Raw genomic sequence first — 288358 nt, 5'->3', positions numbered from 1 at the left:
CCACGCTGATAGCCGCGGCTCGCGCCCGTCTCTGGAGCTTGTTTAGGCGGTGCTCTGAATCCCCTTTCCTCATGCACCCTGAAACAACGGTCTCTTGCCTCTTCGGCAGCTCCAGACTTTTTCCCGGACTCCCTCCCAGCTGGCTGTGGCGCACTAGCCCTCTTCAGGCTGTGTTCACTCAGCCAACCCCAGTCCTCTCCCTGGGATCCGACCGAAGCCTGAGCCTCAGCTCCCAGCCCACGCCCATCCCAGCGGGTGAGCAGACAAGCCTCGTGGGCTGGTGAGTGCCGGTCAGCACCGATCCTCTGTGCCGGAATCTCTCCGCTTTGCCCTCCGCACCCCTGTTGCTGCGCTCTCCTCCGTGTCTCCGAAGCTTCCCATCTCCGCCAGTGAAGGGGCTTCCTAGTGTGTGGAAACTTTTCCTCCTTCACAGCTCCCTCCCACTGGTGCAGGTACCGTCCCTATTCTTTTGTCTCTGTTTTTTCTTTTTTCTTTTGCCCTACGCAGGTACGTGGGGAGTTACTTGCCTTTGGGGAAGTCTGAGGTCTCCTGCCAGCGTTCAGTAGGTGTTCTGTAGGAGTTGTTCCACATGTAGATGTATTTTTGATGTATTTGTGGGAGAAAGGTGATCTCCACTTCTTACTCTTCCACCGTCTTGAAGGTCCCCCTCAGGTGGTCAGATTTGAGACGAATTTTAAATTTAAAACTGATAAATTTCTCAAAGTTCCATTTCTACTTAGGATGTAGAAAACCACAAGAGTACATTGCTCCCATACTAACAATGAGAAAAATCTGGAACATCTATAGCATCATAACTTTTCTTAAGTCTGTCAGAGAACTGACATCTCAAGGCAACCAAAGAAATGGAATTCAAAAAAGTGACAAGATTATCCTAGGAGAAACAAGATACACAGACTGTTCCACTTTCGGCAAGACTCAGGGAGAAGAGGTGGCTACCATAGAAGAGAGTTGGAAGAAACAAGCTAAAATTTTAGCAAATTCCTAAAGGCCTAACTTGGCTGGTGTACCAGTACAGTATAACTGGGAGCTATAGACACAAGGTGAGTTTTCACTCAAGCTCTTCTCCATGAGCATCTAACAGGTATTCAGAGGAGTTGAGGGCAGGGCAGGGGACCAGAGAGAGCACCCCTCAGTAGCCCAGGTGTGTAGGAAATAATTAGATGCCATTGCAAACAGGTAAAAACCACTGCATGCTTCCCCAACCTTTCTGTCATTCAAAGCAAAAGCCTTATGCTGCTGGGGGAAATACAGCAAAAAATCTCACCTCCAGAGCTCCCTGGAGAGGGGTAGAGGGAAAACCCATCTGCCTTTGCAGGAGGTATATAAAAGCCTCCTTCCTGCCCCCCAGGAAGCAGGCAGAGATCCACTGCTTCTAGGGGAAGGATAGAAGCAAAAATCATCTTCCCTGGAGAAGGGGCAAGAAAATCTCTTGGTGCCTGGATCTTGTATCAATACAAAGCAGAGGTCTACTACTGCTGGGGAAGGGACAGAAAAATATCTCCTGTCCAACAGTACACACCAATATGAGACAGAGTTTTGCTGCCATGGGGGGCGGGGAGGGGAATAGCAGGAATGGGGAGAGGCCCTCCCTGCAAGGCCAAGTGCACAGTACCTGCCTAAGGTTGAGGCTGGACCAGGAGAGTTGAGAATCCCCTCCTGCCCCAGATCAGAAGCTTAGCACCAAGGAACAGGCACCACTGCAACAAGTCCACTGCAGGAAGAGCAGCAGAAACAGGGAAGGAGAACCCTTTCATCGTGACTGCTGAAATCTGAGGATGGAGCAGACATTCAGAAAAAGTTACTCTGGTGCCCAAGCCCTCTCACTAAGCAGAAGGTAAGACAGGGTACCACTGGAAGAATGTGAAGTGTGTGATGCACTGAAGGTAACGACAGCAACAGTAAACCCCGATCCAGCTCAACCACCGAGTACATTGACTCAGTTCCCCCAAAATAATGTCCTGACAGAAGAAGAGGCATGCCCACTTCTGGGATTGAATACTACTTATCTCTCCTGTTCTTCGGACACAATGCCTGGCAGTCGATGAAAAATAATGAGATACAAAAAAGCAAGGGGAAAAAAAGCCATTGTTTTTTGTTTTGGTTTTGTTTTCCCTAGTTTTATTGAGATATAAATGACATATAACATTGTATAAGTGGTGGACGAAGGTAGATCTTGTCCCTCTGGTGGGCAGAGCTCAGTAAAACTTTAATCTGCTTGTCCACTGATGGGTGGGGCTGTGTTCCCACCCTGTTGGTTGTTTGGCCTGAGGTGACCCAGCACTGGAGCCTACAGCCTGCTTGGTGGCCTCCGAGAGGGCTCACACCAATGGGTACTTCCCAGAACTGCTGCTGCCAGTGTCCTTATCCCCAAAGTGAGCCCCAGCTGCTCCCTGCCTCCGCAGGAGACCCTTCAATACTACCAGCTAGGTCTGGCCCATCACTTATGGGGTCACTGCTTTTTTCCCCTGGGTCCTGGAATGCACAAGACTTTGTGTGAGCCCTCCAAGAGTGGAGTCTCTGTTCCCCCCAGTCCTGTGGAACTCCTGTGACCAAGCTAGCCTTCAAAGTTAGATTCTCTGGGGACTCCTCCTCTCGTTGCTGGACCTTCAGGCTGGCTTGACATGGGGCTCAGAACTTTCACTCCTGTGGGATAACTTCTGTGGTATAATTGTTTTCCCCCTGGTGGGTATGGGATTGAGTTGATGACGATTGTGCCCCTCCTACCGCCTCGCTGTGGCCTCCTCTTTGTCTTTGGATGTAGGATATCCTTTTTTGGTAGGTGCCAGTGTTTTTTTTGTCGATGGTTGTTCAGCAGTTAGTTGTGATTTTGGTGTTTTCTTCAGAAGGGGGTGAGCCTGTGTCCGTCTACTCCGCCATCTTGAGCTAATCTCCCACCATCACTATACTTCTATTTACATTCATTAGCCAGCTGGTCACAAGGTCACCTCTAGCAGCAAGGGAAAGTGGGAAAGCAAGTCCATTTCCTCAGCAAACAAAATCTAGGTTCTGTAAACAAGGAAGAAGGGAGTATGTGATATTGGATAGACAATATCAACAGAGGCTGCTCTGTGAGTATTCACTGCGACAGTGTATGCAGAAGAAGCTAATATGACATCTGGCACGTAATGGATGCTCAATAACTGTATGTTTTTAAAAAGCTGAAGAGATGGAACTTACTTGAGATTGAATGATAGGAGACGGCCTCTATATCAGAGGTCAGGTTTTCACACTTCAAGAATGACAAAAGTTTGTACTTGATTTTGTGAATCCTTAAAAATACTCAGCAAAAATAGTGCCATACACTCAAAGAGCAGAATTAAGCGTTGGAGGGAGGTTGCTGTCTATATAGCCTTAACGGGTGGGATGGTTATTGTAAACCTAGAGGAAAGATACTGGGCCAGATGCAGAGAAGTAGCAAATGTCACAGGAAATAAGCAAATGCAGAGGTAGCTTCGGTTCTGAAGAGGACTTTTGAGAGGTGGAAGACAAATAGCGTACGGAGTCTGTAAGTGTATTGTATACACACACATGTGCACTCTATAAAGATTTCACAGGCCGCCAAGCCATTCTTCAGAATCATGTTATAGGAGAGGCTTCCATACACGAAAACAAATTATCTCAACATATCCCTTCTATCAACTCTGCAAAGTTATTACAAGACGATTAACTTTGTTGCTTTTAAGAAAGTTTAAGGCATAACTTTTAGAGTCTGTGTCTACATAGTCTAAGCAAAGAGAGGAACTGACTTAAACTCTGAGTTTTTTTTAACATGATAACCAATCAGTATAATGAATTTAAGCTTACCACGAAATCCTTTCCATAATAATAAATTCTTTTTGTGACATTTCTGATGATAACAATTATAGATCATAATTTTCATCTCTGCTTAATTTCTTGAGTGCATGAGTCTACAAGTCAGAAGTATCACAGACACCATGGGTACCTAGCCTTTTTCTAGGGACCATCCTGAATCCCCAATGCCATCTCCTTTTCTATCTAATGGAAAATGGCAGGGCAGGGTAACTACAAAGATGTACCAGAACATCCCTGTAGGGACAGCAGTTAGGAGAACATATATTTAGTTGATATCATCTTGTTTCAAATAGTTGTTTTCAGTCAATATCCAGTTAGGGATTTTTTTTTTCCAGTTAGGGATCTTAATCAGGTTGCAAGACAAAAAAGATATGTTTGAAATGATGTCTTCACTATGGATGAATTATTATCTGACATTACTATACAGTTAAACACTATAACGAATTACAAACATAGGAATGTTTCACTTTGACCACCAATCCTTCTTTACCTAGGAGGGTTACTGTATTAGTTTGGATACAAGCTTTGATGCCTTAATAAAGACCCCCAAACAACAGTGATTTCACAGAAGTTTGTGCTTTCTCATATAGAAAACCAGGAAGGTGATCCAGGGCTGGTATAACAGCTTCACAACCACCATGAACCCAGGCTCCTCCTAATCTTATTGTCCTGTCATCCTCAACATATGACTTTTATCTCATGACCTGTATTAGTCTGATAGGGCTGCCATAACAAAATACCACATACTGGGGGACACAAACAACAGAAATTTATTTTCTCACAGTTCTGGAGGCTGGAAGTTCAAGATCAAGGTTCCAACATGGTTGGTTTCTAGTAAGGCCTCTCTTCCTTACTTGCTGGTAGCTGCCTTTTTTCTGTGTCCTCACATGAACTTTTTTCTGTGTGTGTGCATATACCTGGGGTCTCTTCCTCTTCTTATAAGGGAACCAGCCTTATTGGATTAGGGCCTCACCCTTATGACCTCATTAAACCTCAGTTACCTCCTTAAAGGCTGTCTCCAAATACAGTCACGTTGGGAGTTAGGACTTCAACATATGAATTTGGGGAGGAAATAATTCATCCATAACATGGCCCAACATAGCTGTTCTAGCTCCCCACAATATCCACATCTCAGCCAGAAAGCAGAAAAGGAAAAAAGGGAAGGGCACAAGTCCTCTCTTTAAGGGCATAGTGAGAAATTCAAACGCATCACTTCCACTCAAATCCCATTGGCCAGATCCTAATCACATGGTCAAACCTAACTGCAAAGCATGCAGGGAAATAGATGCTTTAGTGAAATTTCCATGTACCTGGTTTAAATTTCTATTCAGGAGGGAAGAATAGATGTTAGGAGACGACCAGCAGTCTCAGCCACATTTGGAAAGGCTCTGTTGTCGGGTATAATCATACAGCATCTCCATTTGTCCCTTCTGTCTCCATTTCCCTTTTGTACCCCTCTGGTTCCCCCCAGGGTATTGGTTTCACTCAGTGCAACATGGGAGAAGCCTGGTACATCCTTAGAACTGAAGGCTTCTTTATGGCATCCATAGAAGACATGGAAGCATCATTAAACCAAAAGTTGTCTTTCCCTTTGGGTATGAGGAGATAAAATATGGAAGGGGATGAGGCAACTAGCAATGTAAGGGTCATTAGGGGAGAAGGCAGGGTCAAGGAAGAGAACTGAGATTGGAAACATTAGCGCACTTTGTCCGCTGGTGGGAGTGATAACCCTTTGTCCTATATTTAAATCTCTCCAAGAAGAGCAGACCATTTGAGGGGGAGAAGACATTTAGAGCCAGTTGACTTTCTATACTGTTTCACTCTGAGCAAGAACTGCCTCTCGTCTCCTGCTTCCTGTCTCTTGAAAGTGGAATGTCTCCTTTCGTTAGCATTTTTAATCTGGTTACTCCAAAATTGTGCAATTTCCTGCTATTTCTTCTATGGTAATCTAGCCAAGTTCTGCTTTGGAGGACTCTCCCCTCTTGCTTTAAGGTTTCCCAAAAGCCCTCCATTTAACCTTTTATTCTTCCATGACTTTGTGGGAACACTTTGTTCTGGCACTCATGGAACAGCTAAAAATGTATCTTGTTACCTTGGCCCCATTTCAATCAACAAGTATTTATTGAGAGCTATCTTTGCTCCAATGCTGTTCTAGATCCTGTCGAATATAGACATAAAAGAGTCTGAGGTCTGGAAAGCACCTTAGAGATAGCTGCTCATTTTCCAAATGAGGAAACTGAGGTCCAAAGAATAAACAACTTGCCCCAGGGTCATGAGGCTGTTTAGAAAAATAACCTGCTGAGTTTTCCCATTTCCTATTCTCATTAGGATTTACCCTTTGACTGGGAAGATGAAAAAAAGTGTATGGAACATTATGGCAACTTTTCTAAGCCAAGCTTCATGTTTTCAGTATGTTATGTAAATTGCATCATCTCCCAAAGAACTTAGTAAGATTACTCAGTGAGAATTCAACTAAAAAAAAAAAACCCATAAAGTAATTAAATTATGCACGATAGCTTGTCCTACCCCATGGCCCTATCTAGATGAACTAATAATACAAATTCTGGGGCTTCCCTGGTGGCGCAGTGGTTGAGAGTCCGCCTGCCGATGCAGGGGACGTGGGTTCGTGCCCCGGTCCGGGAAGATCCCACATGCCGCGGAGCAGCTGGGCCCATGAGCCATGGTCGCTGAGCCTGTGTGTCCGGAGCCTGTGCTCCGCAACGGGAGAGGCCACAACAGTGAGAGACCCGGGTACTGCAAAAATAAATAATAATAATAATAATAATACAAATTCTGGACATGCAAAGCTAAGGACCAGATCTTAGATCCTCCAGGTGCTGATACTTTGTAGGGACTCTTGGAGAACAGTGAGCCAGGAATCTAGGGGTCTGCCTTACTCTTGGCCTTATGTAAATTGCTACATGTATCTCATTCTACCTTCCAAACAGCCCTGTGAAGTGAATATCACTATCCCCATTTTATAGATGAAAACATCCAGGCTTAAAAGGGGAATTCCTGGGCAGGAGTCTGGCCTGACTGCCAAAAGATTGCAATGGGATTCAGGTTTTACTGATGTCTCTTCTTATCCTTAAGTGCTAGAATAAGTCACATCCCCCTCTTCTTTGTACAGCTTTCCAGCACAGAATGGTGCAAGAGTGTGAGACAGAAGCATTTAGGTGGACAGAGGTTTGGCCATCAAGATGAACTTGATGGTGAGTGCTGGCCCTCAAAGCTGATCTCTCCTTGCAACTCTAAGGCTCATGCCATTCCCTGCACAGGAAGAAGAGCTCTTTCAGGATGAGGCAGGATAAGACCCTAACCCTCCAGAGTGGATCTGAGCCCTCTGGAAACAAGTAGAGGCTTGGGAATTGTGTGGGGATGGGGAGAAGAGGAAAGTAGACCAGAGAAGATGCTCGGGCCAGGTTCCCACCGGAGATGGCTCTGTTTGCCTGAAATGCGATTCCAGGGGAAAGGCAACATTTTGAACCATGTTCTGGACCCATATGATTACTCTCTTTATGGAACTGAGTTCTGCCTTCATAACCTTCCAGACGTTGCAAGCCTAAGAAAGGAGTTATATATTTGTGTATACATACAGAAAAAAATGTCTAAAATAATATTCATAAAAAATGCTACTAGTTGTGATTAGAGTGGAAAGGTTTGGTGCTTTTGAATTTCCTTTTTCTACTTTCTGTACTTTTAAAAATAATAAGCCAGAATTATTATTTTTTTTAATTTTTATTTTTTTTTTTTGTGGTACACGGGCCTCTCACTGTCGTGGCCTCTCCCGTTGCGGAGCACAGGCTCAGACGCACAGGCTCAGCGGCCACGGCTCACAGGACCAGCCGCTCCGCGGCATGTGGGATCTTCCCAGACCGGGGCATGAACCCACGTCCCCTGCCTCGGCAGGCGGACTCTCAACCACTGCGCCACCAGGGAAGCCCCAGAATTATTTTTTAATCGGAAAAAATGAGTTGTTTTTTTTTTCCATTTTTCATTGTTATTTGGGAAACAGAAACCACACATGTATCCACTAGCTTCAAATGTGATTGCTGCCTCAGGGATGCTTGGAAGTTTCAAAATGACTTTGTGTGTAAAGTAATATCCTCTGGCCACAAAAACAATTTGAGAAGAAGTAGAAGAAAATAAGATAGAAACCCGGTTTTGAATTTGAGAGTGTGTCTAGGTTATACCAGTCACACATCATACCCTTTCTGGTTCCAAGCATGGGCTGTCTGACATTTCATGTCCCCACGCAGCATCACCGTCAAACTTTCCCACTATTTGCTCATTGAGCAGTTTACAGCTAATTGTGATTAGCCAGGATCTAGCATAAGAAGCTCAGAAAACAAATAGGGAAAATGAGTGAGGTTTTCCCAAATCGGAATCCAAGAAGAAAGATGATGACTACTCCACAGTGAGGACCAGGAAGTAGACAAGAATCAAAACAGGTAGGAATCAAAATGCCCCTGAGTATTTTAGAGTGAGGCCAATTAAATTTGGCCTGGAGAATGAAGGCAGGCTGGGGATTTCCGTCTTTGCAGGCCTGTTAACAGTAAACGTGAACATCTAACAGGATTTATTTATGTGATTGTCCTAGTAAAGGCACAGACATAGACTTCATCAATTTCCCAACGTGTGGTTACGGACAGTTCATATATTACTTTATCTCAAGAGGAAAACAGCACTGGGGACCAACCCCATTCTCCCTCTCCACTTTGACTTCCAACGAGTGTGGCTTTTTAAAAAATTCATCACCTATATCTAAAGGTTGTAGTTTTCAGAGTCCAAATTATGTAATGGATCAGGGCCGGATCACTTGAAAAAGTGACCAGGTAGAGGGAGCTGGGGGACCTGGGTCAGATTCCTTCCATTTTTGACAAATTGGGAAATTTCTTCGTTTTGACGAATTTCTTCGTTGGAGAAAGATCACTTTCTTAGGTCTGTGTTGTTCTTAGGTCTGTGTTGTCCCACAAGTAGCCGCCAGCCACATGTGACTATGTAAATTTATGTTAATTCAATTAGGTATAGGAGTCTCTGGAGGCACACAAACACAGACAGGAAGCTCCTGAGCTTGGACCTTCTCCTGTGTTCATCTTTCTGAGATGTTCGAGAGTGGTAACAAAAAGTATTGGTTACCTCAAAAAAATGGGCAATGAATTTTTCTCTTGAAAGAGTCTACTTTCTTTTTGTGTGCACAGGAAAAAGTTTAGAAGGAGGCACACTCAATGACTAACAGTGGGACTCAGAGGGGGACTATTCCTCTACAAGTGGGATGGGACGGCCACGGGGCAGAAGGAGAATGGGAGATGGGGAAGGAGACACTGAGGGGCTTTCATTTGTTCCCTTATCTACCTCTGGGTTGTTGAGATTTTTTTTTTTTTTTTTTTTTGGCTGAGTTGGGTCTTTGTGGCTTTGCGGGGGCTTTCTCTAGTTGTAGTGAGCAGGGGCTACTCGTTGCGGTGTGCGGGCTTCTCATTGCGGTGGCTTCTCTTGTTGCAGGGCACGGGCTCTAGGCGCGCGGGCTTCAGTAGTTGTGGTCCACGGGCTCAGTAGTTATGGCTAGCGGGCTCTAGAACACAGGCTCAGTAGTTGTGGCGCACGGGCTTAGTTGCTCTGTGACATGTGGGGTCTTCCCGGACCAGGGCTCGAACCCGTGTCCCCTGCATTGGCAGGTGGATTCTTAACCACTGCGCCACCGGGGAAACCCTGGTTGTTGAGATTTTTTTCTTTCATGGGGATGCTTTTAATTTTTAATGGGAGAAAACTAATAAAGAGACTTAAAAATAAATAAGCAAGCAAACAACACATGGATCCAAAATTTTAACCAATCTCATTTTTCTTCTCCAAGAACAAAGATTGTAAAGAATAATAAGCAAATGTTTGGGAGGAAATCTTGTTTGTTTTCACCCTCCATATGTTTGGCCTGGTCCAAAGCAGCTGGCGTGGCATTGTTTACCCACAATGTGTGCGTGACTTTGGTTGGCTGCATGTCCTGGGCTCGGCAATTCTAAAATTAACATGAAGCTAGCTGGAAACTTCCCCTCCTTCAATGCTGTAGAGGCAGAGATTCGAGTTCTTTGATTTGCTTGATAAGTCCTTCCTAGCATTTAAGAGATAACTCTTTGTCTTATTTAAGGGTCAAATTCACTGAGATGCTGAGTTTGCTCTTTATCAATATGGTAAATAGAAACAGAAATGTCCCACCCTGTAAGGTTTAGCTGGCCCATTCTCCTGCCTCCAAGTACTTAACACTAACTTCTACCAATAATATGCCAATATGTGTTACCATTCCCTTGGCAAGCTGTCGATTTTCTTATTTAAAGGAAATTCGTGAAGTCATTAAGCTCAGAAAATGATATGCTGAGATGTTTTCTCAAATCTTTGTCAACTTCCATTTGTATTTGGCTTTTGATGAATTACGATGTTCCATATACACTAGCTGGGAAGCTTTTAAACTTATTTAACAGTAAAAAGACTTGGATGGTTGAAAATTAGATAGATAGATAGATAGGAAGAATATATCTCTATGATGTATACCTATGTATGTCTCTATGATATATATATATATATATATATAGTCTATGAAGAATAAAGTAGGAAGTTGCTGAAGAAGGTGGAGAGAGGCTTAGACAGCACAATTAAAGTGTAAAACCTCTGAAAGAAGAGCTACATGGAAGGAGGATTCAGTAGGAAGAGCTTCAGCCTACAGTGAGGTTCAGAGAAAGTCTCTGCCAGGCTGATAAGAAGGCTTGAGCAATGGCAACCCATTAGAGGATCCCAAGTTGGGCAGGAAAGCCCAGTTCCAGTGCCCCCCACTGCTCAGTCATCAGCAGGGAGTGGCCCAGGCAGCGTGGCCTTGATGTGAATGCTGCCGTGGATCTGATGGTGGGAACAGGGGGTTGTCGGTACACAGTGCTCCCCATGGCAGGTTCTCTTGAGGGAGATCTGAACAGTGCAATGTATGGGTCTGCTAGGGCTGCTATAACAAATACCACAGTCTGGGGGGCTGGTACAACTGAAATTTATTTCCTCCTAGTTCTGGAGGCTAGAAGTCAGAGATCAAGGTGTCAGCAGAGTTGGCTTCTTCTGAGGGCCACGAGGGAAGGAGGTGTGGCAGGCCTCTCTCCTCGGCTTGTAATGGCATCTTCTCCCTATGTCCCCACATTGTCTTTCTCTGTGTGTTTCTGTGATCACAGTTCCCCTTTTAATGAGGACTCTAGTCACTGGATTAGGGCTTATCTTGGATAATGACTTCATTTTAAGTCAGTCACCTCTGCAAAGACGCTGTCTCTAAGTATGGTCACATTCTGAGATACTGAGGATTAGAACTTCAACGCTTGAATGGTGGAGGGGGGCACACAATGCAACCACAACGTGCACCTCTGTGCCACCACAGAGCTCCACTTCTCCACACCGGTTCAGGAAGCAGCTCCTCCACATTTCCCACTGGCCTCTCTTCCTGAGGGAAAACTGAGAAGAGGGAGGTTAGCAGGACAAACCACTGCTCCTATGGCTGCAGTGGTCTCAGGGCAGCAACAGTTACTCAGCCTCTCCCTCCACCACTATCCATCCTAAACTACCCCGCTCCCAACAATCACCTCAGCCATTATTGGCGGTTCACCAGATGGTGTGAAGTTTGCCATGTTAATCCCCTATTAATTTACCTGCAGTGAGATTACCATGGAGGGCAGTACAATCTGAAGCAAAAATTTTTTTGTTTGCCATCAAAACTGCTTTCAAGATTTCATTCCCATAAATAATATCCTTTCTTAGAACACCGGAGAATGAGGATTCTGTTTTCTAGTGGAGACTAGCAGAAATTGGAGCCATTTTGAATTTTTAAACTTTCCCAATATAGATGACCATTTCTTGATGAATAATTATATAAAAATTTGAATACTGGTCATGGTAAAAGGGCAGGGCAGAATATAAGTTTCCTGGTCCATAGTGGGGACACTTCCAATTAATATTTCTGATTCCCTTGGCCTTTGCACAGTCAGTTACGTTGGAGAGCACTTTTTTTTTTTTTTTTTTGTGGTAAGCGGGCCTCTCACTGTTGTGGCCCCTCCCGTTGCGGAGCACAGACTCCGGACGTGCAGTCTCAGTGGCCATGGCTCACGGGCCCAGCCGCTCCACGGCATGTGGGATCTTCCCGGACCGGGGCACGAACCCGTGTCCCCTGCATCGGCAGGTGGACTCTCAACCACCGCGCCACCCGGGAAGCCTGGAGAGCACTTTTTAAAACTAGGATTTTCCATCACTTAAAAAATGAATTAGCTTTTTCCCTTTGTACTTGTCACTAATGAGTCATTTTAAAATGTTGAAACTTGTCATTAATAACCTTTCCTGTGTTTGTAGCAAAAAGAGTAGAATCAAGCAGGAGTTCCATGATTATTTATGGAAGCTGTGCTCTGGATTCTTCTTTCAAGATTTCTTAGTTCTGTTTAAAATGCAATTTTAAAATACCTGGGTTACAATTATTACATTTTCTGGGAGACAGCATAACGGAGTAATGTTTTAGTTCAGTTGCTTTCAGCTGCAAGTAACAGAATACCTCCATTAAAAGTGGCTTTAGGGCTTCCCTGGTGGCGCAGTGGTTGAGAGTCCACCTGCCGATGCAGGAGACATGGGTTCGTGCCCCAGTCTGGGAAGATCCCACATGCTGCGGAGCGACTGGGCCCGTGAACCATGGCCGCTAAGCCTGCACGTCCGGAGCCTGTGCTCCACAACGGGAGGGGCCACGACAGTGAGAGGCCCACGTACAGGAAAAAAAAAAAAAAAGAAAGAAAAGTGGCTTTAGACAGAAAGGAATTTAGTAATCTCACAAAACAAGAATTTGAGGGGTAGGTGGGCAAGGACAGGGTTGGATCAGCAGATCAGCAGCATCATTAAGGATGGAAGCTGTTTTCCTCTCTCCACTCTGACATCTTCAAGGTTGGCAGCATAGGTGCAAAAAGGCTGCCACATTCTAGGCAACACATTTATACCCCACAATATCTGGAAGAGAGAGACAATGAAAAAGAGAGAGAGACAGAGATTTCTTTCCAGGCATCTTCTTTTATTAGGAGGGAAAGTCTTCCCCAGAGGTCCCTCAGCTGACATCTCCTAAGGTTCCATTGGTCAATACTGGATCACACATTCTAGCTGCAAGGGAGGCAGGAAGAGAACACATCTCCAGCCTCTTCCAGGAAGGAAGGATGGCAGCCAACATTTTGACCATGCAGAAGTTGATGTGATCAGAACCTCTGGGAGAATGCCAGTTCTTCCACTTAATACCACTATAAACTTGAGCAAGTTATTGATACTTAGTTACTCAGTGCCTTAGTTTCTTCCTCTGCTGTGTGAAGTAAATTCAATGATACATGTAAAGCCCTTTGAGAAAAACAAATATCGTATCTTAACGCGTATATGTGGAATCTAGAAAACTGGTACAGATGAACCAATTTGTAGGTCAGGAATAGAGACATAGAGAATGGACATGTGGACACGGGGGTGGGGGTGGGAAGGGGAGGGTGGGACGAATTGGGAGATTAGGTTTGACAAAAATACACTACCATGTGTAAAATAGCTAGCTAGTGGGAACCTGCTATATAGCACAGGGAGCTCAGCTCCATGCTCTGTGATGACCTAGATGGGTGGGATGGGGGGTGAGGGGTGGGAGGGAGGTCCAAGAGGGAGGGGATATAGGTATACATATAGCTGACTCACTTCATTGTATAGCAGAAACCAACACAATATTGTAAAGCGATTTTACTCCAATAATAATGATTTTAAAAAGCCCTTTATAGTATCTGCCATATGCCGCCTGTTAGGCATCATGGCTATTTGCTAGAATCACAGAGGGTCTCCTGGGGCCTGGGGTTCATCCAGATGCTCTGGCTGAAACTTTGACAGACATGTCGGATTTAAGCTGCTGTAATGTTAAATTTTTATAGGACCCTAACCGTGGTGGCTGTCTTTAATTCTTCAGACTTAATGCTTAATATTGTCATATATTTTTAAAAGCTTTTAGTTGGCAGCCGTGTCTATTAAACTTATTTCCAAAAAAGCTCTCAGAGATAGAAAAAGTGTCTTTGGGTCCTATGGGAGGTGCCAACCTCCTCCAAGATTCCGTCCACTCCTCTCTCACGTTGCTCGTGTGTCTGACTCCTTGGTCTGTTCTCGCTACAGCTTAAAGCGAGTACTAGTTTCACACAGTCCTATACCTCATGACAGCTCTGTTTCTCAATCTCCTGGCTTCAAACTAGGGCAAATTCAGGAAGAGGACGGAAAGTAGCTATTAAGATTTTCCTTTAAAATTTGATACCCTGTTAAGTGGGATGGAAATCGGCATAAAATTTCTGAAGTGCAATTTGACACATGAAATATTTAACTACATAATTATCTTGACCCAGCAATTCCACTTCTGTGAATGTAAGCAAGAAATAAAGTTCATAAAGCATTGCTTGCCTTAGCAAAACATTTTTAACAACCTAAATGTCCATTAATAGTAAATATGTTAAATAACTGTGGCATTTCCATATTATGAAATTTCTATATTGGAACATTTTTTAAAACACAAGGAAGATCTTTATGTACTGACATGAAAGGATGCCTACCATATATCGTAGAGTTTAAAAACAACAAAATACGGACTGTTGTTTATCCTATTGTATCAGTTTTCTACTGCTGTTTAACAAACCATCCCAAAAGCTAAATTAGTGCCTTAAAACAACAATATTTATTCATGATTCTGTGATTTGGCAATTTGAGTTGGGCTCAGCTAGGACAGCTTGTCTCTGCCGTATGTGGTGTTGGCTGTGCTCACTCATATATCTGAGGCCTAAGCAGAGGTGACGGGGACAGGTCCCTCCACCTGGCCCCTCTCTCTTCCTGTTCTCTCATCCTCAATGAGGCTAGTCCAGGCTGTTCACATAGCGGCAGCAGTCCAAGAGGGTGAGAGCAGAAGAAGGAAATCCGGACCCTGACAATGTTATTTCCCCCAGTTTCTATTGGTCAAAGCAAGTTGCAAAGCTAGACCAGAATAAAGTAGTGGAGAAATAGCCTTCACCTCTTAATGGGAGTTGCTGTCTCAAAGCCACCATCCAAAATGCCCCAGGTCATCCTCACTTCCTGAGATCCATGCCTCTGTATAGTCCCTCCCTTATTGAACCTGGACCAACTGTGTGATAACAGAACTTCTGAGGCTAGATCATACCACACCTTGCACCTTCCACCTTGCTCTCTTGGACCTCTCCCTATGGGGGAAGTCAGATGCTATTTCATGAGGAAATTCAAGCAGCCTGTGAAGAGGCCCACATGAAGAGGAAATGAGGCCTCCTGCCAACAGCCGGCACCAATATGTCAGCTGTGGGAGTGAGCCACGGTGGAAGCGAATCTTCCCGCCCCAGTCAGATCTTCAAACAACTGCAGCCCCACCCAACACGTGACTACAACCTCACGAGAACCCTCAGCCCCCCAGAACCTGGAATCACTTGGTCAAGCCTCTCCCTAATTCCTGGTCCATAGAAGCTGAGAGATAGTAAATGATTAGAGTTCTTTTAAGCCACAAAATATTGGAGTTATTTGTTACACAGCATTAGATAATAAGAGATGCAAATAATTTATGACCTCTGTGTGTGTGTGTGTGTGTACACACACACATAAATATACACATATACAACACAAAGATAAATATTGTCTATCTATCTAATGCTTATCCCTAGAGACTGGGAATAAGCGTGTGTGTGTGTACACACATAAATATATACATACACAAAGATAAATATTGTCTGTCTATCTATCTAATGATTATCCCTAGAGGCTGGGAATAAGTGAGTGTGTGTTTGTGTGTGTTGTTGATGTGGGGCACTAAGAGGCAGAAAGACATATTTTTTAGTTGAGGCCCTTTTTTCTTCAGACTTGTTTGAGTTTTTTCCCTAAGAATGTTTTACTTCTATAATTTTTGAAACAAAACTAATTTCTCTTGATATTCAAAGCATTTGTATGTACACATGAATATGAGTAACTGGGCTGGGGAAAGAGGCACAAATCCATTTAAGAGTCTTCAGCAGCCCTCTGGCATGATTGCTCTGGACATTTCAGTCCTAATAACTGTGCCACATGCCCTCAGAACATCAGCACAGGCTTGGTGTACGGAGATGAAGGCTCTCTGACCAAGGATAGCATCGAGACTACAGTAATAAGACAACAATGAGATTTAAGCATCCGTTTTCTTTTTAAATGAGGTTTTCCCGAAAAGACAACATCCAACCTAGTCACCAAAATGCAATTAGTACATACAGCTGGATCGAGTTTAGAGCACTAAGAATCTGTTTGAAAAAACAAACACAAAATGGGATCCAGCTGTTCTGAACCAGTTTAGAGAACATCACATTTAAAGACAAAATGCGTTTATGTTTTCCAATCGCTTTTTCATTGCAATGTGGTTTTAAAAATCAACCGACTCAATCATCAGTGCGGTTGACCAGGCCTTTTCAAAATAAGGAATCTAAAGCCTTTTGTCCCCTGAAAATAGAGATGTGTCATAAAATCTTGGGATTATTTTTTTCTAAAGTCTGAGATAACTCCATGAATTTCTTTCTGGATTGTAAGAAATCTGAGTTCCCCTTACATTATTATTTTCATTCACAGTAGTTATTATTGTGATATTTATTTATTATTTATTAAGTATTTACAGTATCCTCAGGGTTGGAAACAAAATTCTAGAGGAGACTATAGTCTTTGCCTAATAGATTACAGTTTGGTCCTCTTCTCTATGACTGTCCCAGAATGTACAATATTTAGTCTCATGACATTTCACACAGTCCTGAAAGAGGCAGTTTCACCTCAAAGGGAAATATCCTTAACTTTAAAAAAAAAAAAAAAAAGCATCTAATAAGAAACTAACAGAACACTGTAAATCAACTATACTTCAATTAAAAATTTTTTTAAAATTTAAAGCATAAAGAAATATATGTGTAAAGACATCTTTTGTGGAGCTCATAAGCAGACTGCTCAGAATTTCTAATATTTTTGACTTAGTGGAAGAGTTCAAATCGATGTGTTCTTCCTACTCTGATTAAAAACTTAGAGACATTGCAAAGAAAACTGGATTTTTCTTGGTGTAACAACTCGTTTTATTTTTCTTTATTGCCCAACCTCTGCCCCCAAATCCCCTTCAAGACAGTAATCTGGGGCACCTAATGTGTATAAATATGAAAAAGACAGCCTTTCCCCAGAGCTTGCAAACTGTTTTCCCAGTAACCTGTTAGGAGAAACTGCAGCCCCTGTGAACTGATTTGGGGTTCCTGGCATGCAGGTTTGAGAGCTGGATATCTGATTTGTGTGCCCAGCACCCAGACTCACTGTGGTTTTGAGCAATCCCCTACATCCTTCTAGGCCTGTTCCCTTCAATGACATGATACTGATTTGTGAGCAAAGCATTGTAAACCTATTATTACATGGATGACGAAAATGTAGAACAGAAATCCTAGGTATGGAGATGGGACTCATGGCTGTGTGCATTTGTTTGGGCTGACTCAAGGGCAAAGCGGCTTTTTTTTTTTTTCCTTTTTTTTGGCTGTGTTGGGTCTTCGTTGCTGCGCGCGGGCTCTCTGTAGTTGCAGTGAGCGGGGGCTACTCTTCGTTGCAGTGCGTGGGCTTCTCACTGCGGTGGCTTCTCTTGTTGCAGAGCACAGGCTCTAGGCACGCAGGCTTCAGTAGCTGTGGCACGCGGGCTCAGTAGTTGTGGCTCGCGGGCTCTAGAGCGCAGGCTCAGTAGTTGTGGTGCACAGGCTTAGTTGCTCCGCGGCATGTGGGATCTTCCCGGACCAGGGCTCGAACCCGTGTACCCTGCATTGGCAGGCGGATTCTTAACCACTGCACCACCAGGGAAGTCCCCAAAGCCGCTTAATATAAAATTCTTCAAGGAGTTTTCCTGGGTTTTGTTGAAAAACCTAGGCTATAGAAAGACTTCATTTTACCACTGGTATTGGAGACAAGGCAAACACCTGATTTACACAGTTTCTAACTCCAGTGTGAGATTTATTTTTGTGTGCATTTTATACATAGGTATAGAAAAGATGTTTAGGAAAGGAACAAGTTAAAATACAAACACAAATTACCGACGTTGGGGGGAAGCAGGTGTCTCCTGGTTGAGGGCAGAAATCTAGAGCAAGGGGGACTCTTAATACAGCATCTGCGTTCTGAGGAGCTGGACGGAGACCAATGCAGAGCTTCCTGCCACCTTCCCTGAACTATAAGACCCACAAGAGTCTGACTCCTCTAACCAGTGAGAGGGAAGAAAATTGAAGCAAGAAAGCAGAGGCTGGTGTCCTCAGGCCTGGCGTCCCCACATGGCCTGTCTATAACAGAGAGACAAGGGCCACACAGGCACACCCTCCCGTCGTCCGAAACTCACCAGACAAAATCCAAGTGGCAAAGGGAGAGAGTCCCTTGCTTTTCAGTGCAGCCTAGGACCTCGCGTAGGGGGCCCAGGGAAGGACCTGCTCACCCTGTTTCACCAGTGAGATTGGTCATTACTTCTCCTTGCTGGGAGCAGCAAGATGGGAGCTAGGGAGGTGCCTGGAAGTGTGGTTCCAGTTTGCTCCTTCCTGGGGAATGAGTAGGAAGTTCCTTCTGAAATATGGACAGGAAAATAAATGTTTCCTGGCTGTGCCTCAACCCAAATAAACACAACGCCTGTGTGAATAAATTATCTCATGGGCCTCCCCAATGCCATCCAACACGTGCTCACTAGGAACCAAATTAAGATGAGCAGTCAGGGAGGATGTGGCTGGTGATGAGTCACCGTACATTTGACAATTCATATGAAACACAAAACGGGCCGCTCCCGCTTAGAAAGAATTTTTGTTCTGAGAGGTTTGGTTTTTCATTTTGGGGGGTTTTTTGGTATGTTGGCTGTTAGAATTTGGAACACATTTTCCCCTATAAACTGATGTTCTAAATCTAAATGGTGTTTGGTTTCCCAAAGCTGGTCCCCCAAAGTTTTTATAGCAGTATAGTCTCTGCTCTGCCTTACTGTTTTCGTGGGGAATGAATTACAAAATCCAACACGGAAAGTCAGAAATACATTAGTGCTGGGTCCATACCAGTCCACCCACCTCTCCCGCCCCCACGTTTCCCTGGGCTGCGGGGTGGCACTCCCAGAAGCAATAGCAAGTAGTTCCTTGGAAGGGAGAACTTGGTTAGATTCTCTACATCTACACAGGGAAAACTATATCTGCCTATGAATAAGGACAAGTAAGTACCTCTCGACAACTATTTAAGAAACTCTTCCTTAAGTGATCTGAATTGAGAGAAAATCAATTTTTTTTCAATTACTCATTCCTTCATTCAACTTAAAAAAACCCTGGAACCTGGTAGGTACCAGGCCCTGGACATGTAGCTGTGAACAAAATAGACACAGTTCCTGCTTTCATGGAAGGAAACCTAGTTGTAGGTAGAGGGGTGGGTGTAGGAGGGTAAATTATATAAGTTCTATATTAAGCAAATAGGCAAATAAATAATATACTTACAAATCACAGCAAGTACTACCAAGGAAATGGGTGTGGGGCGAGTATGTCTCTAGGAAATGACATTTGAGCTGAGACCTGAAAGATGAAAAAGAGGCAGGAAGAGAGTTAGTTTGTATGATTTTGGCAGGGGAGCTAAGGATGGCGGGTGGAGATCAGTACAAGCCAGCCCAGGAATAGCAAAGCTGTGAGATGGAGAAAAGCTGGGAGTGTTCAAGAAACTGAAGCCAAGCTGGTGTCACCGAGGTAACATTGGAGAGGTGAGAGGGGATCCAATTATGCCAAGGCTAGCAGGCCAAGTCGGGGATTTTATGTTTCCTCCTTATTGCGCTAGAAAGCCTTGAGGCTTTTAGATAGGTTAATGGCATCATCTGAATTACTTTTGAAAAAGTCTGCTCTGGCTGGAATGTGGAGTATAGATTTGGTAGAGGGACTGGAGGCGAGGAGGGCAGCAGGAAGACGAGCTAGGAGACAACTCAGTAATCCAGGTGAGAGCTGAAGGTGGGTCGGCAATTGTGGTAGTGGAAATAGAAGCGGTGGTGGAAGTTGATACCAGTTTGAGAGGTGGAATTGTCAGAACGGACTCATGGATTGGATGTGGGACTGGAGGGAGAGGCTGCAGCACTTGGGTGTTTGAAAGGACCATTGGCTGACATGGAAACAAGAAGAGATGAAGAACTGGTTTCGGATGCGTGGAGTTGGAGATGGTAGTGAGACTCTGAGAACACGGTAGGAAACTCAGAAAAGAGGTCTGAGCCAGAGATACAAATATGGGGGTTGTTGGCACAGAGATGGGATTTAAAGCGTCTGGGTGGAGCTTCCGACTCCTCACGGCCTCTCCCATTTGTGGGCACGGGTGGGCAAACTATCAGTTACGTGCCTAGACGAGGAAAAGAAAAGCAATGCATCATGGTTTAAGGAAACCGTTTTCTACCTCCTATTTTGATAAATCCATGTTCACCCTAAGCATCTTATAAGAGTAAAAACAAGCCAGAGAGAAACCTTGCTCAGGTTCTGATATCTTGATCACAGAATACTGAAATACGGGGGGGAGGGATAAATTAGGAATTTGGGAGTAACATATACACACTACTATATATAAAATTAACAAGGGCCTATTGTGTAGCACAGGAACTAAATATTTTGTAATAACCTATATGGGAAAAGAATCTGAAAAAGAGTGTATATATATATATATAAAACTGAATCACTTTGCTGTAAAACTATCACCTGAAACTAAAACAACTATACTTCAATAAAAAATAAAATAAAAATAATACTGAAATCGCTCCTCTAGCATTTTACATAGCTCAGATTTAATATCCCTCCTTCAAAATGCCCCCAAAATGAGGACATTTTCTCTGCATTTAACTGGGCATGTTACTTTTGTGGGACACTCTAAAAATGGACAATTTTTCCTTGCATGGCAAAGTTGCGTTTGCTTTCCCATGATGATTAAAATACATGAGGGTTTAAATTTCATCTAGAGGTTTCTGCTGAGTTGGAGCCTGTCATTCATCTGGAACATCCCACACCACATGGAAAGGACATTCTAAAGCCATGGAGTTTGAGTAGACCCAGGTCCCCATGCCGTGAGCTGCCAGGGAGTGAGTAATTCTGGCTTTGGAAAGGGCATATTTGTAAAGCTAAATTAATACGTCCTGTTTCTCATCTGTGACTTCTCTCTGTTTCCAATAGTCAGCTGCCTTGGTTACATGACCATGCAAAAACATGTTTTTGGAGGTTTGTGTGTTTATTGTTTATCCCAGAATGGACTCAACTCTTGGAACCAGTTCAATCAGTACTGATCTAGATGCTCAAAGGAGAGGAAGGAGAAATAAAATCCATCTACCTTACTTACCTTTCTTAATGGAAAGCCCCCAAAGTGTCTGACAGTTCCCAAATCTACTGCCTTTATCCCCTGGTGGTGAAAAGCTGTGAAGCAGACGAGGAACATGAAAGCCTTCGTTACATCAGCTCCTTTCCAATATTTTGGTTTTCATTTCATACGATAAGGTTGAAAGGCCCGTTTGACTGTTATAAATTGCCTCTTCTCATCAAAGAACTCCAAGACCAGATTCTATAAACATATCTGGACACTGTGTTTAGTTGTAAACCACTGGGAAAGAAAAATGAAATGACATCTAAACTAAATGCCCGGCCCCTTTCCAGTCTTCTTTTTTTTATTGCCATAAATCCAGTAAATAAGTCTTTAGTTTCTGTTGAGAAGGAAAAGCTGACCAGCCTCAAGTTTAAAGGCGTATGTGGACCCAGAGCAAAGTACTCCCAAGCTCCACCAAACCAAATGCAAGCATCCCAAGGGCAAACAGCTACCCTGATGTTGCAAGTCATATATTTACAAAAATGGACAACTTGGACTTTGCTGGGAGGCATCTCCCTGTCTCCTAATAAAAGGTTTTACTTTCATTTGACCAGCGGCCAGCTGCCCTGGGTAACTGCACATGTAGGAGAGCTACATGCTAACAGTTGGAAGTAAAGATGAGGCCAAAAAAAAAAAAAAAAAAAAGTTGCAGTAGGACCTGAGGACTGAAAATACACTTGATGATTTCTTCTCATCAAGCAGAAGTTTCCAGGCTGGAACTTAGAATCGTTCATCCCCTGGATTATTGATTAAAAGAAGCCTGTAACTGTTAGGCTTCTAAAGTCAAAAAGACAAATTTGTGATCAGGTCATAACTGAAGCACACACAGAGGCCAAGAGATTTACAGGGCACTTCCTTGTGGGTAAATCAGAATCACAGTGGAGAGCCGGGTGACAGCAGTCAGCAGCACACCCTTGGATTAAAGAGAAGAGAAGGCTCTGGGCTAGGTGTGTCCTATGTACAAGTTACATAAAGGTAGCACCAGTTCATAACTCCAGGGAGAGACCACTTAACTAACCAATGAGCCATGTTTCTGTTTAGAATTCTATTCCCAGCCCTAAGAGTTTGTTTAAGCAACTCTTTGGCCATCACTGGAGCTGTCAGTCCACAGAAGTGCTTAAGCTGACTGTTGGGAAAAGCAAGGCTCAGAACAGCATCCTTCCAGAAAGGCAATTTCTACATTTTTAACTAGCTGGGTCACTTTGCAGGAGTGACTTAATCTCTCTAATCTTCATTTTCTTCATCTACAAAATGGGAATGAGAATGACAGTATTATGTCAAGAATTATATGAACTGGGCTTCCCTGGTGGCGCAGTGGTTGAGAGTCCGCCTGCCGATGCGGGGGACACGGGCTCGTGCCCTGGTCTGGGAGGATCCCACATGCCGCGGATCGGCTGGGCCCGTGAGCCATGGCCGCTGAGCCTGTGCTCCGCAACGGGAGAGGCCACAACAGTGAGGGGCCCGCGTACCGCAAAAAAAAAAAAAAAAAAAAAAAGAATTATATGAACTAACACAGGTGAGGTCATTAGCACAGGAGCTGGTGGACAGTAAGTTCTCAATAAATGCTAGCAAAGATGATGCTATCGATGATGACTGTGACATTGAAGAGTAAGTAGAAGAAATCTTTATGTAAACAATAATCCTGTATCTTTAGAGGACATCTTTCTTTAAAAGTCTTAGCTAGTGTCAGTCATAAACTTGCTCCTTCTTTTCCTTTATCTACAAATGTTTGCCAGTGTTCGGTTACAAGAGAGGCTGCCTATGGAAAATCTTTGAAAGATTTGGCAAGACATTGGAGTGGTCAGGATTGCTTGATTTGTCTGATACAGATCTCACGCTTCTGATATAAATGCACACTTCTTTACATATATAAAAATTAAAAGATGCCTGGGACTCTGAGGTCCGTCCGGGCAGCGGCCAGCTCCTGCCTCTTTAGGAAGTGGTCCCAGCATGATGATGTCCCAGTCTGGTGAGAACATGGAGGGGCAGTGACCCTGTGTTTATTTCCTTGTTGATTTCCCTTCCCTGGCTCCAAGCTCATTTTCCCATTGCCTGCAGGAAAACAACATCCAGGGGTGCGGTAGGCCTGACTTGGCAGCCCTAAAGGTGAACAAAAGGATCCTGGCTTTGGCGAGAGCAAAAGGAAGCTGGAGGGAGCCTCGGCCCCATCCAAACCAGAACAGACTTGTCGTTGATGCCCCTGAGTGGCTGCTCTGCGGCGGCCGCTCTCCCTGGAAGCTCCCCAGAGGCTGCTCTCAGGTTGACGCATCAACTCTGTGCAAAGCCTGCAGCAGGGGCACAGGACGAGCTGCTTAACTCCAGGGCAGAGTGCTTCTCGTGCGTGTCTGGAAGACGGGGCACAGGAAAGAGAAGGGAAATTTTCCTGGGCTACTGCTGAGTCAGAAAAACTGAGCTCCCAAATGGACTTTACCCAGAGGCCTCACACGGCTGGAAACTGATCCACAATGCAGCAAAGGTAAGAGGCCTGCTTCCTCCCGACGGTGGTATCTCAGGCAACTGGGGAAAAGTTTGCCCCTGACTACCGCAGCCCAGCCTCCACCCAGCCCACTACACACCACACACACACACACACACACACACACACACACGCACACTCCGACTTGTTGAGAAGAACCTAGAAATATCTAGTTCTGTCTTTTTCAAAGCACTCTAGAAAGGCCTCAGGACGTTTGCTCTCCTTATGTTCGTTTTTTTTCTGCATTCTTCATGGACACCTCTTCCTTTACTTTCAAAAATAAAACCTACTTTTTTATTTCATTTTTCACTGGCCAAACAGGTCAGTAAAAACGTAAGCAATCCCACTAATGGTGACTGGGTTTATATAACATTATTCTTCATCAGTATTCAAAACACATTCACAGGTTTTGTCCCATTTCTACCGGAGAAATGGGCATTGCCACTGAAATTTTATCCTCGGAGACACTTAGGTCCAGAGAAATCGTGATTTACCCAGCAGCACGTAGGAAGGTGAGTGACAGACAGCTCATCTTGTCTCCACTCCTGCCTCTTTTCAGTAGAATGGTGACTCTGCTTTCTAAACCAAATACCAGACTACATTCTCTGCCACATATTCTGGCAAACGATCTGATGAGAGGATGGAATTTTAGCAATTGGAACTCTCCTGGATAATCCAGATGTGGAGAGTCACAGTATCCAGGACTACGCCACCATGTTACGTATCCCTCTTTACTTCCATCCCTGGGCATGGATGCCAGTTCAACAAATGTCGATAACTGATGGCCCCAGTGCCCAGCTCTGGGTCACATGTCAGGGCGTGGTGCAGACCGTATGCTCAGGAGGTGCTGAAGGAGCACAGAGTGGGGCCTGAGAGAGGAGGTTGTGTGTGAGAAGACTCTCCACAGGAGGGGAGCTTCACACTTGGGCTTAGCATAAAGTAGGGACTTGTACTGAGGGAGAGCATTTCGGATCAGCACAGCCCCCCAGGTAGGGAGGGAGTGGGCATTTACAGCAAGACTGCGACAGCAGGGCAGGGGGTGAAGAGCACGGACCGGGGAATTAGACCATCTGGACATGAATCCTGGTTCCACCACCTACTAGCTCTATGTCCTGGGGTAACTCAGTTAACCCCTCTGACCTCAGTTTTTTGATATGTAAAATGGGGATAATGGTGATACCTACCTCAAGGAGTTGTCTTCAGGTTTCAATGAGATAATGCATGTAAAATCTTTGCTGGCACCTAGGTGCTCAATACATACTGACTATTTAAATGCCATGTGCCTGGCTCCATGGGAGATGCTGGGGATACAGATGAAGGGAGCCCTACTCTCAATTTGATCACAGTGCTGTGCGTTAGTTGTGTGCCAGTAACTATGTGCCGCATAGTAAGGGCTGTGGGACGGCAGAGGAGGGATCTACTCAGTCTGTGAGATTTTGGATGGTTGTTCTGGGCGGCCTATTGGAGGAGGTGGGAAGAATTTTCACAGCAGAGGCCCTGTGTGTAGGAAGGTGACATAGAACAGAACTACACGGATTTGATTTTGAATAGCAGCTTCATCTCCACCAGATGCCTAGCATAACCATGCCAGTCTGCTCAGGCTGCCATAACAAAATACCACAGCCCGCATGGCTTAAACAGCAGAAACGTATTTTGTCATCGTTCTGGAGCCTAGAAATCCAACATCAGGGTTAGGCTACTCTCCTTGGCTTGCAGACAGCCACCTTTTTGCTGTGTCCTTGCATGGTCGTTCCTCTGTGCACCTGTACCCTCGGTGTCCCTCTGCATGCCCAAAGTTTTCTTTTCTTATAAGGACACCAATCAGTCGGATTAGGTTCCACCCTAAGGACCTCTTTTTAACTTAATCACCTCTTTCAGGGCCCTATCTCCCAATCCAGCCACATTCTGAGATACGGGGCTTCAGCATATGCATCTGGGAGGATACAACTCAACCCATAACAATGAGCCTGTTACTAAGCCTTTCCAAGCTTTATTTCCTCATCTATAAGATGGGGACACTACTTTAAAAGGAGAACCTTTGTGATGATTATAAGAAGAAGACATGAGCCACCTATCCCAGTTTCTGACCCTTAGAAGGTGCCCAATAGGCAGTGGTGGTTATTATCAGCGTTTTAGACCAAGCCTCAGATGAACATGGGATTCCCTGCACAATCCACATTCCAGATAGACACTAAAGAACTGGGCCTTAGTTATCCCACAGACTTCCCCAGAGGACAAACGGGCACTCAATGTTTCTACTTCCTTGGTGGTGGCAGGGAGCCCATCATCAGATAAGTGAAGTGGCCGGCGTGATCAGCCCTATAGATACTGTGTTCTCTCTCTCTATTATTCAGTAATCTGTCCTTTCTTTACTACATGAGTGGGGTGAGAATGCCCATCTCCTACACCTCAGCAGAGAACCAACATGAAGCAGACATACCCTGATTCTACTCTTGGGGCAGCCACCCCAAGGTTTATCCTCCCAAAGCAGCCTCTGGGTACCTGTGTCCTGGCAAGTCTGAAAAACCTTATAATTCCAACCTAAGATATCCACTACATGTAGATGTAGATATAGGTATAGATATAGATTATTTTGAAAAATCTCAAACTCACAGAAAAGTTGCACGTATACTACAAAGAATTTTATACTATATTTTTCCCGAACCCTTTGAGAATAAGCTGCCAAAATGATGCCTCATTTTCCCCAAATACTTTAGTGTGCATTTCCCATAAACAAGGCCATTCTCCTACACAACCACAGAATCAGGGACTTCATGCTGATACATTACTATTAGCTAATCCTCAGACCCCAGTAAGTTTTCATCAATTGTCATTGGATCCTCAGATCAAGTTTTTGTCAGTTGTCCCAATAATAGCCTTGAGAGAAAAAAGAGTACTTTCGAATCAAGCACTGCGTTTAGTTGTCACATCTCCTTAGTCTGCTCCAATATGCAACCTTTCCTCGGTGTTTCTTTCACTTTCATGACCTTGACACTTTTAAAAAATACAGGCTAGTTATTCTGTAGAACGTTCCTCTCTTGGGGTTTGTCTGAATTTACTCACGTCTAGATTCAAGTTCTACAACTTGGGCAGGAATATCACAGAAGTGATGCTGTGTTCTTCCCGTTGCATCCTATCAGGTGGGATGATTTTAAATTTCACCGAGATCACTTGATTAAAGTGGTGTCTGCTAGGGACAGACTCTCCTGGAAAGTTACCCTTCTTCCTTTTTTTTTCAATTAATAAGTGTTGTCAGAAAAGGACCTTGAAATTATGTAAATATTTCGTTCCCAAACTGTCAATGTGCCCCTCTGACATGTTCCCGTCATCATTTGAACACTTCTTTACTTCCTGTTACAATGACATGTTCCAGCTTTAAAATTAGCTGTTTCTCCAAGGAGCTCGGGTTCCACTATGTGTGGGATTATTTAGAATCCCAATTCTCATTGCTCGGTGCGCTCACTGCTAACTTAGGTATTGCTGTTCCCTGACTCTTTCAGTGGACAGAGCTAGTGTGTGTATATATACATCTATATTATTTCCGTAGACGATCCATATATACTGAAAACCATAAATTCACTCTGGTACTTCCAATTCCAATCCAGCACCACAGGGTTCATCCTAGCTTTCTCCCTTTCCATATTGTAAGTCCCTTCTCTAACACTTATGGAGCCTGATTTCCATTATCCTTAATACACTTGCTTATTTGATCAATCCCCTGAATGTAACCAACTGCTATCATGACCACTGCCCCCTTCCCCACACAGTTGCCCTCCTCATCCCACTTGGATTCTGATACTGCCCATCCGGGCTCTGGCCCTTGTGCGGGTCAGCCCTTCTCTGTGGCTGATCTCCTTACCTTGTCTGGGCCACCATATCTCCTCCACCCCCCACAAAGGTGACTGCCTTACTCAGCCCACATAATAGCTTTAAGGACTGAATTATTTAGGAAGAGAAGGGAAGGTAAAGAAGATGTTCATTCACTTTTAGCATTTTTGAAAAACTCAAAAAAGTCATTCTGTGACCCATGGTGAGCATTTGTGTGAGTATGTGTTGTCACTGTCTTTGCTTTGTGGGGAGCAGTCTCTTCCATACAAATTGGGCATATGTCCCCAGTACCAGGACTGAAGGCATGAGGTTCACACTACTGATTCTATTCCATTCAACACTGTTCCAGTCTATATGGACATGGGCTGCTCACTGTCTACTCAGGGTGCCAACAATATTTCCAGGCTTAAATCTACTATTTGGGCCATCACTGCTCCTTTTTCTATTCTGAGTCCTAGTCTGGGCTCTGCCTTATTTATTTATTTAAAACTAGGTAGTAAGCACTTACTCGAAACCAGGTACTTGGCTAGGTTGGGACATAGAGATTTAAACCCTTGGTCTCAGCCCTCAGGGAACTCTCAGTCCACCGTGAGATGCACACAGAGTCAGACAGTTACAAATCTGTGCAGCAAAGTGCAACGTGAGCTGTCTGAACAGCTTGAACCTAACCTAGAGGACACCTAACCTAGATGGGGTGGGCAGAGAGAAGATGCCCGAGGGGAACCCTGAATGGGCAGAGATTAATAAAATAAGGCAGGGCAGGAAGGAAGGCATAGGGAAAGGTGTGTGGAAGGGCCAGAGGCAAGGGGAGGGCTGAAAAGGCTGGTGCAGGTTGGTGGAGGTGTGTCACACATGCCAGGTTAACATGGTTGGATTTTTTTTTAACATCTTTATTGGAGTATAATTGCTTTACATGGTTGTGTTAGTTTCTGCTGTATAACAAAGTGAATCAGCTATACGTGTACATATATCCCCATATCCCCTCCCTCTTGCGTCTCCCTCCCATCCTCCCTATCCCACCCCTCTAGGTGGTCACAAAGCACCGAACTGATCTCCCTGTGCTATGCGGCTGTTTCCCACTAGCTATCTATTTTACATTTGGAAGTGTATATATGTCAGTGCCACTCTCTAACTTCTTCCCAGCTTACCCTTCCCCCTCCCTGTGTCCTCAGGTCCAATCTCTATGTCTGCATCTTTATTAACACGGTTGGGTTTTAGACTTTAGGACATGAGGCTCTGGAGCCCAACTTTCTCAGTTCAAATCCTGACTCTGCCGCTTACTAGTTGTGTGATCTTAGGCAAGTGACTATTTTGTGTCACAGTTTCTTTCACTGTAAAACTGGAGATTATAATCATACTTACATCATGGGATTGACGTAATGATTAAATTAGTGATTTTACATAGTGCACAGAAAAATGCGTAGCATATAAAAAACATATAACAGAGAGGGAAGACAGCAGAAGCAAGAAGAACTACAATCCTGCAGCCTGTGGAATGAAAACCCCATTCACAGAAAGACAGACAAAATGAAAAGGCAGAGGACTATGTACCAGATGAAAGAACAAGATAAAACCCCAGAAAAGCAGTTAAATGAAGTGGAAATAGGCAACCGTCCAGAAAAAGAATTCAGAATAATGATAGCGAAGATGATCAAGGACCTCGGAAAAAAAATGGAGGTAAAAATCGAGAAGATGTAAGAAATGTTTAACAAAGACCTAGAAGAATTAAAAAACAAACAAACAGAGATTAACAATACAATAACTGAAATGAAAACTACACTAGAAGGAATCAATAGCAGAATAACTGAGGCAGAAGAACGGATAAGTGACCTGGAAGACACAATGGTGGAATTCACTGCCACAGAACAGAATAAAGAAAAAAGAATGAAAAGAAATGAAGACAGCCTGAGACCTCTGGGACAACATTAAATGCAACAACATTCACATCATGGGGGTCCCAGGAGGAGAAGAGAGAGAGAAAGGACCCGAGAACATATTTGAAGAGATTATAGTCAAAAACTTCCCTAATACGGGAAAGGAAATAACCACCCAAGTACAGGAACGCAGAGTCCCAGGCAGGATAAACCCAAGGAGAAACAGGCCAAGACACATAGTAATCAAATTGGCAAAAATTAAAGACAAAGAAAAATTATTAAAAGCAACAAGGGAAAAACAACAAATAACATATAAAGGAACTCCCATAAGTTTAGCTGATTTCTCAGCAGAAACTCTACAGGCCAGAAGGGAGTGGCACAATATATTTAAAGTGATGAAAGGGAACAACCTAAAACCAAGATTCTACCAGCAAGGATCTCATTCAGATTCGACAGAGAAATTAAAACCTTTACAGACAAGCCAAAGCTAAGAGAATTCAGCACCACCAAACCAGCTCTACAACAAATGCTAAAGGAACTTCTCCAAGTGGGAAACACAAGAGAAGAAAAGGACCTACAAAAACAAACCCAAAACAATTAAGAAAAGGGTAATAGGAACACACATATCTATAATTACCTTAAATGTGAATGGATTAAATACTCCAACCAAATGACACAGGCTCGCTGAATGGATACAAAAACAAGACCCGTATATATGCTGTCTACAAGAGACCCACTTCAGACCTAGGGACACATACAGACTGAAAGTGAGGGGATGGAAAAAGATATTCCATGCAAATGGAAATCAAAAGAAAGCTGGAGTAGCAATACTCATATCAGATAAAATGAACTTTAAAACAAAGAATGTTACGAGAGACAAGGAAGGACAATACATAATGATCAAGGGATCAATCCAAGAAGAAGATATAACAATTATAAATATATATGCACACAACATAGCAGCACCTCAATACATAAGGCAACTGCTAACAGCTATAAAAGAGGAAATTGACAGTAACACAATAATAGTGGGAAAAAAAATAATAGTGGGGCGCTGTAACACCTCACTTACACGAATGGATAGATCATCCAGACAGAAAATTAATAAGGAAACACAAGCTTTAAATGACACAGTAGACCAGAGAGATTTCACTGATATTTATAGGACATTCCATCCAAGAACAGCAGATTACACTTTCTTCGCAAGCGCACACAGAACATTCTCCAGGATAGATCACATCTTGGGTCACAAATCAAACCTCGGTAAATTCAAGAAAATTGAAAGCATGTTTTTGGACCACAATGCTATGAGATTTGAAATGAATTACAGGAAAAAAACCCATAAAAAACACAAACACATGGAGGCTAAACAATATGTTACTAAATAACCAAGAGATCACTGAAGAAATCAAGGAGGTAATCAAAAAATACCTACAGACAAATGACAATGAAAATACAATGATCCAAAACCTATGGGATGCAGCAAAAACAGTTCTAAGAGGGAATTTTATAGCAACACAATCCTACCTCAATAAACAAGAAAAATCTCAAATAAACAATTTAACCTTTCACCTAAAGAAACTAGAGGAAGAAGAACAAACAAAACCCAAAGTTAGTAGAAGGAAAGCAATCATAAAGATCAGAGCAGAAATAAATGAAATAGAAACAAAGAAAACAATAGCAAAGTCAATAAAACTAACAGCAGTTCTTTGAGAAGATAAACAAAATTGACAAACTTTTAGTCAGACTCATCAAGAAAAAGAGGGAGAGGACTCAAATCAATAAAATTAGAAATGAAAAAGAAGTTACAATGGATACTGCAGAAATACAAAGCATCTTAAGAGACTACTACAAGCAACTCTATGCCAATAAAATGGACAACCTGGAAGAAATGCACAAATTCTTAGAAAGGTATAACCTTCCAAGACTGAACCAGGAAGAAATAGAAAATATGAACAGACCAATCACAAGTAATGAAATTGAAACTGTGATTAAAAATCTTCCAACAAACAGAAGTCCAGGACCAGATGGCTTCACAGGTGAATTCTATCAAACATTTAGAGAAGAGCTAACACACATCCTTCTCAAACTCTTCCAAAAAATTGCAGAGGAAGGAACACTCCCAAACTCATTCTGTGAAGCCACTATCACCCTGACACGAAAACCAGACAAAGATACTACAAAAAAAGAAAGTTATAGTTCAATATCACTGATGAATATAGATGCAAAAATCCTCAACAAAATACTAGCAAACAGAATCCAATAACACATTAAACGGATCATACACCATGATCAAGTGGGATTTATCCCAGGGATGCAAGGATTCTTCAGTATATGCAAAGCAATCAATGTGATACACCATAGTAACAAATTGAAGAATAAAGACCATATGATCATCTCAATAGATGCAGAAAAAGCTTTTGACAAAATTCAATACCCATTTATGATAAAAACTCTCCAGAATGTGGGGATAGAGAGAATCTACCTCAGCATAATAAAGGCCATATAGAACAAACCCACAAGAAACATCATTCTCAATGGTGAAAACCTGAAAGCATTTCCTTTAAGATCAGGAATAAGGTAAGGATGTCCACTCTCGCCACTATTATTCAGCATAGTTTTGGAAGTCCAAGGCACAGCAATCAGAAAAGAAAAAGAAATAAAAGGAATCCAAATCAGAAAAGAAGTAAAACTGTCACTGTTTGCAGATGACATGATACTATACATAGAGAATCCTAAAGATGCCACCAGAAAACTACTAGAACTAATCAATGAATTTGGTAAAATTGCAGTATACAAAATTAATGCACAGAAATCTCTTGCATTCCTATACACTAACAACAAAAGATCAGAAATAGAAATTAAGGAAACAATCCCATTCACCATTGCAACAAAAAGAATAAAATACCTAGGAAAAAACAATCCCATTCACCATTGCAACAAAAAGAATAAAAGACCTGTATTCAGAAAACTATAAGACCGTGATAAAAGAAATCAAAGATGGCACAAACAGATGGAGAGATACACCATGTTCTTGGATTGGAATAATCAATATTGTGAAAATGACTATACTACCCTAAGCAATCTACAGATTCAATGCAATCCATATCAAATTACCAATGGCATTTTTTTTACAGAACTAGAACAAAAAAATCTTTAAATTTGTATGGAAACACAAAAGACCCCAAATAACCAAAACAGTCTTGCAGGAAAAAACAGAGCTGGCAGAATCAGACTCCCTGACTTCAGACTATACTACAAAGCTACAGTAATCAAGACACTATGGTACTGGCACAAAAACAGAAATATAGATCAATGGAACAGTTTAGAAAGCCCAGAGATAAATCCATGCACCTATGGTCAACTAATCTATGACAAAGGAGGCAAGGATATACAATGGAGAAAAGACAGCCTCTTCAATAAGTGGTGCTAGGAAAACTGGACAGCTACATGTAAAAGAATGAAATCAGAACACTCCCTACCACCACACACAAAAATAAACTCAAAATGGATTAGAGACCTAAATGTAGGACGGGACACTATAAAACTCTTAGAGGAAAACATAGGAAGAACACTCTTTGACATAATTCACAGCAAGAACTTTTTTCACCCACCTCCTAGAGTAATGGAAATAAAACCAAAAATAAACAAATGAGACCTAATGAAACTTAAAAGGTTTTGTCCAGCAAAGGAAACTATAAACAAGATGAAAAGACAACCCTCAGGATGGGAGAAAATATTTGCAAATGAATCAATGGAGGAAGGGTTAATCTCCAAATATATAAAGAGCTCATGCAGTTCAATATGAAAAAAACAAACAACCCAAGCAAAAAATGGGCAGAAGATCTAGATAGACATTTCTCCAAGAAGGCATACAGATGGCCAAAAAGCACATGAAAAGATGCTCAGCATCCAAAAGTGGAAGCTCAGAAATGTCAGTAGTGCATCATACTTTAAAACTTCTAAGCAACAAAAGACACAATCAACAGAGTGACAAGGCAACCCATGGCATGGGAATAATATTTGCAAGGCATATACTTGATAAGGAGTTAATATGAAGACTATATAAAGAACTTCTACAACTCAACAGTAAAAACAACCCAATTTTTAAATGGGCAAAACAGACATTTCTCCAAAGAAGATATTCAAATTGCAAATAAGCACATGAAAAGATGCTCAATGTCACTAATTATTAGGAGATGCAAATCAAAACCACAAGGAAAAGGAAATACCACCTCACAACTCTTAGAATGTCTGCTATCAAAAAAAAAAATCCGCAAAATAACAAGTGTCAGCGAGGATGCAGAAAAATTGGAACCCTTGTGCACTGTTGGTAGGAATGCACCATGGTGCAACCACTGTGGAAAATGGGCAATTGGTATGGTGATTCCTCAGAAACTTAAAATAGTACTACAGTATGAACCAGCACTTCCATTTCTGGGTATATACCCAGAATAATTGAAAACAGGAACCCAAACAGATATGTGTATACCCTTGTTCATAGAAGCATTATTCACAATTGCCAAGGGATGGAAGAAACCCAGATGTCCATGGACAGATGAATGGATAAAGTGGGGTATAAACATACAATGGAATACTATTCAAACTTAAAAAGGAAGGGAATTCTGACACGAACGTTGAGGACATTATATATTAAGTGAAATAAACCAATCACAATGGGACAAATACTGTATGATTCCACTCATATGACGTACATAGAGTAGTCAAATCCATAGAGACAGAAAGTGGAATAGTGGTTGCCAGGGGGGAGGAGGGAATGAGAAGTTTTTGTTTAATGGGTACCGAGTTTCAGGTTGGAGAGAGGAAAAGAGATCTAGAGATGCATGGTGCTGATCGTTGCCCCGTAATGTGAGTGTACTAAATGCCCCTGAGCCGTATGTACCCTTAGAAATGGTGAAAATGGTCAATTTTATACTATGTATATTTACCACAATTTAAAATAATAATTAAGAAATGCCAATAAAGTCTGGCTTATTTTCCTTAACAAAGGGATTCTGGAAAAAATGGTTAGGCGAACTTGTAGAAGGAAAAAAATCCTATTATTTTTAGAGAATTTTCCACATCTCAGAGTTTCCTAAAAATGTTAGAGACCTAAATTTCAATACTGGAATTTTATTTTAAAGCTTTTCTCTGGGAAGGTAAATACATAAGAAAATAAGTCTTGGTCAGAACTTGGGCATGCTCTCAAAAACGAGGTATTGTCTGCTAGATCACAAAGAACCTACAACTCTACCAATGATATAAGGAGACTGTCTCCTAAAACAAATAAGATCAACATCCTATTGAAGATACAGAAATGAAAGAGGCACTGCAAGGTGTGTTTGGTTATTCAATTGTGTGTGTGTGTGTGTGTGTGTGCACATGCACACCCTCCTAAAACATTTTAAGCTTATAGTTCTTGACTGGTGGCTGGGGAGCCAGGTATGTGAAAGGAGTTTAAGAAACATCTACACTGATGGTCCCTTCTGCACTGAAAGGCAGAGAAACAGACCCAGCATGAGGCTGACTCTGAATTAGAGGTCATAGCCTGTGTTGGGAGAAGCATCTACCCAGCCCCTGGTTCTGGAACAGGAAGAAAAGAGGAACTGACACAAGAAGGGGCTCTTCCTCCCTCCATCCTGAATATCTGACCAGGAGGCCACCTCTGACCCCGGAGGAGCCCTGCCTCTAAGCTCACCAGTTCACTTTATGCCCTCAGGGGCTTTAATTTCCTCATATGTAAAACTAGAACAATAATGAAATACTAGAGGGCAGTGGTGCTTCATTAACCATAAAATAGACGCGGGTTTTTATTTATTTGTGTTCTACTTCATTCCACAGAGAAACCTGTGGCTACAGCTGGCAAACGCAAAGTAGGACAGTGGCTCATGCTAACGTGGCCCGTTTCTGGCCAGCAGAGGGTTTTTAATTTTTTATACTTGCCACCAACATCTAAAAACCAGGAGATTTCATATAAAATCCAAATTTCAAATCCTGTTAAAATGTGGTAAAAACCTAGCCACACCGGTTCCACTTTCATGCCTTGATTCACTCACCTGGCAGATGTGGATTGGGTGACAGTTCTGTGTCAGGCACTGTTGTGGGTGCTAGGGATATAGCAGTGGTAAGAGAGAGTAAACACATAAATCAGATAATTGCAGAAAATGATAAATGCTATGAATAATCATGGTTAGGGGCTAGAGATTGACAATGGAGGAAGGGGACAATGCTATTTGAGTAGGATGGCCAGGAAGGACCTCTCTCTGTTTGCCACAGTCCACTCCATGCCCTATTACCCCACTTACTTCAGTCATTTACTGCTACCTGCCTGGCAATTAGAGGCAACTGAGACTAAGAACATACAATGACGGGAAATATAATGAAGAATTTAAATTAGGAACAGGGGAAATGTAAATAAGATTAGGATAACAAGAGCAGAGGAAATAAGAATCAAGTGTGCATGCCACAAGAGCCTTCATCATTGGTAGAGCTGGGCATCAGATTTAAACCTGAACTTCCTGGCAACTAGAGCAAAAGGGAGATATGTCCAATGACATCATCCTCATTTTCAGAAAGGAAGAAAGAAAGCCATTCCTTTATAGGTACAAAGCTTTCCTCACCTAAACTTGGAGTAGAAATTGACCACATCAGACTTTATAAAGGGAACTGTGAGTGATATAGTGATCAATATCTTCACCAACACATTCACAGAAGTATGGTATTTCCCACTGATCAATCATTCATTCAAAACCCTTTTGTCGAGACACTAACAGAAGCACTGGCCATGCAAAAATGCCTGTTGTTTTCCCTTTTCTCCCTGGTGTCTAGAGGTAAGAGATGAGGGCGTCTCTTACGAGAACATTGTTATATGAAAGGTCAAGATAATGCCATGCAGACCTCTGCTCCTGCTGATTTCAATTCACAGAGTATCAGAAGAATGGACAGAATGCCTGTCACTCAAACTCCCTTCCTTCCATAAATCTATCTTCTCTCAGCTGGTTAGACAGAGGGAAAGAGTAGAATTAACAGTTCTTTGTGACATTCCTCAGTGACAGCCACTCCTATTACCAAAAGGCAATTTCTGTGGTCCTTGAACCTTTTGACTTAAGTAAATCTCTTTCTTTTTATGGACTAGCCCAGCGGGGAAATGCTAATGGTTACACATCCTGACTGCTTACTACTGAGACCAGCCCACTGAGGGAAGGAAGTTCCTACATCTATTCATTCACCCCCTGCACAGGAAGCCTCTGCCACACTCCTAGGCTGGTGACCAAACACTGGGAAATCTAGCCTGTCTTCTAGAATGTTCCTAGGCAGTTCTTTCATGGCTTCAGTGTCCAAAGCTTCCTAAGGGTTCCCTTGCCAAAGGAGCCCAAAGGATTCTTGCTTTGTGTTAGCTCCATTGTGTACGCCCCAAGTACAGAGCATACCTATGTTTTTAAAGGTGTCCCCCCGCCCCCATGAGAAAACACACAGGCAGAAATATAATTAAACCAAATTTTCTGCCCTTATTTTTTTGGCCCCGGGGGCTGCCTGGCTGAGTGCTTGTCACTGGGATTATCTCCCGGCTCACTGGCGATTTTGTAGGCTCACTCTCCTGCAGTTGGCAAGAATCGAGGCATTGTCTGAGGGCCAGGGCCAAGCATTACCTCTCCCTCACTCTTTTGAAAACGGAGAAGAGCCTTTTGACTGTGTTGGTTATAATCCTTACCCAGACTTCCTCCACTCCATTACCATACCTCTCTGTTACTTTGACTGAATATCCCCTTTGAGCCAACCTCACAGAACTGGTTTTCTGGGTTTGCAACAATGACCTTCCAGAAACACCCCGAGCTCAGTCTGGCTCGAGCCTCACAGTCTCTGCTTGGCCATCTGGCAAAGAGGCCCTTCTGGTGCCAAAGTAACTGACCCCACGTGAGATGTTATCCAAGTCACTTGACATGGAATCCTGCTCCGTCCTGGAACGGGACAGCCCAAGAGTTCCCAAGGATTTGCTCCAAGAGTCCCAGCTAGTGCTGTGTTTCTGACAAACTTCATTTTGTAAATTTCTTTCCACGGAACATAAACAAATATTGAGGCTTACATCTACACACATGCATAAATACCTCAATATAGACTACACTGGGTTTTTTTAATTTAATTTTTATTTTATATTGGGGTATAGTTGATTTACAAAGTTGTGTTAATTTCAGGTGTACAGCAAAGCGGTTGTTATACATATACGTATATCCATTCTTTTTCAGATTCTTTTCTCTTATAGGTTATTACAGAATATTGAGTAGAGTTCCCTGTGCTATACAGTAGGTCCTTGTTGATTATCTATTTTATATATAGTAGTGTGTATATGTTAATCCCAACCTCCTAATTTATCCCTCCCCCTACCACATCTCCCCTTTGGTAACCATAAGTTTGTTTTCTATGTCTGTGAGTCTGATTCTGTTTTATAAATAAGTTCATTTGTGTCATATTTTAGATTCCCCATATAAGTGATATCACATATTTGTCTTTCTCTGTCTGACTTACTTCACTTAGTACGATAATCTCTAGGTCCATCTATGTTGCTGCAAATGGCATGATTTCTTTCTTTTTTTATGGCTGAGTAATGTCCCATTGTGTATATGTACCACATCTTCTTTATCCATTCCTCTGTCAATGGACATTTTGGTTGCTTCCACGTCTTCGCTATCGTAAATAGTGCTAAGACTACACTGTTTTAACTTAAATCATTTTTCATTCATTTCTTTTACCACTAAAGTGAGGTTCAAAATACAGTGCATCCAACACACCCATCGGGCTTTGTTTCTGAAGGGTAAGTGTTATCATTACTAAGACTTTTAGAGTAAATGCTTTGTAGACTAATAAAAACTTGTCACCAACATGCACTGAGTGGCCAGGAAGCACCTGGAAAAGGTGCGTTGAGTTCAGCAGGTGCTCAACTTGTGAAATCATAATAATCGGTCACTTACTGAGCTCTTCTCATGTGCCAGACACCATAAAACTCTTTACATGCCTTGGCTTATCTTGTTTAATTCACATGATTCTGAAAGGTACTATGATAATTTCCATTTTTCAGGTAGAAAAACTGAGGTTTAAGGAGGTTAAGTAACATGCCCAAAGTCACCAAGCAGCAGGACTGGGTTTGTAACCAGGTCTGTTATACTTCAAAGCTCTTAACAGGAGGCAGAAGGGAAGGCAGAGGAAGGTGGTGAGAGGGTGAGAGGTCTTGGGTAGCCCACCCTTCACGACCCCTCAAGCTTCCTGATCAACTCTCTACGTCCATACTGTGGCGCTTGTCTGCTTAATGGACAAAGAACCGCTTTTTCAGAATCTACATCAGTCATTTTCTCTGTTCACTCTGATTGACACCTGATTAAATCATCAAGATTGAGGTTTCCCAACCTCACCAACACTGGCATTTAGGGCTGGATATTTCTTGGAGGTGGAGAGCTGTCTTGTAGCATATTTAGCAGCATCCCTGGCTTCTGCTCGCTAGATGCCAGTAACATCTCCCCAGTTTTGACAATCAACAATGTCTCCAGAAGTTGCCAAATGTCCCCTGGAGGGCAGAACCACCCCATACGGAGAACCACCGCACTTGATACAACGAGAGGTGAAAGGAGATTAAAGTTCCAGAGGTGATGGCGAAATTCCCCAGAGGGCAGGAGTTTCTGTGGGTCTGGCTGGGAGACCTCTGGGAATTCTTCAGGTGAAGCAACCCCATTCCTAGTCACCCTGCCATTCTGACCTCAAGCTAAGTGGAAAAGGCCAAGACTAATCACCCAAAGGAAGCCTCGGGCCCCATAGGCTGGCATGTGGGTGGAGCAAGGGGGGGGGGGTCCCTCCGAGAGGCCCTGATGGCCATGATTAACCTTCCCAGTGTCACCATTCTGGCAGGAAATTTGTGTCTAGCTGGGAAATGGTCCTTTCTTCCATAGCCACCTCTGTGGCATTCATTTAATCCCAAGCATAAATGACTAAAGAGTGATCATGCCAGATATGACTTTAGGGTATACGGGGTATGCGGGAAGTGCCCAGGCTGGTGCTGGGGTCTCATGGCTTATCACAAGGTGGCCAGTGGGACACCAGAGTCCTTTGTCTCAGGCCCCACACTGGGCCTCAAATTTAAAATTTTGACATCCTCTCCCATGTTATATACATGCTGAATTTTTGCACGTGGTCAAAAGCACTAATTTGTTCATCATATACATTTAAAATATATCACGCTTTTCACATGTCTATTTTGGAATTTCTTTTATTTTAAATATCTCAAGAGCCTCAAAAAGTGGGCCTGGCCCAGGCCTGTCTTAACTTCTGACATAGCCTGCTTTCATCATTATAAGGCAGAGCAAGACACATAGGGAGAGTGATCTCCAGGGGCTAGAAGGCCTTGGGCCCCCAAATTGTTCCGCATGTGCTCTTGGTGCTGAAAATTCCATGAAAACTGTCTACGCGATGTCTTACATTCCAGGATAATTCTTTAAATAAAAAATATCCCTGGGAGAATGTATAATGACCTCTCAAAACTCAATCACGAGAAAATAGACAAGCCAATTTAAGAAATGGTCAAAAGATTTGGACAGTCACTTTGCCAAAAGAAGATTTACAGATAACAAGTAAACACATGGAAAGATGCACAGCATTATTAGTCATTAGGGGAAAGCAAATTAAAACCAGATTGAGACACAATTACGTACATTTTAGGATAGCTAAACCTAGAAAGGATGACCGTACCGAATGTTGGAAAGCATATAGGAACTGCAGCTACTTGTGGGAAAAAAAAATGGTACAACCACTTTGGACAACAGTCTGACAGTTTCTTAAAAAGTTGAACATATACCTGCCATATGATCCAGCCTTTGCACTCCTCAGAATTTACCAAAAAATGAAGGCTTATGAGCTTCTCTGGTGGCGCAGTGGTTGAGAGTCTGCCTGCCGATGCAGGGGACACGGGTTCGCGCCCCGGTCCGGGAAGATCCCACATGCCGCGGAGCGGCGGGGCCCGTGAGCCATGGCCGCTGAGCCTGCACGTCCGGAGCCTGTGCTCCGCAACGGGAGAGGCCACAACAGTGAGAGGCCCGCGTGCCGCAAAAAAAAAAAAAAAAAAATGAAGGCTTATATCCACACAAAGTCTTGCGCACATATATTCACAGCAGCTTTATTTGTAATCACCCCAAGCTAGGAACAACCCAAATGCCCATCAACAGGTGAATGAATGGACAGACCACCATGGAAAAGTACTCAGCAGTAAAAAGGAACAAACTATGCATACATACAATATGAATGAATCTCAAAAGTATTTTGCTGAGTGGAAGAAGCCAGACAAAAGAACATTCTGTCTGATTCCATTTATATAGGATTCTAGAAAATGCAAATAATCTATAGTTCTAGGAAGCAAATTTATGGTTGCCTGGGGATGTGGAGTGGAGGGACGAGCTAGAGGAGGGATTATAAAGGAGCATAAGGGAACTTTGGGAGGTGATGGACATGTTTGTTATCTCAACTGTGGTGTGGACGAAGAGTGTCACCTGCCGTATCAGTAAACAAAGGATGTTGCGACCATCCAGTGAGCAGCCACTGCAGCCCCCACAAACAGTACATCCTGAGGGCATTCAGGATGGAGAAAAGCAAGATCCAGGCCCTAGATAGTTAAGGTGCATATCAAAGGAATGATTTCAATGAGCCCAGAATCTTGCATCTTCTCATACAAGGTGCTAAATGTATTAACTTGAGATGTCAGGTTGTCTTTAATTAATAGTAATCTTTTGATGTTCCGACTACCCAGTTTTTGTTGCAAAACTTCTATATGTTCTGGGCCCTCCCTTACCCCTGCGGAGCAGTCCCTCAGAGCTACCTGAGAGGCTACCTTCTGGGCTTAAGTCTTCAGTTTTGTCCGCCAAGTAAAACATAATTCTCAACTTTTAGGTTGTGCGTTTTTTTCAGTCAACGGTGGTGATGATTTCGTGGGCATATCTGGATGCCAAAATTGATCAGATTGTACACATTAAATACGTGCATCAGGATGGAGCTCAGGCACTAGGGTGCTGTGAGGGTGACAGAGGCACAGTCATTAATGAAATCTTCCTGGGCAGTTTTTCCATCTCCCTCTCCTCGGGCTGAGCACAGAGGCTGTAGCCATCGTTCTTGAGCGCTGCCTGGATTGTGTTACTAGAGTCAAGTGTGAGAAACTCATAAAAAATGCAGCAGCTTCTGGGTGGGTGAAAGCCCGGCTGTGACACCCTCTCATAGTACCTGAAGGGCACCTTTTATCGGGGTAAGTTCTCTTGGGGCCAGAAGAGATTAGATCAGAATACACTGGATACACTCACAGGGCTGAAAATCCCTCCTTCTTAGACAGGAGAGAAAAGAGGGTCCCTCCCCACCAGAGTGGAGAAAGTGGCTGAGCAGCTTGGATCCTCTCCAGCCTACTTAGGCCAAAAAACCGTGCAGTGTCCCAGTGTTCATTGAGAAAATCAAACGCGCGCACACACACACACACACACACACACACACACACACACACACACACACACACACACACACACACACACACACACACACACACACACACACACACACACACACACACACACACACACACACACACACACACACACACACACACACACCCCGGCATCAGAGCCCAGCCGCCTCCGAGGCTGGGGTCTGCAGGTGCAAACTCCAATTAGAGCAGCCGGCCTTCCAATACCTTTTCATCCCAAACAAGGACTGGGTCTCAGCCCCCGCCAGGGATTGAGGAAGGTCCCGGAAGGACTGCCGACCAGACGGGAGGAAACAAAGACTGTCCAAAGAAAAGCAGCTCGTGTGAGTCGAACCTGAAACCCTCCCTTCATTCTAAATACTCTTGTGAGAATTAGCCAATGCACATTTGGTGGAAAATCAGTCACTGGCCACAAGGAAACAAACCGCCTTCCAAGGCCCTCCACTTCCTCCGCTAAGTTGGGGAGATTTCTTTTGCAAACCAGCGAGGCGCAGTATTTCTATAATGGCACAGTCTCCGTGGTTGTTTCCACCATTGACAACAGTTCCCCCTAAGCTGATGCGTTTTTCAGAGTTATGGATGCAGGGTGGTCCCTCTGTAACTGGTGGCTCTTTATCATCAATTTCACCTCAAGGCTTAAAAGAAATCACTTGTGCCCCTCATTGTTAGCAAATAAGCATGTGCTCGATATGCTTGTCAGTGCTCTCTTCTCAGCAGAAAAGCACTAAGACCACAGACTCATTTTCTCTACTCCTCCTCTTCTCCCTCCTCATGTTTCTTTTACTGACTTTTTAAAGAGAAGGCTAAAAGGTCAAGAAGCTGATATGGAGCCCTGTGCTTCCTCTACAATCAAGTCAGCTTGTTCCACAGCCAAGGAAGCACTCCAGAGGGAGAAGGACATCTCTGCAGGGGAGTTAATTCCTGCTGAGCTCTCCCGGCTGCTCTGCCACTGCCCCAGCCACCACCCTCTGTCAGGGGCTGTTTCCTCCCCTTCCCGAAAATCTGGCTTGTTTTCTAATGTCTAAATCTCCAAAGGAGCACCAACAATTAGAAATGTTAACAAAAGAATGTTACAAACATTCTCGACCTTTCTAGACTGCTCTTTAAAACTTCAAACATTGGTTTCAGGTCAGAAGGTCTGAGTTTGAGTGTGCTGCTTCAGGCTTCAGTCTCCATCAGCAGCCTGACCTTGAACTAGGCATACGTTTCCTCCTCTGTAAAAGGGGAAGTCCAGTGTTCAGTTCTGAGACACTCATTCTTTCACATCTTAACATATCTGAAACTGCATGGTCTTTTTGTTTTGTTTTGTTTTACAGTTGATTGTGTGTCAGCGTTTAAGAGGCAACATACTGTTTCCTTTCTGGGTGGTACATAAAATAAAGGTGCATATTCCACCCTTTGGCATCTTAGAAGTGATGAAATACAAGAATAATTATAGCTACCTCATGTTATCTTGAGGGCCGGGCGATGCCACAGCTTCACAGGGTTGATGTGAAAAAGTAAATAGAGTGTGAAAGGATATGAACAGTGCAAAGCACTTGCAAATTAGGGGATTATTATCAGGACTGGGAGTATTTTCTTGCTCCTGGAATAGATCAATCCTTTACTTTTGAAATTACTCAGGAAATTTCATGAAAGTTGCACCCATGATCTTCTACGACTATATTTTTCGTGCAGTGGTTGGTACAAACAGATTAGTTTAGTGGATCATGAAATGTTTCTGTCATTGGAAATAGATTCCAAAAAGAGTTTGAGAACTACTGCTTTGGGAAAAGCAAAACACAAGTTCTTTGGAGGCCAGAACATTCCTTTCTCCATGTCTATGATGTTGCAAATGTGAGGTTACATGGGACTTGATTATTGGGATCCTCCCATTTGCATTATGAGATTCTTTGCCAGTGGAAATTGCATTTCCACTCATAAAACTTCTTTTGCATATGTTCTGTTGTCTCAGTGGTAAAAGGGATGTGAAAAAATTGAGGCAATAATTCAGTCCTAAATTATTAGTACAACCCAAGATTCTTCCATGTAGGTCATCCAGGTTATTACCTAAATTGCTTTTTTTTTTGGAGGGGGTGGATGGGAGAAAGGTTACCTAGATCCTGCGTATAAGAGAAAGCTTATAACACCTTCACTCCAAACAGAAGTTTTAAACAACAGATCTTGGCCTGGTTTCTTTATACATGTTGGTTCGTTCCTTGATATAAAGGAACAATATAAATCCAAGACATTTCTCTGGAGTCTAAACATAGACTATGATGGGATCCGCTGGCTGTGTGTGTAGGACAGGAGCATTTCCTCCCTGGGAACAAAATATAGAGATCTGCTGTCCTATTGTCAAATACTATCAAAGTAAATGAATAAATGGAAGGGGGTAGAAAACCAGGGCTGCTTCTAATTGCCACTTTGTTAGGTGCTTGTGTATAACTGTTTCAACACACCTAAATATAAGCATTATCATTTCCATGTTTCTAGTATCAAAACCTGGCACTCAAAGGAGAGACGATTTCTGTTAAAGTCACAAGAGTTAGGAACAGAATCACCTTAACACCCAAATCCTGTCTCAAAGCCCTGCTATTCTATTCGAAGGGGCAAGAAGGGCCAAGCAGTGTCCCTGAGATGTGGTGACAATCGCCCTGCCATCCACTTTTCCTACCACCTTCTCTGAGGGGGATTGCAAAACTGGCTACTTTATTCACATGGTTGTCTTCTTGCCACACAGTGACACGCAGAAGCAGGTGCTCGCTAATTTTTTTGAGACAATGAAGTTTTGTCTTTCGCAAGCCTGTCAAGGATACATCCCTTTTGCCCCACCACTCCTCCTCCCTTAAAAAAAGAGAGAGGAAAAAAAAAAAAAGAAAAAGAGAGAGAGAAAAAGTAATAGAAGTGCGGGCCCAATGAGATACCTCTTCGATTTCTGTTCTGAATAGCAGGTATTGTCCTCAGAGGTTATTGCTTCTGGAGAGCTGGCCAATAAAGATTAGCATCTCCTTTGCTTAAATGCAGTGCAAGAACACAGTTTTTAATTGGCCTGCCCAAGGTCACACAGGAATGAGCAGTGGAGCCGGAAGTGGGGCCCCAGTGCTGTAATTCTCCTTCATTGGCCGTAGCAGCCCACACTGCTGTTTTATATACATTTAGTAAATATTTACAGCCTTAAATATCTTCCCCATCACAGTTAGGACAAGAAGTGCTTTCACATATATGCGTGTGCATGCGAAACAGATGTGAGAAATATAAACTTGAATTAAACCGACACAGCACCCCTGATAGTAAAAGTACTAGACTAAAACCCGGGAGACCCAAGATTCAAGACGACTGCTTTGCCCTTTCCCATCTCTTGGTTGTTCTTTAATATTCTGAGCAGAGAGTACACCTTTGACTAAGAGACCTAAAATCTGTGCCCACCTAGAAGTGCACTGATGAAAAAGGATGAGCAAAGTGTTCTCTGTGTTGCAGCCTTCCCAAGCTCATGATGCCCTAAAACATCCTATGTTGGAAAAAGTAGTAAAAGCCCATTATAAGATGGCTGGGTTTTGTGTTGGAAAGAATATTGATCAAATTATGCCCCTACTTCCCAAGAGACTTTTTTTTACATTAAATCATATATAACTTACACCAAGATATTGATTCTACTTCTCTTTATAATAATATTGAAATACAGTTGACCCTTGAATAATCTGGGGGTTAGGGGCACCAACCTTAACCAAAGTTGAAAATCCATATATAACTCATAGTCAGCCCTAGGTATCCATGTTTCCCCGTATACATGATCCACATCCTCAGATTCAACCAATGTTCAATCACGTAGCACTGTATTTACTATTGAAAAACAATTGCAATTAAGTAGAACCGCACTGTTCAAACCCACGTTATTCAAGGGTCAATTGTAATTGCAATATATTAACACTGAATGGACTCTTTCTATTCTAATCGCATACATTCTTTACTATAAGATACTTGAGGAAGGAGGACATCTATCTGAATGGAAGTTTATATTTTTAAAATTAGATTTTTTAACTTCGTAGTGAGTTATGTAACATAACCTCAGTTCAAGCCAACTAAAGAAAAAGAGAGATTTCATTGGCTCACCTAATTGGGAAGTCCAGAGGGGGGGATCTGGTTCAAAGAATGTCCGTGTTCTCTTCTCTCTCCACGTCTGGCCTCTGCACATCTCTCGTGCTTCCGAGTGTGTTGGTAGAATTCTATCCGCCCCCACCCCATGTGACAGGAAAGATGGATGGCAGGCCTCCTCCTTACAGCTTGTTTTCAAAAAGGCGGAGGATGCTGTCCTTCTCCCTCTTATTCCAAACTGCTGGGGAAGGATTCCGATTGACTTGATGAACCGTCTACCCCTTGGACCAATGCCTGTGACCAGAGAGAAGTGGATTGTGCTCAGCAGAGGCTGGGTCCTGTGCCCACCCGTCCTGCGAGGGGGGCGGGGTGAGCCGGTCAGGCAATGAGACGCCATGATCACAGCCCCACTAGGACCAAGGGGTGGAGACGGAGATCCCCAGGGGAAAGGGAGTGCTGATGCCAGAAGGAGAAAAAAAGTAGTTGGGCGGGCACAGAATATTGCTTAGCTCAGACTGTTCCATTAGACTTATGATAATAATTATTATTATAAAAATCCACTTGAGCAGCTGGTATTGGGCGCTCAAGGCTAATGTGTGAATTTCAGATTTCCCACCCTCTTCACTGGAGAGTGTTATCATGACAGACATGACTTACCATATACTCCATGCCCTGGAGAGTTGAATTGCAATGGTTTCATAATGTTATTCACAAGAATATTTGTAACAAAATATATTGTTTTCAATCAGTTTCTGCACAGGATTCCAGTGCTTCCCCAAAAAAACATTTTATGAATTCTAAGAGGTCCCTTGTGGAGTAGCTGGCACGTATTTTGCTATAGAACCTTCCTGGTGATGGAGAAAACTAGGCCCTAAGGAGGTTATGCAATCTCCCCAAAGTCCCACAACTAGTTTGTGGCTGAGCCAGTAAACTCTTGTCTCAAGTCCTGACTGTGGGGATCAGCTCCCTCTGCTCCACTGTTTGGCCCAGTAATTGAAGACTGACGTTGATGAGGGTTCTTTATGTCAAGCACTAGTGTAATTGGCTTTCAATGGCCTTATTTTCATCTTACAAGGAAAATAGCGTATCCTTTCCTGGCTAAACACTATCTCAGAAAAAGCCACAAACCAGCCTCCTGAGTCCTGTTGATAAAACTGAACGCAGCCTAATTCTGCTGAGATGGCAAAAACGGATAACTTCACTGCAGCTTCCCTGGCCATGGCCCACAGGTCAAGGATCTGTATTTCTGGATATTACTGTATATCTTTCTTAGTCTATCATGGCTGGAGGAAGTGGAAAGCACTACAAAAAAATGAGGTGAGAAACCCTGGGAAAGGGAGATAGTAAAAGGAAGGTATAGAAGGAAAGAAAGAGAAAGAGAATGGAGAGACTAAGAAAATCATCATGCATGGGGACCAAAGAGAACAGTGGAGAACCAAGTTTAGAGGGAGATGGCAGGAAGGTTCCAGGAGGCAAGAAAACTTGACATTACTGGATCCCTACTATGTGCCATGGACATTCACATCCATTCTCTTGTTGCATTTAATGTCATCCTCACAACATCCTTGCAAGGGATGTGTGGCCATCCCACATTGTAAAGAGAAGAAACAGAGGATCATAGCTTCCAGGTAACTTGATGGATTCTTGCAGCTAAGAAGTAATAACATTGGGGCTAAACCCAGACATATCTGACTCCCAAGTTCACATTCTTTCTGCCCTAACCTCCCCATCACCCACATACTACCTAATCACTATTGTCATAAGACAGGTTATCTAGAGGCAGAGCCTGAGACAAGGATTCTTGTACAAAGGATTTCTTGAGGAAGGGCTCTCAGGAGAAGGGGAGTGAGGGAAGCAGGATAGGGCAGTGAAATTGTAAGCAAAGATAGAGCCACAGTTACTCTAGCTTTAGCCTGATCTGACAGAGAACATGGATTACCCTTCAGAATTCATCCCACCTTGAGGCAAGGGAATCAGACTCCAACACCCCTGCTAGTCAGTCATAGACTGTGGGCCATCCCTCCTGGCCAGGGTAGAGAGGGGTATGGGGGGGTGTAACATCTCAGGGGAGCAGCTGTGTAAGAAAGGGGGGCCCTGAAGAGAAGAAACCACTGCCCCAGTGGTTACTGGAGACCCATGGTGAATGCCAGTGTCAGTTCCAAAGGCCTGGCCAACTGCAGCAGCCAAACTGAAGGTAGTAGACCTCACACTGGGGCAGTTCCTGGATAATATGGCCCTAGATCTGCCCCTCCCAACTCCCCCTGGCCCCCTCAATGGCCCACTTGCCTCCCCTCACAGGTGAAGATTCAATGGATTAGAAGAATCAGAGGACCAGGATCTTTGAAGGTACCCAATGCCTGGCTTCACTTTCACTATATTCATATATTTATCACATTCAAATATGTCACCACATTCATACTTATCACCAGCACTTTCTGCACCCTCTCTTCCTCGCTTTTCTCTAGCAGATTTTACTTCAAACATGTGATAACTATGGCATCTCACTAAGCCAGGGATTCTCAAGGGCTTTAAAAAATATATACCAGTGCCCAGGCTTTCTCTACCTGCAAGGGGGTTCCGAATCAATTCACCTGAGATTTATTTTAAGTCCCAGAGTGATTCTAATTGCAGGCAGGATTGACAATCACTGTACCAGGCATACCTCAGTCACTTGGGGCCAATATATTAGAATCTCACGGGCACTGAAAAAAATACCCAGGCTCAGGTCCCATCCCCCAGAAATTCTGATCTGATTGGTCTTAAGTGGGGGTCTGACATCAGGGTTTTTTAAAGCTCCCCAGAAGCTTCAAATGTGCAGCCAATGTGGAAAGTTGGGGGATTTTTTTGAATTGTGCCATGGGGAAGCATGTCAGGATAGGGTGGTTTGGAACTGTGTTGGGATCAGAGTCCTAATGAAAAGAAGAGAGGCCCGCGTGGACAGTAGCAACAGAAGTGAAAGAAGAAACTCTCACTTTTAATCTGACGGCCAACAGCCAGTGTGATTAGATTTCCTATCAAATATAAAGTAAAACTAGATTTTTCAGGAATCTTTTTGTGTCTTCAGGTCTTCCTGTTGGAAAGCTTTCTGTTAGAAGTTTTCTGTTGGAGGTCCCCAGGAGAATCATCCCAAAAATGGTGCGAGGAGAAAGGGATTATTGTACCTGAGATCAGGCCCAGAATTAATTTACCCAATCAAGATTGTTCAGGCACCTATATTATCCCACCCGGCTCCTGAACGTTCACCCCCACTGGATATACAGACCCCATGAAAACCAACCATTGGGTACTGAAATTGTTTCCAAGTGGCTGCATCCCTCACATTCACGGGCCTCTGCCCTCCTCCCCCCACCCCCTCCCCCAATTCTCCATATTGACCCAGTCCATAGTACTGCACTTCTAGCCCAGTGGGCCTCGCTGCAAAGTTCTCACCTAGTTCCCCTCACTGGCTTACCTGGACTGGCCTGCTCGAACTGGCCTCTGCATCCAGGTAGGCCCTGACCCACCCAGGTAGGCTCATGTCCTATCCTGATTTGCACCTCCAACTTCTAAAAGTGATACAGTTGATTCTCCATATTCCCGGTAGCTATATTCGATAAAGTCACTGCAAACACTGAATCAGCAAATACTGAACATTGTTCCCAGGAGAAATATAGGATTAGCTTCCTGAAAGCTTCTGGACACGTTCTCAGCAGTCAATCAATATATAACCTTGTTTTATATGCGTTTCTGTTTATAGACTCCTTACTTAATGTATAGTATTGATTCATTAACATTGAACTCATGACCAGTAGCACCATAACTCGAGCCTGAATGAAGCTTATCTAACACACCTATGTTCTCTGCAAGGCACATCACTGCTTGTTATACTTAGGAACACTGGACAGCACTTCAGCACTATGCTTGGGGGCCATTTTAAAGAGTGAAATCAACAATGGAAAGCACAAAAATGCAAAAAAAAAAAAATGTGGCATTAAACAGACCATGAAAAGGACACGTTTACAGTATGAGAGCTGATGACAGAAGGCACATGTGTCTGAGCGTGTCCACGGATGACTGTGAAAGCGCCACAAGCATTGAATTTGGGGCTATAGATACATTTAGTAACTAGAGGAATCCGCAAGTATGGGATCCACAAATAATGAGGGTCGATTGTGTGAGCATCCTGTTCTGGTGACAGGATGTTTTAATTCCTTGCTATTAATTTAAAAGCCTATGTTCTAAGCAAGAGCTCCTGAAACATTATAGAGCTCAGGTCCAGAGAAAACTCACACGGTGCTGTTACCCTTCTTTTCTTTTTTTTTTAAGCAAGAAATGATTTTTGTGGAAAAATACTCATATTTCCACAGATGATTGAAGGTTTTTTCCCCCCAAGCAATGAAACATAATAGAAAAAACCAGTATCAGTACATTGTGTAGATTTTGGCTTTTCGCTAGAGGAGTGTTTTGTTGTAATGGGAAAAATAGATACATTTGTGGTCTTTATTGTGGATACGTAGAGAGGATCTTTTTTTTTTTTCCTTTGTTCAAAATGGTATCATTCATTAAAAAAAATCAAACCGTGGTGTCTCTCTGTCATGTAAAACAAAACAAAAGACTCCATCCAAGCCAGGGGTGTTGGCCTCGGTGTTGTCCAGCTGAGATCTGTTGGGAATAGGCACAGACTAACCACCACCACCCTGATCACCCCAAAGATTGAGCAGAAAAGGGAAGTGGGTGTCTTTTTCCTCCCCTCCCAGGTCTGAGCCTGTCTCTGACCTCTGGTTCCGTTCTGTTGCAAAAGGCTTTGCTCCTGGTTCAGAGCACCCTTGGGCTGGGCTGCAGCCTGTGTGCAGATGGGCCATTTGGAAGGCACACTGCATCTTTTACAACACTCTTTCTTTCCAGGTCTGGGAGAGAAGCCACGCTTTGGCACTGCCTTGGACATATTTGAAAGGATGGGCCAACACAGACCAGAAGGAGCCAGATCCAACTCTTAGCACTGAAACTCTGTCCCTTTGCTAGAGGTGGTGTGAGCTTGGTCTGTTTCCTGGTGGCCATTATTCTGGCTTCCAAGGGCAGCTTCCAGTCCTGTTTCATTTGCGGGTGCACCGAGGGATGGCTGGAGGCAGGGCGGAGGGGGCTTCCCCACCCCTCCCATCTCAGGTAGCCCCCTAGTCAGCCCAAACAAACATCCTAAACCTGCACCCTTGCCCCGTGCACTCAGCTTCAAGAGGTCTGTACTTGCGCCATCCTTCCAACCAAAAGGCTGCCTCCAGGCTTTGCCTAATGGAAATCCTGGAGGTGATTCTGTTCCCAGTGAATTTAATTTTCACTCCCACTTGAAAACGTGAAGGGGCGCTAAAGAAAAATGCCCTCAGATTGGAGCATTGTGAACTTGACACCCACAGTCTTCTCTTTTCATTGCTTCCTAAATGCAGCTTCCCTCAAAGACTTGTGAAGTTGGAATTATGTAAATCCTGGGTCCACTTGACCCAGAGGAGCTGAGCACTCCCCTTGAACACCCACCTGGAAGCCTCCCGTGAGAAGTGCAGAAGGAGGACTGGCTAATTAGGAGGGCGCAGGCTCCCTAAAAACCACTTTCGGATCCTTCAGCAGGGCAGCAATGGCAGGGGAGCCTTTAACAGGTTCCGGATCAACTCAGAGCATTACATTCCTTGACAATTTTAGTTTTTTTATTTTTAAAATTTTGTGCATTGTTTCATTTTTACACAATTTTAAACGTTATTTTCCATTTACAGTTATTACAAAATATTGGCTATATTCCCTGTGCTGTACACTGCATCCTTAAGCCTAGCTTACACCCAATCGTTTGTACCTCCCACTCTCCACCCCTATATTGCCCACCCCCGGCCCCACTGGTAACCACTAGCTTGTTCTCTGTATCTGTGAGTCTGCCCCTTTTTTGTTATACTCACTAGTTTGTTGTACTTTTTAGATTCCACACGTAAGTAAGATCATACAGTATTTGTCTTTCTCTGTCTGACTTATTTCACTTAACATAATGCCCTCCAAGCCCATCCATGTTGCTCAGAGCATTATATTTGAGCAGATTATGGCATCCATCTTCAGAGGGGTGGTAACTCAAGACCGACTTACCCATTGGCACATTTTAGAAAGAGAAATAAATTACTTTGCTTCCATACAGCCAACAATTATTTGATTCCTTTAATGTTTGAATTTTCTTTAGGTTGGGAGCATTTATTTTGGGATTATATCATTTTATTGGAGTCAAAGGAAAAAATCAATTCAAAGCAAAAAAAAAAATCTCATTATTTTGATGGAGTTGTTTGTAACTGAGTTCTTTTCAACATAAGAGCTCACCATCCGTAGGAATTCTTATGGAAGTAATGTGAGAGTCAACCAAGTTATTTGGGAGCAAATTAAACTTTCAACAAGATTGCTCAACTCTGTTAGAATCAGTTTAACAAAACTTGATTGGGCTTTTCTTATAAATGTTAATGAGCAGTTCACAGTAGGAAAGACGATGAATACAGCCTGAGGACCACTCTATAACTTCAAGGACAGTGATAAGAGAGTTAATAGGTAATCAGTAACTCCAAACCCGGTCCTCCCTCTTCACACCATCTAGGGGAGTCTTCTTACACTAGGTAAGCTTTCCTTCTCCCTGAAGACACCACTGGCCTAAGAGACAAAGTCTGGGTGCGAACTGTCCCATGCCACACAGCCCCATTAAAACCTATGAATGTACCTGGGGCAAATGCGGTTGAGGGGACAAGAAGGAGACATGTTGGAGCAGGTGGCACTTTCACATCCGTTCTTGTCCAACCAAGCTGGCCTCAGCTCCTTGGCCACTCACTATATACAGTGTTTTTTGTCAATGATGTGTGAGGAATGAAGGTCCAGGCCTCCAGACCGCTTGCTGCTCTCCTAGCTTCACTTTTCACTTCAGGCTCTTGGCAAAGATGGGCATATGGTGTGTTTTTTATTAGATTTCAAAATCAAAATTCAAGTCTGGTTTTTATGATTATAAAGCTCTTTTCTGAAGCCCCTCAGACACCATGGAGCTTTCTTTGGATCACAAAAGAGCTGAAGAAGAGCTTGTTTTCCTTCCTTGGTTTGTCTATTTATGGTAAAAAGGATGTAAAGAAATGATTTTTGACTGAGAAGCGATGTGATTCTCTGTATTGGCTAACTCCCAATATTGTCACCTGTCCATATGACTCTTGGTGCCCTTCCAATCTGGTCACCATGAATCTTTTTCCAAATGCCATTATGCCCAGTACCTAACACAATCCCTCGCTCAAGGGATGTGCCACAAATATTTGGTAAATGAATGAATGAGGAAATGAACACTAGCTTGCAGGTAGTTAATCCCTACTTATTTTTTCTTCTGAAAAAGCTTTACTGAGTTATAATTCACGTACTACAAAATTCATCCCTTTAAAGTGTACAATTCATTTACAAGGTTGTGCAACCACCAACACTATCAAATTTCAGAACATCTTCGTCACCCCGAAATGAAACCCAGACCCAGTCACGTCCCTCTCCATTCCCCGCTCTGTCCAGCCCCTGAAAACTTCTAACCTATTTTCTATCTCTATGGACTTGAGTATTCTGGACATTTCTTTAAAATGGAATCATATGATATGGGGCCTTTTGTGTCGAGCTTCTTTCACTTAGCATAATGTTTTCAAGATTCATCCGTGTTGTAGCATGTACTTCATTCCTTTTTATTGGTGAGTAAAATTCCATTATATGGATATACCACATTTTGTTTATCCATTCATCGGTTCATGGAAATTTGAGCTGTTTCCATTTTTTGGCTATTATGAAGAATGTTGCTGTGAACATTTGTGTACATATTTTATATGGACATATATTTTTAATTTTTTTAGGGATATATATTATCTAGGAGTGGAATTGCTGTGTAATATGGCATCTCTGTTTAACATTTTGAGGAACTACCAAACTCAGAAGTGATTGTACCATTTTAATTAACTAATTTACTTATTTTATTTTTGGCTGTGTTGGGTCTTTGTTGCTGCTCATGAGCTTTCTCTAGTTGCGGCGAGCAGGGGCTACTCTTCCTCGCGGTGCGCAGGCTTCTCATTGCAGTAGCTTCTCTTGTTGCAGGGCATGGGCTCTAGGCGCCCGGGCTCAGTAGTTGTGGCTCACGGGCTCTAGAGCACAGGCTCAGTAGTTGTGGTGCATGGGCTTAGTTGCTCTGCAGCATGTGGGATCTTCCCGGACCGGGGCTCAAACCTGTGTCCTCTGCATTGGCAGGTGGATTCTTAACCACTACTCCACAAGGGAAGTCCCGATTGTACCATTTTAAAAACTCAGCAGTGTATGAGGTTTCCAGTTTCTCCATATCCTTGCCGATATTTGTTTTACGTTTGTATCCTTGCCAACATTTGTTTTTTTGTTTGCTTCGTTGGTTTTGTTTTGTTTTTGCCATATTTAAGTAGTTCAGTGGCATTAAGTACATTCACTTGCTGTATAACCATCACCACCATCCATCTCCGGAACTTTTTCATCTACCCAACATGAAAATCTCTACCCATTAAACAATAACTTTCCATTCCTCTCTCCCTAAGCCCCTCGCAGCCACCATTCTACTTTCTGTCTCTATGAATTTGACTACTTTAGATACTTCATATAAGTGGAATCACACAGTATTTGTCCTTTTGTGACTGGCCTATTTCACTTAGCCTTATGTCTTCGAGGTTTATCTATGTCATAGCATGGGTCAGAATTTCCTTCGTTTTTAAGGCTGAGTAGTATTCCATTGTGTGTATACACCACATTTTGTTTATCCATTCATCCATTGATGGACACTTGAGTTACTTTAACCTTTTGGCTATGCTGTATAATGCTGCTCTAAACATGGTGTACAAATATCTGTTTGAGTCCCTGCTTTCAATTCTTTTTGATACATACCCAGAAGTGAGATTGCTGGATCATGTGGTAATTCAATGTTTAATTTTTTTTTGAGGAACTACCATACTGTTTTCCATAGTAGCTGCACAATTTTACATTCTCATCAGCAATGCACAAGGGTTCTAATTTCTCCATATCCTGGGTTGACTTTTTTCTGTTTTGCTTTTTTTAAATAATAACCATCCTAATGGGTGTGAAATGATATCTTATTGTAGGCCAACAGTTGTCTGTCTTTTTTATTTCAGCTATCCTACTGGGTGTGAAGTGGTACCTCATGATTTTGATATTTATTTCCCTAAAAATTTGTGACGCTGAACATCTTTTCGTGTACTTTTTGACCATTTGTATATCTTCCGTGGAGAAATGTCTATTCGAATCATTTGCCCTGTTTTCAACTGGCTTGCTTGTCTTTTTGTTGTTGTGTTGTAATAGTTCCTTATATATTCTTTTTAAAATTATTTCCACTTTATTGCTCAAGCACAGAAATTGAGGCGAACCTGGAAAGTTTTTATATATTCTGAAGATAAGTTCCTTATCTGATATATGCTTTGCAAATATTTTCTCTTGTTGCATGGCTTCTCTTTTCATCTTCTTGATGGTGTCCTTTGCAGCACAAAAGTTTTTTAATTTTGATGAAGACCAATTTATTCTTTTGTTGTTTTTTCTTATGTGTTATATCTAAGAAATCATTGCTTAATTCAATCTTCAATTCATGAAGATTGACTCATGTTTTATTCTAAGAGTTTTAGCTTTTGCTCTTGCATTTAAGTCAATGATCCTTCTTTTAAAATTGAAGTATAATTGACATATAACATTGTATTCGTTTTAGATATACAACATAATGATTTGATATATGTGTATATTGCAAAATCATACCATTGAGTTTAGGTAATATCCATCACTACATATAGTTAGAAAATTTTCTTTTTTATAAATTTATTTATTTAATTTTGGCTGCACATGGGTTTTCTCTAGTTGGCGGCGAGCAGGGGCTACTCTTCGTTGCAGTGTGAGGGTTTCTCATTGTGGTGGTTTCTCTTGTTGCAGAGCCTGGGCTCTAGGCGTGTGGGCTTCAGGAACTGTGGCACGTGAGCTCCGTAGTTGTGGCACATGGGCTTAGTTGCTCTGTGGCATGTGGGATCCTCCCGGACCAGGGCTCAAACCCGTGTCCCCTGCATTGGCAGCAGATTCTTAACCACTGCGTCACCAGGGAAGTCCGTTATAAAATTTTCTTAATGTGGTAAGAACTTTTTCTTAAAGAAGTAGTCACAAAATTTATTATGTTAAAGAGGCAGATTAGAAAATAGTATTACGGTATTATCTAATTAAAAAATTTTTATGAATATATTGCTTTTATAAATAGCTCGAATAGACATACACTAAAACATTACCATTAAATCCAAGGAAGAAAGGATATATGTATACGTGTGGCTGATTCACCGTGCCATACAGCAGAAACCAACACAACATCACAAAGCAACCACACTCCAATAAAAAATTGTTTTTTAATTAAAAAAAGGTGTGGTAAGAACTTTTAATATCCACTCTCTTAGCGACTTTCAAATGTATAATACAGTATTTTTAACTGCAGTCACCATGCCAATGATCCATTTTGAGTTAATTTTTATATGTTATATACCTATAATTTTTAAAATATTAATCAAATATATGTAAATCTTTTTAAATACTATTGAATTTATTCCTTACTCTGCAAAAGAGGGCTGTTGTTGAAATGTTGGGCAGTTTCCTTAACTAGAATCATTTTCTTATGAATTCCTTTTGTTTGTTTTTGTTCTTTTTGTTTGTTTGTTGTTTTGTTTGCGGTACGCGGGCCTCTCACTGTTGTGGCCTCTCCCGTTGCGGAGCACAGGCTCCGGACGCGCAGGCTCAGTGGCCATGGCTCACGGGCCCAGCTGCTCCACGGCATGTGGGATCTTCCCGGACCGGGGCTCAAACCCGTGTCCCCTGCATCGGCAGGCGGACTCTCAACCACTGCGCCACCAGGGAAGCCCCTTATAAATTCTTTAAAAATGTAGAAGGACGTTTACATGTAAAAATTTTTTTCTTGTTTTTAATCATATATACATTGTATTTAAGAATTAGAAAATCTTGAGTATATTTTTAACCAATCATTTATTAAATTTTTGTGTGTCTAATGTGCACAAGCAGCTCTCCAAGCAGTGGATGATCTGCAGGACCAAATGCTGCAGAAAGGTCAAGGTGAACGACAACAAGGAAAGGCCTTCGGGTTTGGTGGTTAGAGATCACAAGTGCCCGTGAGGACGCAACTGCAGCAGAGTCGGGGGTGGGCAGTGAGAGCCAGGAAGTCTCAGCAAAAGAGACCACTTGTTGAGGAAAGGAGAGAAATAGAGTAATTATTAGAAGGTACAAAAGAGTCAAGTAAAGAATTATTCAAAACAAGGGAAACTGGAGCATGAGTGTATTGAGAGGAGACAGCCAGTAAGAAGGTGACCCTGAAGATCCTCAAGAAAAGGAGAGGCTGAGAGTCTGCTTCTCAGAGGCAAGCAGAAAGGACAGCGATAAGAGCATAGGTTACGAAAGTAACTTGGAAATCAGAAAAACCTATATTCCTTTAAGGAGTAACTACCTAGAAATGTAATAGATTTTTCAGTGCAAGGTTGTCATTTAAACTAAAAGAAGTTCAAAGCGTAGAACTTGAGCTCCAGGTGCAAACAGACCTGTGTTTACATTCTACCTTTGCTACTCATTAGCCGAGCAGCCGTGGGCAAGCTATTAAACTCTTCTATAAAATGGGATCAATAATAGACCTACCTCATTGGGCTGTTTGTGTGAAGATTCTAGGAGGACTACATATAAATCTCTGGATAGTTACACATTCTCTGTAGCTCTAGCAGAAATGAAACACATCCATGTTACTTCAGTTGAGAATTCAAGTGGTTGAAATGATATTTTATTCTATCCTAACCCTCTTCCTATCATTTAGTCACAGTACTCTTGACAAATATCTGAGAGGCACATACGGTTTGTGTAAGAATGGCTCTTGACTCATTTTCATTCATGTTCTGTGGAGTCAAACCTCTTTCCCCTTCCATCCCCTGGAGTAAAGGAGATGAAGTTAGCCCTCATTTTAGTCAAGCAGTTCCCAGTGGCGGACTTGGATGTATTCTAGCCATACTGCATGCTCCTTTCACTATTTTGAAATCTCTTCCAGCCCCAGCTAGGATAAGTTATTAGAGCTCTTTATGACTAAATACTACCACATACCATTTTCCTTAATCTCTGGTTAATGAAAAGACAAGCTCTTTCCACCTTTCTTGTACAGCCATATCCATTTCTGGGCAAAACTCATGAAAACTTCCCTCCCAAAGAGTAATAGTTTACTTCTAAGGGAAATGGAATTGTGAAAGAAAATGCCATTGACTTCCGGTTACTGAAGTTAGATTTTAAAGTCCTGTGACATAGACAAAGGTGAGCGATCTTTCTGGCAACATATGTATCAGCCCTACTCATTCTCTCATCTCTCCAGAGATGCTGTTTTTCCCCAGCAGATACAAGTAACTGCAGTGCGTTAGGGGTATTTGGTTTTCTCAGAAATTTTTCGTTTTCTCAGAAATGTTTTGTTTATACTTTTAAACCTTCTCCCTCTCATGAGCATCGTTCTTTGTTTTCTTTACTGTATCCTGTTGTAATAAGAGGATTTTGTTTTTATACCGATTTGGAAAACTTCCTTCCTGGCATTCAGATTCTCTCTTCCGATGTCAGAATGAGAGATAATGGTCCTTTGCCAGCCCTTGGGTGGGGGAGTGATAGGGAAACAAGGGGAGCCCTAGTCTCCCCAGCCCGGCCAGGTTGACTGTCTCCATGTGTGAGAGCCGCCCAGTGTGTGCCAACAGGGCTTCACTGTTCCCTCCCGCGACACCGGGGCCTTAACATGCAAGGCTAGTGTTGTGAAGATTGTCAGTATTTTCTAATCGATGCACTCTTTGAGGCATCAATGGGGTTTCTAAAGTACTTAATCACTCAGAACAAAGTTGTGTTTATTGCAAATGCCAACTTTCTCGATCAAAATCCACTCTTCCTGGCTTATGACACGCCTACATCTTTCTGAAGCAGGTTCCATTCAATAGTTTCCTTCTCATGAAAACCTTAAAATACAATATACCATGTTTTTTTAAAATGTCTATGGAAATAAGGGAAGCATATAGCTTAGTGTTACTTGCCTATGAAAGAGATTTTGAAAACTGGTTATCCTCCAGAGGCCTGTTCACATAAAACCTTAATTTCCCAAAGTTGCCTCCATTAGATTACATTAATATCTGACAAATATTAGAACTTTAGTGTTTAAAGCGATCTGTGATGGGGTGGGGGGAAACCTAAGGGACTGCTTGGTCCAACTCCCTCACCTATTAACGAGGAGACAGAGCCCAAGGAGGTGAAATGAAAGGACCAAAGCGATTCACCCCGCATCAGGACCATATTCAGAATCCAGCTCTCAACCCTGTGCTCACTTCCTGTCAGGTCCCGGTCTCTGTCTTTTGAGGTGGGATCTGGTAAATCAAAATATAATGAGAAATCATAAAGCAATCTTTTCAAAAGGAGAAACTGGATTTTCTCTTTTAACTCCTGGCCACTTCCCAGTCCCCTGTTGCCCTAAGTTTCTGTCTGGTTCTCTCTGATGCTTACGAACCAGAAAACTGACCAGAATTATGTGACTGTGACAGAGGGGATTATAAGCCCAGAGGTAAATTCACCCAAGATGTGGTGTCTACATTGAGTACTTGTCACATCTCATTCATCCACACGTTGTTTCATCAAAGGAACATTGACTGAGCACCCATTATGTGCAACGCGGCAAGTAAGTCCCGAATCCCTGCAAATTACAGAGGAAAATAAAATGATCTCCCTGACCTTGAGATGCTCTCAGTCTAGTACTGAGGACAGGTAAATAAACAACCTACGGTCCGGGTGCTGTCATGAAAGGATGTCCAACTTCTCTGGGGGTCAGAGAAGCCAAAGGAGGGAAGGGCATTCTGGACAGACGGTGCTGCACAAAGGTTATAGTTGGGCAGTTCTGGAGAATGGCTCGGTCCTTCCCAGTAGCTAGAGCTGTACTTCTGAAACTTCAGTATGTATGCAGATCACCTGGGGTTCTTTTTCAAATGCAGATTCTGATTCTGTAGGTCAGGAGTGAGCTCTGAAATTCTGCACTGCTAACAAGTTCCCAGGTGATGTCAGCGCGCCGTGCCCCCCCGCCCCCGCCCCCGCCCCCCAGCTTTGAGTAGCAAGGAGCTACAGAGCAGATGAAGTAGGGAAAGAAGTAGGAGCCGGTTAGTAAAGTATTTTGAAGGTCATGCTCTAGAATTTGGATTCTCTCCGGAAAGTCACAGAAGTAACAAATAGACTTGAATGACCTGAAACTGATGCCGTCTTTCTAAGTTTATTGGAGGCTCAATAAGGCATTTCCTCCGGGAAGTTTTCTCACCCTTCCCTGGGCGGAGTGTCACGTGCATACCTTAATTTAGAGCCAATCACACTATAAGGTAATGCTGAGCCAACCATCTATCAAATTCACTTGACTCTAAGCATTCTATCAAATTCACTTGACTCTAAGCATTAGAAGGACAGTAATGTCCTTTTCAGTGTTGAAGCCTCAAGACTGAATGCATCTAACACCTGCCACTGTATCTGACTTATAGGGGTTTGTCCATAAACTGTGATCCTATGATGTTCTTGCCGTAGATCAGTGGTTTTCAAATGTTCGCATACATAAAAATGACGGAAGGCTTGTTAAGACAGAAATTGGTGGATCCCACTCTCAGAGTTTGTGATGCAGTAATTCTGGGCTGGAGCCCTAGAGTTTGTGCTTTAACATGTTCACAGGTGATGCTGATGCAGCTGTGATTACTTCCTACCAAGCAGTGTTAACAAATGAGATAAAGTAAGTTAATGGCTTAAAAGCATGGACCCTAAGCTGTGGAATCTTGGGGAATTAGTTAACCTCCCAGGCCTCAGAATGCTCACCATAAAATGAAGGTGGTAATTATAACACCTACCCCCTAGGGCCAATGTGAGGATTGAACGAGCTAATATATATATAAAACACTGGGGAATTGCTGATAATTATTAATTGTTGTTGCTAAAAGAACTCACCTCAATGGCTGATGGCACAGAGAGAATAAAACAGCTTTGTAACAGAGCTGCAATGTGTTTCTTTACAGGTAAACTTGGCAAATGTGAGCCTAATCGCTAATTTCTGAAATCTGTAGGAATATCATAGCCCCTGTTGCATTTTTGTAAGCACAGTTTTAATATTTTTTAACCTGTGAAACACTAGCTGACTCCACATTTGTTAAAAAGTGGCTATAATAAAAAAGACAGACAATAACAAACAGCGGTGAAACTGGAAACTTTATACACCGCTGGTGGCAACATAAAATGGTGCGAACACTTTGGAAAACAGTTTAACGGTTTAATAAGTTTTTCCTTAAAAAGTTTAACACAGTGTTACCATTTGACCCAGCAATTCCATTCCTAGGTATATACTCAGTAGGACTGAAAACATATGTTCTCACAAAGACTTTTACATGAATGTTCATAACAGCATTGTTCATAGTAGCCAAAATGTGGAAAGAACCCAAAGTCCCATCAACTGATGAATGGTTAAAATGTGGAGGGCTTCCCTGGTGGCGCAGTGGTTGAGAGTCCGCCTGCCGATGCAGGGGACACGGGTTCGTGCCCCGGTCCGGGAAGATCCCACGTGCCGCGGAGCGGTTGGGCGCGTGAGCCACCGTTGAGCCTGCGCGTCTGGAGCCTGTGCTCCGCAACGGGAGAGGCCACAACAGTGAGAGGCCCACTTATCGCAAAAAAAAAAAAAAAAAAAAGTGGTATATACCCATACAAGGGAATAGCATTCAACCTTAAAAAGAAGTGACGTACTGATACACGCTACAACATGGATAAAACTTGAAAACATTATGCTAAGTGAAAGAAGTCTGATACAGAAGGCCACATATAAATGAGTCCATTTATATAAAATGTCCAAAAGGGGCAAATCCATAGAGACAGAATGTAGGTTAGTAGTTGCTGGGGCTAGGGAAAGAAGAGAATTGGGAGTGACTGATAATGGTATGGAATTCCTTTTGGGGATGATGAAAATGTTCTGGAATTAGATTGTGGTGATAAAAAGTGGTGATAAACAGTCCTGTGATGATACTAAAGACCACTGAATTGTACCCTTAGAAGGATGAATTTCAGTGTGTGAATTATATCTCAATGTAAAAAAATTACTTAAGACCCTGTAATCCTACTTGGTGAGAATAACATTTTCATCTTAGAGCTGCACTGTCCGGTAAGGCAGCCACTAAGAAATGTGGCTAGTCCAAAGTGAGCCGTGCTGTAAGTGTAATATACACTGCAATTCAAAGACTGTTTTTAAAAAAAGAATGTACATTATCTAAATACCTTTCTAATACTGAAGTGATACTATTTTGGATATATTTAGTTAAATAAAATATAGTGGTAAAATTTACTTATCTGTTTATTTTTACTTAAAATGTGGCCACTAGAAAATCTAAAATTCTGTATGTGGCTCACATGATCCTTCTATTGGCCTGATCTGCCTCCAGCGTCCTCCTCAGTGGGTTGGAGTCTTTGTAGAGACACATGAAAGTGTTTGCATCTGGGGTTAGTGAATCTGAAGCTGGTCCCTTTCCTTTACATAAAGGGCTTTGTACCCAGCGCTTGATTAGCTCTCTTCCATTAGCATGACTCAACACATGTAAACAGGGCAATTCAATGGATGCTTCCAGTTTTTGTTCTTTGAGTAGAAGGCCACCTGCAAAAACAGAGCCTTGTTATCTCAAAGAGCAAAGTTCTGGACCATTATTTTAGAAAATACTTCTTGTGTCTCTTGCTAATGAACTACACAGCAAGTCATCTGAAAAAAAAATTTTAAGGCATAATTTCTTTCCTCCTCACAGTAATTTTTTTCCAAGGCTCAAGTCCTGTGTCAAAGTTTTTTTAGCCTTGGCATAAATTTCTAGGTATCAGTGAAAATTGGTCATAAGAATTCTTCTGGAAGGGAAAATTTGTTTTTTCCACATCTTTATTGGAGTATAAATGCTTTACAATGTTGTGTTAGTTTCTACTGTACAACAAAGTGAATCAGCTATACGTGTACATATATCCCCATATCCCCTCCCTCTTGCGTCTCCCTCCCACCCTCCCTATCCCACCCCTCTAGGTGGTCACAAAACACTGGGCTGATCTCCCTTGTGCTATGCGGCTGCTTGCCACTAGCTATCTATTTTACGTTTGGTAGTGTATATATGTCCATGCCACTCTCTCACTTCGTCCCAGCTTACCCTTCCCCCTTCCCGTGTCCTCAAGTCCCTTCTCGACGTCTGCGTCTTTATTCCTACCCTGCCACTGGGTTCATCGGTACCGTTTTTTTTAATGCCACATATATGCATTAGCGTACGGTATTTGTTTTTTTTACTTACTTCACTCTGTATGACAGATTCTAGGTCCATCCTCCTTGGAAAATTGTTTTAAATAAAATGAAGACAGGGATTTATTTGGTAGGCAAAGTAGTTAAGGGCAAATTATTTGAATACTGTAGAAATGTCTATCAGTAAGGAAATTAGGTAGGTTGATTGCTTTTAAAAAAATCAATATCTTTTTGTTATAAAAACAATATATGCTATTTTGAGAAATTTCAAAAATAATGAAAAGCAAAGAGAAGTAAATAACCAACAATTCCTAATCATACCACCAGAGATAATCATTGTTAATATATAGAGGCCTATCTTTCCAGGGACAGAAAAGTCAAAATAATCCTATATAGAGAAAATTGGCCCCAATTCTATTAACTGCTGGTCAAAAAATAGAACAGTTATTTTTCACCCAACAAAAATAATTCTACTGGCACTAAATTTTGAGAAGATAAATCAGATTTTTACAAGTTTGGTTATAATATCCCCATGTAACAATTTACTAGGTGGACTTAACGTAAACCTTTAGCCTTTACTTCGATAAAACAAGAAAGATATTTACATTACACACATCAAAGATGTGGGTGGGCATGTCTCTCTACATTTTTCTCTTCTCTTCACCGACAAGGTTGTGTAAAAATATTAACTGCTTCCCCATAGGCTCATGTATGTTGTGTAGTATCCACGTCATGAGGCAGAAGGATGGATATTTCTCTGGAGTTTTTATGGACCCACATTCAAGTGTTTCCCCAGCTGTGTTTTCAGCTTTGAGTTGCTAACCTTCTTGAAAAGTAATCAATTTTGATCATCTTAAATCCCAAAGTAAATTTTCTTTTCTGGAGATTACTCTAGTTGCTAACACAGGTTAGTCTGGGCCGCTGAACCATCTTTTAGTGCCGTGACGTCCAAACATGAAAGCTGTGGTTTTGCTTCGAGGTGAAAGGGAGATTTGAAATATGACTCAGATTCTTCCCTGCAAGAGGTGAGGTCTCAGAACTACTTTGCTCTTTTTTCAGTTGTATCTTGTCTTATACTTTGGCCATTTCATCGTATAAGTCTGCTCTCTTCAAAATAGTGTAAATGCCTTTAAAGCCAAGATTCTTGTATGACGTTATTTTTTGTATCTGTTTATATGTTTTATAACTTTCTGTGTACACACACAGACACATACTCTCAGTAATACTTGTTTCTTGACTAATGAGAAGTACAGTGATATTTAAAAGTTTTGGAGATTGTCATTTGTAGGTGATTTCTTGTTAGATAACTTTTATAAATGACTATGTTTAATATTCCTTAGTTTAAACCTTTCAGCTGTAACTATACAATTAGCCACGAAGAGTCAAGAGTGTTTGCTGAGCACTAAGGCTCTGCCATGTAACCGTGCTAGCTTCGGCAGATAAATTAGCCCATCTGTGCCTCAGTTGCTTTATGGAAGTGATAGATTACTAATTAACTGAATTAGTTAATTCGTGTCAAGTGAATAGCGTGATGACTGGCATATTGATAAGGTATCAATAAACATTAGCTCCTGCTTCTGCCGCTCCTGCCAATAGTAGTACTATAATCAGTACCCTCTTGACCAATGAGATCAGTTCCTCCACAAGTGGAGGGAGGCTCTCTTCTTCCGTGCTGGGATCTTTGAGAGCTTTCTATGTGGAAAAGTGAGGCAACAAGGGAACATCTGCAGAGCTGGCCAGCTAAACCAAATCAACAACAAGTCACTATTCGTTTTGTGACACATGCGGGTATTAAGAAAATGAGATGAAAGCAGCAACAGGTGTCCCAGGAGACACTTAATTTGGCCAACATGTGCTAACCTCCCACCAGCCATGCTATCCTGGGGATGGGATACTGAAGAGTAGATATAAGATGTAGTGCCTGCCTTTGCAATCTTCTATCTCCCTGGAACTATTAAATACATGGTATTTAGGAGTTAGTTGTGTCCATGCAGAGAATGTGTTTTCCCAGATTTCTAGGGAAAAAAATGAAAAAGGAGCCCTGTTATACATGAAACACTAGAATAGAGAAAGAAAGGATACATACTCAGTTAAAACATCCAAGCCACTCTATTAATGAGCTATTGCTGTGTGATACACCACTTCAAAACTCAGTGACTAAACCAACAACCGCTTATTATTTCTCCTAATTCGGGGGCTTGGTTGAGCTACTTCTCTGTGGATTTTGCCTGGGATCACTCATGAGGCTGCCTTCAGCTGGAAGGTCCAAGATGGCCTCACTCCCATGTCTGGGAGTCAGTGCTGGCCGTTCGTGAGAGCCTCCATTCTCTTCCAAAGGTCTCTCATTCACCAGTAGACTTGCCTGAGCTTCTTTACAGCCTGTCTATCTCAGGGTTCCAGGAGGGCAAGAGTGGAGGCTGCAAAGTCCCTCAATGCCTAGGTTCTGAAACTCCCACGGCATGCCAAGGCCAGTGCAGGCAGATTCACAGGGGTGGAGAAATGGTCCCTAATTCTTATTGGGAGAAGCATGTCATATGGCAAACGGGTTGGACACAGCATCAGTTAACTAATTCTGCATTAACAAACCATCCCAAAAGTTATGGCTTAAAACTAATCTCCCACAGCCTATTCGCCTCCCTTTAACTTGTGTCATTTTCTCTTTAGTGACATGTGTAATTATCCCTCCTGTTTCTGCAGTTAATCAGTTTGAAACGTCATGACACAGCTAGGGTCAGTGACTTGAGGAAAAAGAAAACTACATTTCTTTCTCGCTCTCAGAGTTCAAAAGCAGAGGAATGAATTGAGGAATAGCTCCAAAAGTCAACTTGGGATAAGATGAAGGGAGGAGATGTTTCATTAAGAAGAGGAGCCAGGTTCTGAGGGGGGGCCACACCCCTTGGGTCCTCCCTGCACCTGGAGCTTCCTTTGAAGTGAAGGAAATTGTTCCACCACAAGGAGGCGGAGGGAAGCAGGTGGATGTGAGCACGGAATGTGAAACTAGTAAACATTCTGTAAACACCGAGGGCGCGGTCAGCAGCGTGGGCTGACCAATGGTATCTCGAGTTCGTTTTCTTGTCTTCTTATAGTTTACCTCATATTTGATTCTGAAGAAGTTCACAACTTAGACAACTTTAAAGTTCTTGGACTTATGACCTAAAGAGCAACTGGTCATTCTCCAGGTACCTTCACCTTCTGGCTTCTCTGTTGTGGGGAGAGAAGAACCATGACCCGACCTCCCTAGAGAAGCTGCCCCAAATGGTGTGATTTGCTTTACTTACAAAGGTTAACCTGGGAGTCATTTCACAGAAGGAAGTATGGATAAGAAGGGACAGAGGTAGAAAGGCCAAAATATATTCATTTCTAGAAGGAAGTTGGAGCCCTTCTGAGCGCTGTTTCTGAGATGAAACACTATGCAATGGGAGGGTAGGTCTTAGAATTAAGAATGGGAATCCCAGAATCAGAAACTCTTACCTGGGGAATGTTTTGGTACAGGGGCACAAATGGAATAGCAAATGTTCCTAGAAAGGAAAAAGTTATCTGGGAGGCAGAGTCCTTTGAACTGGCCGGGTGAGCTCTTTATGTCTGAACAATACACATTCATACATTTTCACAAATGCATGTATGTGAGGGATTTAAACATAGGTACATGTGTGTGGTCATGTGTGGGTGGTCTTTTTGTTTGTTTTCCTTTTTTTAGGCTTGGTGCCTCCTCTTCTCTTACAAGCATATCAATTCCCAACCCACCACCTACCCAGATAACCCTTATTAATAATCTAATATGTATCTTTCCTATTTTTACCCATGGCTATATAATCATATAAAGATGCACACATACACACCCAGGTGCTTTCTGATCATCGTTTGTTTTACAAAAATATTACCCTTTTTTTTCTGCACTGTGCTTTACGCAGTCAACAATACCTTCTGAAATTCCTCCTGTCAATTAGCAGAACTCTATGTCATTCTTCTTGATGGCTGTGTTGTTCTATCACAGGCTACGCCATAGTTTATTCAGCCATTCCCTATTGCTTGAAACATTGTAGCTTTCACAGACAATTTGAAAAAAACAAAATAAAACAACTCCCTCCTTCCAGAAAAACACTTTATATGAACCCTTATGTTCTAGTGACTTTATTTCTATTGGAGAGTTTCCCAGGAAAAAGATTTCTGGCCTAAAAAGTATATGTATTTTAAATTTGAAGTAGATATCGCCATACTGCTTCCCCAAGAGGCTGTAGCATTTTTCATTCTGACCGTGAAAATGATCCCTTTCCTACAACCCAGCCAGCAAGAAGTGTTTCAGATCTTTTAAATTTTAGACAATTTGGTAGGTATAAAATGATATCTCATTGTTAATTTGCATTCCCCTCACTTTGGGTGAATTTGAGGGTCTTTCCTTGTTTCTCGGACATTTGGATTTGCTTTTCTGTGAACTGCCCATTCACAGACTTTGTCCATTTTCCTACTGGTCTGTTCTTTTTTTAAAAATATTTATTTATTTATTTGGCTGCACTGAGTCTTAATTGCTGCATGAGGCACCTTCGGGATGTTTGTTGCGGCATTCAGGATCTTTTAGTTGCGGCATGCAGGATCTAGTTCCCTGACCAGGGATCCAACCTGGGCCCCCTGCACTGGGAGCATGGAGTCTTAACCACTGGACCACCAGGGAAGTCCCCTGGTTTGTTCTTGTTTCTCTTGTCAAATTATAATAAATATTTGTATATTATAAAAATTAAATATACTATCTGCATGATATGTATTTCTGCAAACCTATTATGGTCAATGATATTTTTATGATACCTTTGCTTTAAAAGTTATAATTTTAGAGTTAAATATGCCTATCTTTTCTCTCGTAGCTTTTGACTTCTCAGTTTTGATCAGGGAAGTTTTCCTGCACAATATAGTACATATAATCTACTAGATTTTCTCGCAAAAGCTTTGCTTTATCTTTTTACTCATATATTTGTACTATATCCTTGGATGTGCAATCAAACTGGGATCAAATAAGGTACTTATCTGAATACAGTGGCTTTCTACAGAGTTCCAATAACCGGTGAGGAAGTCTCTGCCCCATTTTTACTTTTCTAAAATTACTTAGCTTTTCTTTAGTATTTAATTTTTTTCTAGAAACTTTAAGATCACTTTATGCAATTGCCAAAAGCAACCAAAATACCCACCTTATTGTGAGTTTTCATGAAATCCATACACAATTTGAGGGAACACTTTTATGGCATTGAGTTTTCTCATCCAAGAATATGGCATGTCTTTCCGTTTCTCCTTTTACATATTTTAGTATGATTTTGTTATTTCCTTTTTTTGTTATATCCAAATATTCTATAGGGGTTGATTTTAAATGATTTTTTTCCATTCCTATTTTATTGCTAGAGTAGAGAAAAGCTAATGATTTTTTGGCATATTTTTGGATCCAGCTACTTTACAAAATTCTCTGCTTAATTCTAGGGGATTTTTACCAGATGCCTTTGGGCTTTCTAGGTTTACAATCATATCATCTGCAAAAATAGATCATTTTTCCTCTTCCTTTCCAATGTTTTTTCCAGTTTTCAAATTTGTTGCCATAAAGTTTCAAATTATATTTTAATGTTTAGTCACTTTAATATCTGTTCTTTCTACTTCCTGATCTTTTATAATTTTGCTTTTTCTCCTTTTAAAAAATTAGGTTGTTTATCAAATGTATAGATTTTTAATACAACAAGATTTTAAATTTATTTATGTATTCAACTACTTTTTTCCTTTCTATTATATTAAGATTTTACCCTTATAATCACTCTTTATTGTTCTTTTTCTAATTTCTTAGAATGTGGATTTAGTTTCTTTACTTCTCATATTTATTCTTTCACAGGGAAGGGCTTTTTGTTGTAAAATTTTTCTAGTATAATTTCATAGAGTCTTAGAGTATTTTACAAAGGTTGCCTTTTCATAGCTTTCAAGATGGTTGGTAATTTCCCTTTTGATTCTTCTTTAAGCCAAGTATTTTCTAAGTATTTCTTAATTTTCAAGTAGACAGTTTTTGGTCATCTTTTCATAATTTTTTTTCTTATTCATTGAATTGGGATCAGATAATATAAACTATAAAATCTTTATTTTTTGAATTTCAGAAGTTTTCTTTGTAGCCAGCTACATGATCAGTCTTTATAAATGTTCTGCAGGCATATAAAAAGTAATGAAAATTATCTTTATTTGAAATGTAGGGTTTTGTTCAATTATTGTATTGGGAAGCAGTATGGCACAGAGATTAAAAGCAAAGACTTTAGGGAAAATATGTTTATTTTCAATCTTGAACTTACCATGTGACCTTGACCACATTTGTAAGATGTAAATAATAGTATCTACCTCATAGGGTCTTTGTGAGGATTAAATTATTTAATATTCATAAAGTACTTAGAATAGAAATTAGCACATACCAAATGCTATATAATTAATTGTTTGTAAACAAAAAGAATGAGTCAATTCATCTATGCCCTTATTTCCTTCTTTCTCCAGAATTGTCCAATACAGTCAAATAGATATATTGGGTTAGTATAAGTTTTTTGGTGTTTTTGAGGATGGCTCGTGTGTCAGAACATTATTCTGGTACTATTTTCTTTTAATTTAAGCTTTAAATTATTAAAGTGATAGATTTTTAAATGTAATCCTTTTTTTCTTTAGGTTTTCAATGCTCATTTTACTTCCTTGAATTTTTCTTATCTCCATTACCTTTTTTTTTTAACATTTGACCACACAAATTACAATTTCTTTGCCCTTTAATAAACTTAGTCCCAATCTCATTCTTCCTTAACTAAGTTGCCTTTTCCCCAAAATAGTACATAAATAACCATTCTCATTATACTTTAGAATGCTGAATTTCCTTCAGAGCAGTTCAGGCAAATTAAATAGCCTGTTATAATCACATTGGATTACAGATGTGCTCCCAAAATGATGTTAAGTGTACTGACTTCCACAGTCCATTCATCCTTACAATTTCCAGTGCCATTCATTTTTTGTGTTAATCCAAGTTTCTGTCTCAAATCATGTGCCTTCTCCCTAAAGAAATCCCTTTAAGATTTCTTGTAGTTCATGTCTGTTAGTAATAAATGATCTAGGTCTTTGTTTATCTGAAAAAGTCTGAATTTCACTTCATATTTGCAAGGCTCTTTCACCGGGTGTAGAATTTGGGGTTGACAGTTTTTCCCTTCCAGCATTTTAAAGATGTTCCCCCATTGCCTTAGGCTTTATTCCTTTCTGACGAGAAGTCTGATCTTCCTTATCTTCCTTCCACAGGCCTGATCCATGAGGAAGCATTTCTCCCACCTTCTACCCTGCATCAGTCTTTCGCAGGAGGTCTGTGGAGAAGAGCCTCTGATTAGGTATGACTCCTCTATTTACCTGTGACTCCCAGGGTGTCTATACTCTCATGATAGCCCAAACTTGACTTTAGAAATTTACTACAGATTTTAGCTGAATTTTTCTTACTTGCTTTCACGGCAGATCTGCCTTCTTCCCATGCGCTGCTTCAGATTAGCTATTACTCATATTTTTTTCCTTGGAAGTGCCTATCTTCTCTTAGATTTCAGGCTAGCTGGTTGCCCTACGACTTCAGATCACTAATGGACCCCAGAAGAGTTATGATTTTGTAGATTATTCTACTTTTTCTTAGGGTGTGAGTGATGTTCTTTCCAGTTTTTTATATTCTAAGAAGAATCCACCTACTTAGATTTTAAGTGTAATTTACAAACATTATTATTTAATTTATAAATCTAGCAAAAAATATATATATATATACACACACACACATATATAATCCCTTCTTAGCATACTTTTTTTTTTTTTTTTTTTTTTTTTTTTGCGGTACGCGGGCCTCTCACTGGTGTGGCCTCTCCCGTTGCAGAGCACAGGCTCCGGACGCACAGGCTCAGTGGCCATGGCTCATGGGCCCAGCCACTCCGCGGCATGTGGGATCTTCCCGGACCGGGGCACGAAACCGTGTCCCCTGCATCGGCAGGCGGACTCTCAACCACTGTGCCACCACGGAAGCCCCTTAGGGTACTTTTATAACTTAACTTATTAAATTTTTAACATGTTCAACTGCATGGTAAATTGTAAAGAAAATATATTAAAATTTCTTTTTAAATATTCCAATTATCTGTTGTAGTAGATTGTATTTTCCAAAATGGGTACCATACCACAATTCCCATCCCATACGCTCTTCAGTGTGACCTTGACACTTCCCATCATGATATAGAAAGTATTTTTTCATCCCTTTGAATCTGGGTGGCCTTGTGACTCTTTCTACCATTAGAATATGGGAGAAGTTATGCTATACAAGTTCTGGTCATAGACCATAACTGACCCGGCAGCTTCCACTTCACTAGGCTAAGGGAGACTCCAAGTCTTGCAGTGATCTTGTGATCCAGGTTCCTTGGATTCTCCCTTAATTCTCTGATGAGTATGTGAAGAGAGAGAGGTGATTTTAGCACTTGTTTACAGCCTGTTCATCTTTTTGTTACTTGATTCTATTCTCAAGTATTTATAGATCCTTTCAACAACTCTTATAGATCGTTACATTACCTTGCGTTATTTTTGCGCATCTCTTCTGTCTTGTCTGATTTTCTGTTCACAATTCCAAGGTCATTCTAATGGCATCCTAAAGTTATCCACCAGAACTGTTTTTTAAAAATCAAGTTGTTGTTATATTTCTAAAAGTGCTTGGCTTATAGTTAGATGTTTAACGTTTGATGCATACTTTGGTGTTTGATGCAAATGGGATTATGACTGTTATACCTTCTTTATAAAAAGTATCTTTTATCATAATGGAATATCTTTTTTTGGTCCTGTTTAGTGATTTTAAACTTAAATTTCACCTTTGCTGACGCTAATACGCTACTTCAGGTCTTTGTATCGTTTCATTTGCCTCTTTTCTTGCCCTTGTTTCATCATATTAACAGCATTTAGTTAAACTTTGTGTTTGAAAGCCTCTGAAATTTACTTATTCCACAAATATTTATTGAGCGCCTACTATGTCTTAGACTATATCTGGGCATTGGTGTAAAAAACAAAGATCCCTGATCTCAAGAAATTTTATGGGAGGAGACAGACAATAAACAATACACATAATAAATAAGCAATTAACGTAACGTGTTAGAAGTGATAATGATGTGGAAAAAAGTAAAGCAGGGTACGTAAGATTGGGAGTACAAGGGGGAGGAGTTTGTCATTATAAATAGAGTGGTCATGATAGACCCCACTGAGATGGTGACATTTGAGTCTGAATTAAAGGAGGGAGGAAGCAGGCCATGTGGACACCTGGAACCTGGAAGTGTTCCAAGCAGGAAGAACAGCCAATACCAAGTTGTAAGGTGGAGGTATGCTTGCTGTGTACGAGGAAAAGCCAGGAAGCCAGTGTGGCTGTAGTAGAGTGAAAGGGAAAAGTCATAGATGAGGACTGAGAATCGGCATGGATCTGGCCACAGGACGTCATTGGTACCTTGGCTGAGGGTGTGCGGTTTTAATGGAGTGACGAGGAAATGCCATGTTCTTCATGATGGTGGATATGCTTAATTCTACTTCTTCTCTCCAATTCGTTTATGATTGGTTTGATTTTATTTTTTAAGCTTTTTCTTTGTCCTAATCTTCACAAGTTTGATCAATATCTGAGCTGGGATATCTGCAGTCTAAATTCCTTGAGTTTTCCGCTGCCCAGCCCTAAACTCATTTCTGTCTCCACCTGCCACAAAAAGGCAGGGATTTTTAGCTATTCTTTCCTGCAGACCTTTGGTACAGAGGAAAGAAGAGGGCTGTGTGTGACTTTGGGCCACTGTATCAATCTGGGTGGCAAACAGGTGCTGTAGACAAATCCAGTCATTGAAAACAGCTTATGAAAAGGGGCCATTTCCCAGGTGAGCAGAGGGACAGTGCAGGCTCAGGGCTACTGACAGTGTGTGTTTCGGTGGGTGGGTGAAGGCATTACCACGCAGGAGAGAAGCAATGACTAGAACTCTGAGAGAAAGAGAGCTTGTGCCCTGTGTCAGAAAATGAAACCACTCTATTACTCTGGAAGGGGAGTTTAAATGCATGTAAGAAAGCATGTCACTTCCCTCAGAATTCTATACCTCCAAAGCGTCATCTTTTCCAGTTTCCTGCTGCTGCATTGCTCTTTTCTTGGTGACCTGTGACCTGCTATTCCCACCCAAGTGGTTCAGCCCCATCCCAGACATGGGCACAGATTTTCAGTCTTGGAGAATTATATGAAGGCCAAATTAGTCTGTCTCTGACTTTGGACTGATATTCATAATTCATTTCTGGTTACAAGAAACAACAAATCCAGGGCTTCGCTGGTGGCGCAGTGGATGAGAGTCCGCCTGCCGATGCAGGAGACGCGGGTTCGTGCCCCGGTCTGGGAAGATCCCACATGCCGCGGAGCGGCTGGGCCCGTGAGCCATGGCCGCTGAGCCTGCGCGTCCGGAGCCTGTGCTCCGCAACGGGAGAGGAGAAACAACAAGTCCAGCTAACCTAAGTACACCCCAGATACCAGGTGTACCCCCTTATATACTCTTTGGAGCGCTAGTTAAACTTGGCCTAAACCCCAATACCACCGCCCATGAGAGTTCAGAGTCCTTGGTACAATCTCCGGGGGTTCCTGAGTTCCCTTCTCTTGTTCCTCCCTGTCTCCAGCTCCCACATCCTCATGGGATCTGCCAGTTCTTCTTCTTGTCCACCTGGCTTTTAAGTCTAGACATTTCAGCAGTTTGCCCCTCAGGTATTCCCATTACTTCAGCCTGTTGTGAGAATAAAAACTTTAATAACAGGTCACATTTCACTTGGTCTCAGTTTATTTTTTCTTCAAATACTCTCCAGTCTGAGGAGGCCGTCCTGTGCTTATAAGAGAACAAAGAAGTCCACCAGCGTTGGTTGCTGGTATATTTTTACTGGGGCAGGGGGGGAAAAGTAATATAAATTCTTTCCTAGGGAGAGGAGAGCAAAAAGCAGCAGCTCCTCAGAAACTTGGAATGGACATAGCCTCAATCTGATAAATTGCCCTCCATCAGAGTTACAGAACAGCAAATGGATTTGGGTGGCTCCCCTGATGACGGCACCACCTCCATCTGCGAGAATTCTTAGCATGTGTGGTGGCCCCATGTCGCGGTGGAATGGCCATCAGAAATAAGTAACTTTCCGCTTGTGAAAACGTCACCAGATATTCTAGGCAATATGATAGTCCATGTAACTAGGGATGATTTTCAAAATATTTAGCAATCAGTACAGCACAGGCATCAACCAGTCTGAATAGACCTGAACAATCAGAGGAGATGTCAGGAGTAAACACCCAGTACAGCCCCAGCTGAATATCTACCCTGCCTATAACTTAATAGCAACTCTGCTAATTCACATCGTTCTGTACCCAGATGCTTCCTTTCTCCCCCCCTTTCCAAACTATACTTTGCCCATTCATTCATCCATTCATCCATCCATCCATCCATCCACCCACTCATTCAACAAACACATGATTAAGCTTTTCCATGTGCTTTCCCAACCTTTCTCAGCTCCTGTCCTGTTGTCGCTCACACAGGTATCTTCCCTAATTAAGTCCTTGCGTGCTTAACCTCATCCTGGCATCTGCTTCTCACAGGACCCAGACTAACTCCTAAGGGTGGTGTCAGGATCATAGACAGCAGAGCTCTCTTGTTGCATTTGGGTCAATCCATCCTTGGATCATTACAGAGGGTTACTTCATTTCCATTACTTTGGGCATGCGCATTGACAGACCCTGATTACTCTTTCTATGTTCCTCTTTCCATTTAAGCACGGATGAAGAGTGTAGGTAGTATACAGTTTCTATAGAACAAGGAGATTTGTAGGAGAGGGGATGGGGGCAGGGAGAAATAATGGCAATCAGTTTAGAACGTTTGGCTTTGAGATGACTAGCGCTTGGGACTGACCTGCTGCTGACCTCTGGCATGTGGTTCCTGGTTCCTTTATTCTGGAGATGATGCTACCTTCAGATGGGTAGAGGGTAGATCAGAAGACTCACAGGTCTTCTTCCACCTTCAAGTTCAAAGGAGTTGGTGTGTGCAGCATCCCCTTGAGGCAGAGATGAGGAGGGGACATGCCCAGCACGACTGCTGTCCCCTCTGCCAAAACTGCACAGCTATATGACATTGAAGAAAAGCAGGGACTTCCTTGGTGTCACAGTGGATAAGACCCTGCGCTTCCAATGCAGGGGGCCCGGGATTGATCCCTGGTCAGGGAACTAGATCCCACATGCGTGCTGCAGCTGAGGGTTCACATGCCACAACTAAGGAGCCTGTGAGCCACAACTAAGGAGCCTGCCTGCCACAACTAAGACCTGGTGCAACCAAATAAAATCAATAAATAAATATTAAAAAAAAAAAAAAAAAGTAAAGCATCCTGAGGTACACAGCTGCGAGTTTATAGGCGAGTGGATGGAACATGAACAGTACTGATCCAGGTGCAGCCAAATAATGCAAAAGGACTGGCCACCCTGGGGAGACACTTTAGTGAGAGTCACCCAACACAGAGGTGGGAATACACCCGTGGCAGGACTTGTCAAAGCCGTACTTCCGTCCACCTCCTGGGGCGACTCAGAGAAAGTGGGAGAAAGGACTGAAGGCCAGCCTCTCCCTTGCCACGTGGACCATGCCACTTCAGGGGGACAGGCTGAGCTGAAAAGACCAGCCTAGCCGCCCTAGGCTGATGGCCAGTACTGATATTGACAAAGCCTCAATTAAGGCAGTACAAACAGAGAACTTGGAGATCTGGGGCCTCTATTCCCCGGGCCGGTTTATAACACTGCTTCTAGGTCTTAACTCTCTGCAAATGTTCATGGAACTGAGCTGAAGGGATTTGAAAATAAGATGCAGGCATCTTTCAGACAGCCTCATACCCCAGGAAGAATGAGCTTCTGCTGTCTGCACTTTGGCACCTTGGTTGCAGTTGAGGTCAACATTTCCAGTGCAGGATTAGTTGAGCCACCCAGTAATGGGGGGACTCCAGGAAAGGCTTATGATGGCAACAACTGGCGAGGGTGAGTAGGAGGGGAAAGTATTCATCGCTCGGTGATAATCTAAACTTCGACTGCAAGCGCAGCTTCCACGCTGAACTTGGGAGGAGCTGGCAGCTCCTGGAGCCAGAGTTACCAGAACTGGCCGTGGAGATGCCTTCATCCACATCACCGGAATCCATGTTCAATGCTCCACCTTGCTGTGGCTTCACGACCACCAGGAAGCGCCCTTGTTTACTCCAGGCACCTCATCATGGAGTAGTGGCAGGTGCCCAGGGGAATTCAGCTCTAAGAAGGGCTGAAAAGAGAGGCAACCATCCAGGTTCATTGTCCAAGCTGAGAAGGAACATCTTCACCTGCTCATGATCTGAGAACCGACAAACGAACTTCCCTTTGCTGAGACTCTGGTAGTCAGAATCAGACCGAGAGCTGTCTCCACATTAACGGTGAGTGGTTTTCCTGATATCCTTTCTTCTATTCTTTGACTTAGGAGAACTGAAGGACAGGATTCTTGGCAATGATCTCCGTTTTTGAGAACATGCCCTCTCTTGGATGGAAGCAAAAGTTCAGCGGGAAGGAACACACATCCCTATCTAGAAAGTTAGCTGCTTCTGTACTAATCACACCTGAAGGAACCAGCAACGCGATTCCCTTCTTGCTTTTGCCTTTTCCACTCCATCCCTTACTGGGCCGTTTTGTGTGTGTATCTGTGAGTCACCGTGTGTTACTAGTTATTATGAACTTGCAGCTTTCTCAGGAAACTCTGAGACCACATTTGAGAAGTTGTTCGTTTTTCTACCCACTCAGAGAACCCACCTCTAAATTCGTGAAAATTGTTAAGGCGTAAGAAGCCTCAGGTTCTCTGGAGTGACACACACAGAATCTAGAAGCAGGGCAAGTCCCTGTTCCCATGAGCTCCCTTCTTGCCTAAGGGCCAAGGCGAGGCTATGTGGAGCCTGGGAAAGCTACAGGCTCTAAAGTAAGCAGATCTGCACCCCAGTGTCAGCGCCATCATTTACTAGCTGGGTGAACTTGGGCAGAACTCTTTAACAACTTAAAGCCTTTACACGAGAAGAAACAAGCTGACCTTCCTCTTTCCTGCAACTGCACAAGCACCCGGTAATTTCCACCTGTGCTTTAATCCTTTGTCTTTAACTCTGCTTCTCCATTGATTATGAGTTCCTGAAAACAGAGATTCTTCTCATCCTTAAGAGTGTTTAACAATTTTCTTTGAATAAGTGAATGAATGAAGAATGAATGTCTAGAATGTAGTATTACTGTGAAAATTAAATGTAATAAAGTTAGTTCCCTTCCCAAAGTCTACAAGCCCAGACTCCTGGGAAAAGGAAGGAGGGATACTTCCAAATTTAACCTAACAATGGGAATTCCCTCCCTTCCCTCATTCCTTCCCTTGTTTTATAGTCATCTTTAGTTCTTTTAACTAATATTTATTGAAGGCACTGGGCTGTGTTCCTTCCAGGCACTGGGCTACGTCCTGAAGGTCTATGAAAAGTCGTGTTCACTAGCTGACTGTCTAGAGAGCGGATTGTCTGTAATAAATTACAGTCAGCACAATAACTGCTGGAGTAGGGCGTAAGGAGAGCACAGCACAGGTGCGGATGTCGCAAAGCCAGGGGAGATTCTATAAAGGAGGTGGCATCTGTGCTGAGACACGAAGAGGGAGAAGGAGTTACCCAAGCTGAAGGAGGAGAAATACCTGAGTGTCAGGTTTGCCTGTAACCTGCTGGGCATGTTGGACAAGTTACTTTACCACTCAGAGACTCAGCTTCTTCACCTGCTAAGCAGAGCTAGCTCATGGGGTTTCTGCCAGGATTCTGTAGGAGAATATATAAAAGTGCACAACATCAATCCAGGCGATGGTAAATGAACAAGAACTGTTAAGATGGTGCTGCGTGGGTAAGAGCCTAGCAGTGAGAGACCCTGGTTGTTATGGGAACCACACTCAGGTTTTTTGGGATATCCAAGGGGACCCCAACGAACAGTGACTCTCCTAAGTTTGGAATAATTGGAGAAAAATTCAAAGGAGTAATTATGGAGGCCAAAATATCGCCTTTCAAATGGTAATAGCTAAATTGGAGAACGAGGCCTGGAACAAGGGAAAACAGAGCTTGAAAGCACCCAGCCTGAGCAGATCTGGGCACGGCAGCTTCTCAAACAGAAGCCTGCCTGGGGAAGACTCAGCAGGTGGAGCTGCAGAGGAAAACTCGGGCTCATTCCCAAGACAGAAAGGGGAGGAGAGAAGCCAAGCTTGCCTGTGTTTTTTTTCCCGTTTTTCCAGCGGTGGACTTGCAGGGGCAGAATGAGTGAAGGGCGAAGCATGGTCGGAGTTTGCTTTGGAAACCACTCTCCTGCGGAAATGGGGGTATGGGGGGGCGGTCCTTCTAACACAGTGTTACCAGGGCATGGGGGCTGGGGCGTGGGTGGTATTCTGTGGGTGGAAAGGATGTGGAGGTGTTGATGAGGTATGATTGGCAGGCAGGGACCAGGTCATGAAAAGCCTAGTGTACCAGGAAAGGCAAATGAACTGAAGGTGGGATGGCTGCAGGGAAGAGTCACGGGCCAGGATTGCCGAGGAGACTTGACTAGCGCAGCTGGCGTTGCAGAGCGTACAGATATAGTGGCACCAACCATCGTGCTTATAGAAAGAGGGAAGCCTGGCACCCTGGTTCTGCCAGGCCATTAGGAAGTTGGGGATGCAGGCAAGGAAGTGGGATCTGGACCAGATAGGCTTGAAGTGAAAACAATAGGGGACAATATTCTTGGGCAGCCTCTAGGAGTCAAGAACCAGGGGTCACAATCAATTCAAAGAGGAAGGTAGAATTTGGGTAGGGGAGTGGAAGATCTGAATGGCTAAAAGAATATAGGAGGGAGCAGCATCCTCAGATTTTTTTCTTGAAATTGAAGATTTTTGCATGATAAGAAGATCCAAGGGGTGGCCCCGAAAATGGGCACCTTAAGAGGAGTAGTGATAAATGTCCTTAGAGTTGACAAGGTCAAGGATGTAGAGGGGTTGTCTACAAGGACATGGAAGCTCCCAGGATGAGGCCAAAGTTCAAAAGGAGAAGAGACATTTTACACCTTTGACACATGGTATTGGGTCAGTTATAGTAGCTATATATGATGGAACCAAGAAAGATACGAAAACCTTCAAAATAGCAACAACCATCAGCCCCAAAATTGACTAACCCACCTGGTTTATGCAAGGATAGAGTCATAAAAGCATAGATATTCACATTTGTGGAATATAGGCCTTGTGACATTTACAGAGAGAGCAATAATGATGTCTTTTTTTCTACTAAAGAAGAATGTGCCGTGCTGGCCGCAGGTCTGTGTAGGAAACCATCACAAAATGTGTGCCACCTCCAGTGACCAATGTACTCCCTCTCTCTCCAAAAGCAGACAACCCAGAGAGTGCTCCCAAACTGTACATCCATCGAGTAGCCTAGAAGCTCATCTGCAAGCCAGATAACACATGGGCTGTGAGTTTGTGAGAGAAATGCAATCTCTTCCACATACACAGAACCAGACGGCATCTATCCCATCAGCTGATATCTGTGATTATCACTATTATTTTCCGTAACTGCCCTCTGGGTTCTGCCTACTTGTACCTTGCTAAGTACTTGTAATTATCCATTAAAAGATTTGGAGCTAAGCTAGCTCAAAAAAGAAACTGAGGCCAACACGACACAATATGTACAGCAATTCCATCTCATAATGCTAGATACTTTCAGCTAAAGAGATGCCTTTTATTAAAATCAGATGGAATATATTCACTTTTGTGGTGGCATTCAGGCGTCTTAGACAACTCTACAAATATGCTGTGGGGGAAGAAAAAGGAAGCAAAGAGGGGCTAAAGTAGTTCTGACAAATCTTGAGGTACAGTCTTAGCAATAGTTCATTGCCGGGAAGAATCCTTGAGAATGCCAACCTTCATTGTAGTGATCTAGAAGGAAAGAGCTTTGAAAACAGACCTCCTTTCCCCCCATAGATTTCCCTGTCAAGATACATAAAAGAATTCAGACTAATGAAAAAGCCCAAGTGAGCTGGCTGGCTAACTAGGACAGGCCCAGCCTTGAGTTCAGAGAGCTTTCTAATGTGTTCCACCTGTCTCTCCAGAGAACAAAGTTTACAGGATATGTTGATGGCAAAGGAGGCTTGCTCCTAAAGAGTGAGATGATCATATGGTAGCCGAAATGGCATATCGTAGAAGTTTAGCTCAACACCAAAAATACGGTCGCTCTTAATAAATGACCCATGCCCTAGATGCTGAATTTCTTTCTCTTTCTTCCTCCCTTCCTTCCCTCCCTCCCTCCTTCCTTTCTTTTCCTTTCTTCCTTCCTGTCTTTCTTTCTCCCTCTTTCTGTCTTTCTTCCTTTCACGGTTTAATCATCATGAGAGAAGTCTCCAGCAGTAATGTAAAGACGTGAAGGGTGAGCTCTTAAGGCTCTTTATCATCTGGCCCACCTTACCCATCCAAACCAAGCACAGGATGGCTCCTCTTTACCCCAACAAGGTGCACTTTTCATGGTCTTGTCCTTTCCCTCATCCCCTTCTCATACCTTCCTCCCCAACACACACAATTTGGGATCATCCCTGCCTCTACCTGCTGTCCTGTCTGGATTTGTGTGCCCTTCTCAGCTATCTCTCCAAATCCTAAAAGGTTTGATTCATGTTCCATTCTCCATGAAATCTTGCCTAATGACACCAGCCAACACCAATCTTTTCCTTTCCTGATTATCCCTCCCATTTACTCTCAAACCAAGGATAGAAATTGCTATGGTGCTTGGACTTGGCTCTTGAAGATTCCAAGGTTACCTCTGAGCTCAAGGGCACCACGGCCTTCTAGCAATGACAGTGAGAGTGATAGGGGAGGAGGAAACTGAGAGGCGTGTGTCTAGTATTTGCCAAGCCTGGTCCAAACCATCTAACTTGGTAGTGGTTGTATTGGAACTTAATTTTATGTTGTCCATATAATCCAGTTGTATGTAGTTCTATGCTCTTATGACCCTTCTGATAACATTTGCAGATTTTAAAGGGATTGACTGTTGAAGTTTTAGAGAGAAATAACCATAAATGATGTCATAGAGAGTTACAACCGATCATTCTGGAGGGGCCCCTCAAGTTGGCCTTCCTTGCTTGGGGTTGGTTTGACAGACTCCAAAAGGATGATGCACCCTGAGGATGTACCCAGGGATGATGGATTTCCTGGTGTGTTTTCTCATAAATATATGTATAAATGTATCCATATGTCTATATGTTCTATATTTACATACTCAGTGTATAAACCAGATTAATAATTCATTTGCAATTGGAGACAGTCCTTCCCAGAAACTACACTTCCCAGGGCTACTTCTACAAGACACTTCCTTCTGAACAGAGGATGGGTAAGAACTTTGATCAGTGTCCAGGAAGTTGTCCAGGAAGCATGAAATCAGAGCCCTTCCCCATTTTTTCCCAGTGGGTTAAACTGCTCTGGCCCTGCCATTTGCTGGCTGGGCTGGCTTTCAGCGAGTACTCAGCGTCTCTAGGCCTCGGTTTTCCAGCGTCTGTGCAAATAGTAATAGTGCCTAACGTAGGATTGTGGCACAAAGTGCTTTCAACACTAAGTAGCACCAGCTGAGCACTTATTCGGTGTTTGTTTCTTATGATTATTGTGTGTATCTTTTCACCAGTACTTTAGAAATAGCATTTCCATAAATAATGCAACAGCCCTAATGGAATAATGAAGCCCATATTGATTTTTTTAATCTTTAAAGATTATTCTAAATCCAGGAGTACCAAGTCGAGGGGCTTATTATGTGAGATACATCTACTTTCTCCTTTCCTTTCCTTTTTTTTTTTTTGTTTTTTTTTTGGCGGTACGCGGGCCTCTCACTGCTGTGGCCTCTCCCGTTGTGGAGCACAGGCTCCGGACGCGCAGGCTCAGCGGCCATGGCTCACGGGCCCAGCCGCGCCGCGGCATGTGGGATCTTCCCGGACCGGGGCACGAACCCGCGTCCCCTGCATCGGCAGGCGGACTCTCAACCACTGCGCCACCAGGGAAGCCCTCCTTTCCTTTTATACACCGTTTCTGGGAGTAAGCTCCACTCATGGTTCCACTTCTGTTCTCAATTTTTATTCATCAAACCACAGGAGCAGAAGGCTGTGTCTCTGAATACAGCAAGCGAAGCCCCATCACCTCGATGGCTTTAGAAAACGCTTTCTGCGCTGTCACTTCCTGCAAATTCTTTCACTCAGAAACCGTGTTCCCCGTCTACCCTCCCTAAGTCTGTGATTTTCTCCCCCTCCCCGGTGGGGCCTGGCGCCCTTCAAAGATGATTGACACGCACGGAAGGCAACTGTACGCAGGCCTTCTGATGACTCACCAGGCCGGCGGCCGGGCTGGCCCTCCTGCTGTCGGGCCGGTACTTATTCCGGAAACACCGGCAAGTAGGTTTTGATGCCTTAGTCTTATTTTGTTGTCATTGTTAATAATAAAGTAGTAGCCACACCTACCACAGTTTCTACTGGATAAAAACGTGAATGGGTTTTTTTGTTTTGTTTTGTTTTTTAAGCTTCAGTTCTCTACAAAGTGCACCCAGTTCCCAGGTGGGGCAGGTAGTCTAGAGCACTCTGGGACGGCTGGGGCGAGAAGCCAGCTCTTTTGCAAGTGAAGTATCCAGAGCCCGCCCTGCACCCCAGCCCTTGACTAGAATTTCTCCTCCTTCCCTCCCTGGTTGTTTTACAAGGTATCAAATGACTGGCGACACCCAGTCAATGTGGAGGCCAAGACAATGGAATCAACACCTTCCTCCTCTCTCCCTCCCCCCTCCCCTCCCCCCCTCTCCTCCCCTCCCCTCCTCCTCCCCTCCCTCCCCTCCCCTCCTCCTCCCCTCCCCTCCTCCTCCCCTCCCCTCCCCTCCCCTCCCCTCCCCTCCCCCTCCCCTCCCCCCTCCCCTCCCCCTCTCCCCTCCCCTCCCCCTCCCCTCCCCTCCCCCTCCCCTCCCCCTTCCCCTCCCCTCCCCCTCCCCTCCCCCTTCCCCTCCCCTCCCCTCCCCCTCCCACTTATCCTTCTTCCTCCACCCCTCCCCCCAGCCAAAACACCAACAAACCAATCCAAAAACCTCTGAAGAAGGACAGTGTTAGAACTATGGAACCAAAGCGTTTCCAGTATCAAGAGAAAAGGGAGCTAGAGTAGGGGGGAAAAGCCGGAATTTCAACTTTTTTTTTTTTTCTTCAAGGGAAAAAAATAGTGTATCTCTGGGTAAGCAGGCCATCCTCCCGGGAGGGAGAACCCACGATTTCCCCAGGTAGTACATTCCAGAGAGTAGATAAATTGTCCAGAGATACTGGACGGGGGCCACAGAAATACACGACATTTAAATACAATGATGGAAGCTGTTTACAGTCCTCTGAAAGATGCCTTTCATCTGAAAGATGAAAGGGTTTAACAGTCAGTCGCGATAGCTCACAGCGGTCGCTGTGACACCAGATGAGTTGTAGTGTTCCAATCTTTTCCTACTTGAAAAGCTGAAGCAACACAGTGACTTGCCCAGGGTCACACACACCACACTTGGGACAGAAATAATCCTAACTGCTCCTTCCGGGCTCTAACCAGCTGACAAAGCCACCTTATTACTGTACCATCATTCGAATCTGAATCATTTAAATTGCTCCTAATTGCAGGCCAGCGGTGAACTGTAACCTCCATGTGACTCTGCCAGGTCAGGGAGGTAGGAGTGATGGAAGTTTTACAAACACCTGAATATGGGATGAAATGCTGGGAGGGGGAGAGTTTGAAAGTCAAGTGTTTAAAAACTTGACTCTGAAACTGCTAACAATCATCATATTTAGATTTTTTTTTTAAATGAATTTAAAATGTCACCTCTCATTTATTTTATTGGAACAGAGAAGCACTTGGGATCCAAATGGATGCCATTAAGAAAGGCAATTTGGGGATAAATCTGATATATTCCAAGCAGTCAATCTTCACACACTTCCCTTTTATGCTCATTAAATGACTGTCTGTTTTGTGTTTAAAGATCCTATGTTATCACTTATATGTGGAATCTAAAAGATAAAGCAGTCTGTTTCTGTATATACATAACAAAACAGAAACAGACTCATAGAGAACAAACTAGTGGCTACTGGTGGGGAGAGGGAAGTGGGGAGAGGCAAGATAGGGGTAGGGGATTAAGAGGTACAAACTAATACTATGTAAAAAATAAATAAGCAAAAAAGACATATTGTACAGCACAGGGAAGTATAGCCCTTATTTTGTAATAACTTTAAATGGAATATAATCTATAAAAATATTGAATCACTACACCTGATTCAATATGCAGGTCGTACACCTGAAACTAATATAATATTGTAAATCAGCTATACTTCAATTTTTAAAAATAAAGTTTTGAAAATGAAAAAAAGTAAATAAACTTTCTTTTTAACTCTTTTGTAGGCAACTATTGGGGGGGTGGGAGGAGGGGACTGAGGAAGCAACCAGGCGTATAAATTCAGATCTGTCCACGGAGCTGGACAAGCGCTGTGCTCAGGAAAGAAAGTAAATTTCATTGGGCAAATTGCTCTGATTCATTTGTCCACGCAGAGACGCCACCTACCTGCTTGCAGGTATTCAGGTAAATGACAGGTGGGTGGGACCTACCTGACTGTTTCAATAGCTAAAGTCCCAGCAATGTTTTATCTGTCGAGGCTCCCGTGATGTCACGCATTTCCTGGTCTCCACCGACCAGTGCCTTCCTCCTTCCTCAAGGCACCTATATGACCGGTGGAGGCCGGTCCTGCTCAGGTGGCCCAAGGAGCTGCTGGATTAACCCACAAGGCGAGAGAGCTGCAGGGTTGTTGCTGCTTTGAGAGCCCCAGGCAGCACTCGAAAAGGTGAGCTGAAACCCTCCATTTTTCTCTCCGGGCATTTAGACCACTGGCCCCTGACGGATCTGAAGGAAGAATTTGAATGAAAAATATAAACTGAATGGTTTAGCCCTGGGTGTTTGACCCAGCGGGAGAAGCCCTTTTTGAAAGGAAAAGAGATGCCGTTGACATTTTGGTGACACCGGAACTTTCTCTCAGTCCAGATATTTAATCCTTTTTGTTTCTCTTAATCATTAATCCTGCCTCTGCTTGTCTGGGAAGTTGAACTAATTATTATTTTTTTAAACTCTGAAGTGGAGTGGGGACTTTTTTTGAAACTTAACTCAAAGATGCAGACCTGTTCAGCCCGTGTTGGGAGGGGGCTGAATTCAGAGTTGCCTTATTTTGTCTTACCTTCTGCGTTCACCAGAGGCAATTTCCATCTAAACCTGTGAGATGACCTCAATTTTTTTTCTCCTGAAAGTCTGTTCTGCCAACAGGTAAGCTCTGTTGCCCTTACTCAGCAGCCCTGCACTCCAGTGTTCTTCCCTCTTTCTTCTCTAAAAAAGTCTACTCTTTTCTTTGTTCTTTGTTCTTTTTAAAACCACTTTGCAGTCTGGATTAGAATTGTTTACATTCAGACCCTGAGCGCCTGCCTGCTGACCTTTGGTTAAAGTAAAGATGATTTCCTCAGTGTTTACAAGAATATAAATTCAGGTCTGATTTGTAATTTTTTGGAACTCTTCCATTTTTTTCTCTCTTTCTTTCCTTAGCAAATATACCAAGGAGATTGTTCTGCCAGGACCTTTCTTTTTTAAGTAATTTTACCTCTAGGATCCATTTTTGCTTTCCTAATCCTGACCACACAGCCTGTTGCTACTTCTGTTCTTAACAGCCCAATAGCCACACTCTGCACTCAGTTCTGTTGTTAGGGGGAAAGAAGCCATCACCAAACCCAGTTCCCTGCTGGGAAGAGCTGGAAAAAGGGGGGAGAAAACTCAACCTGTGAGGGAGACACTTCATTCTGCATTCCTTCATGGGCTACTTTTCTGAGATTTCAGTTAGCAAGGGAATAACATGTTAGGAATATTCATATTCCTATGACTACTTATATTCCTCCACGCAGAAATTCAAAGTGCATGGCAGTTCTCCAGAAGTATAGATTGAAACAAGCTGAGAACGCTGTTGTCTCAGACAGTTGCTTCTCCCCCGAGACTCAGCTCCGTGCTTGTTGCCAGTTTCTCTTACTCCTCAGAGGCTTATATAGCTCTTCAAGTGACCTTCGAGTCTGTCCTTTTCCCCTGAGCCTTGTGCTGGGGTGGTAACGGCTGCTTGTCCCTCACCAGTGTGCTCACTTGATTCCGAGTTTTGTCAGCAGAAGAGAGAAAAAGATCCCTTAGATCCTGAATCTTCCGGATAAAATTGTGTCTTTAAAGTCACAAACCTCTCGACAAGATTGCCTTTCCTCTGTTGGCCATGGTTTGTTAGTTCTTTGCATAGTAGTTCATGTATGGTTAAACCATATAATGACATCACTATATGTCAGAGCCCCTGGCTATTAAAGGAAAAAAGCTAAGGACACTACGCCCACAGATATACATTTATTTATTTACTTATTTATTTTTGGCTGTGTTGGGTCTTCGTTGCTGTGTGCGGGCTTTCTCTAGTTGCGGCAAGCGGGGACTACTCTTCCTTGCAGTGTGTGGGCTTCTCTTTGCGGTTTCTTCTCTTGTTGCAGAGCACGGGCTCTAGGCGCACTGGCTTCAGTAGTTGTGGCACGTGGGCTCAGTAGTTGTGGCACACGGGCTTAGTTGCTCCGTGGCATGTGGGATCCTCCCAGGCCAGGGCTCGAACCCGTGTCCCCTGCATTGGCAGGCGGATTCCTAACCACTGCACCACCAGGGAAGTCCCTACACCCCCAGATATAAGAAAGGGAAAAAATTACAGAGACTGGAATTCACAGTGATCCAGAATGCAGTTGGTGTCTTGGATAATGTATACATGAGTTTTGTCCAAAGGGATGAAAAGACCCACAGTGGTTCCCTTCCTGTAGTAACTCCATCCCTTGGTTAAGTGGCAAAAAGGCTTGACTGCAAAATGTATAGTCTCTTTCATTCACATCTTCCTTATATTACTTCTCTGAGCCTCAGTTTCTTCATCAGTAAAACAAGAGCTAATAATCCCTACAATATAAAGTGGTCCTGAGAAGTACGTGAGGTAACATATAGAGAGCATCTATATACATCCTTCTTTAAGGTGTTTGTCTGGGTTGCTTGGAAGAGGTATTCTGGCCTTACCGAGATAAAAGGTCTAATGTGATTGCAGTTGTTAGGGGCCCTGATAGCTCTTGTTATGGTTATTAATTGTAAGTAATTAACACCAATGTGCACAGTGCAGAGAAAGGAAACAGGCAGGAGGCAGGGAAATGCTTAAACTGTGTCATTAAACAGGCCAGGCAGATTGGTCTCCACTGACCTCCCAGGCAGGGTTTAGGAGCTGCTGTCCGCCGCTGTTACTCCTGCCTTCTCCCTCCTCAAGGCTCTCATCCCACAACAGTCCCACAAAATGTGGTCCTTCGCAGGCCTTTGGGGGAAAAGTCCTGCTGTCATTTGCTGTAATCTGACTTGGCAGGCAGCCCTCGCTGCCTTCAATTGTGCTATCTGCAGGGCAGATTGGTGCTTGGTCTCCTCCAGGCTTGCAGATAAACACCCTTGGCCACAGCCTGGTGAGCTGCAGGGCCAAGTCGCTGGGAGGAGGAGCCTGCCCTGGACTGAAGAAGGGGGATTTGTAGGTCTTTTGGATATGATAATTCCCTCAATGGACTATCGTGTGTTCTTTGATGACCTGCAGCCATTGCATGAGGGCAGGCATGTTCCCAGGGCCCTGGGACCTTCTCCAGGTGTCACCCCATCCTGAAAAGATAAGGCACCTATTCACCATTCAAGAGCAAGGTAACGGCTTAGTGGGTTGAGACCAAGGGTTCAAAACCTTGATCCGACTGCTAGCTTGCTTAGGGGAACCTGGAGAAGCACCTCAACCTCCCTTTCCAACAGTTTCCTTGTTTACCTTTTCCCCGCAAAAGGGATGCTAACACGGTGTGCTTCACACGCCCCTGGGCCCCATAACAGAAGCTGGATGGGCTGCACACCTAGGTAGGTAGGTCAGGTTGACTGCAGGGGAGTGGGCAATGCCTCCCTAGGAAATATTAGTCTTATTTATTGAATTCTAGGTGGAATGGTGCTACTGCTTTAGAAGAGTGGCCCGGTCTCAGCCACCAGACTCCCTTGGTTCAAAACCCAGCTCCACCGCCTACTAGCCTTGTGACCTGGGATGGGTTATTTAACCTCACTTTACCTCAGCTGTAAAATAGGCTTATTGTGAAGTTTGAAATGAGTTGAAAGGTACAAAGTGCTTAGAATCGTCCCAGGCACAATGTCAGCTATTACTAGTATCATTTTCTTGAAAGGAAGGCACCATGGGTAAAATCAGTCAGATCTGGGTTAGAGAACCAGTCCCGCCATGTAATTACTAAACTAAAGAAGCAATTTAATATCTCTTTGTCTCAGTTTCATCATCTGGAAAACAGAATACTTACCAAACCCAGTGCTGTCACGAGGAATAACTGAAATGGTTTTATATAAAGTGCCTGGTATATAGTAAGCACTCAATAAATGTTAAATCATATATTATTATAGGAAACTATTATTATATTGGATACAGCTAGACTTCTAAGGTCATGCTACAGTTTGGATATGATAATGATGGAAACAATAGTAACTTGAGAACCAAAGATTCTCTGAGCAAAACAGACTTCCCAAAAGGCCCCCAAAGGCTTGAAAGGAGAACCTGATTAACAAAGATTATCTTGTTTATCTTGGACTTCCAGGAGAGGGGAACTGCCAGTTGAAATGCCTGAACCTTTGCAGAACTGTGGGCAGTAGGATTCTGCGATGTAAACAAACAGTGGGTTTTCCTGGAGCAGTGACTCCTGGCTTCCTGGCTTGCAGTGTCTCCTTTTTAGATTTGAATTCCTCACTTAAAGTGGAGAAATAGGGTCTGCTAGGATTCTGACTGCTTAAAAGACCGTTTTCGTAAGATGCTACCAAGAGGGGACATATGAGAGATGCTCTAAAATGTGTCCTCCTCATTGTCTCAGTATCCGTGGACTCCCTGGGGGTACATAACCATTCTTGATATTTCTGTGCTGGCAACACATAGACTCACTTTTATGTGGGTGGCAAATTTATTGTCCTCTGACAGGGCCTCCAAAGTATCAGGGGCTTTTCAAAACCGTTTGGAAGGAAGACTACATCACTCTTTCTGGGTTAATAGGATTTAACCATCTATTATCTCCAAAGAATAAAGGTTTACCTGAAAGCCATACAAATTGCAAAGCGCAAAGACTGCACTGAGCCGAAATCAAAAACAGAAAATGTTGGTTGTCCCCATCCATCTTTCCCTCTTATTTTGTTCGAGGGGACATGAGGACACCACAGTGACCTGTTGCTTAGTTACCCACAGATATATTTCAGATCAATATAAGGAAGAACTTTCTAAAAATTCGAGTTGTCCAAAAATCCAGTGGTTTGCCTTTTAGGGCACTGAGTTCCCTGTCACTGAAGGTGACTGTTTTTTGGTATATTTAGCACCTGGTACATGTTTGCTGAATGAATGAGTGCCAGAGTAGATCTGTGTTTCTTTAGCAGCATATACCATTCATCTGTAAAATAAAGACTATAGTCACTGATCTCATAGGATCATTCTAAAGATTAAATGAGAAAATGCATGAAAAGTACCCAGCATAGTATCTTGCACTTAGTGAGCTGCTCATTAAATAGTAATAATCATTATGTTTTATTTTATATTATATTCTAAAAGGAGAGGGGAGAAGGGATTCCTGGGATTCAGGTAGAAGGTAGACAAGATGACCTCCAAATTTGAGATTTGCGGTTTCTGTGCTTATCGCTCTATTCCTGTTCTCTTCACCCCTGCCCTTCTGTGTCTGCCTTTCTAGAAGAACTTCTCCCCCCTGTTCCAGGGGGCCATGCTCCTTGACATGGTAGATTGAACCACTGTTAGGTCCTGTCCCATTTAACCAGAGACTTTTTTTTTTTTTTTAGTATCACTAGTATGTGACTTGAAATGTGTGGACTTAAATTCCACCATTATTTTCCAATGACTCTTAGTCGCTTCTTGTGTTTGATGCATTCGTCACAAGGACATAAAAGACTTCACCAACAGCAGAGTAGAAGCTGTCCAAGAATTTTCTTTAGTAGCCTCTTGGCACAGAGCATGACAACAGCACACATATGATGGTGAGGACTAAATATGTCCTTGCTATTTGTTGAGATGATTTACATAACTTGCTCATGACTCCTTCGGTCAGTCGCATGGCCTGTTTGAATGGTGCGCTGAGCGCTTAGGCTTCTGCATACTCATGTTAATACATGAGTCATTTGGTGTTTTCAAACGCCTCATTAATTATTATCATTATGCTTGTATTATGTCTTCCACAGCACACATACAAACTCAGCTATTCTACCTGTAGTCTTTTTCCCCCTTTGGGGCCCTAGCAAATTTGGTTTAACAGTCATCACTGAAGACATCTGTGTTCTAACTTAGCAATGGATTAAAAGAAAATTATTAGGTTTTTATGCCAGGGCAGAACTGCTATCCCTAAGTATGTAGCTATCTAAGTGGCTGCCACTCAGCATATTGTCCCTAAACCCTAAACCGTGTAGACAAGCGTTGGAGAGGATCCTGCGGAATATGTACCCCATTCCTGGGGAATACCCCTGGAAATACAGAGACCCTGTATTCATTTCATATTGCTGCTGTAACGAATTAAACTTGGCATCTTAAAACAGCACAGATTTATTTTCTCACAGTTCTGGAGACCAGAAGTTTGAAATCAAGGTGTTGGCAGAGCCTTGCTTCCTCTGGAAGCTCCAGGAAAGAATCCTTCTTTGCCTCTTCCAGCTTCTGGTGCCTCCAGGTGTTCCAGGCTTGTGGCTGCATCCCTTCAGTCTCTATCTCTGTCTTCACATCACCCTCTCCTCTGTATCTGTGTCTTTTCTTCTGTCTCCTAAAAAGATACTTGTCATTGGATTTAGGATAAATCAGATAATCCAGGATGATCTCATTTCAAGATCTTTAACTTAATTACATCATCAAAGACTTTTTCTAACAAAGTCACATTCACAAGTTCTGGGGGTTAGGATATGGGTATATCTTTTGGGGGGACATTCCTTCACATAGACCCCTCCCACTACTTATAGAGAAATTCCTTCTCCACTTAGAGGCTGAAATATTGTGCAGAATCCAGCAAGGAGAGTTAGAATTGGCAGCCTTCACCACTACCATTATTTATTCCTATGTTCAAAGTACAATAGTTAAGTGTTTTATATTCTAAAGACCTACTGAATTTTTTTAGTCAATAGTGTAATTTAGCTACAAAAGCAAATCAGTAAATGTCATTTTAGGTTGCTCTGACAGACAAGTAATATCCTGGTTGAGGAAGTGATTATTCCGCTGAACCCTGAGCCCAAACCACAAGTTTTCAGTTCCAGGAGCCATGTTTTCAAAGGGACCTTAACAAACTAGAGGGCATCCTGGGTGGACACTTGACCACTACCTGGACTACCCAGGAAGACAACTGGAAGAACCAGAGACAAAAAGACAAGAGAGAAACCACAATGCTGTCTTTAATTTGGGGGGCTGTCATGGTTAGAGGGAATGAATGTGATCTATGTTACACCGAAAGGCGTAACAAGAGCCAAAGGTCATACTAACAAGAGGGAAGCATTCAGTTGGCAAACTGATGAGCTCCCCATCACTGGAGGTGTTTCAAACAGAAGCTGATAGGTCCTCTGTCTGGGATGTTGTAAAGAGGCTTCTTGCACTTGGTGAGAATCTAACATCATTACCCAACTCAAAATCCTGTGACTTCTAAATAATTTTAAAATCTCAAATACAGATCATCATGTTGGAACATCAGACATCAGCGAGTGGATTCCTCTTCCTTGATTGAGGAATTTGCTCAGGTTCTTCCTCCCACCTGGATTTCTTCCCACTTGCCCAAATCCCATTTATCTTTCATGATCCTCCCTGAGGACCATCTGTTCCATGAATTTTCCTTGACTCTTCTGGGCCAGACTACGCTGCTCTCTTGCTCCTTTCCCTCCATGCTTGCATCCCTGGCTTCTATTTTGGAGGACCATACTCATTGTGGATTCTCTTGCAGTGTTTTAACTTTCTTTTTTTTTTTCTATATGTAAGCTCCATTTTCATAATAGACTTAAACTCATTGAGGATGAAGTTGAATTGCTATGGGAACTCCCACAGAAATGCAGACACATGTCAGGCAGGTAATAGATGATACGTGAACACCTTTAGAATTGAAACAGTAGAAAAATGTTGAGAATTCAAATACCTTCCTCCACCTTGTCCTTCCTTCCTTAAAGCTTGGTTATCCGTTTAAAAAGACCATAAGCGTTTCCCGAGTATGTGTTTCAGCCTTGAGTGGAAGAAGGCCAGCCTGCTTCTTTACCATGTTTCTCCTCTGACATCAGTACTGCCCAGGACCCTATGGCAACTAGCTGCATGAACAGAGCCCTTGGTCAATGCAAAATACTCTACTTTCATTTTTGTTATTGGCGGGGGGTCTGCTCCATTTCACCGTGTTGGTAGACCAGGAACTGGAAGGATATCTCTTCTGGGCCAGAGTTGTTACAAACAAACCCAAGTTTTAAAGGTGGTGCCATGACACCCCAGGGGAAAGACAGTAAAATCTGTCAAGAGAGGCAAATCTCCTCGGGCTTGGGAAAGTCCATCACTAACTTCTAAAACTTGCATCTAATTGGCTTGCCACCCGGGACTCTTCTCACTTAACACTTCCCTTGTTTTTCCCACTTCCTGAACATCTATGTTCTCAGTTATTGACTCCAGATATATTACATTGTCTCCTTTTAGTTCAGTTCTTTCATTTCCTGACCATATTTCAACTTCTTTAAAGACCATTTATATATATTGTTTCTGTCTTTTCTAGTGCTGGCAACACTATGCAGACCAGTGTCATTCACAGACCGCGTTAATGAATTGCTTACTCTCTCTGAGAACACTGATTTAGAGATTAAGTAGGAGCAGAGCTCACCTTGACCTTTGCAGCAGCTCGTACGCACCTGCCCTCCCTCTGTTCCCTCTGTCTGTCCTCTGCAATGCATATGGCGCCCCTGCCTTCCCAGCCTCCACTTCCAACCTAGGCTCTTGGTTCAAAGGCAGTTTTTATCCCATGTGTGACTATTTTTATTCAGGTCACTAAAGCACAAATTTCTCCCTATTACATAGGTGTCTATAAGCTAAGGAATAGCCCACAGAGCATTTCTTCATCCTCTTATACACCTTAGTTCACAGTTGGTTTTTTTTTTTTTTTTTTTTTTTTGCGGTACGCGGGCCTCTCACTGTTGTGGCCTCTCCCGTTGTGGAGCACAGGCTCTGGACGCGCAGGCTCAGCGGCCATGGCTCACGGGCCCAGCCGCTCCGCGGCATGTGGGATCTTCCCGGACCGGGGCACGAACCAGCGTCTCCTGCATCGGCAGGCGGACTCTCAACCACTGCACCACCAGTTGGTATTTATAAAAAAACTGATGGCCTTTGATATCTCCCAGTCTCACATAATTTATCTATAATTTAAAATGTAACTGTAAATTTACTTTGTTTAATAGAGGAAGATAGAGTTTGCCCTAACTTTGGCAATTACTTTCCCCCAATAATCTAATTTAAGAGTTGAAGCCAGAGCTATGGCAGTGGTTAGACAAACATGCCTGCTAGATAATCATTTTAGAAAGAGAGACGAGGCCACTGGTGTGAAGAATTTATTGGCACTAGTCCACCCTATTCCTCTGTGGGTGTATTTCTGGTCTTCATGGTCCCAGATGGTGTTTCTGACTGTGACTGTGATCTCTGAACTGAGGTGTGGCTTTAGTGACCAGTTTCAAACCAACTCTGCAGCCTTTCTGCCCTGCGCAGCTTCATCCAGATTTTAAAGTATCATCAACAACAGGAAAACCTTAAGCTCAGTTTTGTTTGAATGGCTAATTCATCTTGGATTTAAAAAAAAATTTTAATTGAAGGATAGTTGATTTACAATATCGTGTTGGTTTCAGGTGTACAGCACAGCGATTCAGTAATATATATATTCTTCTTCAGATTCTCTTCCCTTATAGGTTATTAGAAAATATTAAATATAGTTCCCTGTGCTATACAGTAGATCCTTGTTGATTATTTATTTTATATATAGCAGTGTGTATATGTTAATCCCAACCTCCTAGTTTATCCCTCCCCCCCAACCCCACAAGCATAGTTTCTTGAAGGGAAAGACTAAGGGATTCTAAGTCTTTACGTGTTTGAGACACACTGTAAAACATTAAGGTTGGTTGAAGGGATTCAAAGATTGGAACATTAAATAAGTCAGCAAAAATTATGAAGCACACTGACTACAGTAGGGCAGAGTCTCATGCTGTTTGTATAGCCACAGAGTGTCCTTGCTCTAGAGGATGGTTTCTATCACTTGACTGGGCTCTCTTATGCACTCACAGAACAAAGCTCTTTCAGGATCCAATAGTTTTGTGATCATTTTGGGGACCTGGCTGTAGGTTACACTTTCTTCCTCTCATTTGAAGCCAGTTCTTCCTCTTGCCTCGTGAGCCCTTCAGCAAATGGCTCACCTGGTGCCTCTATCAAGTATAACAATCAGAGCAGTCAATTTAGACCTTGGTTAAAATTTAGTGGCACACCTGTGACAAGGTTGTAATTCTCCACTTTTGCCTTTGCACCTGGCTGGGAACCAGGGCCGGTGCAAGGAAAAGATTGAGGCCCACAGGAGGTGTTGGAAGCTGATGTGGGTCCTAACCACAGCCTCAACACCCTACTCTCTCTACCTGAGTCTCTAAAAATAACAGTGACAGGGCCATGAGTAGGTGGGGCAAATGCGGCGTTCACCTTAGGGTGCAGATTTTAAGGGGGCACCAAAAAAAACTTAGTAATCCCTATAGATAATATTTTAATGTATTATTTTTAAAAACCAAAATTAATGCAAAAAAATCCATGGTGATCAGAATTTAAATAAAGACAAGGATTGGTAGCTCAAGTTATCTAAAGGTTATATAAGATTATCACTTCGTCAAGCATGGCAATTTCGGGCTTCTCTGGTGGCGCAGTGGTTGAGAGTCCTCCTGCCGATGCAGGGGACACGGGTTCGTGCCCCGGTCCGGGAAGATCCCACATGCCGCGGAGCGGCTGGGCCCGTGAGCCATGGCCGCTGAGCCTGCGCGTCCAGAGCCTGTGCTCCGCAACGGGAGAGGCCATGGCAGTGAGAGGACCGCGTAAAAAAAAAAAAAACAAAAAACATGGCAATTTCCTCAACTGAAAATCAGACAGGGAAAGAGGTAGATTTTGAAAATAGTATTGATGGGTTTGCTTCCTTTAAAGACAGGAAAATGAAACTATGGAGAAAAAATTTTGGTTTTAATATAAGTAAAATATTTAAACTTAAAATAACGTTGTACATTTAATATACATATTTTTCATGTTTCCCACATCTTTTCAACTGTCTTAATGATATGGGAAAAAATTAACCATTAAAAAAATACACAAAAACATGTATATCAGTACTCACATTTCCTTTTGCCTTAGGCTGCAACATGGACCACATAGTGCTGATAGGATAAGAGTATCTGTTATTTAGGAATGTCTTCAGTGGATTTTTTCTGACACTGTTTGTCATAGGCTAAGTAGGAATTTTCCAGAAGCAAGGCTTTCTGACAGATAAGGGGAGAGCTAATGGTCCAAGGTGCCTGACTAATAAGGCTCCTCACACACTTTCCTTCTCAAAGAGCATCTGGAGCTTCAGGATTTCTAGTTCATCCCATCGCCCACCCCTCCGTCAGCTGCCCTTGGCCTGACACTATTTTAATTTTTTCATTTATTAGTGAATTTCAGTGAAAGGTCATCAATGTTTATGCTCTGCATAGGAAAAATTATCTCGGATTTACCATTTCTTTCAATGATTTCCATTTCTTTTGTGTTACATATGTCAGGATATTTTAGGACGACAAGAGTTGTCAAAATAAAGGAATGCTTGCAGACAAATGGGAGAGCTCCAAATTCCCCAAATACCATCCGTTCTTCAGATCAGATTATACACTGAGAATTCTAATACTGGAACTGTTTAGCCATTAAGGACTTTATGCTGTTTATATCAATCTAACTAATGCCACTAAATATCTTTGCATATTCTAAACTGTTTTTTTTTTTTGCTTTTGCTTTTGCTTTTAAAAGTATTTACTTCTCTACTTTATTACCCTTCATTTTTTTTTCCATCTGTGGCCAAGAATTGCTAATAGATTCCTTCAGGCCTCAGGGCCGTGTCCTGTGCTCAGCCCCGACAGGACTGCAGCAACAGCCGGGGCGTGTATTGCCACCAAGAAAGTAGATGCAGTCTTTGGCTGTGGGAGCAGTTGGTTAATTCCCGCTTCATTCTGTCCTGGTTGCTATCCATACATTGTAGGGAGGACACTGTTAAGTTGGGAGCTTGCAGGAGAGTGTGGTCAGCCTTTTGGAGTCTGAAGGAAACCTGAAGGAATGTCAGATGCACCTAAGGCTACTGAACCTAGGGGAGGGCTTGGGGGCTGTCTTCATATAATTGAGGGATTTAAGGAATTAGACATATTCTAAATGGCACCCATGAGGGGGTGGGTGAGTTCCAGGGAGGCAAATTTTTGGTCAATATATGGACTTTCCCTCCCTAGGAGATTAGAGGTATCCAAAGGAAGAATGATCTATTTTATAAAGTAATAAAGGCTATTTCATCTAAGGCCCATCTCTCAAGGCTCCCTTTCAACCCAAAAAGTTTCTGGCTACCATGATTCGTGTTTGTCAAGGGTAAAGTACCAATGCGAGACACACTGCCATTTGACTACAAGGATACATTCTTTTTAATATTATGAGGTCCCATTACTATTGTTTGAATAGCGCATGTGACTCATGCAACTTTTCAAGAGATGCTTTAGAGTCATGTCTTGACCTTTCAGTAGAAGGAAAATGTGAAATTGTCAGTGCAGCATGCCAGATGACATGTTTATAGCACCTTTCCAAAGTGGAGTATATGGATTATTCTGACTACATCAGATAACCATTTTCTATAAAGGCAGTGTGCATTTAAAGGGAACTTAGTGGGACAGTAGCCACCAGGGACCCCATTGTTCTGATAGGTTATCTCATACAAATTTTTTTCTACTTCTAAATAGGCTATATCCCAAAGGCTGTTCTTTTGTGTGTGTGCTTTTTTATCATCCAGTTTTATTGAGATATAATTGACATACAGTACTGTATAAAGTATACAGCATTATAATTTGACATACATACATCATGAAATGATTACCACAGTAAGTTTAGTGAACATTCATCATCTCATGTAGATATAAAATAAAGGAAAAAATTGTTTTCCTTGTGATGAGAATTCTTAGGATTTACTCTCTTTAATATATAACGTATGGCAGTGTTGACTTTATTAATCATGTTGTACATTACATCCCTAGTGCGTATTTATCCTATAACTGGAAATTTGTATCTTTTGACCACCTTGACCCACCCCCCCTTCCCCCCACTCTGGTAACCATAAATCTGATCTCTTTTTCTCTGAATTCGTTTGTTTGTTGAAGTATGATTGACCTACAGCACCATGTTAGTTCCTGGTACACTGCATAGTGACTTGATATTTCTAGACATTACAAGATGTTCACCACGATAATCCAGTTATGATATGTCACCATATGAAGATACTACACATTATTATTGACTATATTATTTCACCCCCTGACTCCTTCATTTTGTAGCTGGAAGTTTATACCTCTTAATCTCCCTCCTGAAGCCTGTTCTTAAGGATATTAAGTCTTCAGTCTATTGAATTTTCCAGCTCAGGCGACAGTGTACCTATGACCTCTAACGACCCTCTTGGCTGGGGATGGTGCTGATTCACCTTTGCTATGAAATGTATCTTTGTTGACAAGCCACAAACGTTTAGAATTTGAAAGTTAGGTAGAAAAAGTTCTGGACAGATTTCAGGCAAGATAAACCAGTGGGAAAGGAAGCAGCGATTAAGGACAAACAGAAATGGAGATTTTGTTATTTTCCCTGGCACTTCCTGGCGTGACATTGGTGGACTACACATCTCTATAAAAGTCCCCTCGGGTGTCTCTTCCACCCCCACATAAGAGGAGAAGGAGAAAAAAATGGTTCCTAAGTCACAAGAGCATTGTATCAAGGCAGAATAAGAGTTCCACCCCAAACCACACACCCAAGGAGGCAATCTACTTCCTGCTCTTTTTCACTCCAAACTGCAAAAAAGCCACCCTGCAGCTCTCGTGCCTTAACCCAGCCAGGATCAGGGTGCTGACAGCTGACACATTGACTGATGCTGTTGGATAGGCCCTCTCGCTCACTTTTAGGGGAGAAAAGAGTTTACCTTTTAAGCCTTAATGATTTTTGATAATTTCCTCTCAGTTCATCAGTAAGGCACATATGTCTCAAAACATGATACATCATACATGCTTATAAGATGTAAACTGGAAATAAGAAACGTCAGGTAAATTATATGAATCATATTTTTTTAAAGTCTACCTAGTTCTTTCTTTAGAGCCCAAACTGTCAGCCAGTGCTCTTTTAATCTGTGTCTATTCATATAGGCTTTATTTACTCTAAAGCGAAGTTGAAAAATATATACAGCAGTGTTTACATTAATATTATGTGAAGAATCTGGTTTTCTCATAGGGACGATTGCTAGGGACTTCAAATTGGTCTCAGATAAAAAAAAAAGAAAACAAAAACAAATTAGCGTTGGAGCTAAAACCTGCCGTTTTTGCTCGCCCCAATTCACTCATCCTGTGTCAGGCATTTTAACACTCAGTAAAGTCAAAGAATCTTTTTATTCAGAGATCTTGGGAAAACCCATCTGCGATGTGGCCCAAAGAGATTTTTTACCTTCTAATTTCCTGGGGCTCTTTTATTTAGTTAGTTACATTTTGGGATTCTCACTGGTCATAATCAAAAAAAGATGCTGGGAGAAAAGTGGCAAAATGGTGAAGAGCAGTAAGGAGTCAGGAGCCCTTGCTGGTTTGTTTCTTTTCTTGTGCAACTGACAAGTTACTTGCCTACTGCACCTCAGTTTCCTCATCTGTTAAATTAAAAACAAAACAAAATCCCTGGGGATTTGTAAGGATTAAATAACATAATATATATAAGGCCCCAGCATAGTGCTTGGCACATGGTGCCTGGCATACTCAAAAAGCTGTTATAAAGAAAAAAAAAAAGGTTTTCCCAAAAGCCAACCACCCCAAAATAAAACACCTCCACTTTATTAGCACAGCTACATAGAACTCTATTTCTGAAAGGGATTTCATAGTATCTAGTCTGATGGTTTGCCTTTTTTTTTTTTTTTTTTTAACTTAAGCCACGGTGCTTTGAACCAAATATTATGAGGAATCTAACGTGTGAAATAAAAGTGGAGCTGGGTCTGGGTGGAGTGGAAAAGTGGACACAGCTCACCATCCCCCTTCCGTTCCCTGGAAGACCCTGAGGCAACTGACACCCCTTCCAGAGCAGAGTGAAAACCAAAGCTCTGGTCCAACTCCACCTTTTCACCAACAAGGGAATGGCCTAGAAATGGGAAGTTGTTTTTCCACTTGTCCAACCAGAGCTATCACCTGCATTCCTAGCAGTCTCCAGTACTGCACAACAAGAAAGAACATGTGGGAGTATTTGACCCAACTCTTCCAGGTCTAAATATCTAGAGCTTTAGTTCAAAATATGTGAACTTCTTTTCCTATAGCAGGTGATAACCTTTGGGTGGCCCATTTCCATTTTCATGTTTATTTTTCAACCGTTTTTCATGCCACTTAAAGCATTTCCTGTGTGGTTCCAGTACCTTCTATCAGCCTTGACGACAAAGAGCAGCTGTGTAGGTTTCCATGAAATTTGACTAGAAACAACTTCACCCCCTCCTGCACCCTCTACCTTAGCTGCCTGTGGTCTCTTTTGATGCTAACTAAAATGCTATGATTTCTAAATGTTTCACATTCAGGGTACTTTACTTCTACCTCTTGACCAGAGCGTTCTTCAAGCCATATTACTGCAGCACAGAAATGTAAACACGAAGCTGACTCAGTGAAAGGTTGAAGTCAATGTATTTTCTTTTGGAGATAAGGCTATGTTTGTACAAACAACCTCGGACTTTATTTGAAAAGAAAAAGAAAAAACTGCAAGGCAGTTTATGACTGCTGTGCTGTTTCCAAACGTGGCTAGTTTCCTGTTAGGTTATTCATGTGTCCTTATTTTCCTGTGGAAAGCTTAAAGTTATTTTATTTACTTTCAGAAAAGAAGAAAGTTGAGTTGGGGGCTGGGGTATTGCGGGATTCTTTGTTGTCATGAGCGTTGACCCAGAGTCCCCTAGCGCTGACCTCTGTTTGCACTGCTTACCCGGGCTTCTCATTACTGTGTTCATGTCCACCTCCTCCGGACTGGGGACTCCATGAGGGCAGGCATGTCCTTTAAAGCTCTCTTGAAAGTCTCCCCCATAGCCAGCTCATTACTTAGCTCAAGGTTGGCGCTCAAAAAATGTTTTTTGAAAACAGAGATGTTTATGATTATCATTGTTACTCATCTCACATTATTGCAGCTCATTAATAAAAATGACTGAAGGCCAAAAAATATGTTTATTGACTGATCAGGAGACTTCCTAGATGTTAAACAGGCATGTTGAAAACTCCATTTTAAACTCTGATACTAAAGGAAAATACATAGTGTGAGAGTATTCTGCTAGTTTGAAAATATATATATATAATTGAATGAAAGACAACTATGAGAACAAAGCAAAAAGACCCCTTAGAGGAACTATAGCTTTCAGTTTCCAGGCCAACTGAGCTAGACTGGAGACAGAAGGACTTCAGTAACAAATACATGTAAGAATAGTTCATATTTATTGGGCACTTACTATATTCCAGGCATAATTCTAAGAGCTTTATGCCTCATATCTCATTTAATCCTCACAACAACCCTCTGAGGTAGTCTGTTATTATCCCCACTTTACAGACATGGAAACAGAGGCTTAAATCATTGGCGCACAGTGGTGGTGGGATTGGCCCAGGCAGTGTGGCTCCAGAACCCACTTTACCACTACATGACTGAGTAAATGAAACACATACAGAAGAAAACAATGCTTTCGTCATCGTAAAAATACAACTGCCCAAAGAGCTCTCATTTCTTCTCAGATGATTTAGCTGAAGACTCTGAGGTCCTATATTTTCTGAGTTTTGGAGGACAGTAGGGAAGACAGATACGAGAAAGCCGTCAGAGCGTTAACTGGTTTTCTTCTTGTCCTGCTCTGACAGAATTTTATAAATCACTGGGCTATTTTATTAACAAATTACATTTCATAGGGTGTATTTCTGGACATTTCCCAGATCTTACCCCAATAATTTTCACTACACCAACATGAGGACGTTAAAGGGAAATATTATTCCTGCTGGGATAACTGAGGCATAAGGAGGCAAGGCTGCTGGCCCCAGGTCATGTCAGTCACCTGAGTGGGCACTCAGCCCTGGCCTTCTGAGTCACGGCGCAGTTCTGTCCCCTGGCAGCACCGCCTCCCATCCATAACCAAGATGAGCAGTCTTGTTCTCTTTTAGGTTTGTGGATGGCTCCTAGAAGATCTTGATTCTCTCCGGAGGATACATCGTTTTCCTGGGTCGGTTTCCTGTCACACTGCCCTGCCCCCTCCCAGTCAACCATGAACCAGCTGGACCCTGCTGAGGACCCAGACGCCATCCCTGCCCCCCCGTGTGTGGTGTGCGGCCAAGCCCACCCCCCTGAGGAAAACCACTTCTACACCTACACGGAAGAAGTGGACGATGACCTCATTTGCCACATCTGCCTGCAAGCCCTGCTGGACCCTCTGGACACTCCCTGCGGACACACCTACTGCACACTCTGCCTCACCAACTTCCTGGTGGAGAAGGACTTCTGCCCTGTGGATCGCAAGCCTGTGATCCTGCAGCACTGCAAGAAATCGAGCATCCTGGTCAACAAGCTCCTCAACAAGCTGCTGGTGACCTGCCCGTTCACAGAGCACTGCGCACAGGTCCTGCAGCGCTGCGACCTTGACCATCACTTTCAAATGAGGTAGGGAGGGACTTCTCCTCGGCCAATCCAGTGAAGCCCCGCCCTCAGGGCGGCCGCTGGAAGGGTGGGGTGTTCCAGGGCCCGGCTGCTTCCCGAGATGCCTGTTTCTCTGCCTTCTGCTTTGCAACCAATGGAAGGAGTCATTCAAAATAAGAAAGGTCTTAGGTATTAATGGCTGTGGTTCAGGGTGAGGAAACAGTAGGTGGTAGAGTTGTGGGGTGTGAGTTGCGTGTGTGCGTTTATAGGACTGGGGTTTTTTGTTAAAATATACATCACATAAAATTTACCATTTTCAGTATACAGTTCAGTGGCATTACGTATATTCATATAGTTCTGCCTCCACCACTACCATCCATCCATCTCCAGAACTCTTTTCATCCTCTAGAACGAAAACTTCATACCCATTAAAACAAACAAACAAACAAACACAAAAAAACTCCCATTCCCTCCTCTCCAGCCGCTAGCAATCGCCATTCTACAATAGTTTCTGTCTCCATGAATTTGACTGCTCTAGGAACCTCATATAAGAAGCATCATTCAATGCCTGTACTTTTGTGATTGGCTTAGTTCATTTGTGTCCATTTGAAATGTGAAAGATACTGGAAAATCTGATGGGCAGCTTTCTCTGAGGCTCCTGATCCCCAAAAAGATTTCCTGGAGGGCATTGCTTACCTTTTTTGTTGTTGTTAAATTTATTTATATTATTTATTTATTGGCTGTGCTGGGTCTTCATTGCTGCGTGCGGGCTTTCTTTAGTTGTGGTGAGCAGGGGCTACTCTTTTTTTTAAATTTTCTTTTATTTATTTTTTTATACAGCAGGTTCTTATTAGTCATCCATTTTATACACATCAGGCTATACATGTCAATCCCAATCTCCCAATTCATCAAACCACCACCACGACCACCCCCGCTGCTTCCCCCCCTTGGTTTCCATGCATTTGTTCTCTACATCTGTGTCTCAGTTTCTGCCCTGCAAACGGGTTCATCTGTACCATTTTTCCAGATTCCACATATATGCATTAATATGCGATATTTGTTTTTCACTTTCTGACTTACTTCACTCTGTATGACAGTCTCTAGATTCATCCACGTCTCTACAAATGACCCAATTTCGTTCCTTTTTATGGCTGAGTAATATTCCATTGTATATATGTACCACCTCTTCTTTATCCATTCGTCTGTCGATGGGCATTTAGGTTGCTTCCATGACCTGGCTATTGTAAATAGTGCTGCAATGAACTTTGGGGTGCATGTGTCTTTTTGAATTATGGTTTTCTCTGGGTATATGCCCAGTAGTGGGATTGCTAGACCATATGGTAATTCTATTTTTAGTTTTTTAAGGAACCTCCATACTGTTCTCCATAGTAGCTGTATCAATTTACATTCCCACCAACAGTGCAAGAGGGTTCCCTTTTCTCCACACCCTCTCCAGCATTTATTGTTTGTAGATTTTTTGATGATGGCCATTCTGACTGGTGTGAGATGATACCTCACTGTAGTTTTGATTTGCATTTCTCTAATGATTAGTGATGTTGAGCAGCTTTTCATGTGCCTCTTGGCCATCTGTATGTCTTCTTTGGAGAAATGTCTATTTAGGTCTTCTGCCCATTTTTGGATTGGGTGGTTTGTTTTTTTAATATTGAGCTGCATGAGCTGTTTATATATTTTGGAGATTAATCCTATGTCCATTGATTCATTTGCAAATATTTTCTCCCATTCTGAGGGTTGTCTTTTGGTCTTGTTTATGGTTTACTTTGCTGTGCAAAAGCTTTGAAGTTTCATTGGTTCCATTTGTTTATTTTTGTTCTTATTTCCATTTCTCTAGGAGGTGGGTCAAAAAAGATCTTGCTGTGATTTATGTCAAAGAGTGTTCTTCCTATGTTTTCCTCTAAGAGTTTTATAGTATCTGGTCTTACATTTATGTATTTAATCCATTTTGAGTTTATTTTTGTGTATGGTGTTAGGGAGTGTTCTAATTTCATTCTTTTACATGTAGCTGTCCAGTTTTCCCAGCACCACTTATTGAAGAGACTGTCTTTTCTCCATTGTATATCCTTGCCTCCTTTGTCATAGATTAGTTGACCATATGTGTGTGAGTTTATCTCTAACCTTTCTATCCTGTTCCATTGATCTATATTTCTGTTTTTCTGCCAGTACCATATTGTCTTGATTACTCCGGCTTTGTAGTATAGTCTGAAGTCAGGGAGTCTGATACTTCAGTTCTGTTTTCTTCCCTCAAAACTGCTTTGGCTATTCGGGGTCTTTTCTGTCTCCATACAAATTTTAAGACTTTTTGTTCTAGTTCTGTAAAAAATGCCTTTGGTTATTTGATAGGGATTGCATTGAATCTGTAGATTGCTTTGGGTAGTATAGTCATTTTCACAATATTGATTCTTCCAATCCAAGAACGTGCTATATCTCTCCATCTGTTGGTATCATCTTTAATTTCTTTCAACAGTGTCTTATAGTTTTCTGCATACAGGTCTTTTGTCTCCCTAGGTAGGTTTATTCCTAGGTGTTTTATTCTTTTTGTTGCAGTGGTAAATGGGAGTGTTTCCTTAATTTCTCTTTCAGAATTTTCGTCATTAGTGTATAGGAATGCAAGAGATTTCTGTGCGTTAAGTTTGTATCCCGCAACTTTACCAAATTCATTGATTAACTCTAGTAGTTTTCTGGTAGCATCTTTAGGATTCTCTATTTATAGTATCATGTCATCTGCAAACAGTGACAGTTTTACTTCTTCTTTTCCAATGTGTATTCCTTTTATTTCTTTTTCTTCTCTGATTGCCATGGCTAGGACTTCCAAAACTATGTTGAATAATAGTGGCGAGAGTGGACATCCTTGTCTTGTTCCTGATCTTAGAGGAAATGCTTTAATGTTTTCACCATTGAGAATGATGTTTGCTGTGGGTTTGTCGTATATGGCCTTTATTATGTTGAGGTAGGGTCCCTCTATGACCACTTTCTGGAGAGTTTTTATCATAAATGGGTGTTGAATTTTGTCAAAAGTTTTTCTGCATCTATTGAGTTGAACATATGGTTTTTATTTTTCAGTTTGTTACTGTGGTGTATCACATTGATTGATTTGCGTATATTGAAGAATCCTTGCATCCCTGGGATAAATCCCACTTGATCATGGTGTATGACCATTTTAATGCATCGTTGGATTCTGTTTGCTAGTATTTTGTTGAGGATTTTTGCATCCATATTATCAGTGATTTTCTGTAATTTTCTTTTTTTGTAGTACCTTTGTCTGGTTTTGGTATCAGGGTGATGGTGGCCTCATAGAATTAGTTTGGGAGTGTTCCTTCCTCTGCAATCTTTTGGAAGAGTTTGAGAAAGATGGGTGTTAGCTCTTCTCTAAATGTTTGATAGACTTCACCTGTGAAGCTATCTGGTCCTGGACTTTTGTTTGTTGGAAGATTTTTAATCACACTTTCAATTTCATTACTTGTGTTTGGTCTGTTCATATTTTCTATTTCTTCTTGGTTCAGTCTTGGAAAGTTATACCCTTCGAAGAATTTGTCCATTTCTTCCAGGTTGTCCATTTTATAGGCATAGAGTTGCTTCTAGTAGTCTCTTAGGATGCTTTGTATTTCTACTGTGTCTGTTGAAACTTCTCCTTTTTCATTTCTAATTTTATTGATTTGAGTCCTCTCCCTCTTTTTCTTGATGAGTCTGGCTAATGGTTTATCTTCTCAAAGAACCAGCTTTTAGTTTTATTGACTTTGCTATTGTTTTCTTTGTTTCTATTTCATTTATTTCTGCTCTGATCTTTGTGATTTCTTTCCTTCTGCTAACTTTGGGTTTTGTTTGTTCTTCTTTCTCTAGTTCCTTTAGGTGTAAGGTTAGATTGTTTATTTGAGATTTTTCTTGTTTCTTGAGGTAGGATTGTATAGCTGTAAACTTCCCTCTTAGAACTGCTTTTGCTGTATCCCATAGGCTTTGGATTGTCGTCTTTTCATTATCATTTGTCTCTAGGTATTTTTTTATTTCCTCTTTGATTTCTTCAGTGATCTCTTGGTTATTTAGTAACATTGTTTAGCCTCCATGTGTTTGTGTTTTTTACGTTTTTTTCCCTGTAATTGATTTCTAATCTCATAGCGTTGTGGTCAGAAAAGATGCTTGACATGATTTCAATTTTCTTAAGTTTACCGAGGCTTGACTTGTGACCCAAGATGTGATGTATCCTGGAGAATGTTCCGTGCACATTTGAGAAGAAAGTGTAATCTGCTGTTTTTGGATGGAATGTCCTATAAATATCAATTAAATCTATCTGGTCTATTGTGTCACTTAAAGCTTGTCTTTCCTTATTAATTTTCTGTTTGGATGATCTGTCCATTGGTGTAAGTGAGCTGTGAAAGTCCCCCAGTAGTATTGTGTTACTGTCGATTTCCTCTTTTATAGCTGTTAGCAGTTGCCTTATGTATTGAGGTGCTCCTGTGTTGGGTGCATATATATTTATAATTGTTATATCTTCTTCTTGGATTGATCCCTTGATCATTATGTAGTGTCTTTCTTTGTCTCTTGTAACATTCTTTATTTTAAAGTCTATTTTATCTGATATGAGTATTGCTACTCCAGCTTTCTTTTGATTACCATTTGCATGGAATATCTTTTTCCATCCCCTCACTTTCAGTCTGAATGTGTCCCTAGGTCTGAAGTGGGTCTCTTGTAGACAGCATATATATGGGTCTTGTTTTTGTATCCATTCAGCGAGCCTGTGTCTTTTGTTTGGAGCATTTAATCCATTCACAGTTAAGGTAAGTATCGATATATATGTTCCTATTACCCTTTTCTTAATTGTTTTGGGTTTGTTTTTGTAGGTCCTTTTCTTCTCTTGTGTTTCCCACTTGGAGAAGTTCCTTTAGCATTTGTTGTAGAGCTGGTTTGGTGGTGCTGAATTCTCTTAGCTTTTGCTTGTCTGTAAAGCTTTTGATTTCTCCATCGAATCTGAATGAGATCCTTGCCCGGTAGAGTAATCTTGGTTGTAGGTTCTTCCCTTTCATCTCTTTAAGTATATCATGCCACTCCCTTCTGGCTTGTAGAGTTTCTGCTGAGAAATCAGCTGTTAACCTTATGGGAGTTCCCATGTATGTTATTTGTCTTTTTTCCCTTGCTGCTTTCAATAATTTTTCTTTGTCTTTAATTTTTGCCAGTTTGATTACTATGTGTCTCGGTGTGCTTCTCCTTGGGTTTATCCTGTATGGGACTCTCTGCACTTCCTGGACTTGAGTGGCTATTTCCTTTGCCATGTTAGGGAACTTTTCAAGTATAATCTCTTCAAATATTTTCTCAGCTCCTTTCTCTCTCTCTTCTCCTTCTGGGACTCCTATAATGCAAATATTGTTGTGTTTAATGTTGTCCCACAGGTCTCTTAGGCTGTCTTCATTTCTTTTCATTCTCTTTTCTTTATTCCGTTCTGCAACAGTGAATTCCACCATTCTGTCTTCCAGGTCACTTATCCGTTCTTCTGTCTCAGTTATTCTGCTATTGATTCCTTCTAGTGTAGTTTTCATTTCAGTTATTGTGTTGTTCATCTCTGTTTGTTTGTTCTTTAATTCTTCTAGATCTTTGTTAAACATTTCTTGCATCTTCTCAATCTTTGCCTCCATTTTTTTCCCAGAGTCCTGGATCATCTTCACTATCATTATTCTGAATTCTTTTTCTGGAAGGTTTCCTATCTCCACTTCATTTAGGTTTTTTTCTGGGGTTTTATCTTGTTCCTTCATCTGGTACATACCCCTCTGCCTTTTCATCTTGTCTATCTTTCTGTGAATGTGGTTTTTGTTCCACAGGCTGCAGGATTGTAGTTCTTCTTCCTTCTGCTGTCTGCCCCGAGTGGAGGCACTCTTCGTTGCGGTGCACGGGCTTCTTATTGCAGTGGCTTCTCTTGCTTTGGAACATGGGCTGTAGGCATGTGGACTTCAGTAGTTGTGGCACGTGGGTCAGTAGTTGTGGCTCGTGGGCTCTAGACCCCAGGCTCAGTAGTTGTGGTGCACAGGCATAGTTGCTCCATGGCATGTGGGATCCTCCTGGACCAGGGCTCAAACCTGTGGCCCCTGCATTGGCAGGCGGATTCTTAACCACTGCACCAGGTAAGTCTGCTTATCTTTTTTTTTTTTTTTTTTTTGGCAGTACGCGGGCCTCTCACTGTTGTGGCCTCTCCTGTTACGGAGCACAGGCTCCAGACGCACAGGCTCAGCGACCATGGCTCATGGGCCTAGCTGCTCCACGGCACGTGGGATCTTCCCAGACCGGGGCACGAACCCGCGTCCCCTGCATCGGCAGGCAGACTCTCAACCACTGCGCCCCCAGGGAAGCTCTGCTTATCTTCTTATGTAAGGAAAAAATGTCTCCCACTTTGGCCCATGATTATTAGAATTTTCTCTGTATGAGAATTGGCGACATCCAACTCTCCTTTGAGGAGATGTGAGATATTTTCAACTAAGTTTTTAAAAGGAGAAATTTGGAAACCTTTTGTCCTTCAAGCGATTTGTTCTGCAAATTTTTCAGCCAAGGTACACACACTGGTGGTAGAACACTGGTCTGACTGCTCCTGCTGGTGGCCAACATCACCCACTCCACCTGTCTGCCTCTTACTTCGTCCACTCACATTCTCATGGTCCTGAATGTTCCTCGTGTGGACGGCCCAGGGGCACCCCTGGGTCTTGGGTATAGTAGTTACTCTCTTAGATCGTTTAAGGTGCTTAATAAAGCGTGAACAATAATACCACAGTTATTTTGTAAGAGGAAATTTGGAGGCTGGTATTTATCTTGGTTCCTGTTGTAACAAGGGCAAGAGGCAGGTGCAGGTGTTTTTTTTAAAGGTCACATTCCTTAAGTCATGGATCTGAGTCTTTGTCTTTGGGCACACACAGAATCTCTAACATGGAAGTTTGCGTCCAAAGCAATGGCCTGGGTGTAATGCTTCACACATGTTTTCCATATAATTACGTCAGTGAATTCACTTTTCTCCCCTAAGATGTTGCACCAAATGCATCTATCTCAGGTTTCTGGGCTGCCTCTGACCCTCTGTGATTGTTGGTGTGTAAACTAGGATGTGGCTCTTCTCTGATTGCCCGGAAGGCAGTGTGGCCAGAGGAGAAGGGGTAAGGGAGTCTATGTGTGACCTTTGCTGCAAGTTTTACCCAGGTAAGAGAGGCATTGTCTGGAGGGGGAGTTGGTCTGGGGTCAGAGGTTAGATGCAGACAGATGCTGATGGGGGACCAGAGCCAAGACTGAGGTCACACTGGGTAGGGGAAGTGAGGAGATGAGGAAGAGAAAGGCTCTGGTAGACCTCCCTCCCACCTTCCTGTGTTCCCGACGTTTGCCGTCTATATATTTGTTTTGGGAGGTGTATTTGTTTCCTATTGCTGTTCTAACAAATGATCACAAACTTTGTGGCTTAAAACAGTGCAAGTGTGTTATCTTCCAGTTCTGAGGATTCAAAGTCCAACACGGGTCTCACTAACATCAAGGTGTTAGGAGATTAGTTCCTTTTGGCTCTAGAGGAGAATCCCTTTCCTTATGGCCTCCAGCTTCCAGAGGCCACCTGCGTTCCTTGGCCTGTGGCCTCTTTCTCCATCTTCAAAGCCAACAGCGTAAAATCTCTCTCTCTCTTCTCCCACCTTTCCCTTCTTTCTCTCTGTCTCTCTCCTCTCCTTCCATCACCACATCTCTTTCTATGACTCTAATCCTCCTGCCTTTCTTGTATAAGGACACTGGGATCCAGTCAGTGAATCCACCTGGATAATTCAGGCTCCTTTCCTCATCTCAAGATTTAACTTAGGGCTTCCTTGGTGGCGCAGTGGTTGAGAGTCCGCCTGCCGATGCAGGGGACACGAGTTCGTGCCCTGGTCTGGGAGGATCCCACATGCCGCGGAGCCGTTGGGCCCGTGAGCCGTGGCCGCTGAGCCTGCGCATCCGGAGCCTGTGCTCTGCAATGGGAGAGGCCACAACAGTGAGAGGCCCGTGTACCGCAAAAAAAAAAAAAAAAAAAAAATATTTAACTTAGTCACATCAGCAAATCCCTTTTGCCCTGTGAGGTAACACACTCACACGTTCTGAGGATGAGTAGGTGGACATCTTTGGGGCGGATGGTGGTCATTATTCTGCCCACTGCTGGAGTTTCGCAGGGGGAAGCGTAGAGAGGAGAGAGACGAGGAAAGAAATAGGAGCACTCTCTGGAGAGAAAGTGGAAACACAGCAGTCCTTCCTCAGCCCCTGATCAAGAACTGATTTGGGGCCAAGAATATCCCTAAAAATTGGGATAAGATAGCACCTGGATCTGAGAGCAAGGCCGGAACAGGAGTGGTGCAGGGGAAGGGCTGGGAAGAGGCAGTGTGGCGGGGGGCACTCTGGGGTACAGAAGAGAGATGACACAAGTGCACCTCAGCTGCCCAGAGTGGGAATTTCGTTCCCCTGCCCACGCAGGCCGTGTGACCCACACACCTCAAGGAAGCCTGGGGAAAAGACCTGCCGAACACTCAGCTGATAACGAGATGCACATGTGAAAGACAACAGTGAGGAAAGAACCCAAAGCTAGTTGAAATCATCTCTCTGAGCTGCGGCCTCAGAGTTCTTCACAGGCCCCCTCAGCACCCTCGATGATGAGGAAACTCTCATGGAAGGGAGGTGTTGGGCCCCATGCTTGCTGTGAGTCTCTCCACACTTGGGCTTCCTAAGTAGGTTGAAACCGATATTTCCAAAAATATGTTATATTTGGGCTTCCCTGGTGACACAGTGGTTGGGAGTCCGCCTGCCGATGCAGGGGATACGGGTTCGTGCCCCGGTCCGGGAAGATCCCACGTGCCGCGGAGCGGCTGGGCCCGTGAGCCATGGCCGCAGGGCCTGCGCATCCAGAGCCTGTGCTCCGCAACGGGAGAGGCCACAGCAGTGAGAGGCCCACGTACTGCAAAAAAAATTAAAAAAAAAAAAAAATATATATATGTTATATTTGTTAGTCATCAAATGCTTAATATACACTTCCTTCCCTCAGGCTTCCTGAGCATTAGCCAGGATTCAGAATTTGGAGCTAATCCAGAGCCTGACTCTAGAGCCCTCTTGGGCCTTGGGCCTGTGACTGGGCCGGTAGACTACCTCTTCCTCCCCTTAGAAGAGAGGTTAGATTAAGTAGTTACTTAATACAAAAGTAATTAAGTAGTTACTTAGTTACCTCTGGAGTCCCTTAAACTAGGAAAACTCAGAGGTTACCAGAAGGCAAGTGTTTGCCTTACATTCCTATATGACGCCTCCAGGCTGGTGGCTGCTTGTGTGTGAGTGTGGTCATATGTTTGTACTAGAAGACAGATTTATTTATCATTTTTGCATTCTTGGTTTCAGTATTTAAAATGTAATGAGTTAAAAAAAATATTCTTTCGGACTTCCCTGGTGGTCCGGTGGTTAAGACTCTGGGCTTCCTCTGAAGAGGACATGGGTTTGATCCCCGATCAGAGAATTAAGGTCCCGCATGCAATGCGGTGCAGCTAAAAAAAAAAAAAAAAAAAATTCTTTGGCTGGTGGCACTTTGATGAATATAAACTAGGCAGGCTGAGAATCGACCTAGAATGGAGAACTTCACTGTAATTCTGGTTGAGAACCACTGGGAGACTGATGTGGACCCACACACGCCCTTCCAGGGGGTCCTAGAGAGCTAACAGTTCAGGGCTTCATGAGAAACTCCGCATGTAGGTTTCTCCACCTGTACAATGGGTATTTATGTCAGTTGGCTCCTTGAATACTAAGCTCTTGCAGAAATGAATCACATTTAGAATGTTTCCATTGTCCCTTTAGAAAAGAACATGTGTTCGAGAACTGTTTTCCCAAGGTCTCTGTTCATGGCCTGTCCATAGGATCACGCTAATAATGACAGTAGACTTGAGCCAGGGATGCTGGCTGTTTTTCTGCAGAATTCATGTCATTTGTAAACATTGTTATCCTACTACTTCAGACCCTGGGTTGAATGTAAATCCTGAAGTCAAACGTGTAGGACCAACTGTGAGCGTGCATGGCTGGCTGGACCAGCAATGACGTGGACAACTATTTCTGACTTCAGACTAGAGGGTTCTTCTGTGAAAGGAGATCTGAGCCTGTGAGCTAATGTTTGGAATTTTCTGGATAATTCTGTTGACTTCTGCCCTCTTAGATGCTAGCAGACTCCTCCTGCCACATGGGTCTACTCTAAAGAACGCCCACGAGGGCGATGGGCTTGTTGAGTCAAATGGCAGCCTCCCCAACCAAGGGACGTTGGCAGTGGACATGGTGAGGGCAAAATAGAGGGTCAATTCAATGCATCTCTCTTGACCCAGACCAACAGTGAGAGGGCACGTGGAGGCGAAGCTTTTCCTTCCTTGATCCTGAGTGGGAGTTATCTTAGCCTCAAGGCTACAGCTTTATGCAGTGTCCTCATTTATATATGATGCATATATAATATTTATCAAGGATCCACAACAGGCCAGGCCCAGAATGAAAAAAAAGTCCATATAAGCCATGATTTCTGCCTCCGAGAAAATGACCTTTGAAAGGTAAAAGAGAGAATTTGAAAACACATACACATTGAATTATTTCATGGGACAAGTCACGTTGCTCTTGAGTTTCTGTCTCATGGAAGATAATAAAAATGGGAGATAGTGAAGTTGACCCTCCTTCAGCATTTACTGGCACGAATAAAGAGCTCATTGTTCAGTGTTTTGAAAACATCCCTGAATGAAAACGTGATGGCATTAGCACACCTGACTGAAGGTTCTCTAGGGTTATTTTCTTGATTAACTTTAAGCCCAATGTCCTGGAAGTTTCTTCCCCAAAGGCCTACCCTGGAACCTCTCCTGACCTTTTCTTCTATCAGGGGCCCTTTTCTGGAGTGTGTTCCATAAACACAGGCTCAGCTAGCTGCGTACAGGGCAGGGAAGATTTTACTGCCAGAGTGAAGGTCTGGGGAGTGTTACCCTACGGAAAGGTGGGCAGGTGACAAATCTTGTTGGCCGTTTCAGCCTGGGTCAACATCTCCACCTAACTGTGTTTGACATACATCCTTCATGTGACTTTCTAACCCTGAACTCAATTTTCTCCTGGCCCTACCTGGCTGAGGGCTGCTCTTTTAGCTCTCCTGGGCACAAAAGAGATGGGGCAATGCCTTTGCGTTACTGTCTGAGAGAACCATTGAGTGTCCATCAGATTATGCTCCAAGCAATTCTTTAAAGAAACCACAGGCTCCTGGGCACTTATTTCCAGAAATCTTCCTTACCTTTTTCCTTTCTTCCTGGACATTTTATTATCCATCCATATACATGCTCAATCTCTGCCATCACTCTCATAAAGTATGAAGTCCTTTTTTGCTAATTTGCCTCTGATCAAGAAAGATTGGTCCAAAAAATGGTCTCTTTAACTGAGTTGAATTCTCTTTCATTCAACAAATATTTATTGAGCATCTACTGCATTCTAGGCACTGTGGTGAGGATACAATAGAGAACAGGACCAGTAGAACTCCTGCCCTCAACGAATTCCCTGTCTAGTGAAGAGAAAAGAGACAGGAAAACAGGAGGTGATTGGTGATGGGTGATGTCTGAGCTGACATTTAAGGATAAATAGGACTCAGGCAGGCAGAGCCTGGGCCCAATGATTAGGGTTAGGACTGTTTACTAGCAAGGAAGCTACACAGCAATCCATGAGCATTTGAAGGTAGGATTTTATTTGCAAAAGATTGTATTAGGTAGGATTACATCTGATGGCAGGTAATAAAAAATTCAGGTTATATTGTTCTAACTATGTAAAAGTTTTCTTGTTCTCATTTAACACAAAGTCAGGGGCTAGGAAGCCCACAACTAGTATGATGTTGCCATGATGCCGTCAGGAATCCAGGCTCCTGATTTTCGATTAGCATTCATCCTCAAGTTTGTCACCTCGTGGCCGCAAGATGGCTGTTCAAAATCCGTCATCACATCCAAGTTCCATGCGGAAAGAACCAGGCAGGAAGGGCAAAATGCAATGTACAGAGTGAGACTCCCTCCTTTAAAGAGCTTTCTGGGATGCCTAACCCAGTCATTTCTTCTTATACCTCATTGGCTAGTATCATGTTACATGGCTGCCTATCTATAGGAGAGGCGAAGTGCATCACCACCACGAGCAAAACCTGGGTGCTGTTAAAAGGAAGAAGAGGAAATTAGATATCGGATAAGAAACCAGCAGTTTCTGCAAGAGCGACAGTAGCAACAACAAAAAACAATACCTTCATTTTTATATTGCATCATATCCATTAATGCATCTTATCCTATGGAAATACAAGGAGGTGAAAGGCAGACATCCTTCTTTTCTCACAAAGACTTGGAGAAGCAATCTGACCTTACCAAGGTTATGAGAAATACAATCCAGTACACTCTGAAGCCCACAGCATGTGTTATACATGATGTTGCTTATGAGTTATGCTCTATACAGTAGATCTTGGACATTCAAGAAGAGATGTCCCAGGACTCTGAAACTATATATTCAGGAAAAGACTGTAACATGCCACATCCCTAATAGAGCAGGAGGAAAGAAAGGTCAGGACCAGAATAGCAAAGCCTCTTGGAAATAGATGCTGAGCTAGCTGCCAGCTAGGCTCATCCACTATTACTAGTGGCTGTTAATAACAGCATTTATAACAGTAGCTAACACTCATTGAGTCCTTTGTTCTTACAGGCATTATCTCATTCCACCTTCGTAACAACACTGTGAGTTAAGCATACTGTCATTGTCTTTCCTCTACAGAGGAGGATATGGAAGTTCAGAGAGGTTAAGCAACATGCCCAGTGTCACACAGCTCATTCGTGGCAGAGCTAAGGTTCAGACTCAAGCCTGTTTGACTACAGCATCTAAATTCCAAACCTAATTTCCTTTTTACGGCTCTTCACTGGATCTGACTCACTCGTGCATACCAGACAAAGAGAATGGAATTCAAATTAGGACCTCAAAAAATTATAAATTAATAGATGCCATGCTTTCTCAAGGTTTTTTTATCTCAGATCTAAAGTTTCGGAGTTAAATCTGTACATTCTCAGGGTCTACCGTAGTTAACTCTTTCAGCCCTGCCTTGGGTGAATGCAGATCTCTGATGCCAAATTCCCTCTGACTACACTGTTTATTGCACTTGATCTCATCCCGGAGATTTTTGTCTGGTCTTCTTCCTGTGAAGTGGAGTTTGCTGTAATTGCTTGGTTGTCATTAATGTAACTATCCCTTTGAGCCATTTCTTTTTTTTTTTTTATCTTTATTGGACTATAATTGCTTTACAATGGTGTGTTAGTTTCTGCTTTATAACAAAGTGACTCAGTTATACATATATATATGTTCCCATATCTTTTCCCTCTTGCGTCTCCCTCCCTCCCACCCTCCCTATCCCACCCCTCTAGGTGGTCACAAAGCACTGAGCTGATCTCCCTGTGCTATGCGGCTGCTTCCCACTAGCTATCTATTTTACGTTTGGTAGTGTATATATGTCCATGCCTCTCTCTCACTTTGTCACAACTCACCCTTCCCCCTCCCCATATCCTCAAGTCCATTCTCTAGTAGGTCTGTGTCTTTATTCCCGTCTTACCCCTAGGTTCTTCATGACATTTTCTTTTTTCTTAGATTCCATATATATGTGTTAGCATACGGTATTTGTCTTTCTCTTTCTGACTTACCTCACTCTGTATGACAGACTCTAGGTCCATCCACCTCACTACAAATAACTCAGTTTCGTTTCTTTTTATGGCTGAGTAATATTCCATTGTATATATGTGCCACATCTTCTTTATCCATTCATCCCTTTGAGCCATTTCTATTAAGGTTTAGGCCTTCAGTTAGCAAAATGGATTTTAATGTTCGAAAATATAATATGAGCTAGAAGGAGAGGAGTCTGGGGCTTCTGTGGCATTCCAGAGCTTAGGCATGCAAAGTAGCCCTAGTGTTAAGATAGACAGTACAGTCTAGAATCACAGATCTCAGCGCTGGAAGAGATGTTATGGCCCAGCCTCTACAGAACCAGGTAGGTAAGGCATTATTAGCTCCATTTCAAAGATGAGATGACTGAAGCTCAGAGCTTCAATGAAATGCCCAGAATCCGACAGCTAGTATCAGAGCCTAATTCAGTTATTCAGGGGTTATTCAGGATGAATGGAGTGACTTGTTCTTACAGATCAGGAGCCTATATACACTGTTTGGACAGAACTTTATGTCTCTCTGTCAAGGCTCTTTATTAGTCTCAGAGAGAATGACAGCACCTATTCTGACATAGGGACAGTTTGCAACTTAACAAGGAAACCATCACTTCTCTTGCCTCTGTCAGTGTAGTCAGGACAGCAACAGGTAAAATACCTTAAATGCATATTCTAAATATACGTGTATAGGTGGAGTTGGTTCACTTTAACATTCCTGTGTCACAGTATCCAGAGATTCACATTGAGCTCAGAGCTCCAAGCTGTGTTCCAAAAATGCTGATTTCATCCAGTGTCTTCCTCCAACAAGCTGGAGGACAGCTTCTGAGTATTTGCTTATTCACACGGTGGGCTCTGAATATGCCATGTTCATGCCCTCTTCCAACACAGATTAGCTTCCAGCCCATCTGCTCCCAGCCAGTGATGTAGATGTACCAGCTGCTTCCCAAGAACCAGTCGGCATCCTGTAGGAGGGGCAGGTCCCTTTCCCAGGTCCCTTTCCCTGCTGCCTGCTCTCTGCCTGAGCCCTCTCGCCAACCACGGTGGGTCCCTCTGCTCTCACTTCTCCCCATATGAGAATCAGAGCACACAATCCTCTTATGAGCCCATGATTTATCAACACAGCTCCAGCTAAGGGCTCTAAGTCTGATTCTCTATGATCTACTGATTGTGGGAACATGGCAAGGGTTGTTTAAAGGGACTGGGCTGGGCTGGGCCCCTGCAGCTGACAGACAGAAGGTGGCTGGGGAAAAAGCTGCCCTCTAATCGGAAAATGAAGGCGCTTCTGTTGCTGGTCCTGCCTTGGCTCAGCCCTGCCAACTACACTGACAGTGTGGGCAACCTACACTTCCTGTACTCAGAACTGTGAGTCCCCCTCTCACCGTGCCTGCCTGTGTTTGTGTATTGGGTATGGTCGGGGGTGGGACCTGAGTCCGTTTCTTGGCTGGTATGTCGGTTTAGAGGAATAAATTCCACATGCACTGGATGCACTTGAACAAAACACACTGCCGGCAGTTTAAATCAGCGTGCTTAGCTGTCTGTGACTTAACAAAAAAACCACCATCTTATTGATGCAGTGCTTTCCCAACAAGGCATTTTTTTCCCTGCTTCTGTGCCAACACTGCTTTCTCTTTTTTGGTACTCTGCTTTTCCTCAATGGATGTGTCTTCTCTTCCTTCCATAAATAGAACCAAAGAACAGTTAAGAACAGAGGCTGCATGCACAGATGTGCAGTCTCTATCAGGCATTTCTAGTTATGAGCAGATAGCATCCTTTTTTGAGACAGTCGGTCTCCGTACCTGCAAACACAAAGAGTATCAGTACAGGGGCAAGATAGCTCTATAGGTTAAAAAAACTCTACATCCATTTTGTTTTTATTTTTGATAATTTTTATACATGGGAAAGCAGAAAGAACGCTGCAGTGGACACCCATATTCATGTCACCTAGATTTAATGATGAACATTTTGTCACTTTTGCCTCATTTGTTTTATTTCTTTTACAGAAGTGGTTTGGAGTAGATTGCAGTCATCATAACATTTTACCTCTAAATGTCTCATTATGCATCTCTAAAAAAGAAAGACATTTTCCACCATGACCTATGTCCATTTTGTAAGGGGAAATGACTCATGTCTCCAACCTTTAGAGTGATACGTTTCTGGTTCTTTTTTGTTAATAAGCTTTGAAAGAGGATTGCAGGCTGATGTGAACAGCTTCTAGCAATCAGGTGAAAGGTGCTGCTGTGTGTGCCTCAGTGTTTGCAGAACTTACAAAAATGTAGTTCTCCTTACTCACCAGACAGGTAAAAATAGCAAGAGTTGGCTTGTGTATAAATCAGAGTCAGTGGGCAAATGAAGAGGACTCTATAAACAGAGTCCAAAGAGCCCAGACTAGAAAAGCTTGACTGGTCGGATTGAGATAGAGACCCCCACATGTTTAGATATAACCAGTGCCTCTGTTATAGCTAGACAGACTAACCAATTTGCCCAGCACAGTAGATGCTCAATAAATGCTCCATAAGTAGAGAAAAGAATGAATGACCTGGGTCTTTGGAGGCACGTCATTCATTTTGAGGACTCTTCATTTCAGGATTTCCTGGTCCTACCTTATTGGAATGTTACCCCAGTCCACCTTGGATAAGAAGGTTCAAAGGGAAAGTATCTAGCTTAAGCCTGAATAGTGAGCATCTCCGGGGTGATAATGACATTGTGGAAGCTTTTCTAGAAAAATATACAATGGCAGAATTAATTGGGATGGTGAAAAGGCCCTTTCCTCTCTCTTGATGGATGCCGAAGGTACCTATGAAATCTAGTGCCAAAAAGCATTCCTCCCCACCCTTGTCACTTGCACCCCTCCACCTCCACCCCCAGCCCCCACCTGCTATCCTTGTTAGTTGCTGTATTAGTTTCCTAGGGCTGTTGTAACAAATTACATACACAAAACAACACACATTTATTCTCTCACAGTTCTGGAGGCTAGAAGTTTGAAATCAAGGTGTCAATAGGGCCACACCCTGTGAAGGCTGTAAGGGGAGAATCCTTCCTTGCCTCTTCCAGCTTCTGGTGGCTTCAGGCATTCCTCGGCTTGTGGCTGCATCCCTCCAGTCTCTGCCTCCGTCTTCACATGGTCTTCCACTGCGTGTGCTCTCTAATTCTACATCTTCTTCTCTTCTTATAAGGACACTTGTCACTGGATTTAGGGCCCACCTGGATGATCGAGGATGATCTCATCTTGAGAGCCTTAGCTTAATTGCATCTGTAAGACTCTTTATCCAAGTAGGGTCACATTCACAGTTTCTGGGTGGCATATCTCTTGGGGGCCACCATTCAACCCATGACAGGTGCTAATGAGGAGCCTTTCCATTGAGTTACTTTCTGTTTTATAGCCTAATTAAAGGAAGGCTCTTCATACTGGCTTACAGTTTTCTTTTCTGCACATACATGAATCAAAGGCAACTTTTCTGTTGAATAACTGAGCGAACGCAAGCTGCCCATTCTTTCTGAAATGTGAAGCAATCCAGGAAGCGTGACGCCAGAAAATTGCAAAGACCATGTTCCCATACTGATTTGACAGAACTTTCTTGGAAGCTTCCAGTTGCTAGGGATGCTTTATAAGAGAACCCTGCGCAGCTGTTACCTGATGCTGCTGGTGATCATGAACTAATTGGTGAATTAATGACACATGGCAGGTACTGTGGCAGGTGCTGGAAGGAATACTGGCAATAAAAAATTAGTCACACTACCCACCCTCTAGGAGCTGAGGATCTAATTGAGAAGACAACATTTATGCAGATAAGAAATATAAACAATGATCCAGGGCATAAGAGGGTAAGTCTTTTAAACAGTAGGGCAGGTAACCGGTTGAGAGGAGGTGGAGATTGTGCATTTCGATGAAATTGATCAGGGAAAGCTTGGGGAGAAGTTGGGGGTTTGAGTGGGATCTTGAAGTAATTAGGGAGGAATTAGGCAGAGTCAGAACTGGAGGGAGAAAGCAGTTTCAGGCAGGGTCAGTTGCACTGGTAAAAAGGGTTAGGAGTTGGTTAACCCTTTGGTTGGTCAGCAAAGGTTTGGAAAACAACTGAGAGCCGTGCGTGGTACTGTGGGTCTGCTCAGCATTCTCAGAGCGGGGGCCGTCGGGTGATGAGGTGCTACCGTAGGCCGCTGGGATCTCGAAGGTGGAGGGGACTCATTGGGAAGCGTGAGAAGCCAGGCTTCCCCCTGCCACCCTCGTCTGAGCTTTGGCATCCGGGCCTTCGGTGAGGCTGGCCCTGTGTCCCAAGCTTCCATCCGCAGAGCTCCTCCTGGATTTTCCTTTCTCTCTGACACTAAGGCTCTCTCAGGCTGAGTCCTGTTCCCTCAGGGCCCCACTGGAAAACTGGAGCTAATCCAGTAAACGGATTCAAACTTAAGAGGTGGCACCTAGAGGTCTCAAACTCAAATGCCTACAGGAACCAGGCAGGAGTTATCTGAATATGTGACTCATTCGGGTATAAGACCACAGGAAGACGTGAGGCCTCTGAACAACTGCTGAGAAAATACATATATATATATAATGTCTAAAGGTATTTAAACCCAAAATAAAACAAAAACACCATGTCCAATCCAGCAGATCGCTTCTGCCTGGTTTGGCCTTGAGGGCCAAGAGTTTATGACCCTGGGCAGCTGCTTCTTTAAACATTTCCATGGACACCTGTTGCCATGACCCAGAGGAGAGTGAATTCCGTGGAAGAAGACTAAAACCAGAGTATTTGGTGTAAAGGAGTCCCAGTCAGAGGTTAGGGGACGGGGAGTCTAGGACTGCTCCTGGGGTCTACAAAAAACATGCCATAAGGATCAAGGGCAATGCTTTCTTCTACAAGCCCTCACCCGCCGGACTCCCACAAACTCTTTTTGAACTTCCTAGACCCCCAAGCAAATTTATGAAATAGACTTTGAGTCTCGTGGACCTGAGCATGGATCCAGCCTTCTCATCGTTCTGGGTCTATTTACAGCCTCACGCGTGACAAGACTTACAGGTGAATGAAGTCCCTGGAACAGCGTCGGCTCTGAGGACCCCCCCACAGAAGAACCGAGGGCCTGGTTTGTCTTTTAAAATGCAAATGTTTGGGCTCTAAATCAACTCACTAAAACAAAAATCTTGGCAGGGGAGGGTGCATCCATTTTCATGCTTAAGTTCCCCAGGTGATTCTTATGGAGCCCATCCTATTTTCATTCTTAACAAGCTCCCCAGGTGATTCTTATGGAGCCCATCCTATTTTCATTCTTAACAAGCTCCCCAGGTGATCCTTATGGGCACTATAATTTAAGAACCTTTAGATCCAGTTCAGATGTCGACTCACTCTGACTTCCCCCCCCCATGGAAAATCATCTCTGTGCGTCTCCTCTGCTGTGTTTCACCAGCAGCGTTCCTGTCTGTCTCCTCTGCCTGGTGAGTCCTTAGAAGGAGAGCTTTTTGAGAGGTGTTAATTTCTGTACACCCAGCTTCTGCGCGGTGTAAGCTTAAGTTGAACTAAATGAAATGGATTTGCTTCATGTCTTGGCTAATTCCTTGGCAAGCTGGCCTTATCTCAGGTTTTGCAGAAAGCAGCACCGGGCGTGAATAACTGAGATGGCTGCTTCTGTGCTCAGTGATCTCCCATGGCTTTTGTAACGTTTGTTTAAATATTTTGTTTAGCAAAAATCCCAGGGAAAAACCTTAGAGTTTGGTGGGGTGGTGAGATGCATTTTATGGTCCAGCCCCTACTCTCAAGAGCCATTTACAGAAAATTGAAAGTTTTGTCATCTTTCCCTAGCCTTTCACATTTCTAGCTCCTACAGCCCCTGAAAAGACTTCTTACTTTGTGTCCTATTTTGGTAGATGCTGTGTTCATGCCCATGGTGTAAAGTTTGAGTGAGTTCTGAGTAGGCATACAGTAAGTTGGAGCCCTGTTTCTCAAAGTAGGTAACTGTCCTTTGTTTTAGAGATGAAGGTATCGATAAGACAGCTAGGTGTGGTCGCTGGGGGATGAGAGGTCCCTGAAACTGGTGCTATTGCTGTAGCTGTGTGGCTTCTCAGAAAGCCAGGGCATGCTGGCTCTCTTTCTAGCTTACAGTCAAATATTCTTGGTTGGGAACCGGCATCACTACGAACAGTATCCATGCCCGTATCTGGAGACAAAAATTACACTCTCTCCCCTGACTCCTGTAGAGATAGTAGCTCTAAGGAGGGAAGGTTTATTCCCCCTAGAGTTTTGTGCTCGGGAAATTAAAATGAACAACTCCAGTTTTGCAACTTGAATCATTTAAGGTTGTGGAAAAATGTCTCCCGGAGAAACTGCTAAGTGCAGCAGGAGTTATGAGGCAGCCCTGTGTGTGTCGTTCCTGGGACACATGTCTCGGGTCCAAGGAGCCCAACCACCCATAGCCTCTCTGGCAGAACTTCCTTGAATCAGCCTGTAAAACACACCTCTGACAAATTCCACTGTCTTTGTTGTGGTTCACGGGCCAAAAAGAGCCTTAAATCACACCCAGCTGGGCATTCTGGGCTTTCAAATGAGGAGATGGTTTGCCCTGGTCCGACTTCTCCATTTCCCCTCCGCTAGGTAAAGGTCATGCAACAGCACTGGCCTCCTCCCTGCTGGCTTCAGCTAGACTTGGCCATGAACTATACGGTCTGGGGAGGCATCTTTTTTTTTTTTTGTGGTACGCGGAGCTCTCACTGTTGGCGGCCTCTGCCGTTGCGGAGCACAGGCCCCGGACGCGCAGGCTCAGCGGCCATGGCTCACGGGCCCAGCCACTCCGCGGCATGTGGGATCTTCCCGGACCGGGGCACAAATCCATGTCCCCTGCATCGGCAGGCGGACTCCCAACCACTGCGCCACCACGGAAGCCCGGCAGGCATCATTTTTAAGGGCACAAGGCATATCTAGATTGTTGCTGTTGGATTCTTTGTGTGAATGAGTTGGAAGAGGGTTGAGGGAGAGGATTGCAGTGGGATGACCTCAGCATCCTTTTCCTCCCCACTTCATTTGCACTGTGTTAACGACTCCCAACACTTTCCAAGTTTAAACCAATAGGGCGAATTCTATGGGTTTGCCAGGAAACGCTTTCCAAGTTGAGTCTCAAAGAAATTGTTTCTTTTTCATCAAAATTGAAAAGGGGAAAAAAAACTGCTGATCTCTGGATTTTTCTCATCGTATGTTTTGAGAATCTGAAGTTGAGTTTAGATTAGGACTTAGAAGGAAGGAGAGAGAGTTTACAGAGGAAATGGAGTGAGGTGGAGAAATCCTACTCCAATGGAGAGGAGCAAAGCCAGGGCCCATCTGGGTTCAGTGACTCTCAATGTCTTTCAAAGCGTGGCAGCTCCACACATGTCTAATAGGGCATTTTTCCTTAAATCTACAACTTGTGTATTTGGAAGGAAATTGAAGCTGCATGTTCCTGATTTATTTACACTTCACTCATCAAAATGGTGCTTTGTAATGATTCTTTGTCCAAAGAGCATAGTGATCCTGTTTAATGGTCTTATTTTTCTCCTTGAGAATTAGCAAGTTCTCTTTTGTCAGCAGAAACGCAGCACCAGTCCCAAACCATTTGCTTTCTGGTCTAAAAGGCAAAACCCGAGGGCTTCCAGGTACCACTTCAGTGCTTGGCAAATTGTGTCTTTCTTGGTGTCACCTGATTCCGTCAGGTGGATGAAAGACAGTGGGGATTTTTTTTTTTTATATCAGGCCTCACTGATTACTTCATGTTTGGTGATTATTTTATTTTTATGATAAATCTCAGCACAAAAGTAGAGTATAAGGAATCCCCATGTACCCTAATACCCACCTCCAGTAATTAACAATTCATGGATATCTGTTTTCCTCTATATCCTCCTTTGAAGCAAATCTCAAGCATCATACTTCATCTGCTAATACGAAACGTTTTAGTATTTACCTCTAAAGGATAAAGATTCTTGAGAAATGTAACCATAACACTAATATCACACCAAAACAACCGTAATTCCTTAATATCGAATATGCAGCCAGTTCAAATTTTCCCTTTTGCCTCATAACTTTTTATAGTTTGTTTGAATCGTGAGCTAAATAAACTTTACACATTACAGCTGGTTGCCATATCGCAAGTCCTCCTCCCTTCCCCCTCCAGACTCCATGGAAACAAAGGTGTTCTTGAGGTAAATTCTGAGGAATATAACTTTGGAAAACTCCCAATACTGGGTGAGTAGCTGAAAAAGAAAAATACAGCAATTATTTTAATTTCCTATCAAATTGAAGGAAATGTAAGGAAGACACGGTCCAAAGCACTGAACAATTTAACCAAGATGGGTGTTTTTGATGACCTTGTCACCCAGAAGCTTTAAGAGAGGGAACTTAAAGAGGATGGGGAAATATCTTTTCCCTAAGGTGATAATCTCCCAATTTTTTTCATCACAGACCCGTATCAGTAAATTTGTTCATATGCCTGTCATACGTATGAGTATTTATAAATTATGCACATGTAGTACTGTATTATATCCATTATAAGACATACAAAAATATTGTTAAAGGATCAGGAAATTCTACATAAGAGTTCTGTTACAGTCTCCCCACATTCCTCACGGGTGTCATCACTTTGGAGACCACCGTGGAGGAACAGGCTCTCCGGACTGGTTGGCATCAGAACACAACCCCTTCATTAAAGTAAACAGGAAATTTCCCACTGCCAGTCTGTGGGATTGGCCTTGGAAGGGCAGGAAATGGCCTTTATCTGCAAGCCAACGAAAACTTGCAGGCGAGAGAATCAGACATCTTTTCTCCTAGTTATTTTCCCTCTTCTTGACCATCGTTCCTTCTTTTGCCTGGCCCATGTGGACCCCGCTCTCTTCCAGCTTCCTCTACCCCGAACTGCACCTGCTTTCATAAACCCCAAGAGTGGGTCCAGGGGAGGCTCCAGGGTTATGAAAACTGAAGCATTTATTTTTTTAAATTTTATTTTATTTATTTATTTATACAGCAGGTTCTTATTAGTTATCTATTTTATACATATTAGTGTACATATGTCAGTCCCAGTCTCCCAATTCATCCCACCACCACCACCCACCCCGCTTTCCCCCCCTTGGTGTTCATACAGAAAACTGAAGCATTTAGAGGAGTCCTCTTCAAACAAACAAACAGAATCATGAATTCACACTGGCTAGGTCCCTGGTCAGGTTCCTGGAAGGGCTCATGCATGCCTTGAGGTATAATCATAGGTCTTAGAGTAAACCCCTTCCTGTGACAGCACTGAGATACCAACCGTCTGTCTGTGTCCCTCCCCCTTCTTATTCCTCTTTCTCTTTTAGTTCCCTATAGAACTAGCTCTGGGAGCTCTGGTGCCCCTCTAAGCCCACTGCTCCTGTGTTTAACTCCTGCCTATCCAGAGCTTTCTTGATGATCAGTGGGCCAAGGGAGTACCTGTGGCCCCTTCCCCACCCTCTTCCTTCATTGGCAGTTCTACCCGTAATCAAGTGGCCCACCACTTGAAGGTTGGAGGTGAGATAACTTGGTGATTAAAGGCACATGCTCAGGAGTCAGGCTGACTCAGCTTCCTATTCAGTCTCTGCCAGCTGAGCAACCTTGGGCAAGTTACTTAGCCTCTCTGAGCTTTTTCTCATCTATAAATGCGGGTAGTAACACCTCTCTCACAGATTGTGAGTATTGAATGCAGTTAAATAAAGCATTTAGTACAGTTCCTGGTACATAGCAAACCCTTAAATTATGGGTTTTATTAGTAGTAATAGCAGTAGTTATTAGAACAACTCATCAATTCTAAGATAATTCTTAGTATGAGAGTAGGCTGCATCTTGTAAGTGGCACTATACAAAGATAATGGGAAGTGCTTCTTTTTTCTATTTCTGTAAAATAATGGTGCACCTACAATAGACGGAGTCTTCAATTTAATGACATTTGATAATAACTAAACTTCATCCACTGTGAGCAGGGATGGGCTAAGGTCAAGGAAGTGGAGTTGCTGAAACCATACATTCCCTCCTTTCTTCCCTCCCTCACTGAAGAGGTAGGTAAGTGCCTTACCTGAGCTGAGAAAGAGGTGACTAGCATTCCTGGGTGAAGCCTGGGGAGGCACCTGAGCCATCTGTCAGTGGATGAGGGCCCCGCCTCCTACACAGCTCCGCTTCCGTGGTGGGTCCTTCTCTTTGGACCATCTTCCACGCTTCCTCCCTGCAGTCATTCCTCACCACTTAGCTCCTTGTTACCTTAACACTGCAGCTCCTACTTCTCTTTTCCTCTTTCCTACCCACCTTCCCCCTTCCCCAGTTTGCACAGGAACGCTGGATCCAGCATGTCTCTTGGCTGGTGGAGTCCGTGGCCCAGAGCCATGGTTTTTTTCGAGCCAAAGGGGGCTGTGGAGATGATCCAGCCCAGTCTGCCCATTTTGTAGAAGAAACTGAGGTATAGTAATTCACCCAAATAACTCAGTCCTACCAGTAACAAGCTGTGTGACCTCAAACAAGTCATGACTTTTTTGGGGAAACAGTGCTAATGCATTCATTATTCTAATGTTTCCTCAGGAAACAATAAAACTGGAGTTAGTTGTTAAAATTTTAACAGCTTTGGGCAAAGCAATGGCATAGATGTGGTATAATGATGCATGGGACCACACGTTGCCTTTAAGGGAGTGAGTGTCCTCTGAGGGTATATGACCGCCTGGGCATGCTCAGAGAGGCCTATCGTGGGACTTCCTTGATCAATTTTGTACAAATGCAACCTGAGGCCATTTGACAATAATAAAGCTTCATATTGGAATGTGGCAATCCAAGGATTTTCATATAATTCCAAGGCTTTCATATACAAATGGTGGCAGCAGAGAGGCGGAGCCCAATCATGAAGCAGTTACAATTAAAACCGTGGCTTCAGAAGTCACTCAGATCTGAGTTCAAGTTCTGGCGCATCACTTACCAGCTGTGTAACTTTGGATAGATTAATTACTTAACTTCAGCCGGGCCCCAAGTTTCTCATCCTTAAATCAGTTTTTAATGATGGTACCTACCCCATGGGGTAAAAATTAAATATACACATGAAGCACTTAGTAGATGCTTAGAGCATTGCAAGGACACTGTAAACATTAGCCGTGGTGATGGTAAACTACCTCATTTGGACCTCATAGCAAATGCAGTGAATCCCCATCTTATTGATGAGACAACTAAGCATCATTGAGATTAAGGAAGTTCCCCAAGATGATCCAGCCATCCTGGAATGCAGGCATCCTGATTCTAGGACCAGGGCTGCTTTTCCTCCGCATCTCCCTTTGCTGCCATGGAGATGGCATTGCTGGGGTGTGTCTCAGGTTGTTCCAGGCCTTTACAATTCACTAGAGCCAGGCTGGGGGACTGAGATGGATTCTGAACCCCAAAAGTAAACTGCTTTATAGAGGAAACTTGGTGAAATATTTGGGTAGTTTCTCTGGCCAGTTGAAATTATGCTGAAGACTTTCTAGCATGTACAACTATTTTTTTCCACTGGAGTAGGCATAAGGGGGCTGACTACAAGTGGTCCCAAAGACGTTCTTTAAAGTGGTCAGCCAAAAATGTTTTTTGGCCTCATGAGCTAGTTGACGATAGATTAAAGAGGATCAAAGGGATTCTGTTGCAAATGCGTTTGGAACAACCCTTCCCTCCAAGATGCTGCTGCAGTTTTTATAGAAAAACATCTGGGCACCATCAAAAGTAGAAGCTCCCTCCACCCTCACTCCCCACTCCATGTGACAAACCCTGTGAAGGTCGGAAGTGTCATCAGGGATGTGCAAGTCATGTGGCATTATGGTCATGAGTGTGGACTCCAGAGAGCCAGACAAACCCTGGACCTGTCACTTGCTAAGTGTGTGTCTTAGCTGCCCTAACCTCCGAGATCAGCCTTATGGAGGACCAAGTGAGATCACATGCAGCTCCAGTACCATGCCTGCCACGTGAGCATTAATGACCAATGTGAGCTCTTCTTACGCTTCCGTCTTTGCTACTCTACAAGCCAACTTCCTTTCTTTGCTCCCTGCGTATTTTTCTATTTTAAAAAGATACCCGTGTGGTGGTATTGGGTAGTGGTGTCAGTGCCTGAGTTCTAAAGTCTTCTCCCTGAAGAGGTTCCCCTCTTTTGATCTCCTTGGATTCTACTCAGGATAGCAGCCCAACTCCATCAGGGAATTATAATTCCTTTTAACATCACAGAAAAACGATTCCACCCCTGAGAGGTACTGATTCTCCCTGAAAAGGCCCCAAACACTTATAGTTAGCTTCAGAGAATTTAAAAGTCCAAATAGCAACTAGACGGGAATGGTATCTAGGACTCAAATACAGGATGGTTGAGGGTAAAGGAGACTATGAAAAAGCGTTCTTTGTAACTCAGGCATTGTTTCTTTAGTTACAAAAGAACCAGACAATATAGGTTATTCTGTGGGAAATGTGGTCAATTTGTTTGTTTGTTTTTTATTCCCCCGTTCAGTTGCTTGGCATCAGTAAAGAAAGCACCCGGTCAATGAATTGATTTTCTCACCTTTCACTCAGTTTCTCTGCACACAGGTCCATCTCCCCTTAGTTCCTTGGTTTGGCTGACAGAGTTAGATCAAGGCATGTGGACCTCCAAGGAATCCAATGATTTGGCTCGCCTTCAGATTCTTTATTTAACAGAAGCAGGGAATTTCTATTCATGAAAACAGTACCTTACAGAAACAGACTGACTTTTTGGTACAGTAGACATAAATTAATATTCTGGAAGAATCCAGCAAGACATTTCCCGTTTCTTAGAAGTTCTCATTCTCTGTTCAGCATTTTGTTTTATAAGTGTGGGGTTTTTTTTATTGTTTTTAATTTTCCAAACTAGGCAACCAGTGGTAGATGAATTAGTGTGCATTTAGGTAAGGAAAAGAAAGCATTCATTTCTGGGAAGTGTATAATTTAATAACAAATATTTATTGAGTGCCTATGAAATAGCAGGCATGTTCGAGACTGAGGATTGTGTGATAAACATATTCCCGTGAGAGGGCAGTAAGCAAGAAAATAAATAGCATATCAAATAGAAATAAGTGTTGTGAAATAAAACAGCATCTCTTTGCCCTGGTTTATTGCTATAAGGAAGACTCTCTTACATAAAGGAAGAGGCACTTGAGCAGAAACCAGAAGGCAGTGAGGGAGGGAGCTGTGAGGGCATCTGATGTCGGGACGAGCGTGGGCTTTGGAGTCAGGCTGTGCTGTTTGCAAACCCTAGATCTGACACTTTCTAGTTCTCCGTCTCCTTATGTGGCCTTAACCTCTTTGGCCTCGGTTGTCTCATCTGTGAAATGGGAATGGTGAGTCCTACAGCACAGGGTTCCTGTGAGTAGCCAGTGATACCCACGGAAAAAGAGCTGGCATCTGGGCAGGCTGGGCGCTGTAACTTCCTGCTGCTTCTGCTTTCATCTTTCTTTGCTGGATTATTCCTGAACGAGGGTGGGGGAGGGATTTGTACCTAGTTAAACCTTACTCTGGGTCTCATGCTCTGCATATAGTTTACATTGGAACGTCAAATGCCAATGACCTCCCTCTCCACATACCCCCATTCTTGTTTGGTGTGAATTCGTGGTTAATTTTCTCATCCCTAAATTGTGTTGTTTTCTCTATTTCTCCAGCTTGTTCATATCATTGTCTTCAGTGGATTCTCTCCAGTTGCAGATGTGTCTGTGTCTAACCTAACCTAGTTTATTTCTTTTTCTTCCACCTGTCTCCCATCTTCTGTGGCTCTCTCCACCTGGGTGTCATCCATAAATTTTGTGACACCCCATCTCGGGTCATCCATCAGGGTAACGATTGAGACTGATGCGATGGTGGATTGTTAAGACACCTTCTGAAACACGTCCCTATGACTGGGCTTAATACCTTCTTTGTTTGAAATTTCTGTCCATTTTCAGCCCCCCTTCTGAATCTTTAGACTCATAGTGGAAATAAAATCTTTCCCAAGACACCGCATGTTCACCTTAATGCCCCCTTCCCCATCCCTTTACATTCTCAACTACAACAAGAACTGTATTAAAGTCTTCAGCATAATCTCAGACCGCTCATCTGCGGTCCTCTAAATGCAGATTGTTCTGTTTACTCATCCCTGGTATTCTGAACCTTTTACATTTTGCCTCCGTAATGTTTATTCCACAGCTTTTAAACCAGCAATTGCATATATCATACACTAATTTTTCACTGCCCTTTCCTTCTGTTTTCTTTCTACATCACTATCACATGTTGTTGGTCTTTTTCCAATCTTCTGACATCCCCCTGTGTGCAAGGTAATTTTTCAGAAATAATTATTCATCTTTACTGCACCATTGTTCAGTAAGCATGTTAGTCAAATTCTTTTATTCCCCGGGGGTATATGTCATCCGGAACAGCTGATTTATGTGTGTGTGTATTTGCCAAATATTCCTGTACCTAATTTTTTCTTGTCAAAACTTCTCTGTGTTAGTTTAATTCTTCAGATTTTTATTTATACTTATTTATACTTATAAAGATATTCTTTTAAGGAGTTTAGCATTTCACGTGTTAACATTTTCATTTCAGTGTTTGCGTGTTTTAAAAACATAGATCTGTGTTCTTTCAAGCTTCTTGGCCTAATTTTTTTGACTCAGGGTGAGCTTACAGAGTTTAAAGCTATTGCTAAGTGTTAAATCCTCCTGTTTCAACTTATGTGTATTCTTCTCTGTTGAGCTTAATAATGTCCATTGTCTGAGCATCTTACTGTTCTTAAGTATTCAGAACTGTTTGGTGATCCTAAGAGTTTCTGACACACATCTGAATAGATGTCCTCTTTTTCCACTTGATATAGAGACTGGAATTAAAGAATTATGAACTATAAATTTCTTTCAGAAAAAAAAGCAATGGAATATGCTGATCAGCTTTTTAGAAACCAAGTCTCATCTTCCCAAAGTGTAGAACTTTCCACCATGCGAATAATTTGGCACTGGTTTTTCACTCTTTTCCTCCGAGAAATCATTGTATTCAACCCAGCCTCTTTTTTTTTTTTTTAACGTGACCTTGCCAAGTCAAATGATTTTAGAGAGCATTTTGCTGAAGTTTATTCTGTGTCCTGACTTGGTCGATACCTCCACCCAGCCACTGGAGAAGCCTCAAGTCATAGAACACATTCCTGCCAGTTATTTTTAGAATCTATTCCAATGCCTTTATTTTACTAAAGACAAATGTTTGACCCCAATAAGCAAGGACACTTAAATCTGTAACGACTCTCTGCCAATGATGACTCCAACAGAAAGCTCTGTTCTTGATGCAATAATCCTTCTCTTTTTAAAATTAATTTATTTATTTTTGGCTGTGTTGGGTCTTCATTGCTGCCCCACAAGCTTTCTCTAGTTGCGGCGAGCAGGGGCTGCTCTTCGTTTCGGTGGGTGTGCTTTTCATTGCGGTGGCTTCTCTTGTTGCAGAGCACGGGCTCTAGGTGCGCGGGCTTCAGTAGTTGTGGCTCATGGGCTCTAGAGCTCAGGCTCAGTAGTTGTGGCACATGGGCTTAGTTGTTCCACGGCATGTGGGATCTTCCCGGACCAGGGCTCGAACCCGTGTCCCCTGAATTGGCAGGCAGATTCTTAACCACTGTGCCACCAGGGAAGTCCCAATCCTTCTTCTTAATGAGCTTTGCAAGCTGGTGTAGCACTTGACTTGGAGGTTGGTGTAGGAGTACATTTAAGTGAAGCTGCATTGTCATTTGAAGCTGTTGGCAAGAACAGTGTAGTTGCTGTGCCATTTTATTTTATTTAAGTGCATTGGATTTGGTATTGATTAGTAGCCTGAGCAAACAGAACTGGAACAACTCAAAATAGTAAACTTCCAGTTTTAACTGTGGCCAAGTCAACCTTTGTCATGAATGATCCATGCAAGGACAGCAGAAATTAACACTAACTACCGCTAATGCAGTGGTGGATTCCCCTGCAGCTTACAAGAAGCTGTTGTCACTGTCCTCTGAAAGCAAATTTTACTCTTAAAACATGCAGTAAACAATGTCTTTGATAGCATCAGTTTTAGATAACAGAAGTCCTGGTACTTGGAGGCTTCTGTATACACACCCTCTAAAGGGATCAGAGCAGTGGTTAGAGCAAACAAGTGAGAGCTGAATCAGTTTCTGCAAATGAAAGAATGTTTGTATAATCTTGTTCCTGCTACTAGAAGAAAAATGTCAAAGTTCTAGAATATTACTTACCGAGCCCCAACCTAACCACGCCTCCACCTCAGGGCCACTCTCACCTGAGACAGTCTGCATTCTGCCTGCAGAATTTGTATCTCTCTAAATAAACTTGCTTTCACCTTTAAAAAACAATAAAAATTAAAAAATATTACTTACCGAAGTTCTAAAATCTTATACTGAAACGAGTCATTTTTAAAAGAAGAACTAAGGAACATGTGAGCGTTTATCAGCCCAGACATAACTCGTGGGTAAATATCTATGTACATCTTATGGACAGGAGGTGAAATAATGTTCCCACTTCTTGAGACTCTGCATGATTAGAGGGCCAGAAGGGTAGGAGATATTGCTGGGGACCTTCTGGGAAGGGAACAGCGGACATCTCTCTAGCTCAGGTCTAGCCTTGGGCAGCTTCACCTGACAGAGGGTCCTTGTGGCCCCATTCGTGCCACAGGGAGCCCTTCACCCGTGTGGGCTCCTTAGATAAAGCAGGACGGTTACACGGCTGATCCGATTTTAGGCAGGAAATCTACCTTATTTAAAGCAGAAAAAAGAATTGAAATAGATTAAGCCCTTGGAACTGACCCCGCTTTCAGTGGGACCAAGTTGATTTCATCCTCCTTCTGGAGCCCCTTCAGCCAGTCGGCTCTCTGGGAGCCGGGCAGGTGAAAGTGCACGAATGTCAGTCGGCTGTTTGGCTTCCTCCCTCTGATTGCTTCCAGAAGGTGTAGGACATGTTGTCCCTATTGAGGGTCTTCAGTTACCTTGTTTCCTCCCCCCACCCCGCCTCTCTCCCTGCCCCCCACCCAAAAAAAACAGCCCTTGTTCCGGTGTGTTCATGTTTGGCCTTTCCTGGCCATGTGAAAATCATGAGACTAGACGCTAATGACACCTGAATTTTGAATCTTGTGTCATGTCCCCGGTGAGCTGTACACCTGCGAATTTGAAGTCTCTTTCAATCACAGATTTTGAATTGCAGGTGAATCCAGCAAGACTCGGGCTACATGGGGAAGAGCTTTTATCCACACACATGCCATGATAGTGGGCTTAAGCCATCTGGCAGAGCAAGCGGATTGACTGCTTTTCTAAAATGTAAGACTTAACTCAGATTAATTGGACCAAATTTGTAATTTAGTGGTTTTCCAGAGATGAACCCTAATCCATTCAGCAAAGAAGCGTAGGCGTTCTGATCTCCTACCCCACCTCCAGTTATGTGTTTGTCTCTTTCCTGCATTTCGCCTGGAGTTAGGAGCCCCAAATGCAGCAGAACCGTAAAGACAAGCTGTTCTATATAGCAAAAGATGGTGGTGCCAAAGGTGTTTTCCTGTCACTGCTGATCCTGGCTCTTAGGCTTGAAGGTGAGGTCTCACTCATCATAGTGGGTTTGTGGCCAGGCTAGTAGAAAGGGGTGCAGATAAAGCCCAGACACCGCAGTGTCCCAGCCCCAGGAGCCATCCAGGCACTCACCCTGAGGGCCCTGTGTATTACTCACTTTCGATTCCTCTCTGTTCTGGGTAATGGGCTTGGGAGTGGGCTTTTCTGTGATTGTGGGTTGTTTCTTGGTTTTTATGAGACATTTATATTTAGCCAGTGGCTGGTTGAAACCAATGGCTATGCAAATTTCATTACATACTTTGGGTCCCCTAACATTTCACATTCTGAATGAGAATAGAGAAGCAGTTACTGACAGTGGCCGAGCTCCACCCAGCCTTAGGATACTGTCTCAGATCAGCCCCTGAAAAGAAGGAACTGGATGGACCAGAGTGTGTATTTTTATGAGGAAGCAGTGCTACTCATGGAGAGCTCTTTCCATTTTCAATGGCAAAGACCTTCTCTGCCTTGGCTGTGTGATAGGATGTGGTTTGCTGGGACTCCTGTCAGACGGGGAGGCAATGCAAAGGAAGGTGCCAGGGCTGCCCACTGCTGAGGGGCTTGGGCATCACTGAGTCTCATGAGGCTGACGGCAGAGCCTGGTGGCTGGGTGCAAAGTTGGGTTAGAGAAAGTGGAGGGAGTGAGAAGATACTAACGGAGCCTGAAAAGTGGCCACATCCCAATCCTTTGTAACTTCTCACGATGTGTGTGCATGTGCGCATGAACACGTGCCCTCCTCTAAAAGGAACAAAACGAATCAATGCTTTCCAAAGAACCAGCGTCTTGGCTACCAATTGATAGAAACACCACAGCCTCCCTCCCTCCCTTGTCCACCCAGGAGTAGGACTGGACATAGGATGAGAAATTGGCCCTCAGACAAAAGATTCATTCAATTAAGAAAGGAGGAACCTACGGCTATTGTACACATAGAACTTCAAGGGTGGTGTTTACCATTTCGAAGCATTTATAGGCATTCTCACAATTCTTTTATGATTTGCTGGGTGTTTGCATAAAAAGTGCCAGGTGTTCACGCAAGTGGCTGCCTTTAAATATATATCTTTTTCGCACAGTTTAAGGCAAATCACTTTTCACAGGAAAATCAATGTACCCTCCCCACTGCCACCCTAAAATGCAAAGGGAACAGACCTAGAGGTGAGTCTTTTCACTAGTGGCATGCTAATGACCAGCTTAGGCTAGAAATAAAGCAATCAAACGAAAGGGTAAATTTTCCTGAGTAACCAGGAAGTGATCACTGCTGAAACCATGTTAGCCATACTTAGAATCTGCTACCAGCAGAGAAAGTAATGCTCCTGGGGTTGGAGCAGAAATTCCACCCTGATGCTAATATTTGCATCATAGTGTAATAAATGCAGCCTCCCACATCTTTTGTGTTGTTGTTCACCCAAGTTGATGCATCATTAGGTGGAGAATCAAGAAGAGGAAGAGAGCTGGCTAATTATAGAAAAACAAAGGAGAAATTTCTCGTGAACACTTCGTGCTTCCTCAGTGCAATCAAAGTCTCTTGAGAGGCATTTAGAGCATTCATCCAAGGAAGCTGTGTCACTTCAGTATCTAAAACTCTTTGTAGATAAGTGACGTGAGAACAGAAGCACTAGACTAGGAATGTCGTGGCCTGAGATCTAATCCGGAGTTGGTACATTAACACTGCTAAGCAAGTTTTGATAGAGCACAATTATAGAACACACTGAGTTCTAGGACAAAGGTGGAGGAGAAAGGGGAAACCGTTTTAGGTCAGGAGTTGCTTTTGGTCTAGGCACCCTTCCATTCAGGGACATTGCTAGATACTTTGCTGTGACCATTTTGTGCTTGTCTGCCAAAGTAACAGTTCCTCGGGGGCAACCTCAGGGGCCGTACCATTTGTGTTAGGATCGTCTTCCAAAGGAGGGGTGCAGTGAGAATCTCTTCATCTCCGCTGGGTGATGAGTGGTTTCAGTTAAAGGAGGAAATCCTGTTAGGCATTTCCCATGAGATTCCCACGAGAGTCTGTTTGATTTGAACTTGAGACTAGAGGAGGTATATTCACAGAGGGCATCGCATTTATGTAGCAATGGCCTTAGTTATTCTCTACCTATTTCCTCGTGGTCAAATAAGGAAAACCATGTTATGTGGAATAACTAACTAAACAATGGTAAGACAGTTACTTATTAAAAGCAGGTGGAAAGACTTCAGGTCAGGGTCAAGTGATTAACCCACAAGGCTTACACTGGCGCGGTCCCTGAAAACCTCTCAGAAGTACTGGCCTTGACTAAGTCTAGTACTCCAGTATTTGAGGTTACCCTTCTGCAAAACGGGGGTGCTGGTGCCTTTATCAAGTTATTAGATGCTCTACCAAACGTAGGAGTAAAGATAGTCCCAACCCCTTGTGCTCATGATCTGAGCAAGTAGATGAATGAGAAATCACAGGGGAAATGAGATTGATGTAGCAGGAAGGGGAGACTGACTGGGAAGTATTTATTTACTTGGCATCCATACAGTGCTGGGGCTGGGGAGCTGATTCAGGGAGGTGTGGCTGACCATTGAACCAACTCACATTTCCCTGGCTTTTGTCATCCCTCATTTCATTCCAATCTATATCAAGGGAGTAACATATTTTTTATAATAATGTTTACCTTTGGGAACGTTAACGTGGCGTTTTAAAATATTCACTAATAGAATAGAATGGTAAAACTAAAAATAAAAATAATGTTCAGTTTCATTACAATGTAGTGAGCCAATTGATTTTACTGAATTGATTTCTCATGTGCCCTTGTAGGAAAACAGAGTAAAATAGTTTGCTATCCTGGATGGAGGGGAGATATTTCATTTCTGGCCATATCAGGATGCAAGTTTTACGTCACGGAAATAATATTTCAGGAGGAAGACAACAATTGTAGTAGAATTTGCAAAAAGGAGAAAGACTCATGCCTTAAGCAACAAAACAACAAAGCCTGGTCTCAGTTGTTTTCGGGGTCTACAGAGCCTAATTAAACAGGCTTAGCTTGTAATGGAAATATTGGTGGGTCTCATATGACTTTGATTATATTCTTTGTGTTCCTTAAAAAAAAAAGTCTAAACCTTCAAATTATGATGCAGAAAGAAAAGTCTGCTTCTATTTCTCTTCGGATTCTTTACAGCCATGAGGAATCATAATTATTACAAGAAAATGATAAACACCTTCCATCATCTCAACTTCATGACTTAACAGAAAAACATTTCCGTTTTACAACAGGTTACCGCTACTGGTTTCTTTCCTTCCACCCACAAGCACAATCACTTCTTTCCATTTAAATTTTTTTTTTTTTTTGGTCCCTCCACGCGGCTTGTGGGATTTTAGTTCCGCAGCCAGGGATTGAACCTGGGGCCATGGCAGTAAAAGCACTGAGTCCTAAACACTGGACCACCAAGGAAGTCCTCATTTTAATTTTTTAAGAGGTCCTTTCTCAGACCTTCTCTCAGTGATCCTTACAGCAGTTCAGCGAGTTAGACAGGTCAAGCATTATCTTGGGCAAGGACACCAGGGCCCCCAGAGATAGCGGCTTGGCCCAAGTGTATGGCTGCTGAAGAGAGAGAGAAAGTAGAGCAGAAATCATTTGACTCTCAATGTGGTACTCTTGAGCACTAAAAGATAGTTGAGATGTTTCTCCTGAACTCTTTCACATCTTTCCCTTAGCCTTCTGTGGCACGACAAATAACTAAAATACAAGCCCTAGACGTAACTCCTGTTCTCCCCACGGTCCACTTACGACACTTAAGGTTGAAGATACGGCCCTACCCAGAAGGATAGCACACTGCCAAAGAGGACTTGCAAACTCTTGAAGAGTCGATTAAGCCAACAAAGCTATAATGATGGGAAAATTGGCAGTGAGGCTGATGTTTCAGAGGGACAGCTGCTCAGCATTCCCTTGCTTTTCTGCTTGGGGTAACTGGACCCTATGTTTACTCATGCCCACGGTCCCATTGTAAGTCCTATTAAAGTCTCCCATGGGTCTTATGTGGAATAAATTTGTAAAGTATGTTGTGACTGTCTTCAGTGCTACTGATTTGAGTTTATTCCATGTCTACCTCAACCCACCCTCACTGCCCTGACAACCTGATGTTGTCAGCTAGTTGACAACACGTGGGTAGAAGTTCGCAGACCTCAGAGTACGTTGGAATCACCTGCAGAGTTTATTTAAAAACACAGGTACTTGGCACCCCTCTAACCCGCACAGCGAGGTTTCTCAGCCTTGGAGTATTGATGTTTAGGCTGGATGATTTGCCGTTGGGTGCTGTCCTGTGCATTGTAGGATACTTAGCAGCAGTCCTGGCCCCAACCCACTAGATGCCACTAGCACCCTCCCCAGCTGTGACAACCAAAAATGTCTTTAGACATTTTCAAATGTCTCTTGGGGGGCAAGAGAGTCCCTGGCTGAGAACTACCGTCTTTGGGATTCTAATTCCCAATGGAAGATTGGATCCCAGGATTCTCTTTTTAACATGCTTCTCAGGCAAATCGAGTTGCTGTGTGTGACTTACGGGGCCTCTTCTTGTCTTCAACACCCCGTGTCCTTCAGCCCCCGCTTCCACGGTCACCTAGAGGATTACTACAGTCTTAATAGAAGGTAAAGCTCGGTTCTCCCCTTCCCAGGCCAGGCCAGCTCTGCTGCCCAGAGGCAATTAACTAAATAAACAAAATCCTGCTCAGTGCTGCTGAGTGGCCCTCTCTGCATCCAGGGAGCATATGTGCTTAAAACCAGAGCCCTTTCCGGGGGAATGTCCCTGCTGTTGATGGTATCTTTGGACCCAAAGGGAGAAAAGAGCATCGGTGTCGCTGGCTTCTGGAGGGGGAGTATCTAGAGCAGATAATGCTTGCTAGCAGCTCCTGGGGCAGCCTGGAGCCTTCCCTGACGGAAGGCTGGACCTGGATTCATGGGCAGGTGAGGTAGCCTCAGCAGAGACCCATCAGCCTGCAGCCCAGCACAAGCTGGGCACCAGCAAAGGCGAATCTGACGCCTTTGCTCTAGCGTGAATGACTTGGATGCTTTCAGGAATTCAGCTGTTTAGTCTGTCTCTTGTGGTTGGAACTTCCTCTCCAAACAGTCATATTGGGGATGTTATTTTACAACTGGCACGAGGAGAATTTCCTATGGTGACTATAAGTGCTGTGCTCTGGCCGAGCTGGTGCATTCAAGGCGGGAAGGCCTTCTGTGGGGCTCTCTACCAAAAGCGAACATTTTGTTTAAGCCTGGTTGCAGTTGGCAACACATGGGTTTCTGGTCTGTGGGTTTCCTTGAGGCTTTATGTTGTAGCTGGTGGCCTTGTGTCGACAGGTGCTTTCTCGAAGAGGACACTGCTTATATTGATGGCATTGGTGTCCTTGGTCCACCTTTTTTTTTTTTTTAATATGAATTTATTTTTGGCTGCGTTGGGACTTCGTTGCGGCGTGCGGGCTTTCTCTAGTTGCGGCGAGCATGGGCTACTCTTCGTTGCGGTGCATGGGCTTCTCACTGCAGTGGCCTCTCTTTGTTGAGGAGCACGGGCTTTAGATGCACGGGCTTCAGTAGTTGTGGCTCACAGGCTCTAGAGTGCAGGCTCAGTAGTTGTGGTGCACAAGCTCAGTTGCTCCGTGGCATGTGGGATCTTCCCGGACCAGGGCTCGAACTGGTGTTCCCTGCATTAGCAGGCAGATTCTTAACCACTGTGCCACCAAGGAAGTCCCGGTCCACCTTTTCTGAAGAACTTAAGCCATTGCAGTTATACTTAGAAATAATGTTGCCTTTATTTGTTTCTCATTGGAAGGCTGGAATAGATGCTTTGGTGTCCGCCCGTGACTCGGATATTTCTTATAACACCAGAGGCCTTTAACTCCTTTCCAGAAAAAAGAACAACCGAGGCAGAAGGTGGTTTCTAATCCTCAAAGAGGCCACACTGTGTCTCCTAAGCATCCCTGGAGAGATAGAAATAAATACATCACCAAGATGGTGATGTGACAGGACAAGTCCTAAGTTCCCTCTTAGAACTCCAAGGGTTCGTTATGGTCCCATGTCAAGAAAAATGAAGTGCAGAAATCGTGGTTTACCAGCAGCGTGGTTCAAACGTATCACAAACGTGAGGCATTTCAGTCTCACGTTTAATGCTCATTCACAGTTTACACAATGATCGCAAGTTCATTCACCTCCCTTTACATTCTCCCCAAGCTTATATGTTTACATAGCCGGGAAGCATCTGAGCAGGCAAAAGCAAACAACCAGCTTCAAGCTAAAATAATTTATACTAAAAACATTTTGAAAGCTAAATATTGTCCTAACCACTGTCTGTTTTTCTGTGCCTCATCCAGGAAGCTGTGGGTGTAGAATAGGAGACAGACTCGTGTCTGAGCCAGGCCGAGCTGTGGAATGTTAAGATGATTCGGGGCAAGAGAAATGATCTAATTCAAGCCTTCACTTTACAGATGAGAAGACTGAGTCCCTGGAAAATTAAGTGGTTTGCTTTAGAGAACACGGCAAGCTGGTGCAGAAAAAGGACAGGTGGCATATCTTAATTTCTGACCCAGTTTTCTGCAAATCACAGAATTCTGTTGCCCATAAAGTGTTCTTTCCCTGCCTCACGTCCACAGCACTTCCTCTCTAGACAGAAGTAGAGAAAAATTCTTCAACCAATGCCAACTGAACTTAGCTTACTAGAGGAAAGAGAAGGCTGAAGTTGCATGCAGTGTGTACTAGTTTGCTTGGGCTGCCATAACAAAGTATCACAGGCTGGGGAGCTGAAACAACAGAAATGTAGTTTCTCACAGTTCTCGGGGTAGGAGTCTATGACTAGGGTGTCAGCAGGGTTGTTTTCTTCTGAGGGCCATGAGGGAATGATCTGTTCTGGGCCTGTCTCCTTGGCTTGTAGATGGCCATCTCCTCCGTGTGGCTTCATGTGGCCCTCCCTTTCTACCCTCTGTGTCCTAATTTTCCTTAAGGACACCAGTCAGATTAGAGCCTCCTCTAATGACCTCATTTAACCTCAATTACCTATTTAAAGACCCCCATCTCCAAATAGTGTCATATTGAGGTACTGGGGGTTAGGACTTTATCATAAAACTGGAGGGACAAAACTCAGTCCATACAGCATAGGTACATGCATGTTTTTGTGCAAAAGAGAAAATGGAAGAGAGTAACAGAAAGAGAGAAGAACACGAACAAGGTCCCTTGGAGGCCTGTCAGAGAGGTATAATCATTTCCTGCCAGGACCTTGGCGAGAGAAAGAAGAAGAAATAAGAAAGGAAGGGAAGCTGGGCTTCTACCTGGTCAAGTCCATGGGCCCTGAGGACTCCTTATCATTGTCTGACAGGGCCGGGTGTACTTGAGCGTGGTGTGTCAGTCTTCTAAGAGAACAGGCTAGCGATTAGAGCAGCATTGTCCTAGCTGATTTATCTAGTGTGCAATTAGACTACCCAGGAGCCCAGTACGATGGGAGAGAGGCTTAAAAGGGCTAGTTCTGTACTGCCGTTATGTTAGCCACCAGCCTCGTGTGGCTATTGGGCACTGGAAATGTAGCACTTCCAAGTCCAGATAAGCTGTAGACGTAAAAGAGTCAATTTCAGGGATTTAGTATGAAAAAAAAAAGTAAATTACCTCATAATTTTTCTATTGATGTTGAAATGGTAATATTATATACTGGGTTAAAAGATGTTAAAATTTCACTTGTTTTTAAAAATCTTCCATTATAAAATATGGTGACTAGAAAATTTTAAATTACCTATGTGGCTTTCATTGGTTTTTCTTTTGGACAGCTCTATGCTCTTAACTATGCATGGAGAAAAAGACTTGAATGAAATTAAGCTTATACTATATATTTTAAAATATATATTCATATAGTTTCTAACCTTTTCAAATATATATATTAGTATATTTTATGTATTTATATATATTTATATTTAAATATAAAATATATATTAAAATATATTTGAAAAGGTTAGAAACTATGAATAAGCGATTTTCTATCTTGCACTTCTTATTTAATATTGTACTTCCTAATGTTTATTCATAATTGAGTCATGTTTCTATTTTATTTGCTATTCTTTAAAACTATGATTTTAAGTTTGTAAGGTAGAGTTTTTCAAACATATGCAAAAGTAGAGAGAATAGTTTAATGAACTCTTATGTGAACATATCCCAGTTTTAACAATTATCCACATTTTGCAATTTTATTTCATCCCTGCCCCCCCACTTTTCTTTGCTGGAATATTTTTAAACACATTCCAGACATTATATAATTTTACCCAGAAATAAATAAATTTACCCAGAAATACCTCAACAAAATGTTTTTCACTGGCTGCCTAGTATTCTGTCTTTTGGCATGTCATAATTGATTGAACTATTCTGTAGACATAGGGACATTTACTTAGCCATATATTTAAATTTTCAAATTTTAACTCTCCTAGGTAATCTGTGATGAACATCCTTTAATATAAATCCCTACTTTTTTAGACTGAAGTCTTAGAAGTAGAATTACTTATTCAAAGTAGATTTTAAAAGTATGATACATATGCCAAGTTGCTTTCTAAAAATTTAAGTTCCTGCTATAAGCTTTTATCAAAGTGCTTCACTTTGACCAGTACTTGGATATTTCAATGCCAATTTGGTACATGAAAATACTATCTCATGTTGTTTCTTTAATTATAATGTTATGCTTTAATTACAAGTGAAATTGAACAATTTTTTTCTTCTGTTTCACTGGCTAAGTACATGTCCCTTCTCCCTTTGACCTTTGTTCTCGTTTCCTGGGAATCTCAGTCTCCACATGAATGTAGAAATATGTGAATGTGATTCTAGTAGATTGGTTGCCTCAAAAATCAGTACCTGTACTATCCTCTTTGGAGGATATCCAGTTGGAATAACGTCTCTCGGTCTCTGTCTCTGGACCAGGGAGAAGACAGAGGCATGGGAAAATTCTCTCCTCCTCCCCAACCCTGGGCAGATTCTGTTGTTTCATGAATCAGTGCGTATGGGGCAAAGTAGCTGTTGGGTTTCTCAATCCAGCTCCAGCACCCCTATCTCCTAGACTGTGTCAGTTCATTGCCTAAGTTTTGGTGTTTTAAGTTTTTTCATTCTCTCTCCCCACCCACCTCTCGTGCCTTAATTGTGTTGTGTTGACCTCTGTTTTCACATTTTGTGTGTGTGTGTGTGTGTGTGTGTGTGTGTGTGTTGGTCAGGATTCTTTAGCTGTAGATGTCAAACAAGCAAAACTAGGACGGCTCATACTGAAGACAGCAGGCATCACTGGATCTTGGGTCTCCATGCCTTCATCAGGAAGGTTCTCTCTCACTGTCTCATGCTCTGCTTTCCCCTAGTATGGCTTCTTTCACAGGCAGCCTCTTCCTACCAACTGAAATGCAGAGTCCCAACTTGGATTGATCTGATGGGAGTCACATCTCCATCTTGGACACAATCCATTTAGCTATGGGTACCCTGATTGGTAAGTTAGATCACATGCCTTGCCCTTCCCTCCTCCAAGAAAGGTGGTGCCAGGGTAGATATGGTCCACCAGTCTGTATAGGCTGGCTTCACTTCATATTGGTCAATGATCTATTCTCACTGGTTGCTGTGTAGGCTGTTCTTGCTTTTTATTTATTTTTTAAAATTAAGATATAATTGACATATAACTAGACTTATTGTGACAATCATTTTGCAGTGTTCACAAACATAGAATCATATGCTGTATACCTGAAGCTAATATAATGTTAACATCTAACTCCATGCATAGTTATCCAACTTTGTTCTTGTGATGAGAACTTTTAAGGTTTATTCTGTTAGCAACTTTCAAATATACAGTATTAACTATAGTCACTGTGCTGTACATTACATCCCCATTACTTATTTATTTTATAACTGGAAGTCTGTACCTTTTGACAGACCCCTTCACTCATTTTGCCCACATGTGCTACCCCACCCACGCCTGCCTCTGGCAACTGTCAATCTGTTCTCTGAGCTTGGTTTTCTTTTTTAATTACACATATGGGATCATATGATATTTGTCTTTCACTGTAACTTATTTTGCTTAGCATAATGCCTGCAAGGTCTATCCGTTTTTTGCAAATGGCAAGATTTCATTCTTTTTCATGGCTGAATAATATTCCCTTGTGTATATATATATATATATATATATATATATATATATCACATTTTCTTAATTCGTTCATCTATTGATGGACACATAGGTTGTGTTCACACCTTGGCTATTGTAAATAATGCTGCAGTGAACATGGGGGTGCATATACCTTTTCAAGTTAGTTTTTGTTCGGATATACACCCAGAATTAGAGTCTGATTATATGGTAGTTCTAATTTTAATTCTTTGAGGATCCTCCATATTGTTTTTCATAGTGGCTTCACCAATTTATATTCCCACCAACAATGTGCAAGTGTTTCCCTTTCTCCACATCCTTGCCAACACTTACCTCTTGTCTTTTTTGATAATCACTTGTCTTTTTTTTTGTTGTTAGTTTATTTTATTTATTTATTTTGGCTGCGTTGGGTCTTTGTTGCTGCTCCTGGGCTTTCTCTAGTTGTAGCGAGCGGGGGCTACTCTTTGTTGTGGTGCACTGGCTTCTCATTGCAGTGGCTTCTCGTTGCAGAGCATGGGCTCTAGAGCGCAGGCTCAGTAGTTGCGGCACATGGGCTTAGTTGCTCCACGGCATGTGGGATCTTCCTAGACTAGGGCTTGAACCCGTGTCTCCAGATTCTTAACCACTGCACTGCAAGGGAAGCCTGATTATAGCTACTCTAACAGGTGTGATGTGATATCTCGTTGTGGTTTTGATTTGCATTTACCTGACAATTTAGAGCATGATGTTGAGCATCTTTTCATGTATATATTGGCCATCTGTGTATCTTCTTTGGAAAAATGTGTTTTCAGATCTTCTGCCTATTTTCACGTTGTTTGTTTTTTGCTATTGAGTTATATGTTATTTATATATTTGGGATATTAACCCTTTATCAGATATACGATTTGCAAATATTTTCTCCCATTCAGTAGGATATTTTGTTAATGGTTTCCTTTGTTGTGCAGAAGTTTTTTAGTTTGATGTAGTCCCACTTGTTTAATTTTGCTTTTGCTGCTTTTGCTTTTGGTGTCAGATTCAAAAAATCATCACCAAAACCAGTGTCAAGGAACTTGTTCCCTATGTTTTCTTCTATGAGTCTTATGGTTTCAAGTCTTTAATCCATTTTGAGTTATTTTTTGTGTATGGTGTAATATGGTGTCTCAGTTTCATTCTTTTGCACGTGGCTGTCCAGTTTTCCTGACACCATTTATTGAAGAGATTGTCCTTTCCCCATGGTATAGTCTTGGCTCCTTTGTCATAAATTAATTGATCACATACAGGTGGGTTTATTTCTGGACTTTGTTCCATTGACCTATGTGTCTGATTTTATGCCAGTAGCATACTGTTTTGATTACTATGGCTTTATAATATAGTTTGAAATTGGGGTGCATGATGCTTTCAGCTTTTTTCTTCCTCAAGATTATTTTGGCTATTCAGGGTCTTTGTGGTGCTATACAAATTTTAGGATTCTTTCTGTGAAAAATGCCATTGGAATTTTGATAGGTATTGCATTGAATATGTAGATTGCTTTGGGTAGTATGGACATTTTAACAATATTCTTCCAATCCATGAGCATGGAATATTTTTCCATTTATTTGTGTTGTCTTCAATTTTTTTCATCAATCTCTTACAGTTTTCAGTGTACAGATCTTCCAGTTCATTGGTTAAATTTATTCCTAGGTATTCTTTTTCATGTAAATGTAAATGGGATTTTTTTTTAATGAACTGTCTGAAAGAGAAATTAGTAGTGTATAGATATGCAACAGATTTTTGTATATTGATTTTGTATTCTGCATCTTTACTTCATTTGTTTATTCTAACAAAGTTTATTTGGTGGAGCCTTTAGGATTTTATATAGATATGTGTATATATATATAACATTTATGTTATATATATCCTCTGCAAATAGTCACAGTTTTACTTCTTTCCTTCCAGTTTGGATGTCTTTTACTTCTTTTTCTTGTCTACTTGATCTAGTTAGGGCTTCCAATACTGGTCTGAATGAAAGTGGTGAGAGTGGGGCTTCCTTTTCTTGTTTCTGATCTTAGAGGAAAAGCTTTCAGCTTTTCACCATTGAGTATGAAGTTAGCTGTGGGCTTGTCATATATGCCCTTTTATTATGTTGAGGTACATTCTTTCTATATCACTTTGAGGTTTTTTTAATGATAAATGGATGTTGAACTTTGTCAAATGCCTTGTCTGCATCTATTAGGATGATCATATGATGTTTATCCTTCATTTTGTCAATACGACATGTCACATTGATTTTGCAGATACTGAACCATCCTTGCATCCCTGGAATAAATCCCACTGGATCATGGTGAATGATCCTTTTAATGTGTTGTCAAATTCGGTTTGCTAATATTTTGAGGATATTTGCATCTATGTTCATTAGGAATATTGGCCTGTAACTTTCTTTCCTTGTGTCTTCCTTGCCTTGTCTGGTTTTGGTTTCAGAGTAATGCTGGCCTTGTAAAATGAGTTTTGAAGTACTCCCTCCTCTTCTATTTTTGGGAAGAATTTGAGAAGGATTGCTATTAATTCTTTGAATATTTGGTAGAACTCACTAGTGAAGCTATCTGGTCCTGGACTTCAGTTTTTTGGGAGACTTTTGATTACTGATTTAATCTCCTTACTATTGGTCTATTTTTTTCATCATTTCAAAGAACTGGCTCTTAGTTTCATATTTTCTATTGTCTTTTTAGTTACTATTTTGTTTATTTCCACTATAGTCTTTGATATTTCCTTCCTTCTACTAACTTTGGGCTTCATTTGTTCTTAATTTTTCTAGTTTCTTGAGGTGTAAAGTTAAGTTATTTATTTGAGATTTTGTTTGTTATTTGAGGCTAGGCATTTATTGCTGTGAACTTCCCTCACAGAACTACTTTTGCTGCATTACGTAAGTTTTGGTATGTTGTACTTCCATTTTCATTTGTCTCGATATTTTTTAAATTTCTCTTTTGATTTTTTCTTTGACCCAGTGGTTGTTCAGTAGCATTTGTTTAATCTCCACATATTTGTGAATTTTCCAGTTTTCTTCTCATAATTGATTTCTAGTTTCATACCATTGTGGTCAGAAAAGGTGCTTAATATGATTCCAATCTTAAATTTACTAAGACTTGTTGCCTAACATATGATTTATCCTGGAAAATGTTCCATGTGCACTTGAGAAGAATGGGTATTCTGTTGCTTTTGGATGGAACATTCTGTATATGTCTAAGCCCATCTGGTCTAATGTGTCATTTAAGGCCAGTGTTTCCTTATTAGTTTTCTGTCTGGATGAGCTATCCATTGAGGTAAGTGCAGTACTAAAGCCCCCTACTATATATTGCATTGCTGTCTATTCCTCCCTTTAGGTTTCTTAATATTTCTTTATATATTTAGGTGCTCCTATTCTGGATGCCTAGATATTTACAAATGTTATATCCTGTTGTTGGATTGACCCCTTTATCATTGTTTAGTACCCTTCTTTGACACTTTTTACAGTCTTTGTTTTAAAGTGTGTTTTTTCTGATATAAATATAGCTACCTCAGCTTTCCATTGGTTTCCATTTGCATGGAATATTTTTTTCCGTACCTTCACGTTCAGTCTCTGTGTGTCCTTACATTTGAAGTGGATTTCTTGCAAGAAGCATGTAGATGGGTCTTGTTCTTTTTATCCATTCAACCACTGTCTTTTGATTGGAACATTTAATCCCGTTACATTTAGAGTAGTTATTGATAGGTATGTACTAATTGCCATTTTGTTAATTGTTTTGCAATTACTTTTCTTCTATTACTCTCTTCCTTTGTAGTTTGATCACTTTCCTTAATGTTATGCTTAGATTTCTTTCTCATTATCTTTTGAGTATCTACCATAGGACCTTGCTTTGGGGTTACCGTGAGACTTACATATAAAAACTTATATTTATAACAGTTTAAGTTGATAAAACTTAAGTTTGAACACATTCTAGAGCTCTACATCTTACTCTTCCCCTCCCTTCACAGTTTTGATGTCACATTTCACATCTTTTTTATCTTGCGTATTCCTTAACTAATAATTATAGTTATTATTTTTCCTACTTTTTTGTGTTAACCTTCATATTAGCTTTACAAGTGATTAACCCACTACCTATACTATATATTTACCTTTACCAGTGAGATTTATACTTTCATATGTTTCTTGTGACTAATTAGCACATTTTCTTTTCAACTTAAAGAAGTCCATTTAACATTTCCTGCAAGGCCAGTGTAGTAGTGATGAACTCCTTTAGCTTTTGCTTGTTTAGAAAACACATCACTTTCAATTCTGAATGATAACTTTGCTGGGTAGAGTATTCTTGGCATTTTTTTCTTTTAGCATTTTGACTATATTGTGCCACTCCCTTCTGGCCAGCAAAGTTTCTGCTGAAAAGTCTCCTGATAGTCTTATGAGGGTTTCCTTGTATGTAACAGTTGTTTTCCTCTTGCTGCTTTCAAGATTCTCTCCTTGTCTTTTTTTTTTTTTTTGGCTGCATTGGGTCTTTGTTGCTGCACAGGGGCTTTCTCTAGTTGTGGCGAGTAGGGGCTCCTCTTCATTGCAGTGCATGGTCTTCTCATTGCGGTGGCCTCTCTTCTTGCAGAGCACGGGCTCTAGGTGCACGGGCTTCAATGGTTGCAGCATACAGGCTCAGTAGCTGCGGCACACGGGCCGTAGAGTGCATGGGCTTCAGTAGTTGAGGCGCGTGGGCTCAGTAGTTGCAGCGCATAGGCTCTAGGGCACACAGGCTTCAGTAGTTGTGGTGTGTGGGCTCAGTAGTTGTGGCTCATGGGCTTAGTTGCTCCATGGCATGTGGGATCTTACCAGACCAGGGATCAAACCCATGTCCCCTGCATTGGCAGGCGGATTCTTAACCACTGTGCCACCAGGGAAGTTCCTCCCTCCTCGTCTTTAAATTTTGACATTTTAATTATAAGAAGCCTTGGTGTGGGTCTCTGTGGTTCTTATTTGGAACTCTCTGGGCTTCCTGGATCTGGATGTCTGTTTCATTCCCCAGGTTAGGGAAGTTTTCAGCCATTATGTCTTCAAATAAGTTTCTACCCCTTTCTCTCTGTCTTCTCCTTCTGAGACCCTTATAATGAAAATGTTAGTCTGCTTGATGTTATCCCCTAAGTCCCTAAGCTATCTTCACTTTTTTTCCTTCTTTTTTCTTGTTGTTGCTCTGATTAGGTTGGTTTCACTGCCCTGTCTTTGGGTTCACTGATCTTTTCTTTTGTTTCATCTAGTCTAATGTTGAACCCCTCTAGTGGGTTTTTTGTTTTTATTGTTATTATATTTTTCACCTCCATGACTTCTATTTGGTCCTTTCTTATATTTTCTATCTCTTTGTTGAAATTCTCACTGTGTTCATCTATTCGTCTTCCAAGTTCAGTGAACATCTTTATGACCATTACTTTGAATTCTATTTCATTAAGTTTTTTTCTGAGGTTTTATCTGGCTCTTTCATTTGGAACATATTCCTCTGTTTCTTCCTTTTGCTTGACTCTCTCTGTTGTCTCTAAGACTTGATGAAACGGCCACGTGTCCCAGTCTTGAAGGAGTGGGCTCATGTAGGAGATGAACCTCATCATTCAGCACTGCCTGAGCTCTTGGTTGTCTCTCAAATCTTTCTGATTGTCCAACGGCCTATTTTATTTTTAATAGCTCCCCATAGTTGGGGGTATGCCAAGACCTGTCAGTGCTTCAATGAGAAGGATCTTAGTCAGCATCTAGGTTCAGGTTCATTGGAAGCCAGAGCTTCGAGCAGAAGCTGTTAAAGTAAACAAATATATACAATCCTGCAGACCACCAGAGCCAAGTGATCTGGAGGTGTCTCCTGAGTGCAGCTGCAAAAAGTGAGGCTCCAGATGTGCGTATAAGCTGCTTTCTGTAAGATACCAGTGAGCTATGGCGAGGCAGAGGGAGAGCGCAAAGATGGTGTCCCCCAGCATCTATTCCCCCTGAGAGCACCTCTGTAGGCTCCTAGGTGTGTGCCGAATCTGAAGCTGGCCCCTCAGGCCAAAGCTCCAGGACTAGCAAGTATTCCTCTTTCATAGAAAGGCTGGGGGTGTGTTTCAGTCTGCTGTCTGCGCAGTGCCCTGGGGGTGGCAGCCTGCCAAGAGCTATCTCTGATTGTTACTGTCCCATGGGACCCAGCACTGTAAGGCCTTCTGGCTACTAGAGCCAGAAGATCAGTGGATATTCCCTGGGTGGCAGTCGCAAAATATCAGGGCACCAGATGTAAAAATTGAGGTACCAGGCCTGTAAGAACTCCCCTCCAAGTGATACTGGTGCTCTGGAGAGCGTGAAGATGGTGCCCACCCTCCCAGGTCTCTGGAGGGGATTACGGTCAGCCCTCAGATGTGTTTTTAATTCGATGCCTGCCCCTCAGGCTGCAGCTAAGATGACAAGGTAATGGGCCTCTTTCAGGAGAATGAGCTCCTGAGTCTGTTGCCATGCCCTGAGGGTAGTAGCGGTTTAAGAACTTTTTCTCCGTGGTTCCCGTCCTGTGGGACCCACAAGAATCAGCCTCGCAGGCCACCAGACCCAGGTGATGTAGAGGTGTCCCCCTGGCCCCAGCCACTAAAACTCGGGGTGCCAGACCAGGGTATAAGCCCATCTCTAGAAGATGTTGCTGAGCTGGAGGCAGGCAGGTGGAGGGTGCAAAGATTGCATCCCCAGCCTCCGTTCCCTGAGTGCACCTCCGTACCTGTTAGAAGTTTGCCAGACCAGAGGCTGTACTAAGCCGAGCTCCTGGGCAAGCAATAGGCGCTTTTCTCAGAAAGACTGGAGGTGTGTTTCAGTCTGGTCTGGGCAGTGCCTTGGCGTGACCTGCCAAGATCTCTCCCTCCAGTCGTTGCAATCCCATGGGACACAGGGAGGCAAGCTCCCCTGGCCTCAGAGCCGGCCAGTCAATGGACGTCCCCTGGGCGGCAGCTGCGTAAACGCACCACCCGATGTGTACATAGAAGCTACCCTCCAGCTGATACTGGCGGTCTGGAGTGTGGCCCCCACCAGGAAACAATGGCACCCGCAGGCTTTAGCAAGGCAGAGGGAGAGCGTGTGGCTGGCATCCACCAGCCTCTATTCCTGGAGAGTATCCCAGCAAGCCCCTGCCCCTCCGGCGGACACTGCTTTGACATTAGCAAATGAACGTCTTTCCCCTAAAGTCTGGGTGCTTTTCAAAGAGCTGCTTCTGTGTTGTGCCCTGGGGTGGGTGATTCCAGTCTTGAGAGCCCTTTTAGAGTCGTTTCTCAGTTTGCTACATCCTCATGGGTCTCATGCACGTGCACCCCGCTGGTTTTCAAAGCCGGGTGTTTGGAGGGACTCACCTTTCAGGTACAGGTCTTAAAAGACTGGGTGCCTGATGTGGGGTTTTCAGGGAGAAGCTCCGGATTTGAGTTCCCTCCTGGTTGTGGGACGCTGTGCCAGGGATGGGGCTTATGGCGAGCTTGTGTCTCAGCCTCTCTCTCCTGCTTCCCTGCGGTTTCCCTCTGATCTGCTCCCAGTGCAGGAGTCACTCAGCTAGTTCTTCGTCTTTTTTCCATAGAGATTGTTCCAAACTGTAGCTATAGATTCAGTGTGTCTCTGGGAGGAAGTGAACTCAGGATCTGCCAGAACCTCACGCTAGATTTTTAAATCTTTTCCATATCATCCCCGGGTTAGCCTACATGACTGATTGCTTGAAGTCCCTTCAAATGGAGGAGCCATTCTCAAAGGGAAAACAGACACGAAGGGTTAGGCAACAACGTTAGGCAAGATTCTAAGGCATCTCAGAAGACAAATTAGAAAGACAATTAATTGAACGTGGGCACTTAAGTTTAGGTAAACTTAGAAAACTTAAAACTTTATTCCCAGAAACTGGAACGTAGTAGGTTCAAAATTAATATTTTGGGGGTTGAATGAATGAATGAATGAAAGAAGTAGATTATATCAGACCGCAATCATCATCATTTAATTGCTGGAGGCATTTTGCCTGTGTAATGGGATTAGAATCCCTCTGCTTGCTCTTTGATTTGGGGCGAAGATCTGAATCTCTCAGTGAGGGTAGCTTTCACAAGGTTTTTGTCTTCAGAGTCCACGAGCTGTCAGCCCCAGCACTGCCTTTCCCTGCTGCGACCCCCTGCTGCACTCTCCACCTTCTGCTGTTGGATCTGTGGGCGTGGGTTTTACCGATCCAGTGAGGAGCTAGAATTCAGGCTTGGCTGCGTGATGGGGACAGTGCCCAAGAAGGTGAAGGCCAGGAAGTGTCCAGAAGCATCAAAGCATTTCCTGGGCATAATGAAGAGTTTGAAAAGGGACTAGGCTGTGCCTGCAAAATGGAGCCAGGGATGCCCTGGGGCTGAAGACCTTTATAACAACAGAGCTGAACCAGGTGTGTGTGTGTGTGTGTGTGTGTGTGCGCGCGCGCGCGCGCGCACACACGCTGATTCTGGGTGCGGGGAATCAGGCAGACCCCTTCTCAAGGATTCTGAAGCCATCAGATAGTGAGTACCACACCAAATTAGGAAAACATTTAAATGGATAAATTCCTAAAATAGAAGAAAGTTAGTTACAATGGATAATGAAACAACCCTTGACTTCAAAAAAAAAAAAAAAAGCTTATTTGCACCGTTCAAGGTACAAACCTGGAAGTCAGCTAGTTCATTGAATATGTAGAAGTAGTTTCAGTGAATGGATATAGTTGTATCTCAGTTTATAAAGATGCAATGAAGACGTTGACCTGGTGCTGAGAATATAGAACTGAATTTCTATAAATTCCTAGCGATATATTTTAGTTGCAACTAAGGTCTATAAACACAAGCTTGGGTTGTTTTTTTGTTTTCTTTTTCCCCCTTGGGTTTTTTGGGGGGGGTTTTTTGGTGGGGGGAGGGGAGGGATGGTCGGGGAGTCTGAAACTTTATTTGACCCAGCGTGTATTTGGTCTCTAATTCATGCATTCCCTACCCCTCATTTAGGCTTCATTTGCTATTACTTCATATTCTATTACTTTCTACTACTCTCTGAGTGTATACCTTACAAAGAGGACTTTGCTCTATATTTTAATTCATTCTACAAACGTTGTGAGCCTTCCATGGAGCTAGCTGCTGAGTTTATAAAGATTTTAAGACCCTCTATCATTAAGATACAGTTTAAATGGAGAGACTGAGGAATTCACAACTAATAAATGCCAAAGGTTACGAAGTTTCAAAAGAAAAGGGGGAATACTTTTACCCTCAGAAGCCTAGTAGAGGCTAAGCAAGCAGAGACTAGAGCAGATAGAGAGGCACTGAGGTGGTAGCCATTTGGCTACTGGAGGGAGAGCCTCTTATGGCTGTGACTGCAAAGGGGGGTGTAGTTTGTTCTGTACCTTTACTAGAAGCTTGGCCAACAGTTTTCGTTGGACTTCAAGATTTCTTCCAGAAATTGCCATTCTAATATGAAGTTACACTTGTTGATTTCCCCAGTGGGTGCCAGGCGTGGGTGGATTGACTCACTGGTAATTCAGACATGAGAATTCAGGGTTGTGGAAAAAGTTCAGAAGTTGTGTGTCACTTACACAGTAACCAGTCATCATCTTACATCGACATGTACAAATTTCCCAAATTGAATTTCTAACGTAAATGTAAGAATGGACACGTAGGAATGTGTCCAGTGATTAAGTTTTTTTGTTTGTTTATATCATCATTGATTAGAAGAGGTTTCTTGTTGAATGTGACTTAAATTATCCTGGAATCTTTATTACATTTTTTTCTTTCTAAGAAGTTCCAAAACATATAATTTTCTTTTAGGCCGTTTCTAAACAAATAGCCTGTAGTTTTAAAAAATTGAATACCCATAACCAAGCGATTATTTTGGTTAAACAGTAATTAGATAGACGCTGGCAATCTGCAAAGTCCAATTTGCAAATTACCCCTTTGCCCATTTTTTATTAAATGACAGGGTACATGCTAGCACTGATCAGGTGGTATTTCCTAAAAATGTGATTGAGCGAACAAAGAACCTCATTATTTTAACAATCAGCCCAGCTTGCCAGTGCCTTCCCCCAGGGACACCCCCTTCCCGGCCTTCTGAGTCCTCTCCCTGAAAGGAAGGCGCTATTTCAGCCCCAGGATAATAGCATTCACCACCATGTTTTTGTTTGTTTGTTTGTTTAATTTTACTGAAGTAGAGTTGATTTACAATGTTGTGTTAATTTCTGCTGTAGAGCAAAGTGACTCAGTTATACATATATTCTTTTTCATATTCTTTCATATTCTTTCATATTCTTTCATATTCTTTCATATTCTTTCATATTCTTTCATATTCTTTCATATTCTTTCATATTCTTTCATATTCTTTCATATTCTTTCATATTCTTTTCATATTCTTTTCCATTGAATATAGTTCCCTGTGCTACACAGTAAGACCTTGTTGTTTATCTAATCTATATGTAATAGTTTGTGTTGCTAATCTCAAACTCCCAATCCTTCCATCCTCCACCCTCCCACCCCCCTTGGCAACCACAAGTCTGTTATCTATGTCTGTGTGTCTGTTTCTGTTTCGTAGAGATGTTCATTCATGTCATCTTAGATTCTACATACAAGTGATACCATATGGTATTTGTCTTTCTCTGACTTACTTCACTTAGTATGATAACCTCCAGGTCCATCCATGTTGCTGAAAGTTGTTTCATTCTTTTTTATGTCTGAGTGGTATTCCATTGTGTACATGTACCACATCTTTATCCATTCATCTGTTGATGGACATTTAGGTTGTTTCCATGTCTTGGCTATTGTAGATAGTGCTGCTATGAACATAGGGATGCATGTATCATTTCCAATTATAGTTTTGTCTGGGTATATGCCCGGGAGTGGAATTGCTGGATCATATGGCAATTCTATTTTTAGTTTGTTGAGGAACGTCCATGCTGTTTTTCATAATGGCTGCACCAACACCACCACATTTTTGATTCAAGAACCTTCTGTGACTGAGTCTCTACCTTTAAGAAATCTTAAACTTGAGCTATTTCTAGTCACCAGCCTGACTGACAGTTCTTTCCTTATGGTGGTGATGGCCAGTCAACTTTGTAGACTAAGGGACAGACATATTTCTGAGATTTGCTGAGATCAAAACAGAGCTGAAATTGCAGACAAGAAAGCAAGAATCTTTATGTGTGGTTAGCTAGATAAGCTAGGCTGAAAGCATAGAACTGAAAAACTAGAAGGAAGGAGGTGGGAAAAGACATGTTTAAATTCTCTTGGTTTACCAGCTCTATGACTTTGGGCAAATGGCAGAGCCTTTCATTCGTTTTTAAAAATCTGTAACAAGGAGGGCCCATAGCCCACATCGAGGGGCTCTCGGAGCTCTATATGAGGGTGAAAGAAAAGCATGAGAGTATGTGAAGGCCCTGCGGCTGCAGAGGCTACAAAATATAGATGACTACTGTCTGTGCTACACACAAGAGCTTTCTGGAAGCTTCCAAATCAAGCAGAAATTCCCACCTGTGCACTCTAAGATTCCCTCCACACTAAACCTCCTTTAGATCATGTGCAAATTAGAAAAAAGCAACCCCTTCGCAAGTGGACAGAGACTTTTTAATTTTTTTTTTTTTTTTTTTTTTTTTTACAAAAAGGGCCCCTACCTCTTGACAGATGAGTCCTCTGCTGGCATTTGGCTTGGGAGGCAAAGCACTAGCTGGATGTTGACCCCCCCCCCAAGCCCTCGCTTGGGCACCTTTGTGCAGGATCCAAACTGCCCAACTGTGTGTGTTTCCCCTAAACCTTAGGAAATGCAGTGAACTTCCCAGGTATTGGATTAGTTCTAGAGGTAATGTTGACCGATAGTAAGATATGGGCTTGAAGTCATATGGACCCGTTTTTCATTTTTTGATCTGCCATTTACCAGTTGTTAGAATTGAATGACTTCCAGGAAAATCATCGTGGTCTTCTTGTGTGATCTTGGGTGAGTGACTTAGTGTCTCTGAATCTGTTTCCCCATCTATGAAATGGAGACCCAACAGTACGCAGGCTGCCCAGTAAATGTGAAAGATACCACGTATGAAAGAGTAGTACAGGGCTCAACAAATGTCCGCCCAGCTGAGTCCTGCTTCCAACCTGGCTCATTGGTTATTCCTAGGACAGGAAACCTCACTTTCCATCACTAGCTCTTCAAATCACCACAAAAATTTCAACAAGATAATGACCGCAGTGCTACCAAGGTCCAATGAAAGCTTTGTTGACTATAATTTTAAAACGGGGGCAGTGGGGGAAAGCCCACTTTAGTTTAAACATTGGGAGTGTTTCTTATCAAACCATATCTTCCAAAACACATCGATGCTATTGACGTTAAGAGAACAGATGTTAGTGAGCCAGATCTCCTGGTTTTCTGGGAGAACAAAGGCTCTTATCCAAAATGTCAGTTTTATGTAATCCAATTGATGGTCAATTTAAGAATAGGCCGACCAGCCAGATGACAAGTTAATAGAAAAAGTTTTCTTCTGAAAATCAGTTCTAAGTATTATAATTAATGAAATCCTTAAATACCCAAATCCTCTGTCACTGACAGGCAAGCAGGAAGATGGGGGAACAGTGTAAATGGAGCCCTCAGCGGGTATTTTAGGACAACTGGAAAAGAGTGTGTGAAACTATCTGAATGCAGAGTGATTTCTGCAATGTATCTGGGCCTGTCTTCATTTGAAGAGGCCAAAACTATACTTCCAAGTTCACGTATGAACCAGAAAATCCATGGTTTCCTTCTAGTAGACCACTATCTAATTTTACATGAGATATGCATATTCATACTTGAAAGCTCATTATACAGCTTGAGATACTCATTTTCAAAGATCAAAATATAATATTCTTTGTCTATAACAATCCTTTACTTATTCTTAGTCAGGAATATAAACCCATGCCTAGCTTGGTCTTTCCTTGGAAGATTTCCAGAGGATCCTGTTCCTTAATCTACTTGGAGATCTGTGCAATTTTTATATGATAATAACAACTCATAACAGATGAAATGCCTAACATCTTAATAAAAGTTTAAAATATCTAAGAGTTCAGATCCAAAGGATGTTGGCACCAAATTCCATCCTATAAAGACGTGAGTTCCTGTGGTTTTATATAATATTCTGTGACTTTACTTCCCTATTTCCAACTCCCAGTGTTGGCAGATGGTTAAAAGCTGGATTGAACAACTTGGAAGTCCACGTTGTCCTAATAAATCTGGAACTCTGTTTACTCCCTGTGGAATAATTGGACAGATTAAACTGTTTGACCCCCGTTGATTTCAGTGCAGTTCTCCAATGATAGATTTTAGTCGTGAACAGGTTGAGTGATCAATTAGATGGTTGGCAAGCAGCCAAAATTTAGGTTTCCCTTATCTTTTTCTTTTCCCTTTCTGTGCTATTCCTTCCCTGGGGATTGTTGAATTCCTAGAGAAATAAAAGGAAAACGAATCAAATGGATTGAAACCAAAAAGGCAACTTCTGAGCTCACAAGTGATAGAAAGTCGGGGCTATTGCCACCTTTAGGATTCAGTCAGGGTAGTAATGGTCGAAACCAAACACTGAAGTGTTGAAGGGTCATGGTACAGACAGAACGTTTAACAGGATGCAAACCCTAAACTCTGCTGATTGGAAATCATTAAGAACACATGGTTGGTAAATAGTACCTTAAGACATTTACCCACTTCAAGGATCTTATAAGCTGTGTGTGTGTGTGAAAGAAAGGAGAGTGGGAGAAGGGGTGTGGAAAGAACCCTACTATCAGTGTATCAACATGCCTGTTCCCCTATCCAGTGGCTGTTAACCTTGGATGAACCGTAGAATCACCTGGGAAGGTTTTTAAAAGTGTGTGGAAATAAATGGGATGATGGAAAAGTTAGGAGTATTGTTAAAGTTATTTCAATTTTAAATGAGACTATCAAACCAGGAACAGAGTGACATTTTTACGTAGGTTGTTGGAATCAGGAATCTAATTATTAAAATCTTCCTGCATCATCACTTAACAAGTGTTCATTGAGAGCCTACCATATATCAAGCACTCAGCATAGCTCCCAATAGGGATTTATTATTTTAGGCTTATAGAAGTTAGAGCTGAAAGAGAACCCAATATGTTCTGTTAAAAGGTTTTAACCGGGCTTCCCTGGTGGCGCAGCGGTTGAGAGTCCGCCTGCCGATGCAAGGGACACAGGTTCGTGCCCCGGTCCGGGAAGATACCACATGCCGCGGAGCGGCTTGGCCCGTGAGCCATGGCCGCTGAGCCTGCGCGTCCGGAGCCTGTGCTCCGCAATGGGAGAGGCCATGGCAGTGAGAGACACGCGTACCGTAAAAAAAAAAAAAAAAAGTCTTAACCATCTAGGATAATAGGGAAAACTTTAACGTGGCTTATTTTAAGCCATAAAAATCCATCACTGTGTTTATTGAGGTGGACTTTCAATTTACCCTTCGAGCTATATGTAAGTTTTGGGAATATGCTGTGATCATGCCGGCCATCTCTTGATGGGTTGTTTGCCTGATTATATCTTAAGTATATCATGCAAAGAACACTGAGAATTCAACTAGTTGCATTTTAGATGAAACACTGATTTGTGCAGCACGTTGTAGCCACCACCCTCTATGCACTCCCACGCCCCCGGCCCAGCCCATGCCCTGTGGAAGGTCAGGGTTAAGTGGATGCTCTCCAGTGGAGTAAATGGCAGTGAGGCATAATCCTTCCCTTTTGCAAGTCCAGATGATGCCGTAGCAGAGAAAGAAACCCTATTCCACCCCACCTCTTTCCTTGAGGGAGCTGTACACCCAGTTCCCACTACCCCAGACATTATCTCCTAAGATGGTTCCCAGCACAGCCTTCTGGGAGGAGTGAGGGAAATATCTCAGTGGTACCCTAGAAGCTGGGACACCTGGTCACTCAGACATCAAGAGTGAGAAATGTATGATTTCAAGAATTCACACAGCAGTGATTGGCCGATGGGCAGTCCTAAGCAGATTCTGTAACTCAATCAGTTAAAATAATCAGTGAGATGGAAAGGATTGGTAGTGGTTCTCAACCAGTTGACATCTGGTTGAGATGTCAACCAGGGAGCTTTACAAAACACTGATGTATGGTAGACCCACTCAGAGATTCTCATTTAATTTGTCTAAAGTACCTGATAGGCTGGATTTTTAAAAAAATCTTCCCAGGTGATTCTGTTCATAAGGTTAAGAACCACTGGATAGGGGAACAAGCATGTCCATACACTGATAATAGATTTATTTACTAATCTCAAATGGCTTAAGAATGTGCATTTGGTCCAGTTATGGAAGAAACACAAGCATAAACATGTATATGTGTGTCTGTATTAAAAAGAGATTAGAAAAAAAAGATTAGAAGAATAAATACTAACAGACTAGCAAGAATTTTCTTTGGGGGTAGAATTATGGGTTTTTTCTTCTATATTTTCAAAAATTTCTTCTCTGAACCTCTATTGCTTTTGAAATTTAAGAAAGGGACTATTTCTATTTGATTCTAATAAAACTAAGAAGTATTTCATGAATATCTATCATGCCCTCAACTGTGTATGCATGGTGGAGGATACAGGAGACATGGTGTCAGGGGGTTTGCAATCTAGTCAAAGAGATGTAACCAGTGTCCGTCAACATGTAATGAAACACTGAGTCCTGGGGTTAAGCAGGTGTGGTTCAGACCATGTGTTCATGTGTTCAGATGTGTTCATCTGCCTGTCTTGTTTCTGTGCTAGATCACTAACTACTAGAGGGCAGAGTCTTAGGAGCACCTAGCCTTGGGGCTTACGTTTGGAAGCCACTCGGATATTTGTGGAAGGAAGGAATGAGTTCAGAGAACAGAGAGATTACTATGAAGCGTCCACGGAGAAATTAGACGTGAGATTAGATTTATCATTGGATAAAATGAGTCGGAGTGGCCACCGTTCAAACAGATCCAAGTGAGAGGCCCGTGGTGGAGGTCATTGCGTATGAGGAGGGACAGTTTGCAGATGTGCTCCACTGCAGAAGCCTTGTCGAGTGCAGTGACTGTGTGCCACACCAAAGAAATCGGGCAGAGCCGTAGCCGAAAAGTAGGCCTGGCAAGAGAGAGGGAGAAAGAGGTGTTCTATTATCCAATAAGTAAATAAGAGAGTCAGGATTTCCTGCATCTGCTCCCTCTGCCATTTGCATAACACAATTTTGGGGAAATGAAATATGATTCACCGAAGTCAGGTTGTTTCCTTTCAATATATTGCAAGGGAGAAGCAGCTCATTTAGCAAATAGAAGCTACCTGGAAAAATAGGAGTTTTGTTTCATGCAAAAAGATTTGGCACAAAAGAGCCAAATATCTTCGCATGACATATTCTCAAACACAGAGTGAGGGGGAACCCACTTTCTCAGTACCTGAGAGTCGTGTAAAGTGCATCCAGGAGGGCTCCGGACACCCAGCCCAAAAAGCGCTTGGAAAAACTGGAGCATTTCGTAATTATCCTAAGGGCTGGAATGGAGGGCACTTTGAGGAAAGAAGGAAACGCTTTAAAATGTCATCTGGAAGTGATTTCCACTCGAATGCCCTGCTACCTTCTCCCACCCCTCCCCCATCCCCATGCCAAGCTGTCACCTTTGAACAGCCCCCAGGGTTGTGCAGACTTCACAGAAATTTGGGGCCCTCAAAGACTCATCCCAGGCAGCTGGAAGCCTAGGCTGCTTTCAGAGTTGGTCGGAAAACCTCACTGGGCGGTCAGTTCCGATATTTAGAAACCCTCACAACCGTGAAATCCACCCTTTCCCATTCCCCTAAAAACATGTCCTACTCAACCCTGATATAGAAAGCACAATTGATCCATAGCCCAGTTTGCAAAACACGAGAAGCTGGACTTTGGTCATTTCTAAGCGTTTTAAAAGTAAAGATGATAGGGCTTCCCTGGTGGCGCAGTGGTTGAGAGTCCGCCTGCCGATGCGGGGGACACGGGTTCCTGCCCCGGTCCGCGAGGGTCCCACGTGCCCCGGAACGGCTGGGCCCGTGAGCCATGGCTGCTGGGCCTGCGCGTCTGGAGCCTGTGCTCCGCAACAGGGAAAAAAAAAAAAGTAAAGATGATAATTCTGAATGGAACCAAGAATTGCATGAACCTAAATGTTAGCCGAAAAGAAAACAACCTCCCCCCGCCCTGCCCCTCCCTCTGTCTCTCCCTCCCTCCCTCCCTCCCTCCCTCCCTCCCTCTCTCCCTCTCTCCCTCTCTCCCTCTCTCCCTCTCTCCCTCTCTCCCTCTCTCCCTCTCTCCCTCTCATCCATGGACAGTTGACGGAAAATTCCAATCATCTATGGTATGGGAATTGTCTGCTCCCCCTCCCCCAAAACGTCCAGGAGAATAACTCCGTGACCCCAAAGATGCTGGAGACTCACAGAATGGATAACTATTGTGACATCTCTGTGAGGAACTGACCCGGCAAGTGGACGGTGCCCGATCCCTTGACCATCCCTCATTAACCACTGTCAACTTCACGTCTGGTTTGGGCTTTGGGATTCTTAGGCATCACCCCAGGGAGCAGCACGGGTATTTATCAGGCACTCCTGCCTATCAGTGTGGGTCTTCCTAATTAAACAGTGGAGTCGATTCTTCTAGTTGCTGAAAAGCCCTGGAATTGTGTGTTTTGGACCTGCCAGGGCTGCTGTGAGGCTGAGCTTAAGCAGCGGTTTGGGAGTGGCCTTTTGGAGGCCCTGCTAAGAGGGTGTCATCTGAGCACACACTGGGAGGCACCTGAAACCACAAAAGCTCCCACCTCACTCATTTGTTTCTATTAAAACTTTGGGCCAAATAAAAGGGAACAAATGTCATAGAGTACATGGTGAAGAGCATGTTCCTTGGAGTCGTGACTCTGACTTTAAACTCTGTTTCTGCTCCTTATAAGGTGACCAGCTCATCCTGGTTTGCCTGCGACTGGCCTGGGTTTAAAACTGAAAGTCCTACATCTCAGGAACCCAGTCAAAGGCAAGCTGGGACGGCCAGTCACCCTAGGTGTTGTGTGACCCTGGGCAAGTGAACCCTTGTATTACATTTCCACATCTTCAAAGTGGGCATGATAATTACGTCTACCTCATTAGGTGGTTGTAAGGATTGAATGAACAGAGGGGAAAGTGCCTAAAACCGCCTGACCCATGTTAAGGACCAAGATAACTTGATAGTTACACACGGTTTAAATCAGCAACAAAATCCCAGACAGAGCTATGTTTAATTTTCAGCCCCTTTGCCTTAGTGCTGTGTCATCTTGGATAAATTACTTAACCTCTCTGAGCCTCGTTTTCCCCCTCTGTAAAATGGGGATAATATAAGCCAGCTGGGGCAGTGTTTGATAGCACAAGCCCCGCTACTACGCCTGGTGATAAAGACCAAACATGGAATAAGTAACAGCTCAGGTGATTACTATTATGACTTGTTATTACTAGGACAGGAGATGATGCACTCCTAGGTGGCATGGGACGGATACGTCTGCCTCTTTTCCCCTGATAAATTGTTTCCACCACAAATGCTGTGTATTTGAGTATCTGAATACCTGGACTAAAGAGCTCCCTCTAGAGGAGGAAGAAGTAAATCACAAGAAGTTAGGCACCCACCGGGTGGAGATCGTTTTAAGCAACTGCCTCTTAGGAGGCTTGGAGCTGCACCTCTTCGCAGGTAATTAGGTTGTGCTTGGAGAGGAAGAACGGCAGGGAGACAGCGAACCTCAGGGCACATGGGGGCCGTGCAGCTGCCTCCCTCCACCACCGGCCCACCAAGTGTGCTCTGCTGACAAATGGCCCTGTTGACAGGGCAGAAGCAAAGACGCAAGCAGCTCAAAGCTCACGGCTGTCAGCTGCAGGCCTGAAGATGCCGACTTGATTAGAACCGGCCACACTCGCCAGCTCATGCTGTTTGTATTTCTCATAGCAGCCACTCAGTAGCTGGCAGTGAACGATAGCTGTAGTGAAGAGTATGTGGTTATAAAGAACCTTCTCATGTTCCTTGCCTTTTCCCTGCCTGCTACGTTGCAGTCGCCTCCAGATCATCAGCCACCGGAGTACAGTTCCGAGGTACATGCCTCAACCAAAAGCCTGTCTGCTTTGGCTTCAAATCCCAGCCCCTCCACTTACCAGCTGTGTGACTTTGGGAAAGTTACTTAACCTCTCTGTGCCTTAATTGCTTATTAGCAAAGTGGCGATAGGGATCTTCCTCATTGGGATGATGTGAGGACCGAATGAATTAATATGCATAAAGCACATAGAATAGTGCCTGGTCCGTAGTAAGTGTACAGTAAGTGCTGGCTGTAATTATAAGTTGTTATTAATATGTGAGTTGAGATTTGAAGGATAAAAAGATGAAGCCACAGGTTGTCTGACAGACCTACCTCTGCAAACTGACAGAAAAAAATAAAGGAGAGCTGTTAACATTAGGTGAAAGAGTCTCCGCTTTTCCCTGCCTCCCCCAAAATAAAATAGACACTGTGCAGAGACAGGCCAGCTGTTTCTCATGCCTGTACAGCACCGGGTCATCAATCCCACAGGAACACATCGGCATGTTTGGTAAACTGAGTCACATGTGCTGGCTTAGTTGTCATTGGACCGTTTGTTTGTGGAGCTAATTCCACCGTAAGAGCACCCTGCCCCTCACCCCACCTCACCAGGCCCAAGGGACTGGGGTTCCAGCTGCCCAAAGTTTGATCTGCGCTTCCACGTCGCTTTCCAGTTTGTTTTAAATTTCCCTTTCTGGGATTCATTAACAAGAGAGGCAGGGGTGGTTGGAATTTCTGGGGATGTTTTCCCCGTGGTTTGGAGGCAGGAGAATGGGGCTAAAGAGAGGAAGGAGAGCACGGTTGGTGGTGATGTAAGAAGTCCCTCAGTTCTGCAGGGTGAGGGCCTTTCACTCAAGTTCATACTCAGGGCCTAAGCTGAATCCCGGATGGTGGGCTTGCCCAGCTGATGACCGTTTTACTTACTAACCGATGTTTGCTTCACCCATGAGTACACAAAAGTGCTAATGACTTTTTTTTAATGTATGGCTTCTGGTAGCTTCATGAGTGGCCATGTATCATTCGATCCCAGGGTACATGAATTTTAACCTAAAGGAGAAAAAGTAATCCAAACAAGGAAGAATTACTTTACTTAATATCCTTAAACTAAAGAGAGATTAGTTCAGAAGCTGCAGGTATAATGAGTGAAATATAGAATACAGTTATCCAGTCTGAACTCAGAAAATTCCCCAAAGGGTTCTGGTACTTAGGACCTGGCTGCCTGAAAACCAGGGCAGTCGTATTATTAGAAGTTGTGTTAGTGTTGAGTCTTTTCCAAGTAAAGTGATCAGGACTTAATTAGCAAGGGTGGGTCCTGCTGGAGTGTGGGCTTGGAGAGCTCAAATGCATCTGTTTTGGAAGAAGATGACTGATGCGTTTATTTTTATCTTAAACATAATAAAGATTTCTAGTGTTTTGCATTTAAAAAGTCATGAAATATTATCACGTATTTAAAAAACATAGCCTGTCTTCCTCCAAAAAAAGAATCAAGACAGCCTGCAACAATGAAAACATATCTGGGTCGGCATGATTAAAAGTATAAACAGAAATCATCTAATAAAAGGAGCTAGAAAAAACATAGCGTAGGGCATTATGCTAAGTAAAGTCAGAGAAATACAAGTACTGTATGATCTCTCTTATATGTGGAATCTTAAAAAAATAAAAAAAAAAATCACAGATGCAGAGAATAGATTGGTTACCAGAGGCAGGGGTGAAGGGAGCCCAAAGGTATGAACTTCCAGTTATAGAGTGAGTCATGGGGATGTATTATACAGCATGGAAACTACAGTTAATAATCTGCATAGCATATTTGAAGGTTGCTAAGAGAGTAGATCTTAAAAGTTTTCCTCACAAGGGAAAAAAATTTAACTGTGAGTGTTAACTAGACTTACTGTGGCGACTATTTTACAATGTATAAAAATATCGAATCATTATGGTGTACACCTCAAACTAATATAATGTTACAGGTCAATTATACCTCAATAAAATCTATCAAAGGGAATAAAACGTATCTAGGCGAGCACAATTAAAAGCATAAACAGAAAGCATCTAATAAAGGGAGCAAGAAAGAAACACAGCTGTTCCCAGAATCTCTCAGGCTGCTCTGACACATGGCTGACCCCGTGTCTGTGAGCGCTGTGTGCAGTGTCGAGGATTTAGTGGTGAGCAAAACACGTTGGACTTTTACTGTTGGGGGGAGACAGTGATTTAAAAGAGAAGTAAGTAGGGCTTCCCTGGTGGCGCAGTGGTTGAGAGTCCGCCTGCCGATGCAGGGGACACGGGTTCGTGCCCCGGTCCGGGAAGATCCCACATGCCGCGGAGCGGCTGGGCCCGTGAGCCATGGCCGCTGGGCCTGTGTTTCAAAAAAGAGAAGTAAGTAAACACACAGAATCATTTCCAAAGATGTTAAGTGCTGGGAAGTGAAAGTGGGCGCTGGTGGGAGAGACGATCCCTTAAGCGACAGTCACGGAGCCTCCGTGAGGAGGTGACTTAGAGCTTTCTGTTGTCCCCTTCGTCCCTCCTGCTCTCCCCTACTCTCTCCCGTGTTGGCATCCGATTTCTCAATGCCCTCTTGTCTCCTGTGCCCACGGGCATGGCTTTAGCCGTGCTGAACCCCAGAAGCGGCAACAGACGGGTAGTCAGGCGGCTTCCAGCACCACCCCCAGCATCTGCCCTCCTCTTTGGTCTCACTTCAGCTCTGTACTTTCTCCATTTCTACTTTCTCCATTTCTACTTTACCCCTTGAGATAAAGTCTGCACCGAACTCAGTAAACCTGGCATCTACCGTGCACTTGCATCCTTCAGGTCTTTAAATGTGACATTTACACCTAGTCTGTCAGACCGATGTCACTCATTTTCCTAGACTCAGCTCAGGTGTCACCTCTTCTGGGAAGCCTTCCTTGATTACCCCAAGCAGAGTGAGTGGCCCCTTTCTCTGAGCTCTCCCAACACTTGGCTCATACCTCCATCTCTCTGATAATGTGGCATGGCAGTTTTCTGTTTTCACGTCAGTCTCCTTGCATGCATACACTGTATAGTATGTTTCTTTGCATCCATAGTGTCTAACATTATGCTTGATATACAATAATTATGTTGATTACTGCTTATTGAGTTGCTACTGTATTCCAGGTACCGTTAGGGACTTGGCATGAATCTTTAAATCTCACTGTAAATAAACCTTGTGCCCATTTTACATCTGGAAAATGAGGCTCAGAGGAATCATGGAATTTGTCCAAAGTTGCAGACTGGTAATGGCAGACCTAGGATTCACACCCAGATGTTTTAAACTTGAAAGCCTGAGCTTGTTCCACATCACTGTACCCTCTTTGTCAGGGGGTCCTCCTTATGTGCTCAGTGAATGAAGAAAACAAGGTCCTCCTTATGTGATCATTGAATGAAAAAAACAAAGTATTTCAAAATCACCCATCCTGTTGTAGTAGCTTAATCCATCAAAAGAAGGTATATGGCAACTGTTTATTCCTCCTATATACATAATAGTTTTACAACCCAGACCCAATAAAATCCTATTAAAGTTATCAGGGAAGTATGTGAAAAAAGAAGAATTTTTAAAAAGTCTCACTTTTCCCTCTTTCCTCTCCCTTTTCTCATCTCGAGTCGGAGTGCAGGGAAATCATGAGCTTGCTGAGGGAAAAAGGGAGCCTGGCATGGGTATCACAACCAACCACAATTTTGTGTTAGCAGGACTGTGGGGGGTGAATCATCAATTCCCAGTTTGGTCATTTCAATAGACAGAACACCCAAAAGGGCACTTCAGCTCAATTCAGTAAATGTTTGCTGAGTGCCTGCTCTAGGAAATCTAGATGGTATGTGGACCCTCTGAAAGGCACCAGGTGAGCAACACTTTGTCCCTTCTCTCCAGTCCCCTCCAGCCCCCTCCAGCCCCGCAGAGCAAGATGTGCCCAGAGCTGACTGGGCAGCTGAGGCAGGGCTGGTGTGTCTTGACCGTCAGCCAGGAGGGACATGGGAATCCATGAGCTTCCTCTTTCCCAAGCCACCAATATGATGAAGCCTTCTTGATCCTAAAGGGATAGTTTTCAAAGTTTGGTTCTATTGGCTTAATTATGGAACTAGACTCCCCCCACCCCCACCCCATTTGGAGTTTGTACTCTATAGAGAAAAAATGAGCAGGGAGGAGGAAGAAGAAAAAATAAGTAGGGTTAAGACGTGCCAGGGAAAAAGCTGCTGTTTTAAAATGGGTACTCAGGGAAGGTAGACTTCAATCACGGACCTGATGGAGATGAGGGAGCTGACCAGACAGGAATCTGGAGCAAGTGTTGCAGAGAGGGGTGGAGGGGGCCGTGGAGAGACAGCAGAATGCAAGGCCCCTGAAGCAGGAGCGTGCTGGGCAAGTGTGAGGACCAGCAGGAGGCCAGATGAGCGGGGCATGGAGGTGAGGGTACAAGTAACAGGGACAGAGAATACAGGGCCTTGTGGGCCATTGTGAGGACCTTGTGTTTTAGTAACATGGAGAGCCACTTTAAAAGGATCACACCACTGCTGTGTTGAGAATAGATGGGGACGGGGCAGGGCAGAGAGTGTAGAAGCAGGAAGACCTCTCAGGAGGCCATTGCAATAACCCAGGCTTTGATTATGGTGGCTTGGACTAAGGCCGTGGCAGTGGACGTGATGAGAAGGCGTTAGATCCTGGATAGATCTTGCTTGATTATACCTGGAGTGTCGAGAAAAAGAAAGGAATCAGGGCTGACTCTGGGGTTTTGGGTTTGAACAACAAGAAGGATGTGAGGTAAAGCGGAAGAGGTGGGAAGAGCAGGGAAGCTTGGGGTGTTTGGATGTGTGAGGTTTGAGACGCCTATTGGACATGGGAGTGAAGATGTGGCATGAGCAGTTTGATGTAGGAGTCTGGAGTGCAGGGGATGCTCTGGGCTGGAGGCCAGGCCATGGGAGGGGAGAAAGCATGACCTCACAGCCTGGATTCAAATCCCAGCTCCACTCTGATAGGTAGAAGGGAGGAAAGCCTTACCCAAGTTTCCGCACCCTCATCAGCAAAGTGGAGGTGGTTTAACTGACTTGACAGCTGGGACCACTGGGAGGGTTTAAGAAGACCACGTATGTGAAGCATAACGCGTAGTACACAGTAGACCAATAGATGTTAGCGCTTCCCAGCCCCCTTCTGTGTTGCCAGACCCTGTGGTGAGGCCATGATCAATACGGCTCAGGGATGGCCTGGGATGTCAGCCTGGGGAGTTGGGACTTGACCTGGTAAGCACTGGGAAATATTTCCATGGGAAGTTTTCGAGCAAAAAGAAATTGTGTTGGTATGTTTGTGGTTAGGATGGATTGGATGGTGGGGAGGAAGGGAAAGACTGGGAACAGGGAGATGGGCTAGGGTGTGTTGCAAAGCCCTGGAGGCATCGTGTCAGGAGGGCCAGGGTGGAGGCCCTGGAGATGGAGTTGGGAGCCAGGCACACATGGCCGAGGCCCACCCTCAGCCCCCAGGGTCACCAGCACCCTGACACAGACTTTCTCTGAGCCAGAGCACTGTGGTTCCTTGAGGCTCCCGATGGCCCGTCTCCCAGGTGCCTTGTCTGAGGACACGAAGGAGAGCCTGCTGCTCTCTGACAGTGATCACCTCTTCCTACAGTGGGTGATGCAGGACCTTTAAGGTCTATCCATGTTGTTGCAAGTGGCAAGATTTCATTCTTTTTCATGACCGAATAATATTCCGTGGTATATGTATGTATGTGTGTGTATATATATATATATATATATACACACACCATGTTTTCATTATTTAGCCATCAGAGGACACTTAGGTTGTTTCCATGCCTTGACTATTGTAAGTAATACTGCAGTGAACGTGGGGGTGCATATATCTTTTCCAGTTAGCATTTTTGATTTTTTCAGATAAATACCAAGTGGAAATGATGGATCATATGGCAGTTCTATTTTGAATTTTTTGAGGAACTTCCATATCGTTTTCCGTAGTGGCTGCACCAATTTATGTTCTTACCAGCAGTAGGAACATCCTCACCAACACTTGTAACCTCTTGTCTCTTTGATAATAGCCATTCTAACAGGTGTGAGGTGATATCTCATTGTGGTTTTGATTTGTGTTTCCCTGATTAGAGAGTGATGTTGAGCATCTTTTCGTGTACCTGTTGGCCATCTGTGTGTCTTCTGTGGAAAAATGTCTATTCAGATATTCCTTTTTTTTAATCGTATTTTTTTTTGCTATTGAGCTGTGTGGGTTCTTTATATATTTTGGATATTAACTTCTTATTAGATACGATTTGCAAATAATTTTTTCCCATTCAGTAGTTGCCTTTTCATTTTGTTGATAGTTTCCTTTGTGGTGCAGAAGCTTTTTAGTTTATTTGTTTATTTTTGCTTTTTTTGCTTTTGGTGTCAGATTCAAAAAATCATCTATAAGACCAATATCAAGGAGCTTACCATCTGTTTTTCTTTTAGGAATTTTATGGTTTCAGGTCATACATTTAAGTCTTTAATCTGTTTGAGTTAACTTTTGTGTATGGTGTCAGATAGGGGTCCAGTTTCATTCTTTTGCATGTGGCTGTCTAGTTTTCCCAACACCATTTACTGAAGAGACTGTCCTTTCCCCATTGTATATTCTTGACTCCTTTGTCATAAATTAATTAACCATATATGTGTGGGTGTATTTCTGGACTCTGTTCCATCTATCTACATCTGGCTTTTTGCCAATACCATACTATTTTGATAACTATAGTTTTGTAATATAGATTTAAATCAAGGAGCGTGATGCATCCAGCTTTGTTCTTCTTTCTTAAGATTGCTTTGTCTATCTGGGGTCTTTTGTGGTTCTATACAAATGTTAGGATTGTTTGTTGTATTTCTATGAGAAACGCTGTTGGAATTTTGATAGGGTTTGCATTGAATCTGCAGATTGCTTTGGGTAGTATGGACATTTTAACAATATTTTCCAGTCCATGAACACACAATATTTTCCCATTTATTTGTGTCATCTTCAGTTTCTTTCATCAATGTCTTATAGTTTTCAGTGTACAGATCTTTCACTTCCTTGGTCAAATTTATTCCTAGGTATTTTTCATGCAGTTGTACACGGGATTATTTTCTCAATTTCTCTTTCTGACAGTTCTTTGTTAGTGTATCGAAATGCAATAAATATTTGTGTATTGATTTTGTATCCTGCAACTTTACTGAATTCATTTATTCTAACAGTTTTTTTGGTGGGGTCTTTGAAGGTTTCTATATATAATATCATGTCATTGCCAAGAGTGACAGTTTCACTTTTCCTTTACAATCTGGATAACTTTCATTTCTCGATTAGTGGCTCTTGGGCTGGTCTTCTTGAGGCAACACTCAGTGAAGGTCTGTAGAGGTTGCTGCACCCTTGAAATGGAACAGCACCGCTCCACACAGTCCCCCACCTGGCCTGATTAGCATATGAATTTGCAAGCCCTGGTTTCAAGTAAGAGCAGACTGGGCAATTAGTGAACTCCGTATGAGAGTAGACTCAATGTTTACCTAATTCAGAAGTGAACTGAGAAAGAAAGAATGCAAAGGAAGTTAGAAGGCTAAAGGGGAGGTTGTGTAGTTACCCAGACTGTTATAATGAGTATATTGAGGCTCAGTTTGTCATGGACCACTTTTATTCTTCTGTCATCAGAAAGGAGCCCTCCCCGGGACTTCCATGGTGGTCCAGTGGTTAATACTTTGCCTTCCAATGGAGGGCGTGTGGGTTCGATCCCCTGGTCCAGGAGCTAAGATCCCACATGCCTTGGTGCCAAAGAACCAAAACATAAAACAGAAGCAATATTGTAACAAATTCAGTAGACTTACAAAAAAAAAAAAATAACCTTAAAAAAAGAAAAGAAAAGAAACAAAAGGAGCCCTCCCCTGCAAACTAGCTTGTGCCACCCATTTGGCCGAGCTCTGAGCCCCTCTGAGCCTCTGTGAAGTATGCCGGGGGTCCATCCTGCTTCAGGTCAACCCCCATTAGTAGTGAACTCATGGACTCAGGAATTTTTGCAAGGAGGGTCATTTTCTCTTCTTACTTCCCCCCCGCTCCCCGCCTATCCTTGCAAAAAAGACAAAAATTCCATGGCACCCCCACCCAGTGTCAGCATTCTTATATTAAGACAGATTTGCCTCTACTCACTTTGATATAGGAGCTCAGGATCTCAACTCTGTTATTAACAAAACTGGTCGTCAGAGTTGCTTTGAACAGTTAGCATATCCAAAGTGGTTGAAAAATGGTTTTCCGTGTTTCTTGTGTGCATCCTTCAAGTTCATGGCCGTCGCCCATCACCACCTGAGAGTACTTAGTGCTCGGGGATAACTAAAGGGCGAATAAATCCTGCTTGCTTTGAACACAACCCAGGGTTCAGCATATGTTCCTGTACTGGCCAAGGCTAATCAGCTCTTTTCCCCTCCTCCCCTCACTTGCGCCTGTAAATCAAGAGGCCCCAGGATTAGTCAACACAAAAGAGATAATTAGTAAGTACAAGCTGCTACCTTCATAGATCACCCTGTGCCTCAGGTTCAAGCTAAGCCAAGAAGCTGAAACAAGCAACATGGCACAGGTATGAGCCTCTTTAGCAGACCATTTTTATACAAGGTTTATGAGTCTGAATGTTTAAATCTACCCTCCCCAGATACTGTAAGGATGTCTGGGATACGAGGCCAGAGGGGAGGCTTCTAAGTCATTTTATGAGGTTTTCCTTTCCTGGACTAAACTGTGTCTTTGGAACCCCAAGGATTTGAAACAGAAACGGCTTCTTAATGGCGTAGTCTTGGGGTTCAGAGACGTTTAAATACCTTAACTCTTCTCGCAGATGTGGCAGCAGAACGAGATGCTACTTTTTTCTCCACTGGGATATGCTGTGTCCCCTCAGAAAGCCATGGCTTGTGCCTTTGCCAGCCATTTGTCCAATTGGAAAATTCATTTCCTGCTCTGGCAGGGCACATGGTCAAGGGCATTGCTGCCCCAAGAAAAGAAATACTGTTTCCAGTCCGACGAAATAGCCTAGGAACTTCCTAACCATGCGTTGTTAACCCGATACTGCTGGCTTACAGAGAAGTGTTCCACTCGCGTGTTTATGACCTTGGAGCTGCTCAAATGCACGCTGGCTTTCATTTTTTCCATCACACAATGTTTCTTCCAATTTTTGAGTTTCTCATATCAACCACTTTGCTATTTTTAAGCAGAACAATTCAAAGCCAAAGTAGCTAATCAGAACAGTGAAACCTCACCAATTCAAGCAGGGAGCTTGTACTCTTTCAGTGAGGGAAAAACTAGCATTAGAAACCGGGGGCCTGTTTCATGTTCTATGAGATAAGGATGTAGGGTTGTAAAATCAGAGTCCTTTTCTACTAATATTAAAACCACATTTCAGGGCTTCCCTGGTGGCGCCGTGATTGAGAGTCCGCCTGCCGATGCAGGGGACACGGGTTCGTGCCCCGGTCCGGGAAGATCCCACATGCCGCGGAGCGGCTGGGCCCTTGAGCCATGGCCACTGAGCCTGCGCGTCCGGAGCCTGTGCTCCGCAGCGGGAGAGGCCACAACAGTGAGAGGCCTGTGTATCACACACACACACACACACACAAAAAAAAAACACACACACATTTTATCAAATCATCATCATTGATTATAAGAAGCATCATATTTTATGTACCAACAAGAAAAAAAAATATTCTTTCTTTTTTTTTTTTTAACTTGTTTGGTTCCTCCGGGTCTTGGTTGTGGCTTGCAGGCTCCTTAGTTGTGGCTTCAGGGCTTCTTAGTTGTGGCATGCAAACTCGTAGTTGCGGCACCATGCATGTGGGATCTAGTTCCCTCACCAGGGATCGAACCCGTGCCACCTGCATTGGAAGCATGGAGTCTCATCCATTGTACCACCAGGGAAGTCCCCTAACAAGAAAATTTTAAAACTGCCACTGGTTAAATCATTCCAAAGCACCTTTAAAGATATCCCTGCAATGCATGGGTTGGTCAGATCAGACTTTGAAATCCATTCAGACACATATGGCGACCTCTCCTGCCCTCTAGTTGTACTGTTTGGCATGAACTAGGCCTGTCCTTTAGGATGATCTCAGTAACAAAGTGTGACATCACTTTTCATCTCCTTGGGGTTATCTTTCTTGCTAAGCAAATAAAGCATTTGCTTGTCTCTTTGCAAGAAAATCAGGAATTGCTGCTCTCCTTCTAAAGACAAATATTTACCACCAGTATCAAATTTACACACCACTGCTCTGTTTCTGAGACTTTCCATATATACAGTAACTTTTCACTGCAATGCTTAATCATAATGTAATCTTTTCTAAGACACTGAAGAGCAATTAAACCCAATGGCATAGTACCAAGAGTGGAGGCAACTCAATGGAAGGGACGAGATGGACACCTGTGACCATGTTTCCTTGGACAGTGGCATTTGTGTCATGACTGCAGCTTGGCAACCTGAAGCTGTGGGACCCCGTCAGTCACCCACGCATCCCAATCTCAGAGAAGTTAAAATGTGACAAAACAGGCGTCTTAGAATGGTTGAATTATGGAAGTAGCTACAGTCTGTTGAGAATTCTCTGTATATCTAGCAAGATATATAGAACTAAGCTCTTGACAAGACTTAATGTCAGCCAGACCTTACAGCAACCCAAGATGTATGTGCAGATTCGAAAGTTTAACCAGGTTAACAAAATTGTCCCAGATCACACAGCTAGGTAAATTTCAGAGCAAGGATTCCCATCCAGACAAAAACCATAGATGTGGTTCTGTAGGCCACATAAATCATGTGCATATCAACTGCAGACTGCTGTTTGATTCCATTCATAAGCACTGCTCCAAACAGGCTGTCAAAGCATTATTTAAAATAGCTCAGCCATATAAGGTTTTCTGTATTGAGTTGGTAAAAATAATTTATAAATTAACATCCATTATATGCAAATGGCCACTTCCTAAAGGGACTCGCCCATTTGATTTTTGCCTTTATAACCACTGGGAAGGTGGTTTGGCTGTCTGCGGCACTTCCTCACCACAGTGAATGAGAGTTAAATCCTCACCATTTGCGGATCAAAACCCGACCTAAGAGCTGAGACGACTTGCCCAGTGACAATGGAAGTGCATCCATAGCAAAATATGGACTTAGATGGGCTCAAACCTCAGTGTCCTGGCCCTTACGCTTGCTCTTTAACATGAGTGGTGAATGGATATAGACCTGTTTTTTAAAGACCACGAATGTTGTTTTACCTTCCCAATGTTAAAAGACATGAAAACTTTTAGCACATGGGAGCCCCGAGCCCCTGGTCCTGGCCACTCAGACCACCCCAGAGGTGGAGACTAGAAACCAGCAAGTCTGCCTCTAGAGAATGTGAAGCTGAACCAACTCCTGTGGCTTTGTAGTGAGGGCATTTCTGTTTCCATGGACAGTTAAATATGGAATCTGGGAGGAGCTTTGTATTTATGGTCAGTGGTTTGGGAACTAAACCCAAAAGAAGGGACTGAGAGGGTGACTAAGGACTTTCATGGTCAAAATAAACACCAGCAAGAAGGAATTACATCCAAATAGTTGAAGACTGCCAGCCTCAAGCCCTAGTCTTGTAGACCCCGTGACAGCTCTCGTAATTTGCATTCCAGGGGCCAGTGTAGAGAGTGCTTTAACAGAATGCTGTAGACATCTTTTAAAAATTGTTCTTTCAAGTCATTCATTCATTTGGTTGGCAAGTGTATACTGACTTACGTCCATGTGAGAAGGGAGAGGAACCAGGGGTAAGTCAATTTCCAAGGGTGGCAAGCACGTGGACTTGAAGAGCCCTGGTTGAACAATGCGCAAAGCCTTCTCTGACCTCCTGCTGGTTTTGTTGCAGCTGCAAAGGTGCCTCCCACTACGGCCTCACCAAAGACAGGAAGAGGCACTCTCAGGATGGCTGTCCAGACGGCTGTGCCAGCCTCACAGCAACAGCACTCTCCCCAGAGGTTTCTGCAGCTGCCACCATCTCCTTAATGACAGACGAGCCTGGCCTAGACAACCCTGCCTACGTGTCCATAGCAGAGGACGGTCAGCCAAACAGCCCCCTGGACTCTGGCCGGAGCAACCGAACAAGGGGTGAGTCAAAGGGGGTGGTTGTCCGGGAATGGGCTCCTTGGCCTTGGGATTGCCCTCTCTGGAAAGTTATAGAAACGTTTTTTTAAGGCAAAAACGCTCTGGTAGTTTTGGGCAGCAACCCAACATCCAGTTCTCCAGAGTGAAATGAGACCGCGAGGACCTGAGATCATTAGAAATGTGTGTAATCTGACCTGGCGAAAGGGGTTGAAGTTAGACCTAGTGATTCATCACTCCCTCGGTGTCCCTACCTTCCCATCCAGGTGGCTCGAGAAAAGTGCTGTTATATTCCATCCAGCCCAGGAAAAAAAACCAAGCAGATTTTAAATAACCCATCCGTATTGCATTGTAGAAAACTGAGAATATACAGCTAAGCAAATTCTATCATCCCACCGCCTAGAAGTAATCACCGTTCACAATGTGTTGTGCGTGTCTTACCAGCCGCGTCCATAAAAGAGGACTTCTGTGAATGCGTAGCTACTCTCCCTCCCTTCTCTCTTGTCCTCAGCACGGCCCTTTGAGCGATCCACCATCAGAAGCAGATCTTTTAAAAAAATAAACCGAGCCTTGAGTGTTCTTCGAAGGACAAAGTGTGGAAGTACAGTTGTCAACCAAGCTGAGCGGGGCAGAGAGAATTCTGAAAACACCACTGCCCCTGACGGTAAGTGGCCTCCCAGTAAGGCTGGGCTTCCGGAATGACGACTCCAGGCGTGATGACAACCAGACCGCCCCCCACCCCCCGCTTTCTATGACACCCCTCTTCCCAAGGGCATAAATATTTCTTACCTTGATTAGCCTCTTCTTGCGTAAGTAACCAAAGGCAGAAATTATTGTTCTCTTCTTACATAGATTGAGGGAAAAGGTCTTGGAACACTTACCTTCAGATGCTAGCTTAGTGCATATAAAGAATACTATAGTTTGTTTTTTTTTAACTGAATTATGCCTCAATTTATTTATTTTTGTCTGCAGTGTGTCTGCGTTGTGTCTTCGTTGCTACGCATGGGCTTTCTCTAGTTGTGGCGAGTGAGGGCTACTCTTCGTCGCGGTACACAGGCTCTAGGTGCGTGGGCTTCAGTAGTTGTGGCATGCAGGCTCAGCAGTTGTGGCTCGTGGGCTTAGTTGCTCCGCCGCCTGTGGGATCTTCCCAGACCAGGGATTGAACCTCTGTCCCCGGCACTGGCAGGCAGATTCTTAACCACTGCGCCACCAGGGAAGTCCCAAGAGTAATACAGTTAAGTGAAGAACATTTAGAACAGTGCCTGGCACATAGTAAGTACTATGTAGGTATTTATTCTTATTACCACTTTGTGTGATGTGTGGTTCTGAGTGTTTTCCATGCATTAACTCATTTAATCCTCAACAACTCTTTGAAGTAGCTACTACTATTATCCGTGTTTTACAGATGAGGAAACTGAGACACCAGGAGGTTACTTAGCTTGCCCCAAATTACCCTTCTAAACTTGGAATCCAGGTTAATGTGGTTCTAGAATCTATGCAAAGGAAGTTTCTGGATCTAAGATCCTATGTGTTTTCCCCAGTATAAATGGAGCTGAGAAAATACTGTCCTGTCCTTTCTTTTCATCTAATATTAGACCTTTACAGCAGTAATAATAGTAGCTTAAGTTTTTTTTTTGAGCTTTCCTGGGTGCCAGGTAGTGCTCTAAGTCATTTAAAGGTCACAGCGCTAAGGACAGTGATCGTGATTCTCATTTTACAGAAGAAACTTAGACTCTGAGAGATTGGGTAGCTAGTCCAAAGTCACCCAGCTGGAAAATGGCAGACCTAGGATTTTAACTTGGGTCCTCTGGCTACAGAACCGACTCGTTTACCCGCTGGATTAAGCACCCTCCACTCCTTCGAGATTGGGAGGTAAATCCGAAACCACCGTCTTTATCATGTTCTCAGAGAACTTGCGAGCAGTCGTATAAGACCCCTGCTTATCCCCTCTCACCCTGTACACACGCTACATGCTCTGAATACTCTGAACTTATTGCTGTCCTATAAATACTGTGTCTCTCTCACTTCCATGTTGTTGTCCGTCCTGTACTCTCACGCCCCTTCAGCTGGCATCCTAATTCCTCTTTCCAGGCTCAGCATAGGCTTTGCCTCCTCCTGGGAGCCCTCCTTGACTCCCTCAGTCCTCTCTCCTTTGTGTTCTCAAAGCACCTGTATCTCTGTTATAGCAATGTCACCTTTCATCGTAACTGTACCAATGGGGGCAGGGACTCTTTATCTAAGTCTTTGTGTTCTCAAGTCCAAGCGCAATATCTGGCACATAATAGTTTTTGCTGAATGTTTCTGCAATGAGTAAAAGGATTATAACTTCCTTTCTGCCAGTCCTCCCCCCTTATTAAAGGCTCCTTAATTCCATTCCATGTAAAGTTTTCTCCTACCTGAATAAGATTGATTTGCATGTTTATTGCAGAAACTTTTAAAATAAGAGATTACTATGTGTAAGACATTGGCCTAGGCTCTGTACTTTTTTTTTTTTTACTGAAGTACAGTTGATTTACAATATTATGTTAGTTTCAGATGTACCACATAGTGATTCAATATTTTTATAGATTATACTTCATTTATAGTTATTATAAAATATTGGCTATATTCCCTGTGCTTTGCAATATATCCTTGTAGCTTATTTATTTTATACATAGTCGTTTGTACCTCTTAATCCCCTACCCCATTTTGTTCCTCTCCTCTTCCCTCTCCCCACTGGTAACCACTAGTTTGATCTCTATATCTGTGAATCTGTTTCTGTTTTTATTTTCTAGATTCCACATGTAAGTGATAACATACAATATTTGTCTTTTTCTGTCTGACTTATTTCACTTAACATAATACCCTCCAGGTCCATCTACATTGTTGCAAACAGCAGAATTTCACTCGTTTATGGCTGAGTAGTATTCCATTGTATACATACCACATCTTCTTTATCTATTCATCTGTCGATGGACACTTAGCCAAGCTATGGAAGCAACCTATCTTGGTAAATAATGCAGCTATGAACACTGAGGTGCATGTATCTCTTCAGATTAATGCTTTTGTTTTCTTTGGATATATACCCAGGAATGGAATTACTGGATGATATGGTAGTTCTATTTTTAGTTATTTGAAAAACCTCCATACTGTTTTCTATAGTGGCTGCATCAATTTACATTCCTACCAACAGTGTACTAGGGTTCCCTTTTCTCCACATCCTCGCCCTCATTCGTTATTTGAAGACTTTTTTTTTTTTTTTTTTTCCCTGCGGTACACGGGCCTCTCACTGCTGTGGCCTCTCCCGTTGCGGAGCACAGGCTCCGGACGCGCAGGCCCAGCAGCCATGGCTCACGGGCCCAGCCGCTCCGCGGCATGTGGGATCCTCCCAGACCGGGGCATGAACCCGTGTCCCCTGCATGGGCAGGCGGACTCTCAACCACTGCGCCACCAGGGAAGCCCTTGAAGACTTTTTGATGATGGCCATTCTGACAGGTGTGAGGTGATTAGCGATGTTGAGCATCTTTTCATGTGCCTGTTGGCCATATCTGTACATTCTCTTTGGAAAAATGCCTTTTCATGACTTCTGCCCATTTTTTACTCAGGTTGTTTTTTTTTTTTATTGAGTTGTATGAGCTGTTTATATAGGTAAGCTCTGTACTTTTATATAAAGATTATAAAATCCAGCTCCTGGCTCCAAGAAGTTCATTCAAGACTAAAAAAATCAAATACTAGAAAGAGTGAGATATAAATAAACGAAAATGACAGCTGTCAAGAGAGGCGCATCACTTCCCAGTGGGACGGTGTAATCCGTGTTTAAGGAGTGGTTATGACCTGGATGGGCATGGGGATCTTGACTGTGTGTTGGAAGGTAGTGGGAGATGAGGTTAAGGCCAGATTAGAAGGGTCCTGGATGCCATTTAGGAGTCTCGACTTGGGGCAGTGAACACACCTGAAGGCTTTTGCGTAGAAGTATAGCAGGATGGAAGCTGTGTTTCAGGAAGATGAAGATGGCACCTGTGTTATGTGTGCAGGGGCTTCAAGTAGGAGAGGATGGATTTCCTCAGGTGCTCCAGGAAGCTATTACTCCACAGTGGGGTGAGGTATTATGACTCAGTGAGGCTGGTACAGGATTTGTGAGGCAACAAAGCTTTTAAAAAGGGCCTTAGGATCTCATTGCTTCAGTAAGTAACCCGCGGTTAGTATGGTGAACGCCCATGGTTTATCCATCCTTTTCATATCAGTAAAGAGACTGGCTTCACTACTTAGCTGTGTGACCTGGCCAGGTTACTTGACTTCTCTAAGCTTTAGTATTTCATCATCCGAAAAAACAGGGGTGATAATAATCTAGTTCAAAGGGTTGCTGTGAGGACTAAACAAACAACAAAGTGTCATGCAAATTGCTTAGTTCAATGGCCAGCATATAATAAACACTTGGTAAATGATACTATATCCCTTAGTCCTTAAGTAAGGACACAGTATTGAAAAACTTTCTTTTCAGACCAGCACTAGTTTGGCAGTTTAAAAATTACTTTAACTCTCAAAGGGGAGGTCACTAGGGTCTCATCATTGTAGCTCTAATTAACATTTCCAAGTGTGACTGGGTATGTCCTTTCAGACTATCAACCATCCTTGATTGGTTAGATTTGGGAGCATGGTTTTTGTAAATCTGTTGGGAAAAAGAGTAGAAAGGGAGAGGGAGGAGAGAGAGAAAACCAGCCGCTTTGATGATAATTTCCAATCTTTCTTTGCTCAAAATGATTTTTTTTAAGAACTTCCATTTCCTTGTCACCAGACCTGTTCCAACAAATACTTGTGGATAGAGCCTACTTAAGGTAATCAAGATAGTTTAAACGTTAATTGAACTCGGTCACCCAAGCACTGTTAGCACCAGGAGCTGACAGATGAAGGCTGCTGCCCACAGCCTTACAGCAAAGCCCAATTGCTTACATTAAATTAACTCCCAGTGGGGGGTAAAGACCCACATTTACAACATCTCCAGCTTCCTCTGGCAGCTAAATTGCTTTGTTTATCATGTTCTGCAATGCTTAGAAATAATTTTAATTCTTGCTGTATTGTTCCTAGAGAGTTGAGTACTCATTCATGAACTCATAGTTCATTAGGGAAAATGCATCAAGGTCATGGGTTTTGAAAACAGAAAGAGTGTTTTATGTAGAAGGAGGCCTGCAGTTTTGATCTTTCCCGATGACGTAATTAAGGGAGAATCATAGGGCAGAGGCAGCTGTCAGCCGCTACAGGAGACAAAAGCCTCAACGCTCTCAACATCCTAGCTCGAGCCTCAAGCAACTGGGGAGGAGCTGCAGCTCCCGTCAAACTAGGTGTTCCGTGGCCGGCATTTCCTGGTGTCCCCCCGTAGGCTTCTATTCCAACCGAGGTGGAGAGCAGCGCCAGTCGTTGCTGCTGGCTATGGGTCTGTAGACCGAGTCCCCTGTGGACCCGTTGCCGGCTGTGGACCCCTGGCTTCAGGGGACTCTGAGGAAGGTGACAGGAGCGTCATCAGGAGCCCCGGGTTCTGACCTGGCTCTGAGGACCACCGCCTAACTGCCACCTCCAGCCAGTCGTGCCACTTCTCCTCTCCGAGCTCACGCATCCTCCCTTGTGAAACAAAGGTCTGACTGTCACTGTCAAACTACACAGCCTGAGAAGCAATTCTGTGTGTGGGCCCAGCAGGGCGGGGGACCCGTGACAGATTTCAAGGGGAAAGAGTCCTCAGTGAAAAGGTAAAGTTTGGAAACACCAGCCTGGGTCTCTGAATCTCCTTTTGGCTCTGAATCCAGCCGTACAAGCGGATCGGGGACGAACCTCTTGATGCCACCAGCTGGGCCTGGGCCTCTTTCCTTGATCACGAATTAGGCCATTTGACTTCCCTTTACTGACAACAGCGTAGAGAGGACTGATTCACTAAGCCTGAAAAGCAGGTCCTCCCAGGAGGAGATCTTCAGAATGATCAAAAAGAGTAGAACAGGGTTGTTCTGTTTTGCCCCTTGATTAGTAAGTGATCAAACTGCAGCCCATTCCATAATGATTGTTCGTTCATTCCTCTTCATTCACTAAACATAGGCTGAAGTCTGTGTACAGAGATCTGTGCACAGAACTACAAAACAGCCAGAAATTATGTCCTCAAGGATCTTAGAGTCCAGTGGTGGGTATAAGAAATGGGCATGAATAATAATAGTAATAATAATAATAATAGAAGGCTCGGTGCCATGAGAAATAAAGCTTTATGGGAAATGGGAAGTTTAGAGAGAGCAGGGGGAAAGGGATCAGGGTAGAGTTTAATTGGAAGAGGGATTATTTCATGCAGGCCTTGAAGGAAAAGTTGGGTTTAGGCCTAGAATGGAAAACATTCCAGGCAGAGAAACTTATGCTGGCACAGAGGCAGGAAGATGGAAAACATGTACAAGGAACAATGAATAGTTTAGTTTGGCTGGAACCAAAGTTTGGCAAGAAAAGGAGTGGTTGGAAATGTCCATTGGGGGGGTGTCTTAAATAAATATTGTCTCTATCCATTTTAGTCTTTCCAAGGTTGTATCACCTGATTCCATATGGTGAAATTACCAGAGTCAAGATCAATCGAGCGGATCCCAATGAAAGCCTCTCCATTAGGCTTGTGGGAGGCAATGAAACCCCGCTGGTCCATATCATTATCCAGCACATTTATCGTGATGGGGTGATTGCCAGAGACGGCCGGCTACTGCCAGGAGACATCATCCTAAAGGTAGAGACCACGGCTGTGGAGCCATGAAGAGGGTCTTAGCAAAAGTCACTTCAGAGCAAATCATTGGGTGGGTGGGTGGGTGGGTGGATGGATGGACAGACGGACGGACGGACGCACGGATGGACGCACGGATGCACGGATGGACGCATGGGTAAAGCACTTGTGGAGCCGTCACTTTCCATAGTTCTTATGTTGATATGGCTCTTCATACAAGATTTGTAATCTGAGATAGGTCCCTAACCCTTCTGTCTTGTATTTTTTTTTTTTTTTTTTTTTTGGCCCTGCCACACAGCATGCGGGATCTTAGTTCCCCGACCAGGTGCCCCCTGCAGGGGCAGTGTGGAGTCCTAACCACCGGACCACCAGGGAATTCCCATTCTTGTTCTTTTGATCTCTTTCTCTCTATATAAATGCTGTCTCTGTATCATGTATCTTTTTTTTTTTTTTTTTTTTTTTTTTTTTGCGGTACGCGGGCCTCTCACTGTTGTGGCCTCTCCTGCTGCGGAGCACAGGCTCCAGACGCGCAGGCTCAGCGGCCATGGCTCACGGGCCCAGCCGCTCCACGGCACGTGGGATCCTCCCGGACCAGGGCATGAACCCGCGTCCCCTGCATCGGCAGGCGGACTCTCAACCACTGCGCCACCAGGGAAGATCCTGTATCATTTTGTCTCTGTGTTCCCCTCCTTCCTCTGCCTTCTGCTATCTTCCCCCTCCCTTTTCTCTACCTCTGCGTTCTTCTCTCTTTTCCTCCTCCCTCTTCCTCTCTCACCCTTTCCTCCCACTTTAAGTAGCACTAACATAAAACAATATAAAACCGAAGCCTATATCTTCTTAAATTGTTTTTAGAGCAGATAAATGGAACATTTTATATTTTACCTAATCACTTACATTCACACACCCCTCTAAAGTAAATTTCCTATAGCTTAATGGCCCTTCACACACACACACACACACACACACACACACACACACACACACACACACACACACACACCACACCCCACCCCTAAGCTATTCTGCCAACCCACAGACATTCCAGGGGAGACAGGTGGTGGAAGAGAACACGTTGGGCATTACTGTCCTCTGAGGCTTGACTGAGGGGAAGGATGCTAGGGAGGAATTTTCAGAAGAAGAGAAAGGATAAAGGAAGAGTTGTTTATCAGACAGAAGTCCAACATGTGCCAAAAGTGATAAGAAAAAATCCCTGCCTTGGTCATATATTTCCTGTCTGATACTCAGATGACAGTTTCATCCCATCCCTTCTGGGTTGCTGAGGGGCCAGCTCCTGATACATCATGCGCTGTTTCTCTGGCAAAGAAATTCTTTTTGTTTGGAATAAGAGGAGAAAGAACTTAAAGCAGTTATTGTAGAAACACTGATGCTCTCACTGGCCTCCGAGGTGGAGTATGAGGCAGGGCCCGTCAACCTCAAGGGACGGTCAGCCGCGCAATCAGCAACACTCTGCATGGCTTCCTCCCAGTTCTGCGGAAACTAGACTGCCTGGAACAGTTGCATAAGGAAAACCTTTTTGATTCTTGTGACCTTCAACTGGCACTTGCAAGCAAAAGAGCTGCCAGGAGTATTTAGCAGGCGACCCTGACTTTTTTTTGGCCTCGGTGTGATGGAGAAAACCAGACCCGGGATAAGGTGTCAGAGCAGAGCCAGGTCTTTGAGCTCACCTGTGCTTGGACAGAGGTGATGAGCCTTGTCCGAACACGAGGGAGCCTCCGTCCATCCCTGGAGATGCAACAGAGGACTAGCGATGGCACGCTGCAGGCAGGCCCGTGAAATCTCATTCCAAGATTCTTCTAACTGTTGGCTGCAAGTACAGGAAATCTTACCAAACCATAGAAATTCAAGAAGGTTGTTTCTCTTCTGTGAGGCCTCCTTCCTTAAGCACAGAGTGTAGTGCTGCTGTGAAATTATTTTCTTCCCAGGCAGTGACCAGCACTGAGATCTGAAGCCTTCAGGCTGGGCCTGCCTAGAGTAATTAAAACCAGAAAGCCCCATGCAGCATCAGCCCTGAAGATCATTAGTGAGGCACAAATGAGTGGGCCAAGCTGGAGGACATTTAAGCAGCCTAATAACGTGATCCAGCCTTTCAATAAAAGAGCCTAGAAGCTTCCATTCACATCAGTTTGTTTGAAACTGTAGAGATTTTTTTTCTCTCCTTTGCTGAGAACATGGGCAAAAGACCTTGTAGGTGAACACCTGGAGACTTGACACACACACACAGACACACACACACTCACACACTTGCCAACACTCAAATATTTTCATGTACACACACATTCTCTCCCTCCCTCCTTCTCTCTCTCTCTCTCTCTCTCTTTCTCTTACACACACACACACACACACACACACACACACACACACACACACACACACACACACACACACACACACAGTAGTGGGGCCTGGAAGTTCCAGTACAGGTGATCCAGGGAGAAAAATTCATCTGGAGATGTTTGGAAAGAAAATGCCAACTCAGTTTGATTTAAACAGCAGTTTAATGTAATCATTAATCAGAAATTTTCTTTTCTTCTTTTGCCTTTTCCCACTTTTTCTTCCTTTTCCTCCCCCCTTCAGCTGAAAAATAAGTTTAGCAAGCAACAGAAAGGAGGGTTAGGACTATATAAATAAATTCAAGGGCCTGTGTAAGGACAAGACTGAAGAAAGATGGTGTCTGCTGAGAGAGAGTTGAAAAGGTGTGCAGCTAATACTCAAGGAAACCGGGTTACAAGTCCTGTTGGAAGATGGGGGTATTTGGACAGAGAAGAAGGTGATAGAGCAGAGTGGTCCTTCAGGAAGGGCCCCAGTGAGTCTGTGGGCTGGGCCTTTGGGGCAGGGTTGTGGCCGGTGGAGTGGACGGCTCGGTCGCTGCAGATTCTGAGGTCCCCTTGCCCTAGGTCAACGGGATGGACATTGGCAACGTACGGCACAACTATGCCCTGCACCTCCTGAGGCAGCCCTGCCAGGTGCTGTGGCTGACGGTGCTGCGGGAGCAGAAGTTCCGGAGCAGGACTGATGGGCAGCCCCTGGACACCTACGGGCCCCGGGATGACAGTTTCCACGTGATCCTCAACAAAAGCAGCCCGGAGGAGCAGCTTGGAATAAAACTGGTGCGCAAGGTGGACGAGCCTGGGGTGTTTATTTCCAACGTTCTGGATGGTGGCGTGGCAGACCGACACGGTCAGCTGGAGGAGAACGATCGTGTGTTAGCCATCAATGGACATGACCTTCGGTACGGCAGCCCGGAAAGTGCAGCTCATCTGATTCAGGTGGGTCACGGGTCATTACAAGATCCCAGTCAGCAGTTGCCATCATGATTAGGAACACTCATCACCCTGACCCACCTACCCTGTTACTACCCCGTGTGACATACAGTGCCTCCCTTTCGAGGAGCTGAGGGTGGAGGGCCAGGGAGGAATATTACTGCAGCCAATGGTGTGTCTTGGGGTCATGGCCATTCCGTTGGTGTTGCCAGTCATCCAGTCTTGACTGCAGGTAAACACATTGGGCGAGGTGTTGCAACCTCACCAGGTTAAGATCACTCAAGGTCAGCGGGGTTGTGTCATCCCTGTACCTAGTATGATAGTCATAGACCCAGGGCTCACTTAGATGTGTTCTGGACACTTCCAAGACATCTGGTTGTACCAACTCCTGTAAGAAGCTGTGCCATGTGCCCTCCAGGGATCCTGTGGACAAGAAACCACTGTAGGATTGGCTAAGGCTGAGCCCTGTCTCCATGGCTAAGTCCGGCCCCCTTCGAAAGCCCAAGGGAACTCAAATATGAACCTAAGGAAGTCCCCCTATAGGAGAGGCATACAAATTATCATTAGTCAGGCAAATAGAGCTCACGATAGCCTGACATTAGTTCAAACTAATTCACTCTCCTGACAGGCGCGATGTTACCAAGCCCCAGCATGCATCCTGTTGACTTTGGCTGGGTCACCATGAGTTTTTCTTTTTGTTGTTGTTTTTCATTGAACTATAGTTGATTTACAATGTTGTGTTTCAGGTATACAACAAAGTGATTCAGTTTTACATATATATGTATAATTTATTCTTTTTCATGATTCTTTTTCCTTATAGGTTATTACAAAATATTGAGTGTAGTTCCCTGTGCCATACAGTAGGTCCTTGTTGGTTATGTATTTTATATATAGTAGTGTGTATATGTCAATCCCAAACTCCTAATTTATCCCTCTCCCACCTTCCCCTTTGGTAACCATAAGTTTCTTTTCTATGTTTGTGGATCTATTTCTGTTTTGTAAATAGGTTTATTTGTATCTTTTTTTTTAGATTTCACATATAAGCGATATCATGATATCTGTCTTTCTCCGTCTGACTTCACTTAGTATGATAATGTCTAGATCCATCCACGTTGCTGCAAATGACATTTTTTCATTTTTTTTATGGCTGAGTAATATTCCATTGTATATATGTACCACCTCTTCTTTATCCATTCCTGTGTCGATGGGCACTTAGGTTGCTTCTGTGTCTTGGCTATTGTAAACAGTGCTGCAATGAATATTGGGGTGCATGTATCTTTTAGAATTATAGTTCTCTCCAGATATATGCCCAGGCATGGGATTGTAGGATCATATGGCAACTCTGTGTTTAGTTTAAGAAACCTCCACACTCTTCTCCATAGTGGCTTTACCAACTTTCATTTCCACCAACAGTATATATAGGAGGGTTCCCTTTTCTCCACACCCTCTCCAGCATTTGTTGTTTGTAGATTTTCTGATGATGCCCATTCTAACTGGTGTGAGGTGATACCTCATTGTAGTTTTGATTTGCATTTCTCTAATGATTAATGATGTTGAGTATTCTTTCATGTGTTTGTTGGCAATCTGTATGTCTTCTTTGGAGAAATGTCTATTAGGTCTTCTGCCTATTTTTTGATTGGGTTGTTTATTTTTCATCATGAGTTTTTCTAATGTTCTCTGAGCTTCCAGCTTTATTCCTAGAGAGACAGGCTTTGTTCTGGGCTCTTGTATTCTAACCCTTTAATCCACTTCATTTAGCCAAAATGTATTAAGTTTTTGCTGCTTGCCTAGCCCTGGATTAGGTGCAGAGAACAGGGAGATGATGACCTCTTAGGCTGGTCTCCCAAAGGAGTCCACAGCCTAGTAGAGGAGGTGGACTTTTTCTAAATGACTGCCATGTGGTATGACAGTGTGTAATGGTGAAATTAAGTGTAGTGCTGGTGTAGACAAAGGAGAGTTTTTGTTTTGTTTTGTTTTGGTTTTTTTTTTTTTACTGAGATGGGGTCTAGAAATTCTTCACAGAGGAGGAAAATCTTGAACTGGGGTTTTGATGGATCAGCAGAAGTTCTCTAGGTGCATGAGGCAGAGAGGGTCATTCTAAGGAGACACAACACAAAAGAATGTTTCCCCAAAAGCCAGTTAGGGAAATGGTTAACACCTGGAGAGTGGTATACATTTTAAAAGCAGCAATAGATAAGGCAAGAGTGGTAGGCAAGGGCCAGATCATGTAGAATTTTACAGGCCGTGATAAGGAGCTCAGACCTTACCCCCAAGGCCATGAGGTGTCATTGGAAGGGTTTAAGAAAGGAAGTGACATGACTTTCTAGCAAGATCTCTCTAGAGTTAGTGGAGAGCTGATAGGAGAGGGGCAAGACCAGAGGCCTTGTCTTAAGATGCATTTGCAGTTATCCGGCACATCATGTCAGCTTCCACTTAGTGACTGAAGTATTAATTCTTCAAGTATAGACAGAGTCAGCAGCAGTAGCTGACTGGTCCTTGTACAAAGTTCCATGGAGGATGACATTCAGAAGACAGAGCCTACTCTCAAGGACTTGATCATCTCAGTACAAACAAATCTCCCTACCCTTGGGTTCCAGTCATGGAGCTCTTCCAGGTGTCGGCAACTCTTTTCACTGTCGTATGTGTGGTATCTTATCCCTCTTTTTTGAGGAGAACCAAGCAGCGGATGAAATTATTGTCATTTTAAAGGTGGAAAGCCTGAGGCAGAGGGTGCAAGGGGACTTACCCTGCTTCCTCCATCTACCAGGACAGGAAGTACATGTGGTGCTTTGGTCCCCAAGCTGGGACTTTTCATGGTGCCCCAGTTCCAAGGTGATTCTTAACCTGATGGCCGTCCATCTGCCCTATGGGGCCTGAGGTCACGCCCTGTGGAGCCGGGGGAGCACAAAACCAGAGTTACAAGAGACATTTCCCTTCTGGAGATTATGCCGTCTATTCCCAAGTTCACATGCCCAGCTCCAAATTCTTTGAACACCACACTTGCATAGACAGCTGCCTACTTGGTATCTCCATGTGGCTGTCTAAAAGGCATCTCAAATTTAATGTCCAAAAGTGAACCCTTGACTTCTCCTCGCTTCCACCCCTTTCCAGACCTGCTCTTCCCCTCAGTCTTTCCTCATCTCTAGAAATGGCACCACCATTTTCTCAGTTACTTGGACCAAAAAGAATCTTTACTCTTCTCCATCCCTAGCCTACAATTCATCTCTCACCAACTCCATGGCTTGGATCAGCCAGGCCACCATTATCTTTGGTCTAGGCCACTGCAAGAACCTCTTAACTGGTGTCCTTGCTTCCATATTCCATGCTCCTCACCTCTCTCTTGACTCAGCAGTTAGAATGACCACTTTACAGAGTCAACTCCACCATGTCGCTTTCTTGCCCTCAGCTCTCTGACGCTTCCCAAGACACTCATTAAAATTCCAAATCCTTACAGTGGCCTGCAAAGCCATGCTAATCTGGTCTTTAGTTTTCTCTGCAACCTCATCTTAAGCGGGCGGGGAGGGGGGGGCGGATTTCTGGTATTCTCCCCCTTGTTTAACCATGCTCAGTCACACTGCCTTCTTGCTATTCCTCAAACATTTTTAAGAACTTTCTCAACTTAAGGCTGATGTTCTTGCTGTCCCTCTGATCAAAAGACTCTTACAAATGTTTATATAACTCCTACACTTCACTCAGGTCTCTCCTCACCTGTCACCTCCTCAGAGACACCTTCGCTGACAATCCCACTTAAAGTGGCATCTCCCACCCTCAATTCTCAATTCTGTATCCCCTAATCTTCTTGATCTTCTTTTTTTGGCCACGCCACGCGGCTTGTGAGATCTTAGTTCCCCAACCAGGGATCGAACCCATGCCCGCTGCATTGGAAGTGCTAAGTCTTAACCACTGGACCACCAGGGAAGTCCCTAATCTTCTTTATCTTCTACCAACAAATTATTGTATTATTACCTGCCAATCTAGCATAGTATAGTACAGTAGAGTATTATATCTCAAGCACTTAGAGATATGCCTGGCAGTAATAGGCACTCAATAAATATTTGAATGAATAAGTTTAGTCAAATTATAAAAATGTATAATTATCTATAATTCACACATTAATTCCATCTCATAGGGATATTTTTTGTCAAACCATTTACTGAAGAACAAGCAACAAATCCACTTTTACATTATTTGTCCCCAAGGTAGAACTCTACTTTTTGTCGCCTTGAATTTGCTCGGTTATTATTGGTTGAGCACCTTCTAAGTGCCAAGAGGTGTGTAGTACAACGGTGAACAAGACTGACACAGTCCTGGCCTCTTGGAGCTTGGAATACATTCCCACCTCTCCTCAAATACAATTAAGTCAGCACTGAGCAGGTGGTGTAGCCTGTATGTGCCAATGGGTGAGAACAGGATATAGACAATGTTTTTGAAAATATTAATCCATGGAAAAGGAAAAGCCCTTGGTTTTTTCTTTGTGAAGAAACTGCACTCTATGCATGATTTTCTTCTCCTTTAAAAGCAGACTCTTGGGTGATCATCAGTTTTTTTTTCCCTGTTACACTTGTCAACTCCCTCTGCAGGTCAGTCAGTGCAGCTCACATTCTGAAGATGATCTGCCAGCTATCCTTCCCAGTAGGTGAAAGAAAAACTCCCTTTCTCACGTCACTTGGAAAACTCTTGATTACATATGACATTCTACTTTTGTGGATTAGTAACAGAAGAGGAAACTATTTTTTCCCTGAGAAAGTAAATTTATGAAATAAAATCTTGCCTAACAGTGGAATTTCCTAAAAGATTCTTCTGCTTACCAAACAAAGCCAGTGTGCTTTATAGGCAGAGGAAGAGGAGGGAGAAAAAAAAAACAAGCTCGGGCAAAACTAGTTGGAAAAGAAATGGAAAAGGTAGAATGCCGGGCAAACTCAGTTAAGCGACCTCAAGCATGATTTTTATTTATGAGATACTCGTAACACACACCAAGCTGGGGCGATTAAACTAAATGCCCTTCAAAAGCTGAGACTCAAATTTCCAACCAATCCTTGGCCGCATTGGCCTTGTGTGTCCACTGCATGAATCATATTTGCCTTACAAAGAAATTCCCAAACAACATGTCCTCTTGGTCATGTTTTCTCCCACAGTCCCACACATTCTGCCTTTTTCTACATTATTTCAGGGAAAAGTTATTACAGAGAAGCCACAACTGTTTTAAATTTGACCAGCTTTACATATGTGGAGCCCTAACCTTGGCTTCTTCAGCAGCAGCCCTAAGGGCCAGGCTCCAGAGTTAGACAGATGGAGAGTCGCACTCCTCTCAGAGACAAACGCGATGGAGACAGAAGCTTCAATTATGGGGCAATTGCCTTATTTAGCAACTTAGTACAACTTTATATTTCTCCCTTGTCAATTTAAGCTTTTTGACTAAAATCTCTCTACGAGAGTTGTTGAACTGTCTGGTGTCATACCTAAAATAATAGAACAAAGATATATGGGCCAAAGGTTTGAGACCCTAGGGGGGAAAAAGACATTTCAACATCCCAAACCTGGGAGGTTCCACATATATCTACGCAATATTCAATATGAGAATGATTTCTGCTGAGAGCTATGCCTGTTTTGAGATGCTCTCATCTACCTGCAGTTATGGATCAGTGAATTCATATTTAGGAGTTCAAATATATACAATTAATAAATGAAGAAATCAATGATGGATTTCAAATTTGAGTATCTCTTTTTTGTGTCTTTTTTTCTTAGCTTCCCAGACTTGATGCAGAAGTTGAAATAATTCAAAGCCATTTGCAGAGGTTGTGATACAATGGGTTTTCGTTAATACTGGCCCGTGTGATTTTTTTTCCCCTCACATGAATTAATATTTAAATGAGAATTTACTTCACCAAAGAACAATTGACAAGCAGCTTCTTCAGACTTTTTAAAGAATGTGATAGGCCTTTAGACAGAGCCAGAAATTAAATAATGGACTACTCCATTGCTTACATTTGTTCTAAATACGTGATTCCAGCTCATGAGTTCTGGGGCAGAACTTTTGTCCCCTGGAGCCAGTAAGAATGGCCAAGAAATAAGACCTGACAGTTCTCTGTGTGTGTGTGTGTGTGTGTGTGTGTGTGTGTGTTTTCTAATAGACTAGCACAGCTAATATAAAATCAAATCCCTATCTAAACAAATTTTCTTAATGCAGTATGGTAGTAAATTTAATGCACATAAGACTAAACAGTTTTTTTAATTTTAAAAACATTCTCTTGAGCTGAATTCTTAGAGTCCAAATGATTTTTATATAGGGCTCCAAATTCCATGCATTCATGATTAAAGCATGACTTGCAAAACTGTTCAGCCTTTCGACTCAGAATTTTATGAGTGAATCTCCTGCCCAGCTACACTCCAAATATTAGGAGATCTTGAAACTTCACTACCCTTCTCCAACTCTCATATTCCCCTACATGATTTTGTTATGTTTTTACCACGGAACAGAATCAGAGTAACTTCCAGATACCATAAAAGAAATGGTGTTTGAGAACTTAGGTCATTCTGCTTACTCAGGAATTAATTTCTTATTTTGAGCTTGTCACTGACATCTGTACGACCCTGTATAAGTCAGACTGTCATCGTTAATTTCTTAGCACTTATAAGATATGCTTCTGGGAACATAAAGATGTACCTGGAGCTAAAGTCTAGTGGGAAAAATAGATCAAATTGCTGTCTCAAATCTTCTTTTCTACCCTTGTCAAATCCTAAGGTCCTATTCAGCACTTTTCCTCAAACCCTCCTTAATTTCCCTTTTCCTTTGCCAGATTCTGGTCACCCTTAACTCACTAAAGTAGCTGCTGCCTCTCCAGAGAAGATACAATTCTTTTCAGAATGTACCAGGCTCTATGTATGCCAGGTGCTAAAGTCTCAGTGGTGAGCAAGTCAACACACACCAGATTTGCTTTCACTAAGCTCATTTTATAGGGACTAGCAACAAACAGCACACCATCATCAGCTCATCCTAGAGTTGTAATTCCGGAGCCCTAACTTATTGCTTAGTGAGACTTTTTTTTTTTTAACTTCTTTTATTCCAGTATAGTTGATTTACAATGTTGTGTTAATTTCTGCTGTACAGCAAAGTGATTTAGTTATACATATATATTTTTTTCATATTCTCTTCCATTATGGTTTATCACAAGATAATGAATATAGTTCCCTGTGCTATACAGTAGAACCTTGTTGTTTATCCATTCTATATATAATAGTTTCCATCTGCTAATTCCAAACTCCCCCGTACCCCCTCCCCCTTGGCAGCCACAAGTCTGTTTTCTGTGTCTGTGAGTCTGTTTCTGTTTTGTAGATAAGTTTATTTGTGTCATATTTTTGATTCCACATATAAGTGATATCATGTGATATTTGTCTTTCTGTGTCTGACTTCACTTAGTATGATAATCTCTAGGTCCATCCATGTTGCTGCAATGGCATTATTTCATTCTTTTTTATGGCTGAATAATATTCCATTGTATATATATACCACATCTTGTTTATCCATTCATCTGTCGATGGACCCTTAGGTTGCTTCCATGTCTTGGCTATTGTGAATAGTGCTGCTATGAACATAGGGGTGCATGTATCTTTCTGAATTACAGATTTGTCTGGATATATGCCCAGGAATGGGATTACTGGATCATATGGTAATTCTATTTTTAGTTTTTTGTGGAACCTCCATACTGTTTTCCACAGTGGCTGCACCGACTTACATTCCCACCAACAGTGCAGGAGGATTTCCTTTTAGTGAGAGAGATTTCTCTTTCTCAGATGTTCTCTTGCTCACTGGCAGGACCGTTAGGCAAGTGTTTTGTTTCTGTACCTCATTGTGCAGTATGTTGCCATGTCAACAGGAATGGCTGACAACTTTGTTATTTTTCTAGCATATCAGTGGGTAACCCTGTTCAGATGCCTCCTGTTGTCTGTATTGCCAGGTAGGGTCCGTGTGCCACATGTGATCTCAGAGCCAGGTTGCACTGCTGTGATGTGTTTCACAGCAGCGTCTTGGGAACTTCCCTGTCATCTTTCAGTTATGCAGTGATAATGAAGACAGACATCTATGGAGTTCTTGGCTCCATAGGACACAGAGACAATCCCTATGCACAAGTGAAATGGCAAAATGGGAACTCCATCAGTGAGGTCCCAGGTGCAGCTGGTCCATCCAAAAAAAGTCCCTGCTCTGATGGTCAGACCAGGATTTGTCTTCTAGGTCCAAATCTCATACGCACACCCAACTCAGCTTTTTTACAGCGAGTCATCAAGAGTTCATCAAGTTTTTGTGGGGACTTGAAAACATGTTAAATAGTGAAGAAACTAGGAATACTTGACCTGGAAAGGAAAAGAGATCAGGGAGGGCAATGAGAGCTATTTTCAAATAGGCTTGTCGCATGGAAATTGATTTGGGGTTGCCCGAGAGGGCATGACTAGAACCAATGGGCAAGCAAGGGAAAGACAAATTTAAACTCAACCTAAGGACAAACTTGCTAATTAGTGCTGTCTAAAAAACTTGCTTATTAGTGCTGCACTGCCTTGGGACACAGTGAGTTCCTTGTCATTGGAGGCACTGAAGCATGAGCTGGGTGACAACACGGCAAGGATTTTGGAGTGGAATTAAAGCACAAACTACAGAGGAAATGTTGGATTAGATGATGTCTGCCATCTCTTCCGTAGCTGTGGCTTCCTGGCTGTGTGCAACCAGTGCTCCACAGTTCCCCGGGGCTTGGTGAGCACAAGATAGATGAACTGAAAATGATACTTGAGCCCTAGCTGGAAGGGGAGCTAAAGTGGGGCAGCCCCCAAAGGTTCAGGAAGAACCATCCCCACAGTTAAAGCTAGGCTGTCTCACTCTGGGATTCTTGGAAAAGAAACGAGTGGAGAATGCGGATGCAGGATGAATTTTTTTAAAGAAATGGTCATTAAGACCTCTGATGCTAAGGCCTGAACCAAGATGGCAGAGTAGAAGGACGTGCTCTCACTCCCTCTTGTGAGAACACCAGAATCACAGCTAGCTGCTGGACAGTCATTGACAGGAAGACACTGGAACTCACCAAAAAATATACCCCACATCCAAAGACAAAGGAGAAGCCACAATGAGACGGTAGGAGGGGTGATTTTGCAATCACAGCAAAATAAAATCCCATAACTGCTGGGTGGGTGACTCACAGACTGGAGAACACTTATACCACAGAAGTCCATCCACTGGAGTGAAGGTTCTGAGCCCCACGTCAGGCTTCCCAACCTGGGGGTCCGGCATGGGAGGAGGAATTCCTAGAGAATCAGACTTTGAAGGCTAGTAGGATTTGATTGCAGGACTTCGACAAGACTGGGGGAAACAGAGACTCCAGTCTTGGAGGGCACCCACAAAGTAGTGTGTGCGTCGGGACCCAGCGGAAGGAGCAGTGCCCCCAGGGGAGACTGAACCAGACCTACCTGCTAGTGTTGGAGGGTCTCCTGCAGAGGCGGGGGGTGGCTGTGGCTCACTGTGTGGACAAGGACACTGGCAGCAGAAGTTCTGGGAAGTACTCCTTGGCGTGAGCCCCCCCAGAGTCTACCATTAGCCTCACCAAAGAGCCCAGGTAGGTTCCAGTGTTGGGTTGCCTCAGGCCAAACAACCAATAGGGAGGGAACCCAGCCCCACCCATCAGCAGTCAAGTGGATTAAAGTTTTACTGAGCTCTGCCCACCAGAGCAACACCCAGCTCTACCCACCACCAGTCCCTCCCATCAGGAAACCTGCACAAGCCTCTTAGATAGCCTCATCCACCAGAGGGCAGACAGCAGAAGCAAGAAGAACTACAGTCCTGCAGCCTGTGGAACAAAAACCACATTCACAGAAAGATAGGCAAGATGAAAAGGCAGAGGCCTATGTACCAGATGAAGAAACAAGATAAAACCCCACAAAAACAACTAAATGAAGTGGAGATAGGAAACCTTCCAGAAAAAGAGTTCAGAATAATGATAGTGAAGATGATCCATGACCTCGGAAAAAGAATGGAGGCAAAGATTGAGAAGATGCAAGAAATGTTTAACAAAGACCTAGAAGAATTAAAGAACAAACAAACAGAGATGAACAATAAAATAACTGAAATGAAAATTACACTAGAAGGAATCAATAGCAGAATAACTGAGGCAGATGAACGGATAAGTGACCTGGAAGACAGAATGGTGGAATTCACTGCTGCAGAACAGAATAAAGAAAAAAGAATGAAAAGAAATGAAGACAGCCTAAGAGACCTCTGAGACAACTTTAAACGCACCAACATTCGCATTATAGTCGTCCCAGAAGGAGAAGAGAGAGAGAAAGGAGCTGAGAAAATATTTGAAGAGATTATAGTTGAAAACTTCCCTGACATGGGAAAGGAAATAGCCACCCAAGTCCAAGAAGTGCAGCAAGTCCCATACAGGATAAACCCAAGGAGAAACACGCCAAGACACATAGTCATCAAGTTGGCAAAAATTAAAGACAAACAAAAATTATTGAAAACAGTAAGGGAAAAATGACAAATAACATAAAAGGGAACTGCCATAAGGTTAACAGCTGATTTCTCAGCAGAAACTCTACAATCCAGAAGGGAGTGGCATGATATACTTAAAGTGCTGAAAGGGAAGAACCTACAACCAAGATTACTCTACCCGGCAAGGATCTCATTCAGATTCGATGGAGAAATCAAAAGCTTTACAGACAAGCAAAAGCTAAGAGAATTCAGCACCACCAAACCAGCTGTACAACAAATGCTAAAGGAACTTCTCTAAGTGGGAAACACAAGAGAAGAAAAGGACCTACAAAAACAAACACAAAACAGTTAAGAAAATGGTCATAGGAACATACATATCGATAATTACCTTAAACGTGAATGGATTAAATGCTCCAAACAAAAGACACAGGCTTGCTGAATGGATACAAAAACAAGACCCATATATATGCTGTCAACAAGAGACCCACTTCAGACCTAGGGACACGTACAGACAGAAAGTGAGGGGATAGAAAAAGATATTCCATGCAAATGGTAATCAAAAGAAAGCTGGAGTAGCAATATTCATATCAGATAAAATAGACTTTAAAGAATGTTACAAGAGACAAGGAAGGACACTACATAATGATCAAGGGATCAATCCAAGTAGAAGATATAACAATTATAAGTATATATGCACCCAACATAGGAGTATCTCAATATATAAGGCAACTGCTAATAGCTATAAAAGAGGAAATCAACAGTAACACAATAATAGTGGGGGACTTTAACACCTCACTTACACCAATGGACAGATCATCCAAAATGAAAATAAATAAGGAAACAGAAGCTTTAAATGACACAATAGACCAGATAGATTTAATTGATATTTATAGGACATTCCATCCAAAAAACAGCAGATTACACTTTCTTAAGTGTGCACGGAACATTCTCCAGGATAAATCACATCTTGGGTCACAAATGAAGCCTCAGTAAATTTAAGAAAATTGAAATCATATCAAGCAACTTTTCTGACCACTATGCTATGAGATTAGAAATGAATTACAGGGAAAAAACGTAAAAAACACAAACACATGGAGGCTAAACACTATGTTACTAAATAACCAAGAGATCACTGAAGAAATCAAAGAGGAAATCAAAACATACCTAGAGACACTGACAATGAAAACACAACAATCCAAGACCTATGGGATGCAGCAAAAGCAGTTCTAAGAGGGAAGTTTATAGCTATACAAGCCTACCTCAAGAAACAAGAAAAATCTCAAATAAATAATTTAACCTTACACCTAAAGGAACTAGAGAAAGAAGAACAAACAAAACCCAAAGTTAGCAGAAGAAAAGAAATCATAAAGATCAGAGCAGAAATAAATGAAATAGAAACAAAGAAAACAATAGCAAAGATCAGTAAAACTGAAAGCTCGTTCTATGAGAAGATAAACAAAATTGATAAACCATTAGCCAGACTCATCAACAAAAACAGGGAGCAGACTCAAATCAATAAAATGAGAAATGGAAAAGGAGAATTTACAACAGACACAGCAGAAATACAAAGCATCCTAAGAGACTACTACAAGAAACTGTATGCCAGTAAAATGGACAACTTGGAAGAAATGGACAAATTCTTAGAAAGGTATAACATTCCAAGACTGAACCAGGATGAAATAGAAAATATGAACAGACCAATCATAAGAAATGAAAGTGAAACTGATTAAAAATCTTCCAACAAAGAAAAGTCCAGGACCAGATGGCTTCACAGGTGAGTTCTATCAAACATTTAGAGAAGAGCTAACACACATCCTTCTCAAACTCTTCCAAAACATTGCAGGGGAAGGAACACTCCCAAACTCATTCTATTAGGCCACCATCAGCCTGATACGAAAACCAAAGATACTACAAAAAAAGAAAATTACAGCCCAATATCACTGATGAATATAGATGCAAAAATCCTCAACAAAATACTGGCAAACAGAATCCAACAACACATTAAAAGTATCACATACTATGATCAAGTGGGATTTATCCCAGGAATGCAAGGATTCTTCAGTATATGCAAATCTATCAATGTGATACACCATAGTAACAAATTGAAGCATAAAAACCATATGATCATCTCAATAGATGCAGAAAAACTTTTGACAAAATTCAACACCCATTTATGATAAAAAAAAAACTCTCCAGAAAGTGAGCGTAGAGGGAACCTACCTCAACATAATAAAGACCATATATGACAGACCCACAGCAAACATCATTCTCAATGGTGAAAACATGAAAGCATTTCCTCTAAGATCAGGAACAAGACAAGGATGTCCACTGTCACTGCTATTATTCAACATAGTTTGGGAAGTCCTAGCCATGGCAATCAGAGAAGAAAAAGAAATAAAAAGAATACAGATGGGAAAAGAAGAAGTAAAACTGTCACTGTTTGCAGATGACATGATACTATACATAGAGAATCCTAAAGATGCCACCAGAAAACTACTAGAGTTAATCAATGAATTTGGTAAATTTGCAGGATACAAACTTAATGCACAGAAATCCCTTGCATTCCTATACACTAATGATGAAAAATCTGAAAGAAATTAAGGAAACACTCCCATTTACCACTGCAACAAAAAGAATAAAATACCTAGGAATAAACCTACCTAAGGAGACAAAAGACCTGTATGCAGAAAATTATAAGACACTGATGAAAGAAATTAAAGATGATACCAACAGATGGAGAGATATAGCATGTTCTTGGATTGGAAGAATCAATATTGTGAAAATGACTATACTACCCAAAGCAATCTACAGATTCAATGCAATTCCTATCAAATTACCAATGGCATTTTTTACGGAACTAGAACAAAAAATCTTAAAATTTGTATGGAGACACAAAAGACCCCGAATAGCCAAAGCAGTCTTGAGGGAAAAAAATGGAGCTGGAGGAATCAGACTCCCTGACTTCAGACTATACTACAAAGCTACAGTAATCAAGACAATATGGTACTGGCACAAAAACAGAAACATAGATCAATGAAACAAGATAGAAAGCCCAGAGGTAAACCCACACATCTATGGTCAACTAATCTATGACAAAGGAGGCAAGGATATACAATGGAGAAAAGACTAAGTGGTGCTGGGAAAACTGGACAACTACATATAAAAGAAAGAAATTAGAACACTCCCTAACAGCATACAGAAAAATAAACTCAAAATGGATTAGAGACCTAAATGTACGACCGGACACTATAAAACTCTTAGAGGAAGATATAGGAAGAACACTTTGACATAAATCAAAGCAAGCTCTATGTTGATCCACCTCCTTGAGTAATGGAAATAGAAACAAAAATAAACAAATGGGACCTAATGAAACTTCAAAGCTTTTGCACAGCAAAGGAAACCATAAACAAGATGAAAAGACAACCCTCAGAATGGGAGAAAATATTTGCAAACGAATCAATGGACATAGGATTTATCTCCAAAATATATAAACAGCTCATGCAGCTCAATATTAAAAAAACAAACCACCCAATCCAAAAATGGGCAGAAGACCTAAATAGACATTTCTCCAAAGAAGACATACAGATGGCCAAGATGCACATGAAAAGCTGCTCAACATCACTAATTATTAGAGAAATGCAAATCAAAACCAGTTAGAATGGGCACCATCAGAAAATCTACAAACAACAACTGCTGGAGAGGGTGTGGAGAAAAGGGAATCCTCCTGCACTGTTGGTGGGAATGTAAACTGATTCAGCCACTATGGAGAACAGTATGGAGGTTCCTTTAAGAACTAAAAATAGAATTACCATATGGTCTAGCAATCCCAGTACTGGGCATATACCCAGAGAAAACCACAATTCAAAAAGACACATGCACCCCAATGTTCATTGGAGCACTACTTGCAATAGCCAGGTCATGGAAGCAACCTAAATGCCCAGCGACAGACAAATATATAAAGAAGATGTGGTACATATATGCAATGGAATATTACTCAGCCGTAAAAAGGAACGAAATTGGGTCATTTGTTGAGATGTGGATGGAGCTAGAGACTGTCATACAGAGTGAAGTAAGTCAGAGAAAAACAAATATCATAGATTAACGCATATATGTGGAACCTAGAAAAATGGTACAGATGAACCGGTTTGCAGGGCAGAAATCGAGACACAGATGTAGAGAACAAACGTATGGACACCAAGGGGGAAAGCGGCGGGTTGGGGGAGGGATCGTGGTGGTGGTATGAGTTGGGAGATTGGGACTGACGTGTATACACTGATGTGTATAAAATGGATGACTAATAAGAGCCTGCTGTATAAAAAAATAGAGAAAATCTATTTATTAGGTTTATAGATGTGTGTAATTAAAAAAAAACACTACTGTTACCTTGAAAAGAAAAGATATTTAAGAAAATCGCTGATTGTTGGTGTTTTATTCAGTAAAATAACCAAAGTCTTATTGCTTTTCATAGTTTAGCAGTTAATTCTCTTGGCTTATAGCTGGTATTGAAAAATCACAATCCCTCTCTCAGATTCCAGACCTGAGCCAGTCTTAGACCCAGATTCTATCAAATACAGTGGAGTCTATGACCTCTTGAGGATAGAAACTATAATGCCATGGGAAGAGTTATATAGCAGCAATTTTTTTCAATCTTCCCACAGAGTGACCTATGGCTGGGATATTCCTTTGAAGGGATAGGAAGAGTTATTGCATCTTGCACGTGACATGTAACATTCTATCATATACTACAGTGTCTTTGGAAATAAAAAATAAAACTATAATTATTTGTAAAAAAAAAAAAAAAAAGACCTCTGATGCTAATGGCTGGAGCACTAAGTAGAGACGAACTCTGTAAATAGCTTATTATTATAAATCCAACTACAGCTCTTATCTCTGTAAGAAGAGGGACCTCCAGTCAAGCGGGTCTATACTATGTCATAAAGGGGGCCGTGTACATGGTCTGTCTGCTGAGGGCAGCACAATCTCAGTGCCCAACAGTCAGTTTGGAGTCCTCTGTTTTATGTGTTTGTGTAGAACTATACCCTGTGGCATTGAGGGGACACGAGTGTGGTAGCTCTTAACTTGATATTTTATGAAGCTAATATATCAATGCCGTGACCAAACCCACATGAATTACAGTTTACCAAATGTTTTTTTAAGCATATGCATATATATGTGTATATATATATATATATATGGTTAAAAAGCAGCAAATGCTAGAGTACATTTGGTTTAACTCCAATCTTCCTTCGCAAATGAATAGGTAGAGCCTTTGGCTACGTCACACCTTGAAGTACAGGTACTCTATCAACTCTTACTCTGCCCTAGTTATTACTGGCTAAACAGCCACCGCATGGACCCATGCAACACTGGGTCAGTACAAAGTCTCACTGGGCTCCAAAGCACAGCTCTGCAAAATGCCTCTCCTGGCCCCTTGTGCAGTGGCATCTTTGATTCACATCTCTCTGTGAAGCTTCTGGTCCGTGTTGCATCCTGCAGTTCTTATGAACCATAGTGGATTTTGTAGAGAAAAGAGCCATTTCCAAGGTGAACGCGATGGAAGATGCTTGCCCTGTGAGGCATTAGTGTAGCGCTCTCAGGCCCTTCCTTCCAGCTGTAAGAGATGGGATCGTATTATTTTGAAATGGGCTAAATATAAGTGAGGCTGCCGGCCTATGGCTGCCTTCCGTGACCTCTGCTTACTCCCATCGTATAAACATTATAGGCAGTTTTGAGTCAAATCTCAAAAGCGCAGAGAGAAAGTCATCAAACAAAACAAAGACAAGCCTTTCCATGAGAAATGCTACTCGGTTTTAGCCCTCTGGTTTTCTCTGAATATGAGATTTGTCCTGTTTTTTTCAGCTAGAAGCAATTGGTCCCACCTCAGGAGACTCCTTTGTGTGCTACCCATATCTCTTTCCTGGCCCCTGCTTCTGACTCTCCCTGAAGTAGGACAAGCTCTCTGCAGGCAGGAGCCATGTTCCCAAGGCTCTTAGTGCAGTGGCTGGTCCAGAGCAGGCACCTATCAGCCACAGGGACAGAATGTTTGTAGAAGAGACCTGCCAACAAGCGGAGGTCCACAGGGGAGAACATAGAGGCCATCAGAATCCCTTCCCCCTAGCCAAGGAAGGGAGAAGAGGGAGTTAATGCTTGGGCTCTTAGAGTAGAAAGAAAATGATACAGCAGCCAGGCTGTGCAACTGGTAACCACTGTGTCCAGAATTTGTCTAGATCTAGAATGTTTCAGGGAGAGAAGAGAAGAGAGGAAAATGTAAAAAGGATTTACCTCTAGCCTGGTCTGCCACTTGAAAGAGTCACAGTTGTTAAACAGTCCTTTTGCCCAAATTACAGCATCCCAAGAAATGCAAGAAAGATGCTGTGCTCCCTCTTCCTTTGAGTGTCTGTTATTTTTTTTTAAATTTATTTTTGTTTGTCTATTTTTTGGCTGCGTCGGTCTTAGTTGCGCCATGCGGGATCTTCACTGAGGCATGCAGAATCTTTTGTTGCAGCGCCCGGGCTTCTCTCTAGTTGTGGCGTGTGGGTTTTCTCTTCTCTATTTGTGGTATGTGGGCTCTAGGACACTTGGACTCTGTAGTTGTGGCACATGGGCTCCAGAGCGCGTGGGCTCTGCAGTTCGCAGCACACAGGCTCTCTAGTTGAGGCACGCGAGCTCAGTAGTAGTGGCCTGCGGGCTTAGGTGCCCCATGGTGTGTGGGATCTTAGTTCCCCGACCAGGGATAGAACCCGTGTCCCTTGCATTGGAAGGCGGATTCTTTACCACTGGACCATCAGGGAAGTCCCGAGGTTCGTTATTTAAATGACAGGCCTGCTGCCCCCATCTTCCTGGCACAGATTGTGAGAGTATGAAATAAACAAGTTCCTGCCATTCTGTCCTTCATTCAGTCTTTCTGTGACTCCCCTCTTCTCACACTCACCCCACACTCACACCAGTGGAAAGAAAGGCTATCTGGTGCTAAGGGCCATTTCTTGACACTGAATCCAGCTGTGGCTGAGAATTAGAGCCAGGATAAACACATTAGCCCATTTTCCACCTTCAACTTCAAATGCTTGGTAAGAAAGCATCAAATAGAATCTCTCTGAGAGCAATTTATAAGGTGGCTGGTAAGAGCTGGGGATCCAGCCTTGCAGGGAATTTATTTCCAAGTAAGTTGATACCAGGGCTGATTATTGGGGTGTATTCCCACCAAAGTCAGCATTTGAAAATCCAGTGAGAAATTTGTGCTGGAAAATGTGAATTAAATAGCTCTTAGGCTACTTCTTGGCATTTGGGATTTTGCCTAGCAAGTTGATTCAGTATGTAAAAGTCTCAGATTTTCTCAATTATCATGAGCTGGTTGGGCCTGCCACTGCTGCCGGTCCTGAATGAACATGGTACAACATGTGGACCTGGACACAAACCCACCGCACCACCGAGATCCTTCAAAACGTCGGAGTTTCCCTGAAGATAAGGAACACATCTGGGCTCAGCAGTTGAAGTTTTGACTTGAATGTTTGCCGCTTCTTATCTTTTAGTAATTTTTCCTTCAGAAAGTTCCAAATGAGATAACCTCATTTGGATAAGTGAGGCCTACGGTATAAAGAAAGAGACAGTTATTACAAAATATTCTTCCAAGAACTCAGTTTAGTTGGTTAATACCATAGTTCTTCATGTCAGCTTACTTCATTATTGTTTCCTGGGCTTGTTATTTTTATCCTGTTATGACACAGGCTTTATATGTGATGAGAGACACCAGGGAATTCAAGATAGGCAAATGAGCAGAGGAAGGGTATGTAAGTGATGACTGGGCAGGGCAGCAGAGGTGATGATGTGAAGGAGAGTGAGTGAAGGACTTAGACTTTCTTTGTAGGGTTCCCTACATTTATGTGAAATGAGTCAACTCTCCTGGCCCACCATCCACCAGGATGTTTACAATAGACACTGCACTTCAGCAGGTGTTTTTAAACATTCATCTAATGTATAGCCACCCAACTGATGACCCCTAAGCTTCTTCAAGAGATCGCCGAGAAGAGACATTAATATAAGAATGTAAAGTCATGAAGGTTTGGGCTGGACAACTGTGGGGATTTGATCTATTAGCGGGTTCTTATTGCTTAAGGTTTTAAGACAAGGTCCCTGTTCCGGAGAGTGCGAGTGAGTTATGGGTCGTGGGAAGGAAGCTGCAGAGAGGCAGGAAGCGAATATCTCCACTCTCATTGTCTGAGCCCAGGGAGGAGAGCGTGGACTTTCCATGGCCTCCTTTCACGACCTGACTTGTCCATGGTATGACATCCGTGCCTGTGAAGCAAGAGGGCAGGCAGGCCACTGTCCATCTGTGCTGTGATGCTGAGCCATCTGGGGATGAGACGTAGAGGGGAACTCCTAGAGCTTATTCCTCTCTTCTCCGCCTTCCTTGTCCTCAAACCTAGCCTTTCCTGGTTTCTAATCAAATCTAGTCATGACTTAGCCACGGTCAGCTTTTACTCAAGTGACAGGGAGGTCAGCAGACTACTTCATCTTGGACCATCAGGGAGCCTTGTTCTGGACGTTTCACAGGTCCAAGGTCTAGTCTATCTGGCCTGCAGATCTGGAACCTCAATAGTCAGCAGTTCTGGAATAATGACCCACACTCTCAGACACAAGTGAAACTCATCTGTGGCAGAGAGCCAATAGGTAAATTTATGGTGTGGAATGAACCTTCCTAATAATCAGTGCATTTGCTATTTGCAATGCTCTTTCCAAGTGTCAGGGTACATAGCAGAGAGGGCTAGTCATCACAATTAGTGGCTGTCACATAAAAAAGGATCAAGGGAAAGGCGTTTAATCAGGCTGCATTATAACCTGCCGTCATCCTCAGATTTCTGAAACGCTCATCCTTTCCAATGCCCAAATGTTTGAAACTGTCAGACACAGGATTCCTCTTCCTGCAGTGGTGGTGTTGCTGCCACCGACTCCATTTCTTTTTCTTTATTGTTTACCTGTGTCTTAGACCTTTGATCTGGGATTTGGGCTGGGCTACCACTTTACGCTGTACATTCTGTTCTAGCTGGAAAGTCCTACAGACATGGCTTGTGTGCAGTGGAGCCCATTCATTAAAAATGAATTAGCAATGTCCAACAGTGTCTTTTCAAAGACTGTTGAATGAGTCAGACCTTCCCTAGTTTTTCCCTTGAAGCGATGTTCATTACCCGATTTAGGGATAAAGGAAATAACTCAAGTTCTTGCTAAATTACAAAGCGGGCATGGCCATGGAAAATACTAGAAATAATTTTTTTTCATAAAAGTTGAACCAAACTCATATCTTGGTAAGCCACTGGTGCTGGGTGCTTTGAATGGAAGCTCAGAGTGGCTAACACCTGTGTCTTATCACACAGGCCAGTGAAAGGCGCATTCACCTCGTCATGTCCCGCCAGCATCGGCAGCAGAGTCCTGACATCTTTCAGGAAGCTGGCTGGAACAGCAGCGGCAGCCGGTCCCCAGGGCCAGGGGACAGGAGCAACACTCCCAAGGTGAGGCCCAGCCAGGGTATGTCCACAGCTCCTGCAGGGAGCTCTTTCTTGGGAAGGCTGCATACTTGAACATTTTTAAGTGTCATCTCTGTACTTCATCACTTAAACACTATTTGACTTGTCTTGTAAAATGGAAAGCCCCAAATCCCATCTTTGAGAACTGGTGAGATAACAGGTGTCTTTCATCCAAGCAGGAGAGAGGAAGGTGCGTGAGAGTTTTGAAACCTGATCTTGAAAACCAGACCTCATATGGGGACCTAATTTCTAGCCTAAGCCAGATGGATGTCGTGTTTTTCCAACAGGCATTTTGTTTAAGGACTGCTCCCATTCACTTTGAAATGAAACAAGAGGTTTGCTTGGTTTCTAGTTTTTGAAGTTCCCAGTCTGCCTGAAAATTAATGATTCCCCTTTAGTAAGTTTGCTTTTGCAAGAAGGACCCAGGAAGATAATAAAAACACTTGAAGTTCATGTAACATTAGGGAGTGGTGGGATTGGGACAAACCAGAGAGCATATGTCCTTCTGGCGTTAAATTCCAGAAAAATTTTAAAACGCTGTGGATGAAGCGGAATGCATCTCTAGGCAGAATGCCTCCTTCAGGTCAGCAAAGTGTAGCCTATCTTTAAGTGAGGTGACGCAGCGCAATATGTACTTCTGTCATGGCTTTTATTAGAGGCAATACTGTAACCTCTCCATTTGGATGGGTATCTAAGCAACACAAACCTTGTTTAGTGCAAATTCAGAGTCCTGTAGCCTTGGCTTGGCATCCTGTTTTGATGGCAATGAATGATTGCCAAATGATTCTAGCCATCATTCCTCCTGGGACCTGGTTTCATTAAATCACTTGTCACTAAAATCTTATAGGTAGCCCATTCTTCTTGCAACAGAGATTAAGGAATGCCTACTTTCTACATAAGGCTGTGTTTCAGTTTGGAATAACTCATGACTTTGAGTTTTTGAGCAGTGGATACAGAAACAGTACTCAAATTTTTGATTTTGGAATACCTCTGCTTTATATATTGTTAACTGCACAGCCTACAAAGCTATACCACCTCTCCTTTCTCCAGCCAGCCAGACAGCCATGCCCCATAAATCCATAAATTTCAGGTTTATTTACAATAAACAGTCTAGAAAAACCAAGTACCTCCTGCTAAAAACTTTTATGGATAAGGACTCCCTGGTGTCTTTTTGCTAATAGATACCATTAGTGTTTAAATTAAACCAATGGTATTTATTAATGGAAACTAACTTATTAGCTCAATTAATTAAAGTTTGAATCCAATTATAGTTGAGTTAACTAGACCATATTATATTCTGCTTCATTACACCACCAAGAATGCAGCTTCCACCAGCACTGTGGGCTTTATAATCCCTTCCGCCTAACCATCATGAATCATGGAAACAGCCTGGGTAATCTGATAAAATTTTTGCTGCAACCTCCTGTCATGTGTCCAGTTCCTGGAAAACGTATATAACAGACTGGCCTAGTGGGAAATTGTAATTATTTTCATTTTAATGTATAGTTCTATCTGCCTTCTGAAATGTACACACACACACACACTGGCATATTTAAAATTAAACTGAGACACATAGACGTTTGATGATTTAGTTTTTTATGATCCTACTAAAGTTTTATTTAGGAAGCAACATGGCTTTTTGAAAGTAGGAGCTTAAATGATTCAAAGAAATACCAAAGAAGGCAAACCAAGATTTGTGAGACAGAGAAGTTTTTAGCCAATTGAAAAGTTAAAGAATGACAGGCATCAAATTTAGGAGTGTGGTTACCTCTGTGGGAGAGGAGAGGGAACGTGACCAGAGGAAAATCACAGAGGGACTTGAGCTGCACACAGAACCTGGATTTCTGATGCTGCGTTGCAGAGTACAGGGGTAGGTCATAATGTTCATCTTTATACTTTTATTATACGTCTGAAATGTTTTCTTTTAAAAATCCAAAGCAAACATTCCATAACGTATTTTAAGAGCTGAATGATGAGTATACAGGTGCCCATGATACTTTTTAATCAGTTTGAACTGTGTCATAAAAAATTATGTTTTTAAACATTAGGGAATATTCTGAGGTCTCCACAGTAGGGAAGGGGGTGGGGACAGAACACGGGTGGAAAAGAAGATCTCTGTCGTATGTAGCTCTTCTTCTCCCAACCAAAGTTAGGCAACTCTGGATGTGAAGGGTTCGGGGGTCAAGGGATGATGACTTGGGTTTTTCTGTCCCTAACATGGATCTCTCTCTGGTGGGGAACTGAGTGGCTGTCAGAGGTACAGGACACCTTGATTTGGGGTAGCCCAGGCATTCGTGCTGAGCCTGTACCTGCTCGACAAAACATCCCTGTGCTCAGTGCAGCAAGACTGCTTGGTAAGCACTGAGGAGGTGTGATGGAAAGACTCTGTCTCCAGGGACTTGTATCTGAAAGCATAGACAGCACATCTCTGCAGCCAGGAGGACATAGCTTTCAGCATTCAAATCTTATATGTCATGTATTTTATTTGACAGCGTTAAAGTTGGTTTGAGTTCTCTATTCAGTGAGACAAATTCTTTCTGGAATAATTGGGTAATTAATTCTTTCATGTGTGTTTTTCTGACCATCACCTGAAACTTGATAGATTAATTTATATCACGTGTTTAAATGGTACCTCTAAAAGCAGAGCGGTGTACAGGGGATAGCAAGGATTTAGGGTCAGGCATCCTAGGTTTCAGCACTCAGTCTTTCTCCTGCCAGTTGTGATTCACTGATCAAATTTTTTTTAATGGTGAGCCTCGGTTTGCCTGGCCTGACACATGGAAGTAAACAACAAATAATTTTTTCTTTTCCTAAAGGAATATCTGGCCAGTCTGTACATTATTCAGGCAATATTTATTCATGACAAAATAATTAAGGCCTCAGTAACACTCCCTATTAACTGGAGTGGCAGGAGAGAAGCCAATGGAACTTCTGGAATATTTCATAGGATATGTCATTTTGCTGCTTTCACGTGAATTTAATAACACATTTTTTAACAAAAGTATTCTCAGATAAAAGCCGTATCTTCCATTTAACTGCATTTCTTTTAGCCACAGGTTTGCCGTATGTGGGCATTCTGACCCATTTTATAGATGAAGTCAGAGGAACCTGGAATGATTACAGTGTTATAAAATCTCTCGCTTATTACTATTAGAACCCCAATAGCGCTTCCCTGGTGGCGCAGTGGTTGAGAATCTGCCTGCCTATGCAGGGGACACGGGTTCGAGCCCTGGTCTGGGAAGATCCCATGTGCCGCCGAGCAACTAGGCCCGTGCGCCACAACTACTGAGCCTGTGCATCTGGAGCTTGTGCTCCGCAACAAGAGAGGCCGCGACACTGAGGTCCGTGCAGCGCGATGAAGAGTGGCCCCAGCTCACCGCAACTAGGGAAAGCCCTCGCACAGAAACGAAGACCCAACATAGCCAAAAATTAATTAATTAATTTAAAAAAATTATATAGAACCCAAATAGCAACAAACGATGTTCAAACTATCTACTAGAAAGGCAATTAAATTATTGGAATTTTTTTCACCTGGGTAAACGTTATAAATACTGTATTGCTAAAACCCAGCACTGGATGAATTGTGGGAAATTAGCATTTTCACAACGTATTGTTGAGATTATAAATGATAGAGCTGCTTCAAAGGTAATTTATCAATATCTATCAAAATGTTAAATGCTCAGGCTCTTTGATTTAGCAGTTATACTTCTAGGACATTAGCCTGAAGAAATATTTACACAAGTGCACAAGATATGTGTGTCTAAGGATATTCACAGTGACACTGTTTAATTTTGTGAAAGACTGTAAAAAACCCAAAAGGTCATTAATGGTGGATATGGCATACTCACACAATGAAATACTAGGCAGCTGTTCAAGAAGAGATAAAGTGTGTGTGTGTGTGTGTGTGTATATACATCATAAAAGATGTCCTTATTTTCCAGAGCATTCCATATGTGTATAAGGCATCACCTTGAGAGATTGACTAACTACCCCTACAATACCCCAGGCCCCCTAGAAATAATGGAGTTAAGCCCTTCTTTGAGAGCACAGGGAGTAAATGCCTTATGAATATCCCCAGGAACAAGCTGAAGCAGCAGGGCAGCCTGTTGGAGTCTCTGGGTTTAGAGATTTGCCCTGAGTTGGGGGCATTTCAGAACTGCCTGCATCTCCAAGCTGGGATTTTTATTTTTATTTTTATTTTTTTATTTTTTTACTGTTGTGGCATCTCCCGTTGCGGAGCACAGGCTCCGGACGCGCAGGCTCAGCGGCCATGGCTCACGGGCCCAGCTGCTCCGCGTCATGTGGGATCTTCCCGGACCGGGGCACGAACCCGTGTCCCCTGCATCGGCAGGTGGACTCTCAACCACTGCGCCACCAGGGAAGCCCAAGATCTTTTGAGAGATATTTGTGGTTAAAGGAAGAGACGTTCTGAATCTAATTGCTTTTTAAAAAGGAAAAGTCATGTACTAAGGACAGATCTTGAGATCCTCTCCAAGTCTACTCCTTTGCCTCAGCTGGAATGCTAGGACCACTATGTTCATACTGTTACTTGCTTGTCTTGTTTTGAAACTTTTCTCTGAAGAAAGCCCCATTTTAGTTTTACAGTCCTCATCTGACAACCAATCTCTACAGGGCACTTCAAAGTTCTAAGGTTTATATAAACACAACCCAGACCTTACAAGTACTAATTGTAACATATACCTTGCTATAATCTTAATTTCCAATTTATTATTCTATTACTATCAAAAACAATGTGGCAATTTGCAATTCATCCATCCATTTATTTGACAAACATGTACTTATCATCATCAATGTGTTAAACACAATGTTCAGGGCTAGGGATACAGTCACAGGGCATTACTGTATACAATAAGGCCATTAAAACAGACGTGGGTTATTTAAAACCATAGGAAATCGTCAGATAATAAATGCACAAAAATCCTAGGCTTATCTTGCTTCATAATGAAGCATTAAAAATTGATTCTGTACATGCAAGCATTAGTTCTGTATGATGTCAACCATCAAATTTATAGAAGTTTGATTATAATTCATTTGATTTGTTGCATAGATAATATATGCACAGGGTTCAAAAAATGGAAAGTATATATTAAGTTTCTCACCCTTCCCTGATCTGCCCAGTTTTCCCCTCCACCCCCATGAAGCCACTTTTTCTTCCAGAATTTCTTTATGAAAATGCAAGTATCAGTACAAATTCTTATTTCCCTCCTTTTTCTTTTTTAAATGAAAGCTAGTATACTTATATTTTGTTCTGTAGCTTGGTTATTTTTGTCAGATGTGTTTTTAAATTTTCTTTCTTTAGATAGAACTATAAGCTATGTTTTGAACCATAGACTTTTTTGAGGTTTGATCAAGTGTTATAAGTATTTATTTGCAGAGCAAATGCCCATCTAGTCTCCTAGGTCACTGCCCAAGCAGGAAGGAGAATAACTTTTTTGAAAAATATATATTGATACATATTCATTGATAAAGCAGTACCCTTGACCTACTCTTATTGCTTCAAGATAATGTTGAATGTGGCTTCAATGTTTTTAATCTAGTGTTGTTGAATCAAATCACAATTTGCTTTTGAAAAGTTGGTCTACATTGTGTATTACATAATGTATATATTATGTTTTATGTAATCAAATTAAAGGCTATAACTGCACATTATTTAGGACTGCTAAAGTAAGAGTAAAGTTGTCAGCTGGGGCAAACCTAGATATTGGTGAGATTTTAGAGTATAATATCTAGGAAATTCATTATTTTTCTTTGAGGATTTCTGTAATTGATTACCTGCATAAATTAAACTGGAACTATTTAATTTAAATATGGTTACATTTTAACCTAGAAAAACTTCCTGATATTCATGCATGACGAGAGTTTTACGAAATGTTGACTCAGTGTATCAGGAGTAAATGGATCACCTGAAAAATTTTGGGTGCAGTTCACTTTGTATACTTAATATTTCTCCAGTGGTCTCCAACCTATTCCTCTTCCCATTTTTTACTTCTCCCATTTGGAATATAAATTTTCTCTGAGTCAGCCTAAGGAATTTGGGACAATGTAACTCTGTTGAGAGTGAGGACCAAGTGAGGAGTTCTCTGCCTCTCTCTCCCTCCTTCTCTCTATGTACGACCAAGAACCACCATCATATATTTATGCAATCTTGGTAGTTTTTTGTATGTAAGAAATGCAAAGCCACTTACGAACAAATGTGCTATATTTGTTTTTCTGTCTGTGCCCTCAGCCCCTCCACCCTGCGGTCACTTGTCATGAGAAGGTGGTAAGTGTCCAAAAAGACCCCAGTGAATCACTCGGCATGACCGTTGCAGGGGGAGCATCACATAGGGAGTGGAATTTGCCAATCTATGTCATCAGTGTTGAGCCCGGAGGAGTCATAAGCAGAGATGGAAGAATAAAAACAGGTAAAAAGTAAAGAGACTTAAGGTACTGGGGCAGTAGAGTGTTAAAAGGAATTAGCGGCTTACTGGGTTAGGTAACTATTTCCAGAATTAACGAGAGAATGTGAGGGTGATCTGGCCAGGGCATCTGTGACCTATTGACCATGATTGGTTTGAGTGTAGTTCCTGGACCGGGTTTCACCCCTCTTGGTTCATGTGGGTTGATGTGGGTCACCTTGCTTGCTGGTAAAGTGAGTATCTGCAAACAATGCCAAGAATTAACAGGGAAGGGCTACAGTTATGAGCAAGTTGCCTTGATTAAACGGCATAATTTGGCTCCATTCATTCTAAGTAATTCTTTGGTGGATTGATCCAGTGAAGAAACTGTTCATGAATCGTTCCATTTATGGGTTGGATAGGAGAAATAATTTGATAGATTTTGATTCAGTGAATATTTATTAAGTGAAAATACCAAGCCAGGTACTTTCCCATTGATGAAAAGTGTTTCACTACTTTAATCTTATGTGACTTGGGCTCCTTAGAGTGAAGGAAAGAGATGTCCAATTTGTATCTTTGATAGTATTGTCAATTCCCATGGATGGGTAGCTGATGGTTGAGCCGATATGCCCTTTCAGGGTGTTCAGATTCAAGAAATAAAATGTGAAGTTTTTGAAGTACAGTTGCTCAGCCTAAGGGGCCACAGGGGGGATGGCATGTGTGAAGGGCTTCAGTCAGCCAACCTAACGGTGCTTCTCTGGGGTTCAGGATGAACTCAAGGCCTTTCCCATCTTTCTCCTCCTGTCCTTTTACTCTTGCTATGGTTATTTTGTGCGAGAAAGTTGATATTCAAAGGAGGCAGAAAGACAGGAGGGAGATAAAAAGATAGGAAATGGAGGTAGGGGAGGTATGTACTTTAGTTTCTCTTTTCTTTTTCACCCAAGCACCCGGGTGGAGAACGATGAGGTCAACTACGAAGTGACTTACTAGTGAGAGAACGTGAGCAGAGGGTTATATGATAGGATGGCCCCGCACACAGTAGGGGCTTAACCAGTGGTAGCTGTCAGCACCTTTGCACTGAATAGAAATGGAACCTCTTCTTCCCACCTCTTTAGGAACACAGTTCCAGGCCCATTGTTCTTAACTGCCGCAGACTCATCTGTCAGACTCTCTCATGGGAAGCTTATTATTTATTCATTCAACCCTTATTTATTGGGTGCTTACTACATGCCTGGCTCCGTGTGGGTGCTGGGCGCTTTTGCCACATGCTCCGTCTCTGTGCTAAACATGGGAAGAAAAGAAAAAAAAAGGAGGTTTTCTTTGATTAAATAGTGAACGTGTCTATTTTATCTCCCTTCCTTCCTCCCTCCCTCCCTCTCTCTCTTCTTTCCTTCCTTCCTTCTTTCCTCCCTCCCTCCCTCTCCCCCCTTTTAAGGCAAGAGCCAAATACCAATAGGTGTGCGTTAGAATCCCCCCCCACATGATTTACCAGCGCCTTGGCACATGCGCGCTGCTCGCGATTTGATGTGTGAAAACCCAGCCGCATGTTGATGTGAGGCCAAGGAAGTGCCCCTTGCCCTCTCCACGTACCCGCATCCCAGTCAGTCCCTGCCCCTTTGCCTTTCCAGTTTGCACTCTTACTAAGAATGGCTTCTGCTTCTCCGGTCACTAGGTGACGTTCTGTTGAATGTGAACGGGATTGAACTAACAGAGGTCAGCCGGAGCGAGGCGGTTGCTTTATTGAAAAGCACATCCTCCTCGGTGGTACTTAAAGCTTTGGAAGTCAGAGAATGTGAGCCCCAGGAAGAAGGCAGCAGCCCAGCAGCGCTGGACTTCAACCACAAAGACACGGCCCCGCCTGGCAACCGGTCCCCCTCCTGGGTCATGTGGCTGGAATTACCACGGTGAGTCCCAGCGTGACATCCTTGGGGAGGTGTGGGAGGAAACGATGATAGTTCTTAGACCACTGTTTCACTCTCTTGGGCTGATTCAGGGCACTGACATGTTAACGAGACCCAGGCTTGGTTGTGGGTCTATTTGAAAGAATTTGTGTTCCTTTTGGTAACTGAAGCTGCAGCAATTCTTGGGCAGGGACGAAAGCCTGGGTGTGGAAACACTGTTTGGCCTTCACGGCGAGGAGGTCGTAGGGCTGCCATGTTCGATTGTGTGGGTTGTATGTGCGTCAGGAAGCTCAGTCGACAGAGAGAGGGCGCTGTTTTCACACACTCTGGAGCAGGGCAAGGTCAGCTTTTCTCAATTGGCTAGTGGCGGGCCTAGGAACTTGCATGGAGGTAAAACCAGTCTGTGGCTTCACGCCTCCAGCTCTCCGGTGGCCCCAGCTAAACCCAGAGCAACGCAGCAGCACAGTTTGCCTTGGCCCAGATGCTGGGTCCTGTGCTGATTGAGGGCCTCAGATCACCTCTCCCTTGTTCCTACTCTTGAAAAGTCCTGGTGTAAACCTTCAGGAAGCAACTAGTTTGTCATCTCAGTGAGATGTAACTAGAGCCTTAGAGGGGAGCCAGATAAATGTTTCGGAAAGTTCAGGAAAGGATTTGAGGGCAGCCTTGCTAAATGGCTAGATACAGAAATCAAATATTCGAAGGACAAATAATTTGGGGTTTGCTCACCTGCATCAGAGCGTAAGCTCTTGGCCTTCAAAGGATTGCCTTAATAATTCCAAATGCATGACTTAAATGTTCAACATTAGGGTCACTGATGATGGTATGCTGGCAGAGGATTAAATGAATGAAAGTAGGATGTTTGGTTTTAGTACATTTTTCTCGAGGGTGGAGATAGGTTGGTCTCTCTCTCTCTCTGTCTCTTAATTTTAAATGAGGTTTTAAAAAACATCCCTACCTCAAATACACACTGCGATTCCCTTTTTAGCCTTCACTAGTTGATAAAATATTTTTTAAATGAGTACATTTTAAGTTAAAAACTGAGCATTGAGTTTAAAAAAACTTTTTAAAAAATTTTCTTCCTGGGTGGAAGAAGAGAATGTTACTTTAACTAAAATCGTATGGAAAAAGAAGTTTCTAAAACTTCAATCTATTAAAATGGATCATTTAAAAAAATTTTTAGTGCTTGAAAGCTACTTGTCTTATAAAACAGAGTTCCTTGCCGTTCATTCATGTAAAGACAGAACAAACGTGAGATGTGTTTTACTTCACGTACAACCAAGTGAATGGCTTTCTCTCCCTCTCCCTTTGCCCTTGACTTTGGGCACAGCACTTCCCTGATCTTATCAGAAGTCCAATCTGGATTTTGCTCATTTCCTTTAGAAGAATAGAAAGTGTGAAGCCAGCAAAGACAGCACTGGTTTGCAGTCCCCCTGGCAATTCTTAGTTTCCTTCATCCCCTCCTCTCCTCGTAGTAATAAGCACAGTGAACATTCAGAGGGCACCAGAGGGTAGAGAGAGAGTGAAAGTGAGTCTTCCACCCTTGGCCCCTCAGATCCGCTCAACAGAGGCCACAGTTACCAATGACTTGTGTAATTTTCCAGGGAGTGTCTATGTCAGCGGTTGGTAAAACTTTTTCTGAAAAGGGCCAGAGAGTGCAGATTTGGAGGGTCATGCTGTCTCTGTTGCCACTATTCATTTCTGCTGTTGTGGTGTGAAAGCAGCCATATAGACAGTCAATACATAGTTGAATGGGCATGCCTGTTTATTTATAAAATTGGGTGTTGGGCTGGGCTGTAGTTTGCTGACCCCTAGTCTAGGTATATATGTACACACACACATACAATGGTAACATACACACTATGATGTACCATAATTTTTTTTTAATCTAAGAATATACTTTGGGTATCATTTCACATCAGTACACATCAAGCTTCCTCGTTCTTTTCTATGGCCAATAGTATTCTCTTGTATAGAAGTACCATATTGATTCAGCCAGTCCTGATAGTATTGTCGAGACCTAATTTGGTAGTGGACACTTAGGTTGTTTTCATCTTTCATAAGCAATGTTGCAAAATGAACTCATAAGGAAGGTACAGTGGTGTTCATTGCACTGTTGTTGTGTCCACTACCAATAGGAACTGGTTAAAGAAATCATGCTGTATCTGTACAACCCTGTGATAGGTTACCTGGTTATAAAACTATCTGATCACCTCTTTTTGGATTTCGTAGGCATTGCATCACTGACTCGCACTGAGTGGTGATGTGGAGAAGTGAGGCCTGTCTCATTTCTTTCCTTCTCTATGTGGCTTGGTCTTTCTACCTAACGTTCAAGATAAATGTTATTTGGCGTCTTCTTTTCAGGGAGTCCAGATATGTATGTTACCTCTTTTTGTTTTATATCTTTCATTTTCTCTTGAATCCTTTTCAATTCTATTTACTTTCATTCTGCTTTCTTTGCTTGTTTTGATCTGTCCTTCATAACCCTTACTGTGTTTTCAGTAGTACATCTTTGCCTTTGTACTCACTTTCATTTCTGTGTTATTTTTCCCTTCTACGTCTTTCTTCTCGGCCCATTTCTTCTCCTCTTGTCTTATATCTCCCCTTGAAATCTTATATCTCTGCCTTGATCTCTTTTACAGAGCCATTGTTTCAGAAGTATTTTAAATTCACAGGAATAGGGTTGGTTATAAATTTCCTTTTCTCTAGCAGCATTTCATTTCTGTGGCAGCATTTTTCTGGTGAGTGGTTTTTGTCTGTTACTGTTTTTACTGTTACTCTCCGCCTTTTCTTTTATATGTGTCTCTGGTTCATTTTTTAACCTTTGAGCTAAATTTTTCCTGGAGTGGCTGTTTGCTGGAGGTTTATAATAAAAGGAAGGAACCAGGGCCATCTTGCAGGTTGGCATTTCTGATCTTGACTGCATAGAGCCCCAAAGGTGCCAGGTTCTCCCTCACTGATGCAATACCATGGGCATAAATGTCTCTAGTCATTTGGCATTAGTGATGTCCTAAGAGTTTCAGGCCTTAGCAAGAGTTACTTGCCTGCCGGAACCACTAGAGATTTAGGCTGCAAATAAGTTTTTTTTTTTTAATTCACAAAGAAGACATTTCCCTCCAAGTTATACATTTACCCAGTCAAACCTTTTCCCCTTTTGCTTAACAGATTTTGAGGGAAAACTATTTGCCCTAAAGTATGATCCAGCCACTTACCTAATATTCCCTACCAGTGAAGAAAAGTGATATGTCAGCAGGTCTAGAAACAATCTCTTTTCTAGGACATTGTGATCATGTCCTCAAGTGCAGTCCAACACGTAAAATGAATGTATATGAAGAGGGTACCATTAGTATGCTGAACCCCAGTGGGTGTCAGATATAATAAACAGTAGCAGAGAGTAAAAGTAGGTTATTAAGGACAATGCAAATATGTCTCACCCTTATCAGGGATGCCTTTTGTACACCCCTGGGCAGTAGCTCCAGACGTGGGCTCTAAGCTATAGAAATGATCAGATGCAATTCACTTGGAGGGGATTCAGAAAACACTGAAGACCTTCTCCTTTATTCACCGTTGGCTCTCAGGGCCCACACTCCACATCTGGAAGTCTTTGAAAACATGCTCTCGTCCGGACTAGTATGATAGTGATACACATTAACTCATTTCTTCTCTTGCCTAAGTATTTAACCTTTCACTTCCCTGAACTTCATAAAGCATTTTGATGAGGATTGTCTGTATTGAAGAGCAGGGAGGCAAATATCATGGGTTGTTTTTTTCTTTAAGTCAAAAACTTTTACATTTTAACTATAGGACAGGGACACTGTCAAGTACATCCAAACCCGGAATAGAAATAACAACTGCAACAGTAGCTCATACTGATAGAACCTTTTCTGTGTGCCAGGCACTCTGCTAAGAGCTTTACATGTTCTTTGCATTTTTCACTCATTTTAAAGCTCACCTCAGTCCTCTGATCTAGGTACTAATATTACCCCCACTTTAAAGATAGGAGACTGAAGCACAGAGCGGTTAAGTAACTTGCCCAAGGTAACATGCTAGTTAATATGCAGAACTGGGATTTGAACCAGGCTGCCTGGTTGGGATCTTAACCACTATGCGGTGTTTGGTGAGCATCCTTTCGGAGGATGTGAAGCCTATATTTAGCTTTTATAATTTGAGTCTTACCGTTTCTCTCTTTACCATAAACAAATTCTGCAGGAGTGTAAATGCCTCAGATTTCTGTCATTCAGTGGATGTGTCATGCACCCAGCAGCACAGTATGTATTTTTCTTCATTGCTTAGCCTCTTAGGCCTTAAATTTCTTGCCATTCTCCTCCCCACCTCCCACCATTACCTTCCCTGTGTGATGTTTGCTAATAAGTCGCAGTCAATCCAGAATCAAATGAGTAGCTCCTGGCGAAGTCATTTAAGGAGCGAAATTAGTCTTTTATAATTGTCCCAAACTCACCTATATTTATGATGGGATGCGAATGCACTTCTAATGTGTTTGTTGTAATAGTGGGTAGAGCCTCCACAGGAATACCTAGTGTCTCTGTAGGTCTTTAAATGGCTCTGCTTAGCAGGCATTTGTTGAATGAAATAATCAATAGAGTAGGTTCTAGGAATAGCCCTCATGGCCTTCATAATACAGTAAGCAACAACATGTCATAGTAAATTATTAAAAATTATGAATTAAAGAAGTTATAATTAAAATATTACGTAGGCACAGGGTGCTTTGGGAACCTGGAAAATACACTGGAGTGAATGGTGGTATGTTTCATCTAGCTGGAGGACATAACCAAACTAGGAGAGTTAAGAATATCAGTTACTTTTCACAATCATGCTATGTAACAAACTAGCCACAAAACCTCAGTAGCAGAAAGTGAAAGTCGAAGAGGGAAGATGGAAGTGAGGCTGCCCACATCTGGAGCGTGCAGGCCAAGCCTGCAGAACCCTGGGCCCACAGTGAGCGGCCCCTCTGATGTGCAGAATGCCCATTCCACAGGGAACATCAGACACAGATCAGCTTCAGCTGATCCAGGCCAGGCGTGATTGATCTTGGCTGGCTCCCTCATGCATTTGCAGTCCTTTCTGGGTCGTTTAGGTGGCTCTGCTAATCTTGGTTGGCCATGCTCCTGTGTCTAGGTTTGGCTGGCTCTGGCCAACGTCCCACTGATGACCTTATGGCTGAATCCAGAATCGGAGGGGGGCACCACAAAATTATACAATAAGTGGCACGGATGTTACCAGGGAAGGGTGATGACTTGGGCCACTCATGTAATTATTTTACACAGTAAGGAAGAATGAGGAGATACTAGTTGTTTTGGACATGCTGAGGTTGAGATACCAGTGGAACATCAAGTTTGATAAACATGTCTACAGCAGCAATTCCCAAAGTTTTTTTTCAAGACCCCTACACTTATTTAGAGTATTGATGATCCCCAAGAGCTTTTGCTTATATAGGTTATACCTACTAATAGATTACCTTATGAATTAATCTGAATAATTTTATTAAATCATTTAAAATAATCCATTATATATTAACATAAATAACATCTTTTATAAGAAGCAGTATTTTTAAAAATTACAAGAGTGGCAGTGTAATGATTTTTGCAAACCTCTTTAATGTTTGGCTTAATAGAAGATAACTGGACTCTCATATCTACTTCTGCATTCAGTGTCCTGCCAGATCACTTACCACATGTCCTCTGGAAAATGTCACCATATGCTTGTAAGAAAATGAGAATGACTCATTAATGTTATGTTGAAATTTTTGTACTGGTAACATAAAAATTTTAGATGATTATTTTTATAGCTTGTCCACATGGAATAAAATATTAAGAGTCAAGGTCCAAAGTGATAATTAATGAAAAAACCCAATGGTCAAAAGGGTGAGAAATACTTAAGTTTCGAGTATTGCTCCATGTACCCATTTATATGTTTTAAAGAACGTTAAGACATATTTAATCATAACCGTGGGTAAGAAGCGCCCACCAGCTCTCCTCCAAACACTGGGCATAGGTGGGAACACAATGCTCTAGTGTCTGGGGAACAATTACCTGCTTTGAACATGAGCAGTCAGTGAGCCACTGTGTAAATGTGGTATCAAACACACCACAACTCCTACAGGATGAATTTACTAACATCAAGTATTACTGTGAAATACAGCAAATGAATATTTTATAATAAAAATATGGTTGTTTCATTTAATGAATTCATATTTTTCAGCAATAATTTCAGCAAAAGAAATTATTGTAAATGATATATACGTATGACAACAGATACAAAACAAAACTGAGTTGCATTTTAGCACTACATTTTAAAGTTACCCACCAGACAAACCCAAAGCTTGTTTTACTTCAAATGGGAGTTGAAATGCCATGAAAAAGTCATGTTACATTGATTAGCAAGGTCAGTAACAAATGTAATGACCAGCTTCATCACCAGAACATTTCTCAAGAGACTTTTTATTGGTTTTTCAAAAAAATTAGTATTTCAAGGTACAGTTTATAAACAAAATCACCAAATCTTGACTTTTACCAACACTGAAAATGCTAATTCTCTTTCAAACCAGTTCCTGGACTTGGGGGATTTTGGAGTCAAATCCAGCTCCTGACATACCTCTGTCATAACTGTAACACAGTTTTGTACTTAGCCTGCACCTATGTTAACACTGATCCAACTGCCACTGAATAATAAAAGGAACAGCTTCCTCAATCAAATTTTCTATTTTAGCTGAGGGTTCTACCCATTTACAAAAGACCTGTGGTCTTTCTCCCATTCCTGTTATAACTTGCTATTCAGTTTACTGCCAGGTTTTTCTCCTTCAGTATGAATCATTCTTACAATCTTTAAATGCACCTCAATCTCCATTCAGTATAGTACGTTGCCTGCATGCTTCTATATAACCTATCAAACATGTAAAACTATGTACAAACTGGTATCTTTCAAAAGTCAGAACTTCAGCCAATGAATTAATTGGGGTTACATTTAAATTTTTTCCACTGAGATATTAACCATTCAAAGAATTTTTCCTTCATTAAAAATTATTTACATCCATAAGGAAATAAAAATATAACTGTAAGTATGCTTGAATGTGGTTCATCAGTGAAGATTTAGGCATAACTTTAATATAAGTTGAGAAATTAAATCTTTAAGCCAGAAATGATTCTTTCCCAGTAGACATATAAACAGAACATAATAGATGGTGTCACTTTTAAAAGGGTGGTTAGCTTTAGAAAAGAGAAAAATTAGAAATTAGAAAAATTTTTAGAAAAATTAGAAAAAGCCAGCTAGGGCTTCCCTGGTGGCGCAGTGGTTGAGAGTCCGCCTGCCGATGTAGGGGACACGGGTTCGTGCCCCGGTCCGGGAAGATCCCACATGCCGCGGAGCGGCTGGGCCCGTGAGCCATGGCCGCTGAGGCTGCGCGTCCGGAGCCTGTGCTCCGCAACGGGAGAGGCCACAAAAGTGAGAGGCCTGCATACCGGAAAAAAAAAAAAAAAAAACCAGCTAAAAGCAGAAAGGTAACTGGGCTGTGACAGAATTTTGAATGAGACCCATCCAGTGCTATTAAGCCTAAAAAAAATAATGCCAATAAAGGGAATGGGAGATGAATCACAGTAATTACTATGGTTTCGAATTAACTGCGCATTTACATTGATTTCGTTCTATTTCAGGTACCTGTACAACTGTAAAGATGTTATACTGCGAAGAAACACAGCTGGAAGTCTGGGCTTCTGCATTGTAGGAGGTTATGAAGAATACAATGGGAACAAACCTTTTTTTATTAAATCCATTGTTGAAGGAACACCAGCATACAACGATGGAAGAATCAGGTAATAATAATGACTACTTAACAAAAAACTTATATCCAAAGGTTGTGTTTTATACATGCAAAAAGCCTGGCCCCATGTGAAATAAGGCACCTATTATATCTTTTTTTATTGGTAAGAAATTTAAAACATTTATGCAGCGTTCCATTTCTAAGAAATCCAAAACGATGTTACTCTTGGTCCCATACAGCAACTTCCTATACTTTTAGCATTCTTTCTAAAACAAGCTGAACAATAGAATTGGAAGAATTTAAGTGAGGGAGAACCTTAATTAGAAGTACTGATAACATAATTAAAACTGACAGATGGAGCAAAAACTAGGACCACCAAAAAAAACTTGCATTAACTTCAGCTGTGGCTCAAAATGTTAATCATGTACCTTTATTTTTTTTAGATGTGGTGATATTCTTCTTGCTGTCAATGGCAGAAGTACATCAGGAATGATACATGCTTGCTTGGCAAGGATGCTAAAAGAACTTAAAGGAAAAATTACTCTCACCATTGCTTCTTGGCCCGGCACTTTTTTATAGAATCAATGATGGGTCATAGAAAAACAGGAAATCACAAATAAGCTAAGTTGAAACAATGTATTTATCTTATCGATTTTTGTATTTGAAGGCTACAATGTAAAAATGTCAGGAAAAGTAGGATCTACTGAAAAGCCAATTACACCTCAGAAAATATAATTCTCAAAATAGAAACATTATTAATAGTTTTTATTCAGTGTGGAGCATTTCTCATTACTCTAGAACTTTAAGTTTATATTTTTCTATTCAATAAAAAGCTCTTAAACAGCTGACATGGTTTGTATGCCCCCACTGAATTCAAATCATACAGTTAAATTAAAATCTGGTATATGCTGAGGTCTGCAAAGGGTACATTATGGGCATTTTAAAAACAATTTCCAGACAGAGGATTTTAAAAGTGCATTGCTGAAAAATGTTCATCAAATGAGAAATAAATATTTTTCAAAAATTATATAGCTGTCTCTTAGTATGTGATACTAAGTTCATTTCTATTATCACTATTTAAAAGTTCCTAGTAATTCATTCTTTCAAAACGATGTTGCTACCATCACTGACAAATACCTTCTAAGGGCTATCCCTAAAAATGTTCACAGAATTATATAAACTTGTACTTTCTTAAATGTAATGGGAAATGACTAATCTAAAGCTTATTTATTTTTATTCACAGTATAGCTAGTAACTATACAAACTCTACGTGCTGCTCAACCAATGAGCCTTGGAAGAACCATCAAGAAAGGTCAAACCCGCTTGACCTAGCTCATAAAAGATGGCTTTGAGGCAATTCAAATTTTTGTCACAGTGACGAGTATTTTGTCCACGTGCCTGCCAGAAACTACATTTAGGGCAAGTTATTTCAGAGGTCACCCAAATGCCATTAGATTTTATTACTTTGGATAGAAAAGTTCCCCTTTAGTTTCACCATGAACCCAAATTTAGAACACTGAAAACCTGCTATCAATCAAAAAGTTGTAGTATCAGGCTTCCCTGGTGGCGCAGTGGTTGAGAGTCCGCCTGCCGAGGCAGGGGACACGGGTTCGTGCCCCGGTCCAGGAAGATCCCACATGCCGCGGAGCAGCTGGGCCCGTGAGCCATGGCCGCTGAGCCTGCGCGTCCGGAGCCTGTGCTCCGCAACGGGAGAGGCCACAACAGTGAGAGGCCCGCATACCACACACACACCAAAAAAAGTTGCAGTATCAAAACTGTATGAGTTCTTTAATATGCAAAGCAACAGTGCCACAGCAGTGATAAAAGACTAGTTTTAATCTCAAGACTCAGAGGTGCCTTTTGATGCATTTTGCAGTGCAACTTCTTAAGAGACTGGTATTTGATTAACTAACTCAAGGAAACTGGCCAAGTGGGAACCTTGACCTTTATCAATCAATCAGATATTATGTACACAGCTAAACATAGCTCTTTAAATTCCCTGCTGCGTGACTCATTCACATTACTTTCTTCAATACAAAGTCATTACTGTCTATTTTTTAAATATTACAAGACAAAAAGATTTTTTAACTTAACATGAAAAATTCACTCTTTTATTTTAGAAGAAAAAAGTTAACTTTTCATACTAAAAGAACAAGATTAAAGGCAAATTTCTTAAACATTATCCAGAAAAATAAGATTTATAGTATCTATTTCTGGCAGTACTGTACACAAAAGGCCATAACCATGCCTATTCTGCAGGTGTAGCTTCGGTGCTCTCCTGTTCAGGGGCAGGCTCGCTGCCAGCTTCTTTTCCTTCTTTGCTTCTTTTAGATTTTTTGTGCTTGTGTCTCCTATGACTGTCTCCTTCTTCACTTTCATGGCGACGTCTACTATTACTAAAGAAAAAAGAAAGGTGTATTCTTAAAAATGTTTAAGTAGTGACGGATCAACCTACTTTAGGTAAATTCTCGGTATAACAGTGGGTTTTAAATAATCTAATACTTTCTTTTTCTCAAACACATTTTGGGGAGTAATCATTTTTTATGTGACCTTTATGCTGAGATTATATTTACATTTAATGCTCACCTTCATTAATATTTTCCTAGAACCCTAAGGACCATATACATTAGATTATGAGACCGACGCACCGCCCACTATGCCAAGAGGGCCACTAGGGCCCATATACTTCATTCTAAAAGACTAATTACAAATTAGAAACTGAAGCACTAGATCAGAATAGGAAATACTTCCTAGAGTTGATTTTAGGCAAACAATAGGCATTAAAATTTAATGCTGTTTTTTTTTTTTGGTGGGGGGGACTACAAGGCCCTGAATTTTCTTTGATTAAACTGAACATCAGTTTGTTTAATAACAATTACTACTAAAAACTGATTCATATGACAAATCCCCCCCCCCCCGCATCCAAGATAATGTAGTAAGTCTAATTCTCATATTTTTTATTCCATGCTAATTTTGGCTTATGGGCATTATAATCTGGTTAGATCTCAATATCTTTGTTGAAACCTATAAGGAACCAACTATAGTCTTCCAATTAGGAACACATATAATGCTCTAGTGGTTACTTAGAAATGTTTGCTTTTACTTCCTGAAATCAAATCAATTTCTCTTGGCTTCAAAATGATTCACTATTAAAGAGCAAACCTTCGAGAGGACTTGTGTCTGGTTTCCTCTTTCTCTCTGTGTCGTCTTTCTCTGTGTCGTTCTTCTTTCTCCCGACTTGCTCTGTGGCGCTCATAGCCTCTTTCTGCATACTCCCTGTATCTGTATCGTTCTTCATCACTGAAATCAGAATAGAAACAAGTTTTCTTGACAACCGGATTATTGATTCTGAATGACTTCAAGCTACAAAAGACGTGACCTGAGTCCAAACCAGAAGTCCTAATGTTAGCATCTTACACAGAATAGCTGCAAAGTATATATTTGTTGAACTGAGAGGAAAACAATGCTGCTCCCAAATTAGCACTAGATCTAATACAAGAATACAAAATATATAATGATTACACATTATGTTAAAGGGCCAAGTTCTGTGCTTTCACAGTTGTTATAGGGTAGAAATTTTATATAAATGCTGTTTTTCTTCAAAATTTGGGAGCTGTAACTGATTTAAATTTTAATCAGCGGCTTCATTTTACTTTTTAGACTTAAAAGCATGTTTGTATATCTCAGATTTCCAACCAAAATTCTTAATGATATTTATAAAATCTTAGGCACACAGTTAAGATTCTAAAAATATATTAAAAATATTTGGCTTATGACGACATAGTCCAAGCAGATAAAGGTTCTTAAGTTTTTGAATCACATAAAGTATATATTCATCTAATGAAGTGGTATAAACATTAAGAACAGAGTGACATCAAAGCAACTTCCACTTTCCAGTGCAAATTAGAAAGCAGGCAACTGTAAACCGCCATATATTGGCATTCTTAGTAGATGTGCAGATTTATGAATACAGGCATACCTCAGTGATATGAACCGTAGGTTCAGTTTCAGACCAATAAAATAAATATCACAATAAAGCAAGTCCACGAAATTTGGATTTCGCAATGCATATAAAAGTTGTTTACACTATACTGTAGTCCGTTAAGTGTACAATAGCATTATGTCTAAAAAATCAATGTACATGCCTTAATTAAGAATACTTTATTGCTAAAACATGCTAACCATCACCTGAGTCTTCAGCAAGTCAACGTTTTGCTGGTTTGAAATATTGTGAGAATCACCAAAATGTGACAAAGAAACACGAAGTGAGCAAATCCTGTTCGAAAAGTGGCGCTGATAATAAAGTATTATACAAGAGATTGAAAAAAAAAAAGCAATTTCCACAATATCCACACAAAATGCAGGCAGGAAATTGCCTATGGACACACTTGAATTCTGACATCCCAATAACTTAACGCTATCTGTGTGGTGAGGGAGGAGGGTTGGGGGGTGGAGTGAGGAGGAGGAAGCTGGAGGGAGGGGACCACGGGAACAACTTCAAATCCGTATTAAGCTCTGCCTCCATTTTCTGATTTTGGAGAGAATGGACTAGTGAAACTGGGACTGATGGTAGTCATCTTTACCTCCTTAGACCTGTCTCTCCATGTCCTTTCGTGAAAATGGAGACATACTTCTGTTTTTCTCTCAATCCTTCAAGTATATTTTTTCTTTTTGTTCAGCATAGAAGTCAACATTTTCTACATCCTAATGTCAGTAAACTCTCTTAGAATGAATAAAAATATCTTTTAGAACAGTGTGTACTAAAGAGCTTTGGTTTCTAGAAATATATGTTTTATACAAATTATTAAATTAGAATTTGTACATAGCCTCAAGATGTTAAGGAATCTGAGAGAGAATAACAGGAGACAGAATCAGGTGAAAGTATAAGCCATATAAAAACAAAGCCTAACTGTGGTCTCTTAGCGAAAGTGATAATTCAGGAGTGCGACACCTAAAGCCAAGTCATATTGCTGACCAAGTTATTATTGCCTGTGATACATTTTTAATGTTATTTTAAAGAGTATTCATATATGCGTATATATATGGATGATACACACACACACACACGGACGCATATATACATACACAAACACGATTTTTTTTCTAATCATAAATGTGTACTTGGTACTGGGAAGGTGGAAGCGTGTCATCAGAAAGGCAATGCACCATGACAGGCAGTGTGGAGTAGCAGGGAGAGTCCGTGCAGAGCAGGCCCAGGAACACGTCCTGACTGTTATTTCCTAAGTGTATGACCCAGGGTAAGTTACTTAACCTCTGTGAACACTCAGTTTTCTCATCTGTAGAACTGGCAACAGTCTTCTTCAGGATTGTTGTAGAACTGGCAATAACATTTATAAAGTGTTTGGAACAAGAGCAGGCCCTCAAATGGCCACTAACAGGCAGGCTCACCATCTTCATTAAATGTAATGTTAAAATTTTCAGAAGCAGAACGCTTTCTGTAAAGGTGACTGTTTCTAATAAAGTTTCTAAAGGAGAATAAACTCACACCTACCATGACAAACGAATATTAGCATTAATATTATCCTCTTTAAAAATGAGGTTCTTTGTAATGATTCCAACTGGATTTACCTAAAAATAACTAAGGTCAATTATCTCATAATTCATCCTTTGTAACCCTGTTTTTTCCCTCTCACCCTCACACCAATTCTTGTTAGCTCTGAGGCCTTTAAGATTCTGAAGGCAGCCATCTGATGGGACCCTTCCTACAGATGGTGGAAGATTTGGTCTCGTACACAAAATATAAAGACCCCTTCTCTGATAAGCAGCTGCAGCACAAAGGTTTCTCTGAGCCTGGAAACCATTAGAGCTCATTTCAAACACCCTAGAATGACCAGCCTTCTCTCTGGCCCACAATTAAGCGGCCTAAAAAACAGATGTTGAAACTGGTCTGTAATTTTCAAAACAATGACTCTGTAATTTGTAACAACACATACTACATGCCATATTGCTGAAATCTCAGTCTTGAGAAAAAAAAAAAGGCCTTTACTTATACTTCATTTGGATTTTCCAGAGAACACTTTATTCCTGGGATAATTCAGAACAACACAAAATTCTTCCACCTTTTTTTCCCTCTCTGGCCCTGAACTTTTAGTCAGATTTAAGTAAACATTACTCCTGATGCCCTACAGCTAGCAACATGAAAATCAAATATGGTTTAACGATTAACACTTTTAGCTTCAATAAAAATTAAGTAGCATTTGTGCATGAGTGTGTTTGAAATGGACAAAGAATTTTATAAACACTATTATTTATGCAAAGAAAAGTTACGAGCTCTAGCAAAGCAATTCATTTCAGACTTCTTTCCTATGAAGTTCTGCATTAAGCTCCTTACCTTGTGAACACGTACATTCTAGAGATAACAATACTATCTCAAATATATTAATTTTAACTACATTAGAAACAACTCAACTTCCCAGAAAGTAATGCCCTTGAACTTAACAGAATTCATGCACTTATGTGACTGAAGTTATTAACAGCACATGTCCCACCACATAAACTCGAAACATACACTTCAACACACACACATACACACAAACATGCATGTATGTACCATACCTTTACTTATTTAGTCAATAAAATGTTACCAGGTGCCTACAGTGTGTAAGTCATATTATTAGGAGCTACAGGAAGGAAAAAGATTAATAAATCCTATGGAGTTTCTTCTTGTACTTTTTTTTACATAAAGTTTTAAACTTCTAACCAGTCCTAGATATCGTGACAATATTATATGGTTAAATCTATAACGACAGTGTATGAGTAATTCTGTATCCTCAGCACACAACTGTGCCTGGTACATAACAGGGACTCAAAATTGTCAGTTACGTGAGAGAGTGGCACGGACACATACACACTACCAAATGTAAAATAGCTACCTAGTGGGAAGCAGCCACATAGCACAGGGAGATCAGCTCAGTGCTTTGTGTCCACCTAGAGCGGTGGGATAGGGAGGGTGGGAGGGAGACGCAAGAGGGAAGAGATATGGGGATATATGTATATGTATAGCTGATTCACTTTGTTATACAGCAGAAACTAACACACCATTGTAAAGCAATTGTACTCCAATAAAGATGTTAAAAAAAAAATGTCAGTTACATGAATGAAAGAATGAATCTGGTTCCCCACCACCCCCGAAAGAAAAAAAAAAAAATCAAGTACAGAAAGAGTAATAAAAACAAATGAAAAATAAGAGAATTTTTAAACTACCTAATTTCAAGACTAGAAAGGATTTTAAGTAATATCTCAACCATATTTCCAGTAGACAGTATGGCTCTAGTGTTGCTTTAATTTCTCTATGCTTCCATTTCCTCATCTGACAAATCAAAATTTAGACTGGATAACCCCTAAGGACCTTTCTGGATTAAGAAGTATATGATTACATGATCACATCTAACAAAACAAATGCTGTCTGAATCAAGCATATGCTCACATCTTGAACTGATATATTACTTCATCTCATCCAGCAAAATCAGAAAACTGTGTACCTTACATTTATCTTATCCATAAAAATAGCTGATAACAAAAGAAAGTTATCTTTAACTTATTTCATTCTACATTGTGAAGGTACCTAAATGGATATGTTAATTAGAAAGATGCCCAAATTAACGCTTTGATATAAAGGTTGATTTTTATCCATTTCAAAACCTATCTGGCTAACACAGTTTCACCGACAGTTTTCAAGATTGTTTTTTCTCTATTGTATTCACCCTCCTCCCTGATACACGTTAAGTCATTTTATTCACTGACACATTCATTATGTTCCAGGCATTACTGTACAAAGTGCTGAGGATACAGAGATGAAAAATGATAGTCAACACCCTGAAAGAGAAAGATATGCTTTAAAGAAAATACACAAAATGCTTAGGGAGCATGTGAAGGTATAATTAATTCTTTCTTTCAGGTTCAGAGTTGCTCACAGAAGACAAATATGAGCTGAACCTTGAAGAATCAGTAAAAGTTTGTGAGGCAGAGAGGACAGGAATAACATGAAGAAGGGAAGTGCTAAACTATGAGGCTTTCCAGAAGAGCAAGTAGTTCAGTGTAGCTAGAGCATGCAGTATATTGCCTTGGGAGAGAACCAGGGTTAAAATATAGAAAGGTGCACTGAATTTGTGACTTACGGATCATAAAAAGAATTTTGACTTTATTCTTTATGCTAGCAATAAATGAATTCTTTCCAATGGCACAGAAAGTTTTAGGGAATCAACTTCTAGGTCCCCAACTTCCATATTTATTCTTTCCTGAACATGAACTGCCTAATGATACACCTGCAGGTAACACATATGCCACTTCTCTGGCTAACCTCTCCTCCATCACGTTCCTGGCCTTTTACAAAAGAAAGGCATTCTTTTCACCAATTTTACTATAGTACATTATTGGCTCAGGGTATAAAAACCTTCATGGCATCAAGAAGATCTAATTTAAAATATTAGTGTCAGTAAGACCTATTTTATTCAAAGAACCATAAAGCTTCTATAGGGCTTTAGGCCTTTCTCTCTTATACATCTGTCTGCTACAAAGTATGAAGTAAGAAATGGAATATTTTGGCCTGTGTCCTGGGATGTTCTAACGTCAGATATCGTGTAGAGTAGTGTGGAGTCATAAGAATTTCCCCTGAACTAGTAAAAAAACAAAACCAAAAATTCCTTCTGAAGGAAAGCAAAACAAAGTGCTGGGGAGGCAGCACCTTATTTCGAATTCTGTGACTATTTTATCTTAGACTTAGATAGGAAATATGGATTAACTCATTTAACTGAACAGAAAAATGAAGTCAGACTTTTTTCCCATAGAAATTGGGTGTGATGTGGCTGGCTGGCTTGACAATAGGAGCTGTCTTTTACCAATTAAGTTATTTGGTAGCTATTTTCCATAAATGGAATGGGGGAAATTTGCAGCTCCAGGTTTGCATGAAAATAAATATCAAATACACATAAAGGTGTTTCATTTTTACAGACATCTTGGAAAAGATATATTTCCATTTTCCTAACCCTTTCTAAGCATATTAAGTTGAACAGGGTGCCTCTAAAATAAAGAGTATTAAGTATAATTGGTAGTCTCCTGATAAGTCTTGGTAAAGCCCTTTTGGTGTTCTTCCAAGAAACTGAGAAAACTAAAGACTTTGGAAACAGGGTCTTTGCAGATGTAATCATCAAGGCAAGATGAGGTCAGACTGGATTTGGCTGCACCCTAATCCAAAGACTGTTATCCTTATAAAAATAGGGAAATTTGTACACAGACACAGAGAGGAGAATGCTGTGTGAAGACAGACACAGACTGGAGTGAAGCATCATCTACAAACCAAGGGATACCAAGGATTGCTAACAACCACCAGAAGTTACAAGAGAGGCGGGGAACAAATTCTCTCAAAGCCTACAAAAAGGAACTAAACCTGCTGCCACCTTGATATCAGACCTCTAGCCTCCAGACCTGTGAGAGTAAATTTCTGTTGTTCTAGGCTAACCAGTTTATGGTACTTTTATTGTAGCAGTCGTAGAAAACAATTTCACCAAGTAACAATCAGGTGGTTTCCAATTATCTGCTTTTAAGAAAACTGAGCCATGAGCTAATAGATTCTTAAAAATAACTTTTGATGACAGGTTAGTTGTGTAATTTTGACATATCACTAAATCTTAAAGTGCTCAAATAACTTAGTGACAGAACCGCAACAAAATTCCATCAATTCTTATTTACATATTTTATGTGAACAAGGTTTCTCAATGCTTACATCTATATATTAAAAAAAGAAAGAAAGAAAGAAATATAATTAATGGCAAAGCCTTTTTTTCCCCTAACAGTAGTGACATTCATTCATGGATACAAATATTATTTAGGGATGGGAAGAAGCTCTTCCATCACATTAAAGAATGTAGTTATGTTAAATTATTTTTCAGAATTTGTATTATATTTATATATAAAAATAAATAACTAAAAATCAAAAAAATTTTAAATACTTAATCTTATGGTCATTAATTTTTTAATACATTTTAACTTACATAGGTATGTTGCAGGGAAGATTGATAGGATGGATCAATTAAAAAAACTTTTTCAAGAAAAAAAATATTTTGCATTAGAATAAAATTATTTGGGGGATGTGGCTCAGAAGTAAGAATTCAAGCACAAAAAGAAAGGCAGAATTTCCAAGGGTTACAGAGCTTGTTTATATATTTTTTAAAAATGGATAATGATGTTCAGCAAATCACTATAGTATTCTTAATCCAATGGATATATTTCATAGAGTAATGATAACTTTATTTTAAAATTGTGAGATTTGTAACAGACTGGAAATTATATCTATATAGCCAACTATTTATACTTAAGGTGAAAAATTTTTGATGCTAAGATAAAAATATGTGAGGGGGTATGACGTTTTCAAAATTGTTTTAAGGAAGAAATGAACAAACAAATTTGAAGACTGCTGCTTTAGGTAGTGGGAAGTCCTTATGAATAAACAGCCTTGATGCTTTTAAAATGGCTATCCTAACTACTCTTCAAGCAATCCTTTCCCAATTGTAGTGGATCTTCCATCCTGGCACTGAATATTAATTCTAAAGTGCATATAAAATACAGGTGTACAAATTACTGCACGCTAAACATACCTGTTGAAAACACTCGGCGTGGGACTATGATCACGCTCCCTCTCTCTCTCTCTGGTGCGTTCTCTTTCTCTGTCTCGATCACGATCTCGTTCTCGGTCTCTGTCTCTGTCTCTGTCTCGGTCTTTCTCTCTTCTTGAGTAATAGTCCCATTGCTTGCTGGTGTCCACAAGACTAGGCCATGAAGGAGCAGAACCAGGAAGGTGGGGAAAGGCAACTACAGAGAAAAAATAATGATAATTAAAAACAAAAGTTATGGTACCTAAAAAACAAAGAAGACCAAAAAAAGTAAATATCCCACAAAAATGCTTCACTAGATTAAAAAACATTTATTTTATATATAGAATAGAGAAATAACATATGGTGAATAGCCACAGTCTGGGTAAATAACCAGAAACAAACCTTAAAGATCTAACATATAAAGACTCTTCATTTTGCAAGGTGAACAGCAAATGAGAATTAGATACACCACAAACTTCCCAATACATCAAAAATATAAACCAGAATACATAAGGACATCTTCAAAGTGCTGAAAGAAAGTAACAATCAACCTAGAAATATGTACTCAAAATTATATTTCAAGAATAAGATTAAAACAAAGGCATTCATAAACAAAAATAAGCGAAAGTTATAAACAACAGAGTTCACCAAAAAAAACTTCTACCAGATATGTGCATATTACATTTCAAGAGTAACCACTAAAAAACAGAAATAAGTATATTATTTCAAAACTGTAGGGAAAAATAGAATTTTTAAAAAATCACCTGAAAAATTCAGTCAATTCAAAACAGAACTAGAAAGAATGGGGGTATGGGAGACAAGTATGAATAGCTCAAAAATCACAATACAAAAGACACTGAATTAATTAATCAGTTAAGTGACAGAGATTATTGATTTGTACTTTTAAAAATTCTACCTAAATGCTGAAGATAAGAGACATAAAAAACACACAAAATGGTTGAAAGTAAAAGAATGGGAGGAAAAAAAGGAAAATACTAATAAAATAAAATAAAATACTAATAAGATAGTAATAAAATAAAACACTAATATCCCCCAATTTCCATATGAGCAGCTGTATTAAAGCAGACTCATACAAAAAGGATTACTCGGGGAAGAAAGGATGACTACTTGAAGGTGGAGGATGCAACTGACCAAGAAGACAGAACAAATTAAACTTCCAAATATCTAACACCATTGCCTTACTTTTTACAGAGTAAAAACTAACAGAATACAGGTAGAAATAGAAAAATCCACCATGATCATGGGAGATTAACATACTCTTTCAATTACTGACACTTCAAGCAAACAAAAAAATCACTATAGATATATGAGGACCGAGCAAAATACCGCTAACAAAGTTGATTTAATGGACATAACATAGAATACTGCCCAGGGCAGGTAAAGAATACTCATTCTTCTCACCCATATGAAACATTTATAAAAATATACTATGTACTTTCAAAGGATAAGTGTAATAGACACCATGTTCTCTGACCACCATACAATTTAAATTAGAAGTAAAAATTTAAAATTATGGGAAAATAATCTCTATATACATCAAATTTAAAACACACTTCTGATAACTCAGGGGTCAAAAAAGTCATAAATTTAAAATAATTTAAAAACCGAACATAAACAAAAACACAATATATCAAAAGTCTAGAAATGAAAACTGTTCTGGAGGGAAATTAATCTTAAAAAACACTACATTAGAAAAGATGGAAAGTGAATGAATTAAGCTTTCAACTTATGAACCTAGGAAAAAATAGAATAATCTAACAGAAGGGAGATAATAAAGATAAAAGTAGAAATCAAGTAAATAGAAAACTACCATACAATAAACAAAGCTAAAAGTTGGTTTTTAAAGACTAGATGAATAAAACATGATAATCTTCTGACAGGATTAAGAAAAAAGAGACCTCATAAAAATTATCAGAACCAATAAGGGACTACAACTACAGATGTTGCAGAGATTAAACAATACAGAGAATATTATATACTTTAGACCAACACATTAAGTAACTCAAGAGTGAAAAGAAATCTTGACTAGTACCATAATTATTAAAGACATTAAATCCGTAATTTAAAACCTTCCCACAAGACCAGATGGCTTTTACAGGTGACTTTTACTACAGATCACTCTAATAATATACAAACTTCCAGAGAATAGGAAAAAAAGATTATTGCCTAACTTATCCCATGTGGCTTGTATAACCTTAATACTAAAACCAGTTAAGGACAGTACAAATAAAGGAGAATCACAGAACAATCTTACATATGAACTTAGTTGTCAAAATCCTAAATAAGTCAGTGTTTATTTTTAAAAATAAAAAGGTAAAATCAATCATGACTAAGTTAGGTTTACCTCAGCAAATAAAAGGTGGCTCAATATTAGAAAAATTTAGAAATCTGCCACATTTAACCGAGAAGGCAAACAGCATGATCAACTCAGAAAGCATCTGATAAAGCTCAATACCCGTTCACAGTTTAAAAGCCCTTGGAAAGCAAGAAGAGATTTTCCTTGTACTGACATAGGGTTTTGTCAAAAACCTAAGAGAAAAAATCTAGCAGTATAAATATAAAAGCATTTCCTTTAAAAAAAAAAAAGGGGGGGGTATCCCCAGACAAGAACTCCACTTTCAGTACTTCAATATTATATGGAGGTCCTAGCCAGAACAATAAGACCAAAAAAAGGGGGTTGGGGGCGGGGGGAGGTGAGGAATAAGAATCTGAAACGGAAGGAATTGCACATGATACTGCCTGAAGGGAATTCACAGACAAATTATAGTGAGAGTTCAACAGGTAACAGGCTACAAGATCAACATATATATTGATCAATATATATACATATAAATAAAACAAAAACCAATTATATTTCTAAATACAAGCAAACACAAACAGTACATGGAGTTTAAATGAATATACCATTTATAAGAACAAAAAATAGGTACCTATGACTAAATCTAACCAAAGATGTGCAAGAAGTGTATGGAGACAATTATAGCACTCAGCTGAAACACATTAAAGAACACCTCCCTAAATGGAGAGTACTTGTTCATACATTAACACAATGTTGTAAGGTATGAATTCCTACAAACTGTTCTAGAGCATCAATGTAACAAATAACATGGTATAGTAAGAGAAAGGACCCTGGAGCAAGGCTACAAGGTTTCAAAGCCTGCCTCTGCCACTTATTGAGTGACATTGGGAAAATGGCCTTAATCTGGCTGTTCTTAAATTCCCTAGTCCATAAAATGAGGGTCGTAACACTATGCCTGCTTTATAAGACTGTGAGGATTACATGAATTAACAGTGTTTGTCATACTGTATGCATAATATAAGCGTTAATTATTAATAAAAATCAACAGAGTTTTTCATGGAACTTGCAAAGTTGATTCTAAAATAGATATGTAAGAGCAATGGCCCCAAAATACTTCTGAAGCAGAATAAGGTAGACAGATTTTGCTGAACCAGGTATCAGATTTACTATAGAACTCAAAATTAAGGTAGTGTGGCATTATTAGCACAGGGACAGTTAAATTAACCAAATGAATAGTCTAGAAAGGTAAGAAACAGATCCATGCATGCAGGGAAACTTGATACACGAATGGAGAGATGACACTGTAGATCCCTCAGGAAGGATAAACAAGTAACACTGGGACAATTACATCTTTACTTCATAACGCAGGCAAAAATTAATTCCAGATGGCTTAAGAACTTACACAGGAAAAAGAAATTTGAAAACTTTTTTTGGGGAAAAATGTATTAAAGAATATCTTTGTATACTTGAGGTAGAGAAACTCATGGTTCAAATATGAACCCAATTAAAATGTGGTATGACTTTGCACAGTTGATGAAGTGTTAAAAAAAATGATACTTTTAATGGATTTGCCGTAGAAAACTTCTTCTTTGAGGGGCTTGAGTATAATTATCGCTATAGTACAGAATATTTACACAGTCATAATAATGTGACTATGGTTTTTGTTTAGCTTTTAGAATAAAATATTTGTCAGGGCACAGATAATTTTGGTTACAAGACAGAATGTTAGAAGTATAGCTGATCAAAGCAGGGAGGCAGAGGTGGAAAAAGAGGTGAAGGCTTGGAAAGACACACAGTAGTAGAGACTGATGGTACATGAAACAGAGGGTAGGTATATAAATAAAAAGAGGAAGAAAGAGAGTAATATAATTTCACTTCAGGGGAATAGGAGAGGAGTAATGATGGTAAGTGAGTAAAATATACATCCATCACACTAAGAAGATAACAGATGGTATCTAAAGTTATATAATCAAGAAATAGGGTGACAAGCCTATGTAGAAATGCCATGCAGACCATCAAAAGAACTAAAAACCATTAAAAATGTCTGTCTCTGCAGTTCTTCAATATTCCTGCAAAGATTACTTTTAAACTAGGTATTGCTTTATAAGCACAATCTTAATATGCACATCAAGAAAAATCATTGTTTTCCATCTACAGTTACTTAGTTTAGTAGTGTTTGAGGATGAACTACAAAATTCTAAAATAAACAAGGTAAAACAGAATTACCAATAAAGAGGAAGTAGTATTTATTATCTTCATTCCAAGGCTTTGTTTGACTGGAATAAAGAAACCTAACTTTATTTAATTCTTGTGCTATGCTTTATCATTGTTAGTACTAAAGACATCCTCCTTAAAGGGGGGGAAAACCGCTCATCTCTGAGGGGGTGGTAAAGAGTGAGCAGAAAACTCTTGCTTTTTTATTAAAAATGTGCATGTATTACTTTGAGAAAAAGTTAAATGCTTAATTAGCCAGTTTTTAAAAAATGAAATCTTCCACAAGGAAACTGCGCAGGTAATCTCAAGAATAAAGTCTTATTCTTTCTGATATGGGCTATTCCTCAAGTTCATCTGTACTGAAACAAATACACAGGAATTTAATGACAAAGCAGAAAATGTTAAGTGCCATAAAAAAGGTAAAAATAAATTTTAATTAATTTTATAAGTAATGCTTATCGAGTATGTACATATTATAGGTACTGTGCTGAGTCCTTTATATTCAAACTTCAATTAACAGATGTGAAAAATAACCGCCTCCAAGTGCAGAAAAGGGAAGGAACTTGGAGCTTGTTGGAGATGGGGATAATCAGAAAAATAACAGCTAATATTTGAGCGTTTATTAAACGGCAGGACTAACATGCTTCAGTGTATTCTCTCTGATCTTACGAGGAAGAATTATGCTCTCCATTTAATGGTTAAAGATCTACAAAAGTCACATAAATAATGAGAGGGGGAAGCAAGATTCCAACCCAAAGAGTATGACTTCCTGGGAGCCCAGGGGAAAAAATGTGACATAACCACTGAAACAAATAACAGAAAGACTACCTTTTGATGTGAATGAATGGAATATGTGGCTTTGAACAAGGTGGGTCTGAAGGACAGTACAAAACCCTGACACAGATCCCTAGAAGGTTAACTGAAAGTGTATGACTGATACAAATATCTGCTCTCTCACCAAGACTTACAAATTCTACTCCTTAAATGCCTTTGGAACCACTAATTTTCTCCATCCCCCATGGTATCCGCTGAATTCAGGACTATAAATTTCTTCCCCTGGATTACTCTAACAGCTTCTTGTTCTCCCAATCAAGCAGGCATCTCTGCCCTTCCCACCTTTCTCCCACCCTACAAATACCCAATTTCCTCACAGTAAGTAGCCAGAATGGACGCTTTTCAAATGTAAACCTAACAATTATGCAAATCAGCATAAAACTAAATGGCTCCTCACAGCCCTCTGACTAAGGTCTAAACTCTACAGCATGGCTGTAACGCCCCGCACCATTTCTTATCTCATCTCTAGATGTTCATCATATTCTCTACTCTCCAACCACACCACACTTCATTCAGTTCATAAAGCCTACCACACTCTCTCACACCCCCATGTTTCTGAACATGATTTGAACCCCAAATCATCTACACCCCACTCCAGTGGAGTGGGAGACCCCTCCATCATGCTCCTATGATACCCTCTTCTGTCACCTGGTTGTTTCCTCACTAGCTTATAATTTGCTGAAGGCAAGCAAACCTTTGTCTAGTTTACTGTATCCTTAAAACCCAGTACAATGCACAGCTCTTTTAAAATAAACGAATGGATCAAGAAATCTAAGCAGAAAGTGGTATCAGAAGGCCTTAGAAGGGACAAAGTTGTCAAGAGTGAACATGAAAGAGAACCTGCCAAATGATCTAGAAGAAAAGATAAACCAGTGAGGGGGAAAGATGAGAAAGAGGTTAGTCAGATACCGTGAGTTAAGAAACAAAAAAGATTATGGACAGTGAAGATCGACAATTTGGTGACAAATCCTAAATCCTTTTGGGAAAAGGCAAGGGACAAATATCCCCGTTGTGTCACCATCTGTTAATTTTTAAAAGTACGGCTGGTAAAGAAATGAAAAGTATTCTGTTAAGTAATCTGGAATATATGTAAGACCTAGTTATTCCTGTAGTAAATATTTTTTAATTGCTCTGTAAGATAGTACTTTAAACCATGGAAGTATGTTTCTATTGTTTTAAAAGTACTTAAGTACTTTACTGATTCAAACTGAATCTGGGCAATTGAAAAGTAACACTTACCATTGCCATATGGAAAAGCACGTGCAGAACGACTATCATAACCAGAGGAATGTCCACTGTCGAAGAAAAATATATTTTTATGTGTTGCAAGGAAGTTCTGAATTTTAATAATTTGGTGCAAATGCAAAACATAGGGCAGAATTATGACTTTTATTTAACCACCATATAATGGTACCTGTAATTCTGTAACTTTATTTTTTAATACTTAAAAACACAGGCTGTTTAACCTCAAAACCTAACACCTACTTGTAAAGAAAATACAGCTTGTTAGTATTAACATGAGTAATCCAATCAATTCAGCCTGACTCACAATAAGTAACAGAAACTTCGAGGCTAACAAAGTATTTCAGACTTTAGTTAAAATTTTGCCTTAAAAAACTGACTTTAATAATTAAAAATCAGAAATTCAGTGCTACTGATAGAATCAACAAATACTACTTTTTAACATTTTGATTGTGAAAACAAATATATATTTAACAAGAACTTAAAATTAAATCCTATGGTCTCACAAGTCACACTTCACCGAGTTTTATCATTTCGTTTGAAAATCATATGCTTGGTTTGATGTTATTGATGTGAAGTTCTCACAATTTTTCTTTTTATATAGTTTAAATCACTTTTTCAGAAATACAGTATTTTTTATAGAGTTTATTTGCCACTTAAGAGGAAATAATAATAGCTACCATTTATTAGTTATTTCTATCTGCAAAGAATGGTGCTGATGCCTTATATTCACTAGCTGTTTTAATCTTCACAACTCTATCAACCCCCCATTTGGTAAAAGAGGAATCTGAGTCTCAATGAATAGTTTTGAACCTTGCCTAAGAACACAAAGCTGGGAAATTCTGAAGCCAAATTTGAACCAGGTTAGTGTGATTCCAAAACCTATGGGGTTAAACATGGTATTGCCATCCATGAGGTAAATGTTCTTTACCACAGCATTCCAAATAACATAAACCATAAACGCAGGGTATAAAAAATAAGGCTACTGCCACGCAGAAGGGATCCAGTCTTCCTTTGTGGAAGCTGAGTTGCACTGGGTAGCAAGGAATAAGGCAGCTTTGCTTTACTGTGGTCCCTGAAAATAGTTATCCTTACTTAATCCTAAAACAGACATGCATTATTCATGATTACTAGTCATCTGTTTGTACATCCCACAAAACTGGACTACAGCCAAGTTTTTACAATCTAGGGGTTTCTTTAATAAGAGTATCGTAAATCAAAGCAAGATATTTCAAAATACTATCATTTAGTTTTCTTTGTCCTGTTTTGTTACTAGGCTATAGGTCCAACATCTTATATAAAAGTAACTAATACAGATCTAGACTTATGAATTAAAAGGCAGGTACTATTGTTTATAAAATTAGACCTTTGAAAATATTACCAAGATACATATGATTCTTCTGTCAGAAGCCTATCAATGATAAAAAAGTTTACAGTATCCATACTGATTACCTTTCTATTGTTGGTATAAGAGACGGAGGTGGAGCGCCTGGTGGAGGAGGAAAACCTGAAACATTCAATCATAAGATAAAAAAAGTTAACAGAATGTACACTTAATGCCAAGAGTTAAGGTTGCTGTGTGTCACTAAATTTCTCTGGGGATATAACGTGCTTCTCTATGTTATAATGGACAGGAAAAAAATGGAGCTTAAATTTATGAACAGATTTTTGGAGGAATATAACTTTAAATGAACAGTCTGGTCTAATACACAGAGCACAAACTGGGAGTCAGGACACCCGGTCTTATTTTCAGCACCACACACAGCCCATTTTGTGAGTGTGAGAAAGTTAATCTCAATGCCTTACCTTTTCCATATATAAAACAGTAGTAGTGTTGCCACCAGATATATTTTAAGTATTTTAGAAGAAAAGCAAATAAAATAGCATTTACCTCTTTCAAAAAATATTTTGAGAGTTTAGATGTATATAAATTTCCTTAAAATGTATAATTTATAAATAAAATCTTACCAGTAAATATATAAATGCTTAAGGCTGAGAACATCCATCATAAAATACGTTTTAAATAGCACAACCCTAAAGAACTAATTTATAAAGAAAAGCACATAATATAGTTTTTAAATTAGTTTAGAAATGAAATAATTTGCACCTTTATATCATGAGGTCTGTATTCTGAATAATTCACAAAACCTAAATGAAATACCACAGAGTATGGCTACAAGGGACCTTAACAGTTAAATCTACTCTGCACTTTCAAATTCAGATAGGCAATAAAATATCCCAACAAGACTTGAAGATTCTACAACTTATGATACCAATTCCTATGACACCAATTCCTGCCAAGCTTTAATAACCCTATTAGGAAGCACATTAAATTATATAATTCGAATCTCTCTCACTACAATTCATATGCTGATCTGCATGAGGACAAAAAGCAATCCATTGAAATACATGTTTGAAAACACTTCCACTAAGCCTCCTTTTTAGTATTCTAGGTAAAAATGAACCCCCGTTCTCCTAACCCTTCTCAAAAGTCCATTTAAATCCATTTTTAGCCCTGCTTCAAGCTGTTTCAAATTCACCATGCTCATCTTCACTGTGTCCAGTTTTTTGGTTCTCCTCTATTAAGCATCTTAGCAGTGTAAAATCTAGCAATTACTACATTAGTCCTAGAGTCACAATCCTACTTTATATAGCCTTACAATCACTTCTTTTTAACCTATAAAGACACACCAATGATTCCTTTATGACTTTTCCTAGTAAGTCTTGTTCAGCCATATTCATACATAATCAGTGACTCTCTATCCCACATCTAAATATGTATACTATCCCATGCTATCTAAACTCCACTATTTTCTGTTTATCAAGGTCATTTTGAACTTAGACCCACCCTTCCAAGCATTGTCACCTCTCATTCTCTTTATACTTCTTGACTTTTAATACTGAACTCAGTAAATACACTTGCTATCATATTTGTATCACACTACCAAAAAATAAAAAAATTTAAAAAGAACTGAAAAAAAATGTAAAAAACACTGGGCCACATATAAACTCCTATTGATCATATCCTTACAACAATGAACAATTTAAGCATTGCTCTATGAACAACCATCTGTCCAGCTGTCAACCTATCTGTGTGGTTCAGAACATACTTTCTCACAACATTGAGTTATGCCAGCAGGGTAAAAATAAAAAAATTAGAAACCATGATAAAGTCAAGATAAATGACCTTTCTCTTCTCTTGCAGTCACTTCATCATACATAAAAAATTCATTGGTCTGAAAAAACAATTTTTAATAAAAATTTTATTTTTAATCCTATACTGTTTTCTTTAATAAATTGATATGGTAAAAACTTTCTCAGAATGTCTATTTCTACAGAAATGGGTAAGACAAGTATAAGAAAACTAAATATCTTAATCAAAACTCGAATGAAGCAAAGGCAGAGCTGAAAATAGGACCTTGAAATCCCAATAGCCTATTCCACATTCTAACCACATCAACACTGTCCCTCCTGTAACTGTAAGCTTGAAATTTCATGTTTATTAACAATGATGGAGAAAACATGAAAAAAAGTTTTACCTGGAGGTGGTACAGTTATTGGAATACCTAAAAAACAAGTGATGAAATTTAATATAGTAATTGGATTTCATAACCTGTTATGTATTTATGCCATCACCAAAGAAAACCTTGAAATAAAACCCCTCGCCTCATTGTCCTGGCTTATTCCGTCAAAAGCAGCATTCTGTTTTCTTGCAGAGGACCAACAATTCAAATGTAACGTCAGACTTCCTGATGAAATCCCAGTCTAACAACTTCATAACAAGGTTTCCCCCACTAGTTGTGATCACAAACGAAGTGAGACATCAGTTAAAAAAGCACACTTGTGCATACACAAATATCAAACTCCATGAAATTAACACTAAGTTTGATAATCCACATCTGATCTTGTTATTTTAACAGTTTAATAGGGAAAGTGATCAATGGGCTCTTAAATACTGCAGGTAGTGCAAGGTAACTTGGAAGATGATGGATATTCACTTTAGTAAAGCTACGAGGGAGGTTCAAGTGTTAGTGTGAATTGTTTTACTGTTGTTGACAGGAGTGTGGAAAGGTTATTACTTCCCTTGACTTGTGGGAGGATAGGGGGTATAGCCAATTCATATATATAAACCCCTAGGGCACACTAAGTCTACTTCTATAGAAGTCAGTAAATACTAATTTGAGTGACTCTCACTCATTGGCACACATTAAAAACTTTAAGAAATAAGCTATGTATAAACATTCTCAATTTACATTGGTCAAATGTGCCTATAAACCCTAATTTAAAATTTATGTGTCATGCAAATTATAAGTTTCTTGTCTGAAGAAAAATGACATTTCTAAGTAGAAAGCTTTAAAAAACAAATAACTTTTTCAAGGAAAATTTTATACCATAATAACTTCAACAAAGTCAGAATGGTTTACTAAATCCAATCTTAAAAACTGCATCAAAACTATTCCCAAAGAGGAAAAAGTAATCTAATTCATTAACTAAATGCATAGGAAAAAATAATGAAAAAAACTGCTTTCAAGTGTTTGCTTGTCAATGAAACATCTGCCAATAATTTATTTAAACTTTTTCTGTGCATGTTTTACCAGAATAAGAGGTTTATACAAAAAGATCTTAAAGCAGCAAATGGCCTTAAAATGGAGAATGAAGCACCTTATTTAACCACCCGTGCAATAAAAGGATATGCTAACCTTACAAAAACCAAGAAGATTGAAAAAGATATATAAGGCAGCTATCATGTTTCAAAAATCATTAGGCATCCACAAGTCTACTAAAATGAGCTACACTTCATGGTAATTCTCATCCATCCTGAGGTACCTTGCTGCTTCCTATATTACTAAGCTAAAAGAATCCAGCAAACAATACAAACTAGCAGAGTCCCAGACACCAAACTAAATGGGAAATCAAGGAAGGCAGAGCATATTAAATGTTCTTAATGTCTACTATTACTTGATTTTCTTTAGAACAGTATAGATATTTTTAGAGCACTACTGTACTTCACTATGTGACCTGGTTTTCACATTTGAATACATGACTATTTAAATGAATGACTATTGTCCTAGGTGTGTAAGATAAAAAACCATACCAACTTCAGCAACCCACTCTGTAATCCTAATAACTTTACCTAAGTCAATACACGAGCAACATGCATCACTTCAGCTAACTACAATGTGAATTCATGTGAAGTAAGAAAATACTAGTCAGACCTCTCAAAATTTAGTCCTCAAAAACATTTATCAAACTTTCACAAAACATAAAAGAATATAACCAAACTATTAAGTATGCTATGAAGGTAGTTAAAATTACAAACATTTTGCTTTAAATTTTAATCTTACTACAGTAGTATCATAGGACAGATTTTTTAAAAATCAACTGAAAAGAATTAAGAACACAAAAATTATGCAACATAGATAGACAGATATAGATGTCTTTCCAAACAGTATCTACACATCAGAAAGCTGGCATGAGAACTTATAAAGGGTCGTTCTTGTGAGACCCATATTTCATCTAAGATAATTCAATGCAAATCTTTATTGGTAAGTGTTCACTGAAACAGAACTTATAAGTTGATGAAACATTATACAATCCATTCTTTGACAATTAGCAAATGTATTTTCAAAATGCTACTAAGAAAATTTAATATGTGATATAATGTTAAACCAACACAATTTTCATCTAAAATAATCACCGTTTGGTATTTGACTTTTGTTAACAAAAGAAACAGTGTAATGAAAAAGAAAATGCATCTCAAAATTCCCCGTCCTGTCTCCCTCAACAATCCCACCTTTCCTGGCCAACATACATGCTGCCCAGCCAACAGGCTTGAAATACACAAAGCACGCACTGTGTTTCTTTTTTGTATCCTTTATCTGTAAAATGAGTAGGGAAAAAATGTTTGTTTTCCTGGAAAGTTTTGCATACAATAGTAAAAGCAAGATTTCTATTACAGGCCAAAAGTTTTTGGAAAAGTAATATTCAAGTTCTAAAGGGAATGAATAGATTAGTGGTTTTGAAACTTCAGTGGCCATCAGAATCACCTCAAGAATTTGTTAAAACACAGACTGCTGGGCCCCACCCCTAGAATTTCTGATTCAGTAGGTCTGGAGTGAGGCAGAGAATCTGCATCCCAAACAAGGAGATGATGATGTTGCTGACCAGAGACCATACTTTGAGAATCACTGGATTACATCCAAACTTCTCTACTAATTGCATTGCTGAGCACCTCAATATTCAAAACACGTAACATAAATTCCATTTCAAATTTTTATGAAACAAACAAAGCATGTGACATTCTTAAGTAAAACAGTACAGCTGTATGACAGCCTATACTATCTGGCATCTTCAAAAGAAAGAGGATAGGATTTAACTAATTCCAGTATGTAGTAAGTACCTGTAAACGTAAAGAAGCATAGGGGTGGGCGGGGGACCTAAAATCCTATTTAGGGACTGAAGGAATTGATGCAAAGAAACAGAAAAACAGCAGACCAGCAAAACATCATTTCAAAAGGAACTCATCTATATTTCAAAAACTCCCACAAAGTTAATAGAGGCTCTGTACTCAAAAGATAAATGAATAAAAATTATCTATGAACGCATTCTCAATGTATCGCATCATTATTTTATATAGCTATGGCAAAAAAGAGTTAGGTGACAGCAATCTCTGACATGGCTTCCATTGATCCCTGCCTCCTGGTATTCATGTCTTTTTAAACCTCTGGTATTTATATCCTCCCCTTGAGTGTGGTCTAGATATAATGACTTATTTCTAACAGGCGAAATACAGCAAAAATGATGGGATGTCACTTCCGTGACTAGGTTACAAAAGAGAGTGACTTCTATTTTGCTGGTTTCCTCTACTGTGTTCTCAGCATTCATGCTCTGATGAAGCCAGCTACCTTGCTGGAGAGGAAGTGAATCTTTTCAACAAAGAGGTCAGTGAACTTGAACAGAAATCTTTTCTTAGTCAAGCCTTTGAGATGACCATCTCAAAGCCTCTGAGAGAACCTGAAGCAGAGGACCAGCTAAGCTGTCCCCACATTCCTAACCCACAAACACTGTTCAATAATAAATGTATGTTGTTTTAAGCCACTATGTTCTACAGTAATTTGTTATGGAGGAAGAGCTAATACATATAGTTGCCACCTATCATTTCTCTATTCAGTTCAAATGAAAGAAAAAAGCACAGCAAAGAACTATGTGAACTATGCTTCCTATTTCTCACTTGTAAATGACAAATTTCATCAACACTAGCATGTTACAAATTGATAGCCTGATCACTTTCCTTATGTCTCACCAATTTCTACTGTCAAGTCATCAAGCTCGTAAGTAAATTCTGCACAAAAAAACTGAGTACAAAAAGTTTTATAAAAATCTTTAAATATTACCTTCCACCACATGCTTTTCTATGTATCAATATTTTAAATACTATATACACACATACATCATCTACCATGTACCCTTTTAAAAAAAACAGGATGTAGACTACTATAAAACTATTTCTTAATAAAGTAATTAATCACAAAGGTGCAAAAAGGAATGGAAGTAATTTTAAAGAAAAAATATGTTAGAAGGTGATATGGTCACTAAACTTAAAGCAACAAAAATAGTTATCAGCATACTCCACACCTAAAAAGTAAAAAAGATAATTTTACATTAACTATAAAATGGGTGAACTATTTTATCTTTATTAAGATCTCTTAATCCTATTATAATCTAAAAGCCTATGGAAAACAAAAATTCTATGTTAGACAAATAAAAACGTCTCTGATAGAAATATCAGTATTTTTACAAATAACTTGTAAAGGAATTAATCTCTACAAGCTCACATCTAATGGCAAAGTGACTGGAAGAGTAGCACAAACAAAAGGCAAATATTAAACCATAATTAAATTCTACAAAATACAGCATCTATGGTGTATTAAAAATATAACTATTATAAAGGGAGCATCCATGGGGAAAAAAGACATTTAAAAGTATCAACAACCTGAAGGAGCTTTTATTTTCTATTAAAACTTAAATTTAACTTAATTGTGCCAAAAAATACTATTCGTTACAGATAATTAGCATTACACCCTACTTTGAGTTTACTGAAAACACTGACAGACTCTTGGTTTTTTAAAAAAATACAGAAAAACACAACAAAATAGAAAACGAGTACAGTTCTCAAAAACTTCAAGAAATTATTTTTCAAAAGGTATTTCTAGAAACTACATTTTTAAAATGCTTACATTTTTGGCAAACAGCATCAGTTAATATGTGGATTTGCTGTGTAAGACCAAAAATCTTCATGGAACTATAAAATCAGCTTAATAAATGTTATATTCACAAAACAGCTTCTCAAATAAAGGGACAAAATTGTACTTCCTCAAGGATGCAGAAAATATTCATCGAATACAGGCCAAGCTTCTGGCAAAGCAGCAGTTCTCAAAGTGTTATCTGGAGCTTCCTGGGCGTCCCAAAGGCCCTTCTAGGAATCTGCAAGGTCAAAACTCCTTTCATAAACACTAGGCTGTTATTTGCCATTTTCATGCTCATTCTCTTACAAGTATACAATGAAGTTTTCCAGAGGCTACATGACATGTGAAATCACAATAGATTTAATGTGGAAGCAAATAGGAGAATCCGGTTTTTTTCTATTAAGCCACATAGTAAAGAGATTTGCAAAAGTGTAAAACAAGGCCACTGTTTGCACTAAATGTTGTCATTCTGGAAAAATAATTTTTCATAAAAATATTATCTTAATATGTAATGGGATTATTATGCATACTCTCAAAATAATATTTTAAATATAATATTTTAGGGCTCCCCTCGTGGCGCAGTGGTTGAGAGTCCGCCTGCCGATGCAGGGGACACGGGTTCATGCCCCGGTCCGGGAAGATCCCACATGCCGCGGAGCGGCTGGGCCCATGAGCCATGGCCGCTGAGCCTGTGCGTCCGGAGCCTGTGCTCCGCAATGGGAGAGGCCACAACAGTGAGAGGCCCGCGTACAGCAAAAAATAAAAAAAAATATATATATAATATTTTAATTTCTCAGGTTTAATTTCTAATAAAAAAATAGATATAACACACATAAATAAAAGCTCTCTGGGGTCTACAGTAATTTTTAAGAGTATAAAGGGGTCTGTAACCAAAAAGTTTGATAGCCGCTGTGCTAGAAACCATACTGCTAACAGGAAAATAATCTAATTTTAGATTATCTAATAATCTAATTTTCTGGTTCACTAGAAAATGAAAATAATAGATTTTCTGAAAATTAAGGAAGATCTTGAATAACCAGTGTTTGTTTTCAAGCTACTGTTAGTATGGTGGCAAGGAACCATATTAAATACTTTTTCATTTAAAAAAGCTAATCCAGAACTCACAACATTCAGTTAGGACCTTACATGTTTATTGTACTCTCCAAAACAAAACCTCCTCTGCTCTCCGTACAAATCCACTGTGGCCAGAAATATGATTTTGGCCTCTCTGTCACTTTCATGTATGTTCTAGATGTATGTGTATTTGAGGGGGAGAGGAAGCAACACACCTCTTCTTTTCTGTTAACTACCTGACAGTAAAAGTTCCTTGAATGAAGCGGTCTCTAGCAATTCACTGTTGCTAAGGAGTAACTGTCCACTCATGCAAGAAGCCACATCTGTAAACCTCCAAGAGCTGACCATAAATTTAATCCTCCACACCAGGGCGTTTCTGAGAGTGAATAGTAATAATTAACCTGGGACAAAACATATAATAGGACTATTCCAAGCAAATCTGGATAACATCCCAAATTAATGGCATAATACATCATTATTATATTTGTTCCACCATACACAGAACTACAGTCTTAAAAACTTAAGCATTTGAAAGCTAATGTTAACAAATGCAACATTAAAATGTTCAAATTATTTCTCCAAAGATTTTTCTTCATTTCTCCTTTAATTATTTCTCAAGGAAGCAAACAGAAAACCCAAGGTTTCTCAAAGACAAATGGAGTATTTTTTAAGGCAGTACTTACAAAAAGACTCCTGAACCACAGCTTTCTTTCATTAGTTGCTTATGCTTCTTAAGGTGATCTAAATTACAGCAAACTATACAGAATATACTGTAATCATGTGACCCTGTGGTAAATGGTAACTGAAAATGTGGCTTTAATCAAGGCCTACATTCATCTGGTATATGTATATATATCTATGCAGCCATACTGTAATTTAAAGCCAGTGCTCATTCTGATTAATAAGTGCCTGTACCAACTGTCAATCTGATAATCGCTTTGGTGTTATGGATACATAAATATCCTGTTAACTCAATTAGCTAACATATTAAGGGAATGTCAAGTATACACAAGACCTCTGTGATTAGCGCTGCAGGGAAACATAAATGGAAATACACAGCCTATGCTCTCTCCAACAGCTCACAATCTAGTAAAATAAGGAGTAATCCAGATAGTCTCAACTTACAAATATTTGGTTTCAATATGAATTGGTATCTTTCCCTCACTACCACCCCCAGCAAATACACCACAGATAGGTACTGCTTAACCAGCATTAGAATTCATCTGAATTTGTATTCCTTCAATGCTGACAGGATGACATGGAAATGTTCTCTAAGGATAAGCATCAAAGGAAATCTGGACAGGTGTTTAAAATATGGAAAGCATGTAGCTGAAAATTAATATTAAATAGACAGCTTAAGCAATAATCACTGGTACTCTACAGTATAATGTCATAGATAAGCTAAACATAATTAAAAGATTTGTCATCCTTATAAACAAAGGTTAGACGGCAAAGAAATGGAATGATTTTGCCATTTTGAAAAAGAACGCACATCCAGATAATGCCATTGCCTATCAATATCCTACAGGGCTTCTAAATATTCTTACACCAGGGAAGTATTTATTTTTTTATCATCAGTTCACACCGCCTCTCTCTCACTTACTTTAATAAATAGCAAGTGTTGAAATATATGTTAGCCATCTGGGAATATACTATATTAGCTAGTAAATAAGAAAATTCTTTTAAATCACCTTTAGTAGCTGGTAAAGCTTAAATAAGATTACAAAGCAATGTAGTGTAAAGACTATTATCACATACATTAATCATCTTTTAGTCTCATTAAATCAAATACGTTCAAAATTAACTATTTCTACATTTTATCTTTTTCATAGGGCAAAGGACTCATTTATGGATCACTAAGTCCTCATTACTTTCTCTTTTCATTTAGTTAATTCTCACCACATTAAAGATTCAAGAGTCACAGATCCAGGCACAACTTCTGAATGGGTTCAGATTCAGAACAAGCAATTTATTGTTGGAACAAGAAATTCACTGAACTTTAGAAATAATGTTCTCTTGAGTAACCTCTCCACTCTTCTCTTTCCTCTATTTTTGAGACAACAAGTTCCCTAAAGCCGTAGTCAGGTTTCATAATTATCCTTTTTGAAAGCAGAAGTAATCTCAGAAGAAAATCAAAGGCATTGTGCTTGTGGGGCTAATGCAGTAGGTGAATTTTCGAGGCCAAGGATGAGTATTACAGGGAAGGATTAGTCACACCCTTTAAGTGCTTCTGTACTCTAATTACAATCACCACCGCTTAAAACAAAGACAACTCTCTTGCAAATTCAAAGTGAGTGGACAAGCCTCTCTAATATACACTGATTTTTTTTTTTTTTTTTGCGGTACGCGGGCCTCTCACTGTTGTGGCCTCTCCCGTCGCGAAGCACAGGTTCCGGACGCACAGGCTCAGCGGCCGTGGCTCACGGGCCCAGCCGCTCTGCGGCATGTGGGATCTTCCCGGACCGGGGCACGAACCCGTGTCCCTTGCATCGGCAGGCGGACTCTCAACCACTGCGCCACCAGGGAAGCCCTAAACTGATTTTATTAATAGAAAGCAAATTTTAACATATGTAGCGCATGTAGTTCTGGTTAGGACCAGGAGCTAATTTTTAACATTTACTACTGGCATTCTCCCTAGGAAGAAAGTAATTATTATCTCAATCAATCCTGTTAGTTTCATTAAAAATTGATTAAGGGATATAAATATTGAAAGTCTATCATGAATAAAATAACAAAGGTCTTCAGACAAAAGGATGAAAGTATAAAATTTGGTAATTATTTGTGAATTTTTTTCTACTGTCACTGATCTAGTTTTTAATAAATAACCAAAAGTGACTAAGAATATGATAAAAAATGACATTAATTTTCTCTCTTGTGTAGTAGAGGTAAATATCAGATACCTGGCACACAGAAACAGTCTCCTAAAAGGAAACCAGTATACAAAGAAAGATGACCAGACAGGCTGAGATTTTCATTTCAATCCCTTCACAGAATGTAATTTTTTTGACCTACACCATTCTGAAAGTGTCTTTAAATTTTTTTTCAAAACAAGTTAATATGATTCAATGTGAATTTATACATACACAACTAGCAACTTTAATTTGGGGATCACTATCATATTTTTGGATCACAATTTTAGTGTCTGTCCACTCTTCCCTATTTTAGTACATTGCTTCTTTGCTTTACTGAAAAAGTAAGACACATATACATCTGTTTCAGTGTGAATCTACTGAAGATTTTACATAATCAATTTCATATTCTATTACTTTTAATGTAGTGCAATCAATGAAGATTAATGTAGTGCAATCAATGAAGATGCTATTTTCAAATACATACTTTGTTAAATTCAAAATTTTAAAAACACTCAAAGGTTATTTTTCTTTCAAAATCAAATGTCTTATTTACTATTTACCTGGTGGTGGAATCAGAGGTGGAGCAGTGCTGACAGTGGGAGGAGGCGGAAGAAATGGAGGAGGTGGAAGGTGAGTGGGAGGAGCTCCTGGAGGGAAAAATGGCGGTGGTTTGCTAAAATTGTTGTCTACTTCAGTAGCAGATCTTTCAGAAAGGACCTAAAATTAGAGCATACTTAATTAAAAAGATGAATAAATGTTCTTATCTGAGATTAAACTCAGTAAATGAATCTCATTTAATCTAAGAAATAAGTTTTATTCACTTACATATATTCTGGGGAAGCAGGAGTAATTTTTCTATGTGTGTGATGTGCGTGTATATTATACAGATGTGAGTATTCACTCTCAAACACACTTTTTTAAATGTTCATATTCAAAGCCTAGACAAAACTGAATCATTACAAATAAAATTCTTAAGGAATAATTGTTCTAAAAATATTCTAAACGAGACAATTAAGTACTTCATAAATAAAATGTAATGAGTATTATCTTTGTTACTCAACCAAAGTTAAAGTATTCAAATTAAGGCAATATAATCATTAGTCATAGATACTAGCATTAAGAAATTAACATGGCAATAGAACCAGATATTCACTGTACCAAGGCCTGTCATTATCAGGTTGCAAAGTAAGAGACTATAAAGGCATGCATCAATAGGGTGCAACTAACAGGCAGCCAGATACATAAAAAACTTCTTCATGTGAGCCTTGTAACTTTAAGAACAAGGGTTTATACTTAAAAAGTATTTACAAAATACTGATCTATGTGAACAGGTAAGGGACAGAAACCGAACCTACAGGAGAGTGGCACCTAGAAATTTGAATTTTTGACAAGTTCCCTAAGGGATTCTGATGTGCAAACATGTTTGAGAAAACTAGAAAAAACAGGCAACATGATTTTATATATTTAATGTATACTTTTCAAATCCTTGCTGGCTGAAGCATATCATTTAAACATAATCTTTCATTAACTTTTCCTACATTTAAGTACAGTAATTTTTGTAAGGCTTATGCTGATAAGCTAGTTTTTAAAGTAGAAAGCAGTATTATTTTAGGAAAGCATGACATTTTAATGGTGGGGGTAAAAAAGAGGATTATCTTCCATTTTAGAAATAATTTACCTTAAAAGGTGCTAAAAAGAACATTTACATAATTTACTAAAGGTAATAAAGAATCAAAACACTGGACATCTTTTAAAGTACTCAGAGAAAGAAAATAAATAATGAAAAAAAGTGTGGTCAAGCTAATAGCTGAAAGTCTCAATTACTCAAAGTTCAAACTTGAATTATACAAGCTAATAACTCATCTTCTTTCATTCTTTCACTTGAAAAACAAAGAGATCTACTTCACCCAGAAATGTCACATTAAATAAATTATGGTATAGCCATACAATAAATCTATCATGAGGAGGTGTTAAATATTTTTAAGAATATGGGAAAATGCAAATGATAATTTTATATGGAAAAAAAAAGGATACACAAAAATATAACCATAGTAGTATCTATCCCAATCTTGCTTAGTGACGAGGAAGAGATGTACCAAAATGTTAAGAGTGGTTATCTTTAGATGGCAGAACTATCGACGGTTTTATTTTCTTCTTTAAACTTTTCCCATATTTTCCTTTTTTAGTCCAATGAGCCTATATGTCACATTTATAGCAAGGAAAAAAATATCTTACTGAAAAAGATCCAAAGGTTATAAATTTTAAATGGAACAGCTTTTGTAATAACATGGTGATTGATTCCACATTTTAAATCCCCTTTGTAGTACCTAAATCACCTTACATATAGCATAGTGCTATGAATGAATAAATTAAATTAGAACACAGATATAATCCTTCATTTAAAAAAAAAGAATAACTTTAAAAATACTAAACCTGTATGTTGCTGTTTTCATTTGCCCGTCGCCTTCCTTCTACTCGGCTGATAGTTATAGTCTGACCAATGACATCAATTGCCCCAGGTAATCTCCTGTAACATAAAAATTGGATCATTTCAGTTTCACCTAATTAGATGTTTGGACAATAACACAAATATTAGGTGAGAAATAAAGGCTAAAACCCTTTGCAATGTAATTTAAAATAAAATCAGATCACAACACATATTGAAAAAACTTCACTTAGATCTCACTACTTTGCATAGTCATAAAAACGAAATTTTATTAATTAGCTAAGACCAACACACCAAACAATGATCATAATGCTAAATTTTAAGTATTTTTGTAGGTTTTCTTCAAAATTTACTATTTTTTAATAGTCTCCAAGTGAATTTATTTTTGTGGAACTGAATCAGTAGCAAATGTTAAACAAATGGAAATAAAAATTTTTGCCCACTGTAATTGTAACACATATCATAGTTCTATTACAGAAATCTTAAAAATTCCTCAAAACGGCTTGAAAAGAAATAATGCTCATTTTGATACATAAAGGTTATGTTCCTTAGTGATTTATTCTGAGAATTAGAAAAAATAAATAGGGAACCACTTTTTCATTCTTGATAACTTGCCTTTAGTTAGAAAAATTCAAATATTTAAATGCCAGCCCCACCTCCAATTGTATTTACAACCATTAAAGTTTGTGAGTAGATGGAAAAACAGTCTATCACAAAATAATGCTGCAAATTCAATAGGAAAATCTAACAATAAAAGAAAATAAAATAACGTTAAAAGCCATTTTTACGTGTAGCTAAGAACTTTATAAAAATATATATGCTTAACAAGATACAGAAGTCACTTGTAGGAATTGGCAATGAAAAGTGGATGCAAATTAGATGAATTTCTCTTCATCTATATTTCAGTTCTGAACAATTCTGTTTTTAAAATTTTACAGAAGTAAAACAATCAAAGTACCATAGATCCTTCAGGTCACTACAGTTAGGTTCCTAAAATGACTAATAACAGCAGCTACCAATTATTGAATGATTACATTCTATACCTAAACCTCATAATAACCCTTAACTTAAAAAATTAATATATACTTGTTAGAGATGATAAAGCTAGAGCCAGAGTGATGTCACTGACCTCGGTAATAATTACATGGCAAAACTAACTTTCACACCTGAGTCTTCCTGATTCCAAAGCCTCAGACCCCTTCCCTTGAGCCATGCTGCCTTCTAGCAAGATAAGCAGCCTTTGAAAAACTTAAGACTTTTGGAAACCAAGAACTACTGAAGGTATGTTTCAAGTAAACCTTGAAAAGCCCCATAAATAATTTTATGCTCACAAAAACAAGAAGACAGACCTACAAAAAGTCTATAATGGCATCTGAAATGTCTTCAACTACATAGTTAATTCCTGCTTACTATCCTGCCACTTAAGATTTCTGTTAATACATTTAAAAAATGTTCAAGCCTTTCTGATTTTATACCTAGGTCATTGACCCCCTAGGTTCCCTCACGATCTCAAAGATCAAAAGTGATTTTACTTAACTTGTACCCTTCAGTGCAGCTGGGAAACTATCCTAACAGTCACACATTAGAAAAACTGAAATACTTCTGACAAAACAAATATTGCTCTAATTTTTGCCTAAAACTTAAAATACTTACAAAGCTATGACCACTATAATTTCATATCAAAGCACGTGCCATCAGCTCACATCTCAGATCCAACAGCCCAAACGATAAAGGTGTATATTCTGAAACCAGGATTTCCCTCACCATTTATCACTACCTAAACTTCATAGTAAAAATCCTTATTTCTACCCTACTATTTTCTTTTCCATTCTCTTCTATTCTCAATCGCTGGATTCTCCCCTCTCCATCTTCTTAAATTTATTCCCATCAAGAACAAATTCTCACAAATTTGTTTGGATTTGCAACTTGGATTATAAGTTCTCTGGATTGTTAAAAGTAGCAAAAGGGGAAAGATTCTATAACCTTTGACCATGGATTTCTAAGGACTTATGTTTTCAAAAATTCTGGGACACATGGGAGTACTCATTTATTAAAGTTTATCTTCAATATGTTCAGAGATGTCTGATTACCTTTTTCAGTTTTAAATGGATTGCTCTATCACTAAAGAGTCAAAATGGCAAATATTATGTTTCTAAAACATACAGGACTTCCCTGGTGGTGAAGTGGTTAAGAATCTGCCTGCCAATGCAGGGGGCACGGGTTCGAGCCCTGGCCCAGGAGGATCCCACATGCCACGGAGCAACTGGGCCCGTGTGCCACAACTGCTGAGCCTGAGGTCTGGCGCCCACAAGCCACAACTGCTGAGCCCACGTGCCACAACTGCTGAGGCCTGCACGCCTGGAGCCCATGCTTCGCAACGAGAGGCCACGACAATGAGAGGCCCATGCACCGCAGCAAGGAGTGGCCCCCCGCTCACCGCCAACTGGAGAAAGCCTGCACACAGCAATGAAGACCCAACACAGCCATAAATAAATAAATATTTTAAAAAGTAAATAAATAAATAAAATAAAATAAAAACATACAAATGAGAAATTAGCCTTAATAAATGTATATCACTAGAGGGAGTCTAGAAAATTGCAATTCCTTACATGTCCATAATAGTAACAGCTCCTTGCCCAAGCATTTTTACCACACAAATTGATTTACCTTAATCAGAAATTTTGTTAGAAATATTTTACAACAGACACATATGTACCAAAGTAACAAAAATCACTTAATATTTAACACAGGTGAATAATTAAACATCAATTCTGATGTCACATTATGGAAAACAATATTGAACCATATTATTATTAAAGTTTCTGATGTACCACTTTCTATTTCAATGAATAAAAAAATTTAGTAGAGCTTCACCATGAGGATCTACTGTAACTTGGATTTCTACATAGCACAGGTTTATCTGGGTTTACAAACTGTTCAATAAGGCAGACAGCTAACGCAGTTATCAAGATTCTCTTCTCTATATCGGACTCAATCATAGAGTAAAAAGCTGAAAGAGAGAGCAACTAACCACAGTGGACAGCTACAGTTTCATTAATCTACAGTTTAATACAGGCAGTGAATATTCACAAGAACCTCGACCTGTCCTCCTAGCACAGATGAATATGAAAACATCTCTGAAATTTTAGTGGAATTAAATTAAAATGACATATTTTGAGGATTCTAATGTTCCAGAAAGGGTATGAGAGCTGCTTACATAGATACAATAGAAATCCTAAGAGTAACAAAATCAGAAACAAGGGAAAACAGATAAAAGGTTAGTTATTAATCTTTGGCCACAAATTTATCTCTGAGCTTATTTTTTACCAGCCAAAATAAAGGACAGTCTTCATAACAAAAGTCTTTAATGTGCATTAAGAGAAAAACAAAGCACTAGCTCTGAAGATTACTTTTCTTGGTAATAACAATTGCTAGTATTTATTGAACACCTACTATGGTGCTAGGAAAGCACTGTTCTAAGCACTTTATATAGATTTACTCCTCATAATAATCCTAAGGGGTAGCAACTATTATTATTCCCATTTTAAAGATGAAAGTAAAAAGAAAAAAGTTTCTCCTGAGTCCATCTTAAGTGAAAGTATGATAGAGTACAGTAGTTTTTAAACTTTTTAAACCACAAAACAGTTATTTAGGAAATACATTTTGCACAGCAATCCAGTATATACATTATATAAAAAAAAACAAATGTTTTATAAAACAGTACTTACTTACACTTACTATAAAGGAAAAAGAACATTAACATCAAATATGATTTTATTAATATTTACAAATAACACAGGAAAAAAACCAAAATAAAACCAAGAAATATTTGGTGGCTGAGACCAGCAAATTTACTTCACACCCCACTAATGGATTAGGGGTTCTCAACTTTGCCTGCACATCAGAATCATCTAGAGAGCGTTTAAGACCCCCAACGCCCAGAGTGCACACCAAATAGTTAAATCTGAGTCTCTCAGGCCTAAGCATCAATATTTTTTGTAGCTCGCCATGTAACTCCAATACAGAGCTAAAGTCGAGGACTACAACTAATGGTATGCCCAAAGAAGAGACACATATTTTGTCCTCTTCTAGTAAGAACTTAAAGTAGTTAATAAAAATTAATGTTTTTATTACTCAATAAATTTAAAGTCATATCTAAAAAGGTTTAACAATTATGGTAAAGATTTCATTACATACATATTTTCATATTGATCTTTTGAGTTCTGTGGACTGACAGTACTGCTTCTATACTTATATTCTATTTTTCAAGTGGAGACTTAATAAAAAAGAATTCTGTCTAGAGAAGTGATACACGTCCCCCCCCAAAAAATCACAGAATTAAAAAACTGTCTTCAGGACATGTAATTTCCTATCACACCATATTCAAAGAGACTGGTAAAGCCTATGATGGGAGCAGAGATCCAAGGGGAACTAACACTTTAGTGGGTGCCCTGCAATAGCGTTTCACAGGCTTAAAAATTATTTCATCCGTAAGTACACTGAAAGTAAGGTGTAAGTCCAATCAGTTTCATTTTCACAGATGTGGAAAGAGGCTCCTTTGTGAAGTACCACGCCAATGTCAATATTCAGGCTTGGGTATGACCAACTCCAAACCCCCTCCTACCCACAGAATGTTTTCCATGCTAATTTTCTGGGTCCTGAATTTTTAAAATGCCACATTACTTGTTAAGCTATATTAAAAACAAAAAACCTTGAATACTTAAAGGTGAAATATGTTAAAATGTGACTCACTGGAGGACATAAATTGTGTTTATTAGGGCAGCCAAGTTTACTTACTTTTGTGCAGAGCTTGGAATAAAGCTTTACCAGCCATATTTATGCTTAGTTGCATTTTTTAAACGTATCACTGATAGGAAAAGATATGTTTCTACAGGTAATTAAAAAAAAAAGGCCTTCACATGTCCAATCACATAAAATCTTACAAGCTACACAATATAGCAACATGCATGCAGAGTGCTCAAATGCTATGAAGTACAGGTACTTTTTTCAGTAAACGATTTCATCAAGACATAATAGTAAGCAGCAAGAACAAATGAGGGAGTCAACCTTAGATTTAATGTTCATTTAACATCCACTTTTAAGTTTTGTTTGTCTATTATAAAACATGCGAGCAGGTTTAAATATTTTAGTGATTATACATTGTAAAGCAATTTTTACTATTCCTCCTTCAAGAGTCTGGGTTAGGTTAAAAGTATTCTGATATTGGAAAACAAGCTTAATAAAACAACCTAGAATTTGCAACTAATTATCTAAAAGGAGCATAGTTTAAGATTGTAAAATGAAAACAAAATACAGAAATAAATTGGACACTGGCGTAAGGTTATAGCAATCATCCATACTGCCTATTCCAATTTTCTGTGTTCATTTAAACTACTTCATTCTTCTCACTAATTCGCTTTACAAGAGTTACAAAACAAACTTGCACCAATAAAATGTTATTGTTATATACTATAGTTAGCTTAAAGATTTAAAAAACACTATAATATATAAATTAAGAGTAACAGGGTGAGAAAAGTCTGGGTCTCCAAATACAGTAATTTATGAAAAGGATCTCAACCATCATTTAATCGTTCTTTACAAAGAGACTTAAGGAATGCTTTAAAAAAACTCCCCATTTCTCAGTTACATTAATTACAAGAGCTGGAATCTCATTGTTTATCTTATGCTATAAGAAAGTGTATGTAGCTTTCATCTACAGTTGTTTTTTCTTTTTAATTTTTAATTTTCAAAAGCACAAAATACACACTGAAAATACAGTGTCAAATTTCCTACTACCTATACTCCCTGAGACTAATCACAAAATCAGAATAGGGGGTTTTCTGAGTTACCAAACCATCTTTTGGGGGCACCGGGGGGCCAGGTAGCGAGGGGGAAGTTATATAGTCTAAGTACTGAAATGTATCACTTTCAGATTTAAAAACTAATATTTTCCTTATAAAATGGCCAATTTATTTCAAGAAATAAGCTGTTATATCAAAAGCATAACTATTTTAAGCTAAAAATTATAAGTCAAATGGTTTATATAAAAGAAATTTCAGATGTTAAAGTAATAGCAGCATGGGACTTCCCTGGTGGCGTAGTGGTTAAACATCTGCCTGCCAATGCAGGGGACACGGGTTCGAGCCCTGTTTCGGGAAGATCCCACATGCCGGGGAGCAACTAAGCCTGTGCACCACAACTACCGAGGCTGCACTCTAGAGCCCGCGAGCCACAACTACTGAAGCCAGCGCACCTAGAGCCCGAGCTTCGCAACAAGAGAAGCCACCGCAATGAGAAGCCCGCGCACTGCAACGAAGAGTAGCCCGTGCTCACCACAACTAGAGAAAGCCCACATAGCAACGAAGACCCAGCGCAGCCAAAAATAAAATACAATAAATACATAAAAAACAAAACACACATTAATACAGCATCAAGCTGCCCAGGAAGAAAGCTTTAAATTCTTTACCAACAAAAACAAACAAAATACACTCCCATATACTATTACCTTATTTAAAACTTCAAACGATAAATTAAGAAGGTATCTTAGTTTCTATTTCTAGTCAAGCAAAGTATAACTGCTTATTGTTGGCAATACATTTTCATACCCTAACACACTTGCTTCTCATTACATCACTTAGGATAGAAATTATTATTCCCATTTTCACAGGCTCAGTTTACAATATCCATCCAAGGTTTGTATGCTCTGTAAATTTAAGATTTAGAACACAAACCAAAATTCTATGGAGGGTGGATTATGAATAAAAAGCATAGCAACAATAAGGGAGACAGTACTTCCTAGACCCACTTAATAGAATGGCAGGTTTATGCACTGTAGTTGGAAAATAAAGATTGGAAAGATTCAATGGCGTCCAATTTTATAGGTCCTAAAGACCGGCTCAGAGAGCTAAATTTTATTCCAGATACTGAAAAGCACCCAGGGGTTTTTGAATAGGGTATGATATGAGAAAGGAAAATTAAACCTGCAGCAAAGGGAAGGAAAACATTTATTGAGCACCCATTAGCATGGTTCCAGGCAATTTATGTTATAAAAAGCTAGAGAGACAAGGGGCGAGACATGAGGTGATAAGGGCTGATTCATAAGGTAAGTGTAAAAACCTTCAATTCTATACTGAAACAGTGTAATTCAGGGGGGAAAATGGTACAGCCTAGTCAAAATTTATTATCTTTCGAATGAGATAAAACAACACTGATGACCTAAACATCAGGAGTATCCAATGTTTAAAAATAGCCTTACCTTAGATCAGGTGATTCGGCCCTCCCATATTGATCCTGCCACTTCCCAACGCTTGAATTGGCTTTTTTGGAGGCAGTACTTGTCTGAGACTGAGAAGAGGTGCTGTTTCTGGTGAGATAAATTTTCTATGTTTTTTCTTACATACTGTTGTCTCTGACCCCCCTTGTTCTGTTTCTTTTTTCCTTGACATGCTTTTTCTAAAGTCCTTTAGCATGTTCTGATAGTATCATTCTCTTCAAGTTATATGAAGTACTTGTTGTGGAACTAAGACTGCTAGTGGTATTCAAATATAGATGTCTTTGTTATCAACATTTTATTAATTCTAGAATATTTTTAGAAATACTTCTCAACATAGACAGTATGATGTCAAAATGCAGAAATGAGAAAAGAACCAAAGGCTTACTTCAGGTTATATATATTAAGAAATAAATTTCAGTGCTTTTACAAATTAATAACATTAATTTCTGCAGTTTCATAAAACCTTATTTGAAATGTTGGTATTTCTTTCCCTAATTCTTCAATAATAGAAATAAATATTGTTAGTGTAACCAGTTAACAACAACATTCTGTGTTTCATAAAAGCCTATATTAAATATATATTTCATTAAAATTCAATTTCAGAATAATTAAAGTCTTTCAAAGTAAAATTCTAAAAAAAGTTAATTTTATCCCTGGTGTTCACCTATATACACTCTTGCCAATCCTTTAAAGGAGTCATAAGACACTCTTTCAAAGTAACAGGAAAAACATGTTTATGTAGCTGCTTATTTATGTAAAAAAAAAACAACACAGGAAGAACAAGCCAGTAACTAGATGACATGAAATTGTTTATCGACAGGAGTGAAAAAAATTGCAAAAAGAATGACTAATCTGAGTATACTTTTGCATAGTCTTGCCTTTGGAACTATGTTAAATGTTCTAGATATGTAGAAAGTAAGTCAATAAGCATGGAGGAAAAGAAATGCTAATACTGAAAAGAAACAGAAACAATGGATCAAATTATCTTTTAAGTGACTAATACATATAACCACTCTGAAGGAAATTTTTGAACACAATATTTTAACTATATACCCTCAATCTAAGAAAAAGAAAATTTGAAAGAAACCTTGAACTCTATTTAACAGGTTTGTTTTTTGTAATGGTAGGTGCACAGTTCTAATCTATTTTGTGTGTATTTCAGTATTAAGCAAATGAGTGTATATATTGAACTTGTTGGAACTAGGTTCTCACTGTGGGAAAAAGGAAGATGCAATACAAAATAGGGAAAGAGGAGTAGAACCTGTGGTGTCAAGCTAGAAGTAGAAGAAACATGACAATATGATTAAAATTTTATAAAAATAACATATATATGGCAATTTCACATTAAAATTGCTTGCTTTTTCCTAGCTCTGAGTGCTGAAAAGATCTAGAAATAGTGACACCCCAACAGCAATAAGCGTAACTACTGCCGGGACTGTGGTTTCTAATTACCATTTCCCACTAAAAAGCATCAGGATTCCTTCAAGAAATGGCTGCTTCTAGGGAAGGGGAAGGGAAAGTACAACATAAGACTGAAACATCAGAAAATAAAGAAATCCTCAAAAAAAGATGATGGGGACATGTCAAAAGGTCAGAGGAGCCAGTCTGAAGAGGCTCCCATGGACCAAATCTGGAACAATTTGAGCATCAATATGAATTACAGTACATATATATGTGTGTATACATATACATGTGTGTGTGTGTATGTGTAAATATATAGTTTATATACCCCATTTATAAGCCACACACACAAACTCTCTCACACATAAAATAAAAATTAATGAGTCTAACAATAAATAAGTAGGTGAGGGAGGTGGAAAAGCTCATTCTTAAAGTAGAATGCCAACTAATAAATGTAACAGGAATAACAGAGTTAGACAATGACTATTTTCAGTCATTACAGTAATAATTGACTAAATCAAAAACGGACATTAAAATTCATGGAAAGTTCAAAGACAAACGGAATATTTATGCAGTCTCCTCACAGATTACTTATTTATACAGTAACTTTGCAGAAACGCAAAGGGCACCACCACAACTAAGTAATTAAAGTTATCACCACTAAAAACGGGACAAACTGACATCATGTACCTACAGGCTGATTCACTGAGAACACCACATTACTTATGTAGTATTCCTGCCCCAAAAGCAAAGCCTGAATCTAATAACGTGGGAACATCAAGCAAACCCAGACTGAAGGATGATTTACAAAATAACCAGACTGTACTCTTCAAGTCAATGTCAACAAATACAAAGAATGTTCAAGAAGCTGTCCCAGATCAAAAAAGAATAAAGAGATAAAGGAGTTAATTGTAATGAATAATCCTGGACTAAATCCTAAATCAAGGAGGAAAGAAAAGAACTGCCATGAAAGATATTATTGAAATAATCAGCAAAATTTATGGCTTGTATATTAAAGTACTGATTCATTATGAGACGTTCTGACATTGATTAACTGTTTCCTATAATTACGGAACACAATGTCTTTGTTCTTAGGAAATATATGCTTAAGTATTCAGGGGTAAAAGGGCACAATGTCTACAATTAGCATTCAAATGGTTCAGGAAAAAAATATTTTTGAGAAATTATAAAGCAAATATGGCAAAATGTTAATAACTGGTGAATCTGAGTGAACAGTGTATAGACTAATACTTTTCTTGCAACTCTTTCTAAGTTTGAATTTTTTTCAAAATAAAACATTAAAAAATGAAAACAATAAATGAAGGGGGCACAACAGGGGCTTCTGGTAGTAATGGTAATATTCTGCTTATTGGTCTACATGAAAACTTTTAAAGATTAAAAAAAATTCTGATATAGCAAATATTAACAATTTGCTGGGCAGTACAGAAAGTTAGAAATCCAACATTCCTACTGATAAAGTACAAAGAACCATTAAAAATTTTTTTTCTTTGCAAACATACCAGTAGCCATTTATATGTTAATATGGCAATCTAAGATTTTAAACAATAGGAATACAGTGATTAGGTCAGTAGTACACTTCATTACTGCTAAATATTTGCTGTACAGTCTCTATCATGACTTCCATGACATTACTGTCTTCTCCCTAAAGTCAATAAAATTTTACTTTTAAAAACACCTAATTTCCATAAATACAAAGAATAAAATGGAAATACTTTATAAATATAAAGAATAAAACACAGATATTTATTTAGGGAAATACTTCACAGTGGCTGAGAAGTATCCTTTTGATCAAGCGAAGATGAGTCCAGAAAACAAACTTTCCTAATGAGCAGTGAGTGCTGTTCTTTGCATCCCAAAGTGACAGTATTAACACGCTGCGTCTGTTTCTACGAACTGTGGTGGTAATTATCCATTCTTTTCAGCATAAGTGATGAATCTGCTGATTTCTGTCATTTTTTTTTTTACTTCCTTCTTACTGTGCCTTATCCACCGGTGTCCTCCCATCACTCCTTATCCATCTCTCCTTCATCTCTCCTTAGATCCATGATCCATCATTATAATCACTCTCTCAAGTACACTCTCACCTTCCTTGCCCCTCTCTCCCTTGGGCATATTTGCCTGGTATAACTTCAACCCCTGCTAAATCCAACTCTAGCTACTCTTCATGAACACATGAATACCTGACAAGGGAAAGACAAACACACCCAAACAAGCTGACTTGTTTCATTTTCAACCTCTGGCCACTAACCTCAAGAAAAGTTGGAAATGTACAGTCTCTCCCCGTGTCATAAATTTTTCACTCTGCTCATTCCCATCAGCATATAAAAATGCTGTGATTTCTCCCACCTGGAAAAGAAAAGCCATGTCTTCACCCCACACTTCCCTCCAGGTAACTGCCTAGCAATCCTGCTCCTTTCTCCCAGGTTTATTCACACACCTCTACATAACTATTTCAGACCTTCTCCTCTCCTCTCAAACATTCAACACCCTCTTCCACTATTCTCACTTTCACCAGATAAGTCTGCATTCTATGCTGCTGGGAAAAACTGAAGCAATCAGAAAGGGAACTTTCAGTTGTTTCCATCACCATTAACCACCCACCTACCTTCACCTGCCCTTCCTCCTATTACAATGAGTGAATTGTCCATGCTTCTCTTTAAGGCTAAGTCCTCCACTTGCATATTACATCCCACCCCCTCTGACCTTCTTAAGGACACTGCTCTAACAACTGTCCCTTCTCAACTCTTGCATCATCAATTTTCCCCTCTAGTAACTCATTCTCATAAATATAAAAACATGCTGTAATTTCTTTCATTTTGGCAAAAAACCCTCCTCCTGACCCCACATTTCCCTCCAGATACTGTCCCATTTCTCTGCCCCCTCAAAAGAGAGAAAAGAAAAAAAAAAGAAAAAAACTCAAAAAATTGTTCATTCTAATTCCTTTCCTCCTATTCTCTCTTGAATCCATTCCACAAAGTCTTTTTTTAAATCTTCACTGAAAACGTCCTGGTCAGAATCACCACAACCTTTGCATTTAAAATCCAAGTCATTCCCAGTCCTCTTCTTCTTGGCCAATCAATATTATTTGATAGTTAAAACACTCTTCCTATTTTGAAACACACCCTTTTTCTTCCTATTTTGAAACACACCCTTTTCAAGATATACACTGGGTTTTCCTCCTATTTCATTAGTCATTTTTCTCTACTTGTCTCCTCTTACTGTTCCATCCTTATTTTTCTGACCTGCATGGAAGTGCCTCAAGGCTCTGTCTTCTTACTACTTCTCTAGTAATACTTACCTCATTTACAATCTAATTCAATTTCACAGATTCATTTAAGTACTATTTAAACACTGATCACTCCCAGATTTGTACCTCCAGTCCATACCTTTCCCCTTACTCCAGATCTATTTATCCACTTCCCATGCAAATATTCCACTTGTATAACTAGTAGGCATCTCAATTTTATCAGGTTCGAAACTGAACTTTTGGTCTCCTCCCTCCAAAAATCATTCCTCCTATAGTCTTTTCTGCCTCAGATATAAAAGATCTTTTGTGTCTTTTGAAATGTGTCCAGTATCTGACTGCGTCTCACCATCTGCACCACTACCACCGTGGTCTAAGTTACCATTATTTCTTGTCTAGATAACTGTTATAGCCTCCTAACTGGCCTCCCCATTACTGCCCTTAATTCCTCTGTAGTCTGAGCTTAATAAAGCAGTTAAATTGAGACTTTAAAAACCTAAATCAGATTATTTCATTCCTCTGCTCAAAATCTGATGGTGACTCCCCATACATTTCACTTACAGGGAAAGTCAAAACACTTATATAATGGCACAATGTCCTACATAATCTGGCCCAAATTTTTAAAAAAGAGGGGAGGGGGTGGAAGTGGGCAAAACACAGAAAAACTGCTATTGATTTTTAAAAGTTCAATTAGTTTAATTATGATAATAACAAACATCCATAGAATATTTATTATGTATGTACCACTGTGCTAAACACCTTACATAAATTAATCCATTTAATATACATAACTATCCAGTGAGGGTATTATGTAGCATTATTACCGTATTTTATAGGTTAAGAAATGAAAGAACAAGAAGATTGGGCGATGTGCCCAATACACACCAGCTAGTAATACACAGCTAGTGTAATTCACAGCTAGTAAGTAACAGAGCTAGAATTTGAGCCAGAAGTCTGGCTCTAGAGTCCAAGCTCTTAATATCATTCTAGAATGTAGAACACCATAAACTCAATGAATGAAGGTTGGCCTCTTTTAAAATATGAAAAAAAAAAAAAGAGAGAATACTACAAATTAAAAGAATCAATATTCCTCAGCTATCATAACTTCTTAGACAAACACTTTTATGAGATTGCATTTGGTTTAAAAAACCTTATTTGGAAAAGTCCATGACTAGTAATCGTTTTTCTATTTTTTGTTTTAGTCATTTTTCCCCTTATGTTTTTTTTTAAACATCTTTATTGGAGTATAATTGCTTTACAATGCTGTATTATAGTTTCTGCTGTATAACAAACTGAATCAGCTATATGTATACATATATCCCCATATCCCCTCCCTCTTACGTCTCCCTTCCACCCTCCCTATCCCATCCCTCTAGGTGGTCACAAAGCACCAAGCTGATCTCCCTGTGCTATGCAGCTGCTTTCCACTCGCTACCTATTTTACATTTGGTAGTGTATATATGCATGACTAGAAATTGTTAAGAAGAGACAGTCAAAATCTGAGATGGCTTTATGATATTGAATTTTGGCTGAAAGTTTCAAAAATCTTTATTTTAGGGCTAAATTACAAGTTTTCTTTCTGCATTCATATAGTATGAAATATCAGAATGACAAAATCAGGAAACTACATAAAATAAATTTAAGTAAGTAACACAAAAGGTAAATGATCTGGCTGAGAACTCGTAATAGTTGAGTTACTGACTTGTTTCAGGCTCAGAGAAATAACTGGTTTAAGTCATCTTTAACCCAAGATTAAACTGCTGACATAAAACTTTCCTAGTCTTGGCTTATCCTTTACCATTTTCCTGGTAATGGGCTAATCACTTGTTATGTTTAAGTTAAAAGGACATTTGCCAACATCTTTGCCTCTTATAGTTGGTACCCTGTAGAACTCAAAGTTAGGTATTATCACAACAAACCAAAGAAAGAAAAGAAAATGGTTTTAATTTGAAAAATTTCTCAGGCTGAAATTTCTACAACCTCTTTTACTAAAATCAGTGAAACATCTTTAGGCCAGTATATCCAGATTTAGGAAGTTCAATAATTCTTTATGTAAGAATAATAAGCACAGAAAACAGTGCAACCTTTGCTGTCACCTGTCCTGAATGTGAGACTGTTGTTTCTTTATATATACATGTAACTGTATTCCACTGTTCATTTCTTGCTTACCTAGATTTTTTTTAGATGAAATAGCACCCAGAAGAGTTTTTCACAAAGAATTCATTTTGTACTAAAACCAAGTAGAATGTTCCAGTTTTTTGGTATATCATTCAGAGTTTTTATACTTCATATAGCACTAAAGGTGAAGATACCGATGCCTTCAATAAACTGAATCATCAATATCTCACTAACCTGCTTGGTGGGAGTCCAGTCTTGAACAAAGAAGGAGGAGAAGTAAACTCAGCTTTTGTAGATGGAAGCGCTGTTTCCTTCTCTGAATTTCCAGTTCTTCCCTGCTGTACCTTAAAAAAAAGGGTTATTAGCTTGTTTAATTCAATGGAACACTCAAACCTAATACAGTAAAGATGTTAAAATAAATTCATAACATTTCATTTGAAATTAAATATGAAGAGTGCTTCGTTGCCCAGTATATAATAAAATTAAACTTATTTTAGAACAGCATTAGGTGAAAGGCACCAAAGATGGATTATGGGGCCAAAATGTTCCCAACTAGTAAAAAGTTCAAATTAATGTCACTTAAAAGTCCAATAAACTATAACTCTTAAGGACTTTCATAAATTCCCTCAGATCATTATAAATAAGTCCAAGATACTCAGTTAAGACTCCATGTTTCAGAGTTCAAGAAAGGCCTTGAAGAATTCAGTATACCCAGAAGCCTGACGTAAGTCATCTGTCTCCTTAATCCCTCTTCTCACTCTTTACATTCACTTTCACACCAGTTATCTACTTACTTCATAATTTCTCCCATATTTGCCCATCCTTTGTGCTCCTGTCAGATCCTCTGAAGTACGGTCCAGTCATATTCCTTTAGACTGGTGAAAATCTTCTTTATGCTCTTTTGCTTTTATACTCACCTTCCTATCTTAAAAATCGTCATTAATTTATTAAATTTAAATAAAGTTCAAGTTGCCCTATACTTAAATAACATCACTATATCTTAGGCCCTATTTAAATTCTACTGTCCCTGTTCAGTCTAAATTCAGCATCACTCTCCTTCCCTATGAGGCAAAGGCCAAGAAAATTCAGACACCTTGACTCTGATATATTCAAACGACTGATTCAATTCCAGAAACCATCTACCTCTCAAATAAACATTATGTGGAACTCATTTTCAAATAAGGTATTAATGTTAATACTAATTATATGAGGGATGATAAGGATCAGCACTAAGACACTGAGGAGAGAAAGAAAGAAACAGATTTGTTAGACATCTGACAGGTAAAATGACCCAATGTGGTGACAGGGGAAATAAACATGATTTATTCATCAAACATTTATTGACTACCTATTATGTACTAGAAACTGAGACCACAGAGAAATACAACAAAATTCCAGACTGTGGGAAAAGACAGGCACAAACCACCAAAGCAATACAACAACTGTTATGAAAAAAATATCCCTGGGATAAAAGATACTATGAGAACACAGAAGAAGAAATGCACTATTCTTCCTGGGGATGTCAGGAATACTCAGAGTTGACACTATGGTCTCAATTGTTCCCCTGAGCTCCAATAATTTACACCTAGCTTCTCACATGTCTTCTAAGCATCTCAAACTTACATGGCCAAAATAAAGCTACTGATTTCCCGCTATCCCCCAATCTGATCCTCCCCAAGTCTTCTTCCTATGAGTAAATGGCACCAAGTTGCTCAAGAAAATAAAAACAAAAACAAAACTAGCAATGATCCAATACATATGAACAACCAATGTCAACTTTACCTTGACAATATATACCAAATTCAACCACTTACCATTCTGTCCACTCCTAAAACTCAGGTCAAACCCACCACCACATCTCATTTGTTCTATTACACTGTGTCTCTGCTTTGACCTTACCTCTCTAAAATCCATCCTCTGTACACAGCCAAAGCAATCTTATTAAAAATATAAATCAGCTCATGTCTCTCCCCTGCTCAAAATTCTCCAATAGGGGCTTCCCTGATGGCGCAGTGGTTGAGAGTCCGCCTGCCAATGCAGGGCACATGGGTTCGTGCCCTGGTCCGGGAAGATCCCACATGCCGCGGAGCGGCTGGGCCCGTGAGCCATGGCCGCTGAGCCTGCGCGTCCGGAGCCTGTGCTCCACAACGGGAGAGGCCACAACAGTGAGAGGCCCGCGTACAGCAAAAAAAAAAAAAAAATTCTCCAATAACTTTCCGATGCAAACAGAATAAAACCTAAACTTATCATGGCCTACAAGGATTTATGGTATGGGCCCTGCCTACCTCTCCAACTTTGTTTTCCTCTATTCCTCCCCAACTTATCTTAACTACGCCCAGTCACAATGGCCTTTCTTCTTGTTCTTTTTAACAGATAAGTTCCTCCTTTATGAGGGCTTTTGCACTAGATGTTCATTCTGCTTTAAAAGATCATCATGGCTCAAGTATTGTTCAAATGTCTCCTTGAAGTGGCCAATCCCGACCTCTATCATATTATCTCTATCATAACATTTTGCATTTTATTCATAAAATTTCTCACATTATCTTAAGTCCTCTTACTTATTTTATGTTTATTGTCTGCCTGCTGCCACTATAACATAGGATCTCTGAAGACATGGATGGCGTCCAGTTCAAATCTGTATCCTAAGTGCCTAAATACACTGCCTGGCATGTAATGAGTGCTCAAATATATTTGCTATTTGATTGGCTTTGGGATTCAGCTTTAAATGTCACTTCTTTAAAGTCTTTCATAGAACATGGAGTTTATATAATTTTTGGCATGATAATCTAATTACTACCTACCTTTCCCATTAAGTCAGATAAACTCTTAAGACCACAAAGTCTATGTCTGTAATGCTTACCTCCCCTCTCCACCCAAGCCTAAGACACTTCCTGGCATAGACAATGCTCAATTAAAAGTTGGGATCTGGAGAGCAACTGGAACCCTAGTACTGGAGCAGAGCAGCAAATCTGGTCTCACAGAAAGGGAGCTCTACTGGGCACCAGAAGGCCTGGATTCTAGTCTCTGCTCTTGTGGCTTTGAGAAAGTCTTTAATCCTTCTATCCCTATTAACAAATACCAGTAACAACTACTCAGTCTATCTCATCAAGCTCTTGTGATGACCAGGTGAGATAATGGGAAACCACTTTATAAACGTGGGGTATTAATGTTATTCTGTCAAAAACTACATAAAGATGAGTATCTCTGGAAAGGCAATTCAAAGAAAGTAATAAAGATAAAATAATGTTAAATCTTAAAAATAAACAAACACGTAAGTAAACAAATAAATAATAAAAATTGGGAAGGAGGAAGGGAGAAGGGTTGGAAAGAGGTAGAAAGAGGGGCAAGAGATTACAAATTAAAGGGTATTTACAATAGGGGAAAAAGTGAGAAAAGGTATCAGGAAGACAAGATACATTTTCAAACATGTAAAACTTGCTTGTGTTTCCTAACTTAGTTTTCCTTTCTTGTTAATTTCTTCATAATATACTCATTATAGTAAACAATTCTGAAAATCTTCACCATTTTAGCAACCCTCCTAATCAACCTGCATTATCATTATCACTTTGTCTTCAGATGTTGCACTCAGCATTACAGACTCAAAACTTGTTTAATCACAACATGAGATTATTTTTTCCACATGATCTAATATTTTAAGAAATGACTGTAAGACATTATGACTTATTTTATAAAAACAAATTATCATATTTTTACTCAAATTTGCTGAAACTTAATTATTTTGTAAAATTTCCTTCAACTGCCCTTCACAGCATTATTTATAAAAGTTTAATACTACAAAATAATATCTAAAAAGAAATTACTGTGAAACACCCAAATAATGGATTATGCAACTATTTATAAAGTGTTATTTATCAAAAAACTTTAATAACCTAGGAAAACATTTACATGTTAAGATGAAAAAAGAAAAAATAGTAAATCACATAAATTATTTATTACAATTTTGTTTCAACCCACAAGAACAAAAAGACTGGGAAGGCAACAAAAGTTAGGACTTTGAAAGCAGACGAAAAAATAGTAACTGAGCAGACCAAAGAATCTGAATCCTAAGTCAGCAATGAGAAAGCAAAGACATATTGATTTTCACAGCAAGACCCGCAAAGATTCAGGAATTGACAACTCTAGCTCCCAGAACATTTCAAGCAGCCAAATATAAATATAAACCCTCTAGGCAGGATACTAGAATGTCTTCTCTGAAAACTCAGATTATCACAAAAAGAAAAAACAAAGATAAAGATACTGACATCGGAGACTGTGAGAAAAACTTAGCCCTACAGTAAAGCCTACAGTCAACAAGTTCTACCCACATGCACAGAGCTTCCAATCACCTTTTCAGTGGCCCAGTTAATAATGGGCAAGGATCAACAAATACTTGAGAAAAGTCAAAGTCAGAAGCCAAAAACAACAAACTTAAAGATGAACTTGTAGAAAACAGACCATGCACAAAAAGAAAACCTAACAGAAACAATCTAACATGAAGATCTTCTGAAACATAGAGGGAGGAAAAAATACTGCATTACTGCATGCATGAATACGAATAGGCTAAAGTTAAATACTGAAGGAAAATCTTCTTGGATATTCAAAAATACAATAGCAGAAATGAAAAAGTGAACAGAAGCATTCTGAGGCTGAAGAAATCTCCCAGATAATGGAAAACAAAGAGAAAGGAAAAGAGAAAAACTAAGAAAATTAAAGGAACCAGCATAAGGAGGTCTAATTTTTGAATAAAGGTCCAAAAGGCAGATGAAAGCGGAGAAAAAGTAAAAATAATAATAATAATAATAATAACAAAGTAAGAAAATATCCCAGAAATGAAGGATATGTACTTCCAGATTAAAAAGGTACAAATGAAAGCTTGGTACAATGACTGATAACAGACCAAGACACATGCTTATGAAATTCACAACACTAGTGACAAAACTCATACATGCTTCCACAGAGGAAAAAAAACATCTATGCAGGTGTGCACCCATTCTCACTAGTCACTCCTCTCTTGCCCTCACCCCAAATTATGTAGTTATACAACTGCTTTTGTACCCAATTGAATGATTTTATTTTTATACTTATTAAATTTCATCTTTCATTTTGCTAAAAAATATATTAAAAATCTTTTATATTAAAGTATATAAAAAGACTTTAAGAATGTTAAAATATTGATAAGTCACGTGAGACACTTCCATAATAAACACATGGCAGTTCACTTGTACTATTCTACCTGTTAGAATGTTTGAAAATTTACTTAAGGAAAAAAAAAAAAATTACTTTAAAGATGCTGATGAGTTGCCTCTCACTTGACTAAGGATGAAAAAATATCTTTGTAGTAGATATGAAAATAACTTAAAATTTTGATTCTTAAATTTGTTCCTTTGTCCATCCACCAGTATCAGTCTGGGTCTTTCATTTCATACCTATAGTACTCCAACAGCTCCCTATCTAGTCTCTGTCTCCCTTTTTCCCTCTTACATTCTATAGCTTACCCTGGTACCAGTTCTTTTTCTAAAAACCAGATTTGCTCATACTGTTCTCCTACCCAAGAACTTTCAAATGGCTTCCTACTGCCCATACATATGTCTGCAAGCTAGTTTTAGATTAAGATCTTTCTCATCATTTCTTACCATTTCCAGGCTTCTCTCCTCTATGTCTCATCTACCCCAACTCTCCTTTAATGCTATCTGGTTTTGTTCACATTGCTCTCTCTGCCTACAATGTTCTATACTCCCCTGTCTCCTACTAATGAAAACTCACTCATTTTTCACTTATCACATCCCATTTGAATCCTTCTAGACTCTGCAATGCAGGATAACCCAATCTCTCCTCTGAACTCCCTACTGCATTTTATCAATACAACATAACACTTGTCACAATACATCATGGTTATTAGTTCACATGTACACATCATTCAGATCATGAGCTCCTTGAATACAAAGACCCTCTTTTACTGTAGCATCTAGCACAGTGCTGGGCACACTGAAGGTACTCAGATACATCAAGAAAGCTGGGCAAGCTTTTTTCCTTCTATCTCTTTCTCACCAATCCTAATAATTATAGTTCAAATGGTAGATAAGTGGACAAGAGCTTGGACTTCATCCAACCACACCATACACTGCTGCCAGAATACTGTTACTATAAGTCACTCTCCTGATCACTAACAGGGAGTAATTCCTCCAATTCATCTTTCTGGTTTCTAGGCTTTCTAAAATTAAACCATACTCTACAAAGCCAAGTCTTCTGTTCTTCTCCAGAAATAACTCTCTGATCCAATAAAGCTGATTTCTTAACTAATTTGAGTATACCTGTTAAATTCAAGTCCTTATTCATTCAGAATTAAATAAATCAGAATTGAACAATTACCTCCTCTCACATGATCAAAAGAAACTTCAAAATAATTTTTCAGTAGACTGTATGTATATAACTTATTCACAGTGGCTACCTTCAATAAGAGACCAGACCCTAAGAGTTTCTTTTTATCCTTTAGTTTTAGAAAAAGACAAAAAGACAAAGCATAGAGAAGCTGGCAGTTTAAAAAGGCAGTTCTCATTTCTGTTAGAAGAAAATTAAAAGCACCATTGCAAACAAACTATTTCCTCATCAAGATAACTTTTCTAACTATTCATTGCAATCATGAAAAACAATATATTCAATGTCTCAATAAGTAGATATCACCAAAAAGAACTTGATGACCAATTAAAATAAGATAGACATCATCACACACTTTCAAAATATTTACAGCAGAACAAGAACCAAATACTTACCCAAAGTAGGATGTAAATTAAAATTAAATTCTCTATACAGAACTGTGTCCAGCAGAGCGGCTACATCTGCGGATATAGCACATGCATTGCATAAGGCAGTATTTTGGTGGACTGGGCTGTAGCCCCAAACGGGACACAGAGAAGTTCCTGCCCACAAAAGTTCCCTGGGTATATAATCCAATCTAAAAGTCACTCCCAGTCTTCATCCCAGTGTCACTCAATATAAGAATCAAGAATTAAGAATTAAGGTAAAGGAAGAAGAGTTTACAATCAGATTTTGAAAAAAGTTTGTAGGTTGCTGTGTATCACACAAGTATGAAAATATATTATTATTCTTGGGACTGATCCTATGGAATGGAGAAGCCAGAAGTCAGACTTGATACCCAAGTAGTATCAACCTGCAAGTCCCTCATTAAACCTGCTCCTTTTAATATTAATTTTAAAAAATCAATGACTTCATCCTAATTTTGTTGAGTCTTTCTTGGCGACTGGCAAAGAACACCTAAGATTCCTGAGCCATCTTAAACTGCAGAAGACATTACACCAATGATTTCAGTCTCATACAGATAATAAACAGTATGTCATCTACCTTACCATTTTTTAACAGAAAATTAGGACAAATAAGTCTCCAATTCTGATAAAGATTATAGCGGGATCTACAATGAGTGCTTAGCCTGTTGGCATGAACTTTTATATCCTACAAGCAAACACACACTTGACTCAAAATAAAATCACAACATATAGCAAGAATAGTTTTACTTTGCATTTGTTAGTATAATAGGCTATAATTCACATGCTTGCAAAAGTGGAGATAAAACAACAATCAGCAAATTTGTAAGTCACCAGGAAGCTGAAGGTTTGGAAAAAAGGTAGCTATTTCCACTTTAATCTTGTCCCTCGAGTAGTGGTATGGGAGCAGACTCAAGAACAAAAAATGAGAGCAACCAAGGATAATTTACTAAAATTCACCTTAAAAAGATTGAATCTGCCATCTTGGATCTCTGCACCTGGTGTAACTTCCATAGTACAGTCTTCGGCCTAAGTTAAATAACATATTCCCCATTAAGATACCACATAATTTTTAATTGATAGGCCACATAAAGACAAACCAGCTGTGGCTAGTCTGTGAATTGAAACTAAAAACATCAGATAATCATTAATATGAAACTGTGAAAGGGAAGGAAGGGAAAAAAAACAAACAAGGTAAAATGGAATTTTTAAACTATCATATAGCATTTAACCACCTTTATAGGGAAAAACTGATGTATTTAGGGAGCAAAACTGGGATGGTAGAAAAGGCTGGGGTATTTTGGAATATTTACTAATTACCGTAATTTTATTTGTAGTAGAGGTAACTGGTATAACTTCCAGTCCCATTCGTATCCTCTTTTGTTTTTCACAGTAAGCTTTCCAGGTATCTTCATTAAACCCATAATTAAAATAATCAGAAAGATCAGCACCTAAAGATAAAACACACTTTTAGTGTACGAATATTTCAATTCTATTTTTATGCAGCACATAAAATATAATAAACTGTAAAAACAAATTTAGAGTTCTATTAGTCTCATCTAATTTTACCAATTCTCCCAATTACTACCATAAAGCAACAGGACTATACAAATTTTTGATCAAAATTACTCCCTTTAGAAGTGGCATTATAGGGTAAGCTGGGACAAAGTGAGAGAGTGGCATGGACATGTATACACTACCAAACGTAACATAGCTAGCTAGTGCGAAGCAGCCGCATAGCACAGGGAGATCAGCTCGTGCTTTGTGACCACCTAGAGGGTTGGGATAGGGAGGGTGAGAGGGAGGGAGATGCAAGAGGGAAGAGATATGGGGACATATGTATATGTATAACTGATTCACTTTGTTATAAAGCAGAAACACACCATCGCAAAGCAATTATACTCCAATAAAGATGTTAAAAAAAAAAAGAATTGGCATTATAATAAAACAATATGCAAGTCTACTTTTATACAATGCTAGGCCACCTGTAAGATTTAATAATACAGGTTCATTATTACTCATGTGCTTAAGATAATGAAAATTACATTTAAAAAATAATATTCTAAACTGATGCTAAAAAAAAACTTTTCTAATAATAGTTTAGACTAAAAATCTTTTGAAACTGATATAATCCACAATAATCTTACCAGGTTTACGCCATGGTTTATCTTCAAAAGAATCCAAATCTACCTCCAAAAGGGGCACTCCATTAATGCTTCCAGGTGCATCAAGATCTACTCCTTTGACTTTCGTTCCTACTTTAGAAAATTACAAAATGGTGAAGAACTATATTAATAAGAAGCTGAGAGATACCAGAGACAAACAGAAAACAATGACGCCTTTTTACTACTATTAGCACTAAATACGGCCAAGATTGCAAACAGAGTAGTAATGGTTACCACAAATAAAAAGTGAGGTCAAAGTTTATGGTGTAGCTATAAGATAAAATAGAGAGATTAGAGACTTCTTTTTTATAATAAGGGATTCCTGTACCAAGAAGTTTATTTCCATGTTTTAAATCAGTCTTTGTACAGTCTGTGAGCTGTAAGAAAGGGTTGTAGAACCAAAAAACAACGGCAACAACAAAACCCCCCCCCCACATGACAGGAACCCTATGTGACCCACACAACCTAAACTATTCATTATCTAGCCATTTATAGAAAAGTGCCCATTTTATGATATATGGTCAAAAACTGCTCTTTTTAATTGAGCTGTAATAGCTATTAAAATCTATTCATGACCTATTCAGATATATGCCCTATTTTCTATTGATGCAACTGCAAATACAAATTTTACCTGTAGTTCCATAAACTCTTCCTCCTGTCTTGATGTTAAGATTTACAGGTGCTGTACCGTAACTCCTAAAAGCAAAATCAAAAAAATTATCCTGAGATGCTTAAACAAAAGCAGAATATATTCAATATGTACACATAAATTATATACACACATATTAACTAGGTAGACTGACACTAACTCAAACATTTTAGAAAATGTTTTAAACTAATTTAAAAAGCCTGTCACTTGCTTAATAAAAGATAAAAAAAATATTTTTTAAAAGTCTCACTAATTTTCCATCTCAAAAACCTACCCGCGATTAACTCAATACCCCACTCTAACAAACTTTCGAGAAATTTGGCTGGAAAGGGAAAAATAGTTTACATGCCTTGTTTTCACTTCCTTGCCTCCCAGTCATTCAACTGGACTTGTGAAAACTCACTGCTTCTGGTCTGCCTAACAATTTCCATCTTTTGTCTCCAATGTATTAAATTTATGAGACCTAGGTTATTCTGCTTAAAAAAATAAGGATATTCAATAAAATATTCAAATAATTGTATAAAGATCCACTACTATAAATGCAAGAAGTATGAAGGAGCCTAAAATAAACTGTCACTGTCAAGTTGTACTATCATTACCAACTTGAAAGGTTTAATCATCTCATTGACTAATTCTCTAGTAAGTGCTTAAGCACCAGCAATACATCACACATAGTTCTAAGCCAAGGAGAGAGGATGAGGAGCTGGACAAATATGGTTCCTGCCGCATGATGCTTCATTTCAACAAGCTAAATTCAGCACAGCCAAAGCACTTTGAGGTATCTATATATGATGTACAAAAGTCCTAGCTGTTCGAAAGTCAATATACAAAAACCAAGGACTGTCTCCAAATGGTCCTCTTACAGAACTGCTAAAGGATAAACCAAAACAGTATTTATAAAAGGCTTACCATAGTTCATTAAATGAACTTCTTTGCTTCCCACCCAGCTACTTTCCTTCCTTCCCCATTCTGACCTTTAAAACATTACTTTTCTTTTTTAATGCCTCCAAGCCTTCACATTCATTGTGTGTAAAGAACCTTAGCTGTCTGGAAAACTGCGCTTAAGTAAATCTGATACCACCGTTCAATAGCACCCACCATGAGGTCTCAGGCTTCTCTAGGGGCTAGATCCTATATCCTTGGATGTCTACAAAAACTTAAAAGTAAATGTATCAAAAAATTTTATCTTAACCTGCTCCTCCCACCTTACCCATATATGGTAATACACTGTTATATACACACACTGAACTACTCTAGAAAGCTCCAAGTCACTGAATCCTTTGTCTCCCTTTCCATCTACAACCAACCCATTACCCATGTTATTTCCATTTATTATTCACTCAAATATATTGAATTCTTCCATCTATCCCTATATTACTGCTGCTGGTTTAGTTTCGACTATCATCCCATCTGGATGATTACTTCAAATCTATTAACTAAGTTCTATCTAGTCCATCTCAACTACTACTGCTAGAGTTATATTTTCAAACAATGTGACCTGCCTAAAAACCTTTAAGGGTTCCATGATAGCACAGCAAAAACATCCTAACTCCCCTCTTCTGTGGTTTCAAGCATCCTCTCTCATCTACCTTATCCTCCAGTCTTGTGGTTCGTCTAAGTCATGCTTCCACTACATCTAAGTAGTTTCCTCTGCCAAAATCATCAGTCCTCTTCCTTCTGTCTCGAGAATTATTCCAAAAAATTCATATATTACCTCCTCTAGGATCTTCTCTTCAACACATGCACTTTTAGCAACTGTCCTCTCAAAGCTTTCCAATCACCCTGTACATGTTTCTATTCAAGCACTTACACTGCAAGGAAAGTATCTGCTCACATGTCTATCTCCCTCACTACTTTTGATAAATAAGGACAGTTGATATTCCCATCATCAATTATTAGAGTGCCAAACAAACTGCCTTTGAAAAGTGTTAATGAATGAGTGGCTGAATTTCAAAGATACAGCTAAGAAACCACTCCTCTATACAAGGTAAGTTATTCCTACCCTAAGATTTGATTTTCCTCATACCTTACTTACAGATACAATAAACTCTGTAACAAAAGTATGTCACCTAAAAGAAATTCTAGTCTTTACCTTCTAACAGCTTATAATAAACCAATTTAGTATTGTTCCTTGAAAACAATTTGCTCTTTAAATTTGCCTCTGAAATGCTGTGCACAAAGTAAATATTCATCAAATTTTATTTTCTCCCTGGCTTTCTTTCAGTTATCAATGGATATATCTTGAGATATTAAGGTTAAACAAGCTTTATACGCTTCAGAAAGATCTGTAACTTACTTTGAAATGCATAAAAAATACAAAATAAGGGGACTTCTCTGGTGGCATAGTGGTTAAGACTCCACGCTCCCAATGCAGGGGGCCCTGGTTCGATCTCTGGTCAGGGAACTAGATCCCACATGCAAGCCTCAACTAAGTCGTTGCATCCCACAACTAAGGAGCCCATGTGCCGCAACTAAGAAGCCGGCAAGCCGCAACTAAGACACAGCACAACTAAATAAATGAATAATTTAAAAAAAAAAACAAAATAAAAAAGATGGATTGATGAGTGGGTGGAGGCATGGAGATAGGCAGGTAGGTAGATAGATAGGTGATAAAGCAAACACAGCAAAATGTAAATTGTATAATCCAGGTGATGAGTAAATAAATGGGTGTTCACATCAGTTCCTTAAACTTCGAGTGTTTGAAAATTTTCGTAATCAATGTTGAGAAAAAAAAGTTCAAAGACAATTGTGTTTTTAACACGCAATTTAGTGAATAAACACTTACTACTTACTATATGTAAGGCAATGTAAGGAATAGGAAAATTCATAAACCACTCAAAGAATTTAGAATCTAAAGGTAATAAACACGTGCAAACATAATTCAATCCATGAAACTGGAAATTTTGTTATAAGAAATAAAGTTCAGATAAAGTACTATGGGAGTCTATATGTATTTAATATTTGCATGCAAGTCCCACCCCAAAATTGGTCATATTAATAAAAAGTAATCACCATTTGCTTTAATTGTTCTGTACTTGAAAATACAAATAATTTTATATTAAATATAAGTATTTACTAAATATGCAATTGATTATTATAGTATTATGTTAAAGTGTTCCTTCTGCATAATGCAGACGGATAAAGGCCTATTAGCATAAAGGCTTACTAATACTATAGCTCAACACTAATTATTTACTTTAACTGGGGATGAGGAGAACATCAAGAGTTATCCTAACTTGAATAATTTAGTCTCTTCTCAAACCTGCTCCCTAAAAAAGTTGCTAGGGTCTTAAAATTACATCAGCAGTCATTATTATAATGCAAAACTGATTATGACAACTGAATTACCTTTAAGCTTCTAGAAATAACTTTTGAAAAAATTTCTCTACTGAAGAAATTAAAAATTCAAAAGGATTTATGTATATATTGGTTCATTTCAGATAAGGCTACTTAATGAACTATAGTGCAATTAATGAAAAGTTTACTTTATATTCCCAACGCACTAGTACCACATCATACATCCAATCTGAAAAGGATAGAGAAAACGTCAACTCATATTCTACCACCATGACAAAATCACAATATGTACTTTATTCCCTTCCAATCTTTCTGTAAGATTCTTTATGTGCTCAATGAGTCAATGACAGGCCATTCACTTGATCCAGCTTTACAGACTATAAACTTTGAGACAACCTATTGGCATAAATAGCATACAGGATAATTAACCACTTGAAAAATACACTATGAAAAGCAAAAAGAAATACTTTTGATATTGTTTTTATCAGACAAAAAAATTAAAAACCTAAACTGAAGTCTGGATAAGTAATAAAATGTAAGAACAATACAGATGTAAACAGCAAATTAAGGTTTTCTAATTCTAATTGAAGAATCTGGGGACTTCCCTGGTGGTCCAGTGGTTAAGAATCTGCCTTCCAATGCAAGGGATGCAGGTTGTATCCCTGGTAGGGGAACTAAGATCCCACATGCCACAGGGCAACTAAGCCCGCGCACTGCTACTAAGCCCGCATGATGCAACTAGAGAAGCCCGCGTACTGCAACGAAGAGCCCATGCGCCTCAACGAAGATCCTGCGTGCCGCAACTAAGACCTAACGCAGCCAAATAAACAAATAAATAAATTTAAAAAAAAAAAATCTGGGGCTTCCCTTGTGGCACAGTGGTTGAGAGTCCGCCTGCCGATGCAGGGGACGCAGGTTCGAGCCCCGGTCTGGGAGGATACCACATGCCGTGAAGCGGCCGCTGAGCCTGCGCTCCACAATGGGAGAGGACACAACAGTGAGAGGCCTGCGTACCACCCAAAAAAAAAAAAAAAAAATCTGTATCACTCAATTCGTTTGTAAAAACATTTCAATTTCAGGAATCAAAAACTGCTGCTTCCATGTAACTTTACCTAATTAACTTTATGTTTAAGAAAAAAATATTTTCATGGTGAAATGCCTTTTAGTCATGAGATACATTGATACTTGACATATAACACTGTATTAATTTTAGGTAAACAACATAATGATTTGATATATATATAAACTGCCAAAATGATTACAATAAGTTTTGTTAACATCCATCACCAAAGATAGTTACGAGTATTTTTTTTCTTGTGTCAACAGCTTTTACCTACTGTCTTAGCAACTCATCACGTGAAATTTTAACGAGTTCTTTCATATCATGGTAAGATGAAAAAATGTAAAACCACTGGACTCAACCACCAATTGTTTGATATAGACACACTACCTTCGATTTAAGCACACAGCTGTTACTTAAAAACAACTTACCCATACTGTGGTGCTCCCGTTTTAATGTCTCCTATAGTGACATGAACATCATCCTCATCATCATCACTGTCGCTATCACTATCGTCTTCAGTCTCTGTCACTTTCTATATCAACATAAACAACCACAAAATACACTCAATAATCCATTTCAACGTCTGATATAAATAACTGAAAAGGTAACCATTTTGCATTTTTTGACCTAATTCTAGAGAAAAAGTTATAGTACTACTACCTACTTCAACTCATTTACAACTTCGATGTTTTGCAATGATAAAAAGGGATAAGAATGTGAAGTAAACCCTTTTTTCAACACTGTCTGTTTGTAAACAACACATGTATTTGTTCCTACTATTTATAACTGCTCCTCTTGCACAAAGGATCTAAGGCAATGTACTAAAATACCTAGAAGATATTTTTAAAATATTTGAGGAATTCTTAGCAAAAAGAACATGAAGGTAAAGGGAAAACAACTAATTTTAAGGGTCACAGTGTCACCGTTAAAAGCACCAAATAGTTAAAAAGCAGCTCACTTATTCTTGACATTCATGTACACATAGAAAAGGTCCTGCATGCAAATGATTGAGGGAATACTTGGTTTCTATGAGTAAAAGTAGGGACATTTATGAAAGCTTTATTTTGGCTCTAAAAGGCTATTCTGTGCTTAGTCACATAATAGTAAATTTAAAAAGTAGATCACCAAGGCTAAATACTTTTTTGTATACAAGTTCAAGCTTGCAGAATAAGAATTTCCTTCTTTTTACAAGATTAAAACGTTAAAATACTCATGGGACCGATGATTTGTTCACCCCCCCAAAATATCACTTTTAACAGGCATGAGGTCAGACTGTCATTTATATAAAAAATAATTTTTGCTAAAAAACTTGACAAACTTGAGTTGAAAAACTCAATGTCTGCTTTGAAAACCAGGCTCACTATGATCTATCGAATTGACCTATGACCACTGGGTTCCTTGGCAGCAACAAACATCAAGCCTTTGCACATGCCCCATTTCATCTGAACTCTCCTCCCACTATTTCTTCTCATGGTTACACTTTTTTGACGGCACCAGATGACACAGGAGATATAAAAGGGGCCCGATTATGCAAAATATTGGCAGTCATGTTAAATTCTGGTTTTCTTCCTAAGTGAACGGGAAGCTATTGATAAAGATTTTAAACAGATAAGTAACCAGATCTCAAAGCCTTATGTTACCGGTTTAGGTACGCCATTTTCAGGAGTTTCATCTTCAATTCCCGATGGAGGGTTAGCGCTATAAACAACAAAAATAAGTACACAACTGGTATTACTTTTCTGAAGTACAGACGGAGCATACTAGTATTTTTAATCTATGTCTGATAGTTTCCTGAAATTACTGTCTCCACCAGAGACGAAAAAAGATGGTAAAAACTGCCTGTCCTATTCTGCTATTCCTAATGCCCTACATAAAACGTGTACACTCAATACTGGAAGTAGAATGGAATTGCCTCCACAATTTGTTAATGAGGCCAAATTTGCAATTTGACGGTGGGGTATAATTTGAGTTTTTACATTTTTAAAATATGCATCATACTTAATCAATTTTATTTATCCTAAAACTACACTGAACTTCAAGGTACTCTAGGAATTGCCAAGGGCTATGTAACACACAGTTTCCTCTTTTCCCTGGTGCCCAAGGAACTCAGATGTGCAGTATGATGACGTTGACTCAGTACTGAGTTAACACACATGCTTCTTCCTAGTTTTCTGTTTCATCTGTCTTATTGGATATATGTCCTTTGTTGTATAAAAAACAAATTTTAAGATTTAAAAAAAAGTTTACTTTCATGTAAAGACTGCCTTCCAATTTGACACTAAGGAGCTCCAGACCTAATTTTGATGCATTAAAAAATAATTACTTTTTTTAAAGCCAGTTAATACTTGAATTTGCCCTGTTACAGCAAAATTGACATATAACAATAAACACTTATTCTCAAGAGACTCAAGCGTATGGCCATTAACCATGAAATAAAACTTCTAGTACCACGGTGCAAATGGTTCCTTATATTTTTAATAATTATGATTTTGAAAGTGGGAATTAACCATTAACCTCATTTTATAGATGAAGAAATTGAAATACAAGGCAACTGACAATTATTTAGTAGCATTTCTAGGGAAAATGTCCAGATGTTGATATAGTTCAAAGCTGTTTTCACTGGGTTTCTGCTAATCTCTTCTAAACTTCACTTTTTGTCAAGCAGTTTCTATATAAACCAATTTAATCTCTATAGTGGTATTCTGTAACACAATCTCCGCACAAAGCAAAATGAAGGACAAAACCTGAAAACTTATCTGTTAAATTTTCATAGTTCTAATGCTTGACCCTCCCCCCCAAAAAAATGCAATTATAATTATTCAGTACATTTCTCAGATGTAAGTTGAGCTTGTTCTTTATGTCACAAAACAGTATGTTTAGCCACAACTTTGAAATAAAACAAGACAATCAGAGACAGCACAGTGCAATGGTTAAGAACAGTTTTAACAATGGGCCAATCACAAAGAAGCTGGGGAAAACTCTAATAGCAAAGACTCGGCTCAGTTAGGGCAACGAAGTAGGTACTGCACTGGATAGTAGAACACAGGTTTGGCAGAGCTCTCTTCCCCAATAGACTTTTGAAAGTTTTAATTCTCTATCACCATTAAAACACTAGAAACATGATAAAATTATAAGCTTTATCTAGAAAAATAACATTTTAAGAGTAGATCTTTTCCTTTGGATGAAATAAACTTAATAGCTTTCCAAATAAAATGTTAATAAGGAATATGAAGACATTTTCACAGTGATAGGGAAGGGAGAAGGGTTCCTCTCCAATCAATTTAATCAAGCTGTGTATTGAGGAATTAAGGAATATTTAATCAGAAAAAAAGCTTCAAGAATTATAGCCAAGAATATTAACAAAGTAAAATAAAAATTAGTTCACAAAAATGTGTATCTGATTGTTATCATTAATTTCTTGATCAACTGAAAAATCAGGGTATGAAGAAATATTACTTTCATAACTATTAAACTACACAAATCCCAACTCTGTGGTTAACTAAAAGTAGGGTTAGGAACTGGGTTGGATATATCCATTTCAAAACTAAATGACAAGGGCTTCCCTAGTAGTCCAGTGGTTAAGACTCCAAGCTTCCACTGCAGGGGGCGGGGGTTTGATCCCAGGGGGATGTTCCGCATGCCACCAAAGGCGGACAAAAACAAAAAACCAAAAAACCCTAAATGACAAGATTTCAGATGATATAGCAATGAATAAAATAAATAAATAAATAAAAACAAAAAAAATCTTCCAACATAGGGTTTTTGTTTTTTTTTTTTTTGCAGTACAAGGGCCTCTCACTGTTGTGGCCTCTCCCGTTGTGGAGCACAGGCTCCGGACTCAAAGGCTCAGCGGCCATGGCTCACGGGCCAGCTGCTCCACGGCATGTGGGATCTTCCCAGACCGGGGCACGAACCCACGTCCCCTGCATCGGCAGGCAGACTCTCAACCACTGCGCCACCAGGGAAGCCCTATAGGGGTATTTTTAAGCAAGGAACAATAATCTCAGCACCCCCTGAGCTGTTTCCACTTCTCACTTCTTCCCTCCATTAACTTTTTAAAAAATAACAGCTTTGAGATACAATTCATGTACCACACAGTCCACTCATTTGAAGTGTACAACTGAAAGGTTAAGTATATTTACAGAATAGTGTATGTATGTATCTATCTATCTAATTCCAGAACATTTTCATCACCCCAAAAAGAAACCTTATATATTTATAGTCGCTCTCCATTTTCCCCTGTCCTGGTAACTACTACTTTCTGTCTCTTTGGATGTACCTATTGTGTACATCTAATATAATAAGAAACACAAAATGTAGTTCTTTGTGACCGGCTTCTTTCATTTAGCATGTTTTCAAGGTTCATCCATGTTGTAACACATATCAGTACTTCATTTCTTTTTACTGCCAAATAGTATTTCACTGTATGGATATACCACTTTCCTAAATCTATCCATTTGATGGACACTTGGGTTATTTCCATTTTTTGGCTATTATGAATAATGCTGCTATATATGGTAGCTCTACGTTTAACCTTTAGAGGAACTATCAGACTGTTTTCCATAATAGTTGCACCATTTTACAATCTTACCATCAGTGTATAAGGGTTCCAATTTCTCCGTATCTTCACAAGCACCTGTTAACTATCTGTCTTTTTGATTACAGCCATCCTAGTGGGTGTGAAGTCGTACCTCCCCCTCTTTTTAAACCCAAATATTCTTTAAAAGTCCTTTTTGTAATCACGCCTCCCCCGCTATAAGACACTAAGGCATCTGGTCAGTGATGTCAGCATATCCATGTACTTGTACCCATGAGCTATTCTGAAATTTAGAATAAGTTTCTGGCTCCCTGATATGTTCTGTAAATGATACTCAGACCTTTCTAGTAATCTAACAAAGGCAATCAATCTTATAACAAATTCATTAATTCCACTTCGAATTTTAAATAAATACGAAACATTGAAATTATAACCACAATGCATTACACCATCAAAAATATTAAGTTGTAAAAGTAGTTACCCAAGGAATTCTTTATTTAAAAACAATTTTTAAGTTAAAACTTTTTTTCTTAGTAGTCTGATGGTTATACTGTATACTCCACTATTGAGCTCATTTAAGAGTACAAAGTTACTTAATAGTGAAAAATATCCAAACCCTTACTTCAAAAACATTTTGTCCCCTGGGCTACTAGCAAATAAACAGAATTGGTATAAGACTACATTCTGAAATAGTAATAAACTATAAAGGACTCAGTGTCTTGCTATCTTTGTCAAAATGTAATCAAACCAATGATTATAACAAAATAATTCTGACAATCTGCCGACAGAAGCACTGTACCGCACAATCTGCAAAAGCATCAACAAGAAATTTCACTAACCTGGCATTTTCTTCTTCTGGCCTTTCAACTTCATTTTCATCTACCAAAAAAAATACATAAATAAATAAATAAAATTAACAAACAAACCACTCTTAAAGAAACCAGTATTATGAAAATCTGAAGTGATCATCACAAGCACTAACCTAGGTCCTTTGCCAAATCACTGTGCACATGCACGTCCCATGGGCCTATAAGCACATCCAAAGTTAGATCACCTTATAATGACTTAACAAGGTATGTCTTTTATGAAAAATAAATAAAAAAAATCAGACTTTACTTCTATAAAAATAAACTTAAGAAGTATTACAGATTTCTAGACCTTTGTAAAAGAAACCCTATACATTTACATTTCAAACAGTACTACGAATGCTAAATCTTGCCGCCAAAGACAACGTATTTTACAAGTTTATCAAAATCAAAGTTTGTCGAAGTCACATTATCAAGGAGCTGCGTGGTGCCCAAACGTGCACTTTTACTAAACTATCCTAAAGACAATCAAGAATACGCATTTTAGGCAAGGAACAAACATTAACTTTCAAATCTAGTACCGGCAACAGACAAGAAAGGACTGTGACTTCATGGAAGTTAAAAGCCAGATGTCCCTTTCAAGGGGGAAGTAAAAGATGCAGTAAACTTAATTTTATGATACTGAAAACCATAAGCCTAAGGGACATGAGGTACTTCTATGTGGGTTAAAACGCAGTCTCTTAAAAAAGAAAAACTTCACCTTAATACAGGAGACATTCGGGGTTTTCTTTATGGGCCATAATGTATTCCATCTCTTTCTTTCTCTCTCTCTCTTTTAATTAATTATTTTTAAAGCACGACTTTCACACAAGGAGGTACCCTTGCAGGTGCATTCCATACAAACTGACCATCAAGAAACAAGACGTTAGTTTTACAGCATCAACTTTATTTAGCTATTATTACAGAATGACTGTTCCTGGGACAGGAAGGGCATCTCACAGTCAAGGGGCAAGAAGAGACACACTAACACAGCTTAGAATCGATATAAGAAAACAAGAGGAAAAGAGCACAGAGGCGAGGCGGCCGAGAAGCCCGGGCGGAGTGGACGGCGAGGCTGGGGGCCCGGCCCCTAGCCCCCTGCCCAGCGGGGTCCCAGCCGCCACCTGGTGGGTGCGTGTTGGGGGCGTGGGCTGGGCGGGAGGAGGCAAGGGGGGCGGGGGACGCGCACGCCGAGCTCGGCCTAAGGCCGCATGAGGTTCCATGCGAGAGGCCCCAGGCGGCGGCGAGAGGGCCCCAGGACGCCGGCCGTTTGCGGGCCGGGAAGGGAGGCCTGAGAGAACCCGGGAGAGAAAGAAGGGACAGGAAGTTCCGTACCGCCATAGAGCCACTCTTCCTCCTCATCCCCTCCGGTCCCGCCGCTCAGCTCCGACACTAGGCGCTCGACCTCGCCGGCCGACATGGCCGCCCCGAGCACAACTTAAAGGCGGCGATCAACAGCCCCCTCCAACCCTTCCCCAGCCTCGCTGCCCGGGGTCTCGAGAGGGGCGCGAACCCGCCGGCGAGCGAACGAAGAAGGCGCAAGACTCAAATCCGGGGTAGGTCGCCCCGGCGGCGGAGGCGGCAAAGAACACGACTCCGGCGCCGCTCCGCCCGCGCCCGCGCACGCGCAGCAGCACCCGAGCAGCGCGGAGTCTCTAGGTGGCTTCGCTTCCGCGGCGGCGGCCACCTGAGCCTGGTTGCGCCTGCGCACCGTAGTTGGCCCCGCCTCCACGGGATCTCGCTTGCCTTTTAGCGTGGCTTTCTCCCGTGACGTCTTACGTAGGCAACGATTCCCCTCCCCCAACGTTCCTTCTGATAACCTGTATTGCTTTTGCTGGAGAGTGCACCGTCGTTATTTAGTGCGTGTGATGCTTGCTTTCTCGTTTTGTTTTTTTAAAATCTTCTGGAAGGCCTTGTTTCATTCTTTACTTGTATCAGGCTTGATCCAGAATCGCCTTATCAGTCCCTGTTTCTCATTAAAGAAGAAATCATAATTCATGCCCACTTTCCTGAAAAATTAATTTTAACAGCAAACAAAAGCCAAACTAAAAAACGAATAATGCATTCTCTTTGTCAAAAAGTCAAAGACCTTCTCATCCACTACCCTCCTTTCCAGAAGTAGCCCTTGTTTTTCTGTTTCATGTGCAGCATTATGAAATTTTATACATATTTGCTACACGTGTATTGTTTTGGTGAAAGAACCTGAGATGAATGAGTCTTAAGGGGTACAATATTGTATGTATAATTGTGTAGATTTGTTTATTTGATTGGTTGGTTTGGTTGTTTCTTTTTTTTCTCAGCACTGTCTTGGAG

The 288358-nt window shown here is 40.9% G+C and overlaps 2 protein-coding genes across 35 annotated transcripts; one reads left to right on the top strand and one right to left on the bottom strand.

The window, feature by feature from the left end:
* Window positions 1-76879: 76879 nt before the first annotated feature.
* LNX1 (ligand of numb-protein X 1) lies at window positions 76880-225161 on the top strand. 5 transcript variants are annotated; one of them, XM_030760064.2, is made up of 12 exons: window positions 76880-77451; window positions 85267-85700; window positions 101940-102432; window positions 174528-174766; window positions 175272-175424; window positions 181276-181478; window positions 184388-184759; window positions 204596-204730; window positions 210993-211170; window positions 212816-213047; window positions 220709-220867; window positions 221259-225161. In XM_030760064.2, exons 3-12 carry the CDS (start codon window positions 102041-102043, stop codon window positions 221392-221394), a joined length of 2199 nt encoding a protein of 732 aa, XP_030615924.1. In that variant the 5' UTR covers window positions 76880-77451; window positions 85267-85700; window positions 101940-102040; the 3' UTR covers window positions 221395-225161. The 5 variants fall into 5 exon arrangements, with proteins under 5 accessions (XP_030615924.1, XP_089768041.1, XP_089768043.1 ...); XM_089911915.1 differs by lacking the exon at window positions 85267-85700; XM_022564132.3 differs by lacking the exons at window positions 76880-77451; window positions 85267-85700 and adding an exon at window positions 84511-85227.
* On the bottom strand, window positions 222589-287728 carry FIP1L1 (factor interacting with PAPOLA and CPSF1). Of its 30 annotated transcripts, none has more exons than XM_022564157.3 (19): window positions 287381-287725; window positions 286183-286227; window positions 286040-286079; window positions 282304-282361; window positions 281092-281195; window positions 276286-276350; window positions 275637-275747; window positions 274810-274940; window positions 274450-274518; window positions 266945-267054; window positions 259909-260016; window positions 252641-252734; window positions 250768-250924; window positions 241575-241601; window positions 239488-239542; window positions 238033-238088; window positions 231429-231642; window positions 223978-224115; window positions 222589-223211 (listed from the first exon to the last, which is right to left on the bottom strand). In XM_022564157.3, exons 1-19 carry the CDS (start codon window positions 287463-287465, stop codon window positions 223064-223066), a joined length of 1815 nt encoding a protein of 604 aa, XP_022419865.1. In that variant the 5' UTR covers window positions 287466-287725; the 3' UTR covers window positions 222589-223063. The 30 variants fall into 30 exon arrangements, with proteins under 30 accessions (XP_022419865.1, XP_022419872.1, XP_089768054.1 ...); XM_022564164.3 differs by having other exon boundaries at window positions 275637-275744; window positions 287381-287724; XM_089911928.1 differs by lacking the exon at window positions 231429-231642 and having other exon boundaries at window positions 275637-275744; window positions 287381-287727.
* Window positions 287729-288358: the final 630 nt, after the last annotated feature.

This window comes from Delphinapterus leucas, chromosome 5, assembly GCF_059928025.1.
Source record: "Delphinapterus leucas isolate spDelLeu-1000000601 "Yukka" chromosome 5, BTC_Dleu_Yukka2, whole genome shotgun sequence".
NCBI lineage: Eukaryota > Metazoa > Chordata > Mammalia > Artiodactyla > Monodontidae > Delphinapterus > Delphinapterus leucas.
This window is presented reverse-complemented; position numbering and strand designations above follow the sequence as displayed.

Excerpts from the sequence above, each read along its gene's own strand:
- FIP1L1 (XM_022564157.3), bottom strand. The coding sequence starts at position 287,465 with ATGTCGGCCGGCGAGGTCGAGCGCCTAGTGTCGGAGCTGAGCGGCGGG. Across the intron at positions 252,735-259,908 it reads GCCGAATCACCTGATCTAAG|GAGATTACCTGGGGCAATTG; the intron begins GTAAGGCTATTT and ends TTTATGTTACAG. Across the intron at positions 231,643-238,032 it reads TGCTTTTCCATATGGCAATG|TTGCCTTTCCCCACCTTCCT; the intron begins GTAAGTGTTACT and ends TTTTCTCTGTAG.
- LNX1 (XM_089911915.1), top strand. The coding sequence starts at position 102,041 with ATGAACCAGCTGGACCCTGCTGAGGACCCAGACGCCATCCCTGCCCCC. Across the intron at positions 174,767-175,271 it reads CCGGAGCAACCGAACAAGGG|CACGGCCCTTTGAGCGATCC; the intron begins GTGAGTCAAAGG and ends TCTTGTCCTCAG. Across the intron at positions 181,479-184,387 it reads CAGGAGACATCATCCTAAAG|GTCAACGGGATGGACATTGG; the intron begins GTAGAGACCACG and ends CCCTTGCCCTAG.